At 46.0% G+C, this 236,434-nt stretch overlaps 7 protein-coding genes, 1 long non-coding RNA gene, 6 other non-coding genes and 1 pseudogene across 23 annotated transcripts; 9 read left to right on the top strand and 6 right to left on the bottom strand.

The window, feature by feature from the left end:
- The first annotated feature begins 11,575 nt into the window (after positions 1-11,575).
- LOC118947556 (protein FAM117B-like) lies at positions 11,576-44,859 on the top strand. The gene is made up of 9 exons (XM_036972484.1): positions 11,576-11,599; positions 15,198-15,750; positions 23,446-23,591; positions 23,711-23,794; positions 32,565-32,678; positions 40,354-40,497; positions 40,594-40,810; positions 40,935-41,055; positions 44,272-44,859. Exons 1-9 carry the CDS (start codon positions 11,576-11,578, stop codon positions 44,603-44,605), a joined length of 1,737 nt encoding a protein of 578 aa, XP_036828379.1. The 3' UTR covers positions 44,606-44,859.
- A 5,194-nt stretch (positions 44,860-50,053) lies between these two features.
- Positions 50,054-114,305, bottom strand: LOC110514570 (islet cell autoantigen 1-like protein). Of its 8 annotated transcripts, XM_036972462.1 has the most exons (16): positions 114,150-114,305; positions 100,529-100,588; positions 100,246-100,420; positions 95,060-95,132; positions 94,708-94,831; positions 92,018-92,216; positions 91,802-91,927; positions 91,466-91,564; positions 90,726-90,811; positions 79,145-79,188; positions 78,005-78,073; positions 69,483-69,641; positions 54,341-54,649; positions 51,800-51,898; positions 51,546-51,666; positions 50,054-51,045 (listed from the first exon to the last, which is right to left on the bottom strand). In XM_036972462.1, exons 2-15 carry the CDS (start codon positions 100,534-100,536, stop codon positions 51,551-51,553), a joined length of 1,686 nt encoding a protein of 561 aa, XP_036828357.1. In that variant the 5' UTR covers positions 100,537-100,588; positions 114,150-114,305; the 3' UTR covers positions 50,054-51,045; positions 51,546-51,550. The 8 variants fall into 8 exon arrangements, with proteins under 8 accessions (XP_036828357.1, XP_036828356.1, XP_036828359.1 ...); XM_036972461.1 differs by having other exon boundaries at positions 50,054-51,666; positions 114,150-114,304; XM_036972464.1 differs by lacking the exon at positions 114,150-114,305 and adding an exon at positions 113,905-114,143 and having other exon boundaries at positions 50,054-51,666.
- Positions 114,306-114,491: 186 nt separating this feature from the next.
- On the bottom strand, positions 114,492-146,512 carry wdr12 (WD repeat domain 12). The gene is made up of 13 exons (XM_036972470.1): positions 146,349-146,512; positions 145,735-145,829; positions 143,697-143,791; positions 138,080-138,186; positions 135,074-135,189; positions 134,744-134,898; positions 134,577-134,622; positions 134,275-134,360; positions 124,064-124,204; positions 120,482-120,587; positions 119,017-119,149; positions 117,846-117,918; positions 114,492-114,976 (listed from the first exon to the last, which is right to left on the bottom strand). Exons 1-13 carry the CDS (start codon positions 146,387-146,389, stop codon positions 114,899-114,901), a joined length of 1,272 nt encoding a protein of 423 aa, XP_036828365.1. The 5' UTR covers positions 146,390-146,512; the 3' UTR covers positions 114,492-114,898.
- Positions 146,513-151,282: 4,770 nt separating this feature from the next.
- LOC118947573 lies at positions 151,283-151,473 on the bottom strand. Its single transcript, XR_005041811.1, has one exon. It is a non-coding gene; the product is annotated as a U2 spliceosomal RNA (small nuclear RNA).
- Positions 151,474-156,635: 5,162 nt separating this feature from the next.
- Positions 156,636-169,160, bottom strand: LOC110517259 (NOP58 ribonucleoprotein homolog (yeast)). Of its 2 annotated transcripts, none has more exons than XM_036972488.1 (12): positions 168,955-169,160; positions 168,272-168,348; positions 168,072-168,124; positions 166,454-166,715; positions 166,102-166,166; positions 163,612-164,019; positions 163,237-163,400; positions 162,229-162,363; positions 160,868-160,929; positions 158,148-158,290; positions 157,178-157,299; positions 156,636-157,072 (listed from the first exon to the last, which is right to left on the bottom strand). In XM_036972488.1, exons 1-12 carry the CDS (start codon positions 168,997-168,999, stop codon positions 157,019-157,021), a joined length of 1,590 nt encoding a protein of 529 aa, XP_036828383.1. In that variant the 5' UTR covers positions 169,000-169,160; the 3' UTR covers positions 156,636-157,018. The 2 variants fall into 2 exon arrangements, with proteins under 2 accessions (XP_036828383.1, XP_036828382.1); XM_036972487.1 differs by lacking the exon at positions 168,955-169,160 and adding an exon at positions 168,615-168,686.
- On the bottom strand, positions 162,084-162,167 carry LOC118947567. The gene has a single exon (XR_005041805.1). It is a non-coding gene; the product is annotated as a small nucleolar RNA SNORD11B (small nucleolar RNA).
- LOC118947571 lies at positions 163,481-163,558 on the bottom strand. Its single transcript, XR_005041809.1, has one exon. It is a non-coding gene; the product is annotated as a small nucleolar RNA SNORD11B (small nucleolar RNA).
- Positions 169,161-170,882: 1,722 nt separating the features above from the next.
- LOC110518734 (nuclear FMR1 interacting protein 1) lies at positions 170,883-182,689 on the top strand. Of its 2 annotated transcripts, none has more exons than XM_036972498.1 (5): positions 170,883-171,272; positions 171,751-171,821; positions 172,648-172,752; positions 178,328-178,390; positions 182,380-182,677. In XM_036972498.1, the coding sequence occupies exons 1-5, from the start codon at positions 171,062-171,064 to the stop codon at positions 182,467-182,469; spliced, it is 540 nt and encodes a 179-aa protein (XP_036828393.1). In that variant the 5' UTR covers positions 170,883-171,061; the 3' UTR covers positions 182,470-182,677. The 2 variants fall into 2 exon arrangements, with proteins under 2 accessions (XP_036828393.1, XP_036828394.1); XM_036972499.1 differs by having other exon boundaries at positions 170,889-171,272; positions 172,651-172,752; positions 182,380-182,689.
- Positions 182,690-186,844: 4,155 nt separating this feature from the next.
- Positions 186,845-188,441, top strand: LOC118947560. The gene is made up of 2 exons (XR_005041800.1): positions 186,845-187,219; positions 187,275-188,441. It is a non-coding gene; the product is annotated as an uncharacterized LOC118947560 (long non-coding RNA).
- A 4,500-nt stretch (positions 188,442-192,941) lies between these two features.
- Positions 192,942-234,273, top strand: LOC118947554. The gene is made up of 2 exons (XM_036972459.1): positions 192,942-193,067; positions 233,710-234,273. The coding sequence occupies exons 1-2, from the start codon at positions 192,957-192,959 to the stop codon at positions 234,256-234,258; spliced, it is 660 nt and encodes a 219-aa protein (XP_036828354.1). The 5' UTR covers positions 192,942-192,956; the 3' UTR covers positions 234,259-234,273.
- On the top strand, positions 200,614-200,792 carry LOC118947563 (annotated as a pseudogene).
- On the top strand, positions 201,681-218,300 carry LOC110513518 (nucleolar protein 58). Its single transcript, XM_036972460.1, is given in 14 exon segments — positions 201,681-201,856; positions 202,470-202,546; positions 202,694-202,711; positions 202,713-202,744; positions 204,166-204,427; positions 204,715-204,779; positions 207,470-207,761; positions 207,763-207,875; positions 208,089-208,252; positions 209,324-209,458; positions 210,756-210,811; positions 212,976-213,124; positions 217,637-217,758; positions 217,864-218,300. Coding segments are annotated over 14 exon segments (1,584 nt in total). The 5' UTR covers positions 201,681-201,811; the 3' UTR covers positions 217,918-218,300.
- On the top strand, positions 207,929-208,006 carry LOC118947570. The gene has a single exon (XR_005041808.1). It is a non-coding gene; the product is annotated as a small nucleolar RNA SNORD11B (small nucleolar RNA).
- LOC118947566 lies at positions 209,520-209,603 on the top strand. The gene has a single exon (XR_005041804.1). It is a non-coding gene; the product is annotated as a small nucleolar RNA SNORD11B (small nucleolar RNA).
- On the top strand, positions 224,807-224,997 carry LOC118947572. Its single transcript, XR_005041810.1, has one exon. It is a non-coding gene; the product is annotated as a U2 spliceosomal RNA (small nuclear RNA).
- Positions 234,274-236,434: the final 2,161 nt, after the last annotated feature.

Here is a 236,434-nt window from a genome sequence, read left to right as displayed (position 1 = left end):
TATGAACTCAGGGTTAGATAATAAATATATAAAACACAGTGGTATAGTTATTATGAACTCAGGGTTAGATAATAAATATATAAAACACAGTTATTATGAACTCAGGGTTAGATAATAAATATATAAAACACAGTGGTATAGTTATTATGAACTCAGGGTTAGATAATAAATATATAAAACACAGTTATTATGAACTCAGGGTTAGATAATAAATATATAAAACACAGTTATTATGAACTCAGGGTTAGATAATAAATATATAAAACACAGTTATTATGAACTCAGGGTTAGGTAATAAATATATAAAACACAGTGGTATAGTTATTATGAACTCAGGGTTAGGTAATAAATATATAAAACACAGTGGTATAGTTATTATGAACTCAGGGTTAGATAATAAATATATAAAACACAGTTATTATGAACTCAGGGTTAGGTAATAAATATATAAAACACAGTTATTATGAACTCAGGGTTAGATAATAAATATATAAAACACAGTTATTATGAACTCAGGGTTAGATAATAAATATATAAAACACAGTGGTATAGTTATTATGAACTCAGGGTTAGATAATAAATATATAAAACACAGTTATTATGAACTCAGGGTTAGATAATAAATATATAAAACACAGTTATTATGAACTCAGGGTTAGATAATAAATATATAAAACACAGTTATTATGAACTCAGGGTTAGGTAATAAATATATAAAACACAGTGGTATAGTTATTATGAACTCAGGGTTAGATAATAAATATATAAAACACAGTTATTATGAACTCAGGGTGGATAATAAATATATAAAACACAGTGGTATAGTTATTATGAACTCAGGGTTAGGTAATAAATATATAAAACACAGTTATTATGAACTCAGCGTTAGGTAATAAATATATAAAACACAGTTATTATGAACTCAGGGTTAGATAATAAATATATAAAACACTGTTATTATGAACTCAGGGTTAGGTAATACATATATAAAACACAGTTATTATGAACTCAGCGTTAGGTAATAAATATATAAAACACAGTTATTATGAACTCAGGGTTAGATAATAAATATATAAAACACAGTTATTATGAACTCAGGGTTAGATAATAAATATATAAAACACAGTGGTATAGTTATTATGAACTCAGGGTTAGATAATAAATATATAAAACACAGTTATTATGAACTCAGGGTTAGATAATAAATATATAAAACACAGTTATTATGAACTCAGGGTTAGATAATAAATATATAAAACACAGTTATTATGAACTCAGGGTTAGATAATAAATATATAAAACACAGTGGTATAGTTATTATGAACTCAGGGTTAGATAATAAATATATAATACACAGTTATTATGAACTCAGGGTTAGGTAATAAATATATAAAACACAGTTATTATGAACTCAGGGTTAGATAATAAATATATAAAACACAGTTATTATGAACTCAGGGTTAGATAATAAATATATAAAACACAGTGGTATAGTTATTATGAACTCAGGGTTAGATAATAAATATATAAAACACAGTGGTATAGTTATTATGAACTCAGGGTTAGATAATAAATATATAAAACACAGTTATTATGAACTCAGGGTTAGGTAATAAATATATAAAACACAGTTATTATGAACTCAGGGTTAGATAATAAATATATAAAACACAGTTATTATGAACTCAGGGTTAGGTAATACATATATAAAACACAGTTATTATGAACTCAGGGTTAGATAATAAATATATAAAACACAGTTATTATGAACTCAGGGTTAGATAATAAATATATAAAACACAGTTATTATGAACTCAGGGTGGATAATAAATATATTAAACACAGTTATTATGAACTCAGGGTTAGATAATAAATATATAAAACACAGTTATTATGAACTCAGGGTGGATAATAAATATATAAAACACAGTTATTATGAACTCAGGGTTAGATAATAAATATATAAAACACAGTGGTATAGTTATTATGAACTCAGGGTTAGATAATAAATATATAAAACACAGTTATTATGAACTCAGGGTTAGGTAATAAATATATAAAACACAGTGGTATAGTTATTATGAACTCAGGGTTAGATAATAAATATATAAAACACAGTTATTATGAACTCAGGGTTAGGTAATAAATATATAAAACACAGTTATTATGAACTCAGGGTTAGATAATAAATATATAAAACACAGTGGTATAGTTATTATGAACTCAGGGTTAGGTAATAAATATATAAAACACAGTTATTATGAACTCAGGGTTAGATAATAAATATATAAAACACAGTGGTATAGTTATTATGAACTCAGGGTTAGATAATAAATATATAAAACACAGTTATTATGAACTCAGGGTTAGGTAATAAATATATAAAACACAGTTATTATGAACTCAGGGTTAGGTAATAAATATATAAAACACAGTTATTATGAACTCAGGGTTAGGTAATAAATATATAAAACACAGTTATTATGAACTCAGGGTTAGGTAATAAATATATAAAACACAGTGGTATAGTTATTATGAACTCAGGGTTAGATAATAAATATATAAAACACAGTGGTATAGTTATTATGAACTCAGGGTTAGATAATAAATATATAAAACACAGTTATTATGAACTCAGGGTTAGGTAATAAATATATAAAACACAGTGGTATAGTTATTATGAACTCAGGGTTAGATAATAAATATATAAAACGCAGTGGTATAGTTATTATGAACTCAGGGTTAGATAATAAATATATAAAACACAGTTATTATGAACTCAGGGTTAGATAATAAATATATAAAACACAGTTATTATGAACTCAGGGTTAGGTAATAAATATATAAAACACAGTGGTATAGTTATTATGAACTCAGGGTTAGATAATAAATATATAAAACACAGTTATTATGAACTCAGGGTTAGGTAATAAATATATAAAACACAGTGGTATAGTTATTATGAACTCAGGGTTAGATAATAAATATATAAAACACAGTGGTATAGTTATTATGAACTCAGGGTTAGGTAATACATATATAAAACACAGTTATTATGAACTCAGGGTTAGATAATAAATATATAAAACACAGTGCTATAGTTATTATGAACTCAGGGTTAGATAATAAATATATAAAACACAGTTATTATGAACTCAGGGTTAGATAATAAATATATAAAACACAGTGGTATAGTTATTATGAACTCAGGGTTAGATAATAAATATATAAAACACAGTTATGAACTCAGGGTGGATAATAAATATATAAAACACAGTTATTATGAACTCAGGGTTAGATAATAAATATATAAAACACAGTGGTATAGTTATTATGAACTCAGGGTTAGATAATAAATATATAAAACACAGTGGTATAGTTATTATGAACTCAGGGTTAGATAATAAATATATAAAACACAGTGGTATAGTTATTATGAACTCAGGGTTAGATAATGAATATATAAAACACAGTTATGAACTCAGGGTGGATAATAAATATATAAAACACAGTTATTATGAACTCAGGGTTAGATAATAAATATATAAAACACAGTGGTATAGTTATTATGAACTCAGGGTTAGGTAATAAATATATAAAACACAGTGGTATAGTTATTATGAACTCAGGGTTAGGTAATACATATATAAAACACAGTTATTATGAACTCAGGGTTAGATAATAAATATATAAAACACAGTTATTATGAACTCAGGGTGGATAATAAATATATAAAACACAGTTATTATGAACTCAGGGTTAGATAATAAATATATAAAACACAGTTATTATGAACTCAGGGTTAGATAATAAATATATAAAACACAGTTATTATGAACTCAGGGTGGATAATAAATATATAAAACACAGTTATTATGAACTCAGGGTTAGATAATAAATATATAAAACACAGTTATTATGAACTCAGGGTGGATAATAAATATATAAAACACAGTTATTATGAACTCAGGGTTAGATAATAAATATATAAAACACAGTGGTATAGTTATTATGAACTCAGGGTTAGATAATAAATATATAAAACACAGTTATTATGAACTCAGGGTTAGATAATAAATATATAAAACACAGTGGTATAGTTATTATGAACTCAGGGTTAGATAATAAATATATAAAACACAGTGGTATAGTTATTATGAACTCAGGGTTAGATAATAAATATATAAAACACAGTTATTATGAACTCAGGGTTAGATAATAAATATATAAAACACAGTTATTATGAACTCAGGGTTAGATAATAAATATATAAAACACAGTGGTATAGTTATTATGAACTCAGGGTTAGATAATAAATATATAAAACACAGTGGTATAGTTATTATGAACTCAGGGTTAGATAATAAATATATAAAACACAGTTATTATGAACTCAGGGTTAGATAATAAATATATAAAACACAGTGGTATAGTTATTATGAACTCAGGGTTAGATAATAAATATATAAAACACAGTTATGAACTCAGGGTGGATAATAAATATATAAAACACAGTTATTATGAACTCAGGGTTAGATAATAAATATATAAAACACAGTTATTATGAACTCAGGGTGGATAATAAATATATAAAACACAGTTATTATGAACTCAGGGTTAGATAATAAATATATAAAACAGTGGTATAGTTATGAACTCAGGGTGGATAATAAATATATAAAACACAGTTATTATGAACTCAGGGTTAGATAATAAATATATAAAACACAGTGGTATAGTTATTATGAACTCAGGGTTAGATAATAAATATATAAAACACAGTGGTATAGTTATTATGAACTCAGGGTTAGATAATAAATATATAAAACACAGTTATGAACTCAGGGTGGATAATAAATATATAAAACACAGTTATTATGAACTCAGGGTTAGATAATAAATATATAAAACACAGTGGTATAGTTATTATGAACTCAGGGTTAGGTAATACATATATAAAACACAGTTATTATGAACTCAGGGTTAGATAATAAATATATAAAAGACAGTTATTATGAACTCAGGGTTAGATAATAAATATATAAAACACAGTTATTATGAACTCAGGGTGGATAATACATATATAAAACACAGTTATTATGAACTCAGGGTTAGATAATAAATATATAAAACACAGTGGTATAGTTATTATGAACTCAGGGTTAGATAATAAATATATAAAACACAGTTATTATGAACTCAGGGTTAGATAATAAATATATAAAACACAGTGGTATAGTTATTATGAACTCAGGGTTAGGTAATAAATATATAAAACACAGTTATTATGAACTCAGGGTTAGATAATAAATATATAAAACACAGTGGTATAGTTATTATGAACTCAGGGTTAGATAATAAATATATAAAACACAGTGGTATAGTTATTATGAACTCAGGGTTAGATAATAAATATATAAAACACAGTTATTATGAACTCAGGGTTAGGTAATAAATATATAAAACACAGTTATTATGAACTCAGGGTTAGATAATAAATATATAAAACACAGTTATTATGAACTCAGGGTTAGATAATAAATATATAAAACACAGTGGTATAGTTATTATGAACTCAGGGTTAGATAATAAATATATAAAACACAGTTATTATGAACTCAGGGTTAGGTAATAAATATATAAAACACAGTTATTATGAACTCAGGGTTAGATAATAAATATATAAAACACAGTTATTATGAACTCAGGGTTAGATAATAAATATATAAAACACAGTGGTATAGTTATTATGAACTCAGGGTTAGATAATAAATATATAAAACACAGTTATTATGAACTCAGGGTTAGATAATAAATATATAAAACACAGTGGTATAGTTATTATGAACTCAGGGTTAGATAATAAATATATAAAAGACAGTTATTATGAACTCAGGGTTAGATAATAAATATATAAAACACAGTTATTATGAACTCAGGGTTAGGTAATAAATATATAAAACACAGTTATTATGAACTCAGGGTTAGATAATGAATATATAAAACACAGTGGTATAGTTATTATGAACTCAGGGTTAGATAATACATATATAAAACACAGTGGTATAGTTATTATGAACTCAGGGTTAGATAATAAATATATAAAACACAGTTATTATGAACTCAGGGTTAGGTAATAAATATATAAAACACAGTGGTATAGTTATTATGAACTCAGGGTTAGATAATAAATATATAAAACACAGTTATTATGAACTCAGGGTTAGGTAATAAATATATAAAACACAGTTATTATGAACTCAGGGTTAGATAATAAATATATAAAACACAGTGGTATAGTTATTATGAACTCAGGGTTAGATAATAAATATATAAAACACAGTGGTATAGTTATTATGAACTCAGGGTTAGATAATAAATATATAAAACACAGTGGTATAGTTATTATGAACTCAGGGTTAGATAATAAATATATAAAACACAGTTATTATGAACTCAGGGTTAGATAATAAATATATAAAACACAGTGGTATAGTTATTATGAACTCAGGGTTAGATAATAAATATATAAAACACAGTTATTATGAACTCAGGGTTAGATAATAAATATATAAAACACAGTGGTATAGTTATGAACTCAGGGTGGATAATAAATATATAAAACACAGTTATTATGAACTCAGGGTTAGATAATAAATATATAAAACACAGTGGTATAGTTATGAACTCAGGGTGGATAATAAATATATAAAACACAGTTATTATGAACTCAGGGTTAGATAATAAATATATAAAACACAGTGGTATAGTTATTATGAACTCAGGGTTAGATAATAAATATATAAAACACAGTTATTATGAACTCAGGGTTAGATAATAAATATATAAAACACAGTGGTATAGTTATGAACTCAGGGTGGATAATAAATATATAAAACACAGTTATTATGAACTCAGGGTTAGATAATAAATATATAAAACACAGTTATTATGAACTCAGGGTTAGATAATAAATATATAAAACACAGTGGTATAGTTATTATGAACTCAGGGTTAGATAATAAATATATAAAACACAGTTATTATGAACTCAGGGTTAGGTAATAAATATATAAAACACAGTGGTATAGTTATTATGAACTCAGGGTTAGATAATAAATATATAAAACACAGTTATTATGAACTCAGGGTTAGGTAATAAATATATAAAACACAGTGGTATAGTTATTATGAACTCAGGGTTAGATAATAAATATATAAAACACAGTGGTATAGTTATTATGAACTCAGGGTGGATAATAAATATATAAAACACAGTTATTATGAACTCAGGGTTAGGTAATACATATATAAAACACAGTTATTATGAACTCAGGGTTAGATAATAAATATATAAAACACAGTGGTATAGTTATTATGAACTCAGGGTTAGGTAATAAATATATAAAACACAGTTATTATGAACTCAGGGTTAGATAATAAATATATAAAACACAGTGGTATAGTTATTATGAACTCAGGGTTAGATAATAAATATATAAAACACAGTTATTATGAACTCAGGGTTAGGTAATACATATATAAAACACAGTGGTATAGTTATTATGAACTCAGGGTTAGATAATAAATATATAAAACACAGTGGTATAGTTATTATGAACTCAGGGTTAGATAATAAATATATAAAACACAGTTATTATGAACTCAGGGTTAGGTAATAAATATATAAAACACAGTTATTATGAACTCAGGGTTAGGTAATAAATATATAAAACACTGTGGTATAGTTATTATGAACTCAGGGTTAGATAATAAATATATAAAACACAGTGGTATAGTTATTATGAACTCAGGGTTAGATAATAAATATATAAAACACAGTGGTATAGTTATTATGAACTCAGGGTTAGGTAATAAATATATAAAACACAGTTATTATGAACTCAGGGTTAGATAATAAATATATAAAACACAGTGGTATAGTTATTATGAACTCAGGGTTAGATAATAAATATATAAAACACAGTTATTATGAACTCAGGGTTAGATAATAAATATATAAAACACAGTTATTATGAACTCAGGGTTAGATAATAAATATATAAAACACAGTGGTATAGTTATTATGAACTCAGGGTTAGATAATAAATATATAAAACACAGTTATTATGAACTCAGGGTTAGATAATAAATATATAAAACACAGTTATTATGAACTCAGGGTTAGGTAATAAATATATAAAACACAGTGGTATAGTTATTATGAACTTTCCCTGTTAGATGATGATTAGGTATCTCCTCTCCCTTCCCCTGTTAGATGATGATTAGGTATCTCCTCTCCCTTCCCTTCCCCTGTTAATGATGATTAGGTATCTCCTCTCCCTTCCCCTGTTAGATGATGATTAGGTATATCCTCTCCCTTCCCTTCCCTTCCCCTGTTAGATGATGATTAGGTATCTCCTCTCCCTTCCCTTCCCTTCCCTTCCCTTCCACTGTTAGATGATGATTAGGTATCTCCCTTCCCCTGTTAGATGATGATTAGGTATCTCCCTCCCCTGTTAGATGATGATTAGGTATCTCCCTCCCCTGTTAGATGATGATTAGGTATCTCCCTCCCCTGTTAGATGATGATTAGGTATCTCCCTCCCCTGTTAGATGATGATTAGGTATCTCCCTCCCCTGTTAGATGATGATTAGGTATCTCCCTCCCCTGTTCGATGATGATTAGGTATCTCCCTCCCCTGTTAGATGATGATTAGGTATCTCCCTCCCCTGTTAGATGATGATTAGGTATCTCCCTGCCCTGTTAGATGATGATTAGGTATCTCCCTCCCCTGTTAGATGATGATTAGGTATCTCCCTTCCACTGTTAGATGATGATTAGGTATCTCCCTTCTCCTGTTAGATGATGATTAGGTATCTCCCTTCTCCTGTTAGTTGATGATTAGGTATCTCCCTCCCCTGTTAGATGATGATTAGGTATCTCCCTCCCCTGTTAGATGATGATTAGGTATCTCCCTCCCCTGTTAGATGATGATTAGGTATCTCCCTCCCCTGTTAGATTATGATTAGGTATCTCCCTTTCCCTGTTAGATGATGATTAGGTATCTCCCTTCCACTGTTAGATGATGATTAGGTATCTCCCTTCTCCTGTTAGATGATGATTAGGTATCTCCCTTCTCCTGTTAGATGATGATTAGGTATCTCCCTCCCCTGTTAGATGATGATTAGGTATCTCCCTCCCCTGTTAGATGATGATTAGGTATCTCCCTTTCCCTGTTAGATGATGATTAGGTATCTCCCTCCCCTGTTAGATGATGATTAGGTATCTCCCTCCCCTGTTAGATGATGATTAGGTATCTCCCTCCCCTGTTAGATGATGATTAGGTATCTCCCTCCCCTGTTAGATGATGATTAGGTATCTCCCTTTCCCTGTTAGATGATGATTAGGTATCTCCCTCCCATGTTAGATGATGATTAGGTATCTCCCTTTCCCTGTTAGATGATGATTAGGTATCTCCCTCCCCTGTTAGATGATGATTAGGTATCTCCCTTTCCCTGTTAGATGATGATTAGGTATCTCCCTCCCCTGTTAGATGATGATTAGGTATCTCCCTCCCCTGTTAGATGATGATTAGGTATCTCCCTCCCCTGTTAGATTATGATTAGGTATCTCCCTTTCCCTGTTAGATGATGATTAGGTATCTCCCTCCCCTGTTAGATGATGATTAGGTATCTCCTTCCCCTGTTAGATGATGATTAGGTATCTCCCTTCCCTGTTAGATGATGATTAGGTATCTCCCTTCCCTGTTAGATGATGATTAGGTATCTCCCTCCCCTGTTAGATGATGATTAGGTATCTCCCTTCCCCTGTTAGATGATGATTAGGTATCTCCCTCCCCTGTTAGATGATGATTAGGTATCTCCCTCCCCTGTTAGATGATGATTAGGTATCTCCCTCCCCTGTTAGATGATGATTAGGTATCTCCCTCCCCTGTTAGATGATGATTAGGTATCTCCCTCCCCTGTTAGATGATGATTAGGTATCTCCCTCCCCTGTTAGATGATGATTAGGTATCTCCCTCCCCTGTTAGATGATGATTAGGTATCTCCCTTTCCCTGTTAGATGATGATTAGGTATCTCCCTCCCCTGTTAGATGATGATTGGGTATCTCCCTCCCCTGTTAGATGATGATTAGGTATCTCCCTCCCCTGTTAGATGATGATTAGGTATCTCCCTCCCCTGTTAGATGATGATTAGGTATCTCCCTCCCCTGTTAGATGATGATTAGGTATCTCCCTCCCCTGTTAGATGATGATTAGGTATCTCCCTTTCCCTGTTAGATGATGATTAGGTATCTCCCTCCCCTGTTAGATGATGATTAGGTATCTCCCTCCCCTGTTAGATGATGATTAGGTATCTCCCTCCCCTGTTAGATGATGATTAGGTATCTCCCTCCCCTGTTAGATGATGATTAGGTATCTCCCTTTCCCTGTTAGATGATGATTAGGTATCTCCCTCCCCTGTTAGATGATGATTAGGTATCTCCCTCCCCTGTTAGATGATGATTAGGTATCTCCCTCCCCTGTTAGATGATGATTAGGTATCTCCCTCCCCCTGTTAGATGATGATTAGGTATCTCCCTCCCCTGTTAGATGATGATTAGGTATCTCCCTCCCCTGTTAGATGATGATTAGGTATCTCCTTCCCCTGTTAGATGATGATTAGGTATGTCCCTTCCCTGTTAGATGATGATTAGGTATCTCCCTTTCCCTGTTAGATGATGATTAGGTATCTCCCTCCCCTGTTAGATGATGATTAGGTATCTCCCTCCCCTGTTAGATGATGATTAGGTATCTCCCTCCCCTGTTAGATGATGATTAGGTATCTCCCTTCCCCTGTTAGATGATGATTAGGTATCTCCCTCCCCTGTTAGATGATGATTAGGTATCTCCCTCCCCTGTTAGATGATGATTAGGTATCTCCTTCCCCTGTTAGATGATGATTAGGTATCTCCCTTCCCTGTTAGATGATGATTAGGTATCTCCCTTCCCTGTTAGATGATGATTAGGTATCTCCCTCCCCTGTTAGATGATGATTAGGTATCTCCCTTCCCCTGTTAGATGATGATTAGGTATCTCCCTCCCCTGTTAGATGATGATTAGGTATCTCCCTCCCCTGTTAGATGATGATTAGGTATCTCCCTCCCCCTGTTAGATGATGATTAGGTATCTCCCTCCCCTGTTAGATGATGATTAGGTATCTCCCTCCCCTGTTAGATGATGATTAGGTATCTCCTTCCCCTGTTAGATGATGATTAGGTATCTCCCTTCCCTGTTAGATGATGATTAGGTATCTCCCTTTCCCTGTTAGATGATGATTAGGTATCTCCCTCCCCTGTTAGATGATGATTAGGTATCTCCCTCCCCTGTTAGATGATGATTAGGTATCTCCCTCCCCTGTTAGATGATGATTAGGTATCTCCCTTCCCCTGTTAGATGATGATTAGGTATCTCCCTCCCCTGTTAGATGATGATTAGGTATCTCCCTCCCCTGTTAGATGATGATTAGGTATCTCCCTCCCCTGTTAGATGATGATTATCAAAAATGAAAATGGCGCTGGAGGAGATGGCTGCCGTTTTACGGTCTCCTAACCAATTGTGTTTTTTTTCACGATATTTGTAAATTATTTTGTACATAATGTTTCTGCAACCATATTTTATGTCAGAAAAGAGCTTCTGGATGTCAGGACAGCGATCACTCACCTCAGATTAGACAAAGAGTTTCTAGATATCAGGACAGCGATCACTCACCTCGGATTAGACAAAGAGCTTCTAGATATCAGGACAGCGATCACTCACCTCAGATTAGACAAAGAGCTTCTGGATGTCAGGACAGCGATCACTCACCTCAGATTAGACAAAGAGCTTCTGGATGTCAGGACAGCGATCACTCACCTCAGATTAGACAAAGAGCTTCTAGATATCAGGACAGCGATCACTCACCTCAGATTAGACAAAGAGCTTCTAGATATCAGGACAGCGATCACTCACCTTGGATTAGACAAAGAGCTTCTAGATATCAGGACAGCGATCACCCACCTCGGATTAGACAAAGAGCTTCTGGATATCAGGACAGCGATCACTCACCTCGGATTAGACAAAGAGTTTCTTGATATCAGGACAGCGATCACCCACCTCGGATTAGACAAAGAGCTTCTGGATATCAGGACAGCGATCACCCACCTCGGATTAGACAAAGAGCTTCTGGATATCAGGACAGCGATCACCCACCTCGGATTAGACAAAGAGCTTCTGGATATCAGGACAGCGATCACCCACCTCGGATTAGACAAAGAGCTTCTCGATATCAGGACATCTAGGAAAGCTGCCGTTACCGTCAATATTACTCGCCAACGTGCGATCATTGGACAATAAACTAGACGAGGTACGATCATGAATATCCTACCAACGGGACATCAAAAACTGTAACATCTTATGCTTCACGGAATCGTGGCTGAATGACGACATGGATATTCAGCTAGCGGGATATACGCTGCACCGGCAAGACAGAACAGACGAGGGGGGGCTTAACATTCACAAGGCTGCAGGGCCAGACGGGTTACCAGGACGTGTACTCAGAGCTGGTCAGCACATGCTCTGAGTACACGTCCTGGTAACCCGTCTGGCCCTGCAGCCTTGTGAATGTTAACCTGTTTATTAAAGGTCTAACTCACCTTGGCTACAGAGTGCATAAGCACACAGTCATCCGGAACAGCTGGTGCTTTCATGCATGGGGGCAAACTACCTGCCCTCCACGACACCTACACCACCCGATGTCACAGGAAGGCCAAAACGATCATCAAGGACAACAACCACCCGAGCCACTGCCTGTTCACCCCGCTATTATCCAGAAGGCGAGGTCAGTACAGGTGCATCAAAGCTGGGACCGAGACACTGAAAAACAGCTTCTATCTCAAGGCCATCAGACTGTAAAACAGCCACCACTAACATTTAGCAGCTGCTGCCAACACACTGACCCAAATCACTTTATTAATAAAAAATTGGATGTCATTTTATTTTTTACCTTTATTTAACCAGGTAGGCCAGTTGAGAACACCTTTATTTAACCAGGTAGGCCAGTTGAGAACAGCTTCTCATTTCCAACTGCGAGCTGGCAGTAAATGTATCACTAGACAATTTACACAATGCCACTTTATATAATGTTTACATACCCTACATTACTCATCTCATATGTATGTACTGTACTCTATACCATCTACTGCATCTTGCCTATGCCGTTCTGCCATCGCTCATCCATATATTGATATGTACATATTCATTCCTTTACACTTGTGTGTATTAGGTAGTTGTTGTGAAATTGTTAGATTACTTGTTAGATATTACTGCACGGTCGGAACTAGAAGCACAAGCATTTCGCTACACTCGCATTAACATCTGCTAACCATGTGTATGTGACCAATAACATCTGATAACCATGTGTATGTGACCATTAACATCTGATAACCATGTGTATGTGACCAATAACATCTGCTAACCATGTGTATGTAACCAATAACATCTGCTAACCATGTGTATGTGACCAATAACATCTGCTAACCATGTGTATGTGACCAATAACATCTGATAACCATGTGTATGTAACCAATACAATTTGATTTGATTTGGTTCAGTGTTGCTCGACGCAAGCATAGCTGGTATTTAGCTAGTCTGGTAGGCTGGACAGCTCGTAGCTGGGTTTCAGCTCGTAGCTGGGTTTCAGCTCGTGTCACTGGACAGCTCGTGTCACTGGACAGCTCGTAGCTGGGTTTCAGCTCGTGTCACTGGACAGCTCGTGTCACTGGACAGCTCGTAGCTGGGTTTCAGCTCGTGTCACTGGACAGCTCGTAGCTGGGTTTCAGCTCGTGTCACTGGACAGCTTGTAGCTGGGTTTCAGCTCGTAGCTGGGTTTCAGCTCGTGCCACTGGACAGCTCGTAGCTGGGTTTCAGCTCGTAGCTGGGTTTCAGCTCGTAGCTGGGTTTCAGCTCGTAGCTGGGTTTCAGCTCGTGTTACTGGACAGCTCGTAGCTGGGTTTCAGCTCGTAGCTGGGTTTCAGCTTGTAGCTGGGTTTCAGCTCGTGTCACTGGACAGCTCGTAGCTGGGTTTCAGCTCGTGTCACTGGACAGCTCGTAGTTACGATCCAAACACACAGCTGTGCTTGTGCACCGTGGTGCCTCTATCACAGGAAGTTACGATCCAAACACACAGCTGTGCTTGTGCACCGTGGTGCCTCTATCACAGGAAGTTACGATCCAAACACACAGCTGTGCTTGTGCACCGTGGTGCCTCTATCACAGGAAGTTACGATCCAAACACACTGCTGTGCTTGTGCACCGTGGTGCCTCTATCACAGGAAGTTACGATCCAAACACACAGCTGTGCTTGTGCACCGTGGTGCCTCTATCACAGGAAGTTACGATCCAAACACACAGCTGTGCTTGTGCACCGTGGTGCCTCTATCACAGGAAGTTACGATCCAAACACACAGCTGTGCTTGTGCACCGTGGTGCCTCTATCACAGGAAGTTACGATCCAAACACACAGCTGCCCATTACATGGAATTCTATGGTTAACCTTCCAACCTTCTAATATCAATGGCACAATATGAGCGATGTTTAAACAATAGGCTTGTTGTAGCTGGTGCTTTCAATGTTGGTTATATTATATATCATTTGAAAGGTAATTTCATGACCTTTCAGAACCACTTGTCAAACTTGGTTTAAAATGTACGAATGTGTTCGTTTTGTTCCTGTTCTAGGGTAAAATCCCTATGGGAAAGATGTACGGGATGGAGGGATAAAACAACGCGTTTTGTTCCTGTCCGAGGGTAAAATCCCTATAGGAAAGATGTATGGGATGGAGGGATAAAACAACGCGTTATCACATACATACTACCATTGCTGCACTGCTATCACACATTGTCCAACTCTAGGCACATAGACCTTCAGAAAAATCACTGAGACATCGTTTCCCTAAGTGAGCCTGACCGAACCCCTGGTTCATGGACTATATCCGTTATATTGTGTGTTGCTGACAACTGCCTCAAAGTCTATTTGATTTCAGGCCCTGTTTTTGTTTTGTAATTGAAAATAATCCGTTCACTGACTGTTAAACTCATATAGACCGGTGGGTTTTAGACCGCATGGAAACCACCGCACTGTTATTTATACGGTAGGTCTATGCATCGCCCCGCACACGCGCGCCTTGGTTCGTGGAGATCATCTGCACCACGCGCCCTAGCAACTGCAGCATCAGCACAAGCAGCGTGGTGACTCGCTACGACAAAGCCACGCACGGATCCGCTGTGACGGTCTCTCTCCGCTCTGCAAGCAAAGGATCTTCCATCCCCCGCCCTGTTATTTGTTATTTCCCTGATATTCTTCGCGCTAATCTGCAACGTGGATCCTCGCTACCTGAAATATTTTCATCGGATGATATATTTTTACCATCACGACAAAACGGACTGCTCATCCTCATCATCAACAACACCGCGCGTTTCAGCAGGCAGGCTACAGCAACGCCCATAGCAACCTCTCTATGCGCATCCACGAGCCATCTGTTCATTACTGCTTGTTTGTGTCTGTCGTCTCCGTCTCCGACATCTCTGCTCCGCTGTCGCCCTCTCCCGGTTCCTCCCCCTGATCCCCCCCTGTCTCGTCTCCAGGTTAGCGGCAGGTCTCATCTCTCGCCTCGCTGCTGGGCACGTATCCTCCAAGGCCTCTTCACAGGTGAGCCAATCACTGGATCTGATTTATCAAACGGATAATACTACCGCTAATGCATGCACCGGTCGGCATTGATCATATATTTATCATTTATCTTCTCTTGACCATGGCTGTGTGTTCTTAATAGTGATGACTACTGTAACATGTTGTCCAATGTTTAAGAGTGTGGTCCTGCAGAGAGAGAGAGGGAGAGAAAAAGAGAGAGCACATTGTTGGCATCTGGTTTGTGTTTGGATCCAGATAAACAGTATGAAGTGCCTTGGTCCCATAGCAACAGTGATGCTTGGTTCTGAGGGAAAGGGAGGGCTCTGCTGCCAAATATAGCTTCTCTGCTGGACCAGCTCTCTCTCTTGTATTAGGGTTAATCTGAGCAGCATGACAATAACAGCAGACTCAGCTTGTTTCTGAATTGAAACAGGGTAGAGGGCACAGGGGGTAGAGGAGACAGGATAGAGGGGGCAGGAGACCGGGTAATTGGGATGGGGTAGAGGAGACAGGGGGTAGAGGGGACAGGGGGTAGAGGAGACTGGATAGAGGGGGCAGGAGACCGGGTAATTGGGATGGGGTAGAGGAGACAAGGGGTAGAGGGGACAGGGGGTAGAGGAGACAGGGGGTAGAGGGGACAAGGGGTAGAGGGGACAGGGGGTAGAGGAGACTGGGTAGAGGGGACAGGGGGTAGAGGAGACAGGGGGTAGAGGGAACAGGGGGTAGAGGGAACAGGGGGTAGAGGGAACAGGGGGTAGAGGAGACTGGGTTAGAGGGGACAGAGGGTAGAGGGGACAGGAGGGTAGAGGAGACAGGGGGTAGAGGGGACAGGAGGGTAGAGGAGACAGGAGGGTAGAGGGGACAGGAGGTAGAGGAGACAGGAGGGTAGAGGGGACAGGAGGGTAGAGGAGACTGGGTTAGAGGGGACAGAGGGTAGAGGGGACAGGAGGTAGAGGAGACAGGAGGGTAGAGGGGACAGGAGGGTAGAGGAGACTGGGTTAGAGGGGACAGAGGGTAGAGGGGACAGGAGGGTAGAGGAGACAGGGGGTAGAGGGGACAGGAGGGTAGAGGAGACAGGGTATCTGGGGACTGGGGGGTAGAGGGGACAGGAGGGTAGAGGGGACAGGAGGTAGAGGAGACAGGGGGTAGAGGGGACAGGAGGGTAGAGGAGACAGGGTATCTGGGGACTGGGGGGTAGAGGGGACAGGAGGGTAGAGGAGACTGGGTAGAAGGGATAGGGGGTAGAGGGGATAGGGGGTAGAGGAGACGGGGTAGAGGAGACAGGAGGGTAGAGGAGACAGGATAGAGGGGGCAGGGTATAGAGGAGACGGGGTAGAGGAGACGGGGGGTAGAGGAGAGAGGGTATCTGGGGACTGGGGGGTAGAGAGGACAAGAGGGTAGAGGAGACAAGGGGTAGAGAGAGAGAGGGAGAGAAAAAGAGAGAGCACATTGTTGGCATCTGGTTTGTGTTTGGATCCAGATAAACAGTATGAAGTGCCTTGGTCCCATAGCAACAGTGATGCTTGGTTCTGAGGGAAAGGGAGGGCTCTGCTGCCAAATATAGCTTCTCTGCTGGACCAGCTCTCTCTCTTGTATTAGGGTTAATCTGAGCAGCATGACAATAACAGCAGACTCAGCTTGTTTCTGAATTGAAACAGGGTAGAGGGCACAGGGGGTAGAGGAGACAGGATAGAGGGGGCAGGAGACCGGGTAATTGGGATGGGGTAGAGGAGACAAGGGGTAGAGGAGACAGGGGGTAGAGGGGACAGGGGGTAGAGGAGACTGGATAGAGGGGGCAGGAGACCGGGTAATTGGGATGGGGTAGAGGAGACAAGGGGTAGAGGGGACAGGGGGTAGAGGAGACAGGGGGTAGAGGGGACAGGGGGTAGAGGGGACAGGGGGTAGAGGAGACTGGGTAGAGGGGACAGGGGGTAGAGGAGACAGGGGGTAGAGGGAACAGGGGGTAGAGGGAACAGGGGGTAGAGGGAACAGGGGGTAGAGGAGACTGGGTTAGAGGGGACAGAGGGTAGAGGGGACAGGAGGGTAGAGGGAACAGGGGGTAGAGGGGACAGGAGGGTAGAGGAGACAGGAGGGTAGAGGGGACAGGAGGTAGAGGAGACAGGAGGGTAGAGGGGACAGGAGGGTAGAGGAGACTGGGTTAGAGGGGACAGAGGGTAGAGGGGACAGGAGGTAGAGGAGACAGGAGGGTAGAGGGGACAGGAGGGTAGAGGAGACTGGGTTAGAGGGGACAGAGGGTAGAGGGGACAGGAGGGTAGAGGAGACAGGGGGTAGAGGGGACAGGAGGGTAGAGGAGACAGGGTATCTGGGGACTGGGGGGTAGAGGGGACAGGAGGGTAGAGGGGACAGGAGGTAGAGGAGACAGGGGGTAGAGGGGACAGGAGGGTAGAGGAGACAGGGTATCTGGGGACTGGGGGGTAGAGGGGACAGGAGGGTAGAGGAGACTGGGTAGAAGGGATAGGGGGTAGAGGGGATAGGGGGTAGAGGAGACGGGGTAGAGGAGACAGGAGGGTAGAGGAGACAGGATAGAGGGGGCAGGGTATAGAGGAGACGGGGTAGAGGAGACGGGGGGTAGAGGAGAGAGGGTATCTGGGGACTGGGGGGTAGAGAGGACAAGAGGGTAGAGGAGACAAGGGGTAGAGGAGACAAGGGGTAGAGGAGACATGGGGTAGAGGGGACAGGGGGTAGAGGAGACAGGAGGTAGAGGAGATGGGGTAGAGGAGATGGGGTAGAGGAGACAGGGGGTAGAGTAGACATGGGGTAGAGGGGACAGGGGGTAGAGGAGACAGGGGGTAGAGGGGACAGGGGGTAGAGGAGACAGGGGGTAGAGGAGACAGGGGGTAGAGGAGATGGGGTAGAGGAGATGGGGTAGAGGAGACGGGGTAGAGGGGACAGGGGGTAGAGGAGACAGGGGGTAGAGGAGACAGGGGGTAGAGGAGACAGGTTAAAGGGGGTAGAGGAGACAGGGTAAAGGGGGTAGAGGAGACAGGGGGTAGAGGAGACAGGGGGTAGAGGAGACAGGGTAAGGGGAACAGAGGGTCTTTATGATGGGTTAGGGTTGATATGGCTGGGTTGGATGGTCTGTATGATGGGTTAGGGTTGATATGACTGGGCTGGATGGTCTATATGATGGGTTAGGGTTGATATGGCTGGGTTGGATGGTCTGTATGATGGGTTAGGGTTGATATGGCTGGGTTGGATGGTCTGTATGATGGGTTAGGGTTGATATGACTGGGCTGGATGGTCTATATGATGGGTTAGGGTTGATATGGCTGGGTTAGATGGTCTGTATGATGGGTTAGGGTTGATATGGCTGGGTTGATGGTCTGTATGATGGGTTAGGGTTGATATGGCTGGGTTGGATGGTCTGTATGATGGGTTAGGGTTGATATGGCTGGGTTGGATGGTCTGTATGATGGGTTAGGGTTGATATGGCTGGGTTGGATGGTCTGTATGATGGGTTAGGGTTGATATGGCTGGGTTGGATGGTCTGTATGATGGGTTAGGGTTGATATGACTGGGTTGGATGGTCTGTATGATGGGTTAGGGTTGATATGGCTGGGTTGGATGGTTAGTGTATATTGTATTGATGTGATATGGCTGGGTTGGATGGTCTGTATGATGGGTTAGGGTTGATATGGCTGGGTTGGATGGTCTGTATGATGGGTTAGGGTTGATATGACTGGGTTGGATGGTCTGTATGATGGGTTAGGGTTGATATGGCTGGGTTGGATGGTCTGTATGATGGGTTAGGGTTGATATGGCTGGGTTGGATGGTCTGTATGATGGGTTAGGGTTGATATGGCTGGGTTGGATGGTCTGTATGATGGGTTAGGGTTCATATGGCTGGGTTGGATGGTCTGTATGATGGGTTAGGGTTGATATGACTGGGCTGGATGGTCTGTATGATGGGTTAGGGTTGATATGGCTGGGTTGGATGGTTAGTGTATATTGTATTGATGTGATATGGCTGGGTTGGATGGTCTGTATGATGGGTTAGGGTTGATATGGCTGGGTTGGATGGTCTGTATGATGGGTTAGGGTTGATATGGCTGGGTTGGATGGTCTGTATGATGGGTTAGGGTTGATATGACTGGGTTGGATGGTCTGTATGATGGGTTAGGGTTGATATGGCTGGGTTGGATGGTTAGTGTATATTGTATTGATGTGATATGGCTGGGTTGGATGGTCTGTATGATGGGTTAGGGTTGATATGGCTGGGTTGGATGGTTAGTGTATATTGTATTGATGTGATATGGCTGGGTTGGATGGTCTGTATGATGGGTTAGGGTTGATATGGCTGGATTGGATGGTCTGTATGATGGGTTAGGGTTGATATGGCTGGGTTGGATGGTTAGTGTATATTGTATTGATGTGATATCGCTGGGTTGGATGGTCTGTATGATGGGTTAGGGTTGATATGGCTGGGTTGGATGGTTAGTGTATATTGTATTGATGTGATATGGCTGGGTTGGATGGTCTGTATGATGGGTTAGGGTTGATATGGCTGGGTTGGATGGTCTGTATGATGGGTTAGGGTTGATATGACTGGGCTGGATGGTCTGTATGATGGGTTAGGGTTGATATGGCTGGGTTGGATGGTCTGTATGATGGGTTAGGGTTGATATGGCTGGGTTGTATGGTCTGTATGATGGGTTAGGGTTGATATGGCTGGGTTGTATGGTCTGTATGATGGGTTAGGGTTGATATGGCTGGGTTGGATGGTCTGTATGATGGGTTAGGGTTGATATGACTGGGTTGGATGGTCTGTATGATGGGTTAGGGTTGATATGGCTGGGTTGGATGGTCTGTATGATGGGTTAGGGTTGATATGGCTGGGCTGGATAGTCTATATGATGGGTTAGGGTTGATATGGCTGGGTTGGATGGTCTATATGATGGGTTAGGGTTGATATGGCTGGGTTGGATAGTCTATATGATGGGTTAGGGTTGATATGGCTGGGTTGGATGGTTAGTGTATATTGTATTGATGTGATATGGCTGGGTTGGATGGTCTATATGATGGGTTAGGGTTGATATGGCTGGGCTGGATAGTCTATATGATGGGTTAGGGTTCATATGGCTGGGTTGATGGTCTGTATGATGGGTTAGGGTTGATATGGCTGGGTTGGATGGTCTGTATGATGGGTTAGGGTTGATATGGCTTGGTTGGATGGTCTGTATGATGGGTTAGGGTTGATATGACTGGGTTGGATGGTCTGTATGATGGGTTAGGGTTGATATGGCTGGGCTGGATGGTCTGTATGATGGGTTAGGGTTGATATGACTGGGTTGGATGGTCTGTATGATGGGTTAGGGTTGATATGACTGGGTTGGATGGTCTGTATGATGGGTTAGGGTTGATATGGCTGGGTTGGATGGTTAGTGTATATTCTATTGATGTGATATGGCTGGGTTGGATGGTCTATATGATGGGTTAGGGTTGATATGGCTGGGTTGGATGGTCTGTATGATGGGTTAGGGTTGATATGGCTGGGTTGGATGGTCTGTATGATGGGTTAGGGTTGATATGGCTGGGTTGGATGGTCTGTATGATGGGTTAGGGTTGATATGGCTGGGTTGGATGGTCTGTATGATGGGTTAGGGTTGATATGACTGGGTTGGATGGTCTGTATGATGGGTTAGGGTTGATATGGCTGGGTTGGATGGTCTGTATGATGGGTTAGGGTTGATATGGCTGGGTTGGATGGTCTGTATGATGGGTTAGGGTTGATATGGCTGGGTTGGATGGTCTGTATGATGGGTTAGGGTTCATATGGCTGGGTTGGATGGTCTGTATGATGGGTTAGGGTTGATATGACTGGGCTGGATGGTCTGTATGATGGGTTAGGGTTGATATGGCTGGGTTGGATGGTTAGTGTATATTGTATTGATGTGATATGGCTGGGCTGGATGGTCTGTATGATGGGTTAGGGTTGATATGGCTGGATTGGATGGTCTGTATGATGGGTTAGGGTTGATATGGCTGGGTTGGATGGTTAGTGTATATTGTATTGATGTGATATGGCTGGGTTGGATGGTCTGTATGATGGGTTAGGGTTGATATGGCTGGGTTGGATGGTTAGTGTATATTGTATTGATGTGATATGGCTGGGTTGGATGGTCTGTATGATGGGTTAGGGTTGATATGGCTGGGTTGGATGGTCTGTATGATGGGTTAGGGTTGATATGACTGGGCTGGATGGTCTGTATGATGGGTTAGGGTTGATATGGCTGGGTTGGATGGTCTGTATGATGGGTTAGGGTTGATATGGCTGGGTTGTATGGTCTGTATGATGGGTTAGGGTTGATATTGCTGGGTTGTATGGTCTGTATGATGGGTTAGGGTTGATATGGCTGGGTTGGATGGTCTGTATGATGGGTTAGGGTTGATATGACTGGGTTGGATGGTCTGTATGATGGGTTAGGGTTGATATGGCTGGGTTGGATGGTCTGTATGATGGGTTAGGGTTGATATGGCTGGGCTGGATAGTCTATATGATGGGTTAGGGTTGATATGGCTGGGTTGGATGGTTAGTGTATATTGTATTGATGTGATATGGCTGGGTTGGATGGTCTATATGATGGGTTAGGGTTCATATGGCTGGGTTGGATGGTCTGTATGATGGGTTAGGGTTGATATGGCTGGGTTGGATGGTCTGTATGATGGGTTAGGGTTCATATGGCTGGGTTGGATGGTCTGTATGATGGGTTAGGGTTCATATGGCTGGGTTGATGGTCTGTATGATGGGTTAGGGTTGATATGACTGGGTTGGATGGTCTGTATGATGGGTTAGGGTTGATATGGCTGGGTTGGATGGTCTGTATGATGGGTTAGGGTTGATATGGCTGGGTTGGATGGTCTGTATGATGGGTTAGGGTTGATATGGCTGGGTTGGATGGTCTGTATGATGGGTTAGGGTTGATATGGCTGGGCTGGATGGTCTGTATGATGGGTTAGGGTTGATATGGCTGGGTTGGATGGTTAGTGTATATTGTATTGGTGTGATATGGCTGGGTTGGATGGTCTGTATGATGGGTTAGGGTTGATATGGCTGGGTTGGATGGTCTGTATGATGGGTTAGGGTTGATATGGCTGGGTTGGATGGTCTGTATGATGGGTTAGGGTTGATATGGCTGGGTTGGATGGTCTGTATGATGGGTTAGGGTTGATATGACTGGGTTGGATGGTCTGTATGATGGGTTAGGGTTGATATGGCTGGGTTGGATGGTCTGTATGATGGGTTAGGGTTGATATTGCTGGGTTGGATAGTCTATATGATGGGTTAGGGTTGATATGGCTGGGTTGGATGGTTAGTGTATATTGTATTGATGTGATATGGCTGGGTTGGATGGTCTGTATGATGGGTTAGGGTTGATATGGCTGGGTTGGATGGTCTGTATGATGGGTTAGGGTTGATATGGCTGGGTTGGATGGTCTGTATGATGGGTTAGGGTTGATATGGCTGGGTTGGATGGTCTGTATGATGGGTTAGGGTTGATATGGGTTGGATGGTTAGTGTATATTGTATTGATGGGTTACATCAGTGGGGCACCTGCCTCAGACTGAGCATCTCAGCTGTTTGTTTACAAACACAAGGGCTGTTTACAAACAACTCTTGCTATTGTGTTAGAATGAAATGTATTTCTTATTTTCCCCTCTCTTCTTCTCTTCCTGTCTTTCTGCTGAGAGCAGCTGATTCAGCTCCTCCCACTTCCTCTGGCTCCTCCCAGCTGTGGCCCCTACTGGGCACGCTCCTTGGCTCTTACCTTATTGGTCCCCGGCCTCAGGACGGAAGCCACGCCCACCACACTCCCTGCATGAGGGACAAGGCCACTCAGGTGAGTGTGTGTGTGTGTTTTTGTTTGTATTCATGCATCTCACCTGTCTCTCTCTGTGGTGTCAGACCCCCAGTGTGTGTGTTTGTATTCATGCATCTCACCTCTCTCTGTGGTGTCAGACCCCCAGGGCCTGGGCGGATGAGAGGAGGCGGGGGAGCCACAAGAGATCGGCCTCCTGCGGGAGCACCGACCAGCTCAAAGAGGTTAGTCACACTGTTCAGTCTCTGCCTTTAGATAGTGACAACATAATAACAACATAGTGACAACATAATAACAACATAATAACAACATAGTGACAACATAATGACAACATAATAACATCAGTGACAACATAATAACAACATAGTGACAACATAGTGACAACATAATAACACCGACCAGCTCAGTGAGGTCAGTCACACTGTTCAGTCTCTGCCTTTAGATACTGACAACATAGTGACAACATAGTGACAACATAATAACAACATATTGACAACATAATAACAACATAATAACAACATAGTGACAACATAATAACAACATAATAACATCAGTGACAACATAATAACAACATAGTGACAACATAGTGACAACATAATAACACCGACCAGCTCAGTGAGGTCAGTCACACTGTTCAGTCTCTGCCTTTAGATACTGACAACATAGTGACAACATAGTGACAACATAATGACAACATAATAACAACATAGTGACAACATAATGACAACATAATAACAACATATTGACAACATAGTGACAACATAATGACAACATAATAACAACATATTGACAACATAATAACAACATACTGACAACATAGTGACAACATAATGACAACATAATAACAACATATTGACAACATAATAACAACATAATAACAACATAGTGACAACATAATAACAACATATTGACAACATAGTGACAACATAATGACAACATAATAACAACATATTGACAACATAATAACAACATATTGACAACATAGTGACAACATAATAACAACATATTGACAACATAATAACAACATATTGACAACATAGTGACAACATAATGACAACATAATAACAACATATTGACAACATAATAACAACATATTGACAACATAGTGACAACATAATGACAACATAATAACAACATATTGACAACATAATAACAACATATTGACAACATAGTGACAACATAATAACAACATATTGACAACATAATAACAACATATTGACAACATAGTGACAACATAATAACAACATAGTGACAACATAGTGACAACATAATAACAACATAATAACAACATAATAACAACATACTGACAACATAGTGACAACATAATGACAACATAATAACATCAGTGACAACATAATAACAACATAGTGACAACATAGTGACAACATAATAACACCGACCAGCTCAGTGAGGTCAGTCACACTGTTCAGTCTCTGCCTTTAGATACTGACAACATAGTGACAACATAATAACAACATACTGACAACATAATAACAACATAATGACAACATAGTGACAACATAGTGACAACATAGTGACAACATACTGACAACATACTGACAACAAAGTGACAACATAGTGACAACATAGTGACAACATAGTGACAACATAATAACAACATAGTGACAACATAGTGACAACATAATAACAACATAGTGACAACATAGTGACAACATACTGACAACATAGTGACAACATACTGACAACATAGTGACAACATAGTGACAACATAATAACAACATAATAACAACATAGTGACAACATAGTGACAACATAGTGACAACATACTGACAACATAATAACAACATAATAACAACATAATAACAACATAATAACAACATAGTGACAACATAATAACAACATAATAACAACATAATAACAACATAATGACAACATAGTGACAACATAATAACATAGTGACAACATAGTGACAACATAGTGACAACATAGTGACAACATAATAACAACATAGTGACAACATAGTGACAACATAATAACAACATAGTGACAACATATTGACAACATAATAACAACATAGTGACAACATAATAACAACATAGTGACAACATAGTGACAACATAATAACAACATAATAACAACATAGTGACAACATAATAACAACATAGTGACAACATAGTGACAACATAATAACAACATAGTGACAACATAGTGACAACATAATAACAACATAATAACAACATAGTGACAACATAATAACAACATAGTGACAACATATTGACAACATAATAACAACATAGTGACAACATAATAACAACATAGTGACAACATAGTGACAACATAATAACAACATAGTGACAACATAGTGACAACATAATAACAACATACTGACAACATAGTGACAACATAGTGACAACATAATAACAACATAGTGACAACATAATAACAACATACTGACAACATAGTGACAACATAGTGACAACATAATAACAACATAGTGACAACATAATAACAACATAATAACAACATAATAACAACATAGTGACAACATAATAACAACATATTGACAACATAATAACAACATAGTGACTACATAGTGACAACATAATAACAACACAGTGACAACATAGTGACTACATAGTGACAACAGTGACAACATAGTGACAACATAGTGACAACATAATAACAACATAATAACAACATAGTGACAACATAGTGACAACATAATAACAACATAATAACAACATAATAACATAATAACAACATAGTGACAACATAATAACAACATATTGACAACATAATAACAACATAGTGACAACATAGTGACAACAGTGACAACATAGTGACTACATAGTGACAACAGTGACAACATAGTGACTACATAGTGACAACAGTGACAACATAGTGACTACATAGTGACAACATAATAACAACATATTGACAACATAATAACAACATAGTGACAACATAGTGACAACAGTGACAACATAGTGACTACATAGTGACAACAGTGACAACATAGTGACTACATAGTGACAACAGTGACAACATAGTGACAACAGTGACAACATAGTGACAACATAGTGACAACATAATAACAACATAGTGACACTCCACATAGTGACAACATAGTGACACTCCACATAGTGACAACATAGTGACACTCCACATAGTGACAACATAGTGACACTCCACATAGTGACAACATAGTGACAACATAGTGACACTCCACATAGTGACACTCCACATAGTGACAACATAGTGGCAACATAGTGACACTCCACATAGTGACAACATAGTGACAATCCACATAGTGACAACATAGTAACACTCCACATAGTGACAACATAGTGTCATTCCACATAGTGACAACATAGTGACAACATAGTGACACTCCACATAGTGACAACATAGTGACACTCCACATAGTGACAATCCACATAGTGACAACATAGTAACACTCCACATAGTGACAACATAGTGTCATTCCACATAGTGACAACATAGTGACACTCCACATAGTGACACTCCACATAGTGGCAACATAGTGACACTCCACATAGTGACAACATAGTGACACTCCACATAGTGACACTCCACATAGTGGCAACATAGTGACAACATAGTGACACTCCACATAGTGACACTCCACATAGTGGCAACATAGTGACACTCCACATAGTGACAACATAGTGACACTCCACATAGTGACACTCCACATAGTGGCAACATAGTGACACTCCACATAGTGACAACATAGTGACACTCCACATAGTGACACTCCACATAGAGACAACATAGTGACACTCCACATAGTGGCAACATAGTGACACTCCACATAGTGACAACATAGTGACAACATAGTGACACTCCACATAGTGACAACATAGTGACATCATATTGACACTCCACATAGTGACACTCCACATAGTGACAACATAGTGACACTCCACATAATAACAACATAGTGACATCATAGTGACACTCCACATAGTGACACTCCACATAGTGACAACAGTGACACTCCACATAGTGACAACATAGTGACAACATAGTGACATCATAGTGACACTCCACATACTAACAACATAGTGACATCATAGTGACACTCCACATAGTGACAACATAGTGACACTCCACATAGTGACAAATGTGACACTCCACATAGTGACAACATAGTGACATCATAGTGACACTCCACATAGTGACACTCCACATAGTAACAACATAGTGACAACATAGTGACATCATAGTGACACTCCACATAGTGACAACATAGTGACATCATAGTGACACTCCACATAGTGACACTCCACATAGTGACACTCCACATAGTGACAACATAGTGACACTCCACATAGTGACATCATAGTGACACTCCACATAGTGACAACATAGTGACACTCCACATAGTGACACTCCACATAGTGACATCATAGTGACACTCCACATAGTGGCAACATAGTGACACTCCACATAGTGACAACATAGTGACACTCCACATAGTGACAACATAGTGACACTCCACATAGTGACATCATAGTGACACTCCACATATTGATAACATAGTGACACTCCACATAGTGACACTCCACATAGTGACACTCCACATAGTGACACTCCACATAGTGACACTCCACATAGTGACAACATAGTGACACTCCACATAGTGACATCATAGTGACACTCCACATAGTGACAACATAGTGACACTCCACATAGTGACACTCCACATAGTGACATCATAGTGACACTCCACATAGTGACAACATAGTGACATCATAGTGACACTCCACATAGTGACACTCCACATAGTGACAACATAGTGACACTCCACATAGTGACATCATAGTGACACTCCACATAGTGACAACATAGTGACACTCCACATAGTGACACTCCACATAGTGACATCATAGTGACACTCCACATAGTGGCAACATAGTGACACTCCACATAGTGGCAACATAGTGACACTCCACATAGTGACAACATAGTGACACTCCACATAGTGACATCATAGTGACACTCCACATATTGATAACATAGTGACACTCCACATAGTGACACTCCACATAGTGACACTACATAGTGACACTCCACATAGTGACAACATAGTGACACTCCACATAGTGACACTCCACATAGTGACACTCCACATAGTGACAACATAGTGACACTCCACATAGTGGCAACATAGTGACACTCCACATAGTGACAACATAGTGACACTCCACATAGTGACAACATAGTGACACTCCACATAGTGACAACATAGTGACACTCCACATAGTGACACTCCACTAAGTGACAACATAGTGACACTCCACATAGTGACACTCCACATAGAGACAACATAGTGACACTCCACATAGTGGCAACATAGTGACACTCCACATAGTGACAACATAGTGACAACATAGTGACACTCCACATAGTGACAACATAGTGACATCATATTGACACTCCACATAGTGACACTCCACATAGTGACAACATAGTGACACTCCACATAATAACAACATAGTGACATCATAGTGACACTCCACATAGTGACACTCCACATAGTGACAACAGTGACACTCCACATAGTGACAACATAGTGACAACATAGTGACATCATAGTGACACTCCACATACTAACAACATAGTGACATCATAGTGACACTCCACATAGTGACAACATAGTGACACTCCACATAGTGACAAATGTGACACTCCACATAGTGACAACATAGTGACATCATAGTGACACTCCACATAGTGACACTCCACATAGTAACAACATAGTGACAACATAGTGACATCATAGTGACACTCCACATAGTGACAACATAGTGACATCATAGTGACACTCCACATAGTGACACTCCACATAGTGACACTCCACATAGTGACAACATAGTGACACTCCACATAGTGACATCATAGTGACACTCCACATAGTGACAACATAGTGACACTCCACATAGTGACACTCCACATAGTGACATCATAGTGACACTCCACATAGTGGCAACATAGTGACACTCCACATAGTGACAACATAGTGACACTCCACATAGTGACAACATAGTGACACTCCACATAGTGACATCATAGTGACACTCCACATATTGATAACATAGTGACACTCCACATAGTGACACTCCACATAGTGACACTCCACATAGTGACACTCCACATAGTGACACTCCACATAGTGACAACATAGTGACACTCCACATAGTGACATCATAGTGACACTCCACATAGTGACAACATAGTGACACTCCACATAGTGACACTCCACATAGTGACATCATAGTGACACTCCACATAGTGACAACATAGTGACATCATAGTGACACTCCACATAGTGACACTCCACATAGTGACAACATAGTGACACTCCACATAGTGACATCATAGTGACACTCCACATAGTGACAACATAGTGACACTCCACATAGTGACACTCCACATAGTGACATCATAGTGACACTCCACATAGTGGCAACATAGTGACACTCCACATAGTGGCAACATAGTGACACTCCACATAGTGACAACATAGTGACACTCCACATAGTGACATCATAGTGACACTCCACATATTGATAACATAGTGACACTCCACATAGTGACACTCCACATAGTGACACTACATAGTGACACTCCACATAGTGACAACATAGTGACACTCCACATAGTGACACTCCACATAGTGACACTCCACATAGTGACAACATAGTGACACTCCACATAGTGGCAACATAGTGACACTCCACATAGTGACAACATAGTGACACTCCACATAGTGACAACATAGTGACACTCCACATAGTGACAACATAGTGACACTCCACATAGTGACACTCCACTAAGTGACAACATAGTGACACTCCACATAGTGACACTCCACATAGTGACACTCCACATAGTGACACTCCACATAGTGGCAACATATTGACACTCCACATAGTGACACTCCACAAAGTGACACTCCACATAGTGACACTCCACATAGTGACACTCCACATAGTGGCAACATAGTGACACTCCACATAGTGACAACATAGTGACACTCCACATAGTGGCAACATATTGACACTCCACATAGTGACACTCCACATAGTGACACTCCACATAGTGACACTCCACATAGTGGCAACATAGTGACACTCCACATAGTGACAACATAGTGACGCTCCACATAGTGACAACATAGTGACACTCCACATAGTGACAACATAGTGACACTCCACATAGTGACAACATAGTGATAATCCACATAGTGACATCATAGTGACACTCCACATAGTGACAACATAGTGTCACTCCACATAGTGACAACATAGTGACACTCCACATAGTGACAACATAGTGACACTCCACATAGTGACAACATAGTGACACTCCACATAGTGACACTCCACATAGTGACAACATAGTGTCACTCCACATAGTGACAACATAGTGACACTCCACATAGTGACAACATAGTGACACTCCACATAGTGACAACATAGTGTCATTCCACATAGTGACACTCCACATAGTGACAACATAGTGACGCTCCACATAGTGACAACATAGTGACACTCCACAAAGTGACATCATAGTGACACTCCACATAGTGACAACATAGTGTCACTCCACATAGTGACAACATAGTGACGCTCCACATAGTGACAACATAGTGACACATAGTGGCAACATAGTGACACTCCACATAGTGACACTCCACATATTGACAACATAGTGACAACATAGTGACACTCCACATAGTGACAACATAGTGACAACATAGTGACAACATAGTGACACTCCACATAGTGACAACATAGTGACACTCCACATAGTGACACTCCACATAGTGACAACATAGTGACACTCCACATAGTGACAACATAGTGACAACATATTGACACTCCACATAGTGACAACATAGTGACAACATAGTGACAACATAGTGACGCTCCACATAGTGACAACATAGTGACACTCCACATAGTGACAACATAGTGACACTCCACATAGTGACACTCCACATAGTGACAACATAGTGACACTCCACATAGTGACACTCCACATAGTGACACTCCACATAGTGACACTCCACATAGTGACAACATAGTGACACTCCACATAGTGACAACATAGTGACAACATATTGACACTCCACATAGTGACAACATAGTGACAACATAGTGACAACATAGTGACGCTCCACATAGTGACAACATAGTGACACTCCACATAGTGACAACATAGTGACACTCCACATAGTGACATCATAGTGACACTCCACATAGTGACAACATAGTGACAACATAGTGACAACATAGTGTCATTCCACATAGTGACACTTCACATAGTGACAACATAGTGACGCTCCACATAGTGACAACATAGTAACAACATAGTGACAACATAGTGTCATTCCACATAGTGACAACATAGTGACAACATAGTGACAACATAGTGACGCTCCACATAGTGACAACATAGTGACAACATAGTGACACTCCACATAGTGACACTCCACATAGGGACAACATAGTGACAACATAGTGACACTCCACATAGTGATAACATAGTGTCATTCCACATAGTGTCATTCCACATAGTGACAACATAGTGACACTCCACATAGTGACACTCCACATAGTGACAACATAGTGACACTCCACATAGTGACACTCCACATAGTAACAACATAGTGACACTCCACAGTGACAACATAGTGACACTCCACATAGTGGCAACATAGTGACAACATAGTGACACTCCACATAGTGACAACATAGTGACAACATAGTGACACTCCACATAGTGACAACATAGTGACAACATAGTGACACTCCACATAGTAACACTCCACAGTGACAACATAGTGACACTCCACATAGTGACAACATAGTGACACTCCACAGTGACAACATAGTGACACTCCACAGTGACAACATAGTGACAACTCTCCATGTCTTAGTGGTAAAGACAACAACATCCTATCAATACACCCCCTAACCCAGTATCTCTTCTCTCCTCCAGATTGCTAAATTGCGACAGCAACTCCAGCGCAGTAAGCGCAGCAGTCGTCACCGCAGGGACAAGGACCGCAGGTCCCCCTTCAACGGGAGTCATGCTGCCATCATCCAGTCACAGGTAACCTGAGCACCATTACAGAGAGTACCCTAACCTTTAGTTACAGAGAGTACCCTAACATTTAGTAACAGAGAGTACCCTAACCTTTAGTTACAGAGAGTACCCTAACATTTAGTTACAGAGAGTATCCTAACCTTTAGTTACAGAGAGTACTCTAACCTTTAGTTACAGAGAGTACCCTAACCTTTAGTAATAGAGTACCCTAACCTTTAGTTACAGAGAGTACCCTAGCCTTTAGTTACAGAGAGTACCCTAACATTTAGTTACAGAGAGTACCCTAACCTTTAGTTACAGAGAGTACCCTAACATTTAGTAACAGAGAGTACTCTAACCTTTAGTTACAGAGAGTACCCTAACCTTTAGTAATAGAGAGTACCCTAACCTTTAGTTACAGAGAGTACCCTAACCTTTAGTTACAGAGAGTACCCTAACATTTAGTTACAGAGAGTACCCTAACCTTTAGTTACAGAGAGTACCCTAACATTTAGTAACAGAGAGTACCCTAACCTTTAGTTACAGAGAGTACTCTAACCTTTAGTTAGAGAGTACCCTAACATTTAGTTACAGAGAGTACCCTAACCTTTAGTTACAGAAAGTACCCTAACATTTAGTTACAGAGAGTACCCTAACCCTAACCTTTAGTAACAGAGAGTACCCTAACCCTAACCTTTAGTTACAGAGAGTACCCTAACCCTAACCTTTAGTTCCAGAGAGTACCCTAACCTTTAGTTCCAGAGAGTACCCTAACCTTTAGTTCCAGAGAGTACCCTAACCTTTAGTTCCAGATAATACCCTAACCTTTAGTTCCAGATAATACCCTAACCTTTAGTTACAGAGAGTACCCTAACTTTTAGTTACAGAGAGTATCCTAACCTTTAGTTAGAGAGTACCCTAACCTTTAGTTAGAGAGAGTACACTAATCTGTAGTTACAGAGAGTACCCTAAGATTTAGTTAGAGAGTACCCTAACCTTTAGTTACAGAGAGTACCCTATACTTTAGTTACAGAGAGTACCCTAACCTTTAGTTACAGAGAGTACCCTAACCTTTAGTTACAGAGAGTACCCTAACCTTTAGTTACAGAGAGTACCCTAACCTTTAGTTATAGAGAGTACCCTAACCCTAACCCCATCTCTAAGGGTTAATCCTAACCCCCATCTCTAAGGGTTAACCCTAACCCCCATCTCTAAGGGTTAACCCTAACCCCCAATCTCTAATGGTTAACCCTACCCCCATCCCTAAGGGTTCACCCTACCCCCATCCCTAAGGGTTAACCCTAACCCCATCCCTAAGGGTTAAGCCTAACCCAATCTCTAGAAGTTAACCCTAACCCCCATCTCTAAGGGTTAACCCTACCCCCATCCCTAAGGGTTAACCCTAACCCCATCCCTAAGGGTTAAGCCTAACCCAATCTCTAGAAGTTAACCCTAACCCCCATCTCTAAGGGTTAACCCTAACCCCCATCTCTAAGTGTTAACCCTTTTTATTTATTTATTTCACCTTTATTTAACCAGGTAGGCTAGTTGAGAACAAGTTCTCATTTGCAACTGCGACCTGGCCAAGATAAGGCATAGCAGTGTGAACAGACAACACAGAGTTACACATGGAGTAAACAATTAACAAGTCAATAACACAGTAGAAAAAAGGGGAGTCTATATATACATTGTGTGCAAAAGGCATGAGAAGGTAGGCAAATAATTACAATTATGCAGATTAACACTGGAGTGATAAATGATCAGATGGTTATGTAAAGGTAGAGATAGAGATATTGGTGTGCAAAAGAGCAGAAAAATAAATAAATAAAAACAGTATGGGGATGAGGTAGGTGAAAATGGGTGGGCTATTTACCAATAGACTATGTACAGCTGCAGCGATCGGTTAGCTGCTCAGATAGCAGATGTTTGAAGTTGGTGAGGGAGATAAAAGTCTCCAACTTCAGCGATTTTTGCAATTCGTTCCAATCACAGGCAGCAGAGAACTGGAACGAAAGGCGGCCAAATGAGGTGTTGGCTTTAGGGATGATCAGTGAGATACACCTGCTGGAGCGCGTGCTACGGATGGGTGTTGCCATCGTAACCAGTGAACTGAGATAAGGCGGAGCTTTACCTAGCATGGACTTGTAGATGACCTGGAGCCAGTGGGTCTGGCGACGAATATGTAGCGAGGGCCAGCCGACTAGAGCATACAAGTCGCAGTGGTGGGTGGTATAAGGTGCTTTAGTGACAAAACGGATGGCACTGTGATAAACTGCATCCAGTTTGCTGAGTAGAGTGTTGGAAGCAATTTTGTAGATGACATCGCCGAAGTCGAGGATCGGTAGGATAGTCAGTTTTACTAGGGTAAGTTTGGCGGCGTGAGTGAAGGAGGCTTTGTTGCGGAATAGAAAGCCGACTCTTGATTTGACTTTCGATTGGAGATGTTTGATATGGGTCTGGAAGGAGAGTTTAGAGTCTAGCCAGACACCTAGGTACTTATAGATGTCCACATATTCAAGGTCGGAACCATCCAGGGTGGTGATGCTGGTCAGGCGTGCGGGTGCAGGCAGCGAACGGTTGAAAAGCATGCATTTGGTTTTACTAGCGTTTAAGAGCAGTTGGAGGCCACGGAAGGAGTGCTGTATGGCATTGAAGCTCGTTTGGAGGTTAGATAGCACAGTGTCCAAGGACGGGCCGGAAGTATATAGAATGGTGTCGTCTGCGTAGAGGTGGATCAGGGAATCGCCTGCAGCATGAGAAACATCATTGATATATACAGAGAAAAGAGTCGGCCCGAGAATTGAACCCTGTGGCACCCCCATAGAGACTGCCAGAGGACCGGACAGCATGCCCTCCGATTTGACACACTGAACTCTGTCTGCAAAGTAATTGGTGAACCAGGCAAGGCAGTCATCCGAAAAACCGAGGCTACTGAGTCTGCCGATAAGAATACGGTGATTGACAGAGTCGAAAGCCTTGGCAAGGTCTATGAAGACGGCTGCACAGTACTGTCTTTTATCGATGGCGGTTATGATATCGTTTAGTACCTTGAGCGTGGCTGAGGTACACCCGTGACCGGCTCGGAAACCAGATTGCACAGCGGAGAAGGTACGGTGGGATTCAAGATGGTCAGTGATCTGTTTGTTGACTTGGCTTTCGAAGACCTTAGATAGGCAGGGCAGGATGGATATTGGTCTGTAACAGTTTGGGTCCAGGGTGTCGCCCCCTTTGAAGAGGGGGATGACTGCGGCAGCTTTCCAATCCTTGGGGATCTCAGACGATATGAAAGAGAGGTTGAACAGGCTGGTAATAGGGGTTGCGACAATGGCGGCGGATAGTTTCAGGAATAGAGGGTCCAGATTGTCAAGCCCAGCTGATTTGTACGGGTCCAGGTTTTGCAGCTCTTTCAGAACATCTGCTATCTGGATTTGGGTAAAGGAGAACCTGGAGAGGCTTGGGCGAGTAGCTGCGGGGGGGGGGGAGCTGTTGGACGAGGTTGGAGTAGCCAGGCGGAAGGCATGGCCAGCCGTTGAGAAATGCTTGTTGAAGTTTTCGATAATCATGGATTTATCGGTGGTGACCGTGTTACCTAGCCTCAGTGCAGTGGGCAGCTGGGAGGAGGTGCTCTTGTTCTCCATGGACTTCACAGTGTCCCAGAACTTTTTGGAGTTGGAGCTACAAGATGCAAACTTCTGCCTGAAGAAGTTGGCTTTAGCTTTCCTGACTGACTGTGTGTATTGGTTCCTGACTTCCCTGAACAGTTGCATATCGCGGGGACTGTTCGATGTTAGTGCAGTCCGCCACAGGATGTTTTTGTGCTGGTCGAGGGCAGTCAGGTCTGGAGTGAACCAGGGGCTATATCTGTTCTTAGTTCTGCATTTTTTGAACGGAGCATGCTTATCTAAAATGGTGAGGAAGTTACTTTTAAAGAAAGACCAGGCATCCTCAACTGACGGGATGAGGTCAATGTCCTTCCAGGATACCCGGGCCAGGTCGATTAGAAAGGCCTGCTCACAGAAGTGTTTTAGGGAGCGTTTGACAGTGATGAGGGGTGGTCGTTTGACTGCGGCTCCATAGCGGATACAGGCAATGAGGCAGTGATCGCTGAGATCCTGGTTGAAGACAGCGGAGGTGTATTTGGAGGGCCAGTTGGTCAGGATGACGTCAATGAGGGTGCCCTTGTTTACAGAGTTAGGGTTGTACCTGGTGGGTTCCTTGATGATTTGAGTGAGATTGAGGGCATCTAGCTTAGATTGTAGGACTGCCGGGGTGTTAAGCATATCCCAGTTTAGGTCACCTAACAGAACAAACTCTGAAGCTAGATGGGGGGCGATCAATTCACAAATGGTGTCCAGGGCACAGCTGGGAGCTGAGGGGGGTCGGTAGCAGGCGGCAACAGTGAGAGACTTATTTCTGGAGAGAGTAATTTTCAAAATTAGTAGTTCGAACTGTTTGGGTATGGACCTGGAAAGTATGACATTACTTTGCAGGCTATCTCTGCAGTAGACTGCAACTCCTCCTCCTTTGGCAGTTCTATCTTGACGGAAGATGTTATAGTTGGGTATGGAAATCTCAGAATTTTTGGTGGCCTTCCTGAGCCAGGATTCAGACACGGCAAGGACATCAGGGTTAGCAGAGTGTGCTAGAGCAGTGAGTAAGACAAACTTAGGGAGGAGGCTTCTGATGTTGACATGCATGAAACCAAGGCTTTTTCGATCACAGAAGTCAACAAATGAGGGTGCCTGGGGACATGCAGGGCCTGGGTTTACCTCCACATCACCCGCGGAACAGAGAAGGAGTAGTATGAGGGTGCGGCTGAAGGCTATCAAAACTGGTCGCCTAGGGCGTTGGGGACAGAGAATAAGAGGAGCAGGTTTCTGGGCATGGTAGAATATATTCAGGGCATAATGCGCAAACAGGGGTATGGTGGGGTGCGGGTACAGCGGAGGTAAGCCCAGGCACTGGGTGATGATGAGAGAGGTTGTATCTCTGGACATGCTGGTTGTAATGGGTGAGGTCACCGCATGTGTGGGGGGTGGGACAAAGGAGGTAACAGGGGTATAAAGAGTGGAACTAGGGGCTCCATTGTAAACTAAAACAATGATAACTAACCTGCACAACAGTATACAAGGCATATTGACATTTGAGAAAGACATACAGCGAGGCATACAGTAATCACAGGTGTTGAATTGGGAGAGCTAGCTAAAACAGTAGGTGAGACAACAGCTAATCAGCTAGCACAACAACAGCAGGTAGAATGGCGATTGATTAGGCAGAGAGGGTCGGATTAACTACACACAGAGCCTAAGTGCGGCTGGGGCCGACAGATAAAACATAAACAAGCAGAATGGATTACCGTGATTAATGGACAGTCCAGCATGCATCAGCTATGTAGCCAAGTGATCAGTGTCCAAGGGGCAGCGGTGGATGGGGCAGGGAAGCTGGACTGGCGAGTGTTATCCAGGTTAGAAAACTAACAATGACCAAATAGCTTGTAGCCAGTTAGCTGGTTAGCTTCTGGAGGTTCTTGAGTGTGTTCTAAAAATGTAAAGATAATAGCGGTTCCGTATCACATTGGGTGAGGCAGGTTACCGGAAGGTATAAACAAATTAAAAATCGAAAAGGGATAGAAAGTAAATATGGGTTCAGTGAGTGTTTGGGACGCGGCGATTCAGACGGTTAGCAGGCCTGTGCTAACAAGCTAACAGTTAGTAGACGGTGCTAAACACGGTAGCAGTTAGCGGACCGGGCTAAACAAGCTAGCAGTTAGCAGGCCGAATTTGCAAGCAAGGAGATAGCAGGGGCTAGAGAGTTAGCCTTTGGGGACGTCGCGATGGGGGTATCTGTTTATTCCTCTTCATGCAGTGACATCGATGGACCGGTCGTGGGTCTGGATATTGTAGCCCAGGAGCTCAAAATGTTCCGTTTGCGATGGGAATCCGGGGATGAAAAATAAAATAAAATAATAAATAGGTCCGTTATGCTCTGGTTAGAGTCGCGTTGTTCGAACTGGCGAGAGCTTTCCGAGCTAAAGGTTAGCTGATGACCGGTTAGCTGAAGACCGCTAGCAATGTTTTGCTGAAGCTGGTAGTTCGTTGGTAGTTCGTTGGCTAGCTTCAGTTGAGGGGTTCCAAGGTCCGAAGTAAATATAAATACTTTAGGAAAAATAGCTACGTTGGATGAGGCGGGTTGCAGGAGAGTATTTAGAAGAAGTTGAGGTTCAGCAAAAAGTTTTAAAGATATGTGAAGAAAAAAACGAAAACAAACGATATATACAAGGGACACAACACAACAATACGTCCTACTGCTACGCCATCTTGGACCAATCCAAGAACCCTAACCCCCATCACTAAGGGTTAACCCTAACCCCCATTTCTAAGGGTTAACCCTAACCCCCATCACTAAGGGTTAACTCTAACCCCCATCTCTAAGTGTTAACCCTAACCCCATCTCTAAGTGTTAACCCTAACCCCCATCTCTAAGGGTTAACCCTAACCCCCATCTCTAAGGGTTAACCCTAACCCCCATCCCTAAGGGTTAACCCTACCCCCATCTCTAAGGGTTAACCCTAACCCCATCTCTAATGGTTAACCCAACCCCCATCCCTAAGGGTTCACCCTACCCCCATCCCTAAGGGTTAACCCTACCCCCATCCCTAAGGGTTAACCCTAACCCCATCCCTAAGGGTTAAGCCTAACCCAATCTCTAGAAGTTAACCCTAACCCCCATCTCTAAGGGTTAACCCTACCCCCATCCCTAAGGGTTAACCCTAACCCCATCCCTAAGGGTTAAGCCTAACCCAATCTCTGGAAGTTAACCCTAACCCCCATCTCTAAGGGTTACCCCTAACCCCCATCACTAAGGGTTAACCCTAACCCCATTTCTAAGGGTTAACCCTAACCCCCATCACTAAGGGTTAACTCTAACCCCCATCTCTAAGTGTTAACCCTAACCCCATCTCTAAGTGTTAACCCTAACCCCCATCTCTAAGGGTTAACCCTAACCCCCATCTCTAAGGGTTAACCCTAACCCCCATCCCTAAGGGTTAACCCTACCCCCATCTCTAAGGGTTAACCCTAACCCCATCTCTAAGTGTTAACCCTAACCCCCATCTCTAAGGGTTAACCCTAACCCCCATCTCTAAGGGTTAACCCTAACCCCATCTCTAAGGGTTAACCCTAACCCCCATCTCTAAGGGTTAACCCTAACCCCCATCCCTAAGGGTTAACCATAACCCCATCTCTAAGTGTTAACCCTAACCCCCATCTCTAAGGGTTAACCCTAACCCCATCTCTAAGGGTTAACCCTAACCCCCATCTCTAAGGGTTAACCCTAACCCCCATCTCTAAGGGTTAACCCTAACCCCATCTCTAAGGGTTAACCCTAACCCCATCTCTAAGTGTTAACCCTAACCCCCATCCCTAAGGGTTAACCCTACCCCCATCTCTAAGGGTTAACCCTAACCCCCATCCCTAAGGGTTCACCCTAACCCCCATCCCTAAGGGTTAACCCTAACCCCATCTCTAAGGGTTAAGCCTAACCCCCATCTCTAAGGGTTAACCCTAACCCCCATCCCTAAGGGTTAACCCTACCCCCATCTCTAAGGGTTCACCCTACCCCCATCTCTAAGGGTTAACCCTAACCCCATCCCTAAGGGTTCACCCTAACTCTACCACTAACCTTTCCCCTGTCTGTATGTAAGGCCCAGATGCCCAATAAGACCATCCTGATCCCCGTCCCCAAGTCGACGGCGCCGCGCTTCAGGAACAGTGTGGAGGGTCTCAACCAGGAGATTGAACGCATCATCATCCGTGACACACCACAACTACGAGATGAGGTTATTATTGTGAGTCCTTGTTCTTGTTAACACACACACACACACACACACACACACACACGCACACAAATCAACTGTTGTTATTTATGTGTGCTTTGGGTTCAGCCCCAAGATGTCCCAGACGGGCACCGTGCCCCCCCACCCCTCCCCCCCCAGCGCAGCAGCTCCACCCGAAGCATTGACACACAGACCCCCTCAGGAGGGGGCCTCGGTGGCGGTAAGCATAGCAACAGCAGCAGCCGGCCCGACTCCATCTCTCCCTCCTACCTCACCATCCTCAACGATATGGGAGGAGGCAGCCCCTACCCCGCAGAGGAGAAAGGTACACACACACACATTTCCATAGCTTTGTCCCCCCCTCACCCTGAATATTGTGACTGACCTGCTCTCTCTCTCTCTCTTTCTCTCTCTCTCTCCGTCCGTCTGTCTGTCTGTCTGTCCCTCAGAACTGGGTCCCTGCTCACCTCTCCCGAAGTATGCAGCGTCTCCGAAGCCCAACAACAGCTACATGTTCAAGAGGGAGCCGCCGGAGGGCTGTGAGAAGGTCAAGGTCTTTGAGGAGTCACTGTGAGTACAGCCTAACCTTAACCTCTAACCCTAACCCTAAACGTCCTGAGGGCTGTGAGAGTACACCCTGACCCTAAACGTCCTGAGGGCTGTGAGAGTACACCTTAACCCCTAACCCCTGACCCTAAACGTCCTGAGGGCTGTGAGAGTACACCTTAACCTCTAACCCTAACCCCTGACCCTATACGTCCTGAGGGCTGTGAGAGTACACCTTAACCTCTAACCCTAACCCCTGACCCTAAACGTCCTGAGGGCTGTGAGAGTACACCCTAACCCCTGACCCTAAATGTCAACAAGCACTTACAAGCACAGCACTTACACAAATGACTGAGGATTGGCTGAGAGAAGTTGATGATAAAATGATTGTGGGGACTCTCTTGTTAGACTTCAGTGCAGCTTTTGACATTATTGAACATAGTCTGCTGCTGGAAAAACATGTGTTATGGCTTTACTAACCCCCTGCTATAATGTGGATAAAGAGTTACTTGTCTAACAGAACACAGAGGATGTTCTTTAATGGAAGCCTCTCAAATATAATCCAGTTAGAATCAGGAATTCCCCAGGGTAGCTGTTTAGGCCCCTTGCTTTTTAAATGTTTTACTAACGACATGCCACTGACTTTGAGTAAAGACAGAGTTTCTATGTATGCGGACAACTCAACACTATACACTTCAGCTACTACAGCAACGGAAATGACTGCAACACTCAACAAAGAGCTGCAGTTAGTTTCAGAGTGGGTGGCAAGGAATAAGTTAGCCATAAATATTTCTAAAACTAAACGCATTGTATTTGGAAAAAAACATTCACTAAACCCTAAAACCTCAACTAAATCTTGTAATAAATAATGTGGAAATTGAGCAAGTTGAGATGACTAAACTGCTTGGAGTAACACTAGATTTTAAACTGTCACGGTCAAAATATAATAAAAACAAATACAAACCCCAACCCTAACCCCTTGGAGGGTTAACCCCAACCCTAACCCCTTGGAGGGTTAACCCCAACCCTAACCCCTTGGAGGGTTAACCCCAACCCTAACCCCTTGGAGGGTTAGCCCCAACCCTAACCCCTTGGAGGGTTAACCCCAACCCTAACCCCTTGGAGGGTTAACCCTAACCCCTTGGAGGGTTAACCCCAACCCCTTGGAGGGTTAACCCCAACCCTAACCCCTTGGAGGGTTAACCCCAACCCTAACCCCTTGGAGGGTTAACCCCAACCCTAACCCCTTGGAGGGTTAGCCTCAACCCTATCCCCTTGGAGGGTTAGCCCCAACCCTAACCCCTTGGAGGGTTAACCCCAACCCTAACCCCTTGGAGGGTTAACCCCAACCCTAACCCCTTGGAGGGTTAACCCCAACCCTAACCCCTTGGACGGTTAACCCCAACCCTAACCCCTTGGAGGGTTAACCCTAACCCCTTGGAGGGTTAGCCCCAACCCTAACCCCTTGGAGGGTTAACCCCAACCCTAACCCCTTGGAGGGTTAACCCCAACCCTAACCCCTTGGAGGGTTAACCCCAACCCTAACCCCTTGGAGGGTTAATCCCAACCCTAACCCCTTGGAGGGTTAACCCTAACCCCTTGGAGGGTTAACCCCAACCCCTTGGAGGGTTAACCCCAACCCTAACCCCTTGGAGGGTTAACCCCAACCCTAACCCCTTGGAGGGTTAACCCCAACCCTAACCCCTTGGAGGGTTAGCCTCAACCCTATCCCCTTGGAGGGTTAGCCCCAACCCTAACCCCTTGGAGGGTTAACCCCAACCCTAACCCCTTGGAGGGTTAACCCCAACCCTAACCCCTTGGAGGGTTAACCCCAACCCTAACCCCTTGGACGGTTAACCCCAACCCTAACCCCTTGGAGGGTTAACCCTAACCCCTTGGAGGGTTAGCCCCAACCCTAACCCCTTGGAGGGTTAACCCCAACCCTAACCCCTTGGAGGGTTAACCCCAACCCTAACCCCTTGGAGGGTTAACCCCAACCCTAACCCCTTGGAGGGTTAATCCCAACCCTAACCCCTTGGAGGGTTAACCCCAACCCTAACCCCTTGGAGGGTTAACCCTAACCCCTTGGAGGGTTAATCCCAACCCTAACCCCTTGGAGGGTTAACCCCAACCCTAACCCCTTGGAGGGTTAATCCCAACCCTAACCCCTTGGAGGCTTAACCCCAACCCTAACCCCTTGGAGGGTTAGCCCCAACCCCTTGGAGGGTTAGCCCCAACCCTAACCCCTTGGAGGGTTAACCCCAACCCTAACCCCTTGGAGGCTTAACCCCAACCCTAACCCCTTGGAGGGTTAACCCCAACCCTAACCCCTTGGAGGGTTAACCCCAACCCTAACCCCTTGGAGGGTTAACCCCAACCCTAACCCCTTGGAGGGTTAGCCCCAACCCTAACCCCTTGGAGGGTTAGCCCCAACCCTAACCCCTTGGAGGGTTAACCCCAACCCTAACCCCTTGGAGGGTTAACACTAACCCCTTGGAGGGTTAATCCCAACCCTAACCCCTTGGAGGGTTAGCCCCAACCCTAACCCCTTGGAGGGTTAACCCTAACCCCTTGGAGGGTTAGCCCCAACCCTAACCCCTTGGAGGGTTAGCCCCAACCCTAACCCCTTGGAGGGTTAGCCCCAACCCTAACCCCTTCTCAGAACATTAAAAATAGCGCGAGCCCACCATAGTAGAAACTAACTCAGAACATTAAAAATAGCGCGAGCCCACCATTGTAGAAGCTAACTCACAATATTAAAACTAGCGCGAGCCCACCATAGTAGAAGCTAACTCACAATATTAAAACTAGCGCGAGCCCACCATAGTAGAAGCTAACTCACAATATTAAAACTAGCGCGAGCCCACCATAGTAGAAACTAACTCAGAACATTAAAACTAGCGCGAGCCCACCAAGCCCACCATAGTAGAAGCTAACTCAGAACATTAAAACTAGCGCGAGCCCACCAAGCCCACCATAGTAGAAGCTAACTCAGAACATTAAAACTAGCGCGAGCCCACCAAGCCCACCATAGTAGAAACTAACTCAGAACATTAAAACTAGCGCGAGCCCACCAAGCCCACCATAGTAGAAGATAACTCAGAACAGGTACAGCCTTTTGTGGCCAAACTGGTATTACTCCTCTTGTATGGGAAAAGGGCACTCTGCTAAGTAAATACCATAAATAATCGGTGTCATATATTAGTGTTGAATGACAATGTGTGTGTGTTTGTGTTACAGTCCCAGACCCCTCCAGGAGATTCCTCCCTTCCTGTGTCCGGACCGTAACAAGGTGAACTTCATCCCTAAGAGTGGCTCAGCCTTCTGCCTGGTCAGCATCCTGAAGCCCCTGTTGCCCGCCCCGGAGCTCAGCTTCAGATCAGGGGTTGGCCTCCGCAGCCTGTCCCCCAGCTTGGTGCCTCTGGGTGGGGTTGGCCTGCACAGTCTGTCCCCCTCCATGATGCCTCTAGGTGGGGTGGGCCTCCGTAGCCTGTCCCCTTCCCTAGGGGTATCCTGGGGCACGGTCCACCAGCAACCCTGCCTGCCCAGACACCTGGAGGAACCAGAGAGCTAGAGCACCACACTTCTGCCCCGGAGGACAGACTGCTGAATAACATCACAGTCAGATAAACATAATGAACATAATACCCTGCTGATCGAGACGCCTTCGACATGCTAACTCCCCTGGTCATAACAGTCCCCTGGTTCTACCTGCTCATTCTAACTCCACCCACTGGTCCTACCTGGTCCCAACATTCCACTGATCCTATGTACCGAGAGGATACAAGAGACACTTTTTATTTCCATCGCATTAAACCGTGAAACCTCTCCACATTTTCAAATCATTATTATGTATCTTGAATTAAGATGTCTTCCAGTGTGAAGCTGTGTGGTTTCCATGGTGATCCAGGTTGTGTGGTTTCCGTGGTGATCTGGGCTCAGAGATATTGTAGCAAAACTAAGATGGGCGGGATGAAAGAAAAACAATAATGTGCCTGAAGACCTGTCTCGTGGTGCCTGTCCAGTGTTCTGCTTCGTCTGCCTCCCCTCTCTCTCATTCCCTCCCTCCTTTCCTCTCTCCCTTCCTTCCTCACTCCCTCCCTCCCCTTTCCTCACTCCCTCCCTCCCCTTTCCTCCCTCCCAGTTCCTCCCTCCCTTCCTCCATCCATCCATCCCTCCCTACCCTTTCCTCCCTCTCTTCCTACCCTTTCCTCCTTCCTCCCTCTTTTTTTTCCTCCTTTTCTCCCTCCTTCCCTCTCTTCCTCCATCCCTCTTTCCTTCCTCCCTCTATCCCTCCCCTTTCCTCCCACGGATGGTTGTTGGCCTTCCTGTGACATTGGGTGTTGTAGGTGTCCTGGAGGGCAGGTAGTTTGCCCCCGGTGATGCGTTTGGCAGACCGCACCACCCTCTGGAGAGCCCTGCGGTTGTGGGTGGTGCAGTTGCCGTACCAGGCAGTGATACAGCCCGACATGATGCTCTCAATTGTGCATCTGTAAAAGTATGTGAGGGTTTTAGGTGCCAATTCAAATTTCTTCAGCCTCCTGCGGTTGAAGAGGCGCTGTTACTTTACTGTGCCTGCCATGGGGAAGTGTCTGAAATGTATTGGATCTGGAGATAATGAGGCACTGTGTTTGTATTTTAGGCAACAATGAGAACTGGATTAAAATAGTAATAATATAACATTATTACTAGGTTGGTTAGTGGTCATTTAAGGATGGTTAGGGGTCATTGAAGGTTGGTTAGGGGGTAATTTAAGGTTGGTTGGGGGTTTGGGGGCCATTTAAGGTTGGTTAGGGGTAATTTACAGTTGATTGGGGGTTTAGGGGACATTTAAGGTTGGTTAGGGGGTAATTTAAGGTTGGTTAGGGGTCATTTAAGGTTGGTTACGGGTCAATTTAAGGTTGATTGGGGGGTTAGGGGGTAATTTAAGGTGGGTTAGGGGGCTAGGGGTCATTTAAGGTTGGTTAGAGAGTTAGGGGTCATTTAAGGTTGGTTAGGGGTCATTTAAGGTTGGTTAGGGGGTTAGCGTAACTTACTTAGGGTTCGGTTAATCAGCTAGAATTAGGGCTCTATTCAATCTGGATGGCTGAAGCGTTACAGACCGTGTGATAGAAATGTAAAGGTAATTTCCCATTGAGCCGACATATGCAACGTTTACCGTGAATGCAGTCTCCGCTAACACGGGAACATTGCCTTTACATTTCTATCAGGTGGTAAAGTTGAACTTCAGCCATACAGATTGAATAGAGCCCTTAGGGTGGGGAGGCGTTTTTGGTGGTTATTACCAGAGCTCAGAATTGATCCCGGTCAGGGCTCTAAGCGTTCTACATAACTGTACAGACTTCTAAACTACCAGTACTGTCCACTCAACAGAGAAATTAAGAGCTCTTCTGTCAAAGTAGATTTTAATATTGGAGATGATATTTGATCATGTTTTACAACCTGTAGCAGTAGAGATGGGGTTTCCTGTTATAGGTCAACTTTGGACACGAGAAACAGTCCAACTCCGCATCTTTCCCAGTTTTCAAACATAAACGGGGTGTGGCCTTTGGTGGTACATCAGTGTCATTCTAGTCAGGTGTGCACATGACCAACGTACAGTTGAATCGGAAGTTTACATACACCTTAGCCAAATACATTTAAACTCAGTTTTTCACAATTCCTGACATTTAATCCTACTACAAATTCCCTGTTTTAGGTCAGTTAGGATCACCACTTTATTTTAAGAATGTGAAATGTCAGAATAATAGTAGAGAGAATTATTTATTTCAGCTTTTATTTCTTTCATCACATTCCCAGTGGGTCAGAAGTTCACATACACTCAATTAGTATTTGGTAGCATTGCCTTTAAATGGTTTAACTTTGGCAAAAGTTTTGGGTAGCCTTCCACAAGTGAATTTTGGCCCATTCCTCCTGACAGGGATGGTGTAACGGAGTCCGGTTTGTAGGCCTCCTTGCTCACACACACTTTTTCAGTTATGCCCACAAATCTTCTATAGGATTGAGGTCAGGGCTGTGTGATGGCCACTCCAATACCTTGACTTTGTTGTCATATTGCCACAACTTTGGAAGTATGCTTGAGGTCATTGTCCATTTGGAAGACCCATTTGCGACCAAGCTTTAACTTCCTGACTGATGTCTTGAGTTCTTGCTTCAATATATCTACATAACTTTAATTCCTCATTATGCCATCTATTTTGTGAAGTGCACCAGTCCCTCCTGCAGCAAAGCACCCCCACAGCATGATGCTGCCACCCCTGTGCTTCACGGTTGGGATGGTGTTCTTCGGCTTGCAAGTACCCCCTTTTTCCACCAAACATAATGATGGTCATTATGGCCAAAGAGTTCTATTTTTGTTTCATCAGACCATAGGACATTTCTCCAAAAAGTACGATCTTTGTCCCCATGTGCAGTTTCAAACCGTAGTCTGGCTTTTTTATGGCAGTTTTGGAGCAGTGGCTTCTTCCCTGCTGAGCAGCCTTTCAGGTTATGTCGATAGAGGACTCGTTTTACTGTGGATATAGATACTTTTGTAACTGTTTCCTCCAGCATCTTCACAAGGTCCTTTGCTGTTGTTCTGTGATTGATTTGCACTTTTCGCACCAAAGTACGCTCATCTCTAGGAGACAGAACGTGTCTCCTTCCTGAGCGGTATGACGGCTGCGTGGTCTCATGGTGTTTATAGTTGCGTACTATTGTTTGTACAGATGAACGTGGTACCTTCAGGCATTTGGAAATTGCTCCCAAGGATGAACCAGACTTGTGGAGGTCTACAATTATTTTTCTGAGGTCTTGGCTGATTTCTTTTGATTTACCCATGATGTCAAGCAAAGAGGCACTGAGTTTGAAGGTAGGCCTTGAAATACATCCACAGGTACACTTCAAATTGACTCAAATTATGTCAATTAGCCTATCAGAAGCTTCTAAATCCATGACATCATTTTCTGGAGTTTCCAAGCTTTTTAAAGGCACAGTCAACTTAGTGTATGTAAACTTCCGACCCACTGGAATTGTGATACAGTGAATTATAAGTGAAAGAATCTGTCCGTAAACAATTGTTGGAAAAATGACTTCTGTCATGCACAAAGTAGATGTCCTAACTGACTTGCCAAAACTATAGTTTGTTAACAAGACATTTGTGGAGTGGTTGAAAAATGAGTTTTAATGATTCCAACCTAAGTGTATGTAAACTTCGACTTCAACTGTAGCTAGTTCATTAGCTAAGCTAGCCACTGTAGCCAGTTTGTTAGCTAAGCTAGCCACTGTATCTAGCCTGTAACTCCTCCAGTATGTGTTGACATCATTTCACAGGATTTGTTTTTGGAGATCGGAAAGAAGTGGCACTTCTGTAGCCAAATATCTTATTTTGCCATTTTGTTAAAAGCAATAAATTACCTGGTATGATGGTGCATTGATCAGTTATACCGTTTAAAGACATTATTTTTGCGCTTTTGCCCAATATCGACCTTCAAATGTATTCGCAGAGATGTCCACCAGGGTAGACTGGAAAGGATGGGAGGTGAGTTGGTAATGAAATACTCAACTTGATGACAGGGTAGACTGGAAAGGATGGGAGGTGAGTTGGTAATGAAATACTCAACTTGATGACAGGGTAGACTGGAAAGGATGGGAGGTGAGTTGGTAATGAAATACTCAACTTGATGACAGGGTAGACTGGAAAGGATGGGAGGTGAGTTGGTAATGAAATACTCAACTTGATGACAAATAAATACTTTTAAAGAAACGCACAAATGGAAAAACATCTGAAATAACAGTTTAATAAAGTTCCTTCAACATGTCTGTTGGTAACCGTTTCATCCTGTGACATGCCGTTGCATTCATCCTATGACGTTACACATCCTTTAAGTGAAATAAAAGGCATAGTTGAATAAAATAAAGCATTTGTGATTGATATACATTCTTGTCTGTATGTACAGCGCATTTGGAAAGTATTCAGACCCCTTGACTTTTTCCACATTTTGTTACGTTACAGCCTTATTCTAAAATTTTAATTCATTTTTTCCTTATCAATCTACAAAATACCCCGTAATGACAAAGCGGAAACAGATTTTCTAAATGTTCTCACATTAATAAAAAATAAGAAACAGAAATACCTTATTTGTATAAGTATTCAGACCGTTTGCTATGAGACTCGCCCCGGCCAAACTGAGTAATTGGAGAAGGAGGGTCTTGGTCAGGGTGGTGACCAAGAACCCGATGGTCAAGCTGACAGAGCCCGAGTTCCTCTGTGGAGATGGGAGAACCTTCCAGAATGACAACCATCTCTGCAGCACTCCACCAATCAGGCCTATGGTAAAGTGTCCAAACGGAAGCCACTCCTCAGTAAAAGGCACATGACAGTCCGCTTGGAGTTTGCCAAAAGGCCCCTAAAGGACCCTCAGACCATGAGAAACAAGATTGTCTGGTCTGATGAAACCAAGATTGAACTCTTTGGCCAGAATGCCAAGCGTCACGTCTAGAGGAAACCTGGCCCTGCTCATCACCTGGCCAATACCATCCCTACAGTGAAGGATGGTGGTGGCAGCATCATGCTGTGGGGATGTTTTTCAGTGGCAGAGACTGGGAGACTAGTCAGGATCGAGAGAAAGATGAACGGAGCAACGTACAATGAAATCCTTGATGAAAACCTGTTCCAGAGCGCTTAGGACCTCAGACTGGGGCGAAGTTTCACCTTCCAACAGGACAACAACCCTAAAAACGCAGCCAAGACAACGCAGGAGTTGTCCAGCAAGAGCCCGGACTTGAACCTGATCGAACATCTCTGGAGAGGCCTGAAAATAGCTGTGCAGCAATGCTCCCCATCCAACCTGACAGAGATTGAAAGGATCTGCAGAGAAGAATGGGAGAAACTCCCCAAATACAGGTGTACCAAGCTTGTAGCATCATACCCAAGACAACTCAAGGCTGTAATCACTACCAAAGGTGCTTCTTCAAATTACTGACTGAATACTTATGAAAATGTGATATTTCCTGGGGGTTTTTGTAATACATTTGCAAACATTTCTAAAAAGCTATTTTGCTTTGTCATTATAATGGTATTGTGTGTAGATTAATGAGGGGGGAAAAACGATGTAATCCATTTTAGAATAAGGCTGTAACTTAACAAAATGTGGATTAAAGTGAAGGCTGAATACTTTCTGAATGACCTGTAAAGTAATAAAAACTGCATCGTGAGACTTACGACTGCACAATATTCCCATTCTTCTCATGAAAAGCTCAGAGCTATCTGCTTCTGCTTTCGCTCATGGGGATTCAGAAGATAACCAATCATCAAACGTATTCCAGAGAAAAGCTTCTAGAGTTCCTGTATCACGAAAACAGAATCAGTGATATGAGCTTCAGTGAGGTAGAACAAGCTGTTTCCTAGGTGATCTATGTGATTACAGTACAGTATAAATCCTACCTGCTAAAAGGGCTGTATGGTAGTATTAGCAAGGGGAGATGTATCAAATCCAGTTCTTGTAGTGGAGACAAGAACCAGATGCTGCAGTTTACATGATTAGACCATCTTAGACATCTCAGTTAACTCACAGCTGCACGATTTAGTTCTGGGTCCATGTGTCCATGTTCTGGGTCTATGTGTCCATGTTCTGGTTCTCTGGGTCCATGTTCTGGGTCTCTGGGTCCATGTTCTGGGTCTCTGGGTCCATGTTCTGGGTCTCTGGGTCCATGTTCTGGGTCTATGTGTCCATGTTCTGGGTCTCTGGGTCCATGTTCTGGGTCTCTGGGTCCATGTTCTGGGTCTCTGTGTCTCTGGGGCCATGTTCTGGGTCTCTGGGTCCAAGTTCTGGGTCCATGTTCTGGGTCCATGTGTTTAATAAATTGGGTGTTCCGGGTTTGCCTCCCCCCTGCTGATTTTACCACACTGCCTTCGTCCAAATAATCAGTGATGGGGGGGGGCAGTGATGACCTAAAGCCAATGTTAACCCACTGTATAAGCTGTCCCTTGCTTGGCATAGATCCACATCACTCCAGTGTGGATACTTCGACTTCCTTTAGAACCAAAAACGGATCAGATTACGGGGAGTCTTTAGTTAAGCAATGAGGCCAGAGGGGCTGTGATACATGGCCAATATACCCCGCATAAGGGCTGTTGGCACGACGCGAAGCAGAGGTCCAGGATACAGCCCTTAGCAGTGCTATACTGGCCATATACCACCAACCCAGTATTGCTATTCTAAACTGCTCACCAACATAAACGGAACAGGAAACTAGGAGTTGTGGTATATTGTCTGATATACACAACACTGGAATGCTGTTTCAGCCAATCAGAATTCAGGACCCAAACTACCCGCTTTATAATTAGTACTATAGACCATGTCACTGGTAGAGCCCGGTCCGGTGATAGGTTCTATATTATATCTCTACGGTTAAGCCCACCCCACTTACAGTACATATCTTGTATAGAAGATGAATCTCAGTCAAATCCTCCTCAATCATCAATATAGAATATTACAGACATTACAAAGTATACAGTAACTACACACACACACCCCCCTCAGGCATTGAGGATCTCATCATCAGAGCGTCCTATGGTGTCAGGGTTAGAGAGGGGGTCCAGATCAGCAAACAGGTTGAACCATGCAGACATGTCCCGCGATGCAGCTTTAGGAACTAGACAAACACACACACACACACACACACACACAGGTACTGAATTGGTACTGTAAGGCACATTTGAAAGCTAAAACTAAACCCAACACTGCTGAGCCAACGACATCAAGCCTTACAAACCACACCCTCTCACCATTGGCTGTTGACTTTGGGCCACCCTTAGCTGACTGGACCTGGCCAGACACTGGGGATTGTAGGGGCGGAGCCTGGAACATGGGAGGCGTCGCCCAGCCTGAGAGAAAGAAGGACAGAGGAGGATAGAAAGGAGGGAGAGGAAACAAGGGAATGTGATGTCATCATTCTTCCAGGAAAGAAGAGAAGAAAGAACACAACAAGCTGATAAGAATGTACTAGAATCAGTTTCTAGATGCTACAAGAACTGGAGACAAAACTATCAGTTTCTAGATGATACTAGAACTGGATACAAAACTATCAGTTTCTAGAACTGGAGACAAACTATCCGTTTCTAGAACTGGAGACAAACTATCAGTTTCTAGATGATACTAGAACTGGAGACAAACTATCAGTTTCTAAATGCTACTAGAACTGGAGACAAACTATCAGTTTCTAGAACTGGATACAAACTATCAGTTTCTAGAACTGGATACAAACTATCAGTTTCTAGAACTGTAGACAAACTATCAGTTTCTAGATGATACTAGAACTGGATACAAACTATCAGTTTCTAGATGATACTAGAACTGGATACAAACTATCAGTTTCTAGAACTGGAGACAAACTATCAGTTTCTAGATGAAACTAGAACTGGATACAAACTATCAGTTTCTAGAACTGGAGACAAACTATCAGTTTCTAGAACTGGAGACAAACTATCAGTTTCTAGAACCGGAGACAAACTATCAATTTCTAGAACTGGAGACAAACTATCAATTTCTAGAACTGGATACAAACTATCAGTTTCTAGAACTGGATACAAACTATCCGTTTCTAGATGAAACTAGAACTGGAGACAAACTATCAGTTTCTAGAACTGGAGACAAACTATCAGTTTCTAGATGAAACTAGAACTGGATACAAACTATCCGTTTCTAGAACTGGAGACAAAACTATCCGTTTCTAGATGATACTAGAACTGGATACAAACTATCAGTTTCTAGAACTGAATACAAACTATCAGTTTCTAGATGAAACTAGAACTGGATACAAACTATCCGTTTCTAGAACTGGAGACAAACTATCAGTTTCTAGAGCTGGATACAAACTATCAGTTTCTAGATGCTACTAGAACTGGAGACAAACTATCAGTTTCTAGATGAAACTAGAACTGGATACAAACTATCAGTTTCTAGAACTGGATACAAACTATCAGTTTCTAGAACTGGAGACAAACTATCAGTTTCTAGAACTGGAGACAAACTATCAGTTTCTAGATGCTACTAGAACTGGAGACAAACTATCATTTTCTAAATGCTACTAGAACTGGAGACAAACTATCAGTTTCTAGAACTGGAGACAAACTATCAGTTTCTAGAACTGGAGACAAAACTATCAGTTTCTAGAACTGGAGACAAACTATCAGTTTCTAGATGAAACTAGAACTGGATACAAACTATCAGTTTCTAGATGATAGTAGAACTGGAGACAAACTATCAGTTTCTAGAACTGGAGACAAACTATCAGTTTCTAGATGAAACTAGAACTGGATACAAACTATCAGTTTCTAGAACTGGAGACAAACTATCCGTTTCTAGAACTGGAGACAAACTATCCGTTTCTAGATTATACTAGAACTGGAGACAAACTATCAGTTTCTAGAACTGGAGACAAAACTATCAGTTTCTAGAACTGGAGACAAACTATCAGTTTCTAGATGAAACTAGAACTGGATACAAACTATCAGTTTCTAGATGATAGTAGAACTGGAGACAAACTATCAGTTTCTAGAACTGGAGACAAACTATCAGTTTCTAGATGAAACTAGAACTGGATACAAACTATCAGTTTCTAGAACTGGAGACAAACTATCCGTTTCTAGAACTGGAGACAAACTATCCGTTTCTAGATTATACTAGAACTGGAGACAAACTATCAGTTTCTAGATGAAACTAGAACTGGATACAAACTATCAGTTTCTAGAACTGGAGACAAACTATCAGTTTCTAAATGCTACTAGAACTGGAGACAAACTATCAGTTTCTAGAACTGGAGACAAACTATCAGTTTCTAGAACTGGAGACAAAACTATCAGTTTCTAGAACTGGAGACAAACTATCAGTTTCTAGATGAAACTAGAACTGGATACAAACTATCCGTTTCTAGAACTGGAGACAAACTATCAGTTTCTAGAACTGGAGACAAACTATCAATTTCTAGATGCTACTAGGTCATCTAGCCACTAGAGGTCAGACATCCAGTAAGGTGATTCAGCCACTCGAGGTCAGACATGCAGTAAGGTGATTCAGGCACTAGAGGTCAGACATGCAGTAGGGTCATCTAGCCACTAGAGGTCAGACATGCAGTAAGATCATCTAGCCACTAGAGGTCAGACATGCAGTAAGGTCATCTAGCCACTAGAGGTCAGAAATGCAGTAAGGTCATCTAGCCACTAGAGGTCAGACATGCAGTAAGATCATCTAGCCACTAGAGGTCAGACATGCAGTAAGATCATCTAGCCACTAGAGGTCAGACCAGGAGATGGTGCTGACTGACTGACCTGTAGAACTCAGACTGTGGTCCAGCAGCTGGGAGGGCAGGAAGCCGGTGGGACTGGGGGACTGAGAGGGGGGGCAGGCCACTCCAGTAGGTGGAGGAGGGACTAGGGTGGGGGTGGGGGGGACACGGTCAGAGAACTCCAAGCAGCCAAAGGTGCCTTGCCACTCTCGACTGAACTCGTCTGCGTCCATTGGTCCAGGGCTCAGGAGGTCCTTCAGAAAGGCCATGTCCCCAGTCTCTCTGTCCTCCTCCTCCTTGTCCCCCACCCTGGGACCCTGCTGTAGTAGAGAGCTTCCAGAGAGGTCCCCACCTAGAACACACAGCACAGAGAGACAGACAAAGCGTTAGAAACTGCATGTAGCCAGGTCATCAGGAACTATTAACTGTTACTGACTCATGTCAATTGAAAAACAGGCTGGTCTGAAACACCATTCACACAGAGGACAAAGTCAGCTCAGGACCTGAGAGACACCTGAGAGAGAACCCTGAGAGAGAGAGAGAAAGTGAGAGAGAGGGGAAATCAGTTGAAATCAAATGAGTCAGAAGACAACTGGAAGAATGAGATCAGAAAAACACCACACATGCAACTGAAAGAGAGAGGAGTCATCCAGGGGGAGGACAGGAGAAGAGGTAAGAGACATCCATTGGGAGGACAGGACAGGAGAGTTAAGAGCAGCTCAGACCCCCAGTAACACAGGTTTGATAGGAGAACGGGGAGGGCAGGACAGGACAGGTAAGAGACACGAGACGTGTGTGGCAGGGTCTACAGGAAATCACGGACCACAAAAAGATAACCAGCCACGTCACGGACAACGATGTCATGCTTCCAGACAAACTAACCACCTTCTTTGCCCGCTTTGAGGATAATACAATACCACCGTCGTGGCCCGCTAACAAGGACTGCGCCCTGCCCCCCTCCTTCTCCGTGGCCAACGTGAGTAAAACATTTAAACGTGTTAACCCTCGCAAGGCTGCTGGCCCAGAGTGTATCCCTAGCCGCGTCCTCGGAGCATGCGCAGACCAGCTGGCTGGTGTGTTTACAGACATATTCAATCGCTCCCTATCCCAGTCTGGTGTCCCCACATGCTTCAAGATGGCCACCAATGTTCCTGAACCCAAGAAGGTAAAGGTAATTGAACTGAATGACTACCGCCCCCTACCACTCAACATGTCATCATGAAGTGCTTTGAGAGACTAGTCAAGGATCATATCACCTCTACCTTACCTGTCACCCTAGACCCACTTCAGTTTGAATAACGCCCCAACAGGTCCACAGACGATGTAATCACCATCGCACTGCTCTGTCCCATCTGGACAAGAGGAATACCTACAGTTGAAGTCGGAAGTTTACATACACTTTAGCCAAATACACAATTCCTGACATTTAATCCGAGACATAAATTCCCTGTCTTATGTCAGTTAGGATCACCACTTTATTTTAATAATGTGAAATGTCAGAATAAGTAGAGAGAGTAGAGAGAGTGATTTATTTCTGCTTTTATTTCTTTCATCACATTCCCAGTGGGTCAGAAGTTTACATACACTCAATTAGTATTTGGTAGCATTGCCTTTCAATTGTTTAACTTGGGTCAAACATTTTGGGTAGCCTTCCACATGCTTCCCACAATAAGTTGGGTGAATTTTGGCTCATTCCTCCTGACAGAGCTGGTGTAACTGAGTCAGGTTGGTAGGCCTCCTTGCTCGCACACACTTTTTCAGTTCTGCCCACAAAGTTTCTATAGGATTGAAGTCAGGGCTGTGTGATGGCCACTCCAATACCTTGACTTTGTTGTCCTTAAGCCATTTTGCCACAACTTTGGAAGTATGCTTGAGGTCATTGTCCATTTGGAAGACCCATTTGCAACCAAGCTTTAACTTCCTGACTGATGTTTTGAGATGTTGCTTCAATATTTCCACAGACTTTTCATTCCTCATTATGCCATCTATTTTGTGAATTGCACCAGTCCCTGCTGCAGCAAAGCACTCCCACAACATGATGCTGCCACCCCCATGCTTCACGATTGGGATGGTGTTCTTCGGCTTGCAAGCTCTATTTTTGTTTCATCAGACCAGAGGACATTTCTCCAAAAAGTACAATCTTTGTCCCCATGTGCAGTTGCAAACTGTAGTCGGGATTTTTTGTGGTGGTTTTGCTGAGCGGCCTTTCAGGTTATGTCGATATAGGACTTGTTTTACTGTGGATATACAGTACCTTGCAAAAGTATTCGGCCCCCTTGAACTTTGCGACCTTTTGCCACATTTCAGGCTTCAAACATAAAGATATAAAACTGTATTTTTTTGTGAAGAATCAACAAAAAGTGGGACACAATCATGAAGTGGAACGACATTTATTGGATATTTCAAACTTTTTTAACAAATCAAAAACTGAAAAATTGGGCGTGCAAAATTATTCAGCCCCTTTACTTTCAGTGCAGCAAACTCTCTCCATAAGTTCAGTGAGGATCTCTGAATGATCCAATGTTGACCTAAATGACTAATGATGATAAATACAATCCACCTGTGTGTAATCAAGTCTCCGTATAAATGCACCTGCACTGTGATAGTCTCAGAGGTCTGTTAAAAGCGCAGAGAGCATCATGAAGAACAAGGAACACACCAGGCTGGTCCGAGATACTGTTGTGAAGAAGTTTAAAGCCGGATTTGGATACAAAAATATTTTCCAAGCTTTAAACATCCCAAGGAGCACTGTGCAAGCGATAATATTGAAATGGAAGGAGTATCAGACCACTGCAAATCTACCAAGACCTGGCCGTCCCTCTAAACTTTCAGCTCATACAAGGAGAAGACTGATCAGAGATGCAGCCAAGAGGCCCATGATCACTCTGGATGAACTGCAGAGATCTACAGCTGAGGTGGGAGACTCTGTCCATAGGACAACAATCAGTCGTATATTGCACAAATCTGGCCTTTATGGAAGAGTGGCAAGAAGAAAGCCATTTCTTAAAGATATCCATAAAAAGTGTCGTTTAAAGTTTGCCACAAGCCACCTGGGAGACACACCAAACATGTGGAAGGAGGTGCTCTGGTCAGATGAAACCAAAATTGAACTTTTTGGCAACAATGCAAAACGTTATGTTTGGCGTAAAAGCAACACAGCTGAACACACCATCCCCACTGTCAAACATGGAGGTGGCAGCATCATGGTTTAGGCCTGCTTTTCTTCAGCAGGGACAGGGAAGATGGTTAAAATTGATGGGAAGATGGATGGAGCCAAATACAGGACCATTCTGGAAGAAAACCTGATGGAGTCTGCAAAAGACCTGAGACTGGGACGGAGATTTGTCTTCCAACAAGACAATGATCCAAAACATAAAGCAAAATCTACAATGGAATGGTTCAAAAATAAACATATCCAGGTGTTAGAATGGCCAAGTCAAAGTCCAGACCTGAATCCAATCGAGAATCTGTGGAAAGAACTGAAAACTGCTGTTCACAAATGCTCTCCATCCAACCTCACTGAGCTCGAGCTGTTTTGCAAGGAGGAATGGGAAAAAAATTCAATCTCTCGATGTGCAAAACTGATAGAGACATACCCCAAGCGACTTACAGCTGTAATCGCAGCAAAAGGTGGCGCTACAAAATATTAACTTAAGGGGGCTGAATAATTTTGCACGCCCAATTTTTCAGTTTTTGATTTGTTTAAAAAAGTTTGAAATATCCAATAAATGTCGTTCCACTTCATGATTGTGTCCCACTTGTTGTTGATTCTTCACAAGAAAATACAGTTTTATATCTTTATGTTTGAAGCCTGAAATGTGGCAAACGGTCGCAAAGTTCAAGGGGGCCGAATACTTTCGCAAGGCACTGTACATCCACAGGTACACCTACAATTGACTCAAATGATGTCAATTAGCTTATCAGAAGCTTCTAAATCCATGACATCATTTTCTGGAATTTTCCAAGCTGTTTAAAGGCACAGTCAACTTAGTGCATGTCAATTTCTGACCCACTGGGATTGTGATACAGTGAATTATAAGTGAAATAATCTGTCTATAAATATTGCTGGAAAAATTACTTGTGTCATGCACAAATTAGATGTCCTAACCGACTAGCCAAAACTATTGTTTGTTAAGAAATTTGTGTAGTGATTTGAATGTTTTAATGACTCCAACCTAAATGGATGTAAACTTCCGACTTCAACTGTATGTCAGAATGCTGTTCATTGATTACAGCTCAGCATTCAACACCATAGTACCCTCCAAGCTCATCTTCAAGCTGGAGGCCCTGGCCTCAACCCCGCCCTGTGCAACTGGGTCCTGGACTTTCTGACGGGCCGCCCCCAGATGGTGAAGGTAGGAAACAACATCTCCACTTTGCTGACCCTCAACACTGGGGCCCCACAAGGGTGCGTGCTCAGCCCCCTCCTGTACTCCCTGTTCACCCACGACTGCGTGGCCAAGCACGCCTCCAACTCAATCATCAAGTTTGCAGATGACACAACATTAGTGGGCTTGATTACCAATAACGACGAGACAGCCTTCAGGGACGATGTGAGGGCACTCGGTGTGTGGTGTCAGGAAAACAACCTCTCACTCAACGTAAACAAAACAAAGGAGATGACTGTGGACTTCAGGAAACCTTTGACAGCTCTTTGGTCTTGGCCATAGTGGAGTTTGGAGTGTGACTGTTTGAGGTTGTGGACACGTGTCTTTTATACTGATAACAAGTTCAAACAGGTGCCATTAATACAGGTAATGAGTGGAGGACAGAGGAGCCTCTTAAAGAAGAAGTTACAGGTCTGTGAGAGCCAGAAATCTTGAATAATATACATCAGGGTCTGGTATGTAGCTAGTAGAAAACACCTCTGAATAATATACATCAGGGTCTGGTATGTAACTAGTAGAAAACACCTCTGAATAATATACATCAGGGTCTGGTATGTAACTAGTAGAAAACACCTCTGAATAATATACATCAGGGTCTGGTATGTAACTAGTAGAAAACACCTCTGAATAATATACATCAGGGTCTGGTATGTAACTAGTAGAAAACACCTCTGAATAATATACATCAGGGTCTGGTATGTAACTAGTAGAAAACACCTCTGAATAATATACATCAGGGTCTGGTATGTAGCTAGTAGAAAACACCTCTGAATAATATACATCAGGGTCTGGTATGTAACTAGTAGAAAACACCTCTGAATAATATACATCAGGGTCTGGTATGTAGCTAGTAGAAAACACCTCTGAATAATATACATCAGGGTCTGGTATGTAACTAGTAGAAAACACCTCTGAATAATATACATCAGGGTCTGGTATGTAACTAGTAGAAAACACCTCTGAATAATATACATCAGGGTCTGGTATGATCCCAGTAGAAAACACCTCTGAATAATATACATCAGGGTCTGGTATGTAGCTAGTAGAAAACACCTCTGAATAATATACATCAGGGTCTGGTATGTAACTAGTAGAAAACACCTCTGAATAATATACATCAGGGTCTGGTATGTAACTAGTATAATATACATCAGGGTCTGGTATGTAACTAGTATAATATACATCAGGGTCTGGTATGATCCCAGTAGAAAACACCTCTGAATAATATACATCAGGGTCTGGTATGATCCCAGTAGAAAACACCTCTGAATAATATACATCAGGGTCTGGTATGTAACTAGTAGAAAACACCTCTGAATAATATACATCAGGGTCTGGTATGTAGCTAGTAGAAAACACCTCTGAATAATATACATCAGGGTCTGGTATGTAACTAGTAGAAAACACCTCTGAATAATATACATCAGGGTCTGGTATGTAACTAGTAGAAAACACCTCTGAATAATATACATCAGGGTCTGGTATGTAACTAGTAGAAAACACCTCTGAATAATATACATCAGGGTCTGGTATGTAACTAGTAGAAAACACCTCTGAATAATATACATCAGGGTCTGGTATGTAGCTAGTAGAAAACACCTCTGAATAATATACATCAGGGTCTGGTATGTAACTAGTAGAAAACACCTCTGAATAATATACATCAGGGTCTGGTATGATCCCAGTAGAAAACACCTCTGAATAATATACATCAGGGTCTGGTATGTAGCTAGTAGAAAACACCTCTGAATAATATACATCAGGGTCTGGAATGTAACTAGTAGAAAACACCTCTGAATAATATACATCAGGGTCTGGTATGTAACTAGTAGAAAACACCTCTGAATAATATACATCAGGGTCTGGTATGTAACTAGTATAATATACATCAGGGTCTGGTATGTAGCTAGTAGAAAACACCTCTGAATAATATACATCAGGGTCTGGTATGTAACTAGTAGAAAACACCTCTGAATAATATACATCAGGGTCTGGTATGATCCCAGTAGAAAACACCTCTGAATAATATACATCAGGGTCTGGTATGTAACTAGTAGAAAACACCTCTGAATAATATACATCAGGGTCTGGTATGTAACTAGTAGAAAACACCTCTGAATAATATACATCAGGGTCTGGTATGATCCCAGTAGAAAACACCTCTGAATAATATACATCAGGGTCTGGTATGATCCCAGTAGAAAACACCTCTGAATAATATACATCAGGGTCTGGTATGATCCCAGTAGAAAACACCTCTGAATAATATACATCAGGGTCTGGTATGTAGCTAGTAGAAAACACCTCTGAATAATATACATCAGGGTCTGGTATGTAACTAGTAGAAAACACCTCTGAATAATATACATCAGGGTCTGGTATGTAGCTAGTAGAAAACACCTCTGAATAATATACATCAGGGTCTGGTATGTAACTAGTAGAAAACACCTCTGAATAATATACATCAGGGTCTGGTATGTAACTAGTAGAAAACACCTCTGAATAATATACATCAGGGTCTGGTATGTAGCTAGTAGAAAACACCTCTGAATAATATACATCAGGGTCTGGTATGATCCCAGTAGAAAACACCTCTGAATAATATACATCAGGGTCTGGTATGTAGCTAGTAGAAAACACCTCTGAATAATATACATCAGGGTCTGGTATGTAACTAGTAGAAAACACCTCTGAATAATATACATCAGGGTCTGGTATGTAGCTAGTAGAAAACACCTCTGAATAATATACATCAGGGTCTGGTATGTAGCTAGTAGAAAACACCTCTGAATAATATACATCAGGGTCTGGTATGATCCCAGTAGAAAACACCTCTGAATAATATACATCAGGGTCTGGTATGTAACTAGTAGAAAACACCTCTGAATAATATACATCAGGGTCTGGTATGTAGCTAGTAGAAAACACCTCTGAATAATATACATCAGGGTCTGGTATGTAACTAGTAGAAAACACCTCTGAATAATATACATCAGGGTCTGGTATGTAGCTAGTAGAAAACACCTCTGAATAATATACATCAGGGTCTGGTATGTAACTAGTATAATATACATCAGGGTCTGGTATGTAGCTAGTAGAAAACACCTCTGAATAATATACATCAGGGTCTGGTATGTAACTAGTAGAAAACACCTCTGAATAATATACATCAGGGTCTGGTATGATCCCAGTAGAAAACACCTCTGAATAATATACATCAGGGTCTGGTATGTAACTAGTAGAAAACACCTCTGAATAATATACATCAGGGTCTGGTATGTAACTAGTAGAAAACACCTCTGAATAATATACATCAGGGTCTGGTATGTAACTAGTAGAAAACACCTCTGAATAATATACATCAGGGTCTGGTATGATCCCAGTAGAAAACACCTCTGAATAATATACATCAGGGTCTGGTATGATCCCAGTAGAAAACACCTCTGAATAATATACATCAGGGTCTGGTATGATCCCAGTAGAAAACACCTCTGAATAATATACATCAGGGTCTGGTATGTAGCTAGTAGAAAACACCTCTGAATAATATACATCAGGGTCTGGTATGTAGCTAGTAGAAAACACCTCTGAATAATATACATCAGGGTCTGGTATGTAGCTAGTAGAAAACACCTCTGAATAATATACATCAGGGTCTGGTATGTAACTAGTAGAAAACACCTCTGAATAATATACATCAGGGTCTGGTATGTAACTAGTAGAAAACACCTCTGAATAATATACATCAGGGTCTGGTATGTAACTAGTAGAAAACACCTCTGAATAATATACATCAGGGTCTGGTATGTAACTAGTAGAAAACACCTCTGAATAATATACATCAGGGTCTGGTATGTAACTAGTAGAAAACACCTCTGAATAATATACATCAGGGTCTGGTATGATCCCAGTAGAAAACACCTCTGAATAATATACATCAGGGTCTGGTATGTAACTAGTAGAAAACACCTCTGAATAATATACATCAGGGTCTGGTATGTAACTAGTAGAAAACACCTCTGAATAATATACATCAGGGTCTGGTATGTAACTAGTAGAAAACACCTCTGAATAATATACATCAGGGTCTGGTATGTAACTAGTAGAAAACACCTCTGAATAATATACATCAGGGTCTGGTATGTAACTAGTAGAAAACACCTCTGAATAATATACATCAGGGTCTGGTATGTAGCTAGTAGAAAACACCTCTGAATAATATACATCAGGGTCTGGAATGTAACTAGTAGAAAACACCTCTGAATAATATACATCAGGGTCTGGTATGTAACTAGTATAATATACATCAGGGTCTGGTATGTAGCTAGTAGAAAACACCTCTGAATAATATACATCAGGGTCTGGTATGTAACTAGTAGAAAACACCTCTGAATAATATACATCAGGGTCTGGTATGATCCCAGTAGAAAACACCTCTGAATAATATACATCAGGGTCTGGAATGTAACTAGTAGAAAACACCTCTGAATAATATACATCAGGGTCTGGTATGTAACTAGTAGAAAACACCTCTGAATAATATACATCAGGGTCTGGTATGTAACTAGTAGAAAACACCTCTGAATAATATACATCAGGGTCTGGTATGTAACTAGTAGAAAACACCTCTGAATAATATACATCAGGGTCTGGTATGATCCCAGTAGAAAACACCTCTGAATAATATACATCAGGGTCTGGTATGTAGCTAGTAGAAAACACCTCTGAATAATATACATCAGGGTCTGGTATGTAACTAGTAGAAAACACCTCTGAATAATATACATCAGGGTCTGGAATGTAACTAGTAGAAAACACCTCTGAATAATATACATCAGGGTCTGGTATGATCCCAGTAGAAAACACCTCTGAATAATATACATCAGGGTCTGGTATGATCCCAGTAGAAAACACCTCTGAATAATATACATCAGGGTCTGGTATGTAACTAGTAGAAAACACCTCTGAATAATATACATCAGGGTCTGGTATGATCCCAGTAGAAAACACCTCTGAATAATATACATCAGGGTCTGGTATGTAACTAGTAGAAAACACCTCTGAATAATATACATCAGGGTCTGGTATGTAACTAGTAGAAAACACCTCTGAATAATATACATCAGGGTCTGGTATGATCCCAGTAGAAAACACCTCTGAATAATATACATCAGGGTCTGGTATGTAGCTAGTAGAAAACACCTCTGAATAATATACATCAGGGTCTGGTATGTAACTAGTAGAAAACACCTCTGAATAATATACATCAGGGTCTGGAATGTAACTAGTAGAAAACACCTCTGAATAATATACATCAGGGTCTGGTATGTAGCTAGTAGAAAACACCTCTGAATAATATACATCAGGGTCTGGTATGTAACTAGTAGAAAACACCTCTGAATAATATACATCAGGGTCTGGTATGTAGCTAGTAGAAAACACCTCTGAATAATATACATCAGGGTCTGGAATGTAACTAGTAGAAAACACCTCTGAATAATATACATCAGGGTCTGGTATGTAACTAGTAGAAAACACCTCTGAATAATATACATCAGGGTCTGGGATGTAACTAGTAGAAAACACCTCTGAATAATATACATCAGGGTCTGGTATGTAACTAGTAGAAAACACCTCTGAATAATATACATCAGGGTCTGGTATGTAGCTAGTAGAAAACACCTCTGAATAATATACATCAGGGTCTGGTATGTAACTAGTAGAAAACACCTCTGAATAATATACATCAGGGTCTGGTATGTAGCTAGTAGAAAACACCTCTGAATAATATACATCAGGGTCTGGTATGTAACTAGTATAATATACATCAGGGTCTGGTATGTAGCTAGTAGAAAACACCTCTGAATAATATACATCAGGGTCTGGTATGTAGCTAGTAGAAAACACCTCTGAATAATATACATCAGGGTCTGGTATGTAACTAGTAGAAAACACCTCTGAATAATATACATCAGGGTCTGGTATGTAACTAGTAGAAAACACCTCTGAATAATATACATCAGGGTCTGGTATGTAACTAGTAGAAAACACCTCTGAATAATATACATCAGGGTCTGGTATGTAACTAGTAGAAAACACCTCTGAATAAAATACATCAGGGTCTGGTATGTAACTAGTAGAAAACACCTCTGAATAATATACATCAGGGTCTGGTATGTAGCTAGTAGAAAACACCTCTGAATAATATACATCAGGGTCTGGTATGTAACTAGTAGAAAACACCTCTGAATAATATACATCAGGGTCTGGTATGTAACTAGTAGAAAACACCTCTGAATAATATACATCAGGGTCTGGTATGTAACTAGTAGAAAACACCTCTGAATAATATACATCAGGGTCTGGTATGTAACTAGTAGAAAACACCTCTGAATAATATACATCAGGGTCTGGTATGATCCCAGTAGAAAACACCTCTGAATAATATACATCAGGGTCTGGTATGTAACTAGTAGAAAACACCTCTGAATAATATACATCAGGGTCTGGTATGATCCCAGTAGAAAACACCTCTGAATAATATACATCAGGGTCTGGTATGTAACTAGTAGAAAACACCTCTGAATAATATACATCAGGGTCTGGTATGTAACTAGTATAATATACATCAGGGTCTGGTATGTAGCTAGTAGAAAACACCTCTGAATAATATACATCAGGGTCTGGTATGTAGCTAGTAGAAAACACCTCTGAATTATATACATCAGGGTCTGGTATGTAGCTAGTAGAAAACACCTCTGAATAATATACATCAGGGTCTGGTATGTAACTAGTAGAAAACACCTCTGAATAATATACATCAGGGTCTGGTATGTAACTAGTAGAAAACACCTCTGAATAATATACATCAGGGTCTGGTATGTAGCTAGTAGAAAACACCTCTGAATAATATACATCAGGGTCTGGAATGATCCCAGTAGAAAACACCTCTGAATAATATACATCAGGGTCTGGTATGTAACTAGTAGAAAACACCTCTGAATAATATACATCAGGGTCTGGTATGATCCCAGTAGAAAACACCTCTGAATAATATACATCAGGGTCTGGTATGATCCCAGTAGAAAACACCTCTGAATAATATACATCAGGGTCTGGTATGTAACTAGTAGAAAACACCTCTGAATAATATACATCAGGGTCTGGTATGATCCCAGTAGAAAACACCTCTGAATAATATACATCAGGGTCTGGTATGTAACTAGTAGAAAACACCTCTGAATAATATACATCAGGGTCTGGTATGATCCCAGTAGAAAACACCTCTGAATAATATACATCAGGGTCTGGTATGTAACTAGTAGAAAACACCTCTGAATAATATACATCAGGGTCTGGTATGTAACTAGTAGAAAACACCTCTGAATAATATACATCAGGGTCTGGTATGTAACTAGTAGAAAACACCTCTGAATAATATACATCAGGGTCTGGTATGATCCCAGTAGAAAACACCTCTGAATAATATACATCAGGGTCTGGTATGTAACTAGTAGAAAACACCTCTGAATAATATACATCAGGGTCTGGTATGTAACTAGTAGAAAACACCTCTGAATAATATACATCAGGGTCTGGTATGTAACTAGTAGAAAACACCTCTGAATAATATACATCAGGGTCTGGAATGTAACTAGTAGAAAACACCTCTGAATAATATACATCAGGGTCTGGTATGTAACTAGTAGAAAACACCTCTGAATAATATACATCAGGGTCTGGAATGTAACTAGTAGAAAACACCTCTGAATAATATACATCAGGGTCTGGTATGTAACTAGTAGAAAACACCTCTGAATAATATACATCAGGGTCTGGTATGTAACTAGTAGAAAACACCTCTGAATAATATACATCAGGGTCTGGTATGATCCCAGTAGAAAACACCTCTGAATAATATACATCAGGGTCTGGTATGTAACTAGTAGAAAACACCTCTGAATAATATACATCAGGGTCTGGTATGTAACTAGTAGAAAACACCTCTGAATAATATACATCAGGGTCTGGTATGTAACTAGTATAATATACATCAGGGTCTGGTATGTAGCTAGTAGAAAACACCTCTGAATAATATACATCAGGGTCTGGTATGTAGCTAGTAGAAAACACCTCTGAATAATATACATCAGGGTCTGGTATGTAGCTAGTAGAAAACACCTCTGAATAATATACATCAGGGTCTGGTATGTAACTAGTAGAAAACACCTCTGAATAATATACATCAGGGTCTGGTATGTAACTAGTAGAAAACACCTCTGAATAATATACATCAGGGTCTGGTATGATCCCAGTAGAAAACACCTCTGAATAATATACATCAGGGTCTGGTATGTAACTAGTAGAAAACACCTCTGAATAATATACATCAGGGTCTGGTATGTAACTAGTAGAAAACACCTCTGAATAATATACATCAGGGTCTGGTATGTAACTAGTAGAAAACACCTCTGAATAATATACATCAGGGTCTGGTATGATCCCAGTAGAAAACACCTCTGAATAATATACATCAGGGTCTGGTATGTAACTAGTAGAAAACACCTCTGAATAATATACATCAGGGTCTGGTATGATCCCAGTAGAAAACACCTCTGAATAATATACATCAGGGTCTGGTATGTAACTAGTAGAAAACACCTCTGAATAATATACATCAGGGTCTGGTATGTAACTAGTAGAAAACACCTCTGAATAATATACATCAGGGTCTGGTATGATCCCAGTAGAAAACACCTCTGAATAATATACATCAGGGTCTGGTATGTAACTAGTAGAAAACACCTCTGAATAATATACATCAGGGTCTGGTATGTAACTAGTAGAAAACACCTCTGAATAATATACATCAGGGTCTGGTATGTAGCTAGTAGAAAACACCTCTGAATAATATACATCAGGGTCTGGTATGTAACTAGTAGAAAACACCTCTGAATAATATACATCAGGGTCTGGTATGTAGCTAGTAGAAAACACCTCTGAATAATATACATCAGGGTCTGGTATGTAACTAGTAGAAAACACCTCTGAATAATATACATCAGGGTCTGGTATGTAACTAGTAGAAAACACCTCTGAATAATATACATCAGGGTCTGGTATGATCCCAGTAGAAAACACCTCTGAATAATATACATCAGGGTCTGGTATGTAACTAGTAGAAAACACCTCTGAATAATATACATCAGGGTCTGGTATGTAACTAGTAGAAAACACCTCTGAATAATATACATCAGGGTCTGGTATGTAACTAGTAGAAAACACCTCTGAATAATATACATCAGGGTCTGGTATGTAACTAGTAGAAAACACCTCTGAATAATATACATCAGGGTCTGGTATGATCCCAGTAGAAAACACCTCTGAATAATATACATCAGGGTCTGGTATGTAGCTAGTAGAAAACACCTCTGAATAATATACATCAGGGTCTGGTATGTAGCTAGTAGAAAACACCTCTGAATAATATACATCAGGGTCTGGTATGTAGCTAGTAGAAAACACCTCTGAATAATATACATCAGGGTCTGGTATGTAGCTAGTAGAAAACACCTCTGAATAATATACATCAGGGTCTGGTATGTAGCTAGTAGAAAACACCTCTGAATAATATACATCAGGGTCTGGTATGATCCCAGTAGAAAACACCTCTGAATAATATACATCAGGGTCTGGTATGATCCCAGTAGAAAACACCTCTGAATAATATACATCAGGGTCTGGTATGTAGCTAGTAGAAAACACCTCTGAATAATATACATCAGGGTCTGGTATGTAACTAGTAGAAAACACCTCTGAATAATATACATCAGGGTCTGGTATGTAACTAGTAGAAAACACCTCTGAATAATATACATCAGGGTCTGGTATGTAACTAGTAGAAAACACCTCTGAATAATATACATCAGGGTCTGGTATGTAACTAGTAGAAAACACCTCTGAATAATATACATCAGGGTCTGGTATGATCCCAGTAGAAAACACCTCTGAATAATATACATCAGGGTCTGGTATGATCCCAGTAGAAAACACCTCTGAATAATATACATCAGGGTCTGGTATGTAGCTAGTAGAAAACACCTCTGAATAATATACATCAGGGTCTGGTATGTAACTAGTAGAAAACACCTCTGAATAATATACATCAGGGTCTGGTATGTAACTAGTAGAAAACATCTCTCTCTCCCCGTGAGGCTCCCAGGGAGAGAGAGAGATGTGTGAGGCTCCCAGGGAGAGAGAGAGATGTGTGAGGCTCCCAGGGAGAGAGAGAGATGTGTGAGGCTCCCAGGGAGAGAGAGAGATGTGTGAGGCTCCCAGGGAGAGAGAAAGATGTGTGAGGCTCCCAGGGAGAGAGAGAGATGTGTGAGGCTCCCAGGGAGAGAGAGAGATGTGTGAGGCTCCCAGGGAGAGAGAGATGTGTGAGGCTCCCAGGGAAAGAGAGAGACGTGTGAGGCTCCCAGGGAAAGAGAGAGATGTGTGAGGCTCCCAGGGAAAGAGAGAGATGTGTGAGGCTCCCAGGGAGAGAGAGATGTGTGAGGCTCCCAGGGAGAGAGAGATGTGTGAGGCTCCCAGGGAGAGAGAGATGTGTGAGGCTCCCAGGGAGAGAGAGATGTGTGAGGCTCCCAGGGAGAGAGAGATGTGTGAGGCTCCCAGGGAAAGAGAGAGATGTGTGAGGCTCCCAGGGAGAGAGAGAGATGTGTGAGGCTCCCAGGGAAAGAGAGAGATGTGTGAGGCTCCCAGGGAGAGAGAGATGTGAGAGGCTGCTGGGCTGCACACCTCCAAACCCCCAGGGACCACCAGAGGCTGCTGTGGTATGTAGAGGGGCCAGAGGCTGCATGGAGGAGGAGAGGCCAGGCTGGGGCTGGTCACAGGCCAGGAGTAAGAGGTCATCATCGGTGCTGGCTGTACTGAGATGCCCACTGAGGTCACACAGGGCTGGGGAACAGGAGGATGATTAGAGAGGACAGGGTTGGGGTACAGGAGGATGGTTAGAGAGGACAGGGTTGGGGTACAGGAGGATGGTTAGAGAGGACAGGGTTGGGGTACAGGGGGATGGTTAGAGAGGACAGGGTTGGGGTACAGGAGGATGGTTAGAGAGGACAGGGTTGGGGTACAGGAGGATGGTTAGAGAGGACAGGGTTGGGGTACATGGGGATGGTTAGAGAGGACAGGGTTGGGGTACAGGGGGATGGTTAGAGAGGACAGGGTTGGGGTACAGGGGGATGGTTAGAGAGGACAGGGTTGGGGTACAGGAGGATGGTTAGAGAGGACAGGGTTGGGGTACAGGGGGATGGTTAGAGAGGACAGGGTTGGGGTACAGGGGGATGGTTAGAGAGGACAGGGTTGGGGTACAGGAGGATGGTTAGAGAGGACAGGGTTGGGGTACAGGAGGATGGTTAGAGAGGACAGGGTGTACAGGAGGATATACTAGAGGAAGTAGGACACTATGTTGTCAACTCTTCCCTGGTCCTTAGTGTACTAGAGGAAGTAGGACACTATGTTGTCAACTCTTCCCTGGTCCTTAGAGAGGAAGTAGTGTACTATGTTGTCAACTCTTCCCTGGTCCTTAGTGTACTAGAGGAAGTAGGACACTATGTTGTCAACTCTTCCCTGGTACTTAGTGTACTAGAGGAAGTAGGACACTATGTTGTCAACTCTTCCCCTGGTCCTTAGTGAGGAAGTAGGACACTATGTTGTCAACTCTTCCCTGGTCCTTAGAGAGGAAGTAGGGCACTATGTTGTCAACTCTTCCCTGGTCCTTAGAGAGGAAGTAGGACACTATGTTGTCAACTCTTCCCTGGTACTTAGAGAGGAAGTAGGACACTATGTTGTCAACTCTTCCCCTGGTCCTTAGAGAGGAAGTAGGGCACTATGTTGTCAACTCTTCCCTGGTCCTTAGAGAGGAAGTAGGACACTATGTTGTCAACTCTTCCCTGGTCCTTAGAGAGGAAGTAGGACACTATGTTGTCAACTCTTCCCTGGTCCTTAGAGAGGAAGTAGGACACTATGTTGTCAACTCTTCCCTGGTCCTTAGAGAGGAAGTAGTGCACTATGTTGTCAACTCTTCCCTGGTCATTAGAGAGGAAGTAGTGCACTATGTTGTCAACTTTTCCCTGGTCCTTAGTGTACTAGAGGAAGTAGGACACTATGTTGTCAACTCTTCCCCTGGTCCTTAGTATACTAGAGGAAGTAGGACACTATGTTGTCAACTCTTCCCCTGGTCCTTAGTGTACTAGAGGAAGTAGGACACTATGTTGTCAACTCTTCCCTGGTCCTTAGAGAGGAAGTAGGGCACTATGTTGTCAACTCCTCCCTGGTCCTTAGAGAGGAAGTAGGGCACTATGTTGTCAACTCTTCCCTGGTCCTTAGTATACTAGAGGAAGTAGGACACTATGTTGTCAAGTCTTCCCTGGTCCTTAGTATACTAGAGGAAGTAGGACACTATGTTGTCAACTCTTCCCTGGTCCTTAGTGTACTAGAGGAAGTAGGGCACTATGTTGTCAACTCTTCTCCTGGTCCTTAGTGTACTAGAGGAAGTAGGACACTATGTTGTCAACTCTTCCCTGGTCCTTAGAGAGGAAGTAGGGCACTATGTTGTCAACTCTTCTCCTGGTCCTTAGTGTACTAGAGGAAGTAGTGCACTATGTTGTCAACTATTCCCTGGTCCTTAGTGTACTAGAGGAAGTATTTTACTATGTTGTCAACTCTTTCCCTGGTCCTTAGTGTACTAGAGGAAGTAGTGCACTATGTTGTCAACTATTCCCTGGTCCTTAGTGTACTAGAGGAAGTATTTTACTATGTTGTCAACTCTTTCCCTGGTCCTTAGTGTACTAGAGGAAGTAGGGCACTATGTTGTCAACTATTCCCTGGTCCTTAGTGTACTAGAGGAAGTAGTGCACTGTGTTGTCAACTCTTCTCCTGGTCCTTAGTGTACTAGAGGAAGTAGTGCACTATGTTGTCAACTATTCCCTGGTCCTTAGTGTACTAGAGGAAGTATTTTACTATGTTGTCAACTCTTTCCCTGGTCCTTAGTGTACTAGAGGAAGTAGGGCACTATGTTGTCAACTATTCCCTGGTCCTTAGTGTACTAGAGGAAGTAGGACACTATGTTGTCAACGCTTCCCTGGTCATTAGTGTACTAGAGGAAGTAGTACACTATGTTGTCAACTCTTCCCTGGTCCTTAGAGAGGAAGTAGGGCACTATGTTGTCAACTATTCCCTGGTCCTTAGTGTACTAGAGGAAGTAGTGCACTGTGTTGTCAACTCTTCCCTGGTCCTTAGTGTACTAGAGGAAGTAGGACACTATGTTGTCAACGCTTCCCTGGTCATTAGTGTACTAGAGGAAGTAGTACACTATGTTTTCTGGTAAAATAATGTATATTAGGGTTAGGGGTTAGAGGTTAGGGGTTAGAGGTCAGGGGTTAGAGGTAGGGTTAGGGGTAGGATTAGGGGTTAGAGGTTAAGGGGTTAGAGGTAGGGTTAGGAGTTAGGGCCCTATAAAATATGTCATATATATTTTCCCAAATTCATTTTTTTCAGTTTTATTTTTCCTGGTTTTAGATGTTTTAGATTTTCACTCTCAAAATTACAGTTGTTCAACAAAATGGGATGTTCTGAGTCCATGCTGAAATCACAGAACACAATTACTTTAGGTCTGGAAGACCTTTTGTGTAATTCCCCTTTAATTGCGCATCTGGCCCTTTAATTGTGCATCTGGCCCTTTAATTGCGCATCTGGTCCTTTAATTGCGCATCTGGCCCTTTAATTGCGCATCTGGCCCTTTAATTGCGCAACTGGCCCTTTAATTGCGCATCTGGTCAGTGAGGGATGTTCCATCTAATGTGCCGGTCTGGTGATGGTTCTGTACTGCTGCTGCTCATTTCATGGAAAAGTTTGGAAATAACAAATAATAGATACAAATGATCTACTTCCTCGTGATCTACGTCCTCGTGATCTACTTCCTCGTGATCTACGTCCTCGTGATCTACTTCCTCGTGATCTACGTCCTCGTGATCTACGTCCTCGTGATCTACGTCCTCGTGATCTACTTCCTTGTGATCTACGTCCTTGTGATATACGTCCTCGTGATATACGTCCTCGTGATATACGTCCTCATGATATACGTCCTCATGATATACTTCTGCCAGGTAAAACTACTTTATAGTTAACATTTAACTGAGAAGGTTTTGGGGAAATATTTCTGTCAACCCACAAGACGGTTATGACATCAACTGACTACACATGGAGTGATAGACAAACACGCTCCATGCAGACAGACAGACAGACAGACAGACAGACAGACAGACAGACAGACAGACACGCTCCATACAGACAGACAGACAGACAGACAGACAGACACGCTCCATGCAGACAGACAGACAGACAGACAGACAGGACAAACAAACACGCTCCACACAGACAGACAGACAGGCTCCACGCAGACAGACAGACACGCTCCACACAGGCAGACAGATAGACAGACACGCTCCACACAGGCAGACAGACAGACAAACACGCTCCACGCAGACAGACAGAGACAGACAGACAGACAGACAGACAGACAGACAGACAGAAAAACACGCTCCACACAGACAGACAGACACGCTCCACACAGACAGACAGACAGACAAACACGCTCCATGCAGACAGACAGACAGACAGACAGACAAACACGCTCCACACAGACAGACAGACAGACACGCTCCATGCAGACACAGACACGCTCCACACAGGCAGACAGGCAGACAAACATGCTCCACACAGACAGACAGACAGACAGACAGACAGACACGCTCCACACAGGCAGACAGACACGCTCCACACAGACAGACAGGCAGACAGAAGGACAAACATGCTCCACACAGACAGACAGACACGCTCCACGCAGACAGACAGGCAGACAGACACGCTCCACACAGACAGACAGACACGCTCCACGCAGACAGACAGGCAGACAGACACGCTCCACGCAGACATACAGGCAGACAGACACGCTCCACACAGACAGACAGACACGCTCCACGCAGACAGACAGGCAGACAGACACTCTCCACACAGGCAGACAGACAGACAGACAGACACGCTCCACACAGGCAGACAGACAGAGAGATAGACAGACACGCTTCACACAGACAGGCAGACAGACACGCTCCACGCAGACAGACAGGCAGACAGACAGACAGGCAGGCAGGCAGACAGACACGCTCCACACAGACAGACAGACAGACAGACAGATAGACAGGCAGACAGACACGCTCCACACAGACAGACAGACAGGCTCCACACAGACAGACAGGCAGATAGACAAACACGCTCTACACAGACAGACAGGCAGACAGACACGCTTCACACAGACAGACAGGCAGACAGACACGCTCCACACAGACAGGCAGACAGACACGCCCCACACAGACAGACAGACAGGCAGACAGACAGGCTCCACACAGACAGGCAGACAGACAGATATACAGGCAGACAGACACGCTCCACACAGACAGACAGGCAGACAGATAGACAGGCAGACAGACACGCTCCACAGAGACAGGCAGACAAACACGCTCCACACAGACAGACAGATAGACAGACAGGCAGACAGACAGACAGGCAGACAGAAAGGCAGACAGACACGCTCCACACAGACAGACAGATAGACAGGCAGACAGACACGCTCCACACAGACAGACAGGCAGACAGACAAACACGCTCCACACAGACAGACAGGCAGACAGACACGTTCCACACAGACAGACAGACAGGCAGACAGACAGACAGACCACCCTCCACACAGACAGACAGACAGACAGGCAGACAGACAGGCAGACAGACACGCTCCACACAGACAGACAGACAGACAGACAGACAGACAGGCAGACAGGCAGACAGGCAGACAGAAAGGCAGACAGACACGCTCCACACAGACAGACAGATAGACAGGCAGACAGACACGCTCCACACAGACAGACAGGCAGACAGACAAACACGCTCCACACAGACAGACAGGCAGACAGACACGTTCCACACAGACAGACAGACAGGCAGACAGACAGACAGACCACCCTCCACACAGACAGACAGACAGACAGGCAGACAGACAGGCAGACAGACACGCGACAGACAGACAGACAGACAGACAGACAGACAGGCAGACAGGCAGACAGGCAGACAGACAGACCACCCTCCACACTGACAGACAGGCAGACAGACAAACACGCTCCACACAGACAGACAGGCAGATAGACAAACACGCTCCACACAGACAGACAGACACGCTCCACGCAGACAGACAGGCAGACAGACACACTCCACACAGACAGACAGACACGCTCCACGCAGACAGACAGGCAGACAGACACGCTCCACGCAGACAGACAGGCAGAGAGACGCTCCACACAGACAGACAGACACGCTCCACGCAGACAGACAGGCAGACAGACACTCTCCACACAGGCAGACAGACAGAAAGACACGCTCCACACAGGCAGACAGACAGACAGACAGACAGACACGCTCCACACAGGCAGACAGACAGAGAGATAGACAGACACGCTTCACACAGACAGGCAGACAAACACGCTCCACGCAGACAGACAGACACGCTCCACGCAGACAGACAGGCAGACAGACAGACAGACAGGCAGGCAGGCAGACAGACACGCTCTACACAGACAGACAGACAGACACGCCCCACACAGACAGACAGACAGGCAGACAGACAGACAGGCTCCACACAGACAGACAGGCAGACAGACACGCTCCACACAGACAGACAGACAGACAGACAGACCACCCTCCACACTGACAGACAGGCAGACAGACAGGCAGACAGACACGCTCCACACAGACAGACAGACAGACAGACAGACCACCCTCCACACTGACAGACAGGCAGACAGACAAACACGCTCCACACAGACAGACAGGCAGATAGACAAACACGCTCCACACAGACAGACAGACACGCTCCACGCAGACAGACAGGCAGACAGACACTCTCCACACAGACAGACAGACACGCTCCACGCAGACAGACAGGCAGACAGACACGCTCCACGCAGACAGACAGACAGACAGGCAGACAGACACGCTCCACGCAGACAGACAGACACGCTCCACACAGACAGACAGGCAGACAGACACTCTCCACACAGGCAGACAGACAGACAGACACGCTCCACACAGGCAGACAGACAGACAGACAGACAGACACGCTCCACACAGGCAGACAGACAGAGAGATAGACAGACACGCTTCACACAGACAGGCAGACAAACACGCTCCACGCAGACAGACAGACACGCTCCACGCAGACAGACAGGCAGACAGACAGACACGCTCCACACAGACAGACAGACAGACAGACACTCTCCACACAGGCAGACAGACAGACAGACACGCTCCACACAGGCAGACAGACAGAGAGATAGACAGACACGCTTCACACAGACAGGCAGACAAACACGCTCCACGCAGACAGACAGACACGCTCCACGCAGACAGACAGGCAGACAGACAGACAGACAGACAGACAAGCTCCACACAGACAGACAGACAGATAGACAAACACGCTCTGCACAGACAGACAGGCAGACAGACACTCTCCACACAGACAGACAGACACGCTCCACGCAGACAGACAGGCAGACAGACACGCTCCACGCAGACAGACAGACAGACAGGCAGACAGACACGCTCCACGCAGACAGACAGACACGCTCCACACAGACAGACAGGCAGACAGACACTCTCCACACAGGCAGACAGACAGACAGACACGCTCCACACAGGCAGACAGACAGACAGACAGACAGACACGCTCCACACAGGCAGACAGACAGAGAGATAGACAGACACGCTTCACACAGACAGGCAGACAAACACGCTCCACGCAGACAGACAGACACGCTCCACGCAGACAGACAGGCAGACAGACAGACACGCTCCACACAGACAGACAGACAGACAGACACTCTCCACACAGGCAGACAGACAGACAGACACGCTCCACACAGGCAGACAGACAGAGAGATAGACAGACACGCTTCACACAGACAGGCAGACAAACACGCTCCACGCAGACAGACAGACACGCTCCACGCAGACAGACAGGCAGACAGACAGACAGACAGACAGACACGCTCCACACAGACAGACAGACAGATAGACAAACACGCTCTGCACAGACAGGCAGACAGACACGCCCCACACAGACAGACAGGCAGACAGATATACAGGCAGACAGACACGCTTCACACAGACAGACAGGCAGACAGACACGCTCCACACAGACAGGCAGACAGACACGCCCCACACAGACAGACAGACAGGCAGGCAGACAGACAGGCTCCACACAGACAGGCAGACAGACAGATATACAGGCAGACAGACACGCTCCACACAGACAGACAGGCAGACAGACACGCTCCACAGAGACAGGCAGACAAACACGCTCCACACAGACAGACAGATAGACAGACAGGCAGACAGACACGCTCCACACAGACAGACAGGCAGACAGACAAACACGCTCCACACAGACAGACAGACAGGCAGACAGACACGTTCCACACAGACAGACAGACAGGCAGACAGACAGACAGACCACCCTCCACACTGACAGACAGGCAGACAGACAAACACGCTCCACATAGACAGACAGGCAGATAGACAGACACGCTCCACACAGACAGACAGACAGACAGACAGGCAGACAGACAGGCAGACAGACACGCTCCACACAGACAGACAGACAGGCAGACAGACAGACCACCCTCCACACTGACAGACAGGCAGACAGACAAACACGCTCCACACAGACAGACTGGCAGATAGACAAACACGCTCCACACAGACAGGCAGACAGACAGGCAGACAGACAGGCAGACAGGCAGACAGACACGCTCCACGCAGACAGACAGACAGGCAGACAGATAAACAGGCAGACAGACACGCTCCATACAGTAGTTTGGCTAGCTACACATAGGTGGGCTGGTAATTAACACTAACCCTTAACCCTAACCCTTAACCCTAAACCTTAACCCCTAACCCTTAACCCTAACCCCTAACCCTAAACCCCTATCCCTAAACACTAACCCTTAACCCCTAACCTCTAACTCTAACCCCTAACCCTGTCCCCTAACCCTAACCTGCTGGAGACCCCTGGTGTATGGAAAAACCTCAACACTTAGATACCTTTTACAATTGCAATTATCAAAATATAAAGTGAATAAGGACTAGCTTCTGCACAGAACAATTACATAAAGAATCACAACACGCATGTACACAAACATACACACACGTACCAGAGTCCAGACTAGCACACAGAGAGCTTTCACTGATGTGGCTCTGTCCATCAGCAGCATGGAAGGGGCCTGTAAAGGAAACCACATCAAGTACATCATGTCATTCCAGTCCACTAAACATGTTATAGCCTATCTAGCCCAGTAGGGGTCAGTATATAATGTAATGTTATAGTATATCTAATCCAGTAGGGGTCAGTATACAATGTAATGTTATAGCATATCTAGCCCAGTAGGGGTCAGTATATAATGTAATGTTATAGTATATCTAACCTGTCTCAGCCTCCAGTATTTATGCTGCAGTAGTTTGTGTCGGGGGGCTAGGGTCAGTTTGTTATATCTGGAGTACTTCTCTTGTCTTATCCGGTGTCCTGTGTGAATTTAAGTGTGCTCTCTCTAATTCTCTCTTTCTCTCTTTCTTTCTCTCTCTCGGAGGACCTGAGCCCTAGGACCATGCCTCAGGACTACCTGACATGATGACTCCTTGCTGTCCCCAGTCCACCTGGCCGTGCTGCTGCTCCAGTTTCAACTGTTCTGCCTTATTATTATTGGACCATGCTGGTCACTTATGAACATTTGAACATCTTGGCCATGTTCTGTTATAATCTCCACCCGGCACAGCCAGAAGAGGACTGGCCACCCCACATAGCCTGGTTCCTCTCTAAGTTTCTTCCTAGGTTTTGGCCTTTCTAGGGAGTTTTTCCTAGCCACCGTGCTTCTACACCTGCATTGCTTGCTGTTTGGGGTTTTAAGGCTGGGTTTCTGTACAGCACTTTGAGATATCAGCTGATGTACGAAGGGCTATATAAATAAATTTGATTTGATTTGAGTAGGGGTCAGTGTATAATGTAATGTTATAGTATATCTAGCCCAGTAGGGGTCAGTATATAATGTAATGTTATAGTATAGATAACCCAGTAGGGGTCAGTAGGGGTCAGTATATAATGTAATGTTATAGTATATATATAACCCAGTAGGGGTCAGTAGGGGTCAGTATATAATGTAATGTTATAGTATATCTAGCCCAGTAGAGGTCAGTATATAATGTAATGTTATAGCATAACTAACCCAGTAGGGGTCAGTATATAATGTAATGTTATGGCATAACTAACCCAGTAGGTGTCAGTTGGGGTCAGTACGTACCAGAGGCTGATTCTGATGGCTTCTCTTCATCCAGAGAGACCAGACTGAGAGGAGAGAAAGGATATTTTGGTTATTTTATTAGGATCCCCATTAGCTGTTGTGAAAGCAGCAGCTACTCTTCCTGGGGTCCACACAAAACATGACATAAGAACATTAATAAACAAGAAGAGCTCAAGGACAGAACTACACTGAACAAAAAAATACTGAACAAAAATAAATTGGCCCCATGTTTCATGAGCTGAAATAAAAGATCCCGCAAATTTTCCATAAGCACAAAAAGCTTTGTTCTGTCCAATTTTATGCACAAATTCGTTGACATCCCTGATTGTGAACATTTCTCCTTTGCCAAGATAATCCACCTGACAGGAGGTGATCAAGAAGCTGTCAAGAAGCTGTCAATCAAGAAGCTGATTAAAAAGCCTGATCATTACACAGATGCTACATGTGCTGGGGACCATACAAGGCCACTCTGAAATGTGTGTTTTTTTCACACAACACAATGCCACAGATGTCAACATTTTTTAGGGAGTGTGCAATTGGCATGCTGACTGCAGGAATGTCCACTGATTGAATGTTCATTTCTCTACCATAAATGTTTTTCAACATTGTTTCAGAGAACTTGGGGTTATGGTTTTGGCCGGCATAAGCTACGGACATGAACACAATTGAATTTTATCAGTGGCAATTTGAATGCACAGAGATACCGTGACAAGATCCTGAGTCCCATTGTCGTGCCATTCCTCCGCCACCATCACCTCATGTTTCAGCATGATAATACACGGCCCCATGTAGCAAGGATCTGTACACTTCCTGGAAGCTGAAAATGTCCCAGTTATTCCATGGCCTGCAAACTCACCAGACATGTCATCCATTGAGCATGTTGGGGATGCTCTGGATAGACGTGAACGACAGAATGTTACAGTTCCCGCCAATATCCAGCAACTTCGCACAGCCATTGAAGAGGAGTGGGACAACATTCCACAGGCCAGAATCAACAGCCGGATCAACTCTATGAGAAGGAGATGTCGCGCTGCATGAGGCAAATGGTAGTCACACCAGATACTGACTGGTTTTCTGATCCATACCCCTACTTTAAAAAACCCCATCTGTGACCCACAGATGCATGTCTGTATTCCCAGTCATGTGAAATCCATAGATTAGGGCCTAATGGATTTATTTACATTGACTGTACCTCAGTAAAATCATGTTGTGTTTATATTTTTTGTAAATGTATAAACAGCACACACAGCCTACATACATAAAATATCTAGGTTAAATAGGGGAGAGATTGTTCTGGATTTGGGGACTGTGAAAAGACCCCTGGTGGTATGTCTGGTGGGGTAAGTGTGTATGTCAGAGCTAGGGTTGGAAAGGGTCAGAACGTTCTGGTAAATATCCTGAATTTTTATGGAAGTTTTCCATGGGAAGTTCATCCCCGGAATTTGGGGAATTTTGCTTAACTTCATCAAAAAAGTAACAGCTTAGTTAACAGTGAACCTTCTAACATATTTTGGTTAAACTATCCCCAATTCAATGGAATTGCAACCCTCTGCATGCAAAGTGCATTTTTCCATCACATGTACAGCTGATCCTCAAGATCTTACACACTAATGAGATGCTAATGAACCCACACTACTACACCGTCTGAGCAAAGAACTACATGCTTTCTGGTAAGTTTTGATTACAATACTGGGTGAGGTGAATATATTTTATATGACATACCTGATTTTTGCTTGAGCCTGCTAACTGAGGAGTGTTAATGCACCTGTTTCCATACATGTTTGTATCTTACAAAGGAGTTGTTTAATCTAACTGCTTAACTATTTATCTGCACATGGAATTGTATTTGGTTTTTTTTAAACTATTTTTTCTAATCTTTACAGGAAAATGCCACAGGCACTATCTGATGAGTGGAGACATTTCCCTGCAGCTAATGTAGAAGGAAAAGCTGTGTACATTCGCAAATAATGTGCCAAATCATATGTGAAGAATGCAACAAAGATGCAGAGTCATCTGGCCAAGTGCATAAAGTTCCCTCAGCGCTCACAACAAGCAACCTCTGACAAAAGTCCCTCTACTTCTGTTCGAGGTGTAAAGGATGAATCAGACACCTTATCGATAGAAACAGCTCATGGTCCTCCTGGAATCCGAAGTGTTTTTGACTCAATGGAGGAACGTAGTCAGAGAAATGTTGATGAATGTCTTGCTCGAGCTGTGTATGGTTCACCTCTGGTGCTCACAGGCAATGTGTATTGGAAGACATTTGAGTGTTCTTCTCCCAGCACACACCCCTCCAACCAGACATGCATTATCTACTAATTTGCTGGATGCAGAGTTCAACAGAGTTCAAGTGAAGGTCAAGCAAATCATAGGGAAAACAGACTATTACAATCATCTCTGATTGGTGGGCGAATGTTTGTGGACAAGGAATAATTTAACTACATCATCTCCACCCTCAACCAGTATTCTACAAGAGCACAGACACAAGGGAGAACAGACACACCGGTCTCTACATTGCAGATGAGCTGAAGGCAGTCATCAATGACCTTGGACCACAGAAGGTATTTGCACTGGTGACAGACAATGCTGCGAACATGAAGGCTGCTCGATCTAAAGTGGAGTCTTACCCTCACATCACACCCATTCGCTGTACTGTTCATGCATTGAATCTGCTCCCCAAGACATCATGACACTAAAAACAATGGAAACACTCTGCAAGAGAGCCAAGGAAATGGTTAGGTATGTGAAGGATCATCAAGTTATAGCAGCAATCTACCTCACCAAGCAAAGTGAGAAGAATAAGAGCACCACATTGAAGCTGCCCAGCAACACCCGTTGGGATGGTGTTGTCATCATGTTTGACAGTCTCCTGGAGGGGAAGTAGTCTCTCCAAGAAATGGCCATATCCCAGTCTGCCGATATGGACAGCCCCATCAAGAGGATCCTCCTGGATGATGTATTTTGGGAGAGAGTGGTAAGCAGCCTGAAACTCCTGAAACCTATAGCAGTAGCCATTGCACAGATTGAGGGAGGCATTGCCATCCTGCTTGCAGATGTAAGAGAAGAAATCCGTACTGCCCTGCCCACTTCACTGTTGCTCCAAGCAGAGGAAACTGCAGTTCTGAAATACATCAAAAAGCGTGAAGACTTCTGCCTGAAGCCCAAACACGCCGCAGCGTACATGTTGGACCCCAAGTATGCTGGCAAGAGCATCCTGTCTGGTGCAGAGATCAACCAGGCCTATGGCGTCATCACTACCGTGTCTCGCCACCTTGGCCTGGATGAGGGCAAGGTTCTTGGCAGTCTGGAGAAGTACACAACCAAGCAAGGGCTTTGGGATGGAGACGCAATATGGCAGTCGCGCCAACATATCTCATCAGCCACCTGGTGGAAGGGACTTTGTGGATCTGAGGCTCTTTCCCCTGTTGCCTCCATCATCCTCCAAATCCCACCAACATCAGCTGCCTCAGAGCACAACTGGTCCTTGTTTGGGAACACACACACCAAAGCACTCAACAGGCTGACCAATACAAGTGTTGAAAAATTGGTGGCCAGCCGGGCAAATTTCAGGCTTTTAGAGCCTGACAACTAGCCATCCTCAACAAGGTTGGAAAGTGACAGTGAAGATGAGGCCTCAGAGTCTGATGTTCAAGAGGTGGACATTGAGGAGGTTCAGGGAGAAGACATGGAAGCCTGAGAGGAAGACAACCAAAGCTTTAGTTCCTAGACTATCATTTTACAGATGTTGAAAACGTTTTTGGGAGATGTGATGGATCATTCAATATTCCCTTTATTTTGTTGTTCAGTGAAATCATCCCATCTGAAGAGTCAACTCATTTAATTACATTTAAATTCATAACAAATGTTTTTTTTAAATATTTCTATTGGAAGGATTTCATATTTTGCAATTATGTCACCTAATGATAAGGTCTATGTGTCTGTCTCCATATGATATGGTAAATATATCGAATGCAAAAAGCATCTACATTTAAATAGTATTAATATAAATGTGCATATATTTCTGTTAATTCCCATTTATTCCTGTTAATTCCCTTGGAATATTTCCACCTCTGAATATTCCCCAAAATGTGCAACCCTAGAGCTGTGAGTAACCCTAGAGCTGTGTGTAACCCTAGAGCTGTGTGTAACCCTAGAGCTGTGAGTAACCCTAGAGCTGTGTGTAACCCTAGAGCTGTGTGTAACCCTAGAGCTGTGTGTAACCCTAGTCAGTGCAACCCTAGAGCTGTGAGTAACCCTAGAGCTGTGTGTAACCCTAGAGCTGTGAGTAACCCTAGAGCTGTGTGTAACCCTAGAGCTGTGTGTAACCCTAGAGCTGTGAGTAACCCTAGAGCTGTGTGTAACCCTAGAGCTGTGAGTAACCCTAGAGCTGTGTGTAACCCTAGAGCTGTGAGTAACCCTAGAGCTGTGTGTAACCCTAGAGCTGTGTGTAACCCTAGAGCTGTGTGTAACCCTAGAGCTGTGAGTAACCCTAGAGCTGTGTGTAACCCTAGAGCTGTGTGTAACCCTAGTCAGTGCAACCCTAGAGCTGTGAGTAACCCTAGAGCTGTGTGTAACCCTAGAGCTGTGTGTAACCCTAGAGCTGTGTGTAACCCTAGAGCTGTGAGTAACCCTAGAGCTGTGTGTAACCCTAGAGCTGTGAGTAACCCTAGAGCTGTGTGTAACCCTAGAGCTGTGAGTAACCCTAGAGCTGTGTGTAACCCTAGAGCTGTGTGTAACCCTAGAGCTGTGTGTAACCCTAGAGCTGTGAGTAACCCTAGAGCTGTGTGTAACCCTAGAGCTGTGTGTAACCCTAGTCAGTGCAACCCTAGAGCTGTGAGTAACCCTAGAGCTGTGTGTAACCCTAGAGCTGTAACCCTAGAGCTGTGTGTAACCCTAGAGCTGTGAGTAACCCTAGAGCTGTGAGTAACCCTAGAGCTGTGAGTAACCCTAGAGCTGTGAGTAACCCTAGAGCTGTGTGTAACCCTAGAGCTGTGTGTAACCCTAGAGCTGTGAGTAACCCTAGAGCTGTGTGTAACCCTAGAGCTGTGTGTAACCCTAGAGCTGTGTGCAACCCTAGTCAGTGAAACCCTAGAGCTGTGTGTAACCCTAGAGCTGTGTGTAACCCTAGAGCTGTGAGTAACCCTAGAGCTGTGTGTAACCCTAGAGCTGTGTGTAACCCTAGAGCTGTGTGTAACCCTAGTCAGTGCAACCCTAGAGCTGTGAGTAACCCTAGAGCTGTGTGTAACCCTAGTCAGTGCAACCCTAGAGCTGTGTGTAACCCTAGAGCTGTGTGTAACCCTAGAGCTGTGTGTAACACTAGAGCTGTGTGTAAGTGCAACCCTAGTCAATGCCACCCTAGTCAGTGCCACCTTAGTCAATGCAACCCTAGTCAGTGCCACCCTAGTCAATGCCACCCTAGTCAGTGCCACCCTAGTCAGTGCAACCCTAGTCAGTGCCACCCTAGTCAGTGCCACCCTAGTCAATGCCACCCTAGTCAATGCCACCCTAGTCGGTGCAACCCTAGTCATTGCAACCCTAGTCAATGCCACCCTAGTCAGTGCCACCCTAGTCAGTGCCACACTAGTCAATGCCACCCTAGTCAGTGCCACCCTAGTCATTGCAACCTTAGTCAGTGCCACCCTAGTCAATGCCACCCTAGTCAATGCCACCCTAGTCAGTGCCACCCTAGTCATTGCAACCCTAGTCAATGCAACCCTAGTCAGTGCCACCCTAGTCAGTGCCACCCTAGTCAGTGCCACCCTAGTCAGTGCCACACTAGTCAGTGCCACCCTAGTCAGTGCCACCCTAGTCAGTGCCACCCTAGTCATTGCCACCCTAGTCATTGCCACCCTAGTCAGTGCCACCCTAGTCAGTGCCACCCTAGTCAGTGCCACCCTAGTCAGTGCCACCCTAGTCATTGCAACCTTAGTCAGTGCCACCCTAGTCAGTGGCAACCTTAGTCATTGCAACCTTAGTCATTGCAACCTTAGTCATTGCAACCTTAGTCATTGCAACCTTAGTCAGTGCAACCCTAGTCAATGCAACCCTAGTCAATGCCACCCTAGAGCTGTGTGTAAGTTGATTTTGCAAACAATTTAGTTTCTTATATTAATATCAGCCCTCTGATTACAATGAAGAGCAAGTTGTGCCGCTCTGTTCTGGGCCAGCTGCAGCTTAACTAGGTCTTTCTTTGACGCACTTGACCACATGACTCGACAATAATCAAGATAAGACAAAACTGGAGCCTGCAGGATTTGCTATGAGGGCATGGTTACACGTGGTCTGCAGTTGTGAGGCCGATTGGATGTACTGCCAAATTCTCCAAAACGACGTTGGAGGCGGCAAAGAGTAGAGAAATGCAAATTAAATGATCTAGCAACAGCTCTAGTGGACATTCCTGAAATCAACATGCCAATTGCACGCTCCCTCAAAACTTGAGACATCTGTGGCATTGTGTTTTGTGACTAAACTGTACATTTTAGAGTGGCCTTTTATTGTCCCCAGCACAAGGTGCACCTCATGCTGTTTTAATCAGCTTATTGATATACCACACCTGTCAGGTGGATGGGTTATCTTGGCAAAGGAGAAATACTCACTAACAACAATGTAAACAAACTTGTGCACAAAATGAGAGAAATAAGCTTTCTGTGCATATGGAACATTTCTGGGATCTTTTATTTCAGCTCCTGAAACATGGGACGAACCCTTAACCTGTTGCATTTTTATTTTTGTTCAGTATAGTTTTAGAGACGTCCAGGACCAGTTTATTACTGGCCACACATTCCAAAACAGACTGCAACTCCTTGTTAAGGGTTTCAGTGACTTCATTAGCTGTGGTTACTGACACGTATATAGTTGAATCATCAGCATACATGGACACACAGGTTTTGTTTAATACCCGTGGTTCCCAAACTAGGGGTCGTGACCCCATATGAAGGTCGCCTGACATGAAAATGAGGTTGCGGGAGAATTTCCAAAATCACCCCCCAAAATTAACCAATATTTAAAAACAAATATATATATTTTGTATCTCAATCATGATGTGGTTAATGTTAAAACATCTGAATGAAAATTGATTTCTAAAAAATACAATTCAACCAGAGTGGCCTTACATGCTGACCAAACCAGACGCTATCAGGACACGCAGGTTGGAATATCAAAACAAACTCTGAGACAATTATATTCATTTGGGGACAGGTCGAAAACCATTAAAGATGTATGGCAATTTAGCTAAATAGATAGCTGTTGCTAGCTCATTTGTCCTGGGATATAAACATTGGGTTGTTATTTTACCTTAAATGCACAAGGTCCTCTACCCGACAATTAATCCACAGATAAAAAGGTCAACTGAGTTCCTTTCTCATCATCTCTCGTCCTTCCTCAGGCTTATTTTTTACTTCTTTGGACTTTATATGGCGGTTGGCAACCAACTTTATTGCTACAACGACTGGAGACTTCATCTTTCAATCACCCACGTGGGCATATACTGCTAAACACCAATGAAGAGATGGCCCGTGGGTATATACTGCTAAACACCAATGAGGAGATGGCAAGTGGGTATATGCTGCTAAGCACCAATGAGGAGATGGGAGAGGCCGGATTTGCAGCGCGTCACAAATAGGTTCGATTCCGGCGCCGACAGAGATGGCCGCCTCGCTTCGCGTTCCTAGGAAACTATGCAGCATTTAGTTTTTTTACGTGTTATTTCTTACATTGGTACCCCAGGTAATCTTAGGTTTCATTAAATACAGTCGGGAGGAACTACTGAATATAAGAGCAACGTCAACTCACCATCATTACGACCAGGAATATGACTTTCCCGAAGCGGATCCTGTGTTTTGCCCACCACCCAGGACAATGGATCGGATCCTGTGTTTTGCCCACCACCCAGGACAATGGATCGGATCCTGTGTTTTGCCCACCACCCAGGACAATGGATCGGATCCTGTGTTTTGCCCACCACCCAGGACAATGGATCGGATCCTGTGTTTTGCCCACCATCCAGGACAATGGATCGGATCCCAGCCGGTGACCCAAAACAACGACGTTGTAAAAGAGGCAAACAAAGCGTTCTTCTGGTCAGGCTCCGTAGACGGGCACATCGCGCACCACTCCCTAGCATACTACTCGCCAATGTCCAGTCTCTTGACAACAAGGTTGATGAAATCCGAGCAAGGGTAGCATTTGTCGTGGAAAATCGGTTCAAATATAACGCTTACAAGAACTCTGTGAATTCAATAGGCTTTTAATACAAGAGTATCGCAAGCCGGGATGGTCCGCGGAACATACACCTTTTTCAGAGCACTGGCTCTGATTTATACACATACAACATATGAGTCCATCCCACATGCAAATGAAGTTACTTCCCTCAGTCCATCTGCCACCATTACATCCCAATCTGTACATCCTGCTTGTTCAGCTCGATAACGCCCATATCTGCTTTCAGTCAAGTTATAATGGTGACAGGACCTCTTCATGTCCCAAAAATAATACATGCCTATCTTATGCTATGGGCCCCCTTACGTTCAGCCTGGTGTGTTCTTTGGTATGTCTGTCCTTATTAGGATTCGTAGACTATGTGTCTCTTCTGACATTCCTTCAGCATCTCCATGTCCTAAATATATGTGGCCTATTTCTATAGTCCATCAGTTGGTCATTTGGCTGACCCCTTCCTTTGTATATCCCTCTGACCTTGGTATGTCCAGCTGTCCTAGGCGCCTATGTGTCTCCTTCTCTTCATGTGGTTATTTAAGATCAGCAGACTATGTGTCTCCATCTTTAGTGTGTCCAGTTGCCCTGTGTCGCCTTCCCCTCGTGTGGTCTGTTTTTAGTGTTCAGCTATCCTATACATCTATGTGTTTGTCTATGTGTTTTATTTGCTCCCACACATTCCAGAGAGACATCAGAGACTGTAACGTTCTTTGCTTCACGGAAACACGGCTCACTCGAGAGACGCTATCGGAGTCGGTGCGGCCAGCTGGTTTCTTCACGCATTGCGCCGACAGAAACAAGCATCTTTCTGGTAAGAAGAGGGGCAGGGAGGTACGCCTTATGATTAACGAGACGTGGTGTGACCATAACAACATACAGGAACTCAAGTCATTCTGTTCACCTGACTTAGATTTCGTCACAATCAAATGTCGACCACATTATCTACCAAGAGAATTATCTTCGATTATAATCACAGCCGTATATATTCGTCCCCAAGCAGACACATCGATGGCCCTGAACAAACTTTATTTGACTTTATGCATACTGGAAACCACATATACTGAGGCTACATTCATTGTAGCTGGGGATTTTAACAAGGCTAATCTGAAAACAAGACTCCCTAAATTCTATCAGCCTATCGATTGTACTACCAGGGCTGGTAAAACCCTGGACCATTGTTATTCAAACTTCCGCGACGCATATAAGGCCCTTCCCCGCCCTCCTTTCGGAAAAGCTCACCACGACTCCATTTTGTTGCCTCCAGCCCACAGACAGAAACTAAAACAGGAAGCTCCCGCGCTCAGGTCTATTCAACTCTGGTCCGACCAATCTGATTCCACGCTTCAAGACTGCTTCGATCACGTTGATTGGGATATATTTCGCATTGCGTCCAACAACAACATTGCCGAATACGCTGATTCGGTGAGCGAGTTCATTAGAAAGTGCATTGGCGATGTCGTACCCATAGCAACTATTAAAACATTCCCAAACCAGAAACCGTGGATTGATGGCAGAATTTGCGCGAAACTGAAAGCGCAAACCACTGCTTTTAACCAGGGCAAGGTGACCGGAAACATGACTGAATACAAACAGTGTAGCTATTCCCTCCGCAAGGCAATCAAACAAGCTAAGAGTCAGTATAGAGACAAAGTAGGGTCGTAATTCAACGGCTCAGACACAAGAAGTATGTGGCAGGGTCTACAGTCAATCACAGATTACAAAAAGAAAACCAGCCCCGTTGCGGACCAGGATGTCTTGCTCCCAGACAGACTAAATAACTTCTTTGCTCGCTTTGAGGACAATACAGTGCCACTGACACGGCCCGCTACCAAAACCTGAGTACTCTCCTTCACTGCAGCCGACGTGAGTAAAACATTTAAACGTGTTAACCCCCTTAAGGCTGCAGGCCCAGACGGCACCCCAGCCGCGTCCTCAGAGGATGCGCAGACCAGCTGGCTGGTGTGTTTACGGACATATTCAATCAATCCTTATCCCAGTCTGCTGTCCCCTCATGCTTCAAGAGGGCCACCATTGTTCCTGTTCCCAAGAAAGCTAAGGTAACTGAGCTAAACGACTACCGCCCCGTAGCACTCACTTCCGTCATCCTGAAGTGCTTTGACAGACTAGTCAAGGACCATATCACCTCCACCCTACCTAACACCCTAGACCCACTCCAATTTGCTTACCGCCCTAATAGGTCCACAGACGATGTAATCGCCACCACACTGCACACTGCCCTAACCCATCTGGACAAGAGGAATACCTATGTGATAATGCTGTTCATCGACTACAGCTCAGCATTTAACACCATAGTACCCTCCAAACTAGTCATCAAGCTTGAGACCATGGGTCTCGACCCCGCCCTGTGCAACTGGGTACTAGACTTCCTGACTGGCCGCCCCCAGGTGGTGAGAGTAGGTAATAACATCTCCACCCCGCTGATCCTCAACACTGGGGCTCCACAAGGGTGCGTTCTGAGCCCTCTCCTGTACTCCCTGTTCACCCACGACTGCGTGGCCACGCACGCCTCCAACTCAATCATCAAGTTCTATCTCTGGACTAACAGCTATCCACCCTGACTCAGTTATATCTCTGGACTAACAGCTATCCACCCTGACTCAGTTCTATCTCTGGACTAACAGCTATCCACCCTGACTCAGTTCTATCTCTGGACTAACAGCTATCCACCCTGACTCAGTTCTATCTCTGGACTAACAGCTATCCACCATGACTCAGTTCTATCTCTGGACTAACAGCTATCCACCCTGACTCAGTTCTATCTCTGGACTAACAGCTATCCACTCTGACTCAGTTCTATCTCTGGACTAACAGCTATCCACCCTGACTCAGTTCTATCTCTGGACTAACAGCTATCCACCATGACTCAGTTCTATCTCTGGACTAACAGCTATCCACCATGACTCAGTTCTATCTCTGGACTAACAGCTATCCACTCTGACTCAGTTCTATCTCTGGACTAACAGCTATCCACCATGACTCAGTTCTATCTCTGGACTAACAGCTATCCACCATGACTCAGTTCTATCTCTGGACTAACAGCTATCCACTCTGACTCAGTTCTATCTCTGGACTAACAGCTATCCACTCTGACTCAGTTCTATCTCTGGACTAACAGCTATCCACTCTGACTCAGTTCTATCTCTGGACTAACAGCTATCCACTCTGACTCAGTTCTATCTCTGGACTAACAGCTATCCACCATGACTCAGTTCTATCTCTGGACTAACAGCTATCCACCCTGACTCAGTTCTATCTCTGGACTAACAGCTATCCACTCTGACTCAGTTCTATCTCCTAAGAGAGGAGTGGAGGACAGGAGATGATGTCAGAGGGACCAGGATGTTCTCACCTGTTACTCTGTATGTCCTTCTCTTTGTTATGGTCCCGGTTGGTTAGGTCTAAATCAGTCAGCTGCTCCAGAGGGTCCCGGAGGTCCTGACAACACACACCATCTACGGTTACAACACACCACATCTACACACACACACACCCCATCTACACACACACACACCCCATCTACACACACACACCCCATCTACGGTTACAAAACACACACCCCATCTACGGTTACAAAACACACACCCCATCTACGGTTACAACACACACACACACCATCTACACACACACACCCCATCTACACACACACACCCCATCTACACACACACCCCATCTACACACACACACACACACACACCCCATCTACACACACACACACACACACACCCTAGCTACACACACACACACACACACACACACACCCCATCTACACACACACACACACCCCATCTACACACACACACCCCATCTACGGTTACAACACACTGAGGTGCGAAACACACACACCCCATCTACACACACACACACCCCATCTACACACACACATACCCCATCTACACACACACACCCCATCTACGGTTACAACATACTGAGGTGTGAAACATACACACCCCATCTACACACACACACACCATCTACACACACACACACCATCTACACACACACACACACCATCTATTGTTACAACGCCATGGAAACAAAACAAACAAACACACACACTTGTAATGCACGTACAACCCGTCCCACACGTACCTTGAGAGTGGTGAACTGGTAGGGGACAAAGCCTTTAAAAGACTCATGAATCCCACTCATCACACAGGCGGTCCTCTCCCAGAACTGGAGGAGGGTGATCTGGAAAGAGACTGTATTAACACACACAGACAGACAGAAAAGCAGACAGAAAAGCAGACAGGCAGACCTGGTATGTGCAGAGGGAGGGAGACAGACAGACAGGCAGACAGACCTGGTATGTGCAGAGGGAGGGAGACAGACAGACAGGCAGACAGACAGATAGGCAAACAGACCTGGTAGAACAGAGGGAGGGAGACAGACAGACAAGCAGACAGACAGACAGATAGGCAGACAGACCTGATATGTGCAGAGAGAGTGAGACAGCATGTTACAACGGGAGGCTCCCAGCATGTCAACCTTCTGACACACATCGTTCTTTAGCTTCTCAAACAGGTCCTTCGAACCTCTGACCTGGGACTGCACCTGGTGGGCCATACACACAGGTTAACACACACAGTACCTGGTGAACACTACACACAGAACCTGGTGGGCCACACACACAGGGTAACACACCTTGCGGAACTTGTCCAGATGTTTACAGGTGTCCGGGTCGAGTTCCTGAGAGACGTCCTTCATCCAGAGCAGCGCTCCACGGTATTCCGTCCTGGATTTCTCCATCCGGGTCACGGTCAGGAGCGTGTCAGCGATCGCACGCCGCCGAAACGTCTCCACCTCCTGCTCCATCCGGTGTAGGGGCGGGCACAGGACCAGCCTGACATATTAAAATAGCAGATCCAGTATTAACTCTGGGGGTGGGCACAGGACCAGCCTGACATATTAACATAGCAGATCTAGTATTAACTCTGGGGGTGGGCACAGTACTAGCCTGACACAAACATTAACATAGCAGATCTAGTATTAACTCTGGGGGCGGGCACAGGACTAGCCTGACACAAACATTAACATAGCAGATCTAGTATTAACTCTGGGGGCGGGCACAGGACCAGCCTGACACATAAACATAGCAGATCCAGTATTAACTCTGGGGGCGGGCACAGGACCAGCCTGACACATTAACAAAGTAGATCCAGTATTAACTCTGGGGGTGGGCACAGGACCAGCCTGACACATTAACATAGCAGATCCAGTATTAACTCTGGGGGCGGGCACAGGACCAGCCTGACACATTAACATAGCAGATCCAGTATTAACTCTGGGGGCGGGCACAGGACCAGCCTGACACATTAACATAGCAGATCCAGTATTAACTCTGGGGGCGGGCACAGGACCAGCCTGACACATAAACATAGCAGACTCAGTATTAACTCTGGGGGTGGGCACAGGACCAGCCTGATATATTAACATAGCAGATCCAGTATTAACTCTGGGGGTGAGCCCAAGACCAGCCTGACACAAACATTAACATAGCAGATCCAGTATTAACTCTGGGGGCGGGCACAGGACCAGCCTGACACATTAACATAGCAGATCCAGTATTAACTCTGGGGGTGGGCACAGGACCAGCCTGACACATTAACATAGCAGATCCAGTATTAACTCTGGGGGCGGGCACAGGCCCAGCCTGACACATTAACATAGCAGATCCAGTATTAACTCTGGGGGTGGGCACAGGACCAGCCTGACACATTAACATAGCAGATCCAGTATTAACTCTGGGGGCGGGCACAGGACCAGCCTGACACATTAACATAGCAGATCCAGTATTAACTCTGGGGGCGGGCACAGGCCCAGCCTGACACATTAACATAGCAGATCCAGTATTAACTCTGGGGGTGGGCACAGGACCAGCCTGACACATTAACATAGCAGATCCAGTATTAACTCTGGGGGCGGGCACAGGACCAGCCTGACACATAAACATAGCAGATCCAGTATTAACTCTGGGGGTGGGCACAGGACCAGCCTGATATATTAACATTAACATAGCAGATCCAGTATTAACTCTGGGGGCGGGCACAGGACCAGCCTGACACATTAACATTAACATAGCAGATCCAGTATTAACTCTGGGGGTGGGCACAGGACCAGCCTGACACATTAACATAGCAGATCCAGTATTAACTCTGGGGACGGGCACAGGACCAGCCTGACATATTAACATAGCAGATCCAGTATTAACTCTGGGGAGGGCACAGGACCAGCCTGACACATTAACATAGCAGATCCAGTATTAACTCTGGGGGTGGGCACAGGAGCAGCCTGACATATTAACATTGACATAGCAGATCCAGTATTAACTCTGGGGGTGGGCACAGGACCAGACTGACACATAAACATTACCATAGCAGATCCAGTATTAACTCTGGGGGTGGGCACAGGACCAGCCTGGCATATTAACATAGCAGACCTAGTATTAACTCTGGGGGCGGGCACAGGACCAGCCTGACACAAACATTAACATAGCAGATCTAGTATTAACTCTGGGGGCGGGCACAGGACCATTCTGACACATAAACATAGCAGATCCAGTATTAACTCTGGGGGCGGGCACAGGACCAGCCTGACACAAAAACATAGCAGATCCAGTATTACCTCTGGGGGTGGGCCCAGGACCAGCCTGACACATTAACATAGCAGACCTAGTATTAACTCTGGGGGTGGGCCCAGGACCAGCCTGACACATTAACATAGCAGATCCAGTATTAACTCTGGTGGCGGGCACAGGACCAGCCTGACACATTAACATTAACATAGCAGATCTAGTATTAACTCTGGGGGTGGGCACAGGACCAGCCTGACACATTAACATAGCAGATCCAGTATTAACTCTGGGGGCGGGCACAGGACCAGCCTGACACATTAACATAGCAGATCCAGTATTAACTCTGGGGACAGGCACAGGACCAGCCTGACATATAAACATTAACATAGTAGATCCAGTATTAACTCTGGGGACGGGCACAGGACCAGACTGACATATTAACATTAACATTAACATAGCAGATCCAGTATTAACTCTGGGGGTGGGCACAGGACCAGCCTGACATATTAACATAGCAGATCCAGTATTAACTCTGGGGGCAGGCACAGGACCAGCCTGACACAAACATAGCAGATCCAGTATTAACTCTGGGGGCGGCCACAGGACCAGCCTGACACATTAACATAGCAGATCCAGTATTAACTCTGGGGGTGGGCACAGGACCAGCCTGACATATTAACATTAACATAGCAGATCCAGTATTAACTCTGGGGCGGGCAACACAGGGCCTTGCTGGGTTAGGGGTTATGATGGTTCTGACCTCTGCTTGGCCGAGGCACACAGGGCCTTGCTAGTTGCGTCCATCATGTTGCCAGCCTTGGTGCGGTCGTGTTCTGCCTGGAACCTCAGAAACATCCCCAACTCATTCTCCTCCTGAGACAGGTCTGGAACACAGGAATGTCATAACCTCAACATAACCTAGCCCTCATGAGACAGGTCTGGAACCCAGGAATGTCATAACCTCAACATAACCTAACACTAACCCTCCTGAGACAGGTCTGGAACACACAGGAAGGGAAAGTGGGGTTCTCTGTGAATAGAACAGTATTATCCTGTCTATTTCCTGGTCTGTCTTTAATAAAGTGGTAACCGTAGTAACAGGGGTAACTCACGTGTGATCCTCCGCTGATATTTCTCAATCACCTTCAACAGCTCAGTGGAGGTGGTCTGTACCGAGTGGAACAACTAGAGACAGACAGACAGGACAACGGGTGTGTGAGTGCAAACATACACTATACAATCCAGAGTGTAACAGTGGGTCCAGCCAGACAGTAACAGTGGGTCCAGCCAGCCAGAAACAGTGGATCCAGCCAGACAGTAACAGTGGTTCCAGCCAGTCAGACAGTAACAGTGGGTACTGTCTGTACCAGCCAGTCAGACAGTAACAGTGGGTCCAGCCAGACAGACAGTAATAGTGGGTCCAGACAGACAGACAGTAATAGTGGGTCCAGCCAGACAGTAACAGTGGGTCCAGCCAGCCAGACAGTAACAGTGGGTCCAGCCAGCCAGACAGTAACAGTGGGTCCAGCCAGCCAGACAGTAACAGTGGATCCAGCCAGACAGTAACAGTGGGTCCAGCCAGCCAGACAGTAACAGTGGGTCCAGCCAGCCAGACAGTAACAGTGGGTCCAGCCAGCCAGACAGTAACAGTGGGTCCAGCCAGCCAAATCAAATCAAATTTATTTATATAGCCCTTCGTACATCAGCTGATATCTCAAAGTGCTGTACAGAAACCCAGCCTAAAACCCCAAACAGCAAGCAATGCAGGTGTAGAAGCACGGTGGCTAGGAAAAACTCCCTAGAAAGGCCAAAACCTAGGAAGAAACCTAGAGAGGAACCAGGCTATGTGGGGTGGCCAGTCCTCTTCTGGCTGTGCCGGGTGGAGATTATAACAGAACATGGTCAAGATGTTCAAATGTTCATAAATGACCAGCATGGTCGAATAATAATAAGGCAGAACAGTTGAAACTGGAGCAGCAGCACAGTCAGGTGGACTGGGGACAGCAAGGAGTCATCATGTCAGGTATTCCTGGGGCATGGTCCTAGGGCTCAGGTCCTCCGAGAGAGAGAAAGAGAGAAAGAGAGAATTAGAGAACGCACACTTAGATTCACACAGGACACCGAATAGGACAGGAGAAGTACTCCAGATATAACAAACTGACCCTAGCCCCCCGACACAAACTACTGCAGCATAAATACTGGAGGCTGAGACAGGAGGGGTCAGGAGACACTGTGGCCCCATCCGAGGACACCCCCGGACAGGGAGGATATAACCCCACCCACTTTGCCAAAGCACAGCCCCCACACCACTAGAGGGATATCTTCAACCACCAACTTACCATCCTGAGACAAGGCTGAGTATAGCCCACAAAGACCTCCGCCACGGCACAACCCAAGGGGGGTGCGCCACTCAGGTGACGCACCCACTCCAGGGACGGCATGAGAGAGCCCCAGTAAGCCAGTGATTCAGCCCCTGTAATAGGGTTAGAGGCAGAGAATCCCAGTGGAAAGAGGGGAACCGGCCAGGCAGAGACAGCAAGGGCGGTTCGTTGCTCCAGAGCCTTTTCGTTCACCCTCCCACTCCTGGGCCAGACTACACTCAATCATATGACCCACTGAAGAGATGAGTCTTCAGTAAAGACTTAAAGGTTGAGACAGAGTTTGCGTCTCTGACATGGGTAGGCAGACCGTTCCATAAAAATGGAGCTCTATAGGAGAAAGCCCTGCCTCCAGCTGTTTGCTTAGAAATTCTAGGGACAATTAGGAGGCCTGCGTCTTGTGACCGTAGCGTACGCGTAGGTATGTACGGCAGGACCAAATCAGAGAGATAGGTAGGAGCAAGCCCATGTAATGCTTTGTAGGTTAGCAGTAAAACCTTGAAATCAACCCTTGCTTTGACAGGAAGCCAGTGTAGAGAGGCTAGCACTGGAGTAATATGATCAAATTTTTTGGTTCTAGTCAGGATTCTAGCAGCCGTATTTAGCACTAACTGAAGTTTATTTAGTGCTTTATCCGGGTAGCCGGAAAGTAGAGCATTGCAGTAGTCTAACCTAGAAGTGACAAAAGCATGGATAAATTTTTCTGCATCATTTTTGGACAGAAAGTTTCTGATTTTTGCAATGTTACGTAGATGGAAAAAAGCTGTCCTTGAAATGGTCTTGATATGTTCTTCAAAAGAGAGATCAGGGTCCAGAGTAACGCCGAGGTCCTTCACAGTTTTATTTGAGACGACTGTACAACCATTAAGATTAATTGTCAGATTCAACAGAAGATCTCTTTGTTTCTTGGGACCTAGAACAAGTATCCCTGTTTTGTCCGAGTTTAAAAGTAGAAAGTTTGCAGCCATCCACTTCCTTATGTCTGAAACACATTCTTCTAGCAAGGGCAATTTTGGGGCTTCACCATGTTTCATTGAAATGTACAGCTGTGTGTCATCCGCATAGCAGTGAAAGTTAACATTATGTTTTCGAATAACATCCCCAAGAGGTAAAATATATAGTGAAAACAATAGTGGTCCTAAAACGGAACCTTGAGGAACACCAAAACTTACAGTTGATTTGTCAGAGGACAAACCATTCACAGAGACAAACTGATATCTTTCCGACAGATAAGATCTAAACCAGGCCAGAACTTGTCCGTGTAGACCAATTTGGGTTTCCAATCTCTCCAAAAGAATGTGGTGATCGATGGTATCAAAAGCAGCACTAAGGTCTAGGAGCACGAGGACAGATGCAGAGCCTCGGTCCGATGCCATTAAAATGTAATTTACCACCTTCACAAGTGCCGTCTCAGTGCTATGATGGGGTCTAAAACCAGACTGAAGCATTTCGTATACATTGTTTGTCTTCAGGAAGGCAGTGAGTTGTTGCGCAACAGCCTTTTCTAAAAATGTTGAGAGGAATGGAAGATTCGATATAGGCTGATAGTTTTTTATATTTTCTGGGTCAAGGTTTGGCTTTTTCAAGAGAGGCTTTATTACTGCCACTTTTAGTGAGTTTGGTACACATCCGGTGGATAGAGAGCCGTTTATTATGTTCAACATAGGAGGGCCAAGCACAGGAAGTAGCTCTTTCAGTAGTTTAGTTGGAATAGGGTCCAGTATGCAGCTTGAAGGTTTAGAGGCCATGATTATTTTCATCATTGTGTCAAGAGATATAGTACTAAAACACTTGAGCGTCTCTCTTGATCCTAGGTCCTGGCAGAGTTGTGCAGACTCAGGACAACTGAGCTTTGAAGGAATACGCAGATTTAAGGAGGAGTCCGAAATTTGCTTTCTAATAATCATAATCTTTTCCTCAAAGAAGTTCATGAATTTATCACTGCTAAAGTGACAGACAGTAACAGTGGGTCCAGCCAGCCAGACAGTAACAGTGGGTCCAGCCAGCCAGACAGTAACAGTGGGTCCAGCCAGACAGTAACAGTGGGTCCAGCCAGACAGTAACAGTGGGTCCAGCTAGCCAGACAGTAACAGTGGGTCCAGCCAGCCAGACAGTAACAGTGTGTCCAGCCAGCCAGAAACAGTGGATCCAGCCAGACAGTAACAGTGGGTCCAGCCAGTCAGACAGTAACAGTGGGTCCAGCCAGACAGTAACAGTGGGTCCAGTCAGCCAGTAACAGTGGGTCCAGTCAGCCAGTAACAGTGGGTCCAGCCAGCCAGACAGTAACAGTGAGTCCAGCCAGACAGTAACAGTGGGTCCAGCCAGCCAGACAGTAACAGTGGGTCCAGTCAGCCAGTAACAGTGGGTCCAGCCAGCCAGACAGTAACAGTGGGTCCAGTCAGCCAGTAACAGTGGGTCCAGCCAGCCAGACAGTAACAGTGGGTCCAGCCAGACAGTAACAGTAGGTCCAGCCAGTCAGCCAGTAACAGTGGGTCCAGCCAGACAGTAACAGTGGGTCCAGCCAGCCAGACAGTAACAGTGGGTCCAGCCAGCCAGACAGTAACAGTGGGTCCAGTCAGCCAGACAGTAACAGTGGGTCCAGTCAGCCAGACAGTAACAGTGGGTCCAGTCAGCCAGACAGTAACAGTGGGTCCAGACAGCCAGACAGTAACAGTGGGTCCAGCCAGCCAGACAGTAACAGTGGGTCCAGTCAGCCAGTAACAGTGGGTCCAGCCAGCCAGACAGTAACAGTGGGTCCAGCCAGCCAGACAGTAACAGTGGGTCCAGCCAGCCAGACAGTAACAGTGGGTCCAGCCAGCCAGACAGTAACAGTGGGTCCAGCCAGACAGACAGTAACAGTGGGTCCAGCCAGATAGTAACAGTGGGTCCAGTCAGCCAGTAACAGTGGGTCCAGCCAGCCAGACAGTAACAGTGGGTCCAGCCAGCCAGACAGTAACAGTGGGTCCAGTCAGCCAGTAACAGTGGGTCCAGCCAGCCAGACAGTAACAGTGGGTCCAGCCAGCCAGACAGTAACAGTGGGTCCAGTCAGCCAGACAGTAACAGTGGGTCCAGTCAGCCAGACAGTAACAGTGGGTCCAGTCAGCCAGACAGTAACAGTGGGTCCAGCCAGCCAGACAGTAACAGTGGGTCCAGTCAGCCAGACAGTAACAGTGGGTCCAGCCAGCCAGACAGTAACAGTGGGTCCAGTCAGCCAGACAGTAACAGTGGGTCCAGCCAGACAGTAACAGTGGGTCCAGCCAGCCAGTAACAGTGGGTCCAGTCAGCCAGACAGTAACAGTTGGTCCAGCCACAGAACTGCAGAGCTATCTTACTCTGATCATATAGACACACTACTGTTGTATCTGTCTGCTAATGTACTATACAGACAGAGCTATCTTACTCTGATCAGTTAGTAACACAGAGAGATAATTGGACAGGAAACAGAACGTGTGGTTCAGTTAGTAACACACAGAGAGAATTGGATGCATGAGACTCTCACTCTGAGTAACAGTGGGTGAAGCCACCACGTTAGAGTTAGAGGTTAAAGGTCAAGGTCCTACCTCCAGCTTGGCGTCAAGGTCGGCATCAGAAGACACCACGTTAGAGTTAAGGGTTAAAGGTCAGGGTTCTACCTCCAGCTTGGCGTCGAGGTCGGCATCAGAAGACACCACGTTAGAGTTAGGGGTTAAAGGTCAGGGTCCTACCTCCAGCTTGGCGTCGAGGTCGGCATCAGAAGACACCACGTTAGAGTTAGGGGTTAAAGGTCAGGGTTCTACCTCCAGCTTGGCGTCGAGGTCGGCATCAGAAGACACCACGTTAGAGTTAGGGGTTAAAGGTCAGGGTCCTACCTCCAGCTTGGCGTCGAGGTCGGCATCAGAAGACACCACGTTAGAGTTAGGGGTTAAAGGTCAGGGTCCTACCTCCAGCTTGGCGTCGAGGTCGGCATCAGAAGCCACCACGTACTCATCCTCCTTCTTCCCTGTGGCCTTGATCAGAACCTGCTTCGTCTTCCAAAACTTCTTCTGCATGCGGGCCATGACCGAGCTGTCCTCGCCTAGCAACGCCCGGCCACCGCTCAGTATGTCACCTGCAAACCTGGAGGGGGTGGTTAGGGTTTCCCCGAGATTACATCTCATGCATTTTCTTTAATTGATTTAAGACTTTTAAAGACAGTGATTTAAGTAATGATTAGCTACTTCATACCCGTCCATCTAATCTTCAGCTCTGTTCTGTTCCGGTTGTTCTGTTACATCCACACGCAGCCTGAAATAGTGGAGATTGAGAACGTTGTGAATGTCAGATGCGTATGGTTTAATCCCCATACTTGAAACTGTAAGAAAGCCTATAAAGCTAGTTGACAAGATACGAGAGGTCATTGTTGAGGTGGTTGTGGTGCAAAACTTCTTCAGTAGGCATGCACCCTAAATACAAAAGGGAGTGTGCTTATTGACAGGTTACCTGCTGTGGTATTAACATAAACAGGTGAAATGACTGTCCATTACGAGGCACAAGATGGCGGTCAGCGCAGATGTGCTTTTTGGTTGCTGAAGGAATTATTTGATTTCCTCACCCATATATGACCATCTGGTCATTTCTAAGGTCATAAAACCCTGTATGAATATTATTTAGTTTGTTAACTGTTATATAAATAATCAAATATCAAGCATTACTAGCAGGCCAACGCTCTGGTTAAACCGGATGTCCTCAGATAACTCTGGGCCCAGTGTCCTCAGTCAAGTTTAGAGCCTACATGCAATAACATGATTATCCGAAGGACATGTAGCTGCCATCACTCAAATACACTCCCCTGTAAACTACAAAGAACATCCTGCAACACTAACGAGCTTAGAGTGCCAAACTATTTCACTGACATTGACCCTTGCATGCACTCCTGCAAAGACAGGAAACCCCTGAGCCTAAAGCAGACACTGCCAGTCCCCCTATCTCACGCTTCCTTGACACACAAACATTTCATGAGCACTGCACACTCACACTCCACCCCCCTCTACTGGTCGGGTGCCAAGAGCAGAGGACTCTGCTGTGCACCAATGGGGCTCCTGCTCTGGCTAGAGCAGGCCCGCCTCCAACTCTTCAGGACCAGTCAGAAGACCAACACGACGAGACTCCACCTACATTATTCTGTGTATACATTCTGCTGTAAACTCTGGCTAAGCAGCCTTTTCAGCTAACTCTATCTGAGCTATATGAATAGGTCCGTGCACGCTCAAGGACAAGATATCTTTGACTTTAATAAACTGCCTTTTTGCTATACTTGATTCCACTCTGTCCAGCGTCTTGATTTGGTCTCTTTCTCTCGTAGTTAAACATCAACATAACCAAAGTAATTGATTACTTTCTGCAAGTTATTAACCTCTAAAACTCTTAAGTTAGCGACGACACTAGATAGCCAGATCAGCTAGCTAGCTCAAAAACTAGCTTGTCTTACATGGAAACTTCCGCGACCAGAACCAAAGGGGAAAAAAATGGACATCAGATGGATAATTAACAGATGGTCTTGGGTACTCCTCTTTTGAAATGTGAAGTGCACGGGCAACAATGCTGACAACTTGCGCCCTTCCAGTCCCCGGTTCAGGTCGTTACCTTACGACTCCGACACCCAAGAGGGTATGCCACTTCTTGAGATGCAAAACAACATTGGGATGCTTTTGACAGCAAAGACAGATGAAAAGGCAGATGGCTTGGAGGACATGGTTAGGACGAATACCATGAAAAAGTATATATTTATATTTTACCTTTATTTAACTAGGCAAGTCAGTTAAGAACAAATTCTTATTTACAATGACGGCCTATGAACAGTGGGTTAACTGCCTTGTTCAGGGGCAGAACAACAGATTTTTACCTTGTCAGCTCGGGGATTAGATCTAGCAACCTTTTGGTTACTGGCCCAAAGCTCCAACCACTAAGCTACCTGCGACCCCAAAATCTGTTGACTTTACCTCTGGAGACGTGAAAAACCTAAAAAGTGACATGAAGAAGGTGGAAGTTATCTGCCAGGAAAATGAAAAGAAGGTGAATGAGGCGGAGAGATACCAGCGCAGGTGGAACCTGAGGCTCCATGGAATTCCAGAGTAGGCGGGTGAGGACATCAAATACAGAGTTGTTGACATCTGTGGAGCTGACATTCCAGAGTTGTTGACATCTGTGGAGCTGACATTCCAGAGTTGTTGACATCTGTGGAGCTGTCATTCCAGAGTTGTTGACATCTGTGGAGCTGTCATTCCAGAGTTGTTGACATCTGTGGAGCTGTCATTCCAGAGTTGTTGACATCTGTGGAGCTGACATTCCCAAATCAAAAGCCAAACTTCAGGAAAATGTGGACATCGTCCATCGTTTGACTCAACGATCAAGACAAGAGACTGAGGACAACAATCATGATGATTTAGTCAAACATAAGGCTATTTTCCTGTACTGCAAACGGTTTGAAGCAGACAGTTACTTTCTACAAGAAACTCATACTTGTTACTCTGATCTATGGGGTAATGGCATCTGGTTATCATATGGCAACAACCACTCTGCAGGTGTAGCAGTTAAGAGGTGTATTTAAAGGGAAGGTCATCAAGGTACCGAGTCAATGTGGAGGCTATATACAGGGGGTACCGGTACAGAGTCAATGTGGAGGCTATATACAGGGGGTACCGGTACAGAGTCAATGTGGAGGCTATATACAGGGGGTACCGGTACAGAGTCAATGTGGAGGCTATATACAGGGGGTACCGGTACAGAGTCAATGTGGAGGCTATATACAGGGGGTAACAGTACAGAGTCAATGTGGAGGCTATATACAGGGGGTACCGGTACAGAGTCAATGTGGAAGCTATAAACAGGGGGTACCGGTACAGAGTCAATGTGGAGGTTATATACAGGGGGTACCGGTACAGAGTCAATGTGGAGGCTATATACAGGGGGTACCGGTACAGAGTCAATGTGGAGGCTATATACAGGGGGTACCGGTACAGAGTCAATGTGGAGGCTATATACAGGGGGTACCGGTACAGAGTCAATGTGGAGGCTATATACAGGGGGTAACAGTACAGAGTCAATGTGGAGGCTATATACAGGGGGTACCGGTACAGAGTCAATGTGGAAGCTATAAACAGGGGGTAACGGTACAGAGTCAATGTGGAGGTTATATACAGGGGGTACCGGTACAGAGTCAATGTGGAGGCTATATACAGGGGGTACCGGTACAGAGTCAATGTGGAGGCTATATACAGGGGGTACTGGTACAGAGTCAATGTGGAGGCTATACACAGGGGGTACCGGTACAGAGTCAATGTGGAGGCTATATACAGGGTGTACCGGTACAGAGTCAATGTGAAGGCTATATACAGGGTATTACGGTACCGAGTCAATGTGGAGGCTATATACAGGGGGTACGGGGTTAATGCGGAGGCTATATACAGGGGGTACCGGTACAGAGTCAATGTGGAAGTTATATACAGGGGGTACTGGTACAGAGTCAATGTGTAGGCTATACACAGGGGGTACCGGTACAGAGTCAATGTGGAGGCTATATACAGGGGGTACCGGTACAGAGTCAATGTGGAGGCTATATACAGGGGGTACCGGTACAGAGTCAATGTGGAGGCTATATACAGGGGGTACCGGTACAGAGTCAATGTGGAGGCTATATACAGGGGGTACCGGTACAGAGTCAATGTGGAGGCTATATACAGGGGGTACCGGTACAGAGTCAATGTGGAGGCTATATACAGGGGGTACCGGTACAGAGTCAATGTGGAGGCTATATACAGGGGGTACCGGTACAGAGTCAATGTGGAGGCTATATACAGGGGGTACCGGTACAGAGTCAATGTGGAGGCTATATACAGGGGGTACCTGTACAGAGTCAATGTGGAGGCTATATACAGGGGGTAACAGTACAGAGTCAATGTGGAGGCTATATACAGAGGGTACCAGTACAGAGTCAATGTGGAGGCTATATACAGGGGGTACCGGTACAGAGTCAATGTGGAGGCTATATACAGGGGGTACCGGTACAGAGTCAATGTGGAGGCTATATACAGGGGGTACCGGTACAGAGTCAATGTGGAGGCTATATACAGGGGGTAACAGTACAGAGTCAATGTGGAGGCTATATACAGGGGGTACCGGTACAGAGTCAATGTGGAAGCTATAAACAGGGGGTACCGGTACAGAGTCAATGTGGAGGTTATATACAGGGGGTACCGGTACAGAGTCAATGTGGAGGCTATATACAGGGGGTACCGGTACAGAGTCAATGTGGAGGCTATATACAGGGGGTACTGGTACAGAGTCAATGTGGAGGCTATACACAGGGGGTACCGGTACAGAGTCACTGTGGAGGCTATATACAGGGTGTACCGGTACAGAGTCAATGTGAAGGCTATATACAGGGTATTACGGTACCGAGTCAATGTGGAGGCTATATACAGGGGGTACGGGGTTAATGCGGAGGCTATATACAGGGGGTACCGGTACAGAGTCAATGTGGAAGTTATATACAGGGGGTACTGGTACAGAGTCAATGTGTAGGCTATACACAGGGGGTACCGGTACAGAGTCAATGTGGAGGCTATATACAGGGGGTACCGGTACAGAGTCAATGTGGAGGCTATATACAGGGGGTACCGGTACAGAGTCAATGTGGAGGCTATATACAGGGGGTACCGGTACAGAGTCAATGTGGAGGCTATATACAGGGGGTACCGGTACAGAGTCAATGTGGAGGCTATATACAGGGGGTACCGGTACAGACTCAATGTGGAGGCTATATACAGGGGGTACCGGTACAGAGTCAATGTGGAGGCTATATACAGGGGGTACCGGTACAGAGTCAATGTGGAGGCTATATACAGGGGGTACCGGTACAGAGTCAATGTGGAGGCTATATACAGGGGGTACCTGTACAGAGTCAATGTGGAGGCTATATACAGGGGGTAACAGTACAGAGTCAATGTGGAGGCTATATACAGAGGGTACCAGTACAGAGTCAATGTGGAGGCTATATACAGGGGGTACCGGTACAGAGTCAATGTGGAGGCTATATACAGGGGGTACCGGTACAGAGTCAATGTGGAGGCTATATACAGGGTGTTACGGTACAGAGTCAATGTGGAGGCTATATACAGGGGGTAACAGTACAGAGTCAATGTGGAGGCTATATACAGGGGGTACCGGTACAGAGTCAACGTGGAGGCTATATACAGGGGGTACTGGTACAGAGTCAATGTGGAGGCTATATACAGGGGGTACCGGTACAGAGTCAATGTGGAGGCTATATACAGGGGGTACCGGTACAGAGTCAATGTGGAGGCTATATACAGGGGGTAACAGTACAGAGTCAATGTGGAAGCTATAAACAGGGGGTACCGGTACAGAGTCAATGTGGAGGTTATATACAGGGAGTACAGAGTCAATGTGGAGGCGATATACAGGGGGTACCAGTACAGAGTTAATGTGGAGGCTATATGCAGGGGGTACCGGTACAGAGTCAATGTGGAGGCTATATACAGGGGGTACCGGTACAGAGTCAATGTGGAGGCTATATACAGGGGGTACCGGTACAGAGTCAATGTGGAAGCTATAAACAGGGGGTACCGGTATAGAGTCAATGTGGAGGCTATATACAGTGTGTTACGGTACAGAGTCAATGTGGAGGCTATATACAGGGGGTACCGGTACAGAGTCAATGTGGAGGCTATATGCAGGGTGTTACGGTACAGAGTCAATGTGGAGGCTATATACAGGGGGTACCGGTACAGAGTCAATGTGGAGGCTATATACAGGGGGTACCGGTACAGAGTCAATGTGGAGGCTATATACAGGGGGTACCGGTACAGAGTCAATGAGGAGGCTATATACAGCGGGTACCTGTACAGAGTCAATGTGGAGGCTATATACAGGGGGTAACAGTACAGAGTCAATGTGGAGGCTATATACAGGGGGTACCGGTACAGAGTCAATGTGGAGGCTATATACAGGGGGTACCGGTACAGAGTCAATGTGGAGGCTATATACAGGGGGTACCGGTACAGAGTCAATGTGGAGGCTATACACAGGGGGTACCGGTACAGAGTCACTGTGGAGGCTATATACAGGGTGTACCGGTACAGAGTCAATGTGAAGGCTATATACAGGGTATTACGGTACCGAGTCAATGTGGAGGCTATATACAGGGGGTACGGGGTTAATGCGGAGGCTATATACAGGGGGTACCGGTACAGAGTCAATGTGGAAGTTATATACAGGGGGTACTGGTACAGAGTCAATGTGTAGGCTATACACAGGGGGTACCGGTACAGAGTCAATGTGGAGGCTATATACAGGGGGTACCGGTACAGAGTCAATGTGGAGGCTATATACAGGGGGTACCGGTACAGAGTCAATGTGGAGGCTATATACAGGGGGTACCGGTACAGAGTCAATGTGGAGGCTATATACAGGGGGTACCGGTACAGAGTCAATGTGGAGGCTATATACAGGGGGTACCGGTACAGAGTCAATGTGGAGGCTATATACAGGGGGTACCGGTACAGAGTCAATGTGGAGGCTATATACAGGGGGTACCGGTACAGAGTCAATGTGGAGGCTATATACAGGGGGTACCGGTACAGAGTCAATGTGGAGGCTATATACAGGGGGTACCTGTACAGAGTCAATGTGGAGGCTATATACAGGGGGTAACAGTACAGAGTCAATGTGGAGGCTATATACAGAGGGTACCAGTACAGAGTCAATGTGGAGGCTATATACAGGGGGTACCGGTACAGAGTCAATGTGGAGGCTATATACAGGGGGTACCGGTACAGAGTCAATGTGGAGGCTATATACAGGGGGTACCGGTACAGAGTCAACGTGGAGGCTATATACAGGGGGTACAGAGTCAATGTGGAGGCGATATACAGGGGGTACCAGTACAGAGTCAATGTGGAGGCTATATACAGGGGGTACCGGTACAGAGTCAATGTGGAAGCTATAAACGGGGGGTACCGGTATAAAGTCAATGTGTAGGCTATATACAGGGTGTTACGGTACAGAGTCAATGTGGAGGCTATATACAGGGGGTACCGGTACAGAGTCAATGTGGAGGCTATATGCAGGGTGTTACGGTACAGAGTCAATGTAGAGGCTATATACAGGGGGTACTGGTACAGAGTCAATGTGGAGGCTATATACAGGGGGTACCGGTACAGAGTCAATGTGGAGGCTATATACAGGGGGTACCGGTACAGAGTCAATGTGGAGGCTATATACAGGGGGTAACAGTACAGAGTCAATGTGGAAGCTATAAACAGGGGGTACCGGTACAGAGTCAATGTGGAGGTTATATACAGGGAGTCCAGAGTCAATGTGGAGGCGATATACAGGGGGTACCAGTACAGAGTTAATGTGGAGGCTATATGCAGGGGGTACCGGTACAGAGTCAATGTGGAGGCTATATACAGGGGGTACCGGTACAGAGTCAATGTGGAGGCTATATACAGGGGGTACCGGTACAGAGTCAATGTGGAAGCTATAAACAGGGGGTACCGGTATAGAGTCAATGTGGAGGCTATATACAGTGTGTTACGGTACAGAGTCAATGTGGAGGCTATATACAGGGGGTACCGGTACAGAGTCAATGTGGAGGCTATATGCAGGGTGTTACGGTACAGAGTCAATGTGGAGGCTATATACAGGGGGTACCGGTACAGAGTCAATGTGGAGGCTATATACAGGGGGTACCGTTACAGAGTCAATGTGGAGGCTATATACAGGGGGTACCGGTACAGAGTCAATGTGGAGGCTATATACAGGGGGTACCTGTACAGAGTCAATGTGGAGGCTATATACAGGGGGTAACAGTACAGAGTCAATGTGGAGGCTATATACAGGGGGTACCGGTACAGAGTCAATGTGGAGGCTATATACAGGGGGTACCGGTACAGAGTCAATGTGGAGGCTATATACAGGGGGTACCGGTACAGAGTCAATGTGGAGGCTATATACAGGGGGTACCGGTACAGAGTCAATGTGGAGGCTATATACAGGGGGTACCGGTACAGAGTCAATGTGGAGGCTATATACAGGGGGTACCGGTACAGAGTCAATGTGGAGGCTATATACAGGGGATACCGGTACAGAGTCAATGTGGAGGCTATATACAGGGGGTACCGGTACAGAGTCAGTGTGGATGCTATATACAGGGGGTACCGGTACAGAGTCAATGTGGAGGCTATATACAGGGGGTACCGGTACAGAGTCAATGTGGAGGCTATATACATGGGGTACCGGTACAGAGTCAATGTGGAGGCTATATACAGGGGGTACCGGTACAGAGTAAATGTGGAGGCTATATACAGGGGGTACTGGTACAGAGTCAATGTGGAGGCTATATACAGGGGGTACCGGTACAGAGTCAATGTGGAGGCTATATACAGGGGGTACCGGTACAGAGTCAATGTGGAGGCTATATACAGGGGGTAACAGTACAGAGTCAATGTGGAAGCTATAAACAGGGGGTACCGGTACAGAGTCAATGTGGAGGTTATATACAGGGAGTACAGAGTCAATGTGGAGGCGATATACAGGGGGTACCAGTACAGAGTTAATGTGGAGGCTATATGCAGGGGGTACCGGTACAGAGTCAATGTGGAGGCTATATACAGGGGGTACCGGTACAGAGTCAATGTGGAGGCTATATACAGGGGGTACCGGTACAGAGTCAATGTGGAAGCTATAAACAGGGGGTACCGGTATAGAGTCAATGTGGAGGCTATATACAGTGTGTTACGGTACAGAGTCAATGTGGAGGCTATATACAGGGGGTACCGGTACAGAGTCAATGTGGAGGCTATATGCAGGGTGTTACGGTACAGAGTCAATGTGGAGGCTATATACAGGGGGTACCGGTACAGAGTCAATGTGGAGGCTATATACAGGGGGTACCGTTACAGAGTCAATGTGGAGGCTATATACAGGGGGTACCGGTACAGAGTCAATGTGGAGGCTATATACAGGGGGTACCTGTACAGAGTCAATGTGGAGGCTATATACAGGGGGTAACAGTACAGAGTCAATGTGGAGGCTATATACAGGGGGTACCGGTACAGAGTCAATGTGGAGGCTATATACAGGGGGTACCGGTACAGAGTCAATGTGGAGGCTATATACAGGGGGTACCGGTACAGAGTCAATGTGGAGGCTATATACAGGGGGTACCGGTACAGAGTCAATGTGGAGGCTATATACAGGGGGTACCGGTACAGAGTCAATGTGGAGGCTATATACAGGGGGTACCGGTACAGAGTCAATGTGGAGGCTATATACAGGGGATACCGGTACAGAGTCAATGTGGAGGCTATATACAGGGGGTACCGGTACAGAGTCAGTGTGGATGCTATATACAGGGGGTACCGGTACAGAGTCAATGTGGAGGCTATATACAGGGGGTACCGGTACAGAGTCAATGTGGAGGCTATTTACATGGGGTACCGGTACAGAGTCAATGTGGAGGCTATATACAGGGGGTACCGGTACAGAGTAAATGTGGAGGCTATATACAGGGGGTACCGGTACAGAGTCAATGTGGAGGCTATATACAGGGTATTACGGTACAGAGTCAATGTGGAGGCTATATACAGGGGGTACCGGTACAGAGTCAATGTGGAGGCTATATACAGGGGGTACCGGTACAGAGTCAATGTGGAGGCTATATACAGGGGGTACCGGTACAGAGTCAATGTGGAGGCTATATACAGGGTATTACGGTACAGAGTCAATGTGGAGGCTATATACAGGGGGTACCGGTACAGAGTCAATGTGGAGGCTATATACAGGGGGTACCGATACAGAGTCAATGTGAGGGGTTACAGTTTTGTCAGGGTCATTTGTACATGTAGGTGGGGGTGAAGTGACGATGCATAGATAATAAACAGCGAGTAGCAACAGTGTGAGTGTGGGGGGGGGGGGGGGGGGGGGGGGGGTCGGCCAATGTATATAGTCTTGGTATTTGATTAATTGTTAAGCAGTCTTATGGCTTGGGGGTAGAAGCTGTTAAAGAGCCTTTTGATCCTAGACTTGCAGTGCGGTACTGCTTGCAGTGCGGTAGCAGAGAAAACAGTCTATGACTTGGGTGACTGGAGTCTTTTTAGGGCCTTCCTCTGACACCACCTACTATATAGGTCCTGGATGGCAGGAAGCTTGGCCCCAGTGATGTACTGGGCCGTAAGCACTACCCTCTATAGCGCCTTACGGTCAGATGCTGAGCAGCTGCCATACCAGGCGGTGAGGCAACCGGTCAGAATGCTCTCGATGGTGCAGCTGTTGGACTTTTTGAGGATCTGGAGACCCATGCCAAATCTTTTCAGTCTCCTGAGGGGGAAAGGTGTTGTCGTGCCCTCTTCACAACTGTCTTTGTGTGTTTGGACCATGATAGTTTGTTGGTGATGTGGACACCAAGTAACTTGAAGCTCTCTCAGAAGAATAGCACCTTTAGGGACAGCTCTAACAACTATTTGATACTCCTCAGGAGTGGGCTGCTCCACTACAGCCCCGTTGATGTTAATGGGGGCCTTTTCCTGTAGTCCACAATCAGCTCCTTTGTCTTGCTCACATTGAGAGTTTGTTGTCCTGGCAACACACTGCCAGGTCTCTAACCTCCTCCCTATAGGCTGTCTCATTGTTTTGTCGGTGGTCAGGCCTACCTTCTCACATGCATCTGGTTTATCTCTGAATATTAGGAAATGTACATTTTTTTAGTTGAAAAGATGTGACTTAAACTCAGTATGTAATATCCCTGTGAAAGATGTGACTTAAACTCAGTACGTAATATCCCTGTAAAAGACGGGATCACATATTTTGGTATTAAAGTTAGCAAAGATCAGAAAGAAAAGGGCCAACTTAAATGTCTCTCCTATTGTTGAGGAAATTGGACAGAGATTTAACTCCTGGTTATTAAGAGATCTTTCTTCATCTGGATGTGAACTTTTATCAATCTGAAGGTCCAGATGAGTTTATACCTCCCCTGCCTTGGATGTTCCTCTGTCAGTAACTAAAATGGTTGATACTAAATTATTTAACTTCATATGGAGGAATAAAGCTCATTATTTAAGAAAAGCGGTAATATGTAGCACCCAGGGTGAGGGAGGGTTGAATGCTCTGGATTTTAAAACCTCTAATATAATATTTATGGTTAAATGGATACAGAACTACTTAAGAAATAAGGATTGCATTTGGAATATAATCCCTAATGTAATATTCCAACAGATTGGTGGTCTAGAAGTCTTACTCAAATGCAACTTTGATGTGGGTAAAAACACTATCAAGCTTGCTAACTTTCATAAACAAGTACTTCTAACTTGGAACCTCATGTACAAACATAATTTCCCCCCACAAACATACAATCTGGAAGAATAAAGACATAAAATACAAAAACAAGTCTTTGTTTTTCAAGAACTGGTTTGGCAACAGCATTATCTGGGTTATACCATTATTGAATAATGATGGACAACTATATGATTATCGAATTATAATTATTGAATAATATCTATATGATTATGCAGAATTCATGAGAACACACAATGTTACATTCACTCCTGAGGAGTATCAAATAGTTGTTAGAGCTGTCCCTAAAGGTGTTGTTAGAGCTGTCCCTAAAGGTGTTGTTAGAGCTGTCCCTAAAGGTGTTGTTAGAGCTGTCCCTAAAGGTGTTGTTAGAGCTGTCCCTAAAGGTGTTGTTAGAGCTGTCCCTAAAGGTGTTGTTAGAGCTGTCCCTAAAGGTGTTGTTAGAGCTGTCCCTAAAGGTGTTGTTAGAGCTGTCCCTAAAGGTGTTGTTAGAGCTGTCCCTAAAGGTGTTGCTAGAGCTGTCTCTAAAGGTGTTGTTAGAGCTGTCCCTAAAGGTGTTGTTAGAGCTGTCCCTAAAGGTGTTGCTAGAGCTGTCCCTAAAGGTGTTGTTAGAGCTGTCCCTAAAGGTGTTGTTAGAGCTGTCCCTAAAGGTGTTGTTAGAGCTGTCCCTAAAGGTGTTGTTAGAGCTGTCTCTAAAGGTGTTGTTAGAGCTGTCCCTAAAGGTGTTGTTAGAGCTGTCCCTAAAGGTGTTGTTAGAGCTGTCCCTAAAGGTGTTGTTAGAGCTGTCCCTAAAGGTGTTGTGAGAGCTGTCCCTAAAGGTGTTGTTAGAGCTGTCCCTAAAGGTGTTGTTAGAGCTGTCCCTAAAGGTGTTGTTAGAGCTGTCCCTAAAGGTGTTGTTAGAGCTGTCCCTAAAGGTGTTGTTAGAGCTGTCCCTAAAGGTGTTGTTAGAGCTGTCCCTAAAGGTGTTGTTAGAGCTGTCCCTAAAGGTGTTGTTAGAGCTGTCCCTAAAGGTGTTGTTAGAGCTGTCCCTAAAGGTGTTGTTAGAGCTGTCCCTAAAGGTGTTGTTAGAGCTGTCCCTAAAGGTGTTGTTAGAGCTGTCCCTAAAGGTGTTGTTAGAGCTGTCCCTAAAGGTGTTGTTAGAGCTGTCCCTAAAGGTGTTGTTAGAGCTGTCCCTAAAGGTGTTGTTAGAGCTGTCCCTAAAGGTGCTATTCTTCTGTTAGGAGAACATAACAATACTCCCAAGTGCAACTGTTGAGGATTTTATAGCCTCAATACAGCTAGAAGGAATTTACATTTTATAAACTATAAATGTAATAACATGTATATATGAAAACCATGTCAAGATGTTACTATTCCCTCTGCTAGAATGTACTGGAATGCAGCCCTAGGACAAGTCAACTGGAACAACGTTTCGTTGTTATCTGGTAAATATTGTATATCTAATAAGGTGAAAGAAGTGTCATACAAACTCATTCATAGAATCTACCCTGTAAAGACCTTTATATATACACAGATTTAAAATAGCTATTGATAACTAATGTGTATTTTGTGGTTGTGACCCAGAGACTCCTGAACATTTATTTTGGGACTGTTCTAATGTCAGAAGATTTTGGAGTGAGTTAGAAGATTTGATTAAATAAATAAAATACTATTAATGTTCATTTGAAAGACTCGGATATGATTTATTTTGACCCAAATGATATCGACCCCCGGTGTAACTTTCATTTGTTTATTTTTATGGAAGAATCTTTATCCATGAAATGAGGTCGACAGGGGGGAACAAAACCCTCTTCACATTGTTAAAGATAGAATTTAAATATTATTTTGAAATTATCAGTAGTGTAAAAACAAAAAAAGCAATACGTACCATAAAACTTTGAGTATTATAAATGTATCTCGACATGTGATGTAAATTCACTAATAAAAAACCCCACTCTTCCATGAGGAGGTCAAGCAGTACATTAAGAACATTCTACATTCTTCCAATAAGAAAGCTGTTCAAATCAATACGTGTGTATCTTTTAAGGTCTTCGTATAATCTGTCATGTGTTGGACCCCCCTAGTATATGTCCTCATTGTCTGTATACTCCTTGTATGCATCCTGGTGTTCCTGCACTAAGAACAGGGCTCGACACCTGTCGTCGCCAGCAGGTTAACCATAATGAGGCAGCCAGCTGCTATTGATAATGTATGTCGAGCCAGCTACCTGTAGCTGCACAGGTCAAGCGAGATCAATGCCGTTATCTCACCACAAACCTGCTGTCTTCTCAACCTTTGTGTTCAGGAAGAAAAATGTTGCTGGTTCCTGTTGCAACTCGTTAAATGTTTGCGACGTTTTCCAGGACGCGCAGCTAATTTGCTCCTAACCTACATCAGTATAACCTGCTAGTTGTACCCAATGTAACGTTAACTAGTCCAGATGACTTGGTCTGCGGATACGTTGCCTATATATAAACGCAACACGTCTTGCATCATCACATTGCTGTGTCTTTACCGTTTGAACGAAGCTGTCAGGAAGTCATGTTGTCCAGCAGTCAGAGTATCCAGGTCACGTTAGCAGCACCAACTGAACTGACGCACAGAAACAGGATATGCAACGTGTCTGTTCCCTCCGTCCTGTCGCTGCGGAGACGTCTCAACATCACAGGTCAAACCAGTTGGAGGAAAATTTGATTTTAAAACGTCCCGAAGGACACTAACCCCATCCTCAAGGAGGTGCAGGAGAAATATGTTATGTTTGCAGGGCACCACAAAGCAAAACAGACATCTTCAAGAATACAACCCTAATTAAAAGCTGCTGCAGGAAAATAGAAAGATCTTTAATCTGAAAAACTGATGACTGGGTAGTTATTGTATTTAAAACACTGGTATATCATGGATGTAGACAGGCATTCTGATTAACAACGACAGTGGGAATTATAATGGCACATTATGATCTATTATGATCTATTAATCTGTCCCAAGAGAGGGCAGTATAGAGACCTGCCACTGATGGTTCTCAACACAGTAGTTTAATCTGGAAACGATGTGGCTACATACATACACAGTATTAAAATGGAGACGAGCTGTATCTTCAAAAACAGTATGTCACCTTGGCAACCTTATATCATGAAGAACAGCCTCCATCGACACAACTGTGGCAGTTCATAAATACACATATCTACATCAGGAAAGACTTTAATCAACAGGCAATACATCAGAGAAATAAAAACAGGTGCTATGTCTGTCTCCAGTCTGTCTCGTCTACGCTCCAGCGTCTGTCTCGCAGGCTGTGTATCTGTATGTGTACAGCTTGTTGTCAGCTCCTCCACTCAACATCAACTGCAAGAGGAAGAGACAGAGGGAACACAAAACGTTGAACAGAATACAGGCTAGATGTGTGCTGTCTCTCCAGGTTAATACAGGCTAGATGTGTGTTGTGTCTCCAGGTTAATACAGGCTAGATGTGTGTTGTTGTCTCTCCAGGTTAATACAGGCTAGATGTGTGTTGTTGTCTCTCCAGGTTAATACAGGCTAGATGTGTGTTGTCTCTCCAGGTTAATACAGGCTAGATGTGTGTTGTGTCTCCAGGTTAATACAGGCTAGATGTGTGTTGTTGTCTCTCCAGGTTAATACAGGCTAGATGTGTGTTGTTGTCTCTCCAGGTTAATACAGGCTAGATGTGTGTTGTGTCTCCAGGTTAATACAGGCTAGATGTGTGTTGTTGTCTCTCCAGGTTAATCCAGGCTAGATGTGTGTTGTTGTCTCTCCAGGTTAATACAGGCTAGATGTGTCAGTGTGTTAGATGTGTGTTGTCTCTCCAGATGAATACAGGCTAGATGTGTGTTGTCTCTCCAGGTTAATCCAGGCTAGATGTGTGTTGTCTCTCCAGGTTAATCCAGGCTAGATGTGTGTTGTCTCTCCAGGTTAATCCAGGCTAGATGTGTGTTGTCTCTCCAGGTTAATCCAGGCTAGATGTGTGTTGTCTCTCCAGGTTAATCCAGGCTAGATGTGTGTTGTCTCTCCAGGTTAATCCAGGCTAGATGTGTGTTGTCTCTCCAGGTTAATCCAGGCTAGATGTGTGTTGTCTCTCCAGGTTAATCCAGGCTAGATGTGTGTTGTCTCTCCAGGTTAATCCAGGCTAGATGTGTGTTGTCTCTCCAGGTTAATCCAGGCTAGATGTGTGTTGTCTCTTCAGGTTAATCCAGGCTATATGTGTGTTCTCTCTCCAGGTTAATCCAGGCTAGATGTGTGTTGTCTCTCCAGGTTAATCCAGGCTAGATGTGTGTTGTCTCTCCAGGTTAATACAGGCTAGATGTGTGTTGTCTCTCCAGGTTAATACAGGCTAGATGTGTGTTGTCTCTCCAGGTTAATCCAGGCTAGATGTGTGTTGTCTCTCCAGGTTAATACAGGCTAGATGTGTGTTGTCTCTCCAGGTTAATACAGGCTAGATGTGTCAGTGTGTTAGATGTGTGTTGTTGTCTCTCCAGATGAATACAGGCTAGATGTGTGTTGTTGTCTCTCCAGGTTAATCCAGGCTAGATGTGTGTTGTTGTCTCTCCAGGTTAACCCAGGCTAGATGTGTGTTGTTGTCTCTCCAGGTTAATACAGGCTAGATGTGTCAGTGTGTTAGATGTGTGTTGTTGTCTCTCGAGGTTAATCCAGGCTAGATGTGTGTTGTTGTCTCTCCAGGTTAATCCAGGCTAGATGTGTGTTGTTGTCTCTCCAGGTTAATCCAGGCTAGATGTGTGTTGTTGTCTCTCCAGGTTAATACAGGCTAGATGTGTGTTGTCTCTCCAGGTTAATCCAGGCTAGATGTGTGTTGTCTATCCAGGTTAATACAGGCTAGATGTGTGTTGTCTCTCCAGGTTAATACAGGCTAGATGTGTCAGTGTGTTAGATGTGTGTTGTTGTCTCTCCAGATTAATACAGGCTAGATGTGTGTTGTCTCTCCAGGTTAATACAGACTAGATGTGTGTTGTCTCTCCAGGTTAATACAGGCTAGATGTGTGTTGTTGTCTCTCCAGGTTAATACAGGCTAGATGTGTGTTGTTGTCTCTCCAGGTTAATACAGGCTAGATGTGTGTTGTTGTCTCTCCAGGTTAATCCAGGCTAGATGTGTGTTGTCTCTCCAGGTTAATACAGGCTAGATGTGTGTTGTTGTCTCTCCAGGTTAATACAGGCTAGATGTGTGTTGTTGTCTCTCCAGGTTAATACAGGCTAGATGTGTGTTGTTGTCTCTCCAGGTTAATACAGGCTAGATGTGTGTTGTTGTCTCTCCAGGTTAATCCAGGCTAGATGTGTGTTGTCTCTCCAGGTTAATCCAGGCTAGATGTGTGTTGTCTCTCCAGGTTAATCCAGGCTAGATGTGTGTTGTCTCTCCAGGTGAATACAGGCTAGATGTGTCAGTGTGTTAGATGTGTGTTGTTGTCTCTCCAGGTTAATACAGGCTAGATGTGTCAGTGTGTTAGATGTGTGTTGTCTCTCCAGATTAATACAGGCTAGATGTGTGTTGTTGTCTCTCCAGGTTAATCCAGGCTAGATGTGTGTTGTTGTCTCTCCAGGTTAATACAGGCTAGATGTATCAGTGTGTTAGATGTGTGTTGTCTCTCCAGATTAATACAGGCTAGATGTGTGTTGTCTCTCCAGGTTAATACAGGCTAGATGTGTGTTGTTGTCTCTCCAGGTTAATACAGGCTAGATGTGTCAGTGTGTTAGATGTGTGTTGTCTCTCCAGATTAATACAGGCTAGATGTGTGTTGTCTCTCCAGATTAATACAGGCTAGATGTGTGTTGTTGTCTCTCCAGGTTAATACAGGCTAGATGTGTGTTGTTGTCTCTCCAGGTTAATACAGGCTAGATGTGTGTTGTTGTCTCTCCAGGTTAATACAGGCTAGATGTGTGTTGTTGTCTCTCCAGGTTAATCCAGGCTAGATGTGTGTTGTTGTCTCTCCAGGTTAATACAGGCTTGATGTGTCAGTGTGTTAGATGTGTGTTGTCTCTCCAGATTAATACAGGCTAGATGTGTGTTGTCTCTCCAGATTAATACAGGCTAGATGTGTGTTGTCTCTCCAGGTTAATACAGGCTAGATGTGTGTTGTCTCTCCAGGTTAATACAGGCTAGATGTGTGTTGTCTCTCCAGGTTAATACAGGCTAGATGTGTGTTGTCTCTCCAGGTTAATACAGGCTAGATGTGTGCTGGTGTCTCACCCTGCTGTCAGTCCAGTCCACACAGAGCACCTTGTCCTCATGGGCAGACACATCATACAAAGGGGTCTTGCAGCTGGAATACAAAACACACTTTTGTAACATTAGATTCCCCACCACCCGGCCTCTAACCCCCTACCACCCCAGCCTCTAACCCATACCACCCCAGCCTCTAACCCCCATACCACCCCAGCCTCTAACCCCCATACCACCCCAGCCTCTAACCCCCATACCACCCCAGCCTCTAACCCCCATACCACCCCAGCCTCTAACCCCCATACCACCCCAGCCTCTAACCCCCATACCACCCCAGCCTCTAACCCCCATACCACCCCAGCCTCTAACCCCCATACCACCCCAGCCTCTAACCCCCATACCACCCCAGCCTCTAACCCCCATACCACCCCAGCCTCTAACCCCCATACCACCCCAGCCTCTAACCCCCATACCACCCCAGCCTCTAACCCCATACCACCCCAGCCTCTAACCCATACCACCCCAGCCTCTAACCCCCTACCACTCCAGCCTCTAACCCCCTACCACTCCAGCCTCTAACCCCCTACCACTCCAGCCTCTAACCCCCTACCACCCCAGCCTCTAACCCCCTACCACCCCAGCCTCTAACCCCCTACCACCCCAGCCTCTAACCCCCTACCACCCCGCCTCTAACCCCATACCACCCCAGCCTCTAACCCCCTACCACCCCAGCCTCTAACCCCCTACCACCCCAGCCTCTAACCCCCTACCACCCCAGCCTCTAACCCCCTACCACCCCAGCCTCTAACCCCCTACCACCCCAGCCTCTAACCCCCTACCACCCCAGCCTCTAACCCCCTACCACCCCAGCCTCTAACCCCCATACCACCCCAGCCTCTAACCCCCATACCACCCCAGCCTCTAACCCCCATACCACCCCAGCCTCTAACCCCCATACCACCCCAGCCTCTAACCCCATACCTCCCCAGCCTCTAACCCCATACCACCCCAGCCTCTAACCCCATACCACCCCAGCCTCTAACCCCATACCACCCCAGCCTCTAACCCCATACCACCCCAGCCTCTAACCCCATACCACCCCAGCCTCTAACCCCATACCACCCCAGCCTCTAACCCCATACCACCCCAGCCTCTAACCCCATACCACCCCAGCCTCTAACCCCTACAGCATACAGACCTCCTGGTGTCCCAGAGTTTGACCAGGTTGTCGAGGGAACCAGACACCAGTTGGTGCTCATGGGAAGGAGCCCACTTCACCGCTGTGACCCAGCCGCTGTGAGAGGTAAGAGACAGCAACACCAACGACCCGTCTACACAAACACACACACAAACAGATTAATTCACCTTATGGAACAGCGGGGACTGTGAAGAGAAACAAACACACAATAACACATGCACACTACACACACACACATGGGTGTTGTATGATGAATTGCTAAGTCCCTCTTTGCCATGCAAATTAACTGAATCCCCAAAACCCTTGTGGTCAATCCTCAAGAGGCGGGTAGACAAACAAAAACCCACAATTTCTGACAAACTCCAAGCATTGATTATGCAAGAATCGGCTGCCATCAGTCAGGATGTGGCCCAGAAGTTAATTGACATCATGCCAGGGCGGATTGCAGAGGTCTTGAAAAAGAAGGGTCAACACTGCAAATATTGACTCTTTGCATCAACTTCATGTAATTATCATGTAATTCATGTAATTATGAAATGCTTGTAATTATACTTCAGTAATCCATACTAACATCTGACAAAAATATCTAAAGACACTGAGGCAGCAAACTTTGTGAAAATTAATATTTGTGTCATTCTCAAAACTTTTGGCCACAACTGTATTGTAGATATGTGGTAGTAGAGTAGTGGTCTGAGGGAACACACTTAATGTATTGTGAAAAGTGTTATGAAATGTAATGTCAAGTAATATTTTAAAATGTATAAACTGCCTTAATGTTGCTGGACCCCAGGAAGAGTAGCTGCTGCCTTGGCAGGAACTAATGGGGATCCATAATAAACCCCAGGAAGAGTAGCTGCTGCCTTGGCAGGAACTAATGGGGATCCATAATAAACCCCAGGAAGAGTAGCTGCTGCCTTGGCAGGAACTAATGGGGATCCATAATAAACCCCAGGAAGAGTAGCTGCTGCCTTGGCAGGAACTAATGGGGATCCATAATAAACCCCAGGAAGAGTAGCTGCTGCCTTGGCAGGAACTAATGGGGATCCATAATAAACCCCAGGAAGAGTAGCTGCTGTCTTGGCAGGAACTAATGGGGATCCATAATAAACCCCAGGAAGAGTAGCTGCTGCCTTGGCAGGAACTAATGGGGATCCATAATAAACCCCAGGAAGAGTAGCTGCTGCCTTGACAGGAACTAATGGGGATCCATAATAAACCTCAGGAAGAGTAGCTGCTGCCTTGACAGGATCTAATGGGGATCCATAATAAACCCCAAGAGGAGTAGCTGCTGCCTTGACAGGAACTAATGGGGATCCATAATAAACCCCAGGAGGAGTAGCTGCTGTCTTGGCAGGAACTAATGGGGATCCATAATGAATACAAATACACTCACATAAGAGAGATGTTGTAATGTACATTGGGAAGTGCACAGAGATATTTAAATGAAGTTAGATTTAGTTGTGACCTTTAGAGCGAGGGTCCCACAGCCTGACGTGTCTGTCAGTGCTGCCAGAGGCCAGGCGACGACACAGTGGAGAGTAGGAGATGTGGTTAAACACCTTACTGCCAGTCTATAGATACGAAGAGAAGATTAACCAATCAGTCATCAACTAAGAGGTTGTGAGGGGTGTGGTCTAGGGTTAGTCTCTCACCAGTGTGGTCTGGGGTTAGAGTCTCTCACCAGTGTGGTCTGGGGTTAGAGCCTCTCACCAGTGTGGTCTGGGGTTAGAGCCTCTCACCAGTGTGGTCTGGGGTTAGAGCCTCTCACCAGTGTGGTCTGGGGTTAGAGCCTCTCACCAGTGTGGTCTAGGGTTAGAGTCTCTCACCAGTGTGGTCTAGGGTTAGAGTCTCTCACCAGTGTGGTCTAGGGTTAGAGTCTCTCACCAGTGTGGTCTAGGGTTAGAGTCTCTCACCAGTGTGGTCTAGGGTTAGAGCCTCACCAGTGTGGTCTAGGACTAGAGTCTATAACCAGTGTGGTCTAGGGTTAGAGTCTCGTGGTCTAGGGTTAGAGCCTCACCAGTGTGGTCTAGGGTTAGAGTCTCTCACCAGTGTGGTCTAGGGTTAGTCTCTCTCACCAGTATGGTCTGGGGTTAGAGTCTCGTGGTCTAGGGTTAGAGTCTCTCACCAGTGTGGTCTAGGGTTAGAGTCTCTCACCAGTGTGGTCTGGGGTTAGAGTCTCTCACCAGTGTGGTCTGGGGTTAGAGTCTCTCACCAGTGTGGTCTGGGGTTAGAGTCTCTCACCAGTGTGGTCTGGGGTTAGAGTCTCTCGCCAGTGTGGTCTGGGGTTAGAGTCTCGTGGTCTAGGGTTAGAGCCTCTCACCAGTGTGGTCTAGGGTTAGAGTCTCGTGGTCTAGGGTTAGAGCCTCTCACCAGTGTGGTCTAGGGTTAGAGTCTCTCACCAGTGTGGTCTAGGGTTAGAGTCTCTCACCAGTGTGGTCTGGGGTTAGAGTCTCTCACCAGTGTGGTCTAGGGTTAGAGTCTCTCACCAGTGTGGTCTAGGGTTAGAGTCTCTCGCCAGTGTGGTCTAGGGTTAGAGTCTCGTGGTCTAGGGTTAGAGCCTCTCACCAGTGTGGTCTAGGGTTAGAGTCTCTCGCCAGTGTGGTCTGGGGTTAGAGTCTCTCGCCAGTGTGGTCTAGGGTTAGAGTCTCTCGCCAGTGTGGTCTAGGGTTAGAGTCTCTCGCCAGTGTGGTCTAGGGTTAGAGTCTCTCGCCAGTGTGGTCTAGGGTTAGAGTCTCTCGCCAGTGTGGTCTAGGGTTAGAGTCTCTCGCCAGTGTGGTCTAGGGTTAGAGTCTCTCGCCAGTGTGGTCTAGGGTTAGAGTCTCTCGCCAGTGTGGTCTATGGTTAGAGTCTCTCACCAGTGTGGTCTAGGGTTAGAGTCTCTCACCAGTGTGGTCTAGGGTTAGAGTCTCTCACCAGTGTGGTCTAGGGTTAGAGTCTCACCAGTGTGGTCTGGGGTTAGAGTCTCTCGCCAGTGTGGTCTGGGGTTAGAGTCTTTCGCCAGTGTGGTCTAGGGTTAAAGTCTCTCACCAGTGTGGTCTAGGGTTAGAGTCTCGTGGTCTAGGGTTAGAGTCTCTCACCAGTGTGGTCTAGGGTTAGAGTCTCTCGCCAGTGTGGTCTGGGGTTAGAGTCTCTCGCCAGTGTGGTCTAGGGTTAGAGTCTCTCACCAGTTTGGTCTAGGGTTAGAGTCTCTCACCAGTGTGGTCTAGGGTTAGAGTCTCTCACCAGTGTGGTCTAGGGTTAGAGTCTCTCACCAGTGTGGTCTAGGGTTAAAGTCTCTCACCAGTGTGGTCTAGGGTTAGAGTCTCGTGGTCTAGGGTTAGAGCCTCTCACCAGTGTGGTCTAGGGTTAGAGTCTCTCACCAGTGTGGTCTGGGGTTAGAGTCTCTCACCAGTGTGGTCTAGGGTTAGAGTCTCTCACCAGTGTGGTCTAGGGTTAGAGTCTCTCACCAGTGTGGTCTAGGGTTAGAGTCTCTCACCAGTGTGGTCTAGGGTTAGAGTCTCTCGCCAGTGTGGTCTAGGGTTAGAGTCTCTCACCAGTGTGGTCTAGGGTTAGAGTCTCTCACCAGTGTGGTCTAGGGTTAGAGTCCCTCACCAGTGTGGTCTGGGGTTAGAGTCTCTCGCCAGTGTGGTCTAGGGTTAGAGTCTCTCACCAATGTGGTCTGGGGTTAGAGTCTCTCACCAGTGTGGTCTAGGGTTAGAGTCTCTCACCAGTGTGGTCTGGGGTTAGAGTCTCTCGCCAGTGTGGTCTGGGGTTAGAGTCTCTCACCAGTGTGGTCTAGGGTTAGAGTCTCGTGGTCTAGGGTTAGAGTCTCTCGCCAGTGTGGTCTAGGGTTAGAGTCTCTCGCCAGTGTGGTCTGGGGTTAGAGTCTCTCACCAGTGTGGTCTGGGGTTAGAGTCTCTCGCCAGTGTGGTCTAGGGTTAGAGTCTCTCACCAGTGTGGTCTAGGGTTAGAGTCTCTCACCAGTGTGGTCTAGGGTTAGAGTCTCTCACCAGTGTGGTCTAGGGTTAGAGTCTCTCACCAGTGTGGTCTGGGGTTAGAGTCTCTCACCAGTGTGGTCTAGGGTTAAAGTCTCTCACCAGTGTGGTCTAGGGTTAGAGTCTCGTGGTCTAGGGTTAGAGCCTCTCACCAGTGTGGTCTAGGGTTAGAGTCTCTCACCAGTGTGGTCTGGGGTTAGAGTCTCTCGCCAGTGTGGTCTAGGGTTAGAGTCTCTCACCAGTGTGGTCTAGGGTTAGAGTCTCTCACCAGTGTGGTCTAGGGTTAGAGTCTCTCACCAGTGTGGTCTAGGGTTAGAGTCTCTCGCCAGTGTGGTCTAGGGTTAGAGTCTCTCACCAGTGTGGTCTGGGGTTAGAGTCTCGTGGTCTAGGGTTAGAGTCTCTCACCAGTGTGGTCTAGGGTTAGAGTCTCTCGCCAGTGTGGTCTGGGGTTAGAGTCTCGTGGTCTAGGGTTAGAGTCTCTCGCCAATGTGGTCTAGGGTTAGAGTCTCTCGCCAGTGTGGTCTAGGGTTAGAGTCTCGTGGTCTAGGGTTAGAGCCTCACCAGTGTGATCTAGGATTAGAGTCTCTCACCAGTGTGGTCTAGGGTTAGAGTCTCTCACCAGTGTGTTCTGGGGTTAGAGTCTCTCACCAGTGTGGTCTAGGGTTAAAGTCTCTCACCAGTGTAGTCTAGGGTTAGAGTCTCGTGGTCTAGGGTTAGAGACACACCAATGTGGTCTAGGGTTAGAGTCTCTTACCAGTGTGGTCTAGGGTTAGAGTCTCTCACCAGTGTGGTCTGGGGTTAGAGTCTCTCACCAGTGTGGTCTGGGGTTAGAGTCTCTCACCAGTGTGGTCTGGGGTTAGAGTCTCTCACCAGTGTGGTCTGGGGTTAGAGTCTCTCACCAGTGTGGTCTGGGGTTAGAGTCTCTCACCAGTGTGGTCTGGGGTTAGAGTCTCTCACCAGTGTGGTCTGGGGTTAGAGTCTCTCACCAGTGTGGTCTGGGGTTAGAGTCTCTCACCAGTGTGGTCTGGGGTTAGAGTCTCTCACCAGTGTGGTCTGGGGTTAGAGTCTCTCACCAGTGTGGTCTTCACGCTTCCGGTCTCGGCATCCCAGAGGCGGATGGTGTGGTCCCAGGATGCACTGCAGATCTCCTCACTGTCCAACCAGAGGACAGACGACACCGCCTCGTTGTGACCAGACAATGTCATGAGGGGTGTCTAGAAGAGGAAGATGTTATGTGTTTTGTTTAACCAGGTAGGCTAGTTGAGAACAAGTTCTCATTTACAACTGCGACCTGGCCAAGATAAAGCAATGCAGTTCGACACATACAGAGTTACACATGGAGTAAAACAAACATACAGTCAATAATACAGTAGAAAACATCTATATACAGGGTGTGCAAATGAGGTAAAATAAGGGAGGTAAGGCAATACATAGGCCATAGTGGTGAAGTAATTACAATATGGCAATTAAACACTGGAGTGATTGATGTCCGAAGATGAATGAGCTAGTAGAGACACTGGGGTGCAAAGGAGCAAGATAAATACATACATACAGTATGGGGATGAGGTAGTTGGGTGGGCTATTTACAGATGGGCTATGTACATGTGCAGTGATTTGTGAGCTGCTCTGACAGCTGATGCTTAAAGTTAGTGAGGGAGATATGAGTCTCCAGCTTCAGTGATGTTTGCAGTTCGTTCCAGTCATTGGCAGCAGAGAACTGGAAGGAAAGCTGGCTTTGGGGGTGACCAGTGAGATATACCTGCTGGAGCGTGTGCTATGGGTGGGTGCTGCTATGGTGACCAGTGAGCTGAGATAAGGCGGGGCTTTACCTAGCAGAGACTTATAGATGACCTGGAGCCATTGGGTTTGGCGACAAATATGAAGTGAGGGCCAGCCAAAGAGAGCGTACAGGTCGCAGTGGTGGGCAGTATATGGGGCTTTGGTGACAAAACGGATGGCAATGTGATAAGACTGCATCCAATTTGTTGAGTAGACTGTTGGAGGCTATTTTGTAAATGATGGTGGGTAGTATATGGGGCTTTGGTTAAGATGATTAATACTATGATACACTACTGATCAACTGGAGCCCTGGGAGCCCCTAACCCTGGATAATACCATGAGGGGCTGCTCTCCTCACCCTGGTCAGTCTGATAGGGTTAGTATGGGTTAGTCTGCTCTCCTCACCCTGGTCACTCTGATAGGGTTAGTCTGGGTTAGTCTGCTCTCCTCACCCTGGTCAGTCTGATAGGGTTAGTCTGGGTTAGTCTGCTCTCCTCACCCTGGTCAGTCTGATAGGGTTAGTCTGGGTTAGGCTGCTCTCCTCACCCTGGTCAGTCTGATAGGGTTAGTCTGCTCTCCTCACCCTGGTCAGTCTGATAGGGTTAGTCTGGGTTAGTTTGCTCTCCTCACCCTGGTCAGTCTGATAGGGTTAGTCAGCTCTCCTCACCCTGGTCAGTCTGATAGGGTTAGTCTGGGTTAGTCTGCTCTCCTCACCCTGGTCAGTCTGATAGGGTTAGTCTGGGTTAGTCTGCTCTCCTCACCCTGGTCAGTTTGATAGGGTTAGTCTGGGTTAGTCTGCTCTCCTCACCCTGGTCAGTCTGATAGGGTTAGTCTGGGTTAGTCTGCTCTCCTCACCCTGGTCACTCTGATAGGGTTAGTCTGGGTTAGTCTGCTCTCCTCACCCTGGTCAGTCTGATAGGGTTAGTATGGGTTAGTCTGCTCTCCTCACCCTGGTCAGTCTGATAGGGTTAGTATGGGTTAGTCTGCTCTCCTCACCCTGGTCAGTCTGATAGGGTTAGTCTGCTCTCCTCACCCTGGTCAGTCTGATAGGGTTAGTCTGGGTTAGTCTGCTCTCCTCACCCTGGTCAGTCTGATAGGGTTAGTCTGGGTTAGTCTGCTCTCCTCACCCTGGTCAGTCTGATAGGGTTAGTCTGGGTTAGGCTGCTCTCCTCACCCTGGTCAGTCTGATAGGGTTAGTCTGCTCTCCTCACCCTGGTCAGTCTGATAGGGTTAGTCTGGGTTAGTCTGCTCTCCTCACCCTGGTCAGTCTGATAGGGTTAGTCAGCTCTCCTCACCCTGGTCAGTCTGATAGGGTTAGTCTGGGTTAGTCTGCTCTCCTCACCCTGGTCAGTCTGATAGGGTTAGTCTGGGTTAGTCTGCTCTCCTCACCCTGGTCAGTTTGATAGGGTTAGTCTGGGTTAGTCTGCTCTACTCACCCTGGTCAGTCTGATAGGGTTAGTCTGGGTTAGTCTGCTCTCCTCACCCTGGTCACTCTGATAGGGTTAGTCTGGGTTAGTCTGCTCTCCTCACCTTGGTCAGTCTGATAGGGTTAGTATGGGTTAGTCTGCTCTCCTCACCCTGGTCAGTCTCATAGGGTTAGTATGGGTTAGTCTGCTCTCCTCACCCTGGTCAGTCTGATAGGGTTAGTCTGCTCTCCTCACCCTGGTCAGTCTGATAGGGTTAGTCTGGGTTAGTCTGCTCTCCTCACCCTGGTCAGTCTGATAGGGTTAGTCAGGGTTAGTCTGCTGTCCTCACCCTGGTCAGTCTGATAGGGTTAGTCTGCTCTCCTCACCCAGGTCAGTCTGATAGGGTTAGTCTGGGTTAGTCTGCTCTCCTCACCCTGGTCAGTCTGATAGGGTTAGTATGGGTTAGTCTGCTCTCCTCACCCTGGTCAGTCTGATAGGGTTAGTATGCTCTCCTCACCCTGGTCAGTCTGATAGGGTTAGTCTGCTGTCCTCACCCTGGTCAGTCTGATAGGGTTAGTCTGCTCTCCTCACCCTGGTCAGTCTGATAGGGTTAGTCTGGGTTAGTCTGCTCTCCTCACCCTGGTCAGTCTGATAGGGTTAGTCTGGGTTAGTCTGCTCTCCTCACCCTGGTCAGTCTGATAGGGTTAGTCTGGGTTAGTCTGCTCTCCTCACCCTGGTCAGTCTGATAGGGTTAGTCTGCTCTCCTCACCCTGGTCAGTCTGATAGGGTTAGTCTGGGTTAGTCTGCTCTCCTCACCCTGGTCAGTCTGATAGGGTTAGTCTGCTCTCCTCACCCTGGTCAGTCTGATAGGGTTAGTCTGGGTTAGTCTGCTCTCCTCACCCTGGTCAGTCTGATAGGGTTAGTCTGCTCTCCTCACCCTGGTCAGTCTGATAGGGTTAGTCTGGGTTAGTCTGCTCTCCTCACCCTGGTCAGTCTGATAGGGTTAGTCTGCTCTCCTCACCCTGGTCAGTCTGATAGGGTTAGTCTGGGTTAGTCTGCTCTCCTCACCCTGGTCATTCTGATAGGGTTAGTCTGGGTTAGTCTGCTCTCCTCACCCTGGTCAGTCTGATAGGGTTAGTCTGGGTTAGTCTGCTGTCCTCACCCTGGTCAGTCTGATAGGGTTAGTCTGGGTTAGTCTGCTCTCCTCACCCTGGTCAGTCTGATAGGGTTAGTCTGGGTTAGTCTGCTCTCCTCACCCTGGTCACTGATAGGGTTAGTCTGGGTTAGTCTGCTCTCCTCACCCTGGTCACTGATAGGGTTAGTCTGCTCTCCTCACCCTGGTCAGTCTGGGTTAGTCAGCTCTCCTCACCCTGGTCAGTCTGATAGGGTTAGTCTGGATTAGTCTGCTCTCCTCACCCTGGTCACTCTGATAGGGTTAGTCTGGATTAGTCTGCTCTCCTCACCCTGGTCAGTCTGATAGGGTTAGTCTGGGTTAGTCTGCTCTCCTCACCCTGGTCAGTCTGATAGGGTTAGTCTGCTCTCCTCACCCTGGTCAGTCTGATAGGGTTAGTCTGCTCTCCTCACCCTGGTCAGTCTGATAGGGTTAGTCTGGGTTAGTCTGCTCTCCTCACCCTGGTCAGTCTGATAGGGTTAGTCTACTCTCCTCACCCTGGTCAGTCTGATAGGGTTAGTCTGGGTTAGGATGCTCTCCTCACCCTGGTCAGTCTGATAGGGTTAGTCTGCTCTCCTCACACTGGTCAGTCTGATAGGGTTAGTCTGCTCTCCTCACCCTGGTCAGTCTGATAGGGTTAGTCTGGGTTAGGCTGCTCTCCTCACCCTGGTCAGTCTGATAGGGTTCGTCTGCTCTCCTCACCCTGGTCAGTCTGATAGGGTTAGTCTGGGTTATTCTGCTCTCCTCACCCTGGTCAGTCTGATAGGGTTAGTCTGCTCTCCTCACCCTGGTCAGTCTGATAGGGTTAGTCTGGGTTAGTCTGCTGTCCTCACCCTGGTCAGTCTGATAGGGTTAGTCTGGGTTAGTCTGCTCTCCTCACCCTGGTCACTGATAGGGTTAGTCTGGGTTAGTCTGCTCTCCTCACCCTGGTCACTGATAGGGTTAGTCTGGGTTAGTCTGCTCTCCTCACCCTGGTCACTGATAGGGTTAGTCTGCTCTCCTCACCCTGGTCAGTCTGGGTTAGTCAACTCTCCACACCCTGGTCAGTCTGATAGGGTTAGTCTGGATTAGTCTGCTCTCCTCACCCTGGTCACTCTGATAGGGTTAGTCTGGATTAGTCTGCTCTCCTCACCCTGGTCAGTCTGATAGGGTTAGTCTGGGTTAGTCTGCTCTCCTCACCCTGGTCAGTCTGATAGGGTTAGTCTGCTCTCCTCACCCTGGTCAGTCTGATAGGGTTAGTCTGCTCTCCTCACCCTGGTCAGTCTGATAGGGTTAGTCTGGGTTAGTCTGCTCTCCTCACCCTGGTCAGTCTGATAGGGTTAGTCTGCTCTCCTCACCCTGGTCAGTCTGATAGGGTTAGTCTGGGTTAGGATGCTCTCCTCACCCTGGTCAGTCTGATAGGGTTAGTCTGCTCTCCTCACACTGGTCAGTCTGATAGGGTTAGTCTGCTCTCCTCACCCTGGTCAGTCTGATAGGGTTAGTCTGGGTTAGGCTGCTCTCCTCACCCTGGTCAGTCTGATAGGGTTCGTCTGCTCTCCTCACCCTGGTCAGTCTGATAGGGTTAGTCTGGGTTATTCTGCTCTCCTCACCCTGGTCAGTCTGATAGGGTTAGTCTGCTCTCCTCACCCTGGTCAGTCTGGGTTAGTCAGCTCTCCTCACCCTGGTCAGTCTGATAGGGTTAGTCTGGATTAGTCTGCTCTCCTCACCCTGGTCACTCTGATAGGGTTAGTCTGCTCTCCTCACCCTGGTCAGTCTGATAGGGTTAGTCTGCTCTCCTCACCCTGGTCAGTCTGATAGGGTTAGTCTGCTCTCCTCACCCTGGTCAGTCTGATAGGGTTAGTCTGGGTTAGTCTGCTCTCCTCACCCTGGTCATTCTGATAGGGTTAGTCTGGGTTAGTCTGCTCTCCTCACCCTGGTCAGTCTGATAGGGTTAGTCGGTGTTAGTCTGCTGTCCACACCCTGGTCAGTCTGATAGGGTTAGTCTGGGTTAGTCTGCTCTCCTCACCCTGGTCAGTCTGATAGGGTTAGTCTGGGTTAGTCTGCTCTCCTCACCCTGGTCACTGATAGGGTTAGTCTGGGTTAGTCTGCTCTCCTCACCCTGGTCACTGATAGGGTTAGTCTGCTCTCCTCACCCTGGTCAGTCTGGGTTAGTCAGCTCTCCTCACCCTGGTCAGTCTGATAGGGTTAGTCTGGATTAGTCTGCTCTCCTCACCCTGGTCAGTCTGATAGGGTTAGTCTGCTCTCCTCACCCTGGTCAGTCTGATAGGGTTAGTCTGCTCTCCTCACCCTGGTCAGTCTGATAGGGTTAGTCTGGGTTAGTCTGCTCTCCTCACCCTGGTCAGTCTGATAGGGTTAGTCTGGGTTAGTCTGCTCTCCTCACCCTGGTCAGTCTGATAGGGTTAGTCTGGGTTAGGCTGCTCTCCTCACCCTGGTCAGTCTGATAGGGTTAGTCTGCTCTCCTCACCCTGGTCAGTCTGATAGGGTTAGTCTGGGTTAGTCTGCTCTCCTCACCCTGGTCAGTCTGATAGGGTTAGTCTGCTCTCCTCACCCTGGTCAGTCTGATAGGGTTAGTCTGGGTTAGTCTGCTCTCCTCACCCTGGTCAGTCTGATAGGGTTAGTCTGCTCTCCTCACCCTGGTCAGTCTGATAGGGTTAGTCTGGGTTAGTCTGCTCTCCTCACCCTGGTCAGTCTGATAGGGTTAGTCTGCTCTCCTCACCCTGGTCAGTCTGATAGGGTTAGTCTGGGTTAGTCTGCTCTCCTCACCCTGGTCATTCTGATAGGGTTAGTCTGGGTTAGTCTGCTCTCCTCACCCTGGTCAGTCTGATAGGGTTAGTCTGGGTTAGTCTGCTGTCCTCACCCTGGTCAGTCTGATAGGGTTAGTCTGGGTTAGTCTGCTCTCCTCACCCTGGTCAGTCTGATAGGGTTAGTCTGGGTTAGTCTGCTCTCCTCACCCTGGTCACTGATAGGGTTAGTCTGGGTTAGTCTGCTCTCCTCACCCTGGTCACTGATAGGGTTAGTCTGCTCTCCTCACCCTGGTCAGTCTGGGTTAGTCAGCTCTCCTCACCCTGGTCAGTCTGATAGGGTTAGTCTGGGTTATTCTGCTCTCCTCACCCTGGTCAGTCTGATAGGGTTAGTCTGCTCTCCTCACCCTGGTCAGTCTGATAGGGTTAGTCTGGGTTATTCTGCTCTCCTCACCCTGGTCAGTCTGATAGGGTTAGTCTGCTCTCCTCACCCTGGTCAGTCTGATAGGGTTAGTCTGGATTAGTCTGCTCTCCTCACCCTGGTCACTCTGATAGGGTTAGTCTGCTCTCCTCACCCTGGTCAGTCTGATAGGGTTAGTCTGCTCTCCTCACCCTGGTCAGTCTGATAGGGTTAGTCTGCTCTCCTCACCCTGGTCAGTCTGATAGGGTTAGTCTGGGTTAGTCTGCTCTCCTCACCCTGGTCATTCTGATAGGGTTAGTCTGGGTTAGTCTGCTCTCCTCACCCTGGTCAGTCTGATAGGGTTAGTCTGGGTTAGTCTGCTGTCCTCACCCTGGTCAGTCTGATAGGGTTAGTCTGGGTTAGTCTGCTCTCCTCACCCTGGTCAGTCTGATAGGGTTAGTCTGGGTTAGTCTGCTCTCCTCACCCTGGTCACTGATAGGGTTAGTCTGGGTTAGTCTGCTCTCCTCACCCTGGTCACTGATAGGGTTAGTCTGCTCTCCTCACCCTGGTCAGTCTGGGTTAGTCAGCTCTCCTCACCCTGGTCAGTCTGATAGGGTTAGTCTGGATTAGTCTGCTCTCATCACCCTGGTCACTCTGATAGGGTTAGTCTGGATTAGTCTGCTCTCCTCACCCTGGTCAGTCTGATAGGGTTAGTCTGGGTTAGTCTGCTCTCCTCACCCTGGTCAGTCTGATAGGGTTAGTCTGCTCTCCTCACCCTGGTCAGTCTGATAGGGTTAGTCTGCTCTCCTCACCCTGGTCAGTCTGATAGGGTTAGTCTGGGTTAGTCTGCTCTCCTCACCCTGGTCAGTCTGATAGGGTTAGTCTGCTCTCCTCAGCCTGGTCAGTCTGATAGGGTTAGTCTGGGTTAGGATGCTCTCCTCACCCTGGTCAGTCTGATAGGGTTAGTCTGCTCTCCTCACACTGGTCAGTCTGATAGGGTTAGTCTGCTCTCCTCACCCTGGTCAGTCTGATAGGGTTAGTCTGGGTTAGGCTGCTCTCCTCACCCTGGTCAGTCTGATAGGGTTCGTCTGCTCTCCTCACCCTGGTCAGTCTGATAGGGTTAGTCTGGGTTATTCTGCTCTCCTCACCCTGGTCAGTCTGATAGGGTTAGTCTGCTCTCCTCACCCTGGTCAGTCTGATAGGGTTAGTCTGGGTTAGTCTGCTGTCCTCACCCTGGTCAGTCTGATAGGGTTAGTCTGGGTTAGTCTGCTCTCCTCACCCTGGTCAGTCTGATAGGGTTAGTCTGGGTTAGTCTGCTCTCCTCACCCTGGTCACTGATAGGGTTAGTCTGGGTTAGTCTGCTCTCCTCACCCTGGTCACTGATAGGGTTAGTCTGCTCTCCTCACCCTGGTCAGTCTGGGTTAGTCAGCTCTCCTCACCCTGGTCAGTCTGATAGGGTTAGTCTGGATTAGTCTGCTCTCGTCACCCTGGTCACTCTGATAGGGTTAGTCTGGATTAGTCTGCTCTCCTCACCCTTGTCAGTCTGATAGGGTTAGTCTGGGTTAGTCTGCTCTCCTCACCCTGGTCAGTCTGATAGGGTTAGTCTGCTCTCCTCACCCTGGTCAGTCTGATAGGGTTAGTCTGCTCTCCTCACCCTGGTCAGTCTGATAGGGTTAGTCTGGGTTAGTCTGCTCTCCTCACCCTGGTCAGTCTGATAGGGTTAGTCTGCTCTCCTCACCCTGGTCAGTCTGATAGGGTTAGTCTGGGTTAGGATGCTCTCCTCACCCTGGTCAGTCTGATAGGGTTAGTCTGCTCTCCTCACACTGGTCAGTCTGATAGGGTTAGTCTGCTCTCCTCACCCTGGTCAGTCTGATAGGGTTAGTCTGGGTTAGGCTGCTCTCCTCACCCTGGTCAGTCTGATAGGGTTCGTCTGCTCTCCTCACCCTGGTCAGTCTGATAGGGTTAGTCTGGGTTATTCTGCTCTCCTCACCCTGGTCAGTCTGATAGGGTTAGTCTGCTCTCCTCACCCTGGTCAGTCTGGGTTAGTCAGCTCTCCTCACCCTGGTCAGTCTGATAGGGTTAGTCTGGATTAGTCTGCTCTCCTCACCCTGGTCACTCTGATAGGGTTAGTCTGCTCTCCTCACCCTGGTCAGTCTGATAGGGTTAGTCTGCTCTCCTCACCCTGGTCAGTCTGATAGGGTTAGTCTGCTCTCCTCACCCTGGTCAGTCTGATAGGGTTAGTCTGCTCTCCTCACCCTGGTCAGTCTGATAGGGTTAGTCTGGGTTAGTCTGCTGTCCTCACCCTGGTCAGTCTGATAGGGTTAGTCTGGGTTAGTCTGCTCTCCTCACCCTGGTCAGTCTGATAGGGTTAGTCTGGGTTAGTCTGCTCTCCTCACCCTGGTCACTGATAGGGTTAGTCTGGGTTAGTCTGCTCTCCTCACCCTGGTCACTGATAGGGTTAGTCTGCTCTCCTCACCCTGGTCAGTCTGGGTTAGTCAGCTCTCCTCACCCTGGTCAGTCTGATAGGGTTAGTCTGGATTAGTCTGCTCTCCTCACCCTGGTCACTCTGATAGGGTTAGTCTGGATTAGTCTGCTCTCCTCACCCTGGTCAGTCTGATAGGGTTAGTCTGGGTTAGTCTGCTCTCCTCACCCTGGTCAGTCTGATAGGGTTAGTCTGCTCTCCTCACCCTGGTCAGTCTGATAGGGTTAGTCTGCTCTCCTCACCCTGGTCAGTCTGATAGGGTTAGTCTGGGTTAGTCTGCTCTCCTCACCCTGGTCAGTCTGATAGGGTTAGTCTGCTCTCCTCACCCTGGTCAGTCTGATAGGGTTAGTCTGGGTTAGGATGCTCTCCTCACCCTGGTCAGTCTGATAGGGTTAGTCTGCTCTCCTCACACTGGTCAGTCTGATAGGGTTAGTCTGCTCTCCTCACCCTGGTCAGTCTGATAGGGTTAGTCTGGGTTAGGCTGCTCTCCTCACCCTGGTCAGTCTGATAGGGTTCGTCTGCTCTCCTCACCCTGGTCAGTCTGATAGGGTTAGTCTGGGTTATTCTGCTCTCCTCACCCTGGTCAGTCTGATAGGGTTAGTCTGCTCTCCTCACCCTGGTCAGTCTGGGTTAGTCAGCTCTCCTCACCCTGGTCAGTCTGATAGGGTTAGTCTGGATTAGTCTGCTCTCCTCACCCTGGTCACTCTGCTCTCCTCACCCTGGTCAGTCTGATAGGGTTAGTCTGCTCTCCTCACCCTGGTCAGTCTGATAGGGTTAGTCTGCTCTCCTCACCCTGGTCAGTCTGATAGGGTTAGTATGGGTTAGTCTGCTCTCCTCACCCTGGTCAGTCTGATAGGGTTAGTCTGGGTTAGCCTGCTCTCCTCACCCTGGTCAGTCTGATAGGGTTAGTCTGCTCTCCTCACCCTGGTCAGTCTGATAGGGTTAGTCTGGGTTAGGCTGCTCTCCTCACCCTGGTCAGTCTGATAGGGTTAGTCTGGGTTAGTCTGCTCTCCTCACCCTGGTCAGTCTGATAGGGTTAGTCTGCTCTCCTCACCCTGGTCAGTCTGATAGGGTTAGTCTGCTCTCCTCACCCTGGTCAGTCTGATAGGGTTAGTCTGGATTAGTCTGCTCTCTTCACCCTGGTCAGTCTGATAGGGTTAGTCTGGGTTAGGCTGCTCTCCTCACCCTGGTCAGTCTGATAGGGGTAGCCTGCTCTCCTCACCCTGGTCAGTCTGATAGGGTTAGTCTGCTCTCCTCACCCTGGTCAGTCTGATAGGGTTAGTCTGGGTTAGGCTGCTCACTCACCCTGGTCAGTCCGAGCTGTTCAGTCTTCTGTTTCTTTCTGGGTCTGCTGGGAGGCTCCTCTACCTCCTCCTCCTCCTCTGTGGCCACTGGCAGGACAACAGAACAGTCAGCAGGGAGAGAGATACATAGTTAACATGGATACTATATATACATGGAGCTGTGAACCAATCTAACTCCATTATCATCCCAGACAACCCAGAGTCCAGTAGGACTGTACCAGACAACCCAGAGTCCAATAGGACTGTACCAGACAACCCAGAGTCCAATAGGACTGTACCAGACAACCCAGAGTCCAATAGTACCTGCTGACCAGATCTTCAGCATCTTGTCCCAGGAACCACTGCAGAACTGAGAGGAATGGAGACAAAAATAAATCTATTAGTTGCTGAGCAGTGATGTTGACAGCTGCAAATCCGCCCCATCTTCTCCTCCCATGTCCCACCATCTTCTCCTCCTACCCCCCTGTCACCTTAGTGCGTGTGGGATCCGTGGCGATAGTGTCAACACTCCCAGCGTGTCCACGGCAACAGTGTCTAGCTTTCAGCTTGTTCCTCTCAGAGTTCCACTCCCACAGCAGAATGGTTTGGTCCAGAGAGGCCGTGAGCAGCAGGGAGGTCAGGCCATCTAGACAAACATAGGGGTGTCAGGATGAGACGATCAAGACCAACGTTCCCCAACAGGCGGCCCTCAGGCTGAATTTGGCCCGCGGGTGATTTTATTTGGCCCCCCAAGTTTTAAAAACAACAACTGTAAAAACACCAGCAACTCAGCTCCAAGTGACCCAGACCCTACCCCTCACCTCTCCTGACCCAGGCCACATCCTTCACCACGTCCGTGTGTCCGGCCACCGTCATCACAGCCTTGCCCTCCAGAGACCAGATCCTGGCCGTCTTATCATAGGAGCCCGTCAGGATCCTGGAGCAGACATCATTAACAGGGTATCTGGGTTAGGGTCTCTGCCATTCAGAGTCTGGGTTAGGGTCTCTGCCATTCAGAGTCTGGGTTAGGGTCTCTGCCATTCAGAGTCTGGGTTAGGGTCTCTGCCATTCAGAGTCTGGGTTAGGGTCTCTGCCATTCAGAGTCTGGGTTAGGGTCTCTGCCATTCAGAGTCTGGGTTAGGGTCTCTGCCATTCAGAGTCTGGGTTAGGGTCTCTGCCATTCAGAGTCTGGGTTAGGGTCTCTGCCATTCAGAGTCTGGGTTAGGGTCTCTGCCATTCAGAGTCTGGGTTAGGGTCTCTGCCATTCAGAGTCTGGGTTAGGGTCTCTGCCATTCAGAGTCTGGGGTTGGGTCTCTGCCATTCAGAGTCTGGGTTAGGGTCTCTGCCATTCAGAGTCTGGGTTAGGGTCTCTGCCATTCAGAGTCTGGGGTTGGGTCTCTGGCAGAGGTGTGGACTCGAGTCACGACTTGGACTCGAGTCACAAATATGGTGACTTGCAACTCGACTTTAACACCAATGACTCGGGACTTGACTTGGACTTGAGCCTTTTGACTCGACCTGACTTGATACAGGGCATCAACTCTTCATTTAACGGATTACAGTTTGAATCGGACAGCAGCCAATCAAATTGTGCCAGCTGAGAAAAAGTTGTGCATTGCAGTACAGAGGAACGTCGGCGGGTGAATTCAGGATGGAGCCCTTGGAAAGATTATGCCCAAAATTATTTTAAGATATAAAGACGACGCTGTATCAACAAAAAACGGGTTGCAACTTGCAAAACATGCGGTAAGAAAATTACAGACGGAGGCGCAGCAACTTCCAACTTTATTCGCCATTTGAAGCTGCACAAAGAATGGTAAGTCGTGGCTAATACAGCCGACAGCTATATATATAACTTTACTAGTGTAGCATGTAGGCTAACATAACATTAAATCAATGAGCCTCCACACAGTCAGTCAATGTGGGAACGTGATCATTGCATCCAAGATTGAGCTACAACTGGCTAGGCAGTTGGTAGCCTAAATCCTGCCTGATGTTACTGCTGTTCTTGAAACCATTGACATACATTAGCCTACTGTAACCACACAGAGAGAGTGTGTGTGTGTGTGTGTTAAGGTTGTGCGATTGTGTACAAGCCTACATCGCCCAATTGCGCCACATAGCGATCCTCGATAGTCGATCACAATGGGGTGGGGCGGGTCTTTCTCATGGCTACCCATGTATTTCCATGGAAATATAAAGTTTATTTGGAAAGTAATAAATATATATATTTTTAAAAGCATTCATGATTTGTTAAAAATATGAAATAGTATTAGATTAGCACATTAGGACTCGTTTAGGACTCGAAACTCAAAGTTTAGGACTTGAGACTTGCCGCTCTTGACAGGAGACTTGACTCGGACTTGCCTGTCTTGACTTGGGACTTGAGTGCTGTCTTGAGAATTACTTGTGACTTGTAAAACAATGACTCTGGGTTAGGGTCTCTTACCATTCAGAGTCTGGGTTAGGGTTTCTGGGTTAGGGTCTCTACCATTCAGAGTCTGGGTTAGGGTCTCTGGGTTAGGGTCTCTTACCATTCAGAGTCTGGGTTAGGGTCTCTGCCATTCAGAGTCTGGGTTAGGGTCTCTGCCATTCAGAGTCTGGGTTAGGGTCTCTTACCATTCAGAGTCTGGGTTAGGGTCTCTGGGTTAGGGTCTCTGGGTTAGGGTCTACCATTCAGAGTCTGGGTTAGGGTCTCTGGGTTAGGGTCTCTTACCATTCAGAGTCTGGGTTAGGGTCTCTGCCATTCAGAGTCTGGGTTAGGGTCTCTGCCATTCAGAGTCTGGGTTAGGGTCTCTTACCATTCAGAGTCTGGGTTAGGGTCTCTGGGTTAGGGTCTCTGGGTTAGGGTCTACCATTCAGAGTCTGGGTTAGGGTCTCTGGGTTAGGGTCTCTTACCATTCAGAGTCTGGGTTAGGGTCTCTTACCATTCAGAGTCTGGGTTAGGGTCTCTTACCATTCAGTCTGGGTTAGGGTCTCTTACCATTCAGAGTCTGGGTTAGGGTCTCTTACCATTCAGAGTCTGGGTTAGGGTCTCTACCATTCAGAGTCTGGGTTAGGGTCTCTGGGTTAGGGTCTCTACCATTCAGAGTCTGGGTTAGACGTCATGTCTCTTACCATTCAGTCTGGGTTTGACGTCATGTCTCTACCATTCAGAGTCTGGGTTAGACGTCGTGTCGCTTACCATTCAAAGTCTGGGTTAGACGTCATGTCTCTTACCATTCAGAGTCTGGGTTAGACGTCATGTCTCTTACCATTCAGAGTCTGGGTTAGGGTCTCTGGGTTAGGGTCTCTACCATTCAGAGTCTGGGTTAGACGTCATGTCTCTTACCATTCAGTCTGAGTTTGACGTCATGTCTCTACCATTCAGAGTCTGGGTTAGACGTCGTGTCTCTTACCATTCAAAGTCTGGGTTAGACGTCGTGTCTCTTACCATTCAGTCTGGGTTAGACGTCGTGTCTCTTACCATTCAGTCTGGGTTAGACGTCGTGTCTCTTACCATTCAGTCTGGGTTAGACGTCGTGTCTCTTACCATTCAGTCTGGGTTAGACGTCGTGTCTCTGACCATTCAGTCTGGGTTAGACGTCGTGTCTCTTACCATTCAGTCTGGGTTAGACGTCATGTCTCTTACCATTCAGTCTGGGTTAGACGTCATGTCTCTTACCATTCAGAGTCTGGGTTAGACGTCATGTCTCTTACCATTCAGAGTCTGGGTTAGGGTCTCTTACCATTCAGTCTGGGTTAGACGTCATGTCTCTTACCATTCAGTCTGGGTTAGACGTCATGTCTCTTACCATTCAGTCTGGGTTTGACGTCATGCCTCTTACCATTCAGAGTCTGCCTCCACTGAGCTGATCCAGTCATCATGCATCATACACTCCTCTGGTTGGGGAGCGGTGAACCTCTCCACATACTCGATTTCCACCACATCTTCCTGTAACACACACACACAAAACACGCTTCAAGTCACATTGGCATACTAAGCAGGCTACGCGTAAACCCTACTGTCCAGGGGTCCTACTACCATCCAGAGGTCCTGCTACCGCCCAGAGGTCCTGCTACCGCCCAGAGGTCCTACTACCGCCCAGAGGTCCTACAAGTAAAACCCTACTGTCCAGAGGGTGCTACTACTGTCCAGAAAACAGCTTCTATCTCAAGGCCATCAGACTGTTAAACAGCCACCACTAACACTGACACTGACTCAACTCCAGCCACTTTAATAATGGGAATTGATTGGAAAGGACGTAAATATATCACTAGCCACTTTAAACAATGCTACCTTATATAAATGTTACTTACCCTACATTATTCATCTCATATGCATACGTATATACTGTACTCTATATCATCGACGGTATCCTTATGTAATACATGTATCACTAGCCACTTTATACTATACTATGCCACTTTGTTTACATACTCATCTCATTTGTACATACTGTACTCGATACCATCTACTGTATCTTGCCTATGCTGCTCTGTACCATCACTCATTCATATATCCTTATGTACATATTCTTTATCCCCTTACACTGTGTACAAGACAGTAGTTTTGGAATTGTTAGTTAGATTACTTGTTATTACTGCATTGTCGGAACTAGAAGCACAAGCATTTCGCTACACTCGCACTAACATCTGCTAACCATGTGTATGTGACAAATAAAATTTGATTTGATTTGAGGGTGCTACTGCTGTCCAGAGGGTGCTACTACTGTCCAGAGGGTGCTACTACTGTCCAGAGGTCCTACTACCACCCAGAGGGTGCTACGAGTAAACACTACTATCCAGAGGTCCTACTACCGCCCCGAGGTCCTACTACCGTCGAGGTCCTACTACCGTACAGAGGGTGCTACGAGTAAACACTACTATCCAGAGGTCCTACTACCGTCCAGAGGTCCTACTACCGTCCAAAGGTCCTACTACCGTCCAGAGGTCCTACTACTGGCCAGAGGTCCTACTACCGTCCAGAGGTCCTACTACCGTCCAGAGGTCCTACAAGTAAAACCCTACCGCCCAGAGGTCCTACTACCGCCCAGAGGTCCTACAAGTAAAACCCTACCGCCCAGAGGTCCTTCTACCGCCCAGAGGTCCTACAAGTAAAACCCTACCGCCCAGAGGTCCTGCTACCGCCCAGAGGTCCTACTACCGCCCAGAGGTCCTACAAGTAAAACCCTACCACCCAGAGGTCCTACTACCGCCCAGAGGTCCTACAAGTAAAACCCTACCGCCCAGAGGTCCTTCTACCACCCAGAGGTCCTACTACCGCCCAGAGGACCTACTACCGCCCAGAGGTCCTACTACCGCCCAGAGGTCCTACTACCGCCCAGAGGTCCTACTACCGCCCAGAGGTCCTACTAGTAAAAACCTACTGTCCAGAGGGTGCTACTGCTGTCCAGAGGGTGCTACTACTGTCCAGAGGGTGCTACTACTGTCCAGAGGGTGCTACTACCGCCCAGAGGGTGCTACTACCGCCCAGAGGGTGCTACTACCGCCCAGAGGGTGCTACTACCGCCCAGAGGGTGCTACTACCGCCCAGAGGGTGCTACTACCGCCCAGAGGGTGCTACTACGCCCAGAGGGTGCTACTACCACCCAGAGGGTGCTACTACCACCCAGAGGGTGCTACTACCACCCAGAGGGTGCTACTACCACCCAGAGGGTGCTACTACCACCCAGAGGGTGCTACTACCACCCAGAGGGCTACGAGTAAACACTACTATCCAGAGGTCCTACTACCATCCAGAGGTCCTACTACCGCCCAGAGGTCCTACTACCGCCCAGAGGTCCTACTACCGCCCAGAGGTCCTACTACCGCCCAGAGGTCCTACTACCGCCCAGAGGTCCTACTACTGTCCAGAGGTCCTACAAGTAAAACCCTATCGCCCAGAGGTCCTGCTACCGCCCAGAGGTCCCTACTACCGCCCAGAGGGTCCTACTACCGCCCAGAGGTCCTACAAGTAAAACCCTACCGCCCAGAGGTCCTGCTACCGCCCAGGGGGACTACTACCGCCCAGGGGGACTACTACCGCCCAGGGGGACTACAAGTAAAACCCTACTGTCCAGAGGGTGCTACTACTGTCCAGAGGGTGCTACTACTGTCCAGAGGGTGCTACTACTGTCCAGAGGGTGCTACTACTGTCCAGAGGGTGCTACTACTGTCCAGAGGTCCTACTACCGCCCAGAGGGTGCTACTACTGTCCAGAGGGTGCTACTACTGTCCAGAGGGTGCTACTACTGTCCAGAGGTCCTACTACCACCCAGAGGGTGCTACGAGTAAACACTACTATCCAGAGGTCCTACTACCATCCAGAGGGTGCTACGAGTAAACACTACTATCCAGAGGTCGTACTACCGCCCAGAGGTCCTACTACCGTCCAGAGGTCCTACTACCGTCCAGAGGTCCTACTACCGTCCAGAGGTCCTACTACTGTCCAGAGGTCCTACAAGTAAAACCCTACCGCCCAGTGGTCCTACTACCGCCCAGAGGTCCTACAAGTAAAACCCTACTACCGGCCAGAGTTCCTACTACCGCCCAGAGGTCCTACAAGTAAAACCCTACCGCCCAGAGGTCCTAATACCACCCAGAGGTCTTACTACCGCCCAGAGGTCATGCTACCGTCCAGAGGTCCTACAAGTAAAACCCTACCACCCAGAGGTCCTACTATCGCCCAGAGGTCCTACAAGTAAAACCCTAACGCCCAGAGGTCCTACAAGTAAAATCCTACCACCCAGAGGTCCTACTACCACCCAGAGGTCCTACAAGTAAAACCCTACCGTCATACTACCGCCCAGAGGTCCTACAAGTAACACCCTACTGTCCAGAGGGTGCTACTGCTGTCCAGAGGGTGCTACTACTGTCCAGAGGGTGCTACTGCTGTCCAGAGGGTGCTACTGCTGTCCAGAGGGTGCTACTACTGTCCAGAGGGTGCTACTACTGTCCAGAGGGTGCTACTACTGTCCAGAGGGTGCTACTACTGTCCAGAGGGTGCTACTACTGTCCAGAGGGTGCTACTACTGTCCAGAGGGTGCTACTGCTGTCCAGAGGGTGCTACTACTGTCCAGAGGGTGCTACTACTGTCCAGAGGGTGCTACTACTGTCCAGAGGGTGCTACTACCGCCCAGAGGGTGCTACTACCGCCCAGAGGGTGCTACTACCGCCCAGAGGGTGCTACTACCGCCCAGAGGGTGCTACTACCGCCCAGAGGGTGCTACGAGTAAACACTACTATCCAGAGGTCCTAGTACCGCCCCACGGTCCTACTACCGTCCAGAGGTCCTACTACCGTCCAGAGGTCCTACAAGTAAAACCCTACCGCCCAGAGGTCCTTCTACCGCCCAGAGGTCCTACTACCGCCCAGAGGTCCTACTACCGCCCAGAGGTAATACTACCGCCCAGAGGTAATACTACCGCCCAGAGGTCCTACAAGTAACACCCTACTGTCCAGAGGGTGCTACTGCTGTCCAGAGGGTGCTACTACTGTCCAGAGGGTGCTACTACTGTCCAGAGGGTGCTACTACTGTCCAGAGGTCCTACTACCGCCCAGAGGTCCTACTACCGCCCAGAGGGTGCTACTACCGCCCAGAGGGTGCTACTACCACCCAGAGGGTGCTACTACCACCCAGAGGGTGCTACTACCACCCAGAGGGTGCTAGGAGTAAACACTACTATCCAGAGGTCCTACTACCGCCCAGAGGTCCTACTACCGCCCAGAGGTCCTACTACCGCCCAGAGGTCCCACTACCGCCCAGAGGTCCCTACTACCGCCCAGAGGTCCCTACTACCGCCCAGAGGTCCTACAAGTAAAACCCTACCGCCCAGAGGTCCTACAAGTAAAACCCTACCACCCAGAGGTCCTGCTACCGCCCAGAGGTCCTACTACCGCCCAGAGGTCCTGCTACCGCCCAGAGGTCCTGCTACCGCCCAGAGGTCCTGCTACCGCCCAGAGGTCCTGCTACCGCCCAGAGGTCCTGCTACCGCCCAGAGGTCCTACTACCGCCCAGAGGTCCTACAAGTAAAACCCTACCGCCCAGTGGTCCTACTACCGCCCAGAGGTCCTACAAGTAAAACCCTACCGCCCCGGGGGACTGCTACCGCCCAGGGGGACTACTACCGCCCAGGGGGACTACTACCGCCCAGGGGGACTACTACCGCCCAGAGGTTCTACAAGTAAAACCCTACTGTCCAGAGGGTGCTACTACCGTCCAGAGGTCCTACTACCGCCCAGAGGGTGCTACTACCGCCCAGAGGGTGCTACTACCGCCCAGAGGGTGCTACTACCGCCCAGAGGGTGCTACTACCGCCCAGAGGGTGCTACTACCGCCCAGAGGGTGCTACTACCGCCCAGAGGGTGCTACTACCACCCAGAGGGTGCAACTACCACCCAGAGGGTGCTACTACCACCCAGAGGGTGCAACTACCACCCAGAGGGTGCTACGAGTAAACACTACTACCGCCCAGAGGTCCTACTACCGCCCAGAGGTCCCTACTACCGCCCAGAGGTCCCTACTACCGCCTAGAGGTCCTACAAGTAAAACCCTACCGCCCAGAGGTCCTGCTACCGCCCAGAGGTCCTGCTACCGCCCAGAGGTCCTGCTACCGCCCAGAGGTCCTGCTACCGCCCAGAGGTCCTGCTACCGCCCAGAGGTCCTGCTACCGCCCAGAGGTCCTGCTACCGCCCAGAGGTCCTGCTACCACCCAGAGGTCCTACAAGTAAAACCCTACCACCCAGAGGTCCTACTACCACCCAGAGGTCCTACTACCGCCCAGAGGTCCTACTACCGCCCAGAGGTCCTACAAGTAAAACCCTACCGCCCAGAGGTCCTGCTACCGCCCAGAGGTCCTGCTACCGCCCAGAGGTCCTACTACCGCCCAGAGGTCCTACTACCGCCCAGAGGTCCTACAAGTAAAACCCTACCGTCCAGAGGTTCTACTACCGCCCAGAGGTCCTACAAGTAAAACCCTACCGCCCAGAGGTCCTGCTACCGCCCAGAGGTCCTACTACCGCCCAGAGGTCCTACTACTGTCCAGAGGTCCTACAAGTAAAACCCTACCGTCCAGAGGTTCTACTACCGCCCAGAGGTCCTACAAGTAAAACCCTACTGTCCAGAGGTCCTGCTACCGCCCAGGGGTCCTGCTACCGCCAAGAGGTCCTGCTACCGCCCAGAGGTCCTGCTACCGCCCAGAGGTCCTGCTACCGCCCAGAGGTCCTGCTACCGCCCAGAGGTCCTGCTACCGTCCAGAGGGTGCTTTTACCGTCCAGAGGGTGCTACGAGTAAACCCTACCCCCCAGAGGTCCTACTACAGAGGTCATCCTACCCCCCCAGAGGTCCTACTACCCCCCCCCCAGAGGTCCTACTACCCCCCCCCCAGAGGTCCTACTACCCCCCGCAGAGGTCCTACTACCCCCCCCAGAGGTCCTACTACCCCCCCCAGAGGTCCTACTCACCGTTGAGATGCCTTCAGCCTCCATGTGATTTGACAACGATGTCCGCAGGAACTGACCTCGCACCAGGAAGTCAAACTCAATCTGGCTGTGAGACCCTACAACAACAAAGCACACACAAAGATGAGACACCCAATATGATGCTAATACATTCATCAGTGATCTAGGTCAAACCAAGACAGCACCAGTCCTGAAATAATGTAATTGGAGAATAATAGTTACAAGGACAAACAATGTGTGTAATGTGACAAAAGGCTATACAAGACATCTGCAGTGGGTGGACATGGAATATTGGTCTCCTGAGTGTGGACACACGTCTTCCTATAGACCTGGGGGGCTCAGATGTTTGTGGTATCAGGGTGGGTGGAGAGGAAGCTAGGAAAGCTGCAGTCAGTCCAGGTAGCATGAAGTGGATTCATTATGATTGATGTCAGTGGAGGCTGCTGAGGGGAAGACGGCTCATAATAATGTCCGGAACAGAGCAAATGGAATGGCATCACATGGAAACCATGTGTTTGATACCATTACACTCCAGCCATTATCACGACTCCATCCTCCCCAATTAAGGTGCCACCAACCTCCTCTGATATATGTTCACCCCATCTCCCAGAGGGATCAGCTTTGCTCAACTGGGGGAAGGAGAAGTTTTAGTCTGCGGAAAAGAGCTCCTCTCAAGGGGTTATAACAGTGCCTCTAAGTGTTGAGGTTAAGCAACTTAACAAGGTTCCTGCCGTGTTGAAGCCTGATGAATAACCAGAAATCAAGGTGGCTGGAAGGAGGAGAGTCTGGCCCTGATGCTGTGCTTTGTACTGGCTGGAGGGAGGTGAGTCTGGCCCTGATGCTGTGCTATGTACTGGCTGGAGGGAGGTGAGTCTGGCCCTGATGCTGTGCTATGTACTGGCTGGAGGGAGGTGAGTCTAGCCCTGATGCTGTGCTATGTACTGGCTGGAAGGAGGAGAGTCTGGCCCTGATGCTGTGCTTTGTACTGGCTGGAGGGAGGTGAGTCTGGCCCTGATGCTGTGCTATGTACTGGCTGGAGGGAGGTGAGTCTGGCCCTGATGCTGTGCTATGTACTGGCTGGAGGGAGGTGAGTCTAGCCCTGATGCTGTGCTATGTACTGGCTGGAGGGAGGTGAGTCTGGCCCTGATGCTGTGCTATGTACTGGCTGGAGGGAGGCGAGTCTGGCCCTGATGCTGTGCTATGTACTGGCTGGAGGGAGGTGAGTCTGGCCCTGATGCTGTGCTACGTAGTGGCTGGAGGGAGGAGAGTCTGGCCCTGATGCTGCGCTACATAGTGGCTGGAGGGAGGAGAGTCTGGCCCTGATGCTGTGCTACGTAGTGGCTGGAGGGGGGAGAGTCTGGCCCTGATGCTGTGCTATATAGTGGCTGGAGGGAATAGAGTCTGGCCCTGATGCTGTGCTATATAGTGGCTGGAGGGTGGAGAGTCTGGGCCCGATGCTGTGCTATATAGTGGCTGGAGGGAATAGAGTCTGGCCCTGATGCTGTGCTATATAGTGGCTGGAGGGTGGAGAGTCTGGACCCGATGCTGTGCTATATAGTGGCTGGAGGGAATAGAGTCTGGCCCTGATGCTGTGCTATATAGTGGCTGGAGGGAATAGAGTCTGGCCCTGATGCTGTGCTATATAGTGGCTGGAGGGTGGAGAGTCTGGACCCGATGCTGTGCTATATAGTGGCTGGAGGGAATAGAGTCTGGCCCTGATGCTGTGCCATGAGGTTCTCCCTGATAGGGTGTTGTTAGGACAGTTAACCGGTTAGTGCCAGAAGTTTGGCCATGTGGCGTCATTGTGTAGAAAGGTCCAGCTGAGACGTGGTAGGGGTAGAGCTTTCCATTTAGTGAAGATGTCTGGAAGACAAGCATCAAGTGTAGTGACTGTGGAGGTAGTCATCAAGGTCTTCAGAATGCCCGGTTGAAACAGACACAGGTAGCTACAGTTGGTGGCTGTAATGCCACATTATATCGGATGCCAACCGCCATTAAACCCCAACGAATGGAAAAGCACCATTCTACAATCTATTCTCACCATTCTTTGCTTCCAGCAGCTTGTTGATGACGTTGCTGAGTTCCTGTACCTCTGAGGCAGCAGGGATGGAGAATGGGACGTCATCGACTGAATATCTGAGGGACAATGTCGGTAGGTTATGCTACAGCAATAATTTAACATGACTAAGTCACTGCTTACAGACAAATAGATAGTTGGCTAACTAACTTCAAACTTGTAGTATTCAGCTAGGCTAGCAAACATAGCAACCCATAGGATTTCTATTTACAATCTTCCCTGGTCAGGCTAACTCACACTAACTTCAATAAATCAACATTATCAAAGCAACTCGTCTGCTAAGGACAATATGATTACTGTTACCAACAGCATGGCTAACACTCCCATAGAGTTCTCCTCTTCAACTCGTCTGCTAAGGACACAATATGATTACTGTTACCAACAGCATGGCTAACACTCCCATAGAGTTCTCCTCTTCAACTCGTCTGCTAAGGACACAATATGATTACTGTTACCAACAGCATGGCTAACACTCCCATAGAGTTCTCCTTCATGCTCGCTAACTAGTTAGCTTACTGGCCAAACGAGCAAGCTAACTAGCTAGTGGCTATCCTTACAATTCAAGAATAAATACTTACTTTTTGTTATCCGTAAAGAACCTGGTTTGTAACTGAGACATATCTCTTCTGTTGTTGAAAAGTAACTCTATAAAACGGCTTCACAGACTGTTATTCGCTGATGAACATATCAAGCAGGACGTCATGCCACGTGGGTCAGAATCAGCGCGCCTGCGTGAGATGTGGAAGACATGTTAGTGGATCACGGAAAAGGCAAAAGTCGATCACTTTTCCCTACTCCTCTAGTATTGTCTGGAGCCAACAACAACAACAACACACAAAAATAGGCTTTTACTTATAAAATAGTTTTTGTTGTTGTCCTGAAAGCAGCCACCGAGCACCACATTACCTTAGCATATTTAGGAAAATGTTCTGGCTATAGACGGAATATTATAGACGCTACGATAGCCAGCAATGCATGTTAAAAGGCCTTTTCACACTGCATTGTTCTTAACCACAGGCTATCTAAGAATGGCTCTGGGCTAGTTTATACATTTTTTAAAAAGCTTTAAATCAAATTGTATTTAATTTGTTATCAGGAATCAAATCAGATGTATATGAAATAGTTTGGTGCAATATGCATTAAAAAGGAGAGTAATTGCCCATAATTCTGCACCTTTCGGTAGTTGATCATCATGATTTAGTGACTGCAAAGAACATTTATGGATCTACTGGGATTTTCAAAAGAGACTAACTTTCTGTTTTGTCTGCTCTTGCACTCCAGAGATACGTACAGATGGGTTCATATTTTTGCGTACAGTTGTTATTTTGATGAATGTATTTGCAATTTTGACGGTACAATATATTTTTTATTCATGTTTTTATGTGTTTAAAAAACATTTTCGAAATGCATTTACTGTTTTGCAAAAGTTGTGTGTCTTGTGGACTCTGTTTTGAAAATCGACAACATTGTTCCAAAGAAATGCTTGTATGTGATTGAGAGAAACTAATACATACAGACAGTTGCTTGCGAGACAGTCCATGTTACCAGTACATGACTTTAGCATAACTGATGAGGGCACCCGCAGACATTTGCTGAGAGAACGTGACCTGACGCTGGCCTTGGCAGTGGAGACATGCCGTGCAGCAGAGCTTACTGATATACGGATAAGGTCCATGGAGCTAGAAAGGCAACATATGGACAATGTCAATGCTACATTCAGGCAGCCAGTAAAGAAATTCCCCTTTGCCACAGCTAATGCTAATACTACAGCCAACTCTGCAGTAGACAACCCCAATACATGCCGATATTGTGGCATTTCTCATGGACGAGGAAAAGAACACTGCCCAGCCTATGGAAAAATATGAAAATCCTGTGGTACAGCTAATCTCTTCGCAAGGGTCTGCATGAAAGCAAGAGAAAGGAGGGTAAAGTGCACTCCATGGAAACAAACACAGATGAAGGGAACGACAGCACAGGGGATGTATATGCTAGCGAGTGCATAGGGGCAGTGAGGGCAAAAGGACAAAAGTGGTTTGTCACTCTGCTACTTAATAATAAACCACAGCAATGCTAGCTAGATTCAGGGGCCACATGCAACGTTATGAGCCTTAAAGACAAAAGGAGGCTCGCGCCCAGAGACAAACTCACAGAGTAGCACCAAGCTGAAACTGTATTCAGGCCAGTTCATGACCTCTTTAGGCCTGTTTGTGACAGAGTGTGTTTTACGTGGCCAGAAATACACCCTTGAGTTTGAAATAGTTGAGGCTAGTCAACAGCCATTACTGTCAGGTTCTACATGCGAGCGCTTTGGGCTTATTAACTTCCCCATCCCAGCTGATCTTAACATTATAGACAAAGTCCAGGCTGGGCCCCTAAGCAAGGAGACACTCCTAAGCATGACGTCCTAAGCATGACCATGATGTCTTCAACGCACCGGTCGAGTCAGTTCCCGGGGAAGTCCACTTTGAGTTGGACGCAGCAATCCAGCCTGTCCAGTGTGCACCCCGCAATGTACCAGTGGCCATTAAAGCAGCTACGAAGGCTCAGCTTGACAAATACGAAGCAGATGGCCACATCATATCCGTCACCGAGCCTACGGACTGGATAAGTAATATGGTTATCGTCAAGAAACCAGACAAGCTACGGATATGCATTGATCCTAAACACCTCAACCGGGCTCTGCGACGTTCACATTACATTATGCCCACGTTGGAGGATGTTCTTTACAAGCTCCCAAAGGCCAGAGTCTTCACGCTCGTGGATGCCAGAGATGCCTTCCTGCAGTGCAAGCTCGACGAGCCCAGCAGTTACATGACCACCTTTTGGACACCCTGGGGCAGGAAGAGGTGGTTAAAGCTTCCGTTTGGTGTCTCTGTGGCTCCAGAGGTGTATCAGCGGAAACAGCATGAGCTGTTGATGGGGCTCAGTGGCGTGGAACCCATAGCAGATGGCATCCTCGTAGTGGGCTGTGGGGACAGTGATGAGGAGGCAGAATGTGACCATGACGCCAAGCTGCTGGCCCTGATGGTCAGATGCAGACAGGTCAAGCTAAGGCTAAGCATAAAAAGCGTAATTTTACAGTGCCAGAGGTCCGCTTTCATGGGCACATCTTGTCCTCCACCGGATTGAAGGTGGATCCTGAAAAAGTGAAGGCTGTCTTGGAAATGCCCCACCCATCTGACGTGAAGGCAGTGCAGCGCTTCGTCGGATTCGTCACCTACCTGGCCAAATTCTTACCGCGGCTCTCTGAAGTGTGTGAGCCACTAAGGAGGCTCATGGACAAGGACACCATCTGGCATTGGCTCCCAAAACATGACGCAGCGGTGAGGGAAATAAAACAACTGGTCACCCAGACACCTGTACTGCGATACTACAATGTGTCGAAACCTGTCAGAGTGACTCAAGCCAGTATGGACTTGGCTGTTGCCTCATGCAGGAGGGCCAGCCTGTGGCATTCGCCTCTAGGGCACTCACCCCAACAGAGCAGAACTATGCCCAGATAGAGAAGGAGTGCCTCAGCATTGTGTTTGCATGCCAACGCTTCCACCACTACCTGTACGAGCAGATCACAAGCCCCTTATTGCTATATTCAGCAAGCCTCTTCTGAATGCCCCAAAACGACTGCAGAGCATGCTACTGGCCCTACAAAACTGCAACCTCAAGGTGGTGTATAAGCCAGGGCCAGAGATGTATGTGAGTGACACGCTCAGCAGGGCTACTGCATCAGGCACTCACACACGCTCCATGCATGAACAACACGCAGTGTGCAGCTTACAAACAGAGCAAGTGGATGTTGAACACATCAACCAGGCTGACTACCTCAATGTTACGGACCAGCGCCTTATACAAATCAGAGAGCACACAGACAGGGATGAGCAACTCCAGGCATTGAGGTCTGTGATTCTGATGGGCTGGCCCGACTGCAAGGAAGAAACTGCTTTAGCCGTCAGAGGATATTGGCCAGTCAAAGAGGAGCTCAGTGTTCAAAACGGAGTAATATTCAAGTGTCAGAGAGTCGTTATTCCCCGGTCTCTGCGCCCTGAGATGTTGGCACGCGTGCACTCAAGTCACATAGGAGGTGAGGCCTGTTACAGACAAGCACGTGACACACTGTATTGGCCAGGAATGCAGAGTGAAATCAAAGACTATGTCAGAAAATGCACAGTCTGCAATTAATATGCCATTGAGCAACAGAGAGAGACGATGATATCCCACGAGCTACCGATGCGCCCCTGGCAGATAGTAAGTCTAGATCTCTTCCAGCACAGTGGCAAAGACTTTCTGCTGGTAGTCTATCATTACTCAGACTTTTGGGAGATTGACCTCCTCCCCGACCTCTCAGCAGAGACAACGATCAAACGCTGCAAGGCTCAGTTTGCCTATATGGCCAGCCAGATAGGGTAATTCCAGACAATGGACCCAAATTCTCCGGAGTTGAGTTCCGAAAATTTGCTGCAGAATGGGAATTCGAGCACGTCACTACACCCAAAAGCTAATGGGAAGGCGGAGTCCGCAGTAAAAATCGCAAAGAACCTCTGCAAAAAGGCTCTGCGAGAGGGCAAAGATGCCTGGAAAGCAATCCTGCAGTGGCGCAATACCCCGACAGAAGGCATGGATAGCAGCCCGGCACAGCTACGTCACAGAAGACAGGTCTCCAAGTTCATCTACGACAAATCAGCAAAAGACTTACCTGAGCTCAGGGTGGGTGAAACGGTGCGAATGAAGCCACTACCAGGGAACCGGACAGGCCTCTGGAGACTCGGATCCTGTGTACAGAAAGTTGCACCACGCTCCTACTTGGTCGAAGTGAATGGATCAATGTACCGTCGTAACAGGGTTGACCTTCGGATTGCTGAGCCAGCACCTATTCAGAACCCTGATGGCCAAAGGGTTCGCATGACAAAAGACAGAACCCCAGCAAGTCACATGGGGCCTGAGGCACTGGGCGAAGAGCCAGGGGATCACAGGTCGGCCGGCTCCCTCGCCCATCAATTCTCCCCTTAGACGTTGAGATGACACGCCTGTGCGGGAACCCGCAGTCCTCGCAGACAAGCCCCCTGTCTTTTCACGCTGCGGGCGTCTGGGCCAGCCACCAAAAAGACTTAATCTGTAGGTTTCCCATCAGGGATTGTTGACAGACAGAGATAAAAGTGAAGAGAATATCAAAATGTGTTATAAATAAATAATACTAAACTGTTAATGTTGGAAATTGTTACTAGGTTTGCTTTGTTAGTGAATTGACACCTCCTGTCCTATTTTATTAAATGGAAGATGTTATGGGTGTAAGATGGCACAGTGATGCCATCTGTTGGTAAATGTTCATTACTGCAACTCTTGTGTTTTACCGGGGTGCTTGAGATACCCGGATGTGTTGTGATGTACTGAACAAGACTGGTCACTCGCATCAATGCCTATGTCTCGTCATTTAACGTTCAATGTGCTCAATGTGAAAATACAATATAGACCAACGAAGCAACTTTGTTTCCTCTGTCTGATTTCTCTTTACAATGAAAGGGGGTGCACCGTTCCTGGAGGTACTGCAATACCAGGTCGATGCGTGGAGTGGACGGAGCAAGCCCCTATTCCATCTCCCTATTCCAAAAATCAATTTAATATATGGTCCCCAGATAGGGGACGTATCAGATATTAAACTGATAAGAACAGATACTACACTTGATCTTAGCCAAAAGGCCGAGAAGCGATACCTGCAATGGTTTCGGGACGAAGTGGCCGTTCTCCGACACGTAAAATTCGACTAAGGTTACACCAAAATGAGCACTGTATGCTTTTTGTTTTCCATAAAAAATATAATGCTTTAAATAAATGGTGGCATGGATGGGGAGTTGATCAACGCCAGGAATAACCACGTTTGACTGTTACAATGTAACACATGTAGGTTCTAAGATGACGTGGTCATCCGCCCTCCAATCAGAAATGAGAGAACACGTTAACCTGATCAACAGCTAAATTGGAATAATAATATATTACGTGTGGGGAGGGGGGGATGGGGGGCAATTTGGAGATAATAATATTGACATAACATTTGATCTTGTATCAAGTATATCTGGTAGCATTGCTGCCACGAACGAACTGAAGCAATTGTCCACTTGGTGGCGCCAGAGTTCCACCGACCGTCACTTTTTCCTGGTTGTCCTGTGTGGTACAGAAAACTGCATTTCAATGTTGAACGAATTGACTTCAGGACATCGTCAACGAAAATAACGTGAACAATAAAAATAGCCTGTCTTTTTTTGTATCTGTCTGTAGAGCCTTGAATGATAAGTCCATTGTGAGAAGGCCTTCATAAAGTGTCCCTCCTAAATTACTAGAGGCCAAACTTCAAAGATGTCTATGGCACTGGACTGCAGTAAGAGAGCTAAGGAGCGGATGGTCCTGGCTGCCTAAACGTTTCCTCCACATAATAAACTAAGAAACATGGCACTTTGGAGGCTTACTTTTATAATTAGACTTACTCAGTCACTATAACTAACTTCATAAAATGCCATTAGGCCTAATGAAGATACTATATATGTAAGTTACTTGATTGGTGTCTTGTGAATCCACCTGTATGCGCATTAAGGTTGAATATTTCCCCGGTATTATACGATAATAAATCACTTTTCTCCCGGGTAACCTGGTAGTTTCCACCAAAACTTGGAAGTGTCATTCAAAAGCATTATAACGCATATAAATGTCTGGATTTGATGAGAGCTTTGATTCAGCATGAACATTCTAATCTGATGCTACCTGAGCCTGATGAGACCAATATTAACCACATTTAATGAACCCTACATTAACCACATTTAATGAGCCGAAGCACAAATTATTGTACTGTTATCCATTAGGTCCACCAGGACCTCACATGACTGTGAAACATTGTTGTGTTGTGACTTTAATTTATGACGTTCACCACACTAATCAGTGATATATTTTTGCAATGGGAAGTAATAGCTGGTTTGTTAATTTAATTTTGTTAATGAAATAGTTGTGCTATTGTATTGTTCTGACTTCATGGGGCCGACTGGAGTGAATGTCATCGTTCACAATGTCATCAAAAAGCTCCTCCTTCACTAGAACGGCCCGACTACAGACTATATAATGTCGGGCGCATTAAGTGATGCTATGTTTTCTGTTATTTTTATGATTTTATAGTTTGACACAACGTATTGGAAGATTTTTGGTCCCTCTGAAAGCCGAGGTCCTATAGTCACAGTTCACCACTGGATCTATGTGAAGGCTTCCATTAAACCTGTCCAGGTCCAGTCTGTCCAGTTTCTGCTAGTGCACGTACCACATGGCCACATTATTCAGCCTTGTTTGACTCATGGATGATCTAAGCCATGTCTTAAGCCTCCCCGGGGCACTAAAACTCCTCTCAGCCTCGACAGAGGCGGCAGGGACCACCAGCAGACGCCTTACTAAAGCTTCCACCTGACTGAAGAGACCTTTCACCTCTGGCACCATTTCCCCAATAATGCCAGCAACATCTGAGCTCGTTTGATATGTATAATTATTCCCAAACATGGCCAGCTGCACCTGCAGAAGTCTTGAATTCAATTCAGGATGGATATGGGCTGAGTATTCACTGTGTCCAAGGTGTTGTAGAACTGGGCTCTGTACAGACTGGGCATCTGGATGGATGTGGGCTGAGTATTCACTGTGTCCAAGGTGTTGTAGAACTGGGCTCTGTACAGACTGGGCATCAGGATGGATATGGGCTGAGTATTCACTGTGTCCAAGGTGTTGTAGAACTGGGCTCTGTACAGACTGGGCATCTGGATGGATATGGGCTGAGTATTCACTGTGTCCAAGGTGTTGTAGAACTGGGCATCAGGATGGATGTGGGCTGAGTATTCACTGTGTCCAAGGTGTTGTAGAACTGGGCATCTGGATGGATGTGGGCTGAGTATTCACTGTGTCCAAGGTGTTGTAGAACTGGGCTCTGTACAGACTGGGCATCAGGATGGATGTGGGCTGAGTATTCACTGTGTCCAAGGTGTTGTAGAACTGGGCATCTGGATGGATATGGGCTGAGTATTCACTGTGTCCAAGGTGTTGTAGAACTGGGCTCTGTACAGACTGGGCATCAGGATGGATATGGGCTGAGTATTCACTGTGTCTAAGGTGTTGTAGAACTGGGCATCTGGATGGATATGGGCTGAGTATTCACTGTGTCCAAGGTGTTGTAGAACTGGGCATCTGGATGGATATGGGCTGAGTATTCACTGTGTCCAAGGTGTTGTAGAACTGGGCATCTGGATGGATATGGGCTGAGTATTCACTGTGTCTAAGGTGTTGTAGAACTGGGCATCAGGATGGATATGGGCTGAGTATTCACTGTGTCCAAGGTGTTGTAGAACTGGGCATCTGGATGGATATGGGCTGAGTATTCACTGTGTCCAAGGTGTTGTAGAACTGGGCATCAGGATGGATATGGGCTGAGTATTCACTGTGTCCAAGGTGTTGTAGAACTGGGCATCTGGATGGATATGGGCTGAGTATTCACTGTGTCCAAGGTGTTGTAGAACTGGGCTCTGTACAGACTGGGCATCAGGATGGATATGGGCTGAGTATTCACTGTGTCCAAGGTGTTGTAGAACTGGGCATCTGGATGGATATGGGCTGAGTATTCACTGTGTCCAAGGTGTTGTAGAACTGGGCATCTGGATGGATGTGGGCTGAGTATTCACTGGGCTGCAGCCTGACCGGTGTAACGCTTTGAAAGTTTGCGGATGTGAGGCATCTGAATAGGTTGTTGGTCCAACTTTGTCGCCATAGCAGCTGCTTTTGCGAACAAGACATCAAAGTGCTCCCCCGTTCGCTTGTCCTGCATGTGTCACCTTCTGACCTGAGATCTTTGTCTTTGTTTTAGTATGGTCAGGGCGTGAGTTGGGTGGGTTGTCTATGTTCCTTTTTCTAGGTTTTGGGATTTCTGTGTTTATTATACATTTACACATTATTGAACAATTAGATTTTATTTATTTTCTTTTTAACTAGTAAACCAACACATTCTGAACAGTTATAGTTTTAAGCAGTGTATTGGTAGTAAACATGCTACCTAACTGATCAACAATTATAGATACAAGCTAATAACAAGGTATATATGCTATCTTATTGAACAAGCAGCTTAACTCAAATAATGTGTGCTAGGCATCTCTCTCCAGGTTGTTGTGCTGCTTGGCTGGCTAGCTGCTCCATGGTTTCCTCCAGATATTGCCACTGTTCTCCAGGTTGTTGTGCTGCTTGGCTGGCTAGCTGCTCCATGGTTTCCTCCAGATATGGCCACTGTTCTCCAAGTTGTTGTGCTGCTTGGCTGGCTAGCTGCTCCATGGTTTCCTCCAGATATTGCCACTGTTCTCCAGGTTGTTGTGCTGCTTGGCTGGCTAGCTGCTCCATGGTTTCCACCAGATATTGCCACTGTTCTCCAGGTTGTTGTGCTGCTTGGCTGGCTAGCTGCTCCATGGTTTCCTCCAGATATTGCCACTGTTCTCGTACGTACTGTAAATATGATGAATCATAGATTGGCAAGGAAATCCTTTTCATCTTCACTGTCCAACTGCATTGTCACGGAGCTGGAACCAGCAGGATGCAGAGGCCTTGAAGCTGTACGCTGCTGTGGTGCCAAACTGCTGCAGAACTTCACTTGGTAGTTTATGCTGGTAACAGGTATCACCAGCCAGCTTCAGTCCATACAGCACCAGGAGTAGAAACTACCCAAATACAGGTGAGCCAAGCTTGTAGCATCATACCCAAGAAGACTCAAGGCTGTAATCGCTGCCAAAGGTGCTTCAACAAAGTACTGAGTAAAGGGTCCGAATACTTAGATCAAACTTTATTTGTCACATGCACCGAATACAAGTGTAGACCTTACTGTGAAATGCTGACTGACAAGCCCTTAACCAACAGTGTAGACCTTACTGTGAAATGCTGACTGACAAGCCCTTAACCAACAGTGTAGACCTTCCTGTGAAATGCTGACTGACAAGCCCTTAACCAACAGTGTAGACCTTACTGTGAAATGCTGACTGACAAGCCCTTAACCAACAGTGCAGTTCAATGACAGTAATAAAATATTTACCAAATAAACTGAAGTATAAAATGTAATAAAAGTAACACTAACGAGTCTATATACAGGGGGTACCGGTACTGAGTCAGTGTGGAGTCTATATACAGGGGGTACCGGTACTGAGTCAGTGTGGAGTCTATATACAGGGGGTACCGGTACCGAGTCAGTGTGGAGTCTATATACAGGGGGTACCGGTACTGAGTCAGTGTGGAGTCTATATACAGGGGGTACCGGTACCGAGTCAGTGTGGAGTCTATATACAGGGGGTACCGGTACCGAGTCAGTGTGGAGTCTATATACAGGGGGTACCGGTACCGAGTCAGTGTGGAGTCTATATACAGGGGGTACCGGTACCGAGTCAGTGCGGAGTCTATATACAGGGGGTACCGGTACAGAGTCAGTGTGGAGTCTATATACAGGTACTGAGTCAGTGTAGAGTCTATATACAGGTACTGAGTCAGTGTGGAGTCTATATACAGGTACTGAGTCAGTGTAGAGTCTATATACAGGTACTGAGTCAGTGTGGAGTCTATATACAGGTACTGAGTCAGTGTGCGGGGGGGGTACAGGTTAGTTGCGGTAATTTGCACATGTAGGAAGGGGTGAAGTGACTAAATTCGATATGTTAGTTTTGTATTTTGAATAAATGTACACACATTTCTAAACTTGTTTAGCTTTGTCATTTGGGGGGTATCGTGTGTAAATTGAAATCATGTTAGAATAAGGCTGTAACGTAACTAAAGGTGGACAAAGTCAAGGGGTCTGAATCCACCATAGCTGGAATGACAGGAAATACCGCTGACTGAGAAAATGGATTTAATCACTTATGGACAAAGACAGCAGAAAAACCCATCTTTTAAAAAAGTCACATCGTTAAACCAGTGGAGGAAGGAAGTGTTTTAACATGGACATTGATATTGTAGACAGTCTATTGAGTCTTTAGTTGATTAGTAATAATAAGAGCTTACAGTAAACTAAAGGTTCATCTTAAACTCAAATCCACAGGAGGATTTATACACCATCATCAAGTCTCATAACAGATCAGCTGCTGGTCATTCTGAAATAACCTCCGTCTCCAGTTCTCTAGTCTTTAAACGGTCAGGCTGATACACGAGTCACTCTGGCCCTGGTAGATACAACGACAACTAAAAGTCCTAATATAATACAGTTTCTCCAACCAGATTAATCTCCCTCTTCCTCCTTGACCTTTTTCTTCTTTTTCTTCTTCTTTGACGACTGTAAATCACAAGAAATAACAAATTAGTATGTTCGTTCAGGCAGAACGGCTTAGATGAGCAGGAATATATATATTCTGGAGGCATGTCCCCATCAGCTACGTACTTCCTCTGTGGGAGAGACGGTCGCCTCCTCTTCCTTTACGTCCATCGCCTCCTCCTCGGCTTTCTTAGACTTCTTTTTCTTCTTCTTGGGAGTTTCTTCTGCTGCCGTTGAAGCCTCTGGTTCTGAATGAAAACAGAAAGCACCGTGAGACAATAGCACTTAAGACGGCTGAGAACCGGTCTCATGATATCGATTGTGTTATATAACAGGATGGATGGTGTGTTATGGGTTGTGTTATAGAACAGGATGGATGGTGTATTATGGGTTGTGTTATATAACAGGATGGATGGTGTGTTATGGGTTGTGTTATATAACAGGATGGATGGTGTATTATGGGTTGTGTTATAGAACAGGATGGATGGTGTATTATGGGTTGTGTTATATAACAGGATGGATGGTGTGTTATGGGTTGTGTTATAGAACAGGATGGATGGTGTATTATGGGTTGTGTTATAGAACAGGATGGATGGTGTATTATGGGTTGTGTTATAGAACAGGATGGAAGGTGTATTATGGGTTGTGTTATAGAACAGGATGGATGGTGTATTATGGGTTGTGTTATAGAACAGGATGGATGGTGTATTATGGGTTGTGTTATATAACAGGATGGATGGTGTGTTATGGGTTGTGTTATATAACAGGATGGATGGTGTATTATGGGTTGTGTTATAGAACAGGATGGATGGTGTATTATGGGTTGTGTTATAGAACAGGATGGATGGTGTATTATGGGTTGTGTTATATAACAGGATGGATGGTGTATTATGGGTTGTGTTATAGAACAGGATGGATGGTATATTATGGGTTGTGTTATATAACAGGATGGATGGTGTATTATGGGTTGTGTTATAGAACAGGATGGATGGTGTATTATGGGTTGTGTTATAGAACAGGATGGATGGTGTATTATGGTCTCATGTTATGGGTTGTGTTATACAACAGGATTATGGCTAAGAGTTACTCAACTGACCTTCCACAGGTTCTTTCTTGGGTTTCTTGGTTTTGACTGTCACCGGTGTGGCCACCTCTTCCTCCTCCACCTCCTCAAACTTCCTCTTCTTGGAAACAGAGGGGAGGGTGGAGTCTCCGGAGGGGTCGTACACCTTCACATCACTACGGAGACATAACAGAACGTTAGTTAACAGCACAGTTGGTAATTAGCCGACGGTCGATTGATTGGTTTAAAGGCTGTTGGTCGACCAAGATGTTTTAGTCGAGCAGTAGCAAGTCAATTTATGGCACACGAGACACCTTTCTGATTCACGACCATCTCAGTGAATTGTTTGCGTTTGATTGTTAGTGTATATCAATTCCCCATTACATGTACCACCAGTACTACATTTACCCTTCATTCCTATCATTTACAATCTACAATGATTGCTTGGTTATGGTAATTTCAGTTAATGCATTCAATATATTAGTCTTTCAGCATTCTCATTGTTGGAGTGGACACATTGTTTGCAGAGTGCACAACCTATGCTACACTTGTGAGAGAAACTGTGTTTGTAGCATTCCATTTACCAGTTAATTTAGTCATTATTTTGTTTGGCAGCGCTCCTGTCAATGTTGAGTAAGAACGCAAACGCATAGAAGTAGACCTATATGCTGCCTAGCCTGAGCGCGAATGTAGGCTTACAAATGTGCCCATCTGATAGTATTTCTGATGGGCTTAACGCACCACTACTAATGACCTGTGGAGCTTCTCAAAGTAATGCTTTGTCACCTCAAAACAGCAAGCAAACATACCGTTTACCATCCATTGAGAATTACAAAAGTTCCTCAATGTATTTGAAAAATATTCCCAGCTCTCTCCTTTTTGACCACTCATGTCATGCTCGGATCCAATGGAAACCTCATAAAATAGGGCTACCTGATTACTTCCTATATCTTGATCAAATAGCCTACAGCTGTCTGTCCCGAGCTCACTGGCGGGGGAAACAGGGCCCAGAATATTTTATTAAATATTTCAAGCATGCCCCCCCCCAGACCAAGTTGCGAGCATAGGGCCTCCCCCCCCAGACCAAGTTGATACAATGCTTCAAGTTCATTGCAGACAGGCCATGTGCGATTCATATGATAATTTCCATCAGGACATTTTATACCTGCAGGCCACAATGTTTTATTTGTTTGATTTAGGCCATCTTTACACATTTCCAATGGAAGTTACTTTTTAGGTTTGTATCACTTAAATATAAATTTTGATTAACCACATGAATGACTGAAAATACATTTTATTTAACCAGAAAGGTGCACATGAAAGCGATAACTGCAGATCAGTAGAAATGACAGCCTAAGATAAAATCCACATGAAAGGTTGCAGACTCCTCGTGTTGCCCATTACCGCCACCTTCAGGAGAGTAATGCCAGAATCAGAGAAAGCCAGCAGGACCAGAGGATGGTCAGGTTAACATCTTGATCTCTGGCTCCCTCCAGTCATTTATGTATTATTTCATCTAACAGGGAGCTCGGGGTTCGGGAGCTTAGCGCATGTAGTTGATTTGACTCCAACAAACGATGTCCACGAAAAAAAGACACATTTAACATTTTTAACCAGTCCTTGGTCGAAAGAACGACAACTATCGGTTGTCATGACCCTCTTTGGGTACAGCGAGCACCATCCCCCTCTGTCTCCTAAAACCAGGCTGCTGTGGTCAGAGAGGTCGTAAATTCCAGGAGATCATCTCCTCATGGCCACAGTATATAGAGAGTGAGTTTTCATAGAGAGAACAAAGGAATTTCTTCGACCTCACAGAACTGGAGAACCAAACAACATTTATGTTCTGGAGAAGGTATAAAAGATCAGTGAAGAATCCAGCTGCGAACTGGTCTGTTTGGTACAATTTTGTGAAACTCATGGGCGACAATACGGCCACATTACCACAAATGTTTATACAATAGCTTCAGATATGAGGCGTACATCTAATTAATGTATAAGATGAATGAGGATGATACTCTTTGTGAAATTGTGTAATGTGATTTTGGACTGTTTAATGAAGGAAACTCCAATTCCCTTTGGAGTTTAACTAAATCAGAGGACCGCCCATGAGCACAGTTATGGTCTGGTGTCCTGGGACAGGCCCTTTTCTGCTCTTCCGAATAAAACCCGGGTTTTCTATCACCAGACCAGCTCACCTCAATTACAAGATGGCTAAAGGTTGCAGACCAGCTTACCACAAGAGGGCCCAGGTTTGAGTAGATGGCTGAATCTTTTAACCATACCACGTGGTTAAACTCTTAAGACTATCGATACCGACAGAATAGAACAAGTCTTTGATATTAATTACTAGTCTGCAGCTAGGAATTCGGTATCATTGAACGCAAAAACCAACAGCCAAAATATCTATCCTATAACGACATGAATGAATGTCACTGAACCAGCCATTCTAACCACGACAGAGAGAGAGAGCGGACAAACGCGACAGGCGGCGACGTTACCAGAGAGACGCGACAGACGGCGACGTTACCACAGAGACGCGACAGAAGGTTAGTTACCAGAGAGACGCGACAGAAGGTTAGTTACCAGAGAGACGCGACAGAAGGTTAGTTACCAGAGAGACGCGACAGAAGGTTAGTTACCAGAGAGACGCGACAGAAGGTTAGTTACCAGAGAGACGCGACAGAAGGTTAGTTACCAGAGAGACGCGACAGAAGGTTAGTTACACCTGGAAACTACTGTATTGGGTAACTCACCTCTTGTGTTGGTATTTGTCAGACTTCGCCATGGCTTTGCCTGTTCCACTGATTCTTCTGATCTGAAGGGATAAACCAGGGTCAGCACAATAGTAGGGGACCGGTAGAGTAGGAGATGAGTAGGGGACTAGCAGAGTAGGGGACTAGCAGAGTAGGGGACTACAGTAGGAGACTAGCAGAGTAGGGGACTAGCAGGATATCACTGTTTAACTTCACTAGGGTAGGGGGCAACATTCGGGAATTTTGGATGAAAAGCGTGCCCAAACTAAACTGCCTGCCTACTCAGTCCCAGAAGCTAGGATAAGCATAGATTTGGATAGAAAACCCTCAAAAGTTTCTAAAGTGGTTCAAATAATGTCTGAGTATAGCAGAACTGATTTGGCAGGCAAAAACATGAGAAATCCACCCAGGAAGTAGATTTTTGTTTGTTTGTTCTAGTTCTCTATTCAATGCCATTACAGTATCCATTGACTTATGACTCTGTTGCTATGCAGTTCCTATGCCTTCCACGAGATGTCAGCAGTATTTAGAAATGGTTTCAGGTTTGTTATTCTGAAAAATGCAGGAGTAAGAGCAGTCTGAATGACTGGACCCTACAGTGTCAGAGCTTTTCCGTGCTCAATCCCGAGAACGTGCCTTTCTTGTTTACCTTTTATATTGACAACGTTATTGTCCGGTTGAAATATTATCGATTATTTAGGCTAAAAACAACCTGAGGATTGAATATAAAACATCGTTTGACATGTTTCTATGAATGGGGATATTTTGTCTGCCTGTTGTAACTGTTTGAGCTGTGGATTACTGAAGAAAACAAAACGGAGGTTTTGGATATAGAGACTATCGAACAAAAGGAACATTTATTGAATAAATGAAAGTCTTAGTGAAACCATATGAAGATCAAAGGTAAGGGATTCATTTTCTCTCTATTTCTGACCTGTGTAACTGCTTGGCTGGTTACCGTTCTGTAATGATTTGTCTGCTGGGCGATGTTCTCAAATAATCACATTGGTATGCTTTTGCCGTAAAGACTCTTTGAAATCTGACACCGTGGTTGGATTCACAAGAAGTTCATATTTAAAACTATGTATAACACTTGTATGTTTTCAGATTTTTTAAATAATGATTATTTCTGTTTTTGAATTTGGCACTCTGCAATTTCCCTGGATGTTGGCCAGGTGGGACGCTAGCGTCCAACGTACACCAGCGAGGTTATTAATGCAAGCTCAGATGAGGTAGTGACTGAAAAGCATCAGGTAGTTTCAGGACTGTTGACATTAGTCATCATCATCACTGCTTGGCATCTCATGTGGGCTGGTTGTTTTGGGCCTCTAGCAGTAAGGGGCAGAGAGAGAGCTACTTACTCCCTTCTCCTCTAGGTGGCGTAGTCTGGCCTCCAGCTTGGCACGGTTCTCAACTCCCATCTCAGCATTTGTGTCCTCTCCCAGGGCATCGTAGCGGATCGCCAGAGATGCTTTGGCTGCCAGCATCCTGGAGATCTGAGAGGAGAGAAAGAAGCTCGACTAGAACATGACGGCAGTACTGTAGTGTGGAGAGATATTCTGATTAGAACTAGATTACACCTGGAACATGACAACAGTACTGTAGTGTGGAGAGACATTCTGATTAGAACTAGATCACACCTGGAACATGACAACAGTACTGTAGTGTGGAGAGATATTCTGATTAGAACTAGATTACACCTGGAACATGACAGCAGTACTGTAGTGTGGAGAGACATTCTGATTAGAACTAGATCACACCTGGAACATGACAGCAGTACTGTAGTGTGGAGAGACATTCTGATTAGAACTAGATCACACCTGGAACATGACAACAGTACTGTAGTGTGGAGAGATATTCTGATTAGAACTAGATCACACCTGGAACATGACAACAGTACTGTAGTGTGGAGAGACATTCTGATTAGAACTAGATCACACCTGGAACATGACAACAGTACTGTAGTGTGGAGAGATATTCTGATTAGAACTAGATTACACCTGGAACATGACAGCAGTACTGTAGTGTGGAGAGACATTCTGATTAGAACTAGATCACACCTGGAACATGACAACAGTACTGTAGTGTGGAGAGACATTCTGATTAGAACTAGATCACACCTGGAACATGACAGCAGTACTGTAGTGTGGAGAGACATTCTGATTAGAACTAGATCACACCTGGAACATGACAGCAGTACTGTAGTGTGGAGAGATTCTGATTAGAACTAGATCACACCTGGAACATGACAACAGTACTGTAGTGTGGAGAGATTCTGATTAGAACTAGATCACACCTGGAACATGACAGCAGTACTGTAGTGTGGATAGACATTCTACTTCTAGTGATGGCTGGAACAAAAGCCTCACCTTGCCCTTGTTCTTGGCCGAGGTCTGTCCCACCAGAGAGGCGTGGTAGATGAGACCATATTTGGGCGTGTCTCTGCGCGTCTTCAGGGCTCTGAACAGGGCCTTCTCTGCTCCCAGGATCTGGACTGTGGAGGCCGGGTGCTTGGCCAGGTTCAACAGGGACCCTGTCAGAGAACCAGAGCATTTAGGAGCAGTTTGGGCGTTTCCAGCTGCCTACTACAGGTGTCCAGGTAAAAGGTTTTAATTCAAGCTCAGATGAGGTAGTGACTGAAAAGCATCAGGTTTCAGGATTGTGACATAGTCATCATAATCACTGCTTGTTTTGTGTTGTGAATGATTCCTGCTGGTGTGATTGGCCGTTAGATCATGACTCACCAGCATGTGAGATGAGCCGTGCCCCTACCAGTTCCCCCACCATGACAGTCAGGTTGGGAGCGATAGCCATCATCCTGTTCTTCAGATAGTCGTACAGTTGGGTGCGGTACTCTGTAATCTCTATCACCTGGTCACACAGGTGCATGATGTTGCCGATGTCCTCCTCTGACACCTCCGTTCCCATGGAGATCTCTGCAGCCAGTTTGACCTCTGCCTCCACCTCCTCGGGGAGATGCTCAGACAGGTCGGTGGTTGCCACGTTGGTACGAGCGCCTATCTTCCGGACACTCTTGCAGTAGGCCAGGTTGTCAGTGATGATCTTCCCCACCTCAGGGAAGTGCCAGCCGTACCACTCCCTACAGCGCATGATGTAGTTGTTGAGCTCCTTGTCCAGGTCATCCAGCAGAGCTGCACAGATCAAAACACTAGTTACCCCTGTTACTGAGCTACAGCCCATAATACTAGCTACACCTGTTACTGAGCTACAGCCCATAATACTAGTTACACCTGTTACTGAGCTACAGCCCATAATACTAGTTACACCTGTTACTGAGCTACAGACCATAATACTAGTTACACCTGTTACTGAGCTACAGATCAAAACACTAGTTACCCCTGTTACTGAGCTACAGCCCATAATACTAGTTACACCTGTTACTGAGCTACAGACCATAATACTAGCTACACCGGTTACTGAGCTATAGCCCATAATACTAGTTACACCTGTTACTGAGCTACAGACCATAATACTAGCTACACCTGTTACTGAGCTATAGCCCATAATAATAGTTACACCTGTTACTGAGCTATAGCCCATAATACTAGTTACCCCTGTTACTGAGCTACAGACCATAATACTAGTTACACCTGTTACTGAGCTACAGACCATAATACTAGTTACACCTGTTACTGAGCTACAGCCCATAATACTAGTTACCCCTGCTACAGACCATAATACTAGTTACCCCTGCTACAGACCATAACACTAGTTACCCCTGCTACAGACCATAATACTAGTTACCCCTGTTACTGAGCTACAGACCATAATACTAGTTACACCTGTTACTGAGCTACAGACCATAAAACTAGTTACACCTGTTACTGAGCTACAGCCCATAATACTAGTTACACCTGTTACTGAGCTACAGCCCATAATACTAGTTACACCTGTTACTGAGCTACAGACCATAAAACTAGTTACCCCTGTTACTGAGCTACAGACCATAAAACTAGTTACCCCTGTTACTGAGCTACAGACCATAACACTAGTTACCCCTGCTACAGACCATAACACTAGTCACCCCTGTTACTGAGCTACAGACCATAATACTAGTTACCCCTGCTACAGACCATAATACTAGTTACCCCTGCTACAGACCATAACACTAGTTACCCCTGTTACTGGGCTACAGCCCATAATACTAGTTACCCCTGCTACAGACCATAACACTAGTTACACCTGTTACTGGGCTACAGCCCATAATACTAGTTACACCTGTTACTGAGCTACAGACCATAACACTAGTTACCCCTGCTACAGACCATAATACTAGTTACACCTGTTACTGGGCTACAGCCCATAATACTAGTTACCCCGGTTACTGAGCTACAGACCATAATACTAGTCACGCCTGTCTACAGACCATAATACTAGTCACACCTGTCTACAGACCATAATACTAGTCACACCTGTCTACAGACCATAATACTAGTCACACCTGTCTACAGACCATAATACTAGTCACACCTGTCTACAGACCATAATACTAGTCACACCTGTCTACAGACCACAATACTAGTCACACCTGTCTACAGACCATAATACTAGTCACGCCTGTCTACAGACCATAATACTAGTCACGCCTGTCTACAGACCACAATACTAGTCACGCCTGTCTACAGACCACAATACTAGTCACACCTGTCTACAGACCACAATACTAGTCACGCCTGTCTACAGACCACAATACTAGTCACGCCTGTCTACAGACCATAATACTAGTCACGCCTGTCTACAGATAATCAAGTGTTATGTGTTTCATTTGTCTGTATAAAAGTGTCCTTGTTTTATATTGTCCCTTTACATGGACAGAGTAAGACAGGGATGAGCAACAGGCTTCCACTGGCCCACCTCCTGTAGGCCCGCGGACCCACATCCCTGTACTGGGGAGAGAACTCACTTCATTGGCCTGTCAGCATTTTACTGTGTTATTGTTAAGTTAACCGCTCGACTAATTTATCAATCACAGTAGTCGAATTACCGACCAGGGCCCATTGATCAGTCATCTTAAACTGCACTAATGTGCCTACAGTCTATAGCAGAATTATAGGAAATGAACGCTAAAAGTTAAATTCTCTTCACTGTCACGCGAGGGGGCCGCTAAAATGTTTTGCTTGCAAGGTGGGGGGGTGGGGGTAATGATGTGAGATGTGTTGCGGCCCCCACCCCCATCAAAGATGCCCATCCCTGGTCTAAGAGGAGGTACTTACAGATAGCTTGAACGATCATGGTATCCACTTTGTCAGGGCTGAACTTCAGCTTGTAGCGGGACAAACTGAGGAAACAGAAACAGGTCAGGATCTGCCATAGCAGCCTTTCAGTTCTTCTATGAATACGACAGAGGGAGGTGCTGCCTCAGGGGTAGTGACGAATGCTGAGGAAATCCACACGAGGTTTCAGACAGCATGATATAATCATCGGCAACACACACTACATATTGATGTGAGTAAATTATAAAGGCTTGTAATGTTTGTAATGTCTTTTGTTATAAGACTAGTTGGCGTCATTTAATGGGATCCTAATAAATCCAGAACACCAAGCGTTGTCTGTGTTCCACCCTACCTGTGAGCCAGTCCCAGAGACATGGCACTGATCTCCCGGGGGGGCAGCCCAGTGATCAGGGACTCCATCTGTGTCCTGATGCCTCTCATCAGCTCTGCCACCGCAGGGCTGTGGACACAGCTCAGGTTCAACTTCTCCTTGATGACGCCCCCCAGCTTAGCGTCGCTGATGGCCAGCTGTTCATGAGCTTCTTTAGCCACCACTTTCTTCAGGACCTTCTTCAGACTCTTCCCCATCTTCCCTTCCGTCATGGCCGTGGCCGCTGGACATAGGAGAGATACGGTTACAACATGAGGACAGGAGAGACGTGTACACGCTACAGCACCCGGGAGTCTAGTTCTGTGAGCTCGTGTGGTCTACCACGTTGCGGCTGAGCCGTTGTTGCTCCTAGACGTCTCCACTTCACAATAACAGCGCTTAGTTAACCGGGACAACTCTAGTAAGGCAGAAATTTGGCAAAATGACTTGTTGGAATGGTGGCATCCTATGACTGTGCCACATTGGAAGTTACTGAGCTCTTCAGTACGGCCATTCTCATTTGCAACTGCGACCTGGCCAAGACAAAGCATAGCAATTTGACACATACAGAGTTACACATGGAATATACAAAACAGTCAATAGAAAAAGTATATATACAGTGAGTGCAATGAAGTAAGATAAGGGAGGTACGGCAATAAATGGGCCATGGTGGCAAAGCAATTACAATATAGCGATTAAACACTGGAATGGTGGATGTGCAGAAGATGAATGTGCAATTAGAAATACTGGGGTGCAAAGGAGCAAGATAAATAAATAAATACAGTATGGGGATGAGGTAGGTAGATGGGCTGTTTACAGATGGGCTATGTTCAGGTGCAGTGATCTGTGAGCTGCTCTGACGGCAATGTTTGTCTATTGAGATTGCATGGCCGTGTGCTCGATTTGATAAACCTGTCCGCAGCGGATGTGGCTAAAATAGCCGAATCCGCTAATTTGACAGGGTGTCCACATACACTACATATACAAACCACTGTTATAGTTCCAACATTTAGACACAGGACATTAGTAATATGCATTTATTCATAGACTCAACATTGTTAGGGGGTAAGTTCAACAACCGGCTGCTGTCAGTGTTTGTTATGATGGTTAAGGTTAGCTGTGGTCTCAGTGGTAGTGAGGAATACTGCTGAACACCTAAAGGCTTCTGCCAAACAGTTGGGAATAGTTAGTGCTTCAGAAAAAAGCAGCGTGTTTGTTTGGTCTTCGGTCAGGTGTTTGTGCACACTTCAACAATACTCGTTTTCCATGCACATTTTCAAATTCATAAATACTGCACCTAACAGCTTACGTAGATTTAAAATTGTAAAAATAAAAGGGGGAAAATGATATTTCTTGAGCCATCTTCAATTATTTCTGACTAGTTTGAGGAAGTGTATACTGGCTATGGCTTCTCAAGTTGGACAAACACTACGATTGTCACTTTTCTAATTTTTCAAGCAACGGTCTTTTAATTAAGGGAGTACGCGAACACACTGTTGGTTCACCTAGCTGAAGCATGCAGAAGCCTTGACTGACAGCCCTTGTGCACTAACTGGTAAACTATAGTGAGCAACAGGAGAGGTGAAAGTATTCTGTCTACCTGCCAAGGCCTCTGTTGTGTCCTGGAATTTCTCAAAGTGCTTCAACTTCACTCTGGAAGGAGAAATAGTGGCGACATGTTATTTGTCAACTCCAGAAACATGTTCCTTATGCTGATAATGTGTAATACTACTGTTCATTGACAACGTATTCCCCTCGAATCTAAACACTCCTCTCTCCAGACATGGGGCCAAAACTCACACTTTGTTGGCCTTCTCCGGAGTTTCGAACTCCTTCCATAAACTGTCCACCTCTTGGAGCTTTGACTCATCGAGGACCTGAAACAAAAAAAGGTTTATAGTCCTATCAAGTACACGGGCATACCATACATTAATTGCATTAACTCAACTCGGTTTACATGTGTTGTCATTAAAACCCGTCAGTAATATGGGACAAGAAAGCCAGCACGCGGTCCCTCCAAAGTATCACGCACCAGTTATGCTAACTTGGAAGAGAAGCCTATTTGAAATGTTGGGTAAACATTGGCAACAAATAAAGTATTTAACTTCGAAAATAGAACGGGTTCAAATAGTTGCATAATTACAAAAGCCAAGTCCAAGGTAGCAAAGTATCTGTATATCCAGCAGGTAACTTGCCACATGCAACGTGGTTGCTTAACTGCAGCGTGTTGAATGAGAAGGCCTCGTTGCGGTAAAGGTTTGCATGCGAGAACTACCACGACGACCTAAATAGAGAAGCCATGTGTACTATAAACAACGTTAAACAGGTCTTGACATTGAAATACTTTGTATTTTAATACAATATCTAGCTACTCCAGGAAAACAACGTATTTAGCTAGCTACACCGCGAACCCGGTTCAATTATTGAAAATTGTCATGTACCCATCTAAAATTATTAGAATATAACTTCAGCTAAATACTCACTTTAAATATTGCATAACCAGCAGCGGTTTCAAATAAAACAAGCATTTCTGACGCCTGTTCACCAAGTTTAAACCCGAAACAAACTTATCTCCTAGAAAGCCTTCGCTAATCGCAGTTCCAACTGGAATGTGTTCCACGCGGTGATCTGTGTGCCTCACCCGGAAGCACGTCCTCTCTCTAACATCGCGAGAAGTGGCAGAGTGAACTATTTGGAGACAAACAAATCCGACGAGAACATTTTGGTCGCGAACCGCGTACACTTATTTTGCAGTTGTTATCGCGCTTATGTTCCGAGCCCCAACAGTGCATGTGCCATACAGTAAAACCTTGCAGTACAAAACGATACACGCAAATCCCCCAAAATAAGCCAGGAATTAATCCAAAATAAAAAACGTATATATAAAAGTTTACTGTCACACACCAGTTGGTTGTTTTACAGGGTCAGCTATGGTAGTACGGAGCCCCTTGAGCAAATTAAGGTTAAATGCCTTGCTCAAGGGCACATACTTTTTTTTGCTTGGAGGCTTGGGTATTCAAAACCGGGAACTTTCTGTTACTGGCCCAACATTAACCACTAGGCTACCTAGACAGAAATGTAAATATATATAAGAATCTCTGGATTAACTATATAATGTTGGCTAAACGTAGTAAATAATAAATTGGCCACATTTTTTAAATGGACCATTCTGTGAACTGTCTTGTACAATTTTAAATTGACACAATAACTGTTAGCAAAGTTGTCAGCGAGAGATGACATGCAGGAGCTTCCAGGCATTTGCAGTTTTGCATGATGTCTGTTTTGATGATAATTAGTATTTTCGAATCTGAGAGTAAATTGAGACTAATATATTGATAAAAATCACCTTGTCCAAGAAACACAGCTCTTATTTTAAGTGTTTCTAAAATCCCCAATGGGAAAAATGAATGGTGGAAAACCCATTGGAACCATTTCCCTCTTTGACCGTTTTATGGGTGTAATGACACCTCTACAGTGGGGCTCTATGGGATGAACCAGGACTAGAATACAGTATTTACATATGAAACTTCTCAACGGCTGGCCATGCCTTCCTCCTGGCTACTCCAACCTCGCCTTTCCTTCCAGTTCTCTGCTGCCTGCGACTGGAACGAATTGCAAAAATCGCTGAAGTTGGAGACTTTTATCTCCCTCACCAACTTTAAACATCTGCTATCTGAGCAGCTAACCGATCGCTGCAGCTGTACATAGTCTATCGGTAAATAGCCCACCCAATCTAACTACCTCATCCCCATACTGTTTTTATTTTATTTACATTTCTGCTCTTTTGCACACCAGTATCTCTACCTGCACATGTTCATCTGATCATTTAATACTCCAGTGTTAATCTGCTAAATTGTAATTATTCACTCCTATGGCCTATTTAATGCCTACCTCCTCATGCCTTTTGCACACAATGTATAAAGATTCCTTTTTTCTACTATATTATTGACTTGTTTATTGTTTACTCCATGTGTAACTCTGTGTTGTCTGTTCACACTGCTATGCCAGGTCGTAGTTGCAAATGAGAACTTGTTCTCAACTAGCCTACCTGGTTAAATAAAGGCGAAATAAAATAAAACGTGGGTAAAACGGTATGTAAATCTTATTAAAGAGACCAGTGCACAATCACTATGTACATAGGGCAGATATAATTCTACATGAGTTAGTTTTCATAAACTACACGAGTTATGGTACATTTTCATTATGCCTAAATCGTTGTTACTTCAAATAATGATATTATTGAATTGTTTTTGGTTTTTGTAAACGAGCGGATATGACGTTCAGTCTGGTGAACACGCTTTGCAGATGTAAACTTGTGGCGTTCATGTGCCAGTCGGAACTAGGAAACTCAGAAATGTCCGACTTGCTGACTGGTTGAAAGCGGCACGTGTACATGAGTACAACCAATACTTGCATATTCGGAAATTTCAGTGTTTCCTAGTTACGACTATCACGTGAACGCGGCAACGGGAGGAGAAACACACATGTGTTGTAGCGGTTCTTATTATACCTCCGCGGTCGTAGCTGGACAAACATTTATACAAACGAATTTAATCCACATAACATTGAAGAAGAGGCGCCACCTACATCATGAATGATTTTGGAAGCTACCCTCCGCCGAACTTTGTCTCTCCTCCTCCGGGTTCGATGGTGAGTCCGCCAACGTTCCTTCCACCTCCGAGCAACTTCCAGCCCGGTATGTGGAACTGGTACGAGCCACCGTCCGAGCCGTGGAGATACAACGGCCAGGGAGAACACTGGAACTGCGGCCCCGGACCAGGTCGACCCAGAGGCTCATATGGTGAGTATTATACTAACTAGGAGAGTTATGGTTCTAGCAGCGGCCTGGTAAAGAGGCTTCTTTGCACGGTCCCTAGGTTGACACGTGCCTGGCTGAGAGCCCCTGGTGGACTACTATGACCTATACCAATCAGGTCTGTTGAAGTAAACCCTCATGACGCCATTTAGTGGGGTAGGTCAGTAGGGCTGACCAAGCTTGGCCCCGTGTAATGTACATCTATCATTTGGGCAGAGGGGATGCTGGTTCACGTCTGGGTTGAACCAGTATCTGGGCAGAGGAGATGCTAGTTCACATCTGGGTTGAACCAGTATCTGGGCAGAGGAGATGCTGGTTCACGTCTGGGTTGAACCAGTATCTGGGCAGAGGAGATCCTGCATCATTATTAACAGAACAGAAGTGTCAGATTGGTGATGACTGAACTGCACCCAGCAGTAGGTCGGCAAGTCATAATATTGTTGTTTTGACCTTTGACCCACAGGCCAGAACTTCCATCGTGGACACGGAGGCGGAAGGCAGGACTATGGTCGTCCCAACAACCATGGGAAAAAGGTAGTAAATCCACCATCAAACCAAAAGCCAGGTCTCTGATATATATGTTTTATTTTATTGCACCTTTATTTAACCAGCTAGGCCAGTTGAGAACACCTTTATTTAACCAGCTAGGCCAGTTGAGAACACCTTTATTTAACCAGCTAGGCCAGTTGAGAACACCTTTATTTAACCAGCTAGGCCGGTTGAGAACAAGTTCTCATTTGCAACTAAGACCTGGCCAAGATAACGCAAAGCAGTGTGACACCAAAAACAACACAGAGTTACACATGGAATAAACAATAAACAAGCCATTAACACAGGTAACTGCAAAAATAATGATAACACTTGAGTAAATGAGGGATACAAAGTACACCGAGTGTATAAAACATGAAGAACTCTTCTCTAATATTGAGTTGCAACCCCCTACCCCCCAACCCCTCCCCCCTCAGAACAGCCTCAGTTGGTCAAAAGCATTCCACAGGGATGCTGACCCATGTTGACTCCAATGCTACCCATAGATGTCAAGTTGGGTGGTGGACAGTTCTTTAAATACACAGGAACCTGTGCCAACAGGTGCGCCTGGCACTGACTATTTTGTCTTGCCCGTTCACCCTCTGAAAAGCACACATACACAATCCATGTCTCAAGGCTTAAAAATCCTCCTTTAACCCATCTCCTCCCCTTCATGGATGGTGGTACACAGACACACTGTGGCCCCTCATGATGATTTGTTTGTTTGTGTCCCCCATCAGTTGGCCATCCCCGTCTTAGACAGTGTAACACTCCAATAGGGTGACTGACTGATTTGACTTTAATGGGTTCAAATGTTTTGTTTTCTTTCCAGCAGAAAAATAAAAAAGAACCAGAGTTTTCACATTTCTGTGACCCGTGTGACCGAGGATTCAAAAACCAAGACAAGTATGACCAACATGTCTCTGAACATGTCAAGGTAACTGATTCTCATGATCAAATTATTCTGATTTGACATGAGGTGATGAACCGAATGTAATGACATCATACTAGGTCATCAGGGTTCCAAGCTTCAAATCAAATTCTATTAGTCACATGAGCCTAATACAACAGTACTTTACAATACCTTACAGTGAAATGCTTACTTAAGAGCCCCTAACCAACAATGTGCGGGGGCACCGGTTAGTTGAGGTAATGTGTAGGTAAAGTTATTAAAGTGACTGCATAGATGATAACAGAGTAGCAGTTGTCTGGGTAGCCATTTGATTAGGTGTTCAGGAGTCTTATGGCTTGGGGGTAGAAGCAGTTTAGAAACCTCTTGGCCCTAGACTTGGTGCTCTGGTACCGCTGGCCGTGCGGTATCAGAGAGAACAGGCTATGACTAGGGTGACTGGAGTCTTTGACAATTTGTAGGGCCTTCCTCTGACACCGCCTGGTATAGAGGTCCTGGGTGGCAGGGAGCTTGGCCTCGGTGATGTACTGAGCCGTACTCACAACCCTCTGTAGTGCGTTGCGGTCGGAGGCCGAGCAGTTGCCATACCAGGCAGTGATTCAGCCAGTCAGGATGCTCTCGATGGTGCAGCTGAAGAACCTTTTGAGGATCTAAGGACCAATGCCAAATCCTTTGTCTCCTGATGGGGAATAGGTTTTGTCGTGCCCTCTTCATGACTGTCTTGGTGTGCTTGAACCATGTTATTTTGTTGGTGATGTGGACACCAAGGAACTTGAAGTTCTCAACCTGTTCCACTGCAGCCCCATCGATGAGAACGGGGGTGTGCTCGGTCCTCTTTTTCCTGTAGTCCACAATGTTCTCAGTTGTCTTGATCATGTTGAGAGAGACGTTGTTGTCCTGGCACCACACGGCCAGGTCTCTGACCTCCCTATAGGCTGTCTCGTAATTGTCGGTGATCCGGCCTCCCGCTGTTGTGTCATCTGCAAATGTAATGATGGTGTTGGAGTCGTGCCTGGCCGTGCAGTCACGAGGGAACAGAGAGTACAGGAGGGGACCGAGCACGCACCCCTTAGGGTCCCCTGTGTTGAGGGTCAGCGTGGCAGATGTGTTGTTACCTACCCTCGCCACCTTTTGCGGCCCGTCAGGAAGTCCAGGATCCAGTTGCAGAGGGAGGTGTTTAGTCCCAGGGTCCTTAGTTTAGTGATGAGCTTTGAGGGCACTATGGTGTTGAATGCTGAGCTGTAGTCAATGAATAGCATTCTCACATAGGTGTTCCTCTAGTCCAGGTGGGAAAGGGTAGCGTGGAGTGCAAAAGAGATTGCATAATTTGTGGATCTGTTGGGGTGGTATGCAAATTGGAGTGGGTCTAGGGTTTCTGGGATAATGGTGTTGATGTGATCCATGACCAGCCTTTCAAAGCATTTCATGGCTACAGACGTGACTGCTACGGGTCGGTAGTCATTTAGGAGGTTACCTTAGTGTTCTTGGGCACAGGGTCTATGGTGGTCTGCTTGAAACATGTTGGTATTACAGACTCGGACAGGGAGAGCTTGAAAATGTCTGTGAAGACACTTGCCAGTTGGCCAGCGCATGCTCGCAGCACACATCCTGGTAATCCGTCTGGCCCTGCGGCCTTGTGAATGTTGACCTGTTTTAAGGTCTTACTCACATCGGCTGCGGAGAGCGTGATCAGTCTTCCAGAACAGCTGGTGTTCTCATGCATGTTTCGGTCTTATTTGCCTCGAAGCGAGCATAGAACTAGTTTAGCTCATGTCACTGGGCAGGTCTCGGCTGTGCTTCCCTTTTGTAGTCTGTAATGGTTTGCAAGCTCTGCCACATCTGACGAGTGTCAGAGCCAGTGTAGTATGATTTGATCTTAGTCCTGTATTGAAGATTTGCCTGTTTTGATGGTTCGTCGGAGGGCATAGCGAAATTTCTTATAAGCTTCCGGGTTAGAGTCCTGCTCCTTTGAAAGTGTTAGCTCTAGACTTTAGCTCAGTGCGGATGTTGCCTGTAATCCATGGCTTCTGGTTGGGGTATGTACATACGGTCACTGTGGGGACATCGACATCAATGCACATGTTGATGAAGCCAATGACTGATGTGGTGTACTCCTCAATTCCATCGGAGGAATCCCGGAACATATTCGAGTCTGGTAGCAAAACAGTCCTGCAGTTTAACATCTGCGTCATCTGACCACTTTTTATTTTATTGATCTAGTTACTGGTGCTTACTGTTTTAATTTGAGCAAGAATCAGGAGAATAGAATTATGGTCAGATTTGCCAAATGGAGGGCGAGGGAGAGCTGTATGTGTCTCTGTGTGTGGAGTACAGGTGGTCCGGAGTTTTTAATGTGTATTTATTTATTCCAGTTCCCTGCCGGTGCATCGTGTAACCAGCCACGCCTCTGTTCTATCCTGCCGGTGCATCGTATAACCAGCCACGCCTCTGTTCTGTCCTGCCGGTGCATCGTATAACCAGCCACGCCTCTGTTCTATCCTGCCGGTGCATCGTGTAACCAGCCACGCCTCTGTTCTATCCTGCCGGTGCATCGTGTAACCAGCCACGCCTCTGTTCTATCCTGCCGGTGCATCGTATAACCAGCCTCTGTTCTGTCCTGCCGGTGCATCGTATAACCAGCCACGCCTCTGTTCTATCCTGCCGGTGCATCGTGTAACCAGCCACGCCTCTGTTCTATCCTGCCGGTGCATCGTGTAACCAGCCACGCCTCTGTTCTATCCTGCCGGTGCATCGTATAACCAGCCTCTGTTCTGTCCTGCCGGTGCATCGTATAACCAGCCACGCCTCTGTTCTATCCTGCCGGTGCATCGTATAACCAGCCTCTGTTCTGTCCTGCCGGTGCATCGTATAACCAGCCACGCCTCTGTTCTATCCTGCCGGTGCATCGTATAACCAGCCAGGCCTCTGTTCTGTCCTGCCGGTGCATCGTATAACCAGCCACGCCTCTGTTCTATCCTGCCGGTGCATCGTATAACCAGCCACGCCTCTGTTCTGTCCTGCCGGTGCATCGTATAACCAGCCTCTGTTCTGTCCTGCCGGTGCATCGTATAACCAGCCTCTGTTCTATCCTGCCGGTGCATCGTATAACCAGCCTCTGTTCTGTCCTGCCGGTGCATCGTATAACCAGCCTCTGTTCTATCCTGCCGGTGCATCGTATAACCAGCCAGGCCTCTGTTCTGTCCTGCCGGTGCATCGTATAACCAGCCACGCCTCTGTTCTATCCTGCCGGTACATCGTATAACCAGCCACGCCTCTGTTCTATCCTGCCGGTGCATCGTATAACCAGCCAGGCCTCTGTTCTGTCCTGCCGGTGCATCGTATAACCAGCCACGCCTCTGTTCTATCCTGCCGGTGCATCGTATAACCAGCCTCTGTTCTATCCTGCCGGTGCATCGTATAACCAGCCAGGCCTCTGTTCTGTCCTGCCGGTGCATCGTATAACCAGCCATGCCTCTGTTCTGTCCTGCTGGTGCATCGTATAACCAGCCACGCCTCTGTTCTATCCTGCCGGTGCATCGTATAACCAGCCACGCCTCTGTTCTGTCCTGCCGGTGCATCGTATAACCAGCCTCTGTTCTATCCTGCTGGTGCATCGTATAACCAGCCACGCCTCTGTTCTATCCTGCCGGTGCATCGTATAACCAGCCACGCCTCTGTTCTGTCCTGCCGGTGCATCGTGTAACCAGCCACGCCTCTGTTCTGTCCTGCCGGTGCATCGTATAACCAGCCACGCCTCTGTTCTGTCCTGCCGGTGCATCGTATAACCAGCCACGCCTCTGTTCTATCCTGCCGGTGCATCGTATAACCAGCCACGCCTCTGTTCTGTCCTGCCGGTGCATCGTATAACCAGCCACGCCTCTGTTCTATCCTGCCGGTGCATCGTATAACCAGCCACGCCTCTGTTCTGTCCTGCCGGTGCATCGTATAACCAGCCACGCCTCTGTTCTATCCTGCCGGTGCATCGTATAACCAGCCACGCCTCTGTTCTATCCTGCCGGTGCATCGTATAACCAGCCACGCCTCTGTTCTGTCCTGCCGGTGCATCGTATAACCAGCCACGCCTCTGTTCTATCCTGCCGGTGCATCGTATAACCAGCCTCTGTTCTGTCCTGCCGGTGCATCGTATAACCAGCCTCTGTTCTGTCCTGCCGGTGCATCGTATAACCAGCCATGCCTCTGTTCTATCCTGCCGGTGCATCGTATAACCAGCCACGCCTCTGTTCTATCCTGCCGGTGCATCGTATAATCAGCCTCTGTTCTGTCCTGCCGGTGCATCGTATAACCAGCCTCTGTTCTATCCTGCCGGTGCATCGTATAACCAGCCACGCCTCTGTTCTATCCTGCCGGTGCATCGTATAACCAGCCTCTGTTCTATCCTGCCGGTGCATCGTATAACCAGCCTCTGTTCTATCCTGCCGGTGCATCGTATAACCAGCCACGCCTCTGTTCTGTCCTGCCGGTGCATCGTATAACCAGCCACGCCTCTGTTCTATCCTGCCGGTGCATCGTATAACCAGCCACGCCTCTGTTCTGTCCTGCTGGTGCATCGTATAACCAGCCACGCCTCTGTTCTGTCCTGCCGGTGCATCGTATAACCAGCCACGCCTCTGTTCTATCCTGCCGGTGCATCGTATAACCAGCCACGCCTCTGTTCTGTCCTGCCGGTGCATCGTATAACCAGCCACGCCTCTGTTCTGTCCTGCCGGTGCATCGTATAACCAGCCACGCCTCTGTTCTGTCCTGCCGGTGCATCGTATAACCAGCCTCTGTTCTGTCCTGCCGGTGCATCGTATAACCAGCCACGCCTCTGTTCTGTCCTGCCGGTGCATCGTATAACCAGCCAGCTGTATGTTGATAGTGTCATCGTTCAGCCAAGTCTCTGTGAAACATAACATATAACAGTTTTGAATGTCCTTTTGGTAGTTTAATTTTTTGCGTAACTCGCCGATTTTATTGTCCAAAGATTTCAAGTTTGCTGGCAGAATGGAAGGAAGTGGGGGTTTATTCGATCGCCTATGCATTTTCAGAAGGCTGTCCGACCCCTTTTCTCCGCCTCCTCTTCACACAAATCACAGGGATCTGGGCCTGTTCCAGAGAAAGCAGTTCCGTTGTTGGTCTACCTTCAGTAAAACAGGCAAAGCATTGTGTTAGTCAACCTTCAGTAAAACAGGCAAAGCATTGTGTTAGTCAACCTTCAGTAAAACAGGCAAAGCATTGTGTTAGTCAACCTTTAGTAAAACAGGCAAAGCATTGTGTTAGTAAACCTTCAGTAAAACAGGCAAAGCATTGTGTTAGTCAACATTCAGTAAAACAGGCAAAGCATTGTGTTAGTCAACCTTCAGTAAAACAGGCAAAGCATTGTGTTAGTCAACCTTCAGTAAAACAGGCAAAGCATTGTGTTAGTCAATCTTCAGTAAAACAGGCAAAGCATTGTGTTAGTCAACCTTCAGTAAAACAGGCAAAGCATTGTGTTAGTCAACCTTCAGTAAAACAGGCAAAGCATTGTGTTAGTCAACCTTCAGTAAAACAGGCAAAGCATTGTGTTAGTCAACCTTCAGTAAAAGAGACTTCTGTTTTATAGTGCTCAGTTGAAGACTGCAGCTTCACTGCTCATGAGAAGCTGGTCAACATTCACTGGAAAAATGTAAGTAGACCGCCAGCCTCAGCTATTACCCATCAACCCCTCATCTATATAGAACCAAGCATTAACCTCTTCCTGTATATTCATTTTATTTTATTTAACTAAGCAAGTCGGGTTAAGAACAAATTCTTATTTCCCATGACGGCCTAGCAAAAGGCCTCCTGCGGGGACTGGGGCCTGGGATTAAAAATCAATACAATATAAATATAGGACAAAACACACATCACAACAAGAGAGACAACAATACATAAAGTGAGACCTAAGACGACAACATATCAAGGCAGCAACACAACATGGTAGCAACACAACATGGTACAAACATTATTGGGCACAGTCAACAGCACAAATGTCAAGAAGGTAGAGACAACACATCACACAAAGCAGCCACAACTCAGCAAGAGTGTTGCTTCTATACATGAATAGCAATACCCTAACTCCTCCTGTCTGGAACCACGTGTTTAACCTCCTCCTGTCTGGAACCGCGTGTTTAACCTCCTCCTGTCTGGAACCACGTGTTTAACCTCCTCCTCCTGTCTGGAACCACGTGTTTAACCTCCTCCTCCTGTCTGGAACCGCGTGTTTAACCTCTCCTCCTCCTCCTCCTCCTCCTGTCTGGAACCACGTGTTTCTCCTCCTCCTCCTCCTGTCTGGAACCACGTGTTTAACCTCCTCCTCCTCCTGTCTGGAACCACGTGTTTAACCTCCTCCTCCTCCTCCTCCTGTCTGGAACCGCGTGTTTAACCTCCTCCTCCTGTCTGGAACCGCGTGTTTAACCTCCTCCTCCTCCTCCTGTCTGGAACCGCGTGTTTAACCTCCTCCTCCTGTCTGGAACCGCGTGTTTAACCTCCTCCTCCTCCTCCTGTCTGGAACCGCGTGTTTAACCTCCTCCTCCTCCTGTCTGGAACCGCGTGTTTAACCTCCTCCTCCTCCTCCTGTCTGGAACCGCGTGTTTAACCTCCTCCTCCTCCTCCTGTCTGGAACCGCGTGTTTAACCTCCTCCTCCTCCTCCTGTCTGGAACCGCGTGTTTAACCTCCTCCTCCTCCTCCTGTCTGGAACCGCGTGTTTAACCTCCTCCTCCTCCTGTCTGGAACCGCGTGTTTAACCTCCTCCTCCTCCTGTCTGGAACCGCGTGTTTAACCTCCTCCTCCTGTCTGGAACCGCGTAATTAACCTCCTCCTCCTGTCTGGAACCGCGTAATTAACCACCTCCTCCTGTCTGGAACCGCGTGTTTAACCTCCTCCTCCTGTCTGGAACCGCGTGTTTAACCTCCTCCTCCTGTCTGGAACCGCGTGTTTAACCTCCTCCTCCTGTCTGGAACCGCGTGTTTAACCTCCTCCTGTCTGGAACCGCGTGTTTAACCTCCTCCTCCTCCTGTCTGGAACCGCGCGTTTAACCTCCTCCTCCTCCCGTCTGGAACCGCGTGTTTAACCTCCTCCTCCTCCTCCTGTCTGGAACCGCGTGTTTAACCTCCTCCTCCTCCTCCTGTCTGGAACCGCGTGTTTAACCTCCTCCTCCTGTCTGGAACCGCGTGTTTAACCTCCTCCTCCTGTCTGGAACCGCGTGTTTAACCTCCTCCTCCTGTCTGGAACCGCGTGTTTAACCTCCTCCTCCTGTCTGGAACCGCGTGTTTAACCTCCTCCTCCTGTCTGGAACCGCGTGTTTAACCTCCTCCTCCTGTCTGGAACCGCGTGTTTAACCTCCTCCTCCTGTCTGGAACCGCGTGTTTAACCTCCTCCTGTCTGGAACCGCGTGTTTAACCTCCTCCTGTCTGGAACCGCGTGTTTAACCTCCTCCTCCTCCTGTCTGGAACCGCGCGTTTAACCTCCTCCTCCTCCCGTCTGGAACCGCGTGTTTAACCTCCTCCTCCTCCTCCTGTCTGGAACCGCGTGTTTAACCTCCTCCTCCTCCTCCTGTCTGGAACCGCGTGTTTAACCTCCTCCTCCTGTCTGGAACCGCGTGTTTAACCTCCTCCTCCTCCTGTCTGGAGCCGCGTGTTTAACCTCCTCCTCCTCCTGTCTGGAACTGCGTGTTTAACCTCCTCCTCCTCCTCCTGTCTGGAACCGCGTGTTTAACCTCCTCCTCCTGTACCGTCTCCTATAGAACCGTGTGTGTAACCTCCTCCTGTACCGTCTCCTATAGAACCGTGTGTGTAACCTCCTCCTGTACCGTCTCCTATAGAACCGTGTGTGTAACCTCCTCCTGTACCATCTCCTATAGAACCGTGTGTGTAACCTCCTCCTGTACCGTCTCCTATAGAACCGTGTGTGTAACCTCCTCCTGTACCGTCTCCTATAGAACCGTGTGTGTAACCTCCTGTACCGTCTCCTATAGAACCGTGTGTGTAACCTCCTCCTGTACCGTCTCCTATAGAACCGTGTGTGTAACCTCCTGTACCATCTCCTATAGAACCGTGTGTGTAACCTCCTCCTGTACCGTCTCCTATAGAACGGTGTGTGTAACCTCCTCCTGTACCGTCTCCTATAGAACCGTGTGTGTAACCTCCTGTACCATCTCCTATAGAACCGTGTGTGTAACCTCCTGTACCATCTCCTATAGAACCGTGTGTGTAACCTCCTCCTGTACCGTCTCCTATAGAACCGTGTGTGTAACCTCCTGTACCGTCTCCTATAGAACCGTGTGTGTAACCTCCTCCTGTACCGTCTCCTATAGAACCGTGTGTTTAACCTCCTCCTGTACCGTCTCCTATAGAACCGTGTGTGTAACCTCCTCCTGTACCGTCTCCTATAGAACCGTGTGTGTAACCTCCTCCTGTACCGTCTCCTATAGAACCGTGTGTGTAACCTCCTCCTGTACCGTCTCCTATAGAACCGTGTGTGTAACCTCCTCCTGTACCGTCTCCTATAGAACCGTGTGTGTAACCTCCTCCTGTACCGTCTCCTATAGAACCGTGTGTGTAACCTCCTCCTGTACCGTCTCCTATAGAACCGTGTGTGTAACCTCCTCCTGTACCGTCTCCTATAGAACCGTGTGTGTAACCTCCTCCTGTACCGTCTCCTATAGAACCGTGTGTGTAACCTCCTCCTGTACCGTCTCCTATAGAACCGTGTGTGTAACCTCCTCCTGTACCGTCTCCTATAGAACCGTGTGTGTAACCTCCTCCTGTACCGTCTCCTATAGAACCGTGTGTGTAACCTCCTCCTGTACCGTCTCCTATAGAACTGTGTGTAACCTCCTCCTGTACCGTCTCCTATAGAACCGTGTGTGTAACCTCCTCCTGTACCGTCTCCTATAGAACCGTGTGTGTAACCTCCTCCTGTACCGTCTCCTATAGAACCGTGTGTGTAACCTCCTCCTGTACCGTCTCCTATAGAACCGTGTGTGTAACCTCCTCCTGTACCGTCTCCTATAGAACCGTGTGTGTAACCTCCTGTACCGTCTCCTATAGAACCGTGTGTGTAACCTCCTCCTGTACCGTCTCCTATAGAACCGTGTGTTTAACCTCCTCCTGTACCGTCTCCTATAGAACCGTGTGTGTAACCTCCTCCTGTACCGTCTCCTATAGAACCGTGTGTGTAACCTCCTCCTGTACCGTCTCCTATAGAACCGTGTGTGTAACCTCCTCCTGTACCGTCTCCTATAGAACCGTGTGTGTAACCTCCTCCTGTACCGTCTCCTATAGAACCGTGTGTGTAACCTCCTCCTGTACCGTCTCCTATAGAACCGTGTGTGTAACCTCCTCCTGTACCGTCTCCTATAGAACCGTGTGTGTAACCTCCTCCTGTACCGTCTCCTATAGAACCGTGTGTGTAACCTCCTCCTGTACCGTCTCCTATAGAACCGTGTGTGTAACCTCCTCCTGTACCGTCTCCTATAGAACCGTGTGTGTAACCTCCTCCTGTACCGTCTCCTATAGAACCGTGTGTGTAACCTCCTCCTGTACCGTCTCCTATAGAACCGTGTGTGTAACCTCCTCCTGTACCGTCTCCTATAGAACCGTGTGTGTAACCTCCTCCTGTACCGTCTCCTATAGAACCATGCCCCAGGGGCAAAGAGAATCAAGCTGGACACTCCAGACGAGATTTCTAAATGGAGAGAGGAGAGGCGCAGGTCAGTACTGTAGTATGTTTTTAAACATGGTAAAACTTTGTTGTAAGATCCAGTCACTCATCAGCAATGCTTTTGTTTCCTCAATTTCTCTTGAAATGACTACTTCTGGATTAGATCTGATTCTGTGGTCCATATGAACAATGTGCTGTTACCACCAGTATCGGGGCCTAATATTAACACCTGCCAAATTTGGGTAGATTCTGGCAGTAGTAAGATGTCTATTTTACCAGCCATGTGGACCGGTACCCCCTGTAAATAGCCTCCACATTGACTCTGTACCCCCTGTATATAGCCTCCACATTGACTCTGTACCCCCTGTATATAGCCTCCACATTGACTCTGTACCCTCTGCATATAGCCTCCACATTGACTCTGTACCGGTACCCCCTGTATATCGCCTCCACATTGACTCTGTACCGGTACCCCCTGTATATAGCCTCCACATTGACTCTGTATCGGTACCCCCTGTATATAGCCTCCGCATTGACTCTACCGGTACCCCCTGTATATAGCCTCCATATTGACTCTGTACCGGTACCCCCTGTATATAGCCTCCGCATTGACTCTACCGGTACCCCCTGTATATAGCCTCCATTATGACTCTGTACCCCCTGTATATAGCCTCCATATTGACTCTGTACCGGTACCCCCTGTATATAGCCTCCGCATTGACTCTGTACTGGTACCCCCTGTATATAGCCTCCACATTGACTCTGTACCAGTACCCCCTGTATATAGCCTCCACATTGACTCTGTATCGGTACCCCCTGTATATAGCCTCCGCATTGACTCTACCGGTACCCCCTGTATATAGCCTCCATATTGACTCTGTACCGGTACCCCCTGTATATAGCCTCCGCATTGACTCTACCGGTACCCCCTGTATATAGCCTCCATATTGACTCTGTACCGGTACCCCCTGTATATAGCCTCCGCATTGACTCTGTACCGGTACCCCCTGTATATAGTCTCCACATTGACTCTGTACCGGTACCCCCTGTATATAGCCTCCATATTGACTCTGTACCCCCTGTATATAGCCTCCATATTGAATCTGTACCGGTACCCCCTGTATATAGCCTCCGCATTGACTCTGTACCGGTACCCCCTGTATATAGTCTCCACATTGACTCTGTACCGGTACCCCCTGTATATAGCCTCCACATTGACTCTGTACACCCTGTATATAGCCTCCGCATTGACTCTGTACCGGTACCCCCTGTATATAGCCTCCACATTGACTCTGTACCGGTACCCCCTGTATATAGCCTCCATATTGACTCTGTACCGGTACCCCCTGTATATAGCCTCCACATTGACTCTGTACCGGTACCCCCTGTATATAGCCTCCGCATTGACTCTGTACCGGTACCCCCTGTATATAGCCTCCATATTGACTCTGTATCGGTACCCCCTGTATATAGCCTCCATATTGACTCTGTACCGGTACCCCCTGTATATAGCCTCCATATTGACTCTGTACCGGTACCCCCTGTATATTGCCTCCATATTGACTCTGTACCGGTACCCCCTGTATATAGCCTCCACATTGACTCTGTACCGGTACCCCCTGTATATCGCCTCCACATTGACTCTGTACCGGTACCCCCTGTATATTGCCTCCACATTGACTCTGTACCGGTACCCCCTGTATATAGCCTCCATATTGACTCTGTACCGGTACCCCCTGTATATAGCCTCCATATTGACTCTGTACTGGTACCCCCTGTATATCGCCTCCACATTGACTCTGTACCGGTACCCCCTGTATATAGCCTCCACATTGACTCTGTACCGTAATACCCTGTATATAGCCTCCACATTGACTCTGTACCGGTACCCCCTGTATATAGCCTCCACATTGACTCTGTACCGGTACCCCCTGTATATAGCCTCCACATTGACTCTGTACCAGTACCCCCTGTATATCGCCTCCACATTGACTCTGTACTGGTACCCCCTGTATATAGCCTCCACATTGACTCTGTACCAGTACCCCCTGTATATAGCCTCCACATTGACTCTGTCAGGGGTGGCAACACCAACTGTGGGTAGACATTCAGAGACTTGTCCCAAAGCCACTCCTGCGTTGTCTTGGCTGTGTGCTTAGTGTCGTTGTCTTGTTGGAAGGTGAACCTTCGCCCCAATTTGAGGTCCTGAGCGTTCTGGAGCAGGTTTTCAGCAAGGATCTATCTGTACTTTGCTCCGTTCATCTTTCCCTCGATCCTGATTAGTCTCCCGGTCTCTGCCGCTAAAAAACATCCCCACAGCATGATGCTGCCACCACCATGCTTCACCGTAGGGATGGTGCCTGGTTTCCTCCAGATGTGATGCTTGGCATTCAGACCAAAGAGTTCAATCTTGGTTTCATCAGACCAGATTTTTTTCATCAGATTTTCAAGTCTGTATTGTGAATGTAGTTAGCATTTTTTTCTACCTGCTGAATTGTTCTATGACCCCTGACCTTTACAGTTACTGGCCCCAGACATCCGCCATGAGAGGAACGTGCTCCTGCAGTGTGTTCGCTACATTGTCCGAAACAACTTCTTTGTACTGGAGGGTCAAACTCAGGACCAGGAGGGAACTCGGGGTAGAACGGTGATCACAGATGACCCTAACCTTGACCTCCTGACACAGGAAGTGAGAGCAGATGATCTGAGGGCTCTACTCCCAGCTACCTCTGTGGTTGGTCCAGATGAAAAAGGTGACCAGGTGAGGTCATCACTAGAAGGTACCCAGAAACCACCAGTCTGTCAGGGACCTTCAGAGGTGGACATTTTGAATGGTGAAGATGTTCATCCTGAGGAGATGCCAGGTGCAGCCTCAAACCCTGATGTCATAACTCAGCTGAACTCTAACCCTGAGGTCCTGGGGACTGTGGCTGAGCAGTCTGTAGCCCAACAAGTGGGAGAAGACCAGAGCATGGAGGAGAACACACAGAGTGGGCCAGCCAGCTCACAGTCACATCCCCTCCATGAAACCCCAATGGACTTGGCTGTGAATGCTAATTATGGAGATGGTCACCCTGAAGACCACTCCCAGACCTCCATCCCCAACTATGATGATGAAGTCTGGGAGACCCAAGACCCCTGAAGTCACCCTGACCCTTCAATCAAGACTATCACCCTTAAATCAAGACTGTCACCCTAACCCTTAAATCAAGACTGTCACCCTAACCCTTAAATCAAGACTGTCACCCTAAAAGCAGATTTATTTACTCAAGCTCCGCATTGCCGTGCACCTCCAAATGTTGTAACCATGCAGAGCTCTGTATAGCTCCGTTTTTTACATAATTGGATGACTGTAGTTGGGGGCGGGACTTCCTGTATAAACACAAAATTCCTTCCTTCACAACAGCTCTGAAGTATGAATGCCCTGACTTCTGTAGAGGCCGTATCGCAGTAAATGCTGTACGGCCATATCGGATTGGCCATGCAGAGCCTGTAACCCTTAAATCAAGACAGTCCCCTAGACCTTTCACCTTGTCTCTGATGTTGGCGAGTTATTTCCCTACAGTCATTTATGTTTTCATCTAAACATCAACTACCTCTGGCATTTTATTTGTACTCTTCTTTTTTCAACATGGAAATAAATGACTTGTTCTACTGTGGGAATATAACCCAGGAAATCGATAGTTCTTGGACCATCTTTGTCCTTTTTCGAATCAAATGTATTTGTCACATGCTCGTGTTTAGCTGATGTTATTGCGGGTGTAGCGAATGCATGTAAGCTATGTATCAGTCTTATGGCATGTGGATGGAAGCTGTTCAGGAGCCTGTTGGTGTCAGACTTGATACAACGGTACCACTTGCCCCGCGGAAGCAGAGACAAGTCTATGGCTTAGGTGGTTATAACGGTTCTGGATGGAGGGAGTTCGGCCCCAGTGATGTACTGGGCTGTCCTCACCACCACCTGATATAGAGGTTATGGATGGCAGGGAGCTGGGCCCCCGTGATGTACTGGGCTGTCCTCACCACCACCTGATATAGAGGTTATGGATGGCAGGGAGCTGGGCCCCCGTGATGTACTGGGCTGTCCTCACCACCACCTGATATAGAGGTTCTGGATGGCAGGGAGCTGGGCCCCAGTGATGTACTGGGCTGTCCTCACCACCACCTGATATAGAGGTTATGGATGGCAGGGAGCTCGGCCCCAGTGATGTACTGGGCTGTCCTCACCACCACCTGATATAGAGGTTATGGATGGCAGGGAGCTGGGCCCCAGTGATGTACTGGGCTGTCCTCACCACCACCTGATATAGAGGTTATGGATGGCAGGGAGCTGGGCCCCAGTGATGTACTGGGCTGTCCTCACCACCCTCTGATATAGAGGTTCTGGATGGCAGGGAGCTCGGCCCCAGTGATGTACTGGGCTGTCCTCACCACCACCTGATATAGAGGTTCTGGATGGCAGGGAGCTCGGCCCCAGTGATGTACTGGGCTGTCCTCACCACCACCTGATATAGAGGTTCTGGATGGCAGGGAGCTCGGCCCCAGTGATGTACTGGGCTGATCCGTAGCACAGATCACGAAGTCAGATAATTTTCACTCCATTCACATGCTTATCAGTTTAAGTCATACACGGGCTTGTCATGTTGTTATTTGAACAGGCCCTGGTCTACAGTGAAATAATCTAATTTCAGTCCTCCTTTATGATGATTATTTTTGTTCTATCTGTCGTAGCTCATTAGTACACCTTTGTGGTTGAAATGTATATCTATTGTGTGTCCTAGGATACAACAATTAATTGAACCCCTAACCCTGGTAACGGAGGACATCAGGTGGGTGTTGGGTAGAACCACTAGGTCCTGGAGAACAGGTAACGGAGGACATCAGGTGGGTGTTGGGTAGAACCACTAGGTCCTGGAGAACAGGTAACGGAGGACATCAGGTGGGTGTTGGGCAGAGCCCCTAGGTCCTGGAGAACAGGTAACGGAGGACATCGGATGGATCTGGGTGTTGGGTTGAACCCCCTAGGTCCTGGAGAACAAGAGCAGAGTTAGAGGTTAGGAGACGGACGTCAACAAGCAAACACACAGGTTACACTTTACTGGGAGAACATTTTGATGGATTAGTGCAGTGTTATAAATGGGAGATATTTACTTTTCAACACTGGGATGGTACAGCCTACCTCAAGCTGGTCCCCCTCTGACTCCGAGCACAGATAATCAGACTGATCTGAACTCACTGGTTCTGGTGGATGGGATACTTCCTGGGGAGCTCAGACAGTTGATGGTCCTCAAGTCATTTTTATAAGCTCAGCATAACTACCATTTCTTTCTTTCTCAAATGTCAACCAAAGCTTAACACACTATCTATTGGGCTTCACTGAAGTGTAGGGCATCAGGGCTTTCAGTGGTCGACCGTCCAACTCCAGCATGTAAATCCTGGTGGGGCATAGGGGGGGGGGGGGGGACAGCTTTTAGATGCATGCCAGTGTTGACAAGGGGGGGCCACAAACTGTTAGGGACTACATCAATCTGTCCCAACACCTTACCACTGCTACACCTGACTATCAGCGGAGCCTTGTCTGGCAGCGAAACGGTTCATTCATGCTGTTGGATTCGTGGTAAACTTTGAACATTGAGATATTAAAGACATAATAGATCAGACGCATAGTGTATAAAAAGAGACTGGGTTTATGCCAGAAGGTAATGGGTCTCCGTAGAAAGACCGATGGCTTTGGAATGTGTTGGGTGGACGGGAGGAGATCACAGGATTGCTATAAGGGAAGTGGATGGACATCTGTGGATTAGGCAAAGGAAGGTTTGAGGTCAAGAGGTCAGGTCAGATCCCCTGAAGGGAGTAATAAGGGTTTAGTATCCTGTTTCCCTTATCCTGTGGAACCATAAGATGTAAGGATTGGAGAGAATGAGGAGTGTCCAAAGTGGGGTGTATATATATACTTGTGACGGTGAGAACATGTTTTTGTCTGAATTACAGCTGTAACGACCCTTTGGGGAAGAATTAAACTTGGTTAAGCTTCTCTAGTGTCCGTGAGTTATTTACTCTGAATAATTAGAACCAAACAAGCCTCATTTACTGCCTTTCAAAAAACATAGCTGATATGGCTGACTTGCTTAAACAAATGTGGTTTCTAATGACAATCGATATGTACAAACTATGGCATAAGGGGACGATAAGAGGCAAACCGAAATATCGATTAAGACGTTGATGAACGAGCTAGGACGGACATGGTCAAATCCAAATCAAATTGTATTAGTCACATGCGCCGGATACAACAGGTGTAGACCTTACAGTGAAATGCTTACGAGCCCCTAACCAACAATGCAGTTTAAAAAAATAAAAATACAGATAAGAAGAGAAAAGTAACAAGCAATTAAAGAGCAGCAGTAAAATAACAATAGCGAGACTATATACAGGGGGGTACCGATAGAGTCAATGTGTGGGGGCACCGGTTAGTTGAGGTAATATGTAGGTAGAGTTATTAAAGTGACTGCATAGATGAGAGTAGCAGTGGTGTAAAGAGGGGGGGGGGCCTGCAAATTGTCTGGGTAGCCATTTGATTAGGTGTTCAGGAGTCTTATGGCTTGGGGGTAGAAGCTGTTTAGAAGCCTCATGGACCTAGACTTGGCGTTATGGTACCGCTTGCCGTGCGGTATCGGAGGGAACAGGCTATGACTAGGGTGGCTGTAGTCTGACAATGTTTAGGGCCTTCCTCTGACACCGCCTGGTATAGAGGTCCTGGGTGGCAGGAAGCTTGGCCCTAGTGATGTACTGGGCCGTACGCACTACCCTCTGTAGTGCCTTGCAGTCGGAGGCCGAGCAATTGCCGTACCAGGCAGTGATTGTGGTAGCAGAATCAGAATCCTTTAGGTAACATTTATAAAAAAATGTCTTATTCATTTTCTAAGTATGCTTATGTGGGAAAAGTTACTTTTCCCATTGGGGAGAGGTTAGGCCTGTCTTCTTATGGGAATGTGTCTAACTATTTACATGTCCCCTCTGAGGTTGCCCTTATCTTGATTTAGTATATGGCCTAGGAGGCTCACTGTCTCCGTGAGATGGGATGGGAGTATCTAAAATGACAATTGATATATACCATTGGATGAGGTAATGTCTTGGTCCTAAGTGGTACCAGGAATGAGATACGAGCTTCGTTTAGGAGACCAAACTGAAAGATAATTTATAGCTAAATACTGTCTGGCGATGGGATGCTCCTCTCTCAAGTAAAATTCTTCCTTTGTGCAGTTTTCCTAAGACCTGTGGTTTGTCATGTCGACTAGGGTAGATCTTTGCTATAAAGGATCTCAGTTGCCATTATGTTGACACTCAGAGAATTCATTTATAGACACTGAATTGATCTGAGAGTCACAGGGCTATGGTGAAGCTCATATTTATTAAAGATGGACTTTATGATAACTCTGACTTGTGTGTGGTTTGCTCTCTCATGATTTGGTAATACAGGAAATTTCCACGACATGATGCAACCGGTCAGGATGCTCTCGATGTTGCAGCTGTAGAACCTTTTGAGGATCTCAGGACCCATGCCAAATCGTTTTAGATTCCTGGGGGGAATAGGTTTGGTCATGCCCTCTTCATGACTGTCATGATGTGCTTGGACCATGTTAGTTTGTTGGTGATGTGGACACCAAGGAACTTGAAGCTCTCAACCTGCTCCACTACAGCCCTGTCAATGAGAATGATGATGTGCTCGGTGCTCCTTTTCCTGTAGTCCACAATCATCTACTCTAGTCTTGGTTACGATGAAGGATAGGTTGTTATTCTGGCACCACCCGGCCAGGTCTCTGACCTCCTCCCTATAGGCTGTCTCGTCATTGTCGGTGATCAGGCCTACCACTGTTGTGTTGTCTGCAAACTTAATGATGGTGTTGGAGTCGTGCCTGGCCATGCCTTTTTCAGGTACAGAACGATGGCGCTCTTGCTGCAGGTGATTCCCTGATCCACGTATACAGAATGGTGTCATCTGCGTAGACATCTGGCCCTTCTTTGGACACAGTGTTAACAAACCTCCAAACAAGCTTCAATGCCATACAACACTCCTTCTGTGGCCTCCAACTGCTCTTAAACACTAGCAAAACTAAATGCATGCTTCCCGCCCACACCCGCCTGACTAGCATCACTACTGTGGACGGTTCTGACTTAAAATATGTGGACAACTACAAATATCTAGTTGTCTGGCTAGACAGTAAACTCTCGGTTACTAGTCCAACGCTCTAACCACTAGGCTACTCTTCTGCCACCCCAATAAACGGAATAAACGTGGTGAGTGAAAAACTTGATCAAATAGTCCACTCCCTACCCGGTATCTTATTCTGCCACTATAAAACTTTGTAAGCGTTGTTTGTTGGCAACCTTGTTATTTCCGAAGATTTTGGAACAGATTCCCTTTGGCTCGTTCTACAAATTATACCCACCCTGGTAGTGGTGGAGTAGGGGCCTGAGGGCACACAGTGTGTTGTAATGTTTTAAAATTGTATAAACTACCTTCATTTTGCTGGACCCCAAGAAGAGTAGCTGCTGCTTTGGCAGCAGCTAATGGAGATACATAATAAATACAAATATTAAATGTACAGGCTACAATGTGGGGATCTCATGCACAGTGATGCCAACTTAAGTGTAGTAGGCATACTGTGCCTACTACAGATCAGATCTGCTTGCAACAATGTATGACATCAAAAAACATTGCAAACATTTGCAAAGCATATAAATAAAACCGTACAACCCTGCACCACAGTCTACATTACCACAGTCTACATTACCACAGTTGGTTATTAAGAAAGTGGATAACTGCAAAAGCGCAGAAGCTACTATATGCCATTGCAGAGCATTGTTCGCTGCTAGCATGCCACCATTTAGGTATGGCTTGCAAAGCTGCCTTTTCAGATTCTGTGGCAGCAACAAACTTCCATATGCACCGCACCAAGTGCACAGAAATTATTAGGGGAGTACTGGCTCCTTATTTTCTCCAAAGGGTAACATCAGATGTGGGGGATGAGAAGTTCAGTCTCCTTTTGGATGAGTCTGCTGATCAATACCTGGGTGTGGTGATTTGGTATTTCAGTGCTAAAAAAAAGAACCGGTGTGTCCACATTTCTCGGGCTGGTTGAATTGGAGGGGGGCGATGCCAGATCAATAGCAAAGGCGGTAGTTGAGTTTCTTGAGAAGTGTAACCTTGAAAAAGAGAATCTTCAGGGTTTTAAAGGAAGAATGTGCATTGCCCAATTTGATTCTCATCCGCTGTGTGTGTGCTATTCTTTACAATTGGCTGTCAGTGCAGCATCCAAAAGAAACCATCCCTAGGAGTGTTGAGTACTTAATCAGGGAAACCTACCACTGGTTTTCGATTTCCTCAAAACGGCATGAGGCGTACAAAGCAGTGTATGCCACCATGAATTGTGGCCAGAAACCCCTGCATATCACAAGTGTGTCACACGTTGGCTATCGATTGAGCCTGCAGTAACTTGTATATTGAGCCAGTGGGAAGAACTGAAACTCCACTTTGAGTTGACCAAGGCCAGTGAGCATTGCTACATGGCGGATGTGCTCCACGCCACGTACATGGACAAGATCAACTATGTCTACCGGACATTCTTCAAATCAATCCTGTCCAACGTACAAGTTGCAGTGAAGTCATTTGAGGGAGATCAAACAGATCCTGTCAAGCTTTTGGACAATCTGGTACATCTCTTAACATCAATTTGCAGCAGAGTAGTCAACCCTATGGCAAAAATGGATGTCCTGAAGGATCCCGTTGATGGACATCTCAGCCCATCACCATACCTTGGGTACCTTTTCGAGAGCATGGTGTACCAACTCAGTCTTGCGCCAGAGGACAAAAAGGTAATTCGGAGACGGTGCAGCAACTACGTTGTTGCTTTAAGCAAGGATCTGCAAGCAAGACTCCCAGACAACATAGAAGCCTTGCGAAACATGGCCTTGTTCAGTGTTAAGGAAACGCCAAAGCACAATAAAGGCACCACTGAAATTATTAAAGTAGTTGAGCTACTGGGATACCAGCCCCAAACAATTGATAAAATTGTTTCCCAATTGAGAAACATCCATCTGTTTAGGTGGAACTCAACTGAAAATACAGTTGAGTTTTGGAGTGAAGTCAATAACTACACGGACTCTTCCGGGTCAAATCCATTTGAAGAACTGTGCAAAGCTGCACTCACTGCCCTCTCCTTGCCACACTCAAATGCGGAGTTTGAACGGCTGTTCAGCCAAATGAGTGTGGTCAAGTCAAAGTTAAGAAATAGAATGTCTCTGCACACTCAACTCCATACTCCTGGTGCGGTATGGACTGAAGCTGGCTGGTGATACCTGTTACCAGCATAAACTACCAAGTGAAGTTCTGCAGCAGTTTGGCACCACAGCAGCTTACAGCTTCAAGGCCTCTCCATCCTCTTCTGCTGTTTAAAGCTCCGTGACAATGCAGTTGGACAGTGAAGATGAAGAGGATTTCCTTGCCAATCTATGATTTATCATATTATCCTCTTACAGGAAATGGGAGGATATGTGGCAGCACGGGCCCTCAATTTGGAGTGGTTCCAATTTTAACAAGAACGACGGCGTTGCCATTTTAATCAAGACCCCACAGGTGGTGGTGAAGGGGAGCACAGTGGTGGTAGGTGGGCGTGCTCTTTTAGCCAATTGTACTTTTATGGGGAGGGATTTTAATGTGCTAAACGTGTATGGTTTTAACGACCAACATGACCGGTGCACACTTTTAGAGGACCTGCAGTCCCACATGCTAGGGAGGGATCCTCTAGTGGTGGGTGGGGATTTTAATTTTGTTTTTAATAGAGCAGACAGGAGAGGGGCATGAAAGGATTTTAAGGTAGACAGGTCAAGTGTTTTATTGCAAGGAAATTGGACTGCTCCCTTTTAGAAGATGATAGAGTAGTTAGTCAGTACACGGAGCAGTTCAGCCAGTGGCAGACGCTACAGGACTTATTTGATACACGAGCACAGTGGTGGGAAATGGTGAAGGGAAGGACGAGGACTTTCTTTAGAGAGATAGGAAAGGTAAAAAAGCAGAGAAAAAGATAGACGCATGGTGGGACTGCAAAAGCGACTGGAAAGGTATTTTAACCTATGCCAACAGGGCCTTGATTTTAACCAAGAAATTAAAGAAGGAAATTGTACTTTTAGCAGAACAGAAAAGCAAGGGGGTTATTTTAAGAAGTAAAGAAAGGGAATTAGAAGAGGGGGAGAAGTGCACTATGTACTTTTTAAAGAAAATAGTTAGTAAGGGTAGGTTAATGACTGGTTTAAAAAATAAAGATAGGGTTTTAAAAACAGATACAGAGGGAATAAAATAAGTAGTCGAGGATTTTTATGGGGAACTGTTTGGGGTAAAAGATGTATGTGAAGAGACCATGGGGGACGTTTTAACCTACATCGACAAGACCTTACCCAACACAGACGACCTGAAAAAAGACCTGACGAGGACAGAAATTGACCAAGGACTGAAACATTTTAAGAGGGGTAAATCACCGGGGGAGGACGGCCTCCCTTTGGAGTTTTATTTGGCCTTTTGGGATGTTTTAGCCGACGAACTTCTGACTGTTTTTACTGACTTTGAACATCTTGACAGACTACCTGACAGTTTTAGAGTGGGGATCGTGACTCTTTTATATAAGAAAAATTACAGGACGGACCTGAAGAACTGGAGCGATAACCCTTTTAAACTTTGATTGTACACTTTTTACCAAGGTTTTAACACTCAGAATATCTTCTGTTTTAGGGGAGGTGATCCACCCGGATCAAACCTGTGCCGTTCCCGGAAGGAAGATCACGGACAGCCTGATACTGATCCGAGATGCCATCTGTTATGCGAGAGACAGAAACATGCGGCTTGTAGTCCTAAATTTAGATTTTGAAAAAGCCTTTGAACGGGTCTCGCACCAGTACCTCTTTAAGGTACTGCAAAAAATGGGTTTCCCGGACAGGTTCTTAGTTTGGGTGGGAATGCTGTACGGGGACATCACCAGCAAAATCCTTGTAAATGGGCATCTGTCAAAAGCAGTGGGAGTACACTGCGGCGTCCGTCAGGGCTGTCCGTTATATCCTCTTCTGTTCGTGGCCTGTATTGAACCACTGGCACAGGTCTTGAGAAGGGACCAACGGATCAGTGGGGTGGGTATCCCGGGGAGTGGGGGGATGACCGCCAAGTGCGTCTTTTACATGGACGACGTCAACATTTTATGTACCAACCTTTTATCCGTCGACAGGACTCTGGACAGGACTGACTGGTACGGACGAGCCTCTGGGGCGAGACTGAACAGAGACAAGACAGAGGCCCAATTTTTCGGACCGTGGGCAGACCCAGACTTGACCAGACTACCTCTGACAGTTAAACTGACGGACATAAGGGTACTGGGGGTAAAGTTTGACCGGGAGGGGGGAGGGAGCGGTAACTGGAGTGGGATCCTGGGGACAGTAAGACAGAGACTGGGTTTTTGGGGACTACGACAGCTGACTTTTGAGGGCAAGGTTTTAATCATTAAAGCTGTGATTTTACCTGTGCTTTTATTAATCAGTTCTGTTTTTATTCCCCCTCAAAGGAGTATTTTAGACCTGGAGTGGATGCTTTTTTACTTCCTGTGGGGAGGCAAGTGGGAGAGGCTGAGGAGGGAGGTGGTCAAGAGGCCCAGGTCCAAGGGGGGTGAAGGCTTGCCTGACCTCTACTTGTTTCTGGGCAGCCGCTACACAGCGTTACATCTGACTCTTGCCACCTCCCCGGTCAACAACAAGACTCAGGCCCTCGCACGGTTCTAATGAACATTGACACTAGTTCATCTTGAATAATGTTTTTACGTTAACAATTAAATAAAGTTTAAACAATTAATACAAATTGAATGAATCAACATATAATTTCAAAATGTACAAATTAGATAACTTGTTTACAAATGTTAGACATCTTAGTAAGTAGGCTGTTATTACATGAGCATCATTTTGGGAAAACAAATATATCCATACCAGAGGTGGAACCTTGATCCCTGATCTACTGGGTGTGCAGACTTCTATTCCAGCAATAATACACATTATTATCAACTCATTAGGTTGGATAAATTGAGCAGACTTCTATTCCAGCAATAATACACATTATAATCAACCCATTAGGTTGGATAAATTGAGCAGACTTCTACTTGTACACTACTAGTCCCCTACTGTGGTCCCCTACTCTGCTAGTCCCCTACTGGGGTCCCCTACTCTGCTAGTCCCCTACTGGGGTCCCCTACTCTGCTAGTCCCCTACTGTGGTCCCCTACTCTGCTAGTCCCCTACTGTGGTCCCCTACTCTGCTAGTTCCCTACTCTGCTAGTCCCCTACTGTGGTCCCCTACTCTGCTAGTCCCCTACTCTACTAGTCCCCTACTGTGGTCCCCTACTGTGGTCCCCTACTCTGCTAGTCCCCTACTGTGGTCCCCTACTCTGCTAGTCCCCTACTCTGCTAGTCCCCTACTCTGCTAGTCCCCTACTCTGCTAGTCCCCTACTCTGCTGGTCCCCTACTCTGCTAGTCCCCTACTCTGCTAGTCCCCTACTCTGCTAGTCCCCTACTCTGCAAGTCCCCTACTCTGCTAGTCCCCTACTGTGGTCCCCTACTCTGCTAGTTCCCTACTCTGCTAGTCCCCTACTGTGGTCCCCTACTCTGCTAGTCCCCTACTGTGGTCCCCTACTCTGCTAGTCCCCTACTCTGCTACTCCCCTACTCTGCTAGTCCCCTACACTGCTAGTCTCCTACTGTGGTCCCCTACTCTGCTAGTCCCCTACTCTGCTAGTCCCCTACTCTTCTCCTACTCTACCGGTCCCCTAATATTGTGCTGACCCTGGTTTATCCCTTCAAATCAGAAGAATCAGTGGAACAGGCAAAGCCATGGCGAAGTCTGACACATACCAACACAAGAGGTGAGTTAAACCTGGAGACTACTGTATTGGGTAACTAAACTTCTGTCATCTCTCTGGTAACTAACCTTCTGTCGTCTCTGTGGTAACTAACCTTCTGTCTCGTCTCTCTGGTAACTAACCTTCTGTCGCGTCTCTCTGTGGTAACTAACCTTCTGTCGCGTCTCTCTGGTAACTAACCTTCTGTCGCGTCTCTCTGGTAACTAACCTTCTGTCGCGTCTCTCTGGTAACTAAACTTCTGTCTCGTCTCTCTGGTAACTAACCGTCTGTCTCGTCTCTCTGGTAACTAACCTTCTGTCGTCTCTCTGGTAACTAACCTTCTGTCGTCTCTCTGGTAACTAACCTTCTGTCGTCTCTGGTAACACCTTCTGTCGTCTCTGGTAACACCTTCTGTCGCGTCTCTCTGGTAACTAACCTTCTGTCGCGTCTCTCTGGTAACTAACCTTCTGTCGCGTCTCTCTGGTAACTAACCTTCTGTCGCGTCTCTCTGGTAACTAACCTTCTGTAGTCTCTCTGGTAACTAACCTTCTGTCGTGTCTCTCTGGTAACTAACCTTCTGTCGCGTCTCTCTGGTAACTAACCTTCTGTCGTCTCTCTGGTAACTAACCTTCTGTCGTCTCTCTGGTAACTAACCTTCTGTCGCGTCTCTCTGGTAACTAACCTTCTGTCGCGTCTCTCTGGTAACTAACCTTCTGTCGCGTCTCTCTGGTAACTAACCTTCTGTCGTCTCTCTGGAAACTAACCTTCTGTCGTCTCTCTGGTAACTAACCTTCTGTCGCGTCTCTCTGGTAACTAACCTTCTGTCGCGTCTCTCTGGTAACTAACCTTCTGCCGCGTCTCTGATAACTAACCTTCTGTCGCGTCTCTCTGGTAACTAACCTTCTGTCGTGTGTCTCTGATAACTAACCTTCTGTCGTCTCTCTGGTAACTGACCTTCTGTCGTGTCTCTCTGGTAACTGACCTTCTGTCGTGTCTCTCTGGTAACTGACCTTCTGTCGTGTCTCTCTGGTAACTGACCTTCTGTCGTGTCTCTCTGGTAACTGACCTTCTGTCGTGTCTCTCTGGTAACTGACCTTCTGTCGTGTCTCTCTGGTAACTGACCTTCTGTCGCGTCTCTCTGGTAACTAACCTTCTGTCGCGTCTCTCTGGTAACTAACCTTCTGTCGTCTCTCTGGTAACTAACCTTCTGTCGTCTCTCTGGTAACTAACCTTCTGTCGTCTCTGGTAACTAACCTTCTGTTGTGTCTGGTAACTAACCTTCTGTCGTCTCTGGTAACACCTTCTGTCGTCTCTGGTAACACCTTCTGTCGCGTCTCTCTGGTAACTAACCTTCTGTCGCGTCTCTCTGGTAACTAACCTTCTGTCGCGTCTCTCTGGTAACTAACCTTCTGTCGCGTCTCTCTGGTAACTAACCTTCTGTCGTCTCTCTGGTAACTAACCTTCTGTCGTGTCTCTCTGGTAACTAACCTTCTGTCGCGTCTCTCTGGTAACTAACCTTCTGTCGTCTCTCTGGTAACTAACCTTCTGTCGTCTCTCTGGTAACTAACCTTCTGTCGCGTCTCTCTGGTAACTAACCTTCTGTCGCGTCTCTCTGGTAACTAACCTTCTGTCGCGTCTCTCTGGTAACTAACCTTCTGTCGTCTCTCTGGTAACTAACCTTCTGTCGCGTCTCTCTGGTAACTAACCTTCTGTCGCGTCTCTCTGGTAACTAACCTTCTGCCGCGTCTCTCTGGTAACTAACCTTCTGTCGCGTCTCTCTGGTAACTAACCTTCTGTCGCGTCTCTGATAACTAACCTTCTGTCGCGTCTCTGATAACTAACCTTCTGTCGCGTCTCTCTGGTAACTAACCTTCTGTCGTGTCTCTCTGATAACTAACCTTCTGTCGTCTCTCTGGTAACTGACCTTCTGTCGTGTCTCTCTGGTAACTGACCTTCTGTCGTGTCTCTCTGGTAACTGACCTTCTGTCGTGTCTCTCTGGTAACTGACCTTCTGTCGTGTCTCTCTGGTAACTGACCTTCTGTCGTGTCTCTCTGGTAACTGACCTTCTGTCGTGTCTCTCTGGTAACTGACCTTCTGTCGTGTCTCTCTGGTAACTGACCTTCTGTCGTGTCTCTCTGGTAACTGACCTTCTGTCGTGTCTCTCTGGTAACTGACCTTCTGTCGTGTCTCTCTGGTAACTGACCTTCTGTCGTGTCTCTCTGGTAACTGACCTTCTGTCGTGTCTCTCTGGTAACTGACCTTCTGTCGTGTCTCTCTGGTAACTGACCTTCTGTCGTCTCTCTGGTAACTAACCTTCTGTCGTCTCTCTGGTAACTAACCTTCTGTCGTCTCTGGTAACTAACCTTCTGTCGTGTCTGGTAACTAACCTTCTGTCGTCTCTGGTAACACCTTCTGTCGTCTCTGGTAACACCTTCTGTCGCGTCTCTCTGGTAACTAACCTTCTGTCGCGTCTCTCTGGTAACTAACCTTCTGTCGCGTCTCTCTGGTAACTAACCTTCTGTCGCGTCTCTCTGGTAACTAACCTCCTGCCGCGTCTCTCTGGTAACTAACCTTCTGTCGCGTCTCTCTGGTAACTAACCTTCTGTCGCGTCTCTGATAACTAACCTTCTGTCGCGTCTCTCTGGTAACTAACCTTCTGTCGTGTCTCTCTGATAACTAACCTTCTGTCGTCTCTCTGGTAACTGACCTTCTGTCGTGTCTCTCTGGTAACTGACCTTCTGTCGTGTCTCTCTGGTAACTGACCTTCTGTCGTGTCTCTCTGGTAACTGACCTTCTGTCGTGTCTCTCTGGTAACTGACCTTCTGTCGTGTCTCTCTGGTAACTGACCTTCTGTCGTGTCTCTCTGGTAACTGACCTTCTGTCGTGTCTCTCTGGTAACTGACCTTCTGTCGTGTCTCTCTGGTAACTGACCTTCTGTCGTGTCTCTCTGGTAACTGACCTTCTGTCGTGTCTCTCTGGTAACTGACCTTCTGTCGTGTCTCTCTGGTAACTAACCTTCTGTCGTGTCTCTCTGATTACTAACCTGACCTCTACTTGTTCCTGGGCAGCCGCTACACAGCGTTACATCTTACTCTTGCCACCTCCCCGGTCAACAACAAGACTCAGGCCCTCGCACGGTTCTGGCTGGGATCTTACCTCAGAACTCTGGGGCTGATCCCAGTCGACCTGCGAGCCCCAGTCTCTTTCCTGCTACCCCCGCACTACGCCCAGCTCCAGAAGTTTTTAAGACATTTTAAACTGGAAAAATAAACAGTCACAGTTTTAACTAAACACCGCTCTCTTCTCTCTCTTGTGCAGGATCGGGAACCAGTGTGTCCAGTGCGCGGGCTCGCTCTAGGCGAGCCCACAACGGTCTGGCGCAACGTGGCCCATCCTGCTCTCCTGAATCGGCATCGAGACCTGTCCTAGATGGTCGCCCATGAGATCCTCCCGGTCAGGGCCGTTATGCACTCACCGGGCATGGCGAGGACATCCGCGTGCCCCCGACCAGGCTGCGGCTAAGAAGAGTCGGTGAGGCACATGCTCTGGGAGTGCAGAGCTGCCAGGGACCTGTGGAAGGAAGCAGGCCTCCTGATCACCCCGTGTCTGCCAGCAGGGGAGGACCTAACACCTCAGCTTGTGCTGTATGGGGTGGGCCGAAGGCCTATTCCATCAAAGGCCTTCACAAAGTTCTGGCCCACCCTCACGTGCCTGAAGGAAGAACTGTGGTCCTCCCGCAACCTGCTGGTAGGGAAAAGCGTAGAGACCACCCCCCAGGCAGTGGCCATGGTAGCCATGGAAGCCCTGGGATGGTACGGAAGGAAGGGGGCCTCGACCCCAGGCGAAGGGTCCCCCACAACACCCTAGGTCCCGGCGGCCACGGCCTGACAGCGCTGCGGCGCCTAGGGGAGGGATCTCCTCTGGGCCCCGAAGGAAGGGACGGTAATTTATTCAGAGGAGCAGGATGAGGCGAGTTTGATAAGGACTCACCCCGTTCCTGTACAAGGGACCGAAGACAGCCTTTTAACAAAGTGACTTTTTAACATGTTTTTCATGTCTTAAAAATTAGATCATTAGTACACATTTTAAATGGCTTTTACAGATTTTATGTTTTTACAAGGAAAGTACTTTTATTCATGGTTGTTTTCATTGGTTTTAACATGTACGTTTTAACTAATTTAAATGTAACTTTCAAATGCTGTGTTTTATGCCTTTATTGCCGTTTTTATGTGTATAAATGATGTAAAAAATGTATGAGCTGTTTTTAAAGGAAATGTGTAAATAAAACTTTTTTCCAAAATAAAAAAAATCTGTTCTTATCAGTTTAATATCTGATACGTCCCCTATCTGGGGACCATATATTACATAGATTTTTGGAATAGGGAGATGGAATAGGGGCTTGCTCCGTCCACTCCACGCATCGATCTGGTATTGCAGTACCTCCAGGAACGGTGCACCCCCTTTCATTGTAAAGAGAAATCAGACAGAGGAAACAGAGTTGCTTCGTTGGTCTATATTGTATTTTCACATTGAGCAACATCATTTCAATATAAGTGATGGCTCGATAGTGCTGGTCAAATCGGTCACTGTTTTATTGACTACGATAGCTGTTGGGAATGGGGTGCGTTCATCTTCCAATCAAAGATTTTTCGTCACGTGCACGGGATACTTACTTGCAAACTTTCCTCAACAGTGCATGATCAAAAATATACACACATAGCTAAGTAATAAAGTATTTAAACATTTTTTTTGTTATGATTGGAAATATATACAGTAGAAGACTAACTATACAGAATAAACTATGAAATGTGCTAAAGTCATGTACTGGTAACATGGACTGTCTCACAAGCAACTGTCTGTATGTATTAGTTTCTCTCAATCACATACAAGCATTTCTTTGGAACAATGTTGTCGATTTTCAAAACAGAGTCCACAAGACACACAACTTTTGCAAAACAGTAAATGCATTTCGAAAATGTTTTTTAAACACATAAAAACATGAATAAAAAATATATTGTACCGTCAAAATTGCAAATACATTCATCAAAATAACAACTGTACGCAAAAAATGGGTCTCCGTACTACTTACTATTGCTGACCACTAACTGGTGTGTGACAGTAAACTTTTATATATACGTTTTATTTGATTAATTCCTGTCTTACTTTGGGGTGATTTGTGTGTATCGTTTTGTACTGCAAGGTTTTACTGTATGGCACATGCACTGTTGGGGCTCGGAACATAAGCGCGATAACAACTGCAAAATACGGGTACGCGGTTCGCGACCAAAATGTTCCCGTCGGATTTGTTTGTCTCCAAATAGTTCACTCTGCCACTTCTCGCGATGTTAGAGAGAGGACGTGCTTCCGGGTGAGGCACACAGATCACCGCGTGGAACACATTCCAGTTGGAACTGCGATTAGCGAAGGCTTTCTAGGAGATAAGTTTGTTTCGGGTTTAAACTTGGTGAAAAGGCGTCAGAGATGCTTGTTTTATTTGAAACCGCTGCTGGTTATGCAATATTTAAAGTGAGTATTTAGCTGAAGTTATATTCTAAATTCTAATAATTTTAGATGGGTGCATGACAATTTTCAATAATTGAACCGGGTTCGCGGTGTAGCTAGCTAAATACGTTGTTTTCCTGGAGTAGCTAGATATTGTATTAAAATACAAAGTATTTCAATGTCAAGACCTGTTTAACATTGTTTATAGTACACATGGCTTCTCTATTTAGGTCGTCGTGGTAGTTCTCGCATGCAAACCTTTACCGCAACGAGGCCTTCTCATTCAACACGCTGCAGTTAAGCAACCACGTTGCATGTGGCAAGTTACCTGCTGGATATACAGATACTTTGCTACCTTGGACTTGGCTTTTGTAATTATGCAACTATTTGAACCCGTTCTATTTTCGAAGTTAAATACTTTATTTGTTGCCAATGTTTACCCAACATTTCAAATAGGCTTCTCTTCCAAGTTAGCATAACTGGTGCGTGGTACTTTGGAGGGAACGCGTGCTGGCTTTCTTGTCCCATATTACTGACGGGTTTTAATGACAACACATGTAAACCGAGTTGAGTTAATGCAATTAATGTATGGTATGCCCGTGTACTTGATAGGACTATAAACCTTTTTTTGTTTCAGGTCCTCGATGAGTCAAAGCTCCAAGAGGTGGACAGTTTATGGAAGGAGTTCGAAACTCCGGAGAAGGCCAACAAAGTGTGAGTTTTGGCCCCATGTCTGGAGAGAGGAGTGTTTAGATTCGAGGGGAATACGTTGTCAATGAACAGTAGTATTACACATTATCAGCATAAGGAACATGTTTCTGGAGTTGACAAATAACATGTCGCCACTATTTCTCCTTCCAGAGTGAAGTTGAAGCACTGGGAAATTCCAGGACACAACAGAGGCCTTGGCAGGTAGACCGAATACTTTCACCTCTCCTGTTGTTGCTCACTATAGTTTACCAGTTAGTGCACAAGGGCTGTCAGTCAAGGCTTCTGCATGCTTCAGCTAGGTGAACCAACAGTGTGTCCGCGTACTCCTTTAATTAAAAGACCGTTGCTTGAAAAATTAGAAAAGTGACAATCGTAGTGTTTGTCCAACTTGAGAAGCCATAGCCAGTATACACTTCCTCAAACTAGTCAGAAATAATTGAAGATGGCTCAAGAAATATCACTTTCCCCCTTTTATTTTTACAATTTTAAATCTACGTAAGCTGTTAGGTGCAGTATTTATGAATTTGAAAATGTGCATGGAAAACGAGTATTGTTGAAGTGTGCACAAACACCTGACCGAAGACCAAACAAACACGCTGCTTTTTTCTGAAGCACTAACTATTCCCAACTGTTTGGCAGAAGCCTTTAGGTGTTCAGCAGTATTCCTCACTACCACTGAGACCACAGCTAACCTTAACCATCATAACAAACACTGACAGCAGCCGGTTGTTGAACTCACCCCCTAACAATGTTGAGTCTATGAATAAATGCATATTACTAATGTCCTGTGTCTAAATGTTGGAACTATAACAGTGGTTTGTATATGTAGTGTATGTGGACACCCTGTCAAATTAGCGGATTCGGCTATTTTAGCCACATCCGCTGCGGACAGGTTTATCAAATCGAGCACACGGCCATGCAATCTCAATAGACAAACATTGCCGTCAGAGCAGCTCACAGATCACTGCACCTGAACATAGCCCATCTGTAAACAGCCCATCTACCTACCTCATCCCCATACTGTATTTATTTATTTATCTTGCTCCTTTGCACCCCAGTATTTCTAATTGCACATTCATCTTCTGCACATCCACCATTCCAGTGTTTAATCGCTATATTGTAATTGCTTTGCCACCATGGCCCATTTATTGCCGTATCTCCCTTATCTTACTTCATTGCACTCACTGTATATATACTTTTTCTATTGACTGTTTTGTATATTCCATGTGTAACTCTGTATGTGTCAAATTGCTATGCTTTATCTTGGCCAGGTCGCAGTTGCAAATGAGAACTTGTTGTCAACTGGCCTACCTGGTTTAGGTAGTGAAATATATATTTATATTGGCAATAGAATGGCCGTACTGAAGAGCTCAGTAACTTCCAATGTGGCACAGTCATAGGATGCCACCATTCCAACAAGTCATTTTGCCAAATTTCTGCCTTACTAGAGTTGTCCCGGTTAACTAAGCGCTGTTATTGTGAAGTGGAGACGTCTAGGAGCAACAACGGCTCAGCCGCAACGTGGTAGACCACACGAGCTCACAGAACTAGACTCCCGAGTGCTGTAGCGTGTACACGTCTCTCCTGTCCTCATGTTGTAACCGTATCTCTCCTATGTCCAGCGGCCACGGCCATGACGGAAGGGAAGATGGGGAAGAGTCTGAAGAAGGTCCTGAAGAAAGTGGTGGCTAAAGAAGCTCATGAACAGCTGGCCATCAGCGACGCTAAGCTGGGGGGCGTCATCAAGGAGAAGTTGAACCTGAGCTGTGTCCACAGCCCTGCGGTGGCAGAGCTGATGAGAGGCATCAGGACACAGATGGAGTCCCTGATCACTGGGCTGCCCCCCCGGGAGATCAGCGCCATGTCTCTGGGACTGGCTCACAGGTAGGGTGGAACACAGACAACGCTTGGTGTTCTGGATTTATTAGGATCCCATTAAATGACGCCAACTAGTCTTATAACAAAAGACATTACAAACATTACAAGCCTTTATAATTTACTCACATCAATATGTAGTGTGTGTTGCCGATGATTATATCATGCTGTCTGAAACCTCGTGTGGATTTCCTCAGCATTCGTCACTACCCCTGAGGCAGCACCTCCCTCTGTCGTATTCATAGAAGAACTGAAAGGCTGCTATGGCAGATCCTGACCTGTTTCTGTTTCCTCAGTTTGTCCCGCTACAAGCTGAAGTTCAGCCCTGACAAAGTGGATACCATGATCGTTCAAGCTATCTGTAAGTACCTCCTCTTAGACCAGGGATGGGCATCTTTGATGGGGGTGGGGGCCGCAACACATCTCACATCATTCCCACCCCCCCACCTTGCAAGCAAAACATTTTAGCGGCCCCCTCGCGTGACAGTGAAGAGAATTGAACTTTTAGCGTTCATTTCCTACAATTCTGCTATAGACTGTAGGCACATTAGTGCAGTTTAAGATGACTGATCAATGGGCCCTGGTCGGTAATTCGACTACTGTGATTGGTAAATTAGTCGAGCGGTTAACTTAACAATAACACAGTAAAATGCTGACAGGCCAATGACGTGAGTTCTCTCCCCAGTAGAGGGATGTGGGTCCGCGGGCCTACAGGAGGTGGGCCAGTGGAAGCCTGTTGCTCATCCCTGTCTTACTCTGTCCATGTAAAGGGACAATATAAAACAAGGATACTTTTATACAGACAAATGAAACACATAACACTTGATTATCTGTAGACAGGCGTAACTAGTATTATGGTCTGTAGACAGGCGTGACTAGTATTATGGTCTGTAGACAGGTGTGACTAGTATTATGGTCTGTAGACAGGTGTGACTAGTATTATGGTCTGTAGACAGGTGTGACTAGTATTATGCCTGTAGACAGGTGTGACTAATATTATGGTCTGTAGACAGGTGTGACTAGTATTGTGGTCTGTAGACAGGTGTGACTAGTATTGTGGTCTGTAGACAGGTGTGACTAGTATTATGGTCTGTAGACAGGTGTGACTAGTATTATGGTCTGTAGACAGGCGTGACTAGTATTATGGTCTGTAGACAGGCGTGACTAGTATTATGGTCTAGCTCGGTAACCGGGGTAACTAGTGTTATGGTCTGTAGCTCAGTAACAGGGGTAACTAGTATTATGGTCTGTAGCTCAGTAACCGGGGTAACTAGTATTATGGGCTGTAGCCCAGTAACAGGTGTAACTAGTATTATGGTCTGTAGCAGGGGTAACTAGTATTATGGTCTGTAGCAGGGGTAACTAGTATTATGGTCTGTAGCTCAGTAACAGGGGTAACTAGTATTATGGTCTGTAGCAGGGGTAACTAGTATTATGGTCTCTAGCTCAGTAACAGGTGTAACTAGTATTATGGGCTGTAGCTCAGTAACAGGGGTAACTAGTATTATGGGCTGTAGCTCAGTAGCAGGGGTAACTAGTATTATGGGCTGTAGCAGGGGTAACTAGTGTTATGGTCTGTAGCAGGGGTAACTAGTGTTATGGTCTGTAGCAGGGGTAACTAGTGTTATGGGCTGTAGCTCAGTAACAGGGGTAACTAGTGTTATGGTCTGTAGCAGGGGTAACTAGTGTTATGGTCTGTAGCTCAGTAACAGGTGTAACTAGTATTATGGGCTGTAGCTCAGTAACAGGGGTAACTAGTATTATGGTCTGTAGCTCAGTAACAGGGGTAACTAGTATTATGGTCTGTAGCAGGGGTAACTAGTGTTATGGTCTGTAGCTCAGTAACAGGGGTAACTAGTATTATGGTCTGTAGCTCAGTAACAGGGGTAACTAGTATTATGGTCTGTAGCTCAGTAACAGGTGTAACTAGTATTATGGTCTGTAGCTCAGTAACAGGTGTAACTAGTATTATGGGCTGTAGCTCAGTAACAGGTGTAACTAGTATTATGGGCTGTAGCAGGGGTAACTAGTGTTATGGTCTATAGCTCAGTAACAGGTGTAACTAGTATTATGGGCTGTAGCTCAGTAACAGGTGTAACTAGTTTTATGGTCTGTAGCTCAGTAACAGGTGTAACTAGTATTATGGGCTGTAGCTCAGTAACAGGTGTAGCTAGTATTATGGGCTGTAGCTCAGTAACAGGTGTAACTAGTTTTATGGGCTGTAGCTCAGTAACAGGTGTAGCTAGTTTTATGGTCTGTAGCTCAGTAACAGGTGTAACTAGTATTATGGTCTGTAGCTCAGTAACAGGGGTAACTAGTATTATGGGCTGTAGCAGGGGTAACTAGTGTTATGGTCTGTAGCAGGGGTAACTAGTGTTATGGGCTGGAGCAGGGGTAACTAGTATTATGGTCTGTAGCAGGGGTAACTAGTATTATGGGCTGTAGCTCAGTAACAGGGGTAACTAGTATTATGGGCTGTAGCAGGGGTAACTAGTGTTATGGTCTGTAGCAGGGGTAACTAGTGTTATGGGCTGTAGCAGGGGTAACTAGTATTATGGTCTGTAGCAGGGGTAACTAGTATTATGGGCTGTAGCTCAGTAACAGGTAACTAGTGTTATGGTCTGTAGCTCAGTAACAGGGGTAACTAGTATTATGGGCTGTAGCTCAGTAACAGGTGTAGCTAGTATTATGGGCTGTAGCTCAGTAACAGGGGTAACTAGTGTTTTGATCTGTAGCTCAGTAACAGGTGTAACTAGTATTATGGTCTGTAGCAGGGGTAACTAGTGTTTTGATCTGTAGCTCAGTAACAGGCGTGACTAGTATTATGGTCTAGCTCAGTAACAGGTGTAACTAGTATCATGGGCTGTAGCTCAGTAACAGGTGTAACTAGTATTATGGGCTATAGCTCAGTAACAGGTGTAACTAGTATTATGGGCTGTAGCTCAGTAACAGGTGTAACTAGTATTATGGGCTGTAGCTCAGTAACAGGTGTAGCTAGTATTATGGGCTGTAGCTCAGTAACAGGGGTAACTAGTGTTTTGATCTGTGCAGCTCTGCTGGATGACCTGGACAAGGAGCTCAACAACTACATCATGCGCTGTAGGGAGTGGTACGGCTGGCACTTCCCTGAGGTGGGGAAGATCATCACTGACAACCTGGCCTACTGCAAGAGTGTCCGGAAGATAGGCGCTCGTACCAACGTGGCAACCACCGACCTGTCTGAGCATCTCCCCGAGGAGGTGGAGGCAGAGGTCAAACTGGCTGCAGAGATCTCCATGGGAACGGAGGTGTCAGAGGAGGACATCGGCAACATCATGCACCTGTGTGACCAGGTGATAGAGATTAGAGTACCGCACCCAACTGTACGACTATCTGAAGAACAGGATGATGGCTATCGCTCCCAACCTGACTGTCATGGTGGGGGAACTGGTAGGGGCACGGCTCATCTCACATGCTGGTGAGTCATGATCTAACGGCCAATCACACCAGCAGGAATCATTCACAACACAAAACAAGCAGTGATTATGATGACTATGTCACAATCCTGAAACCTGATGCTTTTCAGTCACTACCTCATCTGAGCTTGAATTAAAACCTTTTACCTGGACACCTGTAGTAGGCAGCTGGAAACGCCCAAACTGCTCCTAAATGCTCTGGTTCTCTCTGACAGGGTCCCTGTTGAACCTGGCCAAGCACCCGGCCTCCACAGTCCAGATCCTGGGAGCAGAGAAGGCCCTGTTCAGAGCCCTGAAGACGCGCAGAGACACGCCCAAATATGGTCTCATCTACCACGCCTCTCTGGTGGGACAGACCTCGGCCAAGAACAAGGGCAAGGTGAGGCTTTTGTTCCAGCCATCACTAGAAGTAGAATGTCTATCCACACTACAGTACTGCTGTCATGTTCCAGGTGTGATCTAGTTCTAATCAGAATCTCTCCACACTACAGTACTGCTGTCATGTTCCAGGTGTAATCTAGTTCTAATCAAATCAAATCAAATTTTATTTGTCACATACACATGGTTAGCAGATGTTAATGCGAGTGTAGCGAAATGGTTGTGCTTCTAGTTCCGACAATGCAGTAATAACAAGTAATCTAACTAACAATTCCAAAACTACTGTCTTGTACACAGTGTAAGGGGATAAAGAATATGTACATAAGGAAATATGAATGAGTGATGGTACAGAGCAGCATAGGCAAGATACAGTAGATGGTATCGAGTGCAGTATGTACAAATGAGATGAGTATGTAAACAAAGTGGCATAGTATAAAGTGGCTAGTGATACATGTATTACATAAGGATACCGTCGATGATATAGAGTACAGTATATACGTATGCTAATGAGATGAATAATGTAGGGTAAGTAACATTTATATAAGGTAGCATTGTTTAAAGTGGCTAGTGATATATTTACATTTCCCATCAATTCCCATTATTAAAGTGGCTGGAGTTGAGTCAGTGTCAGTGTGTTGGCAGCAGCCACTCAGTGTTAGTGGTGGCTGTTTAACAGTCTGATGGCCTTGAGATAGAAGCTGTTTTTCAGAATGTCTCTCCACACTACAGTACTGTTGTCATGTTCCAGGTGTGATCTAGTTCTAATCAGAATGTCTCTCCACACTACAGTACTGTTGTCATGTTCCAGGTGTGATCTAGTTCTAATCAGAATGTCTCTCCACACTACAGTACTGTTGTCATGTTCCAGGTGTGATCTAGTTCTAATCAGAATGTCTCTCCACACTACAGTACTGCTGTCATGTTCCAGGTGTGATCTAGTTCTAATCAGAATGTCTCTCCACACTACAGTACTGCTGTCATGTTCCAGGTGTAATCTAGTTCTAATCAGAATATCTCTCCACACTACAGTACTGCCGTCATGTTCTAGTCGAGCTTCTTTCTCTCCTCTCAGATCTCCAGGATGCTGGCAGCCAAAGCATCTCTGGCGATCCGCTACGATGCCCTGGGAGAGGACACAAATGCTGAGATGGGAGTTGAGAACCGTGCCAAGCTGGAGGCCAGACTACGCCACCTAGAGGAGAAGGGAGTAAGTAGCTCTCTCTCTGCCCCTTACTGCTAGAGGCCCAAAACAACCAGCCCACATGAGATGCCAAGCAGTGATGATGATGACTAATGTCAACAGTCCTGAAACTACCTGATGCTTTTCAGTCACTACCTCATCTGAGCTTGCATTAATAACCTCGCTGGTGTACGTTGGACGCTAGCGTCCCACCTGGCCAACATCCAGGGAAATTGCAGAGTGCCAAATTCAAAAACAGAAATAATCATTATTTAAAAAATCTGAAAACATACAAGTGTTATACATAGTTTTAAATATGAACTTCTTGTGAATCCAACCACGGTGTCAGATTTCAAAGAGTCTTTACGGCGAAAGCATACCAATGTGATTATTTGAGAACATCGCCCAGCAGACAAATCATTACAGAACGGTAACCAGCCAAGCAGTTACACAGGTCAGAAATAGAGAGAAAATGAATCCCTTACCTTTGATCTTCATATGGTTTCACTAAGACTTTCATTTATTCAATAAATGTTCCTTTTGTTCGATAGTCTCTATATCCAAAACCTCCGTTTTGTTTTCTTCAGTAATCCACAGCTCAAACAGTTACAACAGGCAGACAAAATATCCCCATTCATAGAAACATGTCAAACGATGTTTTATATTCAATCCTCAGGTTGTTTTTAGCCTAAATAATCGATAATATTTCAACCGGACAATAACGTTGTCAATATAAAAGGTAAACAAGAAAGGCACGTTCTCGGGATTGAGCACGGAAAAGCTCTGACACTGTAGGGTCCAGTCATTCAGACTGCTCTTACTCCTGCATTTTTCAGAATAACAAACCTGAAACCATTTCTAAATACTGCTGACATCTCGTGGAAGGCATAGGAACTGCATAGCAACAGAGTCATAAGTCAATGGATACTGTAATGGCATTGAATAGAGAACTAGAACAAACAAACAAATCTACTTCCTGGGTGGATTTCTCATGTTTTTGCCTGCCAAATCAGTTCTGCTATACTCAGACATTATTTGAACCACTTTAGAAACTTTTGAGGGTTTTCTATCCAAATCTATGCTTATCCTAGCTTCTGGGACTGAGTAGGCAGGCAGTTTAGTTTGGGCACGCTTTTCATCCAAAATTCCCGAATGTTGCCCCCTACCCTAGTGAAGTTAAACAGTGATATCCTGCTAGTCCCCTACTCTGCTAGTCTCCTACTGTAGTCCCCTACTCTGCTAGTCCCCTACTCTGCTAGTCCCCTACTCATCTCCTACTCTACCGGTCCCCTACTATTGTGCTGACCCTGGTTTATCCCTTCAGATCAGAAGAATCAGTGGAACAGGCAAAGCCATGGCGAAGTCTGACAAATACCAACACGAGGTGAGTTACACCTGGAAACTACTGTATTGGGTAACTAACCTTCTGTCATCTCTCTGGTAACTAACCTTCTGTCGCGTCTCTCTGGTAACTAACCTTCTGTCGTGTCTCTCTGGTAACTAACCTTCTGTCGCGTCTCTCTGGTAACTAACCTTCTGTCGCGTCTCTCTGGTAACTAACCTTCTGTCGCGTCTCTGATAACTAACCTTCTGTCGCGTCTCTGATAACTAACCTTCTGTCGCGTCTCTCTGGTAACTAACCTTCTGTCGTGTCTCTCTGATAACTAACCTTCTGTCGTCTCTCTGGTAACTGACCTTCTGTCGTGTCTCTCTGGTAACTAACCTTCTGTCGCGTCTCTCTGGTAACTAACCTTCTGTCGCGTCTCTCTGGTAACTAACCTTCTGCCGCGTCTCTCTGGTAACTAACCTTCTGTCGTCTCTCTGGTAACTAACCTTCTGTCGCGTCTCTCTGGTAACTAACCTTCTGTCGTCTCTCTGGTAACTAACCTTCCGTCGCGTCTCTCTGGTAACTAAACTTCTGTCGCGTCTCTCTGGTAACTAACCTTCTGTCGCGTCTCTCTGGTAACTAACCTTCTGTCGCGTCTCTCTGGTAACTAACCTTCTGTCGCGTCTCTCTGGTAACTAACCTTCTGTCGTCTCTCTGGTAACTAACCTTCTGTCGTCTCTCTGGTAAATAACCTTCTGTCGTCTCTCTGGTAACTAACCTTCTGTCGCGTCTCTCTGGTAACTAACCTTCTGTCGCGTCTCTCTGGTAACTAACCTTCTGTCGCGTCTCTCTGGTAACTAACCTTCTGTCGCGTCTCTCTGGTAACTAACCTTCTGTCGCGTCTCTCTGGTAACTAACCTTCTGTCGCGTCTCTCTGGTAACTAACCTTCTGTCGCGTCTCTCTGGTAACTAACCTTCTGTCGCGTCTCTCTGGTAACTAACCTTCTGTCGCGTCTCTCTGGTAACTAACCTTCTGTCGCGTCTCTCTGGTAACTAACCTTCTGTCGCGTCTCTCTGGTAACTAACCTTCTGTCGCGTCTCTGTGGTAACGTCGCCGTCTGTCGCGTCTCTGTGGTAACGTCGCCGTCTGTCGCGTCTCTGTGGTAACGTCGCCGTCTGTCGCGTCTCTCTGGTAACGTCGCCGCCTGTCGCGTTTGTCCGCTCTCTCTCTCTGTCGTGGTTAGAATGGCTGGTTCAGTGACATTCATTCATGTCGTTATAGGATAGATATTTTGGCTGTTGGTTTTTGCGTTCAATGATACCGAATTCCTAGCTGCAGACTAGTAATTAATATCAAAGACTTGTTCTATTCTGTCGGTATCGATAGTCTTAAGAGTTTAACCACGTGGTATGGTTAAAAGATTCAGCCATCTACTCAAACCTGGGCCCTCTTGTGGTAAGCTGGTCTGCAACCTTTAGCCATCTTGTAATTGAGGTGAGCTGGTCTGGTGATAGAAAACCCGGGAGAGAGCTGGGAATATTTTTCAAATACATTGAGGAACTTTTGTAATTCTCAATGGATGGTAAACGGTATGTTTGCTTGCTGTTTTGAGGTGACAACGCATTACTTTGAGAAGCTCCACAGGTCATTAGTAGTGGTGCGTTAAGCCCATCAGAAATACTATCAGATGGGCACATTTGTAAGCCTACATTCGCGCTCAGGCTAGGCAGCATATAGGTCTACTTCTATGCGTTTGCGTTCTTACTCAACATTGACAGGAGCGCTGCCAAACAAAATAATGACTAAATTAACTGGTAAATGGAATGCTACAAACACAGTTTCTCTCACAAGTGTAGCATAGGTTGTGCACTCTGCAAACAATGTGTCCACTCCAACAATGAGAATGCTGAAAGACTAATATATTGAATGCATTAACTGAAATTACCATAACCAAGCAATCATTGTAGAATGTAAATGATAGGAATGAAGGGTAGATGTAGTACTGGTGGTACATGTAATGGGGAATTGATATACACTAACAATCAAACGCAAACAATTCACTGAGATGGTCGTGAATCAGAAAGGTGTCTCGTGTGCCATAAATTGACTTGCTACTGCTCGACTAAAACATCTTGGTCGACCAACAGCCTTTAAACCAATCAATCGACCGTCGGCTAATTACCAACTGTGCTGTTAACTAACGTTCTGTTATGTCTCCGTAGTGACGTGAAGGTGTACGACCCCTCCGGAGACTCCACCCTCCCCTCTGTTTCCAAGAAGAGGAAGTTTGAGGAGGTGGAGGAGGAAGAGGTGGCCACACCGGTGACAGTCAAAACCAAGAAACCCAAGAAAGAACCTGTGGAAGGTCAGTTGAGTAACTCTTAGCCATAATCCTGTTGTATAACAACCCATAACATGAGACCATAATACACCATCCATCCTGTTATATAACACAACCCATAATATACCATCCATCCTGTTATATAACACAACCCTTAATACACCATCCATCCTGTTCTATAACACAACCCATAATACACCATCCATCCTGTTCTATAACACAACCCATAATACACCATCCATCCTGTTCTATAACACAACCCATAATACACCATCCATCCTGTTATATAACACAACCCATAATATACCATCCATCCTGTTATATAACACAACCCATAACACACCATCCATCCTGTTCTATAACACAACCCATAATACACCATCCATCCTGTTCTATAACACAACCCATAATTCACCATCCATCCTGTTCTATAACACAACCCATAATACACCATCCATCCTGTTATAACACAACCCATAATATACCATCCATCCTGTTATATAACACAACCCATAATACACCATCCATCCTGTTATAACACAACCCATAATATACCATCCATCCTGTTATATAACACAACCCATAATACACCATCCATCCTGTTATATAACACAACCCATAATACACCATCCATCCTGTTATATAACAACCCATAACATGAGACCATAATACACCATCCATCCTGTTATATAACACAACCCATAATATACCATCCATCCTGTTATATAACACAACCCATAATACACCATCCATCCTGTTCTATAACACAACCCATAATACACCATCCATCCTGTTCTATAACACAACCCATAACACACCATCCATCCTGTTATATAACACAACCCATAATACACCATCCATCCTGTTATATAACACAACCCATAATATACTATCCATCCTGTTATATAACACAACCCATAATACACCATCCATCCTGTTCTATAACACAACCCATAATATACCATCCATCCTGTTATATAACAACCCATAACATGAGACCATAATACACCATCCATCCTGTTATATAACACAACCCATAATATACCATCCATCCTGTTATATAACACAACCCATAACACACCATCCATCCTGTTATATAACACAACCCATAATATACCATCCATCCTGTTATATAACACAACCCATAACACACCATCCATCCTGTTATATAACACAACCTATAATACACCATCCATCCTGTTCTATAACAACCCATAATACACCATCCATCCTGTTCTATAACACAACCCATAATACACCATCCATCATGTTATATAACAACCCATAATACACCATCCATCCTGTTCTATAACACAACCCATAATACACCATCCATCCTGTTATATAACACAACCCATAATACACCATCCATCCTGTTATATAACACAACCTATAATACACCATCCATCCTGTTATATAACAACCCATAACATGAGACCATAATACACCATCCATCCTGTTATATAACACAACCCATAATATACCATCCATCCTGTTATATAACACAACCCATAACACACCATCCATCCTGTTATATAACACAACCCATAATATACCATCCATCCTGTTATATAACACAACCCATAACACACCATCCATCCTGTTATATAACACAACCTATAATACACCATCCATCCTGTTCTATAACAACCCATAATACACCATCCATCCTGTTCTATAACACAACCCATAATACACCATCCATCATGTTATATAACAACCCATAATACACCATCCATCCTGTTCTATAACACAACCCATAATACACCATCCATCCTGTTATATAACACAACCCATAATACACCATCCATCCTGTTATATAACACAACCTATAATACACCATCCATCCTGTTCTATAACAACCCATAATACACCATCCATCCTGTTATATAACACAACCCATAATACACCATCCATCCTGTTATATAACACAACCCATAATACACCATCCATCCTGTTATATAACACAACCCATAATATACCATCCATCCTGTTATATAACACAACCCATAACACACCATCCATCCTGTTATATAACACAACCCATAATACACCATCCATCCTGTTATATAACACAACCCATAATACACCATCCATCCTGTTATATAACACAACCCATAATATACCATCCATCCTGTTATATAACACAACCCATAACACACCATCCATCCTGTTATATAACACAACCTATAATACACCATCCATCCTGTTCTATAACAACCCATAATACACCATCCATCCTGTTCTATAACACAACCCATAATACACCATCCATCATGTTATATAACAACCCATAATACACCATCCATCCTGTTCTATAACACAACCCATAATACACCATCCATCCTGTTATATAACACAACCCATAATACACCATCCATCCTGTTATATAACACAACCTATAATACACCATCCATCCTGTTATATAACAACCCATAACATGAGACCATAATACACCATCCATCCTGTTATATAACACAACCCATAATATACCATCCATCCTGTTATATAACACAACCCATAACACACCATCCATCCTGTTATATAACACAACCCATAATATACCATCCATCCTGTTATATAACACAACCCATAACACACCATCCATCCTGTTATATAACACAACCTATAATACACCATCCATCCTGTTCTATAACAACCCATAATACACCATCCATCCTGTTCTATAACACAACCCATAATACACCATCCATCATGTTATATAACAACCCATAATACACCATCCATCCTGTTCTATAACACAACCCATAATACACCATCCATCCTGTTATATAACACAACCCATAATACACCATCCATCCTGTTATATAACACAACCTATAATACACCATCCATCCTGTTCTATAACAACCCATAATACACCATCCATCCTGTTATATAACACAACCCATAATACACCATCCATCCTGTTATATAACACAACCCATAATACACCATCCATCCTGTTATATAACACAACCCATAATATACCATCCATCCTGTTATATAACACAACCCATAACACACCATCCATCCTGTTATATAACACAACCCATAATACACCATCCATCCTGTTATATAACACAACCCATAATACACCATCCATCCTGTTATATAACACAACCCATAATACACCATCCATCCTGTTATATAACACAACCCATAATATACCATCCATCCTGTTATATAACACAACCCATAACACACCATCCATCCTGTTCTATAACACAACCCATAATACACCATCCATCCTGTTATATAACACAACCTATAATACACCATCCATCCTGTTATATAACAACCCATAACATGAGACCATAATACACCATCCATCCTGTTCTATAACACAACCCATAATACACCATCCATCCTGTTCTATAACACAACCCATAATATACCATCCATCCTGTTATATAACACAACCCATAATACACCATCCATCCTGTTATATAACACAACCCATAATACACCATCCATCCTGTTATATAACACAACCCATAATACACCATCCATCCTGTTATATGACACAACCCATAACATGAGACCATAATACACCGTCCATCCTGTTCTATAACACAACCCATAATACACCATCCTGTTATATAACACAACCCATAATACACCATCCATCCTGTTATATAACACAACCCATAATACACCATCCATCCTGTTATATGACACAACCCATAATGCACCATCCATCCTGTTATATAACAACCCATAATGCACCATCCATCCTGTTATATGACACAACCCATAATGCACCATCCATCCTGTTATATAACACAACCCATAATACACCATCCATCTTGTTATATGACACAACCCATAACATGAGACCATAATACACCGTCCATCCTGTTCTATTACACAACCCATAATACACCATCCTGTTATATAACACAACCCATAATACACCATCCATGTTATATAACACAACCCATAATGCACCATCCATCCTGTTCTATAACACAACCCATAATACACCGTCCATCCTGTTATATAACAACCCATATCATGAGACCATAATACACCATCCATCCTGTTATATAACACAACCCATAATACACCATCCATCCTGTTATATAACAACCCATATCATGAGACCATAATACACCATCCATCCTGTTATATTACACAACCCATAATACACCATCCATCCTGTTCTATAACACAACCCATAACACACCATCCATCCTGTTCTATAACACAACCCATAACACACCATCCATCCTGTTCTATAACACAACCCATAACACACCATCCATCCTGTTCTATAACACAACCCATAACACACCATCCATCCTGTTCTATAACACAACCCATAATACACCATCCATCCTGTTCTATAACACAACCCATAATACACCTTCCATCCTGTTCTATAACAACCCATAATACACCTTCCATCCTGTTCTATAACACAACCCATAATGCACCATCCATCCTGTTCTATAACACAATCGATATCATGAGACCGGTTCTCAGCCGTCTGTTAAGTGCTATTGTCTCACGGTGTTTTCTGTTTTCATTCAGAACCAGAGGCTTCAACGGCAGCAGAAGAAACTCCCAAGAAGAAGAAAAAGAAGTCTAAGAAAGCCGAGGAGGAGGCGATGGACGTAAAGGAAGAGGAGGCGACCGTCTCTCCCACAGAGGAAGTACGTAGCTGATGGGGACATGCCTCCAGAATATATATATTCCTGCTCATCTAAGCCGTTCTGCCTGAACGAACATACTAATTTGTTATTTCTTGTGATTTACAGTCGTCAAAGAAGAAGAAAAAGAAGAAAAAGGTCAAGGAGGAAGAGGGAGATTAATCTGGTTGGAGAAACTGTATTATATTAGGACTTTTAGTTGTCGTTGTATCTACCAGGGCCAGAGTGACTCGTGTATCAGCCTGACCGTTTAAAGACTAGAGAACTGGAGACGGAGGTTATTTCAGAATGACCAGCAGCTGATCTGTTATGAGACTTGATGATGGTGTATAAATCCTCCTGTGGATTTGAGTTTAAGATGAACCTTTAGTTTACTGTAAGCTCTTATTATTACTAATCAACTAAAGACCCAATAGACTGTCTACAATATCAATGTCCATGTTAAAACACTTCCTTCCTCCACTGGTTTAACGATGTGACTTTTTTAAAAGATGGGTTTTTCTGCTGTCTTTGTCCATAAGTGATTAAATCCATTTTCTCAGTCAGCGGTATTTCCTGTCATTCCAGCTATGGTGGATTCAGACCCCTTGACTTTGTCCACCTTTAGTTACGGTACAGCCTTATTCTAACATGATTTCAATTTACACACGATACCCCCCAAATGACAAAGCTAAACAAGTTTAGAAATGTGTGTACATTTATTCAAAATACAAAACTAACATATCGCATTTAGTCACTTCACCCCTTCCTACATGTGCAAATTACCGCAACTATCCTGTACCCCCCCGCACACTGACTCAGTACCTGTATATAGACTCCACACTGACTCAGTACCTGTATATAGACTCCACACTGACTCAGTACCGGTACCCCCTGTATATAGACTCCACACTGACTCAGTACCTGTATATAGACTCCACACTGACTCAGTACCTGTACCCCCCCCCCCCCCAACACACTGACTCAGTACCTGTACCCCCCCGCACACTGACTCAGTACCTGTACCCCCCCCCGCACACTGACGCAGTACCTGTACCCCCCCCCGCACACTGACTCAGTACCTGTACCCCCCCGCACACTGACGCAGTACCTGTACCCCCCCCCCCCCACACTGACTCAGTACCTGTATATAGACTCACCACTGACTCAGTACCTGTATATAGACTCCACACTGAGTCAGTACCGGTACCCCCTGTATATAGACTCCACACTGACTCAGTACCTGTATATAGACTCCACACTGAGTCAGTACCGGTACCCCCTGTATATAGACTCCACACTGACTCAGTACCTGTATATAGACTCCACACTGACTCAGTACCTGTATATAGACTCCACACTGACTCAGTACCGGTACCCCCTGTATATAGACTCCACACTGACTCGGTACCGGTACCCCCTGTATATAGACTCCACACTGACTCAGTACCGGTACCCCCTGTATATAGCCTATTATAGCCTATTATTATTATATATATATACTATAGCCTAGTATATAGTGTATAGACTCGTTAGTGTTACTTTTATTACATTTTATACTTCAGTTTATTTGGTAAATATTTTATTACTGTCATTGAACTGCACTGTTGGTTAAGGGCTTGTCAGTCAGCATTTCACAGGAAGGTCTACACTGTTGGTTAAGGGCTTGTCAGTCAGCATTTCACAGGAAGGTCTACACTGTTGGTTAAGGGCTTGTCAGTCAGCATTTCACAGTAAGGTCTACACTGTTGGTTAAGGGCTTGTCAGTAAGCATTTCACAGTAAGGTCTACACTGTTGGTTAAGGGCTTGTCAGTCAGCATTTCACAGTAAGGTCTACACTGTTGGTTAAGGGCTTGTCAGTCAGCATTTCACAGTAAGGTCTACACTGTTGGTTAAGGGCTTGTCAGTCAGCATTTCACAGGAAGGTCTACACTGTTGGTTAAGGGCTTGTCAGTCAGCATTTCACAGTAAGGTCTACACTGTTGGTTAAGGGCTTGTCAGTCAGCATTTCACAGGAAGGTCTACACTGTTGGTTAAGGGCTTGTCAGTCAGCATTTCACAGTAAGGTCTACACTGTTGGTTAAGGGCTTGTCAGTAAGCATTTCACAGGAAGGTCTACACTGTTGGTTAAGGGCTTGTCAGTCAGCATTTCACAGTAAGGTCTACACTTGTATTCGGTGCATGTGACAAATAAAGTTTGATCTATTCAAGTATTCAGACCCTTTACTCAGTACTTTGTTGAAGCACCTTTGGCAGCGATTACAGCCTTGAGTCTTCTTGGGTATGATGCTACAAGCTTGGCTCACCTGTATTTGGATAGTTTCTACTCCTGGTGCTGTATGGACTGAAGCTGGCTGGTGATACCTGTTACCAGCATAAACTACCAAGTGAAGTTCTGCAGCAGTTTGGCACCACAGCAGCGTACAGCTTCAAGGCCTCTGCATCCTGCTGGTTCCAGCTCCGTGACAATGCAGTTGGACAGTGAAGATGAAAAGGATTTCCTTGCCAATCTATGATTCATCATATTTACAGTACGTACGAGAACAGTGGCAATATCTGGAGGAAACCATGGAGCAGCTAGCCAGCCAAGCAGCACAACAACCTGGAGAACAGTGGTCATATCTGGAGGAAACCATGGAGCAGCTAGCCAGCCAAGCAGCACAACAACCTGGAGAACAGTGGCAATATCTGGTGGAAACCATGGAGCAGCTAGCCAGCCAAGCAGCACAACAACCTGGAGAACAGTGGCCATATCTGGAGGAAACCATGGAGCAGCTAGCCAGCCAAGCAGCACAACAACCTGGAGAACAGTGGCAATATCTGGAGGAAACCATGGAGCAGCTAGCCAGCCAAGCAGCACAACAACTTGGAGAACAGTGGCCATATCTGGAGGAAACCATGGAGCAGCTAACCAGCCAAGCAGCACAACAACCTGGAGAGAGATGCCTAGCACACATTATTTGAGTTAAGCTGCTTGTTCAATAAGATAGCATATATACCTTGTTATTAGCTTGTATCTATAATTGTTGATCAGTTAGGTAGCATGTTTACTACCAATACACTGCTTAAAACTATAACTGTTCAGAATGTGTTGGTTTACTAGTTAAAAAGAAAATAAATAAAATCTAATTGTTCAATAATGTGTAAATGTATAATAAACACAGAAATCCCAAAACCTAGAAAAAGGAACATAGACAACCCACCCAACTCACGCCCTGACCATACTAAAACAAAGACATAACAAAAGATCTCAGGTCAGAAGGTGACACATGCAGGACAAGCGAACGGGGGAGCACTTTGATGTCATGTTCGCAAAAGCAGCTGCTATGGCGACAAAGTTGGACCAACAACCTATTCAGATGCCTCACATCCGCAAACTTTCAAAGCGTTACACCGGTCAGGCTGCAGCCCAGTGAATACTCAGCCCACATCCATCCACATGCCCAGTCTGTACAGAGCCCAGTTCTACAACACCTTGGACACAGTGAATACTCAGCCCACATCCATCCAGATGCCCAGTTCTACAACACCTTGGACACAGTGAATACTCAGCCCACATCCATCCACATGCCCAGTCTGTACAGAGCCCAGTTCTACAACACCTTGGACACAGTGAATACTCAGCCCATATCCATCCAGATGCCCAGTTCTACAACACCTTGGACACAGTGAATACTCAGCCCACATCCATCCACATGCCCAGTTCTACAACACCTTGGACACAGTGAATACTCAGCCCATATCCATCCTGATGCCCAGTTCTACAACACCTTGGACACAGTGAATACTCAGCCCATATCCATCCAGATGCCCAGTTCTACAACACCTTGGACACAGTGAATACTCAGCCCACATCCATCCACATGCCCAGTCTGTACAGAGCCCAGTTCTACAACACCTTGGACACAGTGAATACTCAGCCCATATCCATTCTGATGCCCAGTTCTACAACACCTTGGACACAGTGAATACTCAGCCCATATCCATCCAGATGCCCAGTTCTACAACACCTTGGACACAGTGAATACTCAGCCCATATCCATCCAGATGCCCAGTTCTACAACACCTTGGACACAGTGAATACTCAGCCCACATCCATCCAGATGCCCAGTTCTACAACACCTTGGACACAGTGAATACTCAGCCCACATCCATCCAGATGCCCAGTCTGTACAGAGCCCAGTTCTACAACACCTTGGACACAGTGAATACTCAGCCCACATCCATCCTGATGCCCAGTTCTACAACACCTTGGACACAGTGAATACTCAGCCCACATCCATCCAGATGCCCAGTCTGTACAGAGCCCAGTTCTACAACACCTTGGACACAGTGAATACTCAGCCCACATCCATCCAGATGCCCAGTTCTACAACACCTTGGACACAGTGAATACTCAGCCCACATCCATCCAGATGCCCAGTCTGTACAGAGCCCAGTTCTACAACACCTTGGACACAGTGAATACTCAGCCCACATCCATCCAGATGCCCAGTCTGTACAGAGCCCAGTTCTACAACACCTTGGACACAGTGAATACTCAGCCCATATCCATCCAGATGCCCAGTTCTACAACACCTTGGACACAGTGAATACTCAGCCCACATCCATCCAGATGCCCAGTTCTACAACACCTTGGACACAGTGAATACTCAGCCCACATCCATCCAGATGCCCAGTCTGTACAGAGCCCAGTTCTACAACACCTTGGACACAGTGAATACTCAGCCCACATCCATCCAGATGCCCAGTCTGTACAGAGCCCAGTTCTACAACACCTTGGACACAGTGAATACTCAGCCCACATCCATCCAGATGCCCAGTCTGTACAGAGCCCAGTTCTACAACACCTTGGACACAGTGAATACTCAGCCCACATCCATCCAGATGCCCAGTCTGTACAGAGCCCAGTTCTACAACACCTTGGACACAGTGAATACTCAGCCCATATCCATCCTGATGCCCAGTTCTACAACACCTTGGACACAGTGAATACTCAGCCCACATCCATCCAGATGCCCAGTCTGTACAGAGCCCAGTTCTACAACACCTTGGACACAGTGAATACTCAGCCCACATCCATCCAGATGCCCAGTCTGTACAGAGCCCAGTTCTACAACACCTTGGACACAGTGAATACTCAGCCCATATCCATCCTGATGCCCAGTTCTACAACACCTTGGACACAGTGAATACTCAGCCCATATCCATCCTGAATTGAATTCAAGACTTCTGCAGGTGCAGCTGGCCATGTTTGGGAATAATTATACATATCAAACGAGCTCAGATGTTGCTGGCATTATTGGGGAAATGGTGCCAGAGGTGAAAGGTCTCTTCAGTCAGGTGGAAGCTTTAGTAAGGCGTCTGCTGGTGGTCCCTGCCTCCTCTGTCGAGGCTGAGAGGAGTTTTAGTGCCCCGGGGAGGCTTAAGACATGGCTTAGATCATCCATGAGTCAAACAAGGCTGAATAATGTGGCCATGTGGTACGTGCACTAGCAGAAACTGGACAGACTGGACCTGGACAGTTTTAATGGAAGCCTTCACATAGATCCAGTGGTGAACCGTGACTATAGGACCTCGGCTTTCAGAGGGACCAAAAATCTTCCAATACGTTGTGTCAAACTATAAAATCATAAAAATAACAGAAAACATAGCATCACTTAATGCGCCCGACATTATATAGTCTGTAGTCGGGCCGTTCTAGTGAAGGAGGAGCTTTTTGATGACACTGTGAACGATGACATTCACTCCAGTCGGCCCCATGAAGTCAGAACAATACAATAGCACAACTATTTCATTAACAAAATTCAATTAACAAACCAGCTATTACTTCCCATTGCAAAAATATATCACTGAATAGTGTGGTGAACGTCATAAATTAAAGTTACAACACAACAATGTTTCACAGTCATGTGAGGTCCTGGTGGACCTAATGGATAACAGTACAATAATTTGTGCTTCGGCTCATTAAATGTGGTTAATGTAGGGTTCATTAAATGTGGTTAATATTGGGCTCATCAGGCTCAGGTAGCATCAGATTAGAATGTTCATGCTGAATCAAAGCTCTCATCAAATCCAGACATTTATATGCGTTATAATGCTTTTGAATGACACTTCCAAGTTTTGGTGGAAACTACCAGGTTACCCGGGAGAAAAGTGATTTATTATCGTATAATACCGGGGAAATATTCAACCTTAATGCGCATACAGGTGGATTCACAAGACACCAATCAAGTAACTTACATATATAGTATCTTCATTAGGCCTAATGGCATTTTATGAAGTTAGTTATAGTGACTGAGTAAGTCTAATTATAAAAGTAAGCCTCCAAAGTGCCATGTTTCTTAGTTTATTATGTGGAGGAAACGTTTAGGCAGCCAGGACCATCCGCTCCTTAGCTCTCTTACTGCAGTCCAGTGCCATAGACATCTTTGAAGTTTGGCCTCTAGTAATTTAGGAGGGACACTTTATGAAGGCCTTCTCACAATGGACTTATCATTCAAGGCTCTACAGACAGATACAAAAAAAGACAGGCTATTTTTATTGTTCACGTTATTTTCGTTGACGATGTCCTGAAGTCAATTCGTTCAACATTGAAATGCAGTTTTCTGTACCACACAGGACAACCAGGAAAAAGTGACGGTCGGTGGAACTCTGGCGCCACCAAGTGGACAATTGCTTCAGTTCGTTCGTGGCAGCAATGCTACCAGATATACTTGATACAAGATCAAATGTTATGTCAATATTATTATCTCCAAATTGCCCCCCATCCCCCCCTCCCCACACGTAATATATTATTATTCCAATTTAGCTGTTGATCAGGTTAACGTGTTCTCTCATTTCTGATTGGAGGGCGGATGACCACGTCATCTTAGAACCTACATGTGTTACATTGTAACAGTCAAACGTGGTTATTCCTGGCGTTGATCAACTCCCCATCCATGCCACCATTTATTTAAAGCATTATATTTTTTATGGAAAACAAAAAGCATACAGTGCTCATTTTGGTGTAACCTTAGTCGAATTTTACGTGTCGGAGAACGGCCACTTCGTCCCGAAACCATTGCAGGTATCGCTTCTCGGCCTTTTGGCTAAGATCAAGTGTAGTATCTGTTCTTATCAGTTTAATATCTGATACGTCCCCTATCTGGGGACCATATATTAAATTGATTTTTGGAATAGGGAGATGGAATAGGGGCTTGCTCCGTCCACTCCACGCATCGACCTGGTATTGCAGTACCTCCAGGAACGGTGCACCCCCTTTCATTGTAAAGAGAAATCAGACAGAGGAAACAAAGTTGCTTCGTTGGTCTATATTGTATTTTCACATTGAGCACATTGAACGTTAAATGACGAGACATAGGCATTGATGCGAGTGACCAGTCTTGTTCAGTACATCACAACACATCCGGGTATCTCAAGCACCCCGGTAAAACACAAGAGTTGCAGTAATGAACATTTACCAACAGATGGCATCACTGTGCCATCTTACACCCATAACATCTTCCATTTAATAAAATAGGACAGGAGGTGTCAATTCACTAACAAAGCAAACCTAGTAACAATTTCCAACATTAACAGTTTAGTATTATTTATTTATAACACATTTTGATATTCTCTTCACTTTTATCTCTGTCTGTCAACAATCCCTGATGGGAAACCTACAGATTAAGTCTTTTTGGTGGCTGGCCCAGACGCCCGCAGCGTGAAAAGACAGGGGGCTTGTCTGCGAGGACTGCGGGTTCCCGCACAGGCGTGTCACCTCAACGTCTAAGGGGAGAATTGATGGGCGAGGGAGCGGCCGACCTGTGATCCCCTGGCTCTTCGCCCAGTGCCTCAGGCCCCATGTGACTTGCTGGGGTTCTGTCTTTTGTCATGCGAACCCTTTGGCCATCAGGGTTCTGAATAGGTGCTGGCTCAGCAATCCGAAGGTCAACCCTGTTACGACGATACATTGATCCATTCACTTCGACCAAGTGCAACTTTCTGTACACAGGATCCGAGTCTCCAGAGGCCTGTCCGGTCCCCTGGTAGTGGCTTCATTCGCACCGTTTCACCCACCCTGAGCTCAGGTAAGTCTTTTGCTGATTTGTCGTAGATGAACTTGGAGACCTGTCTTCTGTGACGTAGCTTCACCAGCACGTCTGTCACCACACATGGCTCCAGGAGAGTGCTGGCTACTGGCAGAGCTGCTTTTAAGCGCCGTGCCATGAGGCGCTGTGCCGGGCTGCTGTCCATGCCTTCTGTCGGGGTATTGCGCCACTGCAGGATTGCTTTCCAGGCATCTTTGCCCTCTCGCGGAGCCTTTTTGCAGAGGTTCTTTGCGATTTTTACTGTGGACTCCGCCTTCCCATTAGCTTTTGGGTGTAGTGACGTGCTCGAATTCCCATTCTGCAGCAAATTTTCGGAACTCAACTCCGGAGAATTGGGGTCCATTGTCTGGAATTACCCTATCTGGCTGGCCATATAGGCAAACTGAGCCTTGCAGCGTTTGATCGTTGTCTCTGCCGAGAGGTCGGGGAGGAGGTCAATCTCCCAAAAGTCTGAGTAATGATCGACTACGAGCAGAAAGTCTTTGCCACTGTGCTGGAAGAGATCTAGACTTACTATCTGCCAGGGGCGCATCGGTAGCTCGTGGGACATCATCGTCTCTCTCTGTTGCTCAATGGCATATTCATTGCAGACTGTGCATTTACTGACATAGTCTTTGATTTCACTCTGCATTCCTGGCCAATACAGTGTGTCACGTGCTTGTCTGTAACAGGCCTCACCTCCTATGTGACTTGAGTGCATGCGTGCCAACATCTCATGGCGCAGAGACCGGGGAATAACGACTCTCTGACACTTGAATATTACTCCGTTTTGAACACTGAGCTCCTCTTTGACTGGCCAATGTCCTCTGACGGCTAAAGCAGTTTCTTCCTTGCAGTCGGGCCAGCCCATCAGAATCACAGACCTCAATGCCTGGAGTTGCTCATCCCTGTCTGTGTGCTCTCTGATTTGTATAAGGCGCTGGTCCGTAGCATTGAGGTAGTCAGCCTGGTTGATGTGTTCAACATCCACTTGCTCTGTTTGTAAGCTGCACACTGCGTGTTGTTCATGCATGGAGCGCGTGTGAGTGCCTGATGCAGTAGCCCTGCTGAGCGTGTCACTCACATATATCTCTGGCCCTGGCTTATACACCACCTTGAGGTTGCAGTTTTGTAGGGCCAGTAGCATGCTCTGCAGTCGTTTTGGGGCATTCAGAAGAGGCTTGCTGAATAGAGCAATAAGGGGCTTGTGATCTGCCCGTACAGGTAGTGGTGGAAGCGTTGGCATGCAAACACAATGCTGAGGCACTCCTTCTCTATCTGGGCATAGTTCTGCTCTGTTGGGGTGAGTGCCCTAGAGGCGAATGCCACAGGCTGGCCCTCCTGCATGAGGCAACAGCCAAGTCCATACTGGCTTGAGTCACTCTGACAGGTTTCGACACATTGTAGTATCGCAGTACAGGTGTCTGGGTGACCAGTTGTTTTATTTCCCTCACCGCTGCGTCATGTTTTGGGAGCCAATGCCAGATGGTGTCCTTGTCCATGAGCCTCCTTAGTGGCTCACACACTTCAGAGAGCCGCGGTAAGAATTTGGCCAGGTAGGTGACGAATCCGACGAAGCGCTGCACTGCCTTCACGTCAGATGGGTGGGGCATTTCCAAGACAGCCTTCACTTTTTCAGGATCCACCTTCAATCCGGTGGAGGACAAGATGTGCCCATGAAAGCGGACCTCTGGCACTGTAAAATTACGCTTTTTATGCTTAGCCTTAGCTTGACCTGTCTGCATCTGACCATCAGGGCCAGCAGCTTGGCGTCATGGTCACATTCTGCCTCCTCATCACTGTCCCCACAGCCCACTATGAGGATGCCATCTGCTATGGGTTCCACGCCACTGAGCCCCATCAACAGCTCATGCTGTTTCCGCTGATACACCTCTGGAGCCACAGAGACACCAAACGGAAGCTTTAACCACCTCTTCCTGCCCCAGGGTGTCCAAAAGGTGGTCATGTAACTGCTGGGCTCGTCGAGCTTGCACTGCAGGAAGGCATCTCTGGCATCCACGAGCGTGAAGACTCTGGCCTTTGGGAGCTTGTAAAGAACATCCTCCAACGTGGGCATAATGTAATGTGAACGTCGCAGAGCCCGGTTGAGGTGTTTAGGATCAATGCATATCCGTAGCTTGTCTGGTTTCTTGACGATAACCATATTACTTATCCAGTCCGTAGGCTCGGTGACGGATATGATGTGGCCATCTGCTTCGTATTTGTCAAGCTGAGCCTTCGTAGCTGCTTTAATGGCCACTGGTACATTGCGGGGTGCACACTGGACAGGCTGGATTGCTGCGTCCAACTCAAAGTGGACTTCCCCGGGAACTGACTCGACCGGTGCGTTGAAGACATCATGGTCATGCTTAGGACGTCATGCTTAGGATTGTCTCCTTGCTCAGGGGCCCAGCCTGGACTTTGGCCGCTTCTCGGCCTTTTGGCTAAGATCACGTGCATTGTCCTAGACAGTGCTGCGCTTGATCAGAGAAGCGATCGCAGGCCGGAGGGCTCCCGGGAGATTGTGCTATTTACTTTTGTTTAAAATCATTATTGTTGTATTGTTTCACTATTATTTTTGTCCTGGGTTAGGTGGTGGGTCTGGTGGTGGACTACAGGTGCACCAGCACCTGTAGGGTGAGTTTAAAGGCCCTCTGGTCCTTTTCTTTCTTATTTAATTTAAATTTCAGTTTCCCCTTGTTTGTCCTGTTTCGTACCTATCCTCCCCCTTGTATCCTACCCTCCCCCCTTCAATTATTTCCTACTGTTTTGAGTTTTGTGTTGCCTGCTAGCCGGAGGGGCTTTCTGGCTTGTTGGAACGCTAGCCTCCTGGCCCTTTAGGCGTGGCAGGCATTGCATTGTTGTGTGTTTGTCTGACCGTATTTTCCCATCCACCTTGTACTTGCTAGTTCACCCCCTAAATTGCCTTTTGTCTCTGTTTCTTGTCTTGTGTTGTCAACTGGGGGACCTTTGGCCTGCCGGCTTGCTAGCTGGTTGGCTTGACCTGGTCTGCTGGTGAGGCTTGCTAGCTGGTTGGCTTGGCCTGGCCTACTGGTGAGGCTTGCTAGCTGGTTGGCTTGGCCTGGCCTGCTGGTGAGGCCTGCTAGCTCTCTCGGCCCTCAAGTTTGGCAGGTGTTGTGTTGGTCAGTGTTCCTTTTTGTTATCCCCTTAATTCCCCTTACCTAAATTTGTTTGTTTGTTAGTTCGCCCCACCCCCCCTCCCCACGTTTTTGTTTGTTTTAATTTTTGTCCTTCCCCTTCGTGCCTTTTAAAATTACACAAAAAAAAAAATCCCTCCTTGTGTCCCTTCCCATTGTTGATATGATTAGTTTGGTGCTGTGCTAGATAGTTTGTTGTGTGTCCCGTGGTACTGGTAGGCCCTGTTCAGCACAGTCTGGCTGAGCCTGCTAGTTCCTTGGCTGTTTTACACCCACCCTTCCCTTCCCCTCCCCTCACTGGTGTTGGGCTGTAAAGGGAGTGGGCCTCCATCATGTCAGCAGCACAGGCTGGCATGAGGAGGCACCATGCAGTGCATTTCCTTCTAAAGGAGAGGGGAGGAAAAATAATGGAGCTATCCCGATTGGATTTCTCCAGAAAATTCCTCCAGAAAGAGCTCGGCTTTCATCCCGCGCAGGTAAACTGCATCTTAGCCCTCCCCTATAGGAAGGGCTTCGATGTCAGTTTTGCCAACGCCAGCTTCCTGAGGGAGTTCTGGGGGAAACTCCAGAACGCCCTGAACACCCAGGGGTCCCTCACAGCGATGTTTGAGGTGACCAAGCTGACGGATAATAGCATTAAAACCGTTATTGTCCGTATGTACAATGAAACCGTACAGCCGGAGGACGTTGCAGTATGGCTGGGCAGGTACTGCAACGTGAAGGGTCCCCTGATCCAGGTAAAAGACCTTGATGGGATCTGGACAGGGGCCTGGAGGGTCACTGTCCAGCAAAGGGAGGACCCTGGGGGCTATGGTGGGTTGAAAGCCATCCCATCCACCATAGTCCTCGGAGAGAACAGGGGCCATGTTCACTACCAGGACCAGCCCAAGCTGTGCCGTAAGTGTGGTGAACATGGCCACCTTGCAGACGCCTGTCAGAAGGTCGTCTGCATGAAGTGCCGGGAGGTGGGCCACCGCTACGAGGAGTGCACGAACGGAAGGTCGTGCAACCTCTGTGGCGAGCGGTCCCACCTCATCCGCGACTGCCCCTCCTCCTGGGCCAACAGGGCCAAGGCTGGAAGGAGGGAGTGGGCGGCCGCGGACCGGGCTTTCGAGCGCCAGAGGGCTGGAACGGCAGTTGCCGAGGTGGTAGTGGAGGAGCCGGTGGTGGAGGAGGAGGCAGTAGTGGAGCCGGTAGTGGTGGTAGAGGAGACAGTGGTGGAGCCGGTGGTGGTGGCTGTAGTGGAGGGCGCGGAAGATGCAGTGGTGGAAGAAGTGGGAGGAGAGGACAAAACCCTCCCCACCCCGATCCCCCTGCCCCAGACTAATGTGACCCCTGAAGGAGAAAGGGCCGAGAAAGACGGCTCCGGAGAGATGTTCAGCGAAAGCTCCCCAAGTGGGTCAGACATCATAGGGTCGGTGTCGGAAAGCACCATGGAGACTGTGTCAGAAGGTACGGGAGAGGAGGGGGAGATTCTGAAGGAACACCTCCCCCTACGTAAAAGAAACGCTGAGGAGCTCTCTGACCCCGAACAGGGTGAGGAGAAAAAGGGAAAGGTGGAGTGGGAGAGCTCCCAGGGGGAGGAAGAACCCAGAACCTTCCCCTCCAACTCCCCCAATCAAGTCTCCTTTTTAAGTCCTATTTTAACCTCCTCTCCCTTCCAAACCCCTTTACCCCGGAGGGAGAGAGAGAAAGTCCCTGAAGACTAACCCCCTTTTAACTTTTCAATGGCTTTTCTTCTAGCACTGTTTTTACTCACCCCTTTTATGGCTTTTAAAATCACCACTATAAACGTGAGGAGCGTAAAGACAGCAACAAGAGCACAGTCGGTTTTATCCTTTTTAGAAAGGTTTAACTCTGATGTGTTTTTACTACAGGAGTGTGGTCTACCCTTTTTATCCTCTTACAGGAAATGGGAGGATAAGTGGCGGCACGGGCCCTCCATTTGGAGTGGTTCCAATTTTAACAAGAACGACGGTGTTGCCATTTTAATCAAGACCCCACAGGTGGTGGTGAAGGGGAGCACGGTGGTGGTAGGTGGGCGTGCTCTTTTAGCCAACTGTACTTTTATGGGGAGGGATTTTAACGTGCTAAACGTGTATGGTTTTAACTTTCTTCTCAGACCACGTAATGCTGACGTGCACCCTTTCACTATCTTCGGGTGTGACTGTGGGAAGAGGGCCCTGGAAACTGAACTGCTCCCTTCTAGAAGATGATAGAGTAGTTAGTCAGTACAGAGAGCAGTTCAGCCAGTGGCAGACGCTACAGGACTTCTTTGACACGCGAGCACAGTGGTGGGAAATGGTGAAGGAACGGACAAGGACCTTCTTTAGAGAGATAGGAAAGGAAAAAAGCAGAGAAAAAGATAGACGCATGGTGGGACTGCAAAAGCGACTGGAAAGGTATTTTAACCTATGCCAACAGGGCCTTGATTTTAACCAAGAAATTAAAGAAGTAAAGAAGGAAATGGCACTTTTAGCAGAACAGAGAAGCAAGGGGGTTATTTTAAGAAGCAAGGAAAGGGAATTAGAAGAAGGGGAGAAGTGCACTAGGTACTTTTTTAAGAAAATAGTTAGTAAGGGTAGGATTATGACAGGATTGAGAAACAAGGACGGGGTTTTAAAAACAGATACAGAGGGAATAAAGGAAGTGGTCGAGGACTTTTATGGGGAACTGTTTGGGGTAAAAGATGTGTGCGAGGGAACAATGGGGGACCTTTTAACATACATCGACAAGACCTTACCCAATACAGACGACCTGAAAAAAGACCTGACGAGGACAGAAATCAACCAAGGACTGAAACGTTTTAAGAGGGGTAAATCACCGGGGGAGGACGGCCTCCCTTTGGAGTTTTATCTGACCTTTTGGGATGTTTTAGCCGACGAACTTCTGACTGTTTTTACTGACTTCGAACACCTCGACAGACTACCTGTTAGTGTTCAAATACTGGAGAGTTGAGACCAAATCACGGACGCTGGACAGAGTGGATTTCAGTTGTAACAAAAGACAGTTTTAATGAGTCAGAGATATCTTGTCCCGCAGTTTTACGTGCACGGACCTAGTTCACATAACTCGGCAAGGAGCCAGGTGAAAAAGAGAGCTATACAATGGTTACATACATTTTTATACATAGAATAAAGTAGGTGGAGTCTGTCGTTTCGGTCTTCTTGACTGGTCGGAGGGTTGGAGGCGGGCCTTGCTCTAGCCAGAGCGGGCCCCATTGGTGCACAGCAAAAGTTCTTTGCTCTTGGGACCGGCCAGTTAGAGGGAGATGAGATGTGTGTTTATATAAGGAAGAGGGGGTCAGTCTTATGGCTGGGTGTATGTGTTCTTACGACGGAATGTCTTTGTTTATATGAGCTATGTGTATGAATATTTATATAACATACCCGACAGTTTTAGAGTGGGGATCGTGACTCTTTTACACAAGAAAAACGACAGGACGGACCTGAAAAACTGGAGACCGATTACCCTTTTAAACTTTGATTGTAAACTTTTTAAAAAGGTTTTAACACTCAGAATGTCTTCTGTTTTAGGGGAGGTGATCCACCCGGACCAAACCTGTGCCGTGCCCGGAAGGAAGATCACGGACAGCCTGATACTGATCCGAGATGCCATCTGTTATGCGAGAGACAGAAACATGCGGCTTGTAGTCCTAAATTTAGATTTTGAAAAAGCCTTTGATCGGGTCTCGCACCAGTACCTCTTTAAGGTACTGCAAAAAATGGGTTTCCCGGACAGGTTCTTAGCTTGGGTGGGACTGCTGTACGGGGACATCACCAGCAAAATCCTTGTAAATGGGCATCTGTCAAAAGCAGTGGGAGTACACTGCGGCGTCCGTCAGGGCTGTCCGTTATCTCCCCTTCTGTTCGTGGCCTGTATTGAACCACTGGCACAGGTCTTGAGAAGGGACCAAGGGATCAGTGGGGTGGGTATCCCGGGGAGTGGGGGGATGACCGCCAAGTGCGTCTTTTACATGGACGACGTCAACATTTTATGTACTGACCTTTTATCCGTCGACAGGACTCTGGACAGGACTGACTGGTACGGACGAGCCTCTGGGGCGAGACTGAACAGAGACAAGACAGAGGCCCAATTCTTCGGACCGTGGGCAGACCCAGACTTGACCAGACTACCTCTGACAGTTAAACTGACGGACATAAGGGTACTGGGGGTAAAGTTTGACCGGGGGGGAGGAGGGAGCGGTAACTGGAGTGGAATCCTGGGGACGGTAAGACAGAGACTGGGTTTTTGGGGACTACGACAGCTGACTTTTGAGGGCAAGGTTTTAATCATTAAAGCTGTGATTTTACCTGTGCTTTTATTAATCAGTTCTGTTTTTATCCCCCCTCGAAGGAGTATTTTAGACCTGGAGCGGATGCTTTTTTACTTCCTGTGGGGAGGAAAGTGGGAGAGGCTGAGGAGGGAGGTGGTCAAGAGGCCCAGGTCCAAGGGGGGGAAAGGCTTGCCTGACCTCTACTTGTTCCTGGGCAGCCGCTACACAGCGTTACATCTGACTCTTGCCACCTCCCCAGTCAACAACAAGACCCAGGCCCTCGCACGGTTCTGGCTGGGATCTTACCTCAGGACTCTGAGGCTGATCCCAGTCGACCTGCGAGCCCCAGTCTCTTTCCTGCTACCCCCGCACTACGTCCAGCTCCAGAAGTTTTTAAGACATTTTAAACTGGAAAAAGAAACAGTCACGGTCTTAACAAAACACCGCTCTCTTCTCTCTCTTGTGCAGGATCGGGAACCAGTGTGTCCAGTGCGCGGGCTCGCTATAGGTGAGCCCACAACGGTTTGGCGCAACGTGGCCCATCCTGCTCTCCTGAATCGGCATCGGGACCTGTCCTGGATGGTCGCCCACGAGATCCTCCCGGTCAGGGCCGTTATGCACTCACGGGGCATGGCGAGGACATCCGCGTGCCCCCGACCAGGCTGCGGCCAAGAAGAGTCGGTGAGGCACATGCTCTGGGAGTGCAGAGCCGCCAGGGACCTGTGGAAGGAAGCAGGCCCCCTGATCACCTCGTGTCTGCCAGCAGGGGAGGACCTAACACCTCAGCTCGTGCTGTATGGGGTGGGCCGAAGGCCCATTCCATCGAAGGCCTTCACCAAGCTCTGGCCCACCCTCACGTGCCTGAAGGAAGCACTGTGGTCCTCCCGTAACCTGCTGGTAGCGAAAAACGTAGAGACCACCCCCCAGGCAGTGGCCACGGTAGCCACGGAAGCCCTGGGGTGGTACGGAAGGAAGGGGGCCTCGACCCCAGGCGAAGGGTCCCCCACAACACCCTAGGTTCCTGCGGCCACGGCCCTCTCTTCTCCTCTCCTCTGGTCCTATCTTCTCCTCTCCAGCCCTCTCTTCTCCTCTCCTCTGGTCCTATCTTCTCCTCTCCAGTCATCTCCCCTCCCCTGCTCTCCAGTCATCTCTTCTCCTTTCCTATCCTCTCATCTCCTCTCCGGGCAATGACATATGTTTTGACTTGCCATTCTTCAATCAAAAGATCCAAAGGCTTTTTTGCGTTTATCATTGACACCGATAAAAATCTGGGGTGTGAACTACGTTTCTATTCAAGTGTTGATCGACATGGTAATGGCTCTATAGTATTGGAGAAAAGTTGAAAAAACTGACCCTCCATTACATCATAACGTACAGCAAGCATAAAGCAACTATTTTTGTTTTACAATCTCTCTCCACCAGGTGTAGCACTTCTCTCATCGTTTAGAAACAAGAAATGGACAGTATCCCCCCTCTAAAACGCTGTTGACAAACTTTGCTGCCCTGTTTCCAGTTGTCCACATGGCTGGGTGTCACGCCCTGACCGTAGATTACTTTGTATGTTTCTATTTTTGTTTGGGAATCATACTTAGGCAGCCTGTTTTGCCACCTTAGGTTGTGGGTAGTTGTTTTCTGTTGAGGGTTTGTTTCACCTGTTAGAACTGTTTCGGTTATTCCTTTTGTTATTTTGTATTTAGTGTTCAGTTTCAAATAAATATTATGAACATGTACCACGCTGCACCTTGGTCATCATCTTCTTCCTCTGAATGCCGTTACAGAACTACCCACCACTAAAGGACCAAGCAGCGTGGAGAAGAGAACCGTAGATACGAGGGAACACGGCTGGCAAGGAAGCCCGAGAGGCAGCCCCAATAATAGAGTCAGGTTGGAGACCTGAGCCCACTCCCCGTGGCGATCATGGGACTGGTCAGGCCCCGGGCTATGGGGTGAAATTGGAGGTGAGCAAAGGAAGCAAAGCCGAGACTGTGAAGGAGTTGATGGGGAGATTGGAGGAGATAGCAATGAGAGAGCTGCTGTGTTGGTGCGTCGGCTCTGCGCAATGTGTCTCCCGTGTGTCTGCACAGCCCAGTGCGTCCTGTGCCTGGCTAAAATCACCATCCAGCCAGGACGGGTTGTGCAGGCCCTTAGTTCGAGACCTCCAGTGCGCCTCCACGACCCGGCCTATCCTGTGCCTCCTCCAAGGACCAGGCTGTCTCTCCGTCTCCTCCCTCCAGGTTCTCCCTCCAGTCCGGGTCTGTCAGAGTCTCCCTCCAGTCCGGGTCTGCCAGAGTCTCCCTCCAGTCCGGAGCTGCTAGAGTCTCCCTCCAGTCCGGAGCTGCCAGAGTCTCCCTCCAGTACGGAGCTGCCAGAGTCTCCCTCCAGTCCGGAGCTGCCAGAGTCTCCGTCCAGTCCGGAGCTGCCAGAGTCACAGCCCCTCAGTCCAGAGGCGCCAGAGTCGCAGCCCCTCAATCCAGAAGCGCCAGAGTCGCAGCCCCTCAATCCAGAGGCGCCAGAGTCGCAGCCCCTCAATCCAGAGGCGCCAGAGTCACAGCCCCTCAGTCCAGAGGCGCCAGAGTCACAGCCCCTCAGTCCAGAGGCGCCAGAGTCGCAGCCCCTCAATCCAGAGGCGCCAGAGTCGCAGCCCCTCAATCCAGAGATGCCAGAGTCGCAGCCCCTCAGTCCGGAGTCGCAGCCCCTCAGTCCGGAGTCGCAGCCCCTCAGTCCGGAGTCACAGCCCCTCAGTCCAGAGTCGCAGTCCCTCAGTCCGGATTCGCAGCCCCTCAGTCCGGAGTCGCAACCCCTCAGTCCGGAGTCGCAGCCCCTCAGTCCAGAGGCGCCCTTCAGTCCAGGGCATCTACGAGGGCCTTCAGTCCGGGGTCGGCAGTGAGGGTCCCCTCACCAGAGCCGCCACCGCGGAGTAATGCCCACCCAGACCTTCCCCTATAGGTTCAGGTTTTGTGGCTGGAGTCCGCACCTTTGGGGGGGGGGGGGGGTTGGGGTACTGTCACGCTCTGACCATAGATTGCTTTGTATGTTTCTATTTTTGTTTGGCCAGGGTGTGATTTGGGTGGGCATTCTATGTTTGTATGTCTAGGTTTTTGTATTTCTATGTTTCGGCCGGGTATGGTTCTCAATCAGGGACAGCTGTCTTTCGTTGTCTCTGATTGGGAATCATACTTAGGCAGCCTGTTTT

This window comes from Oncorhynchus mykiss, unplaced genomic scaffold (assembly GCF_013265735.2).
Source record: "Oncorhynchus mykiss isolate Arlee unplaced genomic scaffold, USDA_OmykA_1.1 un_scaffold_164, whole genome shotgun sequence".
Lineage (NCBI taxonomy): Eukaryota > Metazoa > Chordata > Actinopteri > Salmoniformes > Salmonidae > Oncorhynchus > Oncorhynchus mykiss.
The sequence above is the reverse complement of the archived record's forward strand: the minus strand, read 5'-3'. Positions and strand labels throughout refer to the sequence as shown.

Bases quoted from the DNA above. Each gene is read 5' to 3' on its own strand.
- LOC118947556 (XM_036972484.1), top strand. From the start codon at position 11,576: ATGGCGCTGGAGGAGATGGCTGCC. The intron at 11,600-15,197 runs GTTTTACGGTCT...TTTATACGGTAG, and splicing joins CGCTGGAGGAGATGGCTGCC to GTCTATGCATCGCCCCGCAC. The intron at 40,811-40,934 runs GTACACACACAC...TCTGTCCCTCAG, and splicing joins CTACCCCGCAGAGGAGAAAG to AACTGGGTCCCTGCTCACCT.
- LOC110514570 (XM_036972462.1), bottom strand. The intron at 91,928-92,017 runs GTGTGTTACCCT...ATGGCCCACCAG, and splicing joins ATCTGGACAAGTTCCGCAAG to GTGCAGTCCCAGGTCAGAGG. The intron at 91,565-91,801 runs GTCTGTCTGCCT...GTCTCTTTCCAG, and splicing joins ACTCTCTCTGCACATATCAG to ATCACCCTCCTCCAGTTCTG.
- wdr12 (XM_036972470.1), bottom strand. From the start codon at position 146,389: ATGTCTCAGTTACAAACCAGGTTCTTTACGGATAACAAAAA. The intron at 134,623-134,743 runs GTGACAGGGGGG...CATTCCTCTCAG, and splicing joins CGGATCCCACACGCACTAAG to TTCTGCAGTGGTTCCTGGGA. The intron at 119,150-120,481 runs GTCACAACTAAA...GTGTTTGTGTAG, and splicing joins GTGGGACCCTCGCTCTAAAG to ACGGGTCGTTGGTGTTGCTG.
- LOC110517259 (XM_036972487.1), bottom strand. From the start codon at position 168,671: ATGTGGCAAGTTACCTGCTGGATATACAGATACTTTGCTACCTTGGAC. The intron at 166,167-166,453 runs GTAGGGTGGAAC...CTGTTTCCTCAG, and splicing joins TCTCTGGGACTGGCTCACAG to TTTGTCCCGCTACAAGCTGA. The intron at 163,401-163,611 runs GTGAGTCATGAT...GTTCTCTGACAG, and splicing joins ACGGCTCATCTCACATGCTG to GGTCCCTGTTGAACCTGGCC.
- LOC110518734 (XM_036972498.1), top strand. From the start codon at position 171,062: ATGAATGATTTTGGAAGCTACCCTCCGCCGAACTTTGTCTCTCCTCCT. The intron at 172,753-178,327 runs GTAACTGATTCT...TCTGTTTTATAG, and splicing joins ATGTCTCTGAACATGTCAAG to TGCTCAGTTGAAGACTGCAG. The intron at 178,391-182,379 runs GTAAGTAGACCG...CGTCTCCTATAG, and splicing joins TCAACATTCACTGGAAAAAT to AACCATGCCCCAGGGGCAAA.
- LOC118947554 (XM_036972459.1), top strand. From the start codon at position 192,957: ATGTGGCAGCACGGGCCCTCAATTTGGAGTGGTTCCAATTTTAACAAG. The intron at 193,068-233,709 runs GTAGGTGGGCGT...TCTCTTGTGCAG, and splicing joins TGAAGGGGAGCACAGTGGTG to GATCGGGAACCAGTGTGTCC.